The sequence below is a fragment of the Mesoplodon mirus genome (assembly GCF_964341445.2).
Source record: "Mesoplodon mirus genome assembly, chromosome: 5".
NCBI classification, from domain to species: Eukaryota; Metazoa; Chordata; class Mammalia; order Artiodactyla; family Ziphiidae; genus Mesoplodon; species Mesoplodon mirus.
In genome coordinates, this window is record NC_138980.1 from 1,585,532 (window position 1) to 1,872,223 (window position 286,692).

At 48.6% G+C, this 286,692-nt stretch overlaps 3 protein-coding genes and 1 pseudogene across 4 annotated transcripts; 1 reads left to right on the forward strand and 3 right to left on the reverse strand.

Moving 5' to 3' along the window:
• The first annotated feature begins 4,025 nt into the window (after positions 1–4,025).
• ADAMTS2 (ADAM metallopeptidase with thrombospondin type 1 motif 2) lies at positions 4,026–235,226 on the forward strand. Its single transcript, XM_082621776.1, has 22 exons — positions 4,026–4,313; positions 5,319–5,713; positions 79,695–79,854; positions 142,668–142,870; positions 163,901–163,984; positions 185,069–185,225; positions 189,911–190,016; positions 190,646–190,789; positions 191,143–191,275; positions 191,889–192,002; positions 206,644–206,789; positions 209,676–209,851; positions 210,991–211,124; positions 215,533–215,656; positions 216,681–216,761; positions 218,456–218,622; positions 220,730–220,889; positions 222,776–222,908; positions 223,721–223,925; positions 225,384–225,513; positions 226,432–226,521; positions 232,482–235,226. Exons 1-22 carry the CDS (start codon positions 4,187–4,189, stop codon positions 232,937–232,939), a joined length of 3,627 nt encoding a protein of 1,208 aa, XP_082477902.1. The 5' UTR covers positions 4,026–4,186; the 3' UTR covers positions 232,940–235,226.
• Positions 164,309–165,959, reverse strand: LOC309805067 (eukaryotic translation initiation factor 2 subunit 3-like). The gene is given in 2 exon segments (XM_082622888.1): positions 164,309–164,906; positions 164,909–165,959. Coding segments are annotated over 2 exon segments (1,317 nt in total). The 5' UTR covers positions 165,887–165,959; the 3' UTR covers positions 164,309–164,567.
• Positions 235,227–242,739: 7,513 nt separating the features above from the next.
• LOC309804391 (succinate dehydrogenase [ubiquinone] cytochrome b small subunit, mitochondrial-like) lies at positions 242,740–243,462 on the reverse strand (annotated as a pseudogene). Its single transcript has one exon. The product of its transcript is annotated as a succinate dehydrogenase [ubiquinone] cytochrome b small subunit, mitochondrial-like (transcript).
• Positions 243,463–261,493: 18,031 nt separating this feature from the next.
• On the reverse strand, positions 261,494–285,230 carry ZNF879 (zinc finger protein 879). Its single transcript, XM_082621741.1, has 6 exons — positions 284,349–285,230; positions 272,910–273,203; positions 272,022–272,088; positions 268,619–268,745; positions 268,069–268,164; positions 261,494–263,534 (listed from the first exon to the last, which is right to left on the reverse strand). Exons 1-6 carry the CDS (start codon positions 284,888–284,890, stop codon positions 262,087–262,089), a joined length of 2,574 nt encoding a protein of 857 aa, XP_082477867.1. The 5' UTR covers positions 284,891–285,230; the 3' UTR covers positions 261,494–262,086.
• Positions 285,231–286,692: the final 1,462 nt, after the last annotated feature.

Sequence of the window (286,692 nt, forward strand, 5' to 3'; positions counted from 1 at the left end):
TCACTACCTGCCACATCCAGACATCTCCTTGAAAAATCTTGGGCCTTACTCCCTCTCTGCCACGTTGAGCACATGTTGACAGTCACAGATGGGCACTGAGCTTTATCTTTCCCCAGGTCGTTACTGCTTAGGTTGAACCTGAGCCTCCAGCTTGTGTCTCCACGTAGAAGCGTTGAATGGGCCGGGATCCCCAAGCCTCCAAACCTCAAGCACCTTGCTTTTTACTTCCAGGCAGAACTGACTGCAATGGGGGTGGGACACCTCTGTGTGAAACATGGCAATGAAAACAATTGTTGCCTGGACACCACCTACATTTCCTCTTTTGCCTGACACAGATCCCTGTCCGCGGATGCTCAAGAAACTGCGAGAACCACACCCCCAAAGGCCACCTGGCCGCCATATTCTGTTTAATTAGCATTATTGCTTACCAAGGCCGTTCCTGGCCAGAACTCTGCCTGTGCATCTGACGGGGCCACTGCACCCGCTGTTTGCCAACAGCAGAGGGGGGCAGAACTGCTGTCTTCAGAGGCCCTTTGACAAGGTCACCAAGTCCCCATGGCTTGTTATGCTCAGCATACGGGTCCCCAGAGGACTAGAAAAGTCTCGATCCCTTCCCACAACCCCCGGGAGCTTGCTTGTCGGGAGAGAGGACAACGAACCCTCACTACTTCCATCTGCTTGTAGCCTGCAGTGCGGGCAGGTCCTGCCAAGGATGGTGACCTCGTCAAAGGGCAGAAGCACTTCTAGTTTCCGTGTGGCCGCCAGGGGACAGGAATGGCTCTGATGAAGTCTGTGCTGGCACATGTGGCCCGGAAGTCAGAGATGGGCTGAGAGCCCTGCTTCTCCTTTTCAGAATAACGCAGGGCACTGCTCCCACCAGAGAGCTTGGGCAGGCACAGGGCAAGAAATCTCCTTTCTTAACGTTCCTGCTCGGAGGCATGTGTGGTGATTTGTGACACCCAAGATGACCAGGAAAGGTGCCCATCTCTTTCTGCTCCTCACGTTGTTGGGAAGATTTTAAAGGGACTGGAGGGCTCAAGCTCACCCTGAGTTGTTCTCATCCCTTCCCCACAGCATGGGGCTGTTCTAGATCAGCGTTGCAACTCATCCTTCAGGGATCAGACTGGTAACAACCATGAACAAAAGGCAGGTATAGGACAATAGGGAGTGGTAGGGACTGTTAAGTAGGAGAGTGCAAGCCAGACCTTAGGACACTCAAGTTCAATTAAAATCAAACACACATGACATGCACTTAATAAGTGTTCCAGCTGAGTTTGTTCTGTGGTCCTTGGGTTGTCTTTGGGATCTAGACTGAATAAGTAGACTTGAACAAAGAACCACTGGGAATTTCTGTGTTCCACTTTCACCTGGAGTAGAAGAAGGGGGAACAGAGAGCACCAGTGGGTGGGGTAGCATTTTCCAGAAGAGGAAGAAGAGAGATCTGAACCATGGAGGTTTGAAGAAGTAGGGGTGACTCTTTCTTTTTTTGAGCTGAGGACAAGTGATCAGGAAGCTGGGATGAGTCCACAAGGTCCCCCTACATGGAGGATTCAACCATAAACTTTGATGCATGTGTGCTTGGTTCTTCCACTCAGCCTAGAGGGGTGTCATTGTAGGGACTAAAGATGGGATGGTTAAGGGCCGTGGTCTGCCTTCCACTCATGAGGGGTCTCTGTCTGGGTGGGGCCCCAAGAAGCTGGGGGTAATTTGGGAAGGAACAGTTGCCAGGAGTGACTCAGGAGTGTCAGAGAGACAAACCTTCTTTCCAAAAAGATATTCTAGAGCTGGTTTTCCAAAGTGTGCAAGATAATTTTGTTACATGGACCCATCAGAAAATATCATGGACTCGCGAAGTGAGAGAGTCAGTCATTTTCAATTCTCCTTTTGTCCTTCCGATTGCATCAAAGGAAAGGGCTTTGCTTCTAGTCTGTCTCACCACTTTTCCAACACTTGTTAATCAGCCTCAGCCTCCATGCCTTTTGCAGGCGATAGTATTTACAATTTGATAACAGCTTTTTGCTTCATATATTTATTTTTGGCAGTTGTCTTTGATTTACGGCAAGATGTTGGCTTTCCCATTTACAGTAGTGATTTAAAGTATCCTTTAAAAACGTAAGTACAGTATAAAGAAATAATGGTGGTGGTAGGAGGATTATGGTAGTCACCATAAACCTGGCAGGGAAGCAAGTGAGAACATCACCCTCATCAAACAGGTGGGGCTGCTGCTTGGGTCTCATTCATCTTTTGAGGTGGATGAAAGCATGACAGCCACAGGGGGAATGAGTGGAAGTGTCATAGATTCCAAGACAGCACCTAGCTGGACCCAGCTCTGGGCTGCCTGGCTTCCTTAGCCTTCACGGTTCGACCCATGCCACTTCTTATGGGAAGTCCTCCAGGATACCTGGCTCTGGAGTCATGTCTCTTCCCATACACTGATCACCATCCACTTTCTCTGGAACCATCAGAGGTCACAAAAGTGGATGCCTGCTGCGGGTAAGGGAAGGGAACCTACAGCAACCTGCAGGGCATTTGCCCCACTTAATGGCTGATAAGCAGAAATGCGGGCCCCGTGTGGTCACACTTTCCAATTTCTCAAAAGAAGTCAGAAGTCTAAATTCCTATGTGAAACGTTACCATTTTTAACACCGACAACAGATGTTCACCATGCCTGGGGGCTGGATCCTATCTCGGGCACCCTCAGGTGTCACAGAGGAAAGCTTCCAGGTGAAGATGGCCGTCAAGCTTCAGTGCCCTCTGAAACTGACGGGTCACAGCTAGAGCAAGTTGTGTAAGTCATGTGCTTTACCCATAAGACTGGGCCCTTCTGGTGGGCAGGGGGGGACCTGCGTCATCAGGCCCTGCCTGACCAAGGCCAGCCCCAAAGCCCTGGCCACACAGGCCTGGGGCAGGGTGAATGAGAAAATCCAAAAGGACAGGTGTCCACCCTCCAGGGAAGCGAGGCAGAAGTCTGGGGTCACATAGCAGAGGTGTTCCCACAGACACACGCTTGGGAGTGGGTTCCCAAGGGGAGGGAAGGTCACTGTGCTGGGGGACAGCGGACTTAGTAGGACAGGCAATGAGGATTGTGCTGGAGAGGAAGGCGTCCAGCTGGGAATGGGCTTTGACAGCAAACTGGCTCCAGGGTGGAGAGGGATGCCTTGGATGCTGAGTTGGGAAAGGTGGGCAGAATGTAGAGAGGCTATTTCAGGCAGAGCCTGGGGGTGTGCAAAGACCAGGCGTCTAGAATCCCATGTAGGATTCAGGACAGGTGAGGGAGGCAACCTGACTGAGCTCTAGCAGGCGGAGCCCAGGTCTAGGTGGAGGAGACTGTGCTCAGAGGCTGCAGTGGAGGGTTGGGGAGGCAGATGGAGGGGGAGAGGGACTTCAGGCAAAGAGGAGCTGGAGCCTGAGGGAAACTTGCCTCTCTCCGTAAGGGTAAAAGTTGATCTTTGGGGTGGCTCTTGTGGTGCATGCACCCTCCTTGTCAAACCCTTTCTCAGCCTCTGGGGTCTCCAACCGGTCAAAAGGCCTGGCTCAGCCCCATGGACCGGTAACCAGGCCCCTCACCCCTTCCCAGCTCTGCTGCCTATTCTGCCCCAGGGCGCACAGAAAGGGAGAGGCGGCCCCTCGCGCCCCAGGGCTGACGGTTGGGACCCGGGTGCTCCGAGGACTCTTTGGGTGGGGATGCTCGGGCGGGCTTTAGCTCCTCCGAGGTTTCGCGCCACGAGTGCGCGGGGCGCCGCAGAGGGTGGCCAGCAGCGGGGCTCTCCCGACCCGGCCCGCGGCGTTTTTACGCCGCCGCCTCGGGGTGTCTCTGCCTTGCTACGAGCCGGGAACCGCGGCGGCGACGGCGCGAGGAGGGGAGCGGGCGGTGGCGGCGGTGGCGGCGGCGGCAGCCGCGCCAAGAAGCGCCGGGTCACCGCAGGCTGAGGCGCCCGCCGTCCCCGCCCTCCCCCTAGCTCGCCTTCTCCCTCCCTCCCGCCTCCCTCGCTCTCTCGCTCCTTCCCTCTCCCCGCCTCCCTCCGCTCTCCCCCGCCCTCCTCTCCGCGCCTCGCCTCCTCCGCCCCGCGCCCTGCGGTGCTGCAGCTGCGGGCGGCTCCAGCTGCCCCCAGATGTGGGCTGGGCGGCGCGCGGGGAACTTTCGCGCCGGCTGCGAGTGCGGGGCCCCGGCTGCGGTCCGGCTGCCATGGATCCGCCGGCGGGAGCCGCTCGCCGCCTGCTCTGCCCCGCGCTGCTGCTGCTGCTACTGCTGCCGGTCCTGCTACCGCCGCTCTCCGCGGACGCCCGGCTCGCCGCCGCCGCCGACCCCCCAGGTAGGTGCGGCGCGGCCCTCACGCCTCGCGACCCCAGTCGGCCGGGCTCCTCCCCGCCCCGCGTGCCCCACCGCCCCCTCCCCAGGCGTCGTCCAGCCTGACTTGGGCAAACTCCGCGCGCCCCGCCCGGGGCCAAGTTGGCCAACTTCGGGGCCGGGTTGGTCGCGCAGGGGGCGCCCTGCGGCGCACCTGGGCGTCTCGGGCTGCGGGGAGCCTCGGAGCGCTCGCGGCTCCGGGGACGCGGAGCGTGGAGACGGAGGGCCGGGAAAGCCCCGCGGCGGAGAGCGCAGCGCCAGCCCCAGCGTGTCCGGGGGAGCCAGGGCGAGGCGGCGCCCCGGCTCGCGTCCGGGGACGCTCGGGAGGAGTCGGGTGCGGAGCGCGCCGCCTTGGGCCCCGAGGATTGGTTGGGGCGACCCGGAGGGGATCCTCGAAGACCTGAGGGACCCTCCTTCACCCTCCCTGCCCTCGGGCACGCGGGGAGGGAGGCCGGCAGCGGGCTAACCCGGAGGACAGGCCGCCAGTGCCCGGGGGAGCCGAGTCCCCGCCGCTCCGGAGGCGAGCGGTGAGGGCAGTCGGGCGGCGGGGACTGCTGAGGGGTAGAGGCACACGGGCAGGGGGCCAGCCGGTAATGGCTTCGGAGCAGCCCCACGTACTGCCGAGGACGGTAGGTTCAAGGGGCGGAGGATGCTCTGACCGGGCCGTCCCCTGGGGAGCTGCGAGGAGCCGCGGAGCCCCAACCCGGAACGGGGCAGGGTGCAGAGCTCTTGGCTGGGAGGATTCCAGAGGGGGTCGGCCCGGGGTCGCCGGAGGTCGGGAGTGGCGGCCCTGTTAACGCCCCTTCCCGGTTGGAAGAAGGCCGGGGAGGTGCAGGCTAGTTTCTGGGGGTTGCCTAGCGGAATGCCCTTCCCTTCGCAGTAGGGGAGGGGTTTGTGAGGATGCTGGACTCGGTCGCGGGGCCCTGGGGTTCCCAGGTCTCGACTGGTCTAACGTCCCTTCCCATTGCAGGCTGGCCCCAGGGGCACGGAGCGGAGCGCATCCTGGCGGTGCCGGTGCGCACTGACGCTCAGGGCCTCTTGGTGTCCCACGTGGTGTCGGCGGCGACGGCGCAGGCTGGGGTACGGGCCCGCAGGGCCGCCCCTGTCCAGATCCCGGGTTTCTCTGGAGACAGCGAGGAGGATCCTGGCGGCCGCCTCTTCTACAATGTCACGGTCTTCGGCCGAGACCTGCACCTGCGGCTGCGGCCCAATGCCCGCCTCGTGGCGCCCGGGGCCACGGTGGAGTGGCAGGGCGAGTCGGGTGCCACTCGCGTGGAGCCCCTGCTTGGGACCTGCCTCTACGTCGGAGACGTGGCCGGCCTGGCTGAAGCCTCCTCTGTGGCGCTCAGCAACTGCGACGGGCTGGTGAGTACGCACTTCTCTCCTTTCCGTCCATTGCCCTCTCCTGGGCTTTGGAAGCTGTTTATCTGGGAGCCCCCTGGGAGGGCAAGGCCTGTACTGAGGACCTTCTCTGCACCCCTGTGCTTAGGGACCACTGGGTACAGACTGAAGAGGTTGGCTGTAAGGCAAGTTGTTTCGATTGGACAGAGAGGGTGATTTATGCAGGGGGAAGGCCACATTTCCAAAGCACTTATCAAGTAGCAGAGTGTGGTCTCCCTTATGCCTGCAGGCACAGGTCTTCATCTTGCATCCAGGGGTGTGTGTATCTCTGTGGGTGCGTGCATCTGCACATGTGCTTTGGAATGGGTACTAGTATCTGAGTACCTGTGTACTTGTGTGAACATGTGAATGTGCCATTGTGTCTTGTCCATGTGTGTATCTGCAGGTTGCTGTTCACTTGTGTGTCCGTGTGTGTGGAGTGTGTTGCTGTGCATTGCGGCATGTGTGATATCTGTGTGGGGGCATGTGTGCTGGCAGTTGGTCTTCTCGTTTCTGTGTGTGCAAGTGGCGCCAGCCTAGGGAGCAGGCAGTGCTGCTGAAATACCCAGTTACCCCTCTGCCCCCTGTCTGACCGGGAACCACTGATTTTTATCCTGTGCTTTCCCGTTGGACTTCAGCTGGTTATTTGAAAAGTTGGTTTTCTCTCTCTATTTTGAGCCAAGGGGAGCATTTGGAAATGCAGGCTCTGGTGCCCATGGGCAACCCCTGAAGGACAGGAGAGGCTGGGGAGTGGGTCCCTTTTGGGACTGCCTGGGCCACTCAGTGTGACCAGAGCCTTGGGAAGTTCTCCTGCTTCTGAGGGCCTAGGGGGACCAATGGCCTGGCATAAGGGGTCCTCGGAGGAAGCCTGGATCCATGCTCAGGGAGGAGGCTGACGTTGGCGGTGCTCCGTCCAGCCACCCTGAGGCCTGGCACGTGGCAAAAGCCACTGCAGTTTTCTATTTTGGATTGGGTGTGTGGTGGTCAGGCTGGCTGTGCTGGCCAGACATCTGAAGCCACCCACCATGGGTTCCGCTCTAATTGCTGCTCAGGGGACTCCTACTCTGAGCAAGTGGCCTCTCTTCCAGTCCTGCTGGCCCCCAAGCCCCCTGTCCTCCGTCTCGCCCTGCAGGCTGCAGAGCCAGCAATTACACAGAGCCCCACAACCGCTGGCGTTCTTTTTATGGAGACACAGGAAATGTCACTTGTTGCTTCGGAAAATCACTGCCTTTGGCTGGATTTAGTTAGAACCTGGGTGTACTGCAAACAACTATAAATGTCCTTGGAGGAGCTGGGTTAACACGATGCAGCCCTTTATATCCTAGCTGCCTCTGAGGCTGCCCTGGACCTCATATGTGTGTCTCATTTTACACTGGCGGTGAATTTCCTAAATAAAAGGAAATTGGTGCTGGGGGCTCGGGGGGTGGCCTGGGCTGGGGTGGGGAAGTTGACATGGAGGTAGTCTGTTGCTGGGCCAACCCCTGTGTGCTAAGTAATACCTGATGGAGAGCATTTCAGGGAGGCTTTGTACATGCATCATTCATTCTGTGATTTGTTTGTTCAGCCAGCACCTCCAAGCGCCATTGTCCACTGTGCTGGTCAGAGATGTAGCTGGCCTGGTGCCCACCTGGGGCACACATGCTCAACTGATGGGCTGGGGCCCACTCTGGTCAGGGCTTGGAAAGCGTGCTCCTGGCGGCTATTTGAAGAATGAGTTGCCGGGGACAAAGGCACATAGAGAAGAGCATATGCAGAGAAGTACCAGGTGTGTATCGGCTGGGTCAGAACAGGAGCAGTGAGATGTCACATGTACTGGACACACACCGGCAGAAGTGCAAGACACAGCTGGAGAGGAGACAGGAGTTGGAAGAGGGACTGGCGTCTGCCTGAGTGGCCTTGAATGTTGTCAGTGAAAACTGGCCTTGAGATAGTAGGGCAGCATCATTAGTTCTTCTCTTTTTCCTTCTTTCTTTTTCGTGTGTGCGTGTGTCTGTTCTGATCTTATACCACTTAATTCCTTAGCCCGTTAAGTCCCTCTGTTGCATCAGTGATAGGCCCACTTGCTAAGGGCCCGGGGTTTAAACGTCATGTTTCTGGTCCACAGAGACCCTGTGGGGGAGGATTCTTCATCGCTGGTTTACAGATGGGCAGCTGAGGTTCTGGGAGGTTGAGTGACTTGCCCAAGGCCACGCAGCCTGTGGTGGCGGGAGTCTGGCCTGGTTCTCTCCAGCCCCTTCTGCCATGGTGCTCCCAAGTCTGGGTGGGTAGAAGCCCCTGAGGTGTAGTAATAGAAGCTGCACTCCCTAGGCACTCCCTCTCAAGAGTCCTTACAAGGCTACATGCATCTCATCCTCCCAGCAGCCATGCCACACAGTACCCCTTCCTCTGCAGCCCTGCTATTCCTTCATAGATAGTGAAACACACTGAAGCAGGTGTGTCAGGCTGCAGTGTGTGCAGATCCCCAAGGATCTTGTTAAAATGCAGATTCTGAGTCAGTATGTCTGGGGTGGCGTTCAAGGTTCTGCATTTTTTTTTTTTTTTTTGCTGTACGCGGGCCTCTCACTGCTGTGGCCTCTCCCGTTGCGGAGCACAGGCTCCGGACACACAGGCTCCGCGGCCATGGCTCGCGGGCCCAGCCGCTCCGCGGCATGTGGGATCTTCCGGGATCGGGGCACGAACCCGTGTCCCCTGCATCGGCAGGCGGACTCTCAACCACTGCGCCACCAGGGAAGCCCTGCATTTTTTAATAAGCTGCCAGGCTCGTGCTCCTGGGCTTCGGGACTGCCCTTTGAGAAGCAAAGCGCTACACCCCCACTGCTGCAAGGGAGTACTACAGGATTACACCGCAAGTTTCCCTGAGCAAATGCGGTTCAGTGGACAACTGGTGTGGGAAATGCTGCACCTTTGCTTTCAGCCTGGGAGATTTAAGGAGGCTCACTGGGTTCTCTGAGAAGTTCTGTAATAAAGAAACTTCTTGAACTCCGTGTAATGCAGTACTTCCCATGCAGATGGGACCATCAACAGCTTCTTTGCAGAACATGTGGAACTAGCCTCCCTGGAAGACGTGTGGAGAGACCATGGAGCAGGGTCACAGCAGGCAGCTGTGGTCTTACAGCTTAAGTTTAGATGCTTAGGTGGGACAAGCCTCCCCCAAGAGCCATAGGCCCTTTCAGGCCTATCGTCCTGCTCCTGGCCTGGGACACACATTTGCTCATATACTTGCTTGGTCCCCAATTTTTTTCTCTGCCTTAAAGGAAGGCAGTAGTAGCTTTGTTTTCTGTGGACCGGAGTCTCCTAGTCTATTCAGCACGAGGGGATTCTTACGGTCAGCATCCTTTCAGTCACAAGCGAAGGAAAACTCAAGTCAAATTAGTTTAAACAGAAATGGGCAGTTAGCAGCTCACATGATGGTCAGTCTTTAGGCATGGGTGGATCCAGGTGCTCCTGTCATTAGGACTCTTGCTGTCTCTTGCCTCTGCCTTCTTATGTGTTGGCTTTGTTCTCAGGTGGAGTCCTTCTGTGGTAAGTCAAGGGGCCCCACCGGTGCTGGCTGACATCTTTTTCTGATAATTCCAGCTGAGTCCTGGGTAGCACTCTCTTCAGGCTGGGGCCAGATGCTCCCATGAGAATCAGGACATGAGGTTTGCAGAACCCCGTGGATGGAGGGCGCAAGGGGTGCTGCTCCCTGTAATGATATGAGGTTGGAACCTGGGTGTGCCAAGGTGAAAATTCTACTAGAGTCAGGTAGAGGTACAGACTCAGGAAATGCCACATGCTCCATAAGACATACCATATACTTTATTTCCAGAGAGGTTGGTAGGTGTAGTTTCCAGGTCCTTTTACGGTCACTAGACAGGTATTGTTCATCATATTTACAGGGAAAGGTTAACATTTGCCTTTTCACAATGCGTGAGAAGGTAATGCTTAACAAAGGATTCTTGTATATCTCATTGCTATGGAAGAGTTTTCTAGTACCTCTCAGGCCACATGATAGGTGTACTAATTTCACATCATTCTTACATGCTCATTAAAAACCCAGTGAGAAGCCTGTTGACATAAAAAGTAATAACGGAATGTCACAGTTCACTGTGCCCTTATTATGTGCCAGGCTTTCTTCTGAGCACCTTATGCTGTATCACCTTGGTTAATCCTCACAACACCCTATGGTGTATGCTGATATTATCCCCATTTTACAGATGAATAAACCGAGATAGCTTACTTCAAGCTTTGCAGTCTGTACTTAAACACATGTGTCTTTGGTTCCAAGCCCAGCTCACTACATGTTATTGCGTTCTTTTGCACACCAACAAAAAGAATAAAAATGAAGAAATGCATTTCTTTAAAACATTCCTAGTCAACTCCTGGAGACCTTCTCAGTCAGCGGCATTGACTGTTGCCAGTGTCAGTGAGTGGGCGCTGAGAGCAGGTCTGGTGGCCAAGTGGCTTGGTGACTTGGCGCTGACTTGCTCTGGGCTGCAGCTCCTTTCAGGTGGCCTGAGTCCTCATGGCTAGGTGATGGCAGTGGGGACTCCAGTAGGATGGAAGCACCCTGCCATACCTCTGTCTCCCTCACGCAGTGCAGCTCAGGGGACCTCTCTGGCCTGGTGTTTCTGGTTGGCAAGGCCATTGGTGGAAGCGTCCATGGGCTGGGCAGTGACTCTGTGAGGCAGGCTCAAGGGCTGCTGCCTTGTGGGCTGGCGCTCCTCTGCTGGGCTGCCATCCTGGCCAGGCATCTGCTCTGTATAGTCTTGATGGGCATTAAAAGTCACTAAGGGCCACAGAGAGAAGTCATTTCCTGGCCTAAGGGACTGAATTAATTGAGTTTCATTTTTCCTAAAAAGGCTGCTGTCTTTTAGGCCACACACTGGGCTCCAGCTGGTTCAGGTGCTGGAATGCAGAGGGCAGGTGCAGGAGGCTTGGGCTGCAGGGTTGGGGGTGAAAGGTGTGTGGGACTTGCAACTGCCCTTTGTAGGGTCTTCCTACCTTTCACCTTGCCTTGGCACTGCCTGGAGGGCAATGAGAAGGTCTCAGGAACACCAAAGAGGGGCTGCGGGAACGTCCGGGTTCCCTGGGTGTTGGGGCTGCTCAGGTCAGAGGAGCAGAGGTATCTGCTTGGCCCCTCTTCTTGGCCATCTACACAGCTGCCCAGGGTGGTCGCAGCCTCCTCCATGGCTTATTATTCTCCTTGTTGTTTAAGACTCAGTTCAGTTTAATTGGCAGAAAACCAACTTGGATGAAACGAACAAGGGATGTCATGGGCCCAGTTATCCTTGGGGTCCTGAGGAGTTCCAGCTTCAGGCATGGCTGGATCTAGTGGATTCAGGGCTGCTTTTAGAACACGCTTTCTGCCTTTCAGCTCTGTCAGTGTCTGTGTTCATCTCAGGATGGCTCTCCCCATGTGGGGTCCACCAGCAGCTCCTGGCTTAACTTGTCTTCCATGGTAGCAATCTCTTGGAAATGGAGAGCATTCCTTTTTGGATGGTTCTTGCTAGAGTCCTGGGGAGGGTTCTGTTGGGTCCTACTTAGGGTATAGGCCCACCTTTAAATCAATCACTGTGATGTGGGCCTGGCCAGAGTCTCTTGCCCCTCTTTGGGGTTCAGAGTGAGGGTCAGATCCCCAAACTCTGGAATGGATTGGGGTTTTATCATAAAAGCAAGAGGAAGGACCAATGTGCTGGGCTGCCACTCTCCACCCAGACTTCAGGCCCTGCATCTGGCCCGAATCTCTTTCTGTGCTCCAGACTTGCCTGCCCAGCTGCCTTGGGGGCTCTTTCCCTGAGTGACCCCATGCTTCTGAAATGGAACACAGGTCTCTCTACTCTCTTCCAGACCTCACCCTTCACTTGGGCAGGAATCCCAGGATCGCCCTTCCCCTCCCACTCCATGACCGCCACATCCAGCCAGTCATCATCTTAGACATCTCCGAACTTCATCCCAGTTCCCATCTTTCCACCACACTTAACTCCGAGCCCCGACTTTTGCCCGTGTGATCCTTAGCCACCCCATACTGGAGCAACTCTTTCCCACCACAGCTGCCAGACTGATTTTTGTAAACCACACATTCAATCATGTCACTCCTTTGCTTAAGACCTTTCTTAAGTGGTGGTCTTAGTGGTTCTTACTGCCCTTAAAAAAAATCCAAACTCAGAAAAATAATTCAAACCCACTGGCCTGGCGTACAAGGCCTCCCATGGCCTGACCCAGTAGCCTTCAGCCGTGTCTGTCACTGTGTCCCGCCTCATGCCTGTGCTCCAGTCACATCAAGCTCTCAGTTTCTCCACCACTGGACACTCCCATCCTAGGGTCTTTGCACAGGCTGTGCCCTCGCCTGGACCACTCTTATCCCTCCCTCTTTACCTGGCTCACTCTGTAGGTCTCATCTAAATGACACTTCATCCAGGAAGCTGTCCTGGACATTCACATGCCACGTTGGACCTCATGCTTCTTTGGTAACTTGTACTATGGGCAACTTGTACCTGGGCCCACAGGGCCCAGCTGCACCTGGGTGGAGCTCAGCTAGGGGCCATGAAATGAGTGTGCCTGGGGAGAGGGGGCTGGGAGCCTGTGAAGTTCCTTGCCCCCTAAGACCCTGTGCCCCATGCCCAGGGATGGCCCACCTCTCCTTGTATGCTTTGCTGCAGACCCCAGGATGTCCACACGCAGTGAGGTAGGCCCCCTTGGGGAGTGGCCAAAAGCTCTGCTTCCTTTCCCGCAGGAAAGCAGTTGTGCACACGTGTGGTTTTGCACAGTTTTCTTGCCCCCACCTTGGGGTTCATGAAACGTGAGTTCAAAACCCATGGTCCAAATGAAACTAAGTAAGGAGGGAAGCCCCTCTGGGGCTGTTTGGAGGAGGGTTGGAGGCGGTGAAGAGACCTTGGACTGGGCTCTGGCAGGTCATCATGCAATTCTGGGCAAATGCTCCCACCATGAGCCTCGGTTTGTCCAGTGACAAGTGGGGCTGGATCAATGATTTCTGAGACCCTTCTAGGGCAACTCTGGGTTTCTTAGGGGCCAGATGGGGACCAGTTGAGGGGATCGGGCTGATGGAGAGGTGGGGACCCTGGCTAGTCTATGCCCTGCCTCCCTTGATAGATTGTTGGCCCTCAGGAGCATGGGCTCCTTGCTGCCGGACCTACGGATGTTTCTTCAGAGAAGCTGCATTTCTGAGTCTGTTGATATCACGTGGGCAAATGAATCCAGTGTGAATCCAGTGAGCTCTGAGGTCCCCTGACCGGGCCTCCAGAGGCATATGTGGAAATGTTGAGAGCTATGCTGGCAGCAGGATCATTAGATGGGCCTAGGCTCCCTGCAGGCAAGGGCTGTCTTCGAGAACTTGCTGAGAACCCAGCCTTACTTCATCACAGCTACCCCATGCCCTCTTCTGGGGCATCCACAACCTCCTGTCTGGCCTCCTCACCACTTCTCACTGAGTGCCATTTGGTGGGAGGGAAGCGGCTTCCCAGGGGCTCTTCCCTGCTGGGACTGGGGAGGGATGTGCACTGACCTGTGGCTGCCGTGGTGGAGGCTGGCTTGTCAGGGGTTTGTGCTAGGGATGGCAGAGCAGCAGCCCACGGCCCTTGCCCACCTCATGGTGGCCCCTCAGAATGGTGTAGGCATGTCTGTGGTCTGAAACCCAGACTCAGAAGGCTTCAGCAAATATGGCATCTGAAGGCACTTACAGTTGTCCAAACCTTAGAGACAGCGGGTAGAGTGGAGGTTGTCAGGGGCTGAAGGAAGGAGATGGGGCGTTGTTGTTTCGTGGGTACAGAACTTCAGTTTTACAAGAAGGAAAGAGTTCTGGTGATGGATGGTGGTGATCGTTCCACAACATCATGAATATATTTAATACCACTGAATTGTACACTTAAAAGTGGTTAAGATGGTAAATTTTATGTTATACGTTTTTTATTTTATTTTTAATATTTATTTATTTGGTTGTGCCGGGTCTTAGTTGCGGCTCGTGGGCTCCTTAGTTGTGGCTCACTGGCTCCTCAGTTGTAGTACGTGACTCCTTAGTTGTGGCATGCAAACTCTTAGTTGCGAAATGCCTGTGGGATCTAGTTCCCTGACCAGGGATTGAACCCAGGCCCCCTGCATTGGAAGCGCAGAGTCTTATCCACTGCACCACCAGGGAAGTCCCTGTTATATGTATTTTACCACACACACACAAAAGGCATCTGAGGACTGGTGGGATTGGGCAGGTAATTCAGGGGTGGAGCGGTGCCCCTGCTCGCCCAGCTCCCTCTCCCCAGTGTGACTCTGTTCCTTGGTGGACCATTGGCTGTAGTTGTACCCACACCCCTCACATCCCCCAGGTATATCCAGGTGCAAAAGGGAAACAGACTACTTTTTGGAGGTTCCTGCCACAGTTCTGACTTCACTCTGAATGGACAGGCTTAGGTCATGGGACCTTTCCATAGCCAATCACTGTGGCCCAGCAATGCATAGTGCAGGAGCATAGTGAAGCCTGACTAGACCCCTCATGAGGGCCAGCATAGTTGGTCCCCGATCTCTGAGCCTCAGCCCAAGGACGTCAGCTCTTTCTGGACCATCTTCTGTCACATTGCCAACCCTGCCCTGACTCCACTGCCTGGTTGTGTGTTTATGGCATTGGTTCCCGAGTGTAAGGATGCTGCTCCTTCGGGTGTTGGCAGGTTTCAGGTTTCCCCTGCCTGATGGCCAGCCTTGACTGCCCATCCCCCCATATCCCCAGCACTTCGTGAGTGAGGAGTGACCCAGCCTCAGCTGGGAGGCGGGGGAAGGCTGGGTCTTCACCCAGGCCTGCTGTGAGGACCACAAACGCCACAGCCTGTGTGAGTAGAGAAGTCATCGAAGGGCTCATCTGCTCTGAGCCACAGGGGTGCCCCCCGCCCATGGCCTGGTGTGTCCACTCAGCATAGAGGATGGCTTTGCTGTGTGGTGGCCTGAGCTGTGGCCTGGGCCTCCTCATTCTGGTCTCTGAGATCTGTAGGGTCAAGTATGCATGGGGCCTCTCTTGGGACCATGGGTCTGTACTGGCAGGCATATGAGTCCTTGCTTACCCCTACTGCCCTCCTGCACTCGGGCAGGCTGGGGGGTTTTGTGTTGCTGCCAGAACACAGCAGGCTGCTGGTGTATGTGAATGTGTGGGCCTGTTCCTATACATGGGATGTGTGTGTATAGGTATGTGGAAACGTGTGCATGTGTATGCATATCTGTATGAGTATGATGTGTGTGCATGTGAGTGTGCGTGGGTATCTGTGCGTGTGCCTGTGTGCATTTAAGTAAGCCTGTGTGCGAGTGTGTGTATTCAAGTGTGAGTGTGCATGTGTGGTCATGTATGTTCTTGGCAGGGGTTTCCTGCAGGGGAGGGGACTGAGGTGGGATGGAGGTACTTAGCGGACGACTCCAGCCCCCTGAATCTTGGTGCCGCCTTGAGCCCCGCCTCCCCACAGTGGCAGGCATTCTGGAATGGGAGGGCCCAGGTAGGAGCCTCTCGCTCTGCTGCGTATGTTTCATATTAAATGTCAGCTGTCCTCTGGGTCTGCTGTGCTGCCATTAATGTGGAGCAGTTACTACTGAGCCTGGAGCCGACTCCTCAGGCTGGTCCGTGAACTTCAGTTCCACTGCATGTCTACTCCAGGGCCTGTGGAGCGGGGCACGCAGCTTCTGCTCCGAGGCAGAGGAAACCCTAGCATCTAGGACCAAGGCTCAGGCAGGCTCTGCACTGCCCTACCCTGCCCTTTACATTTCACTGTTCACCCTGGTGAGCAGTGGACTTCGTGTGGGCTGGAGGCTGCCATGTCACGTGGTCAGCTTTGCCCTGCGCAGATGGGCAGCCTGGACGAGGGCCACAAACACTGCCAAACATCGGTTCCTTGGATTGCCCAGCTCACTGGGCTTTGGAAGGGTGGGTGCACTTAGCCCAGGCCCCGGGTTTGGGAAGTGTTGGCCGTTTCTGTGTTTCATTGCATCTAAGGTGCCATCAATTATAGGGCGCCACAAGAAAGAGGGGACACTCCCAACTAAAGCACACCACTGCACTTTAACCGTAGTCCCATGAGGTGTAGGCACCAGCCACCCCGCCTCTAGTTGCTCTGAGTGGTGGGCTGTTTTTCCTGGCTGCTCACTTTGCTTACTTAGTGTGTGACTGGCTTCGTCCACTTCTGGGTGTGTCTCTTCCTCTCTTTGGTAAAGGAATGAGGTTACAGTCCTTCCTCCAGGGACATTTCTCACGGATGCTAAAGCTACACACTCTGTCGTCTCCGTGCCTTTCTGCACACGCTGTAATTTTTTACATCACAGTGTGATTTCTTGAAGACATTTTGGGTGGGAAGGGTCTCAACACAAGAAATGTTGACCCTACAAGTAACTCAAGCGAAGTAATGGCGGTACGAAACACCGTGGCAGAGGTGGTGTGTGCCAGGCAATGCCAGCCACCCCATGGTTGCTGCCAGCTGCTGGCAGTGATAAGACCCATTGATTTCATCCTGAGTTTAGATGTGGTAAGTGTGAAAAATGGGTGTCTTAGAGTCCCAGACACATAGTTTTATTATTATGATGATGTTACAAGTGATTTTAGGGTAGAGCCGGCATGTAATTCCCATGCTGGGGAAGCAGGGCAGCGGCAGAGACTGGGCTGTTCAGACTGGAGGGACGAGCCCTTGCCAGCTCTGTGAGCAGAACATTCACAGATTTATCTTTGAGGGACTTCCCTGGTGGGACGTGGGTTCGATCCCTGGTCGGGGAACTAAGATCCCACATGCCGCGGGGCAAGTAAACCCGCGCGCCACAAGGAGGATCCCGCGTGCCGCAACAAGGATCCCACGTGCCGCAACTAACACACGGCACAGCCAAACAATAACAACGACAACAAAAAAAGATTCATCTTCGAACCTGGATATGTCTCCTTTGAAAACAGGGATTGGAACCACATGGCAAATAAGGTGTATTTATGTTCCATGCAAGGTATGTCTAAGGCTCAGCGGTGGCCAGTCTGATTGACGCAGAGCTTCTGGAGGTATGATAGAAACTGGCTCAAGAGCTGTGAGTATGTATAATTTTTTAAATGAATTATGCCACATACTGTCTCCAGTCAGTTGCAAATGAAACCTCAGGTCTGATATCACAGATAAATCCTCTTCTTGTACCAGTACTGAATTCTGTTCATTATAAGAGCTTTAAAGCTCTAATATCTAAAGTACTGGCTACTTGACAGCTGTGCTGTTCACTTCTATGGTAGCTACAAGCCACTTGAGGCTGTTGGCTATTTGAGATGTGGCTGGTCTGAACCGAGAGGTGCTCTTGAGTGTAAAATATACTCCAGAATTCAAAGACTTAGTACCCAAAAAAAGAATAAATACAATATCTAACTGATAAATTTTAAGTATTGATTACAGGTTAAAATGATAATAGGTTGGATGTATTGGGTTAAGTAAAATATATTGCTGAAATTAATTTCACCTTTTTTTTTTAAACATGGCTACATGCGACATTCGTATTACATTTCTGTTGGATAGTGCTGCTTTGAAACATCTGGCTGGATACTCCCCATTTCGCTGTTATTCTTTTGCAAAATTTTCTTGGCTGGTCACATCTGTTTATTGTTTCAATTGAATTTTAGAACCGTTTTGTCAGGTTAGAAAAATCCCTTGTGAATTTGATTGACATTAAATTAAACTTAGAAACCAATTAAAGGAGGAATGGACAAAATTTGTAGTATTTACCAGGAACATGGTGTGTTTTTCGATCGATTTAATTCTGCTTTGAGGTTGCTTAATAAAGTATTACACATTTTTTATATGGGTCACCTATTGTTTTAAATCACGGCCATTTCAAGGATTTTTTTCTTTTTGCCATTGTGAATTGAATCATTTCCATCTATCGCTGGTATACAGGATGGCTATTGATTTTTATATAATTATCTTTTATCAGGATGCTTGATTGAACTCAGTAATTTTTTTGTTTTGAACTCATTAATTCTAATACATCTTTGTGAATTCCCTTGGGTTTTCTGTGTATACAGTTGTACTATCTGTAGACTATGGTAATTCTGGAGGCTCATTTTCAATCTGTGCCATCTAGAACCTTTGGAGTAACGTTAAGTAACAGCAGTGGCTTTGCGTATCCCTTTCTGCTCCTGACTCTGATGGGGACGCCCCTGGCGTTTCTCTGCTTGCTCGTGGACTAAGATGGATTTCATGCGAAGGCAGTATCCTTTGAATTTTAGTTTTCATCAGCAAAGGAGCTGAAATCTAGATAAAATATGTCTAACCCTCACACTGCCACCACCCTCCTTAAAGGCTAAAGGCATTGCAGTTCCCAGGGGCTGTGTCTCCTGCTGTCCTGGACCTCAGAGCTGCTGCCAGGTCTCCTCAGTTGCAAGCTTGCTGGCCCAGAATACAAGCCAGCCCCTGTGTACAGCTGTCAGCCACTCACAGGAAGCGTCTGTGGGGTGCGAGGAGCTTTGTCGAGGAAGGTGGAGGAGGCTGCACCGCCCAGCCGTTCAGGTGGTTCCCTGTAGAACAGGGACTGGTTCTTAGAAAGCCCATCTGTGGGGGAATTGTCATTTTGACGGCAGCTTCCCTTCCTCTCAGCGATGTCTCTCCCATCCTCCAATTTCTCTGGGGCAAGCCTCCTGGCTCCTCCTCTCCTGAGTCTCACAGAAGACTTTGTCCCCCTTTCTGAGTCACTGGTACCTGCTGACCCAGGCCCCCTACGTCCCACTGTTACCTTTATTCCCACATGCTTCTAGAAGGTCTTTTTCCAAAGACTGTTGCCCCCTAGAGGAAATCTGTGGCCTGTAAAAATAAATTTGTTTTCCATCATGTTATCTGTCTGCCCACAGACAGGCATGGGTTTTGGGCAGCTTTGAACAATGCCTGTGCCTAGGTCTCACCCTGAGAGATTCTGACTCATCAGACCTGGGCAGGACCTGGGGGTCAGGAGGTGTGAGGTTGGGCAGAACCAGGTTCGGGACCCTGCACTTCTTTTGCTGGCCTGTGACGCTCAGTTTCCCTATTTGCGATGCCACCTGCCTCGGAGGGCGTCTCTCTGTGAGGGAGTGACAGGGAATGAGGCTGGCTGGCCTCAGTCCAAAGGAATGTCCTGGGGAGATTGGGGCGAAAGGAGATGATGGCCAAGAGGGACGGCCAGGCCTCCAGGCAGCCTGGGACCAGGGGAGCTACCTTTGGGGTGGTGGCTCTTGACCCTCTCTGCCCTGGGTCCCTCACCTAGGAATTCAGAGTCTGGCAGAGGGAGGACACCCTCCCTTGCATGGCCATTCCAAAGGCTGGCTCTGCACGCTGCAGGCACGTGGAACTCAGTGGGCACTGATGCCACAGGCCCTGTCAGCAGGATAGGCACAGGGGCGTCCTCCTCCTTGAAGCCCCCCCAACCAGACCGCAGGCCCTAGGAGGCTCCCAACCTTATCCCCTCCCTTCTGCTCTCTGCACCCGCCGGCTGGCCATTAGCCACTGGCCTGAGCTCACTAGCTCCAAGCTGGAGTCTGGGCATCCGGGTGCGTGGGTCCGTCACAGCCTGGAGTGGCTTATCTGAGACCCGCATGCACAGAGCAAGGAGAGGTCCTGGCCCCGGGGCTCAGCTCAGCTGACAGAGGGCGGACCTGTGTCTCCTGAGCAGCTCCCAAACAGGGAGAGGTGGAGGGTCTGGGGGTAGAGCTGGATCCTGGCACAGAGGCCCCTGGCATCCGTTCTCTCCCTCTCTCGTCCCCGCCTCACCCCTCCCTCCCCTCCCCTCCCCTCTTGTCCCTTGCTTCCCCTCTGTCTCTTTCTCTCTCCCCCCATCCTCCCCTTCCCTCCTCACTCCCCCCTCCCCCTCCCCCCTCCTTTTCCTCCTCTCTTCTCTTCCCTCCCTTTCCACTCCCTCCCTCCCCCCCTTTGCTTTCCCTCCTCTCTCTTCTCTCTCCCCCATCCTCCCCTTCCCTCCTCACTCCCCCCTCCCCCCTCCCCCCTCCTTTTCCTCCTCTCTTCTCTTCCCTCCCTTTCCACTCCCTCCCTCCCCCCTTCCTTTCCCTCCTCTCTCTTCTCTCTCCCCCCCTTCTTTCCCAGAGTAAGGGGAGCCCCCTTCGTCACCCTGGATGACCCTTCCTGGGTGACCTTCCTGGGCAGTGGGCTCTTCATCGCTGGCCCCAGGCTGCGCCTGCATTGTCCTATTTACAGTCACCTCCTGTGATGCTCACAAGCTCCCACCGGCAACAGGCACACTCAGGGAAGGCGACATTATCCCGCCGTACTTGGAGGAAAGCAAGGCTCAGAGAGAGGGGCAGTGACCTAGCTCAGGTCACACAAAATCCAGAGCCTAGGCTCCTTCTGCTGTAGTTGGAGCTCTGGATCCAGCCCCTGTGATCCTCAGAGGTACACATCACCCCCCCACCACCATCCACACAAGCAGGGTTAATTGCTACCGGGGGAGGGCTGAGTTCTTGGTGCGCTTCCCAGCAAATGAGGTCAAGGCCTCCCTCTGCCTTGCTGGAGCAGCCCCCACTTCAGATAGTGTGGCCTGGCCTTTGGGTGCCATCTTTCCTGCCAGGGTGCCCAGGCCCTTGCTGACTGTGTCCTTACTAGGGAGGCTGGTCGGACCAAGCTGTGTTCTGCCCCAGGGCTGCCATAGAAGGTTGTGCAGGTGGTGTCCTGCACAAGGGCATCCGGGCAAGGGGACGAATGAGGCTGGCTTCTGCTCAGTGTCTGGAGTACAAGGCAGAGGGTGGCCAAAGCTGAGTGGTGGACACCAGAGGGACAGGAAGGGTGTGCCAGACATCTGCCCCCACCATCAAGGTCACTGGAGTTGCTGCATTCTTCTCTCTGAGAAGCTCCTGGGTCTGCAGGATTTGGAGTACAAGAACCAAAGCCAGGGCCAGTCGCAGGGGACTGCTCTCTGTGGATGATGGCTCTGGTGACCTAGGTGGATATTCTGGGGCTGGGCATGATGGGGGAGGGCAGATGGTAGGCTCTGTCCAGACGTCAGCTTGCCCTGCTCGGGGGCAGGGTCCTCGAAGTCCTCCCCACCCTGAAGGTGCTCCTTGGTTCCAGTGGAATGAGCTGGGCTCCTGAGTGCCGGGGTTGGGCTGCGCCCCTCACCCTGGGCATTTGCTTTGGGTTAATTATATGGGTGTGGGTATATCCTTCCTATTGTTGCCGAAACTTGTATTTCTGTGATGACTGGTGGTTGCTCTCACCAACCCCCTCCCCTCTCCCCACTCCCTCACATGCCTTTTCCTCTTCTGAAGCTGGCTGGTCCTCCTTGGGGCTAAACATTAACCCTTTGTTATCTTGGACAGATATATATTCATGAAGTTTCCTTTCTTATTTTACCTTGCTGACTTTCATTTCTTCTGGTCAACTCTGCCAGGCCCTTCCTGTTGATTTCTTCTGTTTATTTAAGCTGTAGAATATAATCAGCCTTTCAAAGAAGTGCTTCATAGGTTTTGATTTTTTTCTGATTTGAATTTTAAATATTTAACTTCTTTAATTCCAGTGAAGTGTGTTTCCTGTACTGTATAAGGTATTGGTTTTAAGTATTTATTTTTTCTAAATTGCCTCTCTGGGGTCTCAGCACCATTCATTTACTAATTCACCCTTCCTCCTGACTTTGGGGTGCATATTCCCTATCTATGAAGTTCATGGAAGTGATCTGGCTTATTTCTGGCCTTTCTGCTCTTCTTCTTGCAACGGGACTAGGGTCTTTTAATTACTTTTGCTTAACAATATGTTGTGATACCTAATAGGGCAAGTATCACCATCGTGGTGCTTTGTGACCACCTAGAGGGGTGGGATAGGGAGGGTGGGGGGGGAGGGAGACGCAAGAGGGAAGATATATGGGAACATATGTATATGTATAACTGATTCACTTTGTTATAAAGCAGAAACTAACACACCATTATAAAGCAATTATACTCCAATAAAGATGTTTAAAAAAATGGCTATTTTTGTCCATCTTTCAAATGGATTTTGGGTTTGTTTTCTTATGGGTTTAAACAATATCATAAGAGGATCTTTATCTTGGATGATATTGTATGCTTAAATTAGTGTCCAGCATACAGCAGGGCCTCAGCAAATCTTTACTGAACAAGTGAATGACATCTTCATGACGGTTAGTTTTCTCAGGGAAATAAGAACATTCATTCAAATCTTTTAAAAAATATCCCTTATTGACTACCAAGAGTTAGAATTTTATTGCCATTGTGAATAGGATCTTTTCTATTATATTTTATAGTAGGTTATTAGAGATGTCTAGGAACATTTTTAATCTAGGATACAGCAGGTGATCCTTTACTCAGAATACCTGGGACCTACTTGTTCCAGATTAATAATATTCTCAGAGTTTAGACACTTTCGTTCCCAAAGAGCCAACGGAAATAAAAACAGCATGTGAATACAAATTATATATGCATCTGCACAATTGCAGCTAAACACACGACAGCCACTGTTGACCTACCAAACTCAAGCCCCATCAGGCCTCACCGGTTCCTTCTCATTTGCTCCCAATGACTTGCATCTTCCTCTTGCGCTTCAGCAAAGTCAATCTTCCAATATCATAGTGGCACAGATGCAAAACATGGATAATCACAAAAAATCCTTTTAAAATAAATCTCTCGATTGGATGTTTCCCATGTTTGCACTTTAGATATGCAAGTTTCCATATTTATTTCGCATCTAGGCATTTTCATGAACTTCCATATTATTATGTTTGTCCTTTTTGGTGGATTAATTTTGCAGGAGAGGATTTTCTAAGTATGCAGTTATGTCTGCAATTCATAATATTTTCGCATCTTTTTCAATATTTATTCATTTTATGTCTTATTATGTTGGTTAGAGTATAAAATTGAATTTTAGTAATTTTGTGTGGGAGCCACAACCATGTCTTCAGAGCATCTGGCCTGCCGCCATCTACGGGAGAGCAGGACCAGGTCCTGCTTCTCTTTCTGCGAATGCTGCAGATGGTGGACCTAAAGTGGACAAGTCTGGGTGGAAGTGATCTCCCGTCTTCACTTACCCTTGGTGGAGCAACTTTTCTTTTCCTGGTCTGCTGCACCAAGTAGAGCTTGAGCATAGAACATGGATGTGTGGTGGTTTTGGGGGGGATGAGTAGCAGTGACTGGTGGGCCCCCATTAGGCCCGCCGTTAGGTCAGGGAGTCTCTCTCAGCCCAGTGTGGCCTGTTAGGTGTCCCCTACAGCCAAGGAGCTGTGCACCCGGGCAGGATTGTTTGCAGGGCTGGCAGGAAAATGACTGCCTTTGAAAGACTGTCCTGAGTTTCAGCTGGGGAAGTGGTTCAGTGAGACACTTTCAGGAGAGGGCTGGCAGGTAGATCCAGATGGATAACCTGAAACTCTGAAGGGAATGAATGAATCTGAACTTTGAAACCCCGTTTTGAGTCCCTGCCTTGCCCCTTAGCAGTGTAATAATTTCTGAACTTCAGTGTTCTCATCGTGCAGGGCGGAGTTTGCAAACTGGCGGGCTGTGTGCCATGTCCACCCACAGATGAGTTTTGTTTGGCCTTCCCACTGTTTGACAAATTTCTCACAGAGCTCCAGATTTCCAGTTTCTCTGGAGGACCTGGGAGAGCTGTTAGGCCTGTATTCCAGAGGGGCTGGAACTGAGCAGGGCCAGAGCCCTCCAGAGGGATCTCACAGCCTCAGCACCACGCTCTCTGCTGCCCACTCTGGTCACCCCCCTCCCCCCACCCCCGCCTCAGTCACCTTCATTTCCTGCGTGGGCCCTGGTGGGTGACGGAGGGGTTCTGCGGCTGGTCGTCTCTTCCTCCCACCTCTGTCTCAGGATTTCGGTTTACGGACCATTGTCTCTGTGTGAGGCCCGGTGCGCTAGTCAGATGCGGTCCCACCCCATGTTTGATTCTGGCTCCCTCACTCGCAGAGCCTCCTATTTCTCATCTGTGAAAGGTAAATTTGATGTCAGCAAACAGTCTGGTGGGTTACTATGAGGATTCAGTGAAGTGAGGCCCACGGCTGGCACTTAGTAGCGAATGGCCCTTGTTACTACGAGGTAGTATTTTCCTTATGGTGCTGTTAGGAGGAACCAAAGTGTGAAAGTACTTGGAGATGTACTTGGAAGTGCAGTGCAGATATTCATCACTTCTGAGTGCTCCGTGGGCTGGGCTTGGGCTGGGTGGGTGGAGTGCGGAGGCAGGGTTGGGGGCCGGCAGGCCCCTGGGTAGGATGCTCTCCCCGCCCCAGGCCATAACCAGCCTGGGACATGTTGCCAGATGAGGCCGTGACTATTCTGAAATGGAATTCCTGGGTTAGAATAAGGAGAACAGATGTTTACTGGACGAGGCCAAGAGCCGCTGACATCACTGAGAGCCCGTCAGGACACAGACTGCAGCCCAGTGTCCTCCATGTCTTCCTGCCGACACAGCATTCCTGGGGCAGCTGCCAGGGCTGGGGGTGGAGACACACACACACACACACACACACACACACACACACACGCACCATTTCTTCCACCAAATCCTCCCCACCTGAATACAATTAGCCAGGATGTGGGAAAGATTTCCAGCCTGGAAGGAGAGAAGAGTGTCTTGTTGGCAGGCAGGCTGGGGAGGGGAAATGCAGGGCAGGTTGGTGAGTGGACTCTGTAAGATGGAGGAGCAGGTTTTGGGGGTGAAAAGCTGTCTGGAGCCACTGGCCAGGGAAGGGGGGCACATGTCCTTTCCTCCCACCATCCCCTGAGGGGGAGAGCTGAGCCGTTGCTCCTGTGCTTTCACCAACACCTATGTAGCTGGTGCTGCCGCCCTGTCCCTTCCAGAAGGCCATCCCCAGGTCCAGACTTTTCTGCAAGTACAGAAAACCCAGTGTGAACCAACTCAGGCCAGACGGGGATGCTCAGGCCTTCTGCCCTGTTTCAGCTCCACTTCCCTCCTCCTTGGCTTGGCCTCAGCAGGCTCTCCCCAGAAAGGGGCCGCAGGCTCACCTGGTACCAACTGCCAGCCCAGCAGAAAGACCTTCTTTTCCCCTGGGGTTTCAGCAAGCATCCTGGGTCTGGTTCTTATTGGCTTAGGCTAGGTCATGAGTCAAGCTTTGAGCAATCACTGTGGCCAGGGCAGGGAGCAGGGCTTCCACTGGCCAGGCCCGGTCACTTGTCCGCTGGCTCCAGGGGGTGGAGTCTATGTTCTGAAGCGCTGGGACACGGACAGGGAGCGCTGCTCCGCCCTCCCATTTCTCCTGCTCTTGTGTGCCTTGCCGTGCCTTCCCCCGAGTGCCTCCACTGGGTAAAGCACAGGCCCGGAGACCAGCATTTAAGACCCCTCGTGACCAGTCAGCAGTTCTGACTTAGTTTACCCACCTCCCTCTCTTCCATCCTGTGGGCCTGGGACAAGAGCTTTCAAAGATCATACACTCCCATCAAGGTATGGGAATGTAGGCTCTGCCCATGTTGAAAATAGCCCTGTCGCAGCTGATTGTCTGGGTTGAGTTAAAACTAAAAACAATCTGAGGGTGAGAAGTTTTCACTGGGGCCTAAGACAAGTCAAGAGTGCGACTGGGCAAGGAAGCTGGGATTCTGTGGGCCCATCTGGGGTGCACTGGCAGAGCAGATGTAGTGGGGGGTCTCCAAGGACCTCTGTGCCTTTGTCTTAAGTGCTGGGAATCCCACATGCCTGGCCGACTCCTCGCCATCCCTCTACCAGGAGGCCTTGCCTGTTCTCTGTGTCATGGCCGGTGACACAGCTGCGTCACAGCACCCATTTTCTGGCCTACAGACTCCTTCTGTGTCATGAACCTTAGCAGTCTGTTGAGGCCCATGGACCCTTTATCAGAATAATGTTTTGGGGACTTCCCTGGTGGTCCGGTGGTTAAGAATCCGCCTTCCAATGCAGGGGACGAGAGTTCGATCCCTGGTTGGGGAACTAAGATCCCATGTGCCTCAGGGCAACTAAGCCCGTGCCATGACTACTGAGCCTGCGCGCTCTAGAGCCCACTTGTCACAACGAAAGATCCCGTGTGCTGCAACTAAGACCCAACGCAGCCAAATACATAATTTTAAAAAAAGAATAATGTTTTTAAGGCATAATTTAAAATACAAAGAACACCAATACTATTGAAATAAAGCTGTTAACATTGAGAACAATTTATAATACAGCAGTACAGCAGTACGTGCGCTTTACAATTTTTTATGGTCATCATGCTTTTTGTGTGGTAATGGTTTATTGAGATATAATTCACATACCATACATTTCACCCATTTAAAATAAAATTCAACGGCTTTAGTATGTTTACAGAGTTGTGCAACCATCACCCACCAGTTTTAGAACACGTTCATCACCCCCAAAAGAAACCCCATACCCTTTGGCTATCGCCCCCAATGGCCCTGCCCCCCCTGTCCCTGAGAACCACTAATCTACCTTCTGACTCTATAGACTTGCTTATACTGAACTCTCCGTATAAGTGGAATCACACAATATTTATCCTTTTGTTTTCAAGGTTCTTTCATGTTGTAGCATGTGTCAGAACTTCCTTAATTTTTATGGACAAATAATATTCCATGGTATGGATAGACCACAATTTTTAAAATCCATTCATCAGTCAGTGGACATTTGGGTTGTTTCCACATTTTGGCTCTTATAAACAGTGCCACCATGAACACTTGTGTACCAGTGTTTCATGGGCTTTTCAATTAATGCCTGAAATAACAAGACCCAGCTGCATGTGTCACAACCTCTGTCATTTGAATCGTGCTGTTGTGTAAACGCCACTTGGTCTCATCCACACCAGCGGGAGTGAGAGACGCATAGCCCGGTCATGGCTGTCGTGATGGGCACAGGTTCTGCTTACTTCTGCTGGGCTTGCTGCCTCCACCCAGGGTGGAAGGAAATGTCGGCTGCTATAAGAGCCATCCAGGAAGCTCCCCGAGGGCAGTGGTAGACTTCTTGCTGTGGGTGCCCAGTGCCTGGCACCTGGTACAGTGGCGCAGAAAGACCTTGGTGAGTGCTGTGGCCTGTGGCGGGATGGAGTGTCCAGATCAAGGTGGTTGCTGTCCTGCTCTGCTCTCGGCCTGCTGTGAGGGGTGATGTCCTGCTACTGTTTCCTCCTCCCAGGCATTCTCTGTGACTCTGGCTTGGGAGTCCTGCAGCTGGAAGGTGGGGGGGCCCAGGCCTTCCTCGACTGCTGGGGATTCGTTTCCTTCACCGTCTTCCCGCTTGCCAGGTCATTTCCCTTCACAGCTGCTTAGGAGGGAACACCACCACAGGCTTGTCAGCAGGGGACTGCCAATGGATTTTACGTCAGACACACAGACCCAGCTCCCTGCCACCAGCTGATGGCACTGGGCCTCTGTTACTTCTTGTGCAGCCCCTGCCAGCCACGGGGCTGCTGAGGGTTCCCCACTGTGTGGGGGCCATAGCTCCTGCCTCTGGGGTGGGCTCAGCCTGGGAGGCTTGGGTTCTGCCTCCTGCTTGTCCATATCTATGGGCAGGATCCAGTCCTCCTGGCCCCATGCGGGCACCGAGGAGGGAGAGCGCCCATGACTGGGAGAAGCCTTGCCAGGCACCTTTCCTTGGGGACACCTGCAGTTGAGGATCAGGCTTCAGCTTATATATGAGAGACCAACTCTCTCCGTGGTGCTCCTTCTCAGGCCCTCGCTGGAAGGAGCTCTAACCACTCCAGCTCCTCAAATGCTGTGCTTGGGTTAATACCCCGCCTGGCCTGGGCCCCACCTACCCGTGGAGCTGCCAAGGTCCTTGTCTCCCAGAGGGGCCTCCTGTCCTGATTTTTGTATTTCAGAGGCAGCCAGAGGCTTCTCTGACTCTGTGGTTGGTGGCGGCCTTGCTGAGCCATCTAGAATTGGCTCCCGGCCTCCCCGTGTCCCCTGGGTGTCTTATGTGGCAATGCAGCTCTATTTCAGGGCCTGCGGGAGCCCTGGGATTGCTTCAGGGGTTGCTCCAAATTGAGGAGATAGCTCACAGCCTGTAGTGGGGACCTGGTGGTGGAGGGAGGACTGGGCTCCGTGCTCACTCCTTTGTGACCTCAGGCAGGTCACTTCACTTCTTGGAGCCTCCAGGGCTTCAACCATGAGGCTGCAAGTGAGGACCAATCCAAGGAGGGGATGGGCTGGGGGCACAGCCTCTGGTCCTCTCCCCACGTGTACATCTCCCATCAGATCTTGGGAGACCCGGCACCAGCGGTACTGGAATGGTTTTAAATGGTTTACAATGTTTTTTTTTTTTTTTCTGTCTGTCTTAAATCAAAGAGTGCCTGTGCATTGAAAACAGAATGCATAAATAAACCAAAGGAAGAAAATTGAAATACCTTGTAATCCCATCAACATTTTACTGTGTGTTTTGCATATATATGCACATGTGTACAAACATACTTATAAAAAAAAGCCGTATTGTACATCCTGTAACCTGCTTTTGTTCTATATATATATATGTATATATGTATATACGTATATATAAAACGAACATATTTCTGGATCATTTTATGTTCTGCCTTAATGTTTGGGCCAGAGGCAGCAGAATCTATTTAGGAAATGTGGAGAGGCCTGGGTGCTGGCAGATGTGGACCCGGGAGGTGAGGGAGAGGATGAGGAGGAACACTCCCAGGCCTCTGACTTGGGTGGGTGGGAGGAAGGGTGAGAGGCGTGCTGGCTGGCAAGGAGGAGCAGCTTGCAGGAGAGCGTGTAGCTGGGGCAGTTTCCCAGGAGGCGTCCTGAGGCAGTTAGAAGTGCAGGTTCTATGTGTCGGAGCAGAGTCTGGGCAGAACTCATGAGGGAGCTGTCTGTGCAGAGGGCTGAGGGTGCCATTGCCTAGGGAGGGTGAGCACCAAAGGAGAGAAAGGCAGGAGGAGGACACTGCCTGGCCCTTCACCACCTAGGGGACAAGTGGGGGAGGCAGTGGACACCTGAGACACACAGGGTGCGCTCCTGTGCTAATGGATGAGAGAGATTTAAGGGCGTGGGGCTCGGTGAGGCAGGAGGCTCCCAGATGCCGTGCGCGTGAGGTCCATCATCAGAGAGGGGGCTTTGCAGACGTCAGGACCAGGGTGTGGGGAGTGGGTGGAAGTGAGACTGACCAGGGGAGGGGCCAGGGAGAGGTAAGGAAATGGAGGAAAGAGGGTGCATCATGGGGACAGATGCTGTAGCCAGGGGAGATGTCCTGGTGAAGAGGCCTTTTCCTTTTTGAAAGATTTGAATGTACATATGTGCATGTAGTAGTCACATGTGCACATATGTATATGTGTGTTTGACCTCTGCCTCTTTGTACAGAGGAATTTTTTTTTTGGACACTTAAAAAATTTTCTTTTAATTTTTTTATTGAGGTATAATTTTTACATATTATATTAGTTACACGTGTACAATATAATGATTCAACTTTTTATATATTGCAAAATGATTATCAAAATAAGTCTCGTTAATACCTGTCACCATGGTTACATGCTCAGAGGATTTTAGTTGGCTTAAGTTTTGTCATAGATGGAGGACAAGGATTTAGGAGAGAGGGAAAGTTTGAAGATATGGAAGAGAACGGGTGTATTAGTCAGGAGTTATTCTGCAAGTGTCAGGAATCCAAATGAAATTGGCTTAAAGAAAGAAGAATTTATTGGTTAATAAGTCTGAAAAAAAAGTACAGGGCTGACTCGCTTCAGGTATGGCTGGATCCAGGTGACCAGATAAAGTTTTAGTCTTTTCCTTCTCTCCAGCTTTTGGCTCTCCTCCCCTCAGTGTTCATTTCATTCATGCTCTTTTATTCATGCATGAAAACAAGGCTGCAGGCAGGGGCTACCTCACATTCGTACAGTTTAACAACTGCAGGGGGAACAGCTCTTCTTTCCTAATAGTTACAGCAATAGTTTCTGGATTTAATCTGATGGACTAGTGTCAAGTCCTCATCCCTGAGCTGTGTTTACTGCAGTTGGGTTGGCCTGGCCTGGGTCATGTGCCCCTTTTCCCCCCGTGTGACCTGGGGGGAGGCAGTGGGGAGTGGCTCCCGACAAACACAGGGCCGTGTTATCAGAAGGAAGGCCCTGGACTCTAGGCAGGCCTGAGGTCCCCAAGGAAGAGGTGGGGCTGGGATCGGGAGCCCTAGGTGGCTGGACGAGGCAGTTGCTGCCCCACAGGGTGGAAGGAAAGAGAAGGATGAGGATAGAGGGCAGGAAGGAGTTTCCTCTGTGGCCTCTCCTCATTCACTGGGCAGGGCAGGTACACCGAGGTTGCCAACGAGGCTGTGCAGCTCTCCTGGGAGTTGGCCGGCCCTGGAAGGAGAGTATTAGGCTGGGGGAGGTTGACCGACCACTGGCCGCCTTGGGAACCTTCAGGCTGGGCAGCTAGAGTGGGCTGAATGCAGAACAACACGCACTAGGGCCAGGCAGGGCGGTCTGCCTACCTCAGGAACCAGAGATCAGGAATTATCAGGGCCAGTCCGAGGTGGGGTACATTGGATAGGAAGGTGCTGGCCAGCAGAGAGACAGGCAAGAGTGCTGGGGAGCCAGGCATGACCACGCTGCCCAGGAGAGGCTCACGGGGGCTGAGCCCGTCCTGCAGACATGCTTTGTGTGACTGTCGCTGAAAAGACGGGCACAGCCCTGCTTGGCAGAGGGTGGGGGGTTTTATTCTGCTGGATGAATGTGGGCAGGGTAGAGGTGGGGAGACAGGAATGAACATTTCAGAAAGTGGTAAGAACCGTGAAAATAGGTAAGCAGATAAAGAGGCCAAGAGCAGCTAACAGGGTGAGCGTATGTGCATGTGAGTGCATGTAGGTGCATGTGTGACACCCGTGCAGGAACAACACATGCGTGCACATGTGTATGTGTAAACACGTGTACGTGTGATGGATGTGTGCACACGTGTAATGTGTTGTGTGGGCACACATGTGTGCATGTGATACATGTGTACAAGTGCCTTGTGGTGCATGTGGATGCATGTGTGAGGCATGTGTGAGTGCACACGGGTGTTCATGCATGTATGTGGTGCACGTGTACATGTCAAAGGGCATAACTGCTGGGCACCTGCAGTCATAACTGAGAATAACCTATAATCTTTCACAAGACCTCACTCATGGTTGGAGGAAAACAGAAGAGAAATAACATGCAGGGGGAAAGCAAAGTCAACATGGCAAACATCAACCCTTTCCCCAAGTGCACAGTTGAAGAAGTCTTTCCTGCCCAGTGGCTGGTTCTGTCCGTGACCTGCTCCTTCGGGTTGGGGTCTGACCTTCCTGGACGGCCCTTCAGGCCTCTCCCCAAGAAGAGGCCAGGGCTCAACGTCTCAGGGCCCAAGAGAGTAACATCAGTGCTCCTCCCAGGAAGTTGCCCTGGAGGACAGCTCCAGCCTGAGCCAAGGGGCCTCAGGCTTGCCCCCAAACCCGGGTCCAGGGTGGGAGCTGTCCTCTGCCGCATGGGAACGAATGCCAGCTGCCGGGCTGTGCCCCTAGTCTCTCACTGTTCAGTTTCAAAAAGAGGAGGCCCGGTGTTGCTGGAGCACCTCCAGCGTGTGCACTTGGTTTATTCCCCCCTCACAATCCTGCTGAGAAAGGACTGGAAGCAGCTGTAGCAGGCACATTCTCCAAAAGGGGTTTGTGGTGGGGCCCCTCCCCGCGACAGGGCCCATGGCCTTCCTGGCCCTGTCTGCCCCGTGCGCCTCCCTCACCACTGTCTGTTCCTCTCCCCATCTCATGTCTGGCTCCCCCTCTGCCTCTGCTGCCTCTCCTGGCTTCAGTCTCATGCCATTTTAATGAGGGCTTGGCCTCCTGTGTGGGGAGGCTCAGCAGCAGTGCATTTAATTAATAATCTTACATTGCAATTCTTCAGAGTAAACGCTGCCATTTTATTCTTCACTAATTGGAAGAGGCTAGTTAAGCTCAGAGATGAATGGCCCTTTCTGCTGGGGATGTGTTAGTCCAGGATCTCCATCTGGGTGGCCATGCCAGGCTGGGCCCTGTGGGCCCTGGGGTGGGGCTCTGAGCTAGGAGGGCAGAAGGGCTGGCCTGTCCCACCTACCTGGTCCAGGGAGGGCCCTTTTCTAGTGGCCAGGGCAGCCATCTGGCCCAGGATCAGCCTGCTCGAGACCTGGGGAGGGCTCGCAAGTGGGGATCCTGCTGGGGGGGGGCAGGGATTGGACTCCCTGTTGCCCATTCTTCGTGTCCCAGCTCTGTGCCAGCCCTGGGCAAGGCCCCCAAGGACCCCAGAAAACCTCGGTCTACACCCGCCTCCTGCTCACTGTGGCCCAGCCCTATCTCCACCCTGCGTGCCTGCACCACTCTCCTCACCTGGCCAGGGCGTCCTGCCTGGTGCTGGCCACATGGCAGGTCCTCAGTGAGACGTATGCTGAGATGGATGTTCCCCTAACAAGCATAAGCTCTGAGTTGCATTGACTGTTAGAGAAACATCAGTTACCCCAGTGCTGCGGTGCTGCCGGCCACCTGTGGGTAGGCAGCAGCGAGGAGGCTGGTCTGCTGTGTATGGGGGCAAGGAGCATCCACTGGGTGGCCGCCCACCCTGTGCTCCGGGCCTTGAGATCTCCCCGAGACGCAGACGCGCAGGGCACCATCCTGCGAAATAAGACGTCTTAAAGTACCACCATGTCCGTCTGGAGGAGAAAGATCAAATGAACTGCATACCCCGAGTTGAGCAGAGCAGCCTCGAGGAGTGAGGTGGAGGCGTGGGCACAGGGGTGGACAAGGGTGCATAGGTAGGAGTGGAAGGGAGGAGTGGACGGCAGGCTGACACACCAGTGATGCCCAGGAGAGTATGTTTACATAATACTTGTGTAATTAATACAAGAAAGTAAGTGAGGTTTCCCTGTAATTATTGGGGCATGTGGTGTTGAATGCCATCAGCACTCCTGGAAAGTCCCAGTGTTTGTGTCCAGCCAGTGAGGCCAGTGGTCCTCGATGGCCACAGAGCTCTTGGCTCTGGTCCAAGGCGTGAGATCCTGTTTCCTTCCCGCAGTTGGCCTCCCCTCTGGACAGTTGGGTGGCAGCAGGGTGATGTGAGAAAAGTGGGGAGGGACGCCCACTCGGCTCCTTCGTGTCCCTGGGGTCTCCGTCCCTGTGGACGAGGTTCACTGCAGACCAGTGTCATCGCCTCCTTGGACACCCACCTGTTTGTGTGTGTCTCTCTCTCTCTGTGAAGCTGTGCTCTGGGCTTTTGGGGTCTTCATGCTCCCTCCCTGTTGAGTTGGGGACAGAAATTGGGGTCAGAAGTGCACCACCTGAGCAGGCTGGCCCCTCGGTGTGAGATTGTAGTGTGATGTCAGCTGCTCTGCCAGGGACTTCAGGGACAAGGACGGGCTCAAGCCAGAGCCCAAGCACAGGTTTATGAGGAATTATCAGGTAGCCATCAGGAAGAAAGAAACCAAGGTGCTGGGGGGAAGGGCTGACGGCTGCTGGCTGCAGGCTGGCTCCGGTGGCCCACAGGCGGCCCCTGGGCAGAGCTGGCAGGAGGGTGGGGGTCTGCTTGTCCTTGCATTACTGCACTTGCATGTTGCTGAGAGTTCGCTGGAATTTCTTTCTTTCCTTCCTTTCGTGGTTTCCGCCTTCCCTCTTCCCTCCCGTCTTCTTTCTCTTTCCTTCCTTCCTCCCCCATCCTTTATTCAACCACATTTCTCCATCCTTCCTTTGCCCAGACCTTGTGGAAACTGTGAAGAGGCAGTGTTCTCTGGGAGCACACAGTGTCCTGGGGACAGCATCCGGGGGCTCTGAAACCCCAGGGAGTGAGGGGGTGTTCTGTGGGTGGGAACCCCTAAGGGACTTAGGCAGGAACCTCACGTGCTCATGGTGGTGTGAGTCCTCTGACACAGTGGCTGGGACCCTCTCAGAGGCCCCGCATTCCACCTCCTAAAGTGTCCCCCAAGGTGCTGACACCCTGGGTCACTGGGTCTCTTTTGCTCTGGTGTGGCCTCTGCCACTGCCCACCCTCCTCAGGGGACTTGGCTGTTCTCTGCTGCTTCTGCTGTTACCCTGGCCTCAGGGAATGGGCTGTGTCCTTCCTCCCTGCCGCCCGCCTGCCATGAGACCCTTTTCTTGAATTCTTTGCAAATATTACTTCCTGGTACTTGTCTCTTGTGTTTCATCACTGGTGCTTGGTTCTGAACCTAGAGTTTCATGTCTGAAGATGCTTTCCTCTGTATCGATCTGCTCTTTCTCTCTGGGAGCTGTCAGAACTTTCTCTTTGTCTTCAATATTCTTGGGTATCATGGTAATGTGTCTAGGTGGGTTTTTTCCTTAGATATGTCTTGATCAGCTCTCTGGGAATCCACTGAAGTTGAAATCTTTCATCTAATTTTGCAAAATTCTTGGCCATTATTTCTTCAAATGTTTCTTCTTTCTCTCCCCTTTTCTACTTCATGTGGACGATGTGGGTTCATCTACATCGTTTAAGTTTTCTCATATGCCTTCTCTGTCTTGACGCCTGAGCATCCGGAGTGAGTTTTCCCACCACACCCTCAGCTTCTGAGTTGGTTGGTTGGCTCATTCTTTGTGCTATTCTGTACAGTGACTAGGTCTTTTTCCAATGATAAACATTTGTCCTAACCAGGTTTTTTTTGTAGCTGCTCATTCCTGCTCTGTGTTCCCAATGTTGTTTGTTATCTCTTTGAGGATACATATTATCTTTATTTCAATTTTCCCTCATCAGTAGGCTGTTCTGGGCATGGCTTTTCTTTTAAAGCAGTACTGCTCAGATCAGACGGACCTCTTATTCCCCAGGGAGTATGCCCATGGCTGGTTATGTGGGTGGAGGGCTCACGTCCTTTCTTGTGAATGGGACAAGGGAGGTGGGGAGAAATGTCCCCGGAGCTGGCTTTCTTCCCACCCCTGTGTGCACCTCCTGACCCCAGCTCCCGTTTCCTGACCCTTGATCCCGGCTCCCTGGATTAACAGTGGCAGGAATGAATGCACTTGGGGACACCTCCACTTTACTGACAGGAGTGCAATCAGCTGGCCTCAGGACCTTGACATGACCCTTGCACAGTGTTCTGGTCTCAGTGCATTCCAGAACGTGGGGTATTTAGTCTTATGCATGGTCACCTTGTGATGTGCATCTTGGGAAGAGCTCTCTGGGGTAGGGTAGAGGCTGTGCCAGACGGACAGGGCCTGAGTTGAGGCCCTTGGAGGAATAGGAGAGAGAGATGTGAGGCTTGTGCCGAAGCAGGGACAGGGAGAGGAGGGGTGGTTGTGGTGATGGCAGATAATTGGGAAGTGGTAGGGTTGCGTCTTGGGGACATGAGTGGGAGGGAGGAGGAATCCAAGACAACTTCCAGGCTCCTGGCTTGCCCGCTGGCTGTGATTAGGCTCCCAGGGAGGGGAGGAGCAGGGTTGACAGGAAGAGGAGAGTCTCTGTCTGGATAGGCTGGGCTTGAGGCTCCTAGGGCCATGCTGAGGGGGCGTCCTGTGTTCCTGTGGCTCTTGGTTGGCCCTGGCACAGGGAGGTGTGGGGACCCCGGACAACTGGGTGGAGAGTCGGCTGTCATGGAGGCTGGGGCAGGACATGACCTGGGTGTACAGAGTCCATGAGGGCCAGGTGGAAGGGAGCAGCCCCCAGAGCCGGGGGTTGGATTCTGGCCGGGGTCACCCCCGATGGGCTCTGTGACCTGGCAGGCACATTGGCCTCTAAAGGCTTTGTTTCCCTTATCTATAAAATGGGGCCATAATCCATGGGGATGTGGCAGAGTACACGCCATGAGAGGAGGGACATGGCCTGGGGCCTGCGGAGGGACGAGCAGACAGGAGGGCTTGTGAGCCCAGGGGCTCTGAGTAAAGCCTGGTGGACTTATTACTCTTATTTCAAAAGGGATGGGAAAACAGTGTCTGTGCTGGCCACAATGAGGGAGGAGGAGCATCCCTGTCCCTGCCCACTTCCCTGCACCCCCTTCCCACTGCCTGCACTCACTTAGCTCAGAGTTGGCGCCTGCCCAGCTCTGAGTGAGACGTGGCAGCCAGGAGGCTGAGGCCCAGCCAAGCCCCAGATGGCTGGTGAGAGGTGCTTCCCAAGAGCTGAGTGAGACAAGGACAGGGGCTAACCTGGAGGGGACAGGAAGGGGCCCGGAGCCCAGGAAGTACCATCCCTGGGCCTGGCTGTGGCATAGCCCTGCCTGCTCTGAGTGGGTGCAGAAGCACGGCACTCAGGGGTGGACCATGGGTGGCAGTGTGTGTGTTGGGTGCAGGGAGCCCTCATCAGGTTCTGGTCGGGAACCCTTAGTCCCAGAGCTGACACCCTGGCTCTGGTCAGGGACCCCTCTGGCTCCCCCTCTGGCTCTGTGTGGTGTATGAGTGTGTGTGTCCACGTGTGGGTGCGAATGGATGTGAGGATACATGCAAGCGTGAGAATGCATTTTGAGTGTCTGTGTGTGTGTCTGTGTGTATGGGTGTGTGAGTGCATGTGTGGGTGTGAGTGTGTGTGAATGTGAGGATGCCCATTAATATGAGTACACGAGGGAGGTCTAAAGACCTCCCTTAGTGTGATCGGGGTCCCAGTGCCCCTTCTGTCATCTCTACTTCTTCTTCTGCACGGCAAGGTGTCCACTGTTCACATTCTTCTCTGTGGCTGGGCCTTTGCCGACAGGTCTATGTCTGATTCTTTGTGTGTTGCTTGCAGCCGGGTGACCCTGGCCACTCACTACGTCTCTGTGCAGGGCCCGTGCCTGCCCTTAGGTTACTGAGAGCAGTGAGAGCACTCGGAGAGGGGCTGGGCTTATAGCCCAGCTCAGCACAGTGCAGAACCAGAGGCGTATTCAGCCAGAGGCCAGCTCCTCCTGGGCCCTGAGCGGAAGTGGGCAAGGCTTTCCTGATCAGAGGTGTTGGAGAGGATCGGCATCTGGGCAAACATCTGTTGAGCATATGCATGTTTCCCTTATATAATCTGGTTTGGAAGAATTGTTTCCTGTTGTTGTTGAGCCGGTGGACAGCAAGCACTGGTCCTGCCCTCAGGGGGGTCCTTGGCCCTACCCCAAAGTGGAAGAGAGGGGCCAAAGGCCAGGAGGAATGAGCTAGCTGGTGGGCAGCAGCGGGCTGGGGCAGGTGGGTGGCTCGGTCCTGGGTGCTGTGTGGCGAGGGTGGGCAGCCTGTCCAGGATAAGGCCTCCCTGACCCCACAGTGTGGCCTTGGTGTGGTGTGTTGGCAAAGCCCTGGGGCTCCCGCTTCTCCAGCTTCCTCTCCTTGGCCCTCCTCTCCCTTGGGCCTTTGCCAGCCTGAGAGATTCCTCTCATTTCACTGCTGGGGTAAGTGAGACTCGGTGAACAGGAAGAGCTTCACTACCCAGGCCGCACAGCTGGTAAGGTGGGGCGTGGTTCAGCAGCCCAGGCTCCTCCAGGGGCCCTCTGCTGGTCTTCAAGGGGCCCTGGAGAGTGTAGAGTGGCATGTCCCAGACTTATTTTAAATTAAATTTTATTTTTTTTAAATAAAAATTGTATATATTTAAGGTATACATGATGATTTAATATACATATACACAGTGAAGTGATTATTCCAGTAATCATACAGACAAATGGATGGATAAAGAGTTGTGACATATATATATATGTATATATATATATATAGGAATATTATTTGTTCTTAAAAAAAGAAGGAGATCCTGCCATTTGTGACAACGTGGATGAACCTGGAAGACATTAGGCTAAGTGAAATAAGCCAGACAGAGAAAGAAAAACACTGCATGAGCTCGCAGATATGTGGAATCTAAAAAAGTCAAATACGTAGAAGCAGAGAGTAGAACAGTGGTTACCAGGGGCTGAGGTGGTGGAGGAAATGGGAAGATGTTGGTCAGAGGTGTAAAGCTGCAGTTGTGCAGGATGAATAAGTGCAGAGATCTAATGTACAGCATGCACATTATAGTTAATAATACTGTACTGGGCTTCCCTGGTGGCACAGTGGTTGAGAGTCTGCCTGCCGATGCAGGGGACATGGGTTCGTGCCCCGGTCCGGGAAGATCCCACATGCTGTGGAGCGGCTGGGCCTGTGAGCTGTGGCCGCTGAGCCTGCGTGTCCGGAGCCTGTGCTCCGCAGCGGGAGAGGCCACAACAGTGAGAGGCCTGCATACCGCAAAAAAAAAAAAAAAAAAAATACTGTAGTGAATGCTGGAAAATTGCTAACAGGGTAGATTTCAGGTGCTCTCACAAAACACACACACACACACACACACACACACACACCCTTAAAGGTAACTATGTCCCAGACTTTAATAAGCATCAGATCACCTAGGAACTTGCAATAATGTAGGTTCTGGTTCTCGGGTCTGTGGTGGAGCTTGAATTCCTCATTTCTAACAAGCTCCCAGGTGACACACTGTGGTCTGGGGCTGCTGACACACTCACTGGGCCCGCCACCCCCAGGAAGAGGCACTTCTCTGGGAGGGCTCGAGGCTTCACCCCCTCCCTCCCCATCGATGCACATTTTGAGAGAATTTATTCTGTGAATACAGTTAAAAAATTCCTTCCAAGTATTTGTCTAGAAAAAGAAAATGAGGTGATCTATTGCGTGGGGTCTGCAGTGGGTGGTTATCGCATCGCAGGGATTTCCAAGGCCCCTTGCCCTCCTGCACCCTTGTTCTGGGAGCGGTGGTGGCTGCCTGAGGCCCACCTTCTGCCTGCTCGTCGGGCTACGCAGCTCCCCTGCCAGCTGGTGTGCGTGGCCTTTCCAGCTGGCATTTCAAGTGCTCTCTCCCGGTGCTGCTGAGTTCTGCGGATCCCTGAGGCGGTCATTTGTCAGATGGTCCTGGTGCCTCCCGACATCCCTTCAGATTCTCCTGCTGCTAAGATAATCCATGTCAGACAACTCCCAGTGCCTGTCTTCCCACCTCCAAGCAAGCAACCCGAAGGTTTTATACACCAGAGAGAAACCAGAGCACCAGAATTCTCAATATAAACATTTCTTTTACACTTCCTCTTGTGTATGCCCTGCTCATGCCATAATGCAGTGAACTTGGCCCATTGTGTGAGACAGTGACCTTGAGAAGGAAGCCCCATGCAAGTAGGGGAAATGGAGGCTCCAAAGGTGAAGCGACTTTCCCATATTTATTGACCACCTCGGAGGTGCTAGGCACTGGTCTGGGGGCTGTGGGTCCAGCAAGGAAGACTCCACTCTCCTGGGGTCTTCTGGTTGGAGGGCAGACAGTGACCCAGTAAAGAACCCGCATGTCGATTATTGGGAAATGGTGTTATGAAAAAAATAGAACAGGATGGCAGAATAGAGTGTGACAGGGAAGGAGCACTTATAGCCAAGGTCCTTCTGGGGAGGAGACATTTGAGTTGAGACCTGGACTTCCAGGTCAAAGGAACAGCAGGTGTAAAGGCCCTGGGGCAGGAACTAAGTTGAAGCGTGCTAAGGACAGAAAGAAGATATCTGTGGCAGGAACTTTGAGTGAAGGAGAAGTCAGGTGACAGAGCAGTCAGGTTGTGGGAAGCCTCTGGAGGATGTGGGGACAGGTCTGACTCATGTTTCAGAGATTCCATTGGGCAACTATGCGGAGAATGAGGTCACATGGGCTCAGTGTGCCCTGGCTCCCAGCCTGGAGTGCTCCATGGCACTGTCAGCAAACAGTGCAGCCTGGCCTGGGAAGCCACTGCAGAGTGGGGGGCTGCAGGCCTGGGCTCCTTAAGCTGTTGAGCAAAGCTTCTGCTGTGTCACAGAGCTTTCCTCGCATGATGAGCAATGCCTCCCCTGGGCCAGTCTGGTGCTGGAACCCTGGGATGGCTGATGGGCTTCGTGGAGGGTAGTGATACCCTCACAGCACCTGCTGGGGTGGACGACAGTGCACAGCAGGGACAGGTGACCTGGAGGCAAGGGTGCTGTGTGGGTGCCAGTGTTTGCCCCATGCTGGCAGTGGGAGTTTGGGCTGGGCTCAGGCTGGCTGGCCGCTGGCTCATCTTAGGGTTCACCTCCCTTTGTTGTCCCTGGTGAATGCTCATCCTCTGCTATGTACTGGGCTCTCTCACCAGCCCCAAGGACTCAGGCCCAGGGTTGAAGCTTCTGGGGATATAACAAGGGTGGGACTGGCTTCCTGGGATGGACCTCTCAGCTCATCCCACACCTGGCAGCTGGCTGACCCCTATATGCCTTCGGGCCTCTTGCCCAGCTATGCTCCCTGAGGCCCTAGGGCCCTAGGTCCAGTTGGACCTTGTCCTAGGACAAGCGCTGTGTCCTCAGAGGGGCCCTTCCTGCGAGTCTCCGGTGCAGAATACTGTCCCAGCACCTGCAGGAGTACTTGGTGCTACAGGAGACCATTTCACAGCTTTGTTCCTCCTGGAGTGTCAGTTCCAAGGTCAGGTTCATCTGCATGGCTTTCTGCTAGCATGGGGCCTGGCTCTAGAGATTAGCAGTCCAGTGAGGCTGGAGGATGGAGCAGGGGTTCCCTGCTTTCCCTGCAGCCTGTTCCCTGGGCATCTTCCTTCCCGCAGTAACGTAGGCTTGGAGGAGCACTCTGGGGCCTCTTCCTGCCCATAGGGTGCCCTGGCCCCAAGGGTCTGTGAGTGTTGGGTGTGTGTGAATGTGTGTGTGAACAAGCATAAGTGTGGGCCCTGAGAGAGTGTGCAAGCATCCGTTTGAGTGGTGTGCTTATGTGCCTGTGAGTGTGTGTTTGCACACGTGAGTGGTGTGTGAGCATAAATTTGTGGTGTATGTCTAGGTGCCTGTGTTTAAGTGGTATGTGTGTGAGACTGTGCACTGTGAATGTGTGTGTGGGGGTGTACGTTTATATATGTACATCCATGTGAGTGCGTGTATTTGAGTATGTGTGTATGTGAGTGTGATTATGATGATATGTATGTGTGTGGTGTGTGTTTGTATGTATGTGTGCGTGAGTGTGATGATGTGTGTATGCACATGTAAGCATGTGTGCATGTGTGTGTTCTAAGCTGCCAGGCCAGCTTGCTCCCAGACAAATCTAACTGTGCCCTGTGGTCTGGGTGGGGCCCCTGCATTGAGCCTTCCTGTCTCCTGTGCCAGTGCCATGTCATCTCATGAGGGCGAGGACTGGGAATCCTGTGTGTGCACCCCAGCCTCACCCTACGGGGCCCTGACCACCAGGGTCAGCCTTGGAGATTTCACGGCAGGGTTTTCTCTTTTGAAAAAAATTCTAATTGCAGTGAATTCATCTGCTTTCATTATATTTTAGTCACTCAAGTCATTTGAATATGTTCTTTTTGTAAAGCCTACAGCTGTGCAGATTAGGCCAAAGCTCGGGCTGGCCCACCCAGACTCTTGGCCCCCACCCCTTTGAGAGAATGGAGGCCCCAGAAAACTATCTTTCTAGATCTTTTTCTATGTGTTTACATGCTCCTAAATGCACTTTGAGAAAAATACATAGAATTGTTTGTATATTTCTCTCCTTCCTTTAAAAATATTACATATATATTTAAAACGCATTCTATAATTGTCATCCTGTAATTTGCATTTTTAACTCAAAAGTATATCCCGGGGGCTTCCCTGGTGGCGCAGTGGTTGAGAGTCCGCCTGCCGATGCGGGGGACACGGGTTCGTGCCCCGGTCCGGGAAGATCCCACATGCCACGGAGTGGCTGGGCCCGTGAGCCATGGCCGCTGAGCCTGCGCGTCCGGAGCCTGTGCTCCGCAACGGGAGAGGCCACCCCAGTGAGAGGCCCGCGTACAGAAAAAAAAAAAAAAAAAAAAGTATATCCCGGGGACCTTGCCATGTTGATGTGCAGAGATTGAACTCATTTTATAACCCCTCACCCAGAATTGTATCATGTGGATACTTCACAGAATATTTAATGGGCCCCTGTGGTTGGGTACTTGGGTCATTTCCAGCTTTTTGCCGTTAAAAGCGAAGCCTGGGCTTCCCTGGTGGCGCAGTGGTTGAGAGTCCGTTTGCTGGTGCAGGGGACGTGGGTTCGTGCCCCGGTCCGGGAAGATCCCACATGCTGCGCCCGGAGCGGCTAGGCCCCTGAGCCATGGCCACTGAGCCTGCGTGTCCGGAGCCTGTGCTCCACAGCGGGAGAGGCCACAACAGTGAGAGGCCCGTGTACCGCAAAAAAAAAAAAAAAAAAAAAAAAAAAAGCGAAGCTCAGTGAGCCCGTCTCCTGGTGCTTTGAGGTGGTAGTTGTGTCTGTAGGGTGGATATCATGAGTGGAACTGCTGGAACAGAGCATGTGGGTGTTTTAATGATCAGAGACTCGGTGTGGTGGGCTGGTTCTTGCAGGTCTGGCTTTCCTGTGCATGGGGAGTGGGGGTATTAAGGGGGCTGTTTCTAGCCACTCGCACAGCACATTATTTGCTCACTGAATTTTCTCCTTACTGCCCTCCTTGCCCTGCTCTTCCTCCTACTTTCTGTCTATGCCCAAGGTTGTGTCTGTAGAAGGAGGAGGGGGACATTGGAGTTGGGCCCTGAAGGTTGAGTAGGAGTTTTCCAAGTGGGGATGAGCGTCAGGGTATTCCAGAAGCTGTGCAGAGGCAGCCAGATTTTTAGCTTTCGGAGCCCCAAGTGTGGAGGGGTGTAGAATGTGATAGGGTTCTAGAGGCAGAGGCCAAGCACACAGGCCCTGGGTGTGAGCTATGGGAGACTTGGCCCTGCCATCCACTGGTTATCAACCTCCTGTCCCTCCTTAGGACACTAGTGAAGCTCACAGACAAGGTTCACTCATGGGCATTTGTAAGCACAAGTTGTATTTTCCCTGGCCTCACTCAGGACAGTTCCTGAGAAAGCCAACGAGTGAGTGTGGTAGGATTCCAGAGCCATCTCGGACCTATCTGCTCTGGCTTGTTCCAAATCAGCGTCAGCACCACCCTCCTTGTGCCATGTCTCTCACTTCTAGCTGCACCGCCTTGGAAGTTGTGGCCCTTGGCTGAGGTGCATGATTACAGTTTTCTGGGGACACACACCCGGGTCCTGGCCATATTTGCTGTCTGCAGTACCCCCATCAACCTCAACTTCATTGATCTATGTGTCTATCCTTTTGCCAGCACCACACTGTCTTGATTACTATAGCTAAATTGCCTATAGCCTAATGGCTTTGATATTGGGCAGAGTGATTGGCCCCACTTTATTCTTCTTTTTCAAAATTATCATAGCTAATTCTAGTTCCTTTGCTTTTCCATACAAATTTTAGAATAATTTTGTCTATATCTGTAAAAAGTCCTGCTCATATTTTTGTTGGAATTTCCTTAAATCTATAGACCAATTTACAGAGTACTGACATCTTCACTATTTTGAGTTTTTCAATCCATGAACATAGTATATCTCTTCATTTATTTAGTTCCATTAAAATTTCTTTTTATAAACACTTTTTAGTTTTCAGGATACAAATCCTGCATATATATTTTAGATTTATATCTAAGTATTTTGTTTTTAAGTGTTGTAAATGGCTTACTTTTTTTTTGTCTTCAAGAGTTTATTGCTAGAATATAGACATATGATTGATTTATTGTGTTTTGACCTTGTATCCTGTTACCTTACTAAACTCATTTGTTACTTCTAGAATTTCCTATTATAGATTATTTGAGGTTTTTTACATATACAATCATGTTATCTGGGAATAGAGACAGTTGTATTTCTTCCCTTCCAATCTGTATGCCTTGTATTTATTTTTCCTGCCTTACTGCACTGTCTAGGACTTCCAGTACAATGTTGAATAAGAGTAGGGAGAATGTTGCCTATCTTAGGGGGTAAAATATTCAGTTTTTCATGATTATCATGTTAACTTTAGGGTTCATTGGTAGATGCTCTTTATCAGGTTGATAAAGTTCTTTTCTAAATTAGTTAGCTGAGAGTTTAAAATTTTTACTCAAAAATGAATGTTAAATTTTATCAAATTCTTTTTCTGCATCAGTTGATATGACAATGTGTTTTTTCTGTTTTACTCTGTTAATATGGTAGATTACATTGACTTTAAAATATTGTACCAGCCTACATTCCAGGAAAAATTCTTCTTGTTTGTGATATATTATACTTTTTATTCATTGCTAGATTAGATGCACCAATTTTTGTTTCGGATTTTTGCATCTATGTTCTTGAGGGAAATTGGTCTGTAATTGTTTTCCCCTGAGCTATCTTTGTCTGATTTTAGTATCAGGGTAATATTGGCTTCATAAAAGGAGTTGAGAAGTGTTCCCTCCTCTTCTATTTTCTAAAAGAGATTGTGTAGCATTGGTGACATTTCTTCCTTAAATATTTGGTAGAATTTGCCAGTAAAATAGTCTGGGCCTGAAGATTTCTTTTTTGTAAGCTTTTAGACTGTGAGTTCAATTTCTTTGATAGTTATAGGACTTTCAGGCTTTCTACTTTATCTTGGGGTGAGTTTTGGTAGTTTGAGTCTTGGGGTGAGTTTGGTAGTTTATGAATTTCGTCAAAGTTGAATTATGTGCACAGATTTGTTTGTAGTGTTCCTTTATCTTTTTAATGCCTATGAAGTCTTTAGTGATATCCTTTAAAAAATTCCTGATTATTGTTAATTTATATGCTCTTTCCTTTTTAAAAAAATGTTAGTCTTGATAGAGATTTATCAATTTTATTGATCTTTACAAAGAACCAGTTTTTGGCTTCATTGATTTTCTCTATTATTTTTGTGTATTCAGGTTCATTGATTTTTTTACTCTAATTTTTGTTTCCTTCCTTCTGCTTGCTTTGGGTTTATTTTGCTCTTATATTTCTAACTATTGAACATTTTTTAGTATTTAAACTTATCTTTGTGTTTGACTGTAACTCTTTGTGTAGTTGTTTTAGTGGTTGCTCTAGGGATTACAATAAACATACTTAACTTTTCACTGTCTACTTAGAACCAATATTTTTACAACTTCAATTTGAATGTTGAAACTTTAGCATCGTATAGGTCCCTTTACTCTACCTCCTTCCTGTTCTAGTTGTGTTTTATACAAATACATACAGCGACCTTGCCATCAGACAATATTATAATTCTTACTTATAATAGTCTATTATATTTTCCCACATATTTACTATTTCCATTGTTCTTCCCTTATTCCTGATGTTCAAATTTTTCTTCTAGTATCATTTCCCTTCTGTCTGAAGAACTTCCTTAGGCAACTATTTTAGGGTAGGTCTACTGGCAATAAGTTCTCTTAGTTTTTCTTCCTCTGAGAATGTCTTTATGTCTCCATAATTCTTGAAGGATATTTTTGCTGGAAATAGAATTCTGTGTGGTAGTTCTTTTCTTTCAGCATGTTAAAAATGTTTTCCTACTTCCTTTAGACTCCATGGTTTTGATGAGAAATCTGTGCTAATTTGAATCATTTTTCCCCGTATAAGTAATGTACTGTTTTTCTTTGGCTGCTTTCAAGACTTTCCTTTTGTCTATAGTTTTCAAAATTTGATTATAACAGGTAAGAGTAGAATTCTTTGGATTTATCCTGTTTGAGGTTCACTGTGCTGTTGAATCTGTAAGTTTGTGTCTTTTGCCAAATTTGGGAAGTTTTCAGCCATTATTTGTTCAATTAATTTTTATCACTGTACTCTTTCTCTTCTCGTGAAACACTGATGACATCAATGTTAGATGCTTCTGGTATTTTATCACAGGTCTCTAAGGCTCTTTTCATTATAAAAATATTTTTTCTCTCTGCTGTTCAAATAGGATAATTTCTGTGAATCTGTGTTCAAGTTCACTGTTGACTCATTCCTATGTTATCTCCATTCTGCTGTTGAGCCTGTTCAGTGAGGTGTGTTTTTTTTGTTTTTTTGTTTTTGGTTATTGTATTTTTCAGTTATAAAGTTTCCATTTTGTTCTTTATTTTATATCTTATATTTCTTGCTGAGACTATCTTTCCATTCACAGCAAGAGTTTTTGCCCTTACGTTATAGAGACTTTTTATGACAGCTGCCTAAAAATCTTTGTCAGATAATTCCAACATATGTGTTATCTCAGTGTTGATATCTGTCAATTGTCTTTTCCTATGCAAGTTGAGATTTTCCTGATTCTTCAGATGCCAAGTTATTTTGGACTGGATCCTGGACATTTTGGTACTATGCTATGAAACTTTTGGTTTTATTTAAATGCCATGGTCTTATTTAAGTTCTATGGAGAAGGTCAATATTTTTATTTTATTAGATAATTGACCCAGCTAGGTTCAGACTGCAAGTTGCAACCTGCCTTCTATGGATTGTGGTTTCAATGTCAGGTCCATTTTTGAAGCCTCTGCAGTGCTATTTGTATCAGTCCCATGTGTGCACCACCCACTGGCCACTCTGGGACCTGGGCATTGTTTTGTCTCATAATTCAGTTCCCCAAACTCTGTAGTGTGTTGTTTAGGGTCGGATCCATGGATGCACAGCTCAGGGGTGAGCCCAGGAGATTATAAACAACTTATGACATCAGTTTCCCAAGCTCCACTTTGTCCACCATCTCCCTAGTGTTTTCCAGTTTCCTGGTGCTCCCTAAGCCTTTCTGGCCAGAAGGTTGGGGCTCTCTTTACCCTGCTCTGTTGCACACTTCCTGCAACTGTATGAGAGGACACAGAAAGAAAAGAGCAACAGGTGTTTGCTTCACCTTCCTAGGACCACAGTTACTCTAATCAGAGAGTAAGGCTCCCCTCTCTCATATTTTTTGAGTGCGCTGCCAAGGACTGGAGTATGAGAGAATGGAGAAGAGAAAAGGGAAATAAAAAAGAAAAATGGGGGATTTCCCCCACTCTGAGTGTTAGGAAGTCCTTTCTCTCTCCTTGAGCCACAACTAGAGGGCTTCTCTCAGCTCTCTCTGTCTGCACCCCAGTGCCCACTTCTGGGGTTTCACCTGCCTCGTATCCAGACTGAGAGATACTGGAAGATTAAAAACATAGTAAACTCACTGTCAGTTTGGTGGTGCTTCAGATTCTGGTCTTCTTCCTCCAGTTGCATGTTATTGTTTACTTTTCAGAGTCCTCAAATAGCTGCTCCATGCCTTCAGTCCATATTATGTAGCTGCATTCAGCGGGAGGGACAAGGCAAAGTGTGCTTACTCCATCTTACCTGGAACCAGAACTGGAACCTCACTCTTAGGAGACCTTTTGTGTGTTGCGTAGTTTATAATCTGGGGTGGGACTTTATCCACAGAAACACAGGCATGACTAATTATCTGGGTAAGGGCATTTCATAGAGAGAGGGGAGGGAGGCTTTGTACCTCTTCCTCACGGACCCCCTGCTTTCATACTTGCTGCCCTGCAATTCTTACAGCACGCCCAGAGCAAATGAGATGGGAATCAGATCTCCTCAGGCCCTGCCGAAGACCTCCTGGGGGCTTCCCACTACAGAGAGGAGAAACGGGAACTAACCCCAGCTGATGAGGCTCTACTGCATCTGTCTGGACCACCACTCATGACCTCGTGACTTGCCCACCGTCCAATCACATTGGCCTTCTTTCCCTGCCTCAAACATGTCAGGTTCATTCTGGCCTCAGGGCATTTGCATTTGCTGTTCCCTCTGCCTGGAACCTGCTTCCCTAGATCTCTGAATAGCTGGCTCCTTGTCATTTGGGCCTCAGCTCCAATGTCACCTCTTCTAGGAACCTCTCCCTGCCCCCATTCCCACGACATTGCCCTGCACTGTTATCTTCATGGTTCTGTCACGCTCTTATAGTTCCCTATTTCCTGCTTGCTTGTTTGCTGCCCATGTTCGCCACTAGGAGGTGGTGCCCATGGTCTGCATCCAGCCCCAGGTCACAGATGTTGGCCATGTGTGTGCATGTGTGTGGACACATCTATATGGTGTTGCTGTCAAGGTTGGTTTGGGGAGCTAGATGCCCTGGACCCCAGGCCCTCAGGGATCCTTCTCAGGGATCCTTCCTGGTCCAGAGGACCCCAGTAGGAGGCAGCTCTCCTCTGCTGAGAATCTTGGTGACCTCAGCTTGGGGTACCCTGGCCTGACCACCCCATCTATTTTCATAAATGTGGTTGGGTAAGAGACAGACATCCTGGCAGCCCAGCCTCTGCTGAGGGCTCTGCCCCAAGCGATGCCTGCATGGGCTTTCAATTCACCCTACGCTTTCCTTCCTAAAACTGGCCAGAGGCTAGCTGAAGGGCCATGCTGTGTGGGCCTGACTTTCCAGGCTCCTTGCAGGGAGTCCCTGAACCCAGACCCTGGGTTGCTTCAGAGGGTGCCGACAGGCTGGGTGTGTGGGCCCAGCTTGTCTGGAGCTGTAGGAGGCTTTTTCTTTCTCCTCTCCCCAGCATCCCCCACTGTTGTCTAGGTCTCTGGCTGTTCCCTCCCTCTTAAAGCCTCCACTGGGTGAGAGGACACTTCCAGGGGGTTCTGTCTTAATTTGTATTCTTTTCCCAGGAAGTGGGTTGGATTCAAGTTCTGCATCAAATCCAGAATTCAGCATACCCAAACCCAAAGCATTCATGAAAGAGACACTTTAAATCCACTTCAGTCCCTCAGTTACTCAGGTGCTACCGTGAGGAGGGAGGTCTCTGTACAGCTTTGCATCTGGGTGGCATCCATGAGTCACAGGGCAAGCCTCTGGGAACCCCCGTCACAGTGTTTGGTGGGGGAAGAGTCAGCTTTGGGGTCAGCAGACCTGGGTCAGCCAGTCATTAGCTGTCTGACCCTGAAAGAATCATGTAACCTTACTTCAGCTTCCCAGTCTATAAAATGGGAATAATGATGCTGAGCTCACTAACTTTGCCTTCATCATCTTGTTTTTATTCCTTAACAGCTCTGTAAAGTAAGTAATATTGTTCCATTTTACATGTAAAAACACTGAGGCTAAAAAAGGTCAAATAACTCAGAAGTGACAGGGCAAGGATTTGATCTAGAAGCCTCATACAGGTCTCAGCTGGGCCCAGTTTGCTCTTTCTTCCAGCCTGGGGGATTCGGGGATGGCACAGCCAGGTTGAGCCCCTGAGCAATGCCCTCTGCTTTCTAGGGTTTTTCCTTGTGGGGGCAGGGATAGGCTAGGCCCCAGAGCCTATCCCAGGTCACAGTGGGGTGTTCTTGCAGTGGGATCAATGTGTCCTTTTTGGCCAGGGTGAGGAGTTAAGTGATTTCCAGAAGGCTTGTGCTCTGTGGGGCCTTCTGGCTTTTAGCATCTCTATTCTGGCTCTGTACAGAGGAAGGGTTTTTTTCAGAGCCCAAGCAATAACACTTTCTCTGTCTGCTGGATTGCCCTACCCAGATTGCTTCTGAATTAAGTTTTATGTACGAGGCCTTTTCAATAATATCACTGTGTTTATTTGGATCTCGGCTTTGAAGTGCGTTTCTGAGTGTGCGCATCATTCCCCCAGAACCAGAGTCTTTTTGATAAAGGGATTTACCCTAAGTTCAAGAAACGTTTGCTTAAGCCTGCTGTGCTAAAAAAAAAAAATGTCTTTGCTTGGTGCTAGGGACACAGAAAGGAAAGGGTCTGCCCTGTCCTTAGGCAGGTCACAGCCAGGGGAGGAGGACAAGAAAACCAGCCAAAAATGGTGTTGCAAAAGCAACATCACTGGGGCCTGTAAGAGGTTGTTATTATTTCTTTTTCCTTTTCTTTTCTTTTTTTTTTGGTTTTCTGTTATGTTCACCATTAAAAGTTATTTTTTGAGCATATAAATATATGCTTATTGTAAACCAAAAACATCAAACAGTGTAGAGAAGTATAAGGAAGAAGATTAAAACCATGAAATCCTACCATTTTGACACAGCCACTATGGGAAGCAGAATAATAGCCTCCAAAGAGCCCATGTCCAAGTCTCTGGGACCTGTGGACATGTTCTGTTATGTGGCAAGGGGGAATCAACGGTGCAGGTAGAAGTGAGGTTTTAATCAGCTGAGTTCACAGTAAGGAGGCTCTCCTGGATTGTCCAGTACCCCAATGTAATCACAAGTCTTCTTAAACATGGAAGAGGGAGGCAGAAGAGGAGATCAGAGTGAGAGAGAGATTTGAATATGCTGGCTTTAAGGATGGAGGAAGAGACCACAAGCCAAGGAATGTGGTAGCCTCTAGAAGCTGGAAAAAGCAAGGAAACAGATTCTCTCCTAGAGCTTCGGGAGGGAACTTAGCCCTGCCAACACCTTGATTTTAGCCCAGTGAGACCCATGTTGGACTTCTGACCTCTAGAACTGTAGAATAATAAGGTGTGTTTGCAGTAATTTGTTACACCAGCCACAGAAATGAATGTAGCCACCACTGATATTTTGGGGACCATTTTCCTTTCTTTTTACATATATGTGTTTTTTCACAAATGGGATTCATATCACACATGTTATTTTAATTATTTACTTTAGGTTTGTTTTTCTTCTTTCTGCCTTCTTGAGTGTCCACTTCATTTATTTTCATTCTGTTCCTGTAATTATGGAGCATTTGAGGCTGTGAATTTGCTTCTTTGGCAGCTTTGTTCTTACCTACTAACTTTGTTATGCTGAATTCTCATTGTCATTTAAAAAAGTATTTGTGCTTTTGATTTGAATAACCTGAGTTATTTAGGGGAAAGTTTAAAAACCTTCCAAGTGGTTGGGTGTTAGGTTGTTCCTTTGATGTTACTTCCTAGTACAAGCCAAGTGTTTTTAGATCTCAGTTCCTGCAGGTTTAAATCAGGTTTCTTCACCCATTCAGTGACACCCACCTCTAGCCATCCCAGACTCAGTTTCCTGCAAGGGCCTGCTTCTACTTCCACCCCAACATGATCAAACACTTCTGGGCATCTCTGGATTCTATCTCAGTTCCAGAGAGCCTGTCTGCACCCTCCTGCCAGGTGTCTGGACATCCATAGTTCCCAGCCAGCACCCCAGGCTCCATGGAGCTTTGGGCACCTTCCTCAGCTGCCAAACTCCGGAGGAAGGAGAAGAGCCAGTCTCCGTGGAGACTTGGCAGAGATGCCCTGGTCCAGGCCGACACATTCTGAGTTATGAGCATGGCAGACAACCTGGGTGCTATGAGCCTTTGGGAATTTCTGAAATTGCCCTTGTCTCTGGTGTTTGCTCAGCTTTGTAAATGTTAGGGGGCTTTCAAGGAAATGCACATTCTATGTTACAAGATGAATGCAATAAGAGGGAACCTGTAGCCTCTGGTGCCATGGAAACCAAAGAGGGCCAGAGAGAAGCTCAAAGAGAGTAGTGAGAAGTCCCTGAAGGTTGGGCAGAGGACATGGGTGTTGGGCGTGCAGGGTAGGAGATGTAGATCTAGGGCCAACACAGGCCAGCATGCTGGGAAGGGGTGAGGGGGAGCAGAGGTTTTGGTGGTAACTGGAGGGAGAGGCAGGGTTTTCTTGCTTAGAATTGGAGAGACAGACCCTGGAGTGCTGCTGGCCAGAGAGAAAGGAGTCCTGGAGTGGAGGTGGCTGAAGATGCAGCTGGGCGAGGGACAAGGAATGACATGCAATTCTTGGGCAAGTCAGGGTGGTGGAGCATTGTGGGTTGTCTTGACTCAGAGGAATTCCTCCTCCTATGAGACTGCATAAAAGGGGGTGAGGGGGCCATGCCACTAGCGGTTTCATCAGTTGGTGGGTGGAGAGTTGGGCATTATGCCCCATGATGCCAGAGCCGGGGCTCTTGAGAGAGGGCCCTAGGACACAGTCCAGGCTCTGAATGTTGGGGCAGTGGGTGTGAGGAGGGCAGGTCAAGAGACAGGCCTGGCTGGCCCTGCTGGGGGGTGGGGAACCTCTGGCCAGGGAGCATAGTCAGGAGAGGGGCCAGGTGGGGACAGCCCCCTCGCCTCTTGAGAAGCAGCATCTGGTGGGGGTCTAGGCTGTGGCTTTGTGTGGCAGGGGGTTGGGAGGCCGAGGATGAGGGGCTTGGGGGGCCTGGGTGACAGATCAGGGCTTTTAGCCTGGGCTGGCTGGAGCAGCTGGATCAAGTTTTGTAAATGCTTCCATGTGCTTTCAGTCATAAGTTGTCATGTCCACTCGTAAATCAGCCCTACTTGTTTTGTTATTAAAATAACCTGTGCCTCTCTGCTCCTGTCAGAAGATCAGTCATCAGCTGAGACATGCCATGAAAGTCCCACCAACACCATCTTTTGGTCATTCTCTCCTCATATTTCTAACAGTGGCAGATGCTACATTACTTGCTTTGCAAACTTTGTGGCTATTTTCACCATGAATTGTCCATAAAACAGGGGTCTCAGAGATATTTCATGCTTCTTGATCTGAATTCTCTGTTTATGATATTAAAGATCCCTTGCTTTCTCTGAGTACATTTTCTTTGTCTATCTTTTGGCATTTTTACTTATTTTTTTAAACAGCATTGTCATTTATTTTTTAAAACTTAAACTGAACCTAATCACAAGGAAAAAAATTTTTTGTAACTATTGGGGCTGGCCAAAAATTTCATTTGGGTTTTGCCGTGAGATGTTACGGCAAAACCCGAACAAACTTTTTGGCCAGCCCAATATATGAGGTGATGGATGTTAACCAGACTTATTGTGGTGATCATTTCGAAATACATGTATGTCAAGTCATTATGCTGTACACCTTGAACTTGTACAGGACTGCATGCCAATTATATCTCAATAAAACAGAGAAAAGCCCCAAACGGATCCATCTTTAACCGGAAGGTAAACCCATTGCTAGTTACTAGTGATCCATGTGGTCTTGATGTTTTCATTGTTTTGTGGCCTGTATCTGTAAGTGTGACTTGTCCCGCAACCCCCAGGAGCACACAGGGGAGCTGGTCTCACCAGACACTGCACCCTGACCCTCACTTTGAAGCCGCCCCACCCCTTACCTCCGTCCTGCCCTCTCAGGGCCCTGTCCGCCCAGCCCAGCCCAGCTCCACCTGCCCTGCCTTCTTGTCCTTCCTCATCCAACCTGCACGCCCGCCACTGCTCCTCTTTAGGCTTAGGCCTCCCCAGTCCTTGTCTTCTTTAATGAATCACTGGGCCAAACCCTATCCCACCCCCTCACTTTCCTGCCTGTAAGCAGGAGAAACTCTCCAATCTAGCTGAGGGATCTACCTTTAAATTCCTGACTGCAGGCCTCAGGCTGGTAGTGTCCCCTCCTGGTGGGATGGCCCCTCCCCCTGCTCCAGGGCCCTGTCAGCCCACCTGCTCAGAAGCTGCTCTCTGTCTCTCCCTTAGTTTCCCCTTGAAGGCCATTTCCCACTTCAGGGCACATTAGGCCTGGTACTGCTGCTAAGCAATAGCCCGCCAGTCCCTGGGGTTACTGGCTAGTTCCCCACTTTCCCGGAAGCGTTGCCTCCATACTCCACTTCCTCCACTGCCCCCTTGCATCATCGGAAGTGTCCAGACACAGTCCCCCCACCCCCGACCACGGGGTGCGGTCATCCGTCTGTCCCATGTCTCAGGCCTCCATATGCCCCCTCCCTGCCGTCACGGTGTTGACCTCGGCACCCCTGGCTCCTGGCTTTCTTCCCACTCCACTGGCCCTCTTCTACCCACCTGGCCATGGTGGGAGTCCTGCGGGCGTGACCCCTTCTCCTTTCCCTGCACCTCCTCCCAGAGCCATCGTGACCATCCTCCAGCATTTGATGGCTTGGCTGGCCTTTCCCTGAGGTCGGTCTTGACTCTATGTGCCTGCTTGCCCACTCATGAGGGCAGTAATTCCAGAATGGAAGTCTTGACCCCTCCCACCCAGCTCCTTCATCCTCACCCCCCAAATCAAACCAAAAACAAGGCTCCAGTCCTGCCTCCAATCCTGAGCTTTCACCATCTCGGTAATGGCACCCCCATGCAGGGGCTTCCACTGGGGGACTTGGCCTTGGTCTTGATCTCCACCGTCCCTGCCCTACCACTGGTCCTTAGCAAGTCTCCTCATGCTGCCTACAAAGGGTGCCTCGAAGCTGGCCCTTCCACAGCAGCGTCAGATCACCCTCTCCTCCTGAACACCCTCTGTTGGACGCCACTGCTCTCAGAGGAAATCCCACAGCTCTGGCCAGGGCCCAGCAGCCCTCCCGCTGTCTCGCCTCCCCCTCCCCTGCCTGCGAATGTCACAATTCAGCTCTGCCCGGCTCCTTTCTGCCCTGGGCCTCAGCCTGCCTCTTCCCTTCCTTAGGTCTCAGCAAAGATTTGTTAATTCATGGTTTTTAAATTCTTTTCTTATCTTTTGTTATCTAGACTATGTTTTCTACTTTGTTCCCTTCTGCAGTGACTTCTTATAAGTTACACATCCTGTTATTATCCTGCTAGCTATTATCTTTCAGTTTTTAAAACCTTCTTAAACTTAAGTTGCCTTAAGAATTAAACAAAGCCATGGACTGTTTCTGTTCAAAAGGACTGGAGCATCTCACTTCCAACCATATACAAACCCAACCAATTTCACTGTGGATAGAATATGGATTTCTTATACTTGTTATCACTACTTTTAAAAAAATTAATATGCATCTTCTATTTCAATAGTTGTCTTTGATTTATGTGTTAAGTTTCACAACTGTTCTAGGATGACGTAGATCTGCGTAGTCCTGAGCAGTTGTTTGCGTTGCTGCTTCTGACTTAAGCCTTCCCTGTCTACCAGTTCATTCTCCTTCCTCCCCGGCTGTCTGGGGGCCCTCCTGGTGGCAAGGCATCCCTCTTGTAGCCAGAACGGTGACCCTCTCCATGGGGAGTGATATCCTCGACAGGTCTGTGAGCCACGTGTATGGTCCCCAGACCACTGCCCAGCAGGGTGTTTCCTCCTGGGATGGGGTGTCCTGGGTTGGAGGGTCCTTCCCTCTTCATGGGGCAGCCTCCTCCCTAGGCCTGTGGTCTACACGCCCCCTCGTTCCCAGCACAGATCTATCAAGTTGTTTCAGTTGCAAACAACTGAATGTTTAGGGCCTGTGTGTGGAGGGTGGCCTCAATGGGCCGTCCCTAAATTCCTTTCAGGGCACCCAGTCATCCCACTCTGACCCTTGCCTCCTGTCTGGGACCGCCCACAGCAGCAGTGGTGGCGGGGGCGGGGGGTGGTGAGGTGGGGGGGTTGCGTGCCCTGCTCAGAGTATTCTGGGCGGGCCTTGGATTCTGTCTGCCTGAGCCTGTCATGGTTGCAGGAAGCAGGCTAACCCTGTGTGCTTCAGGGCGGGAACTGGGCTGGCGTGGTGGAGTCCCATCCTGAAACGGAGAGACGGGACCAACACCGTGAGACAGTATGGCTCTGTGGGAATGCCCATCAGCCAGTGTCCCGGAGGACCTGGGAGTCCACTGGCATACCTCATTGAGCCTCGGGCAGGATTAGGGAACCCACAGGGTGGGTGGAGCTCAGGGACCACCGACAGTGGGAGCCGGGACTGCTGCTGGACCTGCAGGGCCAAGCAGAGAGAAAAGCCTCTCTCCAGCCCCCGACTTCCTGTTGACACCTCCCTTTGCCAAGATAGCCGGGGAGAGGCCACCCACCCTGTCAGCCTCCAGCGCAGGACAGGACAGAGGTGAAGCGGGTTGGGTGGCAGAAGGAGAACAACCAGCCCCGAGTTTCAACCTGAAAGGAGAGAAGCCGGGGCCACATCCTCTCTGTCTTTTCAAAGTTAGCTTTCCTTCCCAATCCGGAGCCTATTTCTTCAGCACCTTTTGCTGGATGCCGGCATATTGTGAGGATGACAAACCAACCAGCAGCCTCCAGGAGGCTGCTAGAGGCCTGGTTTTGGAGCAGAAACCAATGCACCATGCAGCCAGCAGGAGCCCTCCCAGCTCCCACCCCTGCCCTGATCTCCTGGGAGGCAGTAATGACAGGCAGACAGAAAGGGGAGCAGCGCTGGACGTCTGCACGTGGAGTTTCTTTTCTTCCCTCTTTAGACTGCCTCGGTGGGTCTCCACATTTGTGTGAAAAACAGTTATATTGAGTGTCTACAAAACCCACATCTACTCAACCTGATGGGGGAATTGAGGGCTATTCAGGGATAATCTTAACATTTCCTGCTGACTCTATATCCCTCCCCACTCGGCCAGCAAGCCTGCCTTAGAAGCTGGGGCGCTGTGCTGAGGCCACCCTGTGGGTTTGGCTGCAGCGATGTTGCTGGTGGGGACAGGGCCAGGGCCTGGGGCAGCCCTGCCACTTCCCAGAGCCTGTGGTACCATGGGTGTACCGGGGTCACCACTCCTGAGCTCCACAAACTGCTCGCCTGAGGCTATGCCAAGCAGATCAGACCGGCTGGGGCAGGTTGGCATCCCTGGGCCAGGCTGGACCCAGCATCCCCAGGCGTGGTCCTGCTGGGACCACGCTCAGAACGTAGGTGGAGCTCCCAGTCAGGCTCCCCTCATCCCTGTTCATGGGATCGAGTTGCTAAGGAAAAGAGCATTAACTGAAAATAATTGGCTGGATGGATGTGTTTCTGGGTTGTCACCTCTGGCTACAGGCTACACACCGTCATCAGCACCACACACCCATGTCCCAGGGATTAGGCTGAGTGCTCAGGATGCACCAACACCTAAAGAAACAAACAACTAAACAAAACAAGGCAACTCTGGAAAGCAACTTCCAGTTCCCATCCTGGCCTGGGTCCTATCAGGCCACTGGCACATTCTGGTCCACAGCCATGGAAAACTAATGTCCCTCCATGTCATGGCCTGTTAGCCATTGCCACACTCTGGTCCACGGTGAAGGGAAGGCGATGTCCCACATACGTCTGAGCCCAGGGCCCCGAGTCACCGTATTATGAGGGAAAACACTGTTCACATTGAGATGTCAATTTTCGCTTCAAGTCTAATTTCTGACCTGTAAACAAAGCCTGCAAGAATAAGAGGCTCCTCATGTGTGAATTGGCTAATTAATCTGACTTACTTAGAGGGACGCATAACTCCCCGGACTCTTTTGTGAAGATTAGCACTTTTCGAAGAAGTGCAAGTCTGTAGGGACAAAGGAACACCATGAATGTCGTGCCCCCTTTTTTGGGAGAGCAGAGGGATGAGGGACCAGACCATTTTCCTGCATCTACCTGTCTGTAAACAAGGAGGGAGGCTGTGGTTAGCACTTACTCCGTGTGTGTGAAAGAGGAGCCACGGGCCCTCACTAGTGAGGTCACAGTGCCAAGGGCTGCAGGGGGCGTGGCTGGGGACCTCTGGTGCTCAGAGCTCCTGACAGCCTCTAGGAAGACGGGAACAGAGCTTGGCAGTGTCAGGCAGATCCCACCTTACTTAAGCAGAAGGGAATTAAAGGCAAGGCTTGGGGACTGGTGATGGAGACTTTGAAATGGGGTGCCTTGGAGATTCCCAGCCAGAGCCTCAGGAGCTGCATGGGCAGTGGTCAGGGCTCCAGGGTGGGGCTCGGGGCTCAGGTTGGCCACACTGTGGTTCTTCTGTCTCAGATGTACATTCCAGGAAAAGAGCGTCACAGTGGGTTAGCTGGGTCCCACCTCTCCCCACCCAGGCTCCTTATTAATGATTCTTCTAGACTGTTTCCAGAGGTATGGCTGTCTCTAGGGTGTCCAGGGGTCCTGGGCAGGTATTTTTTCAGGGCCCTTGTCTATATAAACAATTGGATTAAGATCAAATTTGATTCCAAGATCCACGAGCCCATGTGGGGGTATCGTGATATATTGATGCAGACGTAGAGAAATGGGGAAGAAGCGGTGCCAGTCTGTTTGTTTACTGTCCAATCCATGCAGCAAAGATCCTTCTTAGTGTGTACTCACTGTCTCTTCCTGTTTGGGTCCGGGAAGCATCTCTTTGTGTTCTTTATTGTTGATTGTTCTGTTCCTATATAATTTCATGTATCTCCCACAGTGAGGGGAAAAATAGCAATGTGGTTATTACTCACAGTGCATGGCTCTATGGAACCTGCTTATGTAGAGATGCTAGAGATCTCTTGATTCCACATTCCCGAAAATCTATGTATTTAGTGCTGGTTACGTGCGGTGTTTCTGCTGACTCAGCTTCATCCATCTGGGAATGCTGGCTTCTATGGCGCTCTCGTGCTTTGCTGGTGATGACCGCCAGTTCAGTTCTGACCCAGGGTATGCAGGAAAATGTGAACCACTGTGCTTTTCTGGTCATATTAAATTTACTGTTTGGAACTTTATAGTGTAAGCAAGGAACCACACATCCAGCCACATCTTCCTTAGAGTCCTTGGGCTGTTGTCCTGCACCCTAGACTGGGATCTCCTCCCTGCCTTCTGCACGCTGCCACCAGCAGATAGAGAGAAGAGCTGCCCCATCTGTGCAAGGCTTGCCATCCCTCGGCAGACCAACCTGTGAGAGTGTGGCATTCAGCGTGGCTCAGATGCAAGAGAGGACTCAGGGCAAGAACTTCCAAAGCCCTCAAAGCCGATGAGTGTGGCCGGCCCCCGAGGCCTGCCCGTACGTGGCCTGGAGTCTGTGAGCCACCACCCTGGGCACACAGGGCAAAGGATGCCTGCCGCTGGGTGCTGGGGACTGGAGGTGCCACTGAAGCTGAAGCATGGGTGGATGAGAGCCAATGCCCGAGCCTACACACGCATCTCAAATGGAAGGCCAGGCCATTGGCACCAGAGCCTAGAGCTCTAGGCTCACTCTGTGTCTAATGTGAAGGAGAGTCACCAAAAGGAGACTGTCAGCACTGCTGTGGTGGCTCAGCCCCATGCACGTCCATGAAGGAAATACCCCTTCAGCTAGTGGGAGCGACTTGCTTGCCCGGGACCCTTGGGACAACCTCTCAGACACTAGTCCTGGAGCTCCTGGGGCACCTGGTGGGCTGCGTGTGCATGACGGAGGGTTGGAGCGTGTCCAGAGGTCAGCAACAGGGCGCATGTGGGTACCGGTCAGGTGTAGGCCTCTGCCTGAGAGCACGGCTTTGGCCACAGAGTTTCCCTGGTGTTTGTGGAACATGCCAGGCTTACTTCCTCCTCAGGGCCTTTGCACTCGCTGCCCTGTCCCCTGGAACGCACCACTCTGGCGGGGCCCACTGCTAGACTCTGGATGCCGCAGAGAAGCCCAGTATGTCTGTTCCAGGGGAGAGGCAGCCAACACACGCCCAGCAAGTGTCTAGTGATCAGTGAAGAATGAACTAGCCAGAGGGTGCCAAGAACGGCCTGGGGTGCATGCCATTTTATGTGTTTAAGCGTTTTATTTTAAAATAGCTTTAGACATAGAGCAAAGTTGCAGAAACAGCATAGAGATTTCCTGTGTGCCCTTCCCCCAAGCTTCGCTATGTTAATGTGTCTGTGACCTGGAACGATGATTGAAACCAGGAGGTTCACCTTGAACAATGTTGTGTCATCACTTAGAATTCAGACTGCAGCTGAATTTCACCTATTTTCCGACTCCTGTCCCTTTTGTGGTTCGGGATCCCATGCAGGATCCCATGTGGCATTTAGTTGTTGTGTCTCTGAGGTGTTCTCCTGCCTGAGATAGTTCCTCAGTCTCTCATTCCTGGCCCCAGCTCTTCTGAAGAGGACTGGTCAGCTATTTTGTAGAATGGGCCTGCACCTGGGCTTGTCTGGTGTTTCCTCAGGTTAGACTGAGTTATGCGTTTGGGGCAGAAGAGATGGTGGCTCCACATTGTACCACATGATGTCGAATTGTCTTGCTGCTGGAGACAATAATCCTCATCACTTTGAGAACTCCCCCTGCCGCCCTCATCTGTGGGGTTCTCCTCTGTAAACTTACTGGTTTTTCCTTTCGAATTCATAAATATGTGTGAGGAGGTACTTGCAAGATTATGCAAGATTATTCTGTTTCTCGTCATATTTTCACGCACTGATTTTAGCACCCGTGGGTGATTCTTATCTGCGATGATCCTTACTGTGGTGTTTACCTTGGTGATTTTCTGTCTCCATCATTTCTTCTACATTTGTTAATTGCATTCCACTGTGAGGAAGAACTGCCCTTCCTCCCCATTTATTTATTATTCAGTTATTTATTTATACCAGTATGGACTTGTGGATATGTATTTTATTCTATGGGTTATAACCTGTTACTATTATTATTTGTTATTTTGTTAAAGTTATCCCAGATTTGGCAAATGAGAGCACCTTCAGGTTGGATCCTCTATCCTTTTGACTTGCTTGGGTATGATTTAAAAAGTTGTTTTTTCATTATGGTAAAGTACACTTAACCTAAGCTTTACCATCTTAAACCATTTTCAAGAGCACAGCTCAGTGGTGTTAAATACATTCATATTTTTGTGCACCTGTTACCACCATCCATCCCTGTAACTCTTTTCATCTTGTGAAACCAAAACTCTATACCCATTAAACAATAATTCCCCACTTCCCCATTCCTCCCAGCCCCTAGCAACCACTGTTTTGCTTTCTGTCTCTAGGATATAAGTAAATTCATACAGTATCTGTATTTTTGTGATTGTCTGGTCTCACTTAGCCTAATGTCCTCAAGGTCCATCCAGGTTGTCGCCTGTGTCAGAATCTCCTTTCTTTTTAAAGCTGAATAATATTCCACTGTATGTATATGCCACATTTTGCTATCCATTCGTCCGTTGAGGGACACTTGGGTTGCTGACCCATTTTAGCTATTGTGAATAATGTTGCTGTGAACATGGGTGTACAAATATCTCTTTGAGACCCTGCTTTCAATTCTTTTGGGTACGTACTCAGAGGTGGAATTTCTGGATCATACGGTAGTTCTGTTTTTAATTTTGAGGAACCGCCATACTTTTCCCCACAGTGGCTGCATCATTTCCCGTGGGGTGGTGAGGCAAGCTGTCTCTGAAGAGGGAGCATTGTTGTGAGTGGAGCCGTGAAGGAGGGGAGGCACTCCCAGGGCTGTGAGAGATGGCTGGAGCAGCAGTCTCCTCTTAGGGTTGGCCTGGGGTACGTGTGGTCTGTACCTGCTTGGAGCTGCCGTCAGCTCTCCTGCCGGCTTCCAGTGGAGACCCCAAGAGCCAGGCTGGGCGCTGCCGGTGGGCAGGCTGTGTTGCCGTGTGTGTGTGCCATGCCATGCCATGCCCGGGTTTCCATGGGTGAATTTGGAGTAGGGAGGGGACCAGACATCTGTCTGATGTCACCTTTTATACTCTGGGACTCTACCACTGTCTCCCAGTGCAACACTTGGTGGTCCCCTGTTGGGAGCAGGAGCCTACGGGGCACTTGATTCCATGTGGGAACATCCCCTGAATTCCCCGCGGCGTCCAGTGACAGGGGGCCCACTGAGCCTGCCTTTATTTTGGATGTAGTGCCTTTGGTCATTGCTGGCCCTGCTGCTCAGGCCCCATGTCTAGGCAGTGATGACTCACAGAAGGGCCCAGGGGCATATCGGCTGCCATCCTGGCTCTGGAATTAATAAACATCTCAAGGTCACTGGTGCTAGGGCCCAGCCCCTAACCCAAGACCTCAATGCTTGACAAGGGAGGATGCAGCGCAGGCAGCATCCGAGGGCCTGTGGAGTAGCCTGGCCACAGCCCAGAGAGCCTGGCCCTTAGAGCCCTGTCTTTCCCCATAAATAAACCAGACAAGATCCTTTATCAGATGGCATGGCCTGATTTTTATTTTGGGAAATCTGGACAAGAAGGGACAGTGGAAAGCCTTGGGCCCTGGCAGTGCTGCCCACCCAGGAGAAGCAGCTGGACAGGCTGGCAGAGGACGATTGGCGGTCAGCCTGCCCCGGATACCACCGCAAGCCCTAGAGATCCGAGCAGGAAAAGAAGCCGGATTCGAAAGAAACCAAAGTCGGGCAGGGCGCCAGGTTCTCTGTGCACATGAGGCCTGAGGTGCCCGGAGAGGGGCTGGTTGCCCAGAGACCCAGGGATGCGACGGCCTGTGGTGAACACAGAAAGCCAGGCTCATCTGCCTGGAAAACTTCAAGACCTGGGTGCCCAGCAGGTGTGGGCACATAGGACACCCCCCAACCTCACCCTTGTGACATTGCCTTCTACCTTTGGGGAAACTGAGGCTCAGGAAGAGGAAGCCTGAGCCAGCGCTACACAGTGAAGCACAGGGACTTGCTTTGGGGTCCGAGTGGTAGCCTACGCTTTCCCTGCCAGGGTTTTTGTGTCTCTGAGGGACACATCCACTGGGCAGTGCATCTTCCCCTTGCTGCTCTGAGCAAGACCTAGTGTCCCTGCTTCCTGCTGTGGCCCTGGCTGCTCCCACCCTGCCCCCACCCCAACCAGAACTGTGTTAAGGGGATTCTGGGTTGAGGCTGTAGGCTTCCCATGGAGTCTAGCTGCCCCACAGCAACCTGGGTAGCAGCCCGGCCCACCAAACCAACTTTCGTCCGTCAGCCAGGCCACTGGACCATTGCTGAGCCTGTGTCTCCCCTCTGGCCGAGTGGATTCTCTTGGAGCAGCATCCCACGTGGGAAGGAACAGGACACTGCCTCCTGGGCCCCTGGAACTGAGGGCTTCCTTTCTAGAAGGGGAGTTGCATCTTCAGATGTTCTGCCCATCTAGAGTTACACCCCCATGTCTTCCACAACTGGGTGGGCTCAGCCTTGGGAGCCCATAAAATTCTGGGGTGCTTTGGGCATGTGGGGAGCCCCTTGGAAGGAGCCTTAGCTCCTCTCTGCAAGAGTGGAGGATCGATGCCAGCCTGGAGCTGCCCCAAGTGGAGCTCTGGAGCAAGGCTCCCTCTGGTTCCCAGAAAGGGAGCTGGGTTGGAAGGCAGGGTCCTCACACGTGCGTATCTGGCTGTGCAGCATTCCCAGCCCCTTGGGCCTGCGCGCACTGCTGTGTCTCATGGGAGTGAGAATGTCCACTCTAGAAGGAGGGAGTGTCAGGAGTCCCACGAGGACAGCCTTGGGTGTGCTCCAACTTGCCTGAAGGCTGGCCCACTTGGGTGTGTCTCAGGGGGTGACCCTCCTTTCTGCTGCCCAGAGTCACTCCCTGAGCAGCAGACCTGCCCAGCTCTGTCATTCTGGGGCCAGGGACCACCCGGCAGCCCTGCCAGCAGCCAGCTCTGAATCTGGGCAGCATTGGTGCACGGAGGCTGTTCTGGGCTAGATTGTGTCCCCTCAACCCCCATTCAGATGTTGAGGTCCTAACCCCCGGTACCTCAGAATGTGACTCCCAAACAGAAGATAAGGTCTTTCCAGGTGTTAGCTAAGTTACATTGAGGTCATGTGGGTGGGGCCCTAATCCAAAGTGACTTCCTTTTTAAGAGGAAATTTGGACACAGACACACATAGAGGGGTGACCATGTGAGGACACAAGGAGAAGATGGCCACCTAAAAGCCAAGGAGAGAGACCTCAGAAGAAACCAGCCCCGCTGATAACCCTCCTGATATCTTGATCTCTGACTTCCAGCCTCCACGACTGTGAGAAGATAAATTTCTGCTGTTGAAGCCACCCAGACTGCAGTATTTTGTTGAGGCAGCCTGAGCAGACTAAGGCAGAGGTAATGGAGGAGGTGCTGGCCCTGGCATCTTGTGGGAGGATGTGTGTCAAAAGCTTTTTCCTGGAGCATCAGAGCTGGCAGGTGTGGAGTGAGCCAGTTTGAATGCCAAGGGGTAGTCCTGGGGTTGCCAGGCACGTGAGCCTTGTGGGCTTTGCTTGCCAGCGTGAGTCTCCTGGAGGTCCAGGATGACTGAGTGAAAGTGTGTGCAGAGTCTGGGGCTTCATGGGTACAGGTGGTTGGTGACACCTTGGCCCAGGGCCCCTGCCACCAGTAACATTGCTTTTGGGGATATTAGCCCCTTCATAGCAGTCCTCAGCACCTCAAATAACACACATTTAGGGAAAAAGCAGACATCGGTGCTGCTAGGCAAGTGCCCCAGCTCTCCAGCCCCCGACCAGGCCCTGTCTGGACCAGGCTGGGGGTGGTGGTGGGGCTCAGACATGCTGGTCCCAGCCAAGTCGGAGGATGGGAGGAAGGGCAGGGTGTGCATGGCCTCCAAGGAGGCAAGGAGGCCTGCTGGGACAGCAGTGCAAATGTGTTGGGTTCTAGCTGGTGGTGTGTGTGTTATGCAGGCTGGGATGCCCTAGGGTTGGGTGCCAGCTCAGGGGAGTGTCTGTTGACAGACCTTGACATTGATCAAGGAACTTGGACCTTATCCTGTTAGCTCACTTCCACCTTGAGTCTCAAGGCCACAGTCTGCTGGGGCCCAGCTGGTGAGATATGGGAGCTCAGAAAGAAAAATTCCACTTTTTGATATTTTGGCAAACGTTCCTACAGCAAGAGTCATTTTTCTTCTTCAGTGGCGGGCTCCCTGTTATTTATGTGAATGTTAAGTTGTGACTCGGGACATTCCCCGACACAGTCTTCATGCTGAGCAAGACCTGGGAAATGTCAGCCAGAGCATCTGGCAGGGATGGATGTCAGGTCTTGTGATGGATGGGCAGGCCTGCTGTGGTCCTGGGGTCTGGGCCTGACCTGCTGACCCCTCTTTCTTGGCCAGGCTGGGAGACCAGCCCCTGGAGGCCCTCCCCAGCACTGGTGTGGACTCTCACAGACTGGACAGGCCAGCTCCCGTGGGAGCCATCCTGGTGCTGCCTGATTTAGTGAGAAGACCAACTGGCCAGACACTACTTTGGTCTCTGTGAAAGGTTCTTGTCAGCATCTTGTTTATCCTATTTTTTTCTCCCTTATCTTTCTCTCCCTGCCCCTTTCCGCCTTCCCTGCTCCTTTCTTTAAACAAATTGTCTGTTTTGATGTGTGCCTTTTGTTAAGAAATAAACAACAACAAAAAACCTCGAAAACTACAGAAAATACTAATAAAAAAGCAAAACTCACTCCAAACCTTGACACTGTTAACTCTTTGTTACATGTGTGTCCAGACAACTCTCATTTCATCTTACTAATAATGATGATGTCGGGCTAGTTTATTATACAGTGTGCCAGGTGCTTTATCTGGTTTAACCCTCAAACCAACTGTGCAAATACTTCTATTATCCTTGTTGTACCCTGGCAACACTGAAGCTCAGAGTCCACAGTTAGCCAGTGCTGAAGGCAGCATTTGAATCAAAGCCGAGTAACTTGGTGGGCTTGCCCTGCATTGTTAGGCTGTGCTGGCATTAGGCACGGAGACACAGATGGCTTTACGTAAGTGCATCATCATACTGGAGTTGGGCCTGCCTTCCTTAGTCAACAATATGACCTGTAAAACTCTTTTGGCCTGGCCTTTTTTGTCGTTTTTTTTTTTTTTTGGCAAGTCATAGAGATTTTTGGAAGTAATCTGACCATTTACATTTATTGTTATAACAGATATATTTGTTGTTACTTCTGTCAACTTACTTTTTTTTTGTTTTTATGCTTTTTTTGCTGTTTCTCTATTTGCTGTATGATCTGTTCTCCATCTTCAGTTATTCAGAAGGAATATATTAATTTTTCTAATTGTGGCTTTTTTAGTATTCTTAAACTTATGGCTATCAACTTTAGCAGCTTGTCAGTAACTATTGATCCTTCTATGGAAATTTGAGAAATTAATGCAGTTAAACTACTTCTTCTACTTCCTCTACCCTTTTCTTTCATTTTTGCTGACTTGTTTGACAGTTTTTGCCCCACGTTATTAAAGTCAAATTATGAATTATTTTTATATTGCATAGATTTCCTTTCCAGAATATATGGTAAATGACTTCTGGTTTGTAACCATAATTATCATAGCAGAATGGATGAAGAGGTCAATTCTGGTATTTTAACCTGTGATTTCCCTACTTGTGGGGACTAGATTTTAGATTTTTAATTCAAGTCTGGGCTGCATTAAGTGGTAGGTGAGGAATGATGGGCAGAGATGTAAAATGGAGCTGAGGTGGATGCTATTGAGAGGATTCTCTCTAGCAGTAGGGGCAAGTACAGTGCCTCTATACACTGCAGCTTCCTAAGGCTCTGATTTGCTCAAGGTCACATATCTGGTTAGTCTGCAGAATTAAGGTTCCCATCCCAATCTCTTGGTTTCTAATGCAGTGTTCTCTCTAGGTAAGCATTCCTCGAGGGTTAGCATAAGAGGTGAATTAATGTGACACCAAACATGAGATTAAAAAACATTGTATTCTGTCACAATCCCAGTTGGCTTCTTGTCAGGAACTGACAAGCTAAAATTCATATGAAGATACAAGAAACCCAAAATAGTCAAAATAATGTTGAAAAAGAAGAATGAGGTTAGAGAACTCACTTTCTGATTTCAAAACTTACTACAAAGTTACAGTAGTCAAGACTGTGTGGTACTGGCAGAATGATAAACATATAGATCAATGAAATAGAACTGAGAATCCAGAAGTAACTTCACATTGATTTTTGACAAGAGTGCCAAGACATCAGTGGAGGAAAGAATAGTCTTTTCAACAAATGGTGCTGGGACAACTGGATATCCACAAGCAAAAGAATGAAGTTGGATCCCTACCTCATACCATAGAAAGATTAACTCAAAATGGATCATAGATCTAAATATAAGATCTAAAACTATAAAACTCTTAAATAATATAGGAGTAAATCTTTATTACTTTGGGTTAGGCAAAGCCTTAGATATGACACCAAGAGCACACAATTGATAAAAGGAAAAATCGATAAGGTGGACTTTATGAATGTCCTTTATAACTTCAAAGAACACCATCAAGAAAGTCAAAAGATAACCTACAGAATGATAGAAAATATTTGCACATCGTATATCTAATAGGGAATTGTATCTAGAATATATAAAGAACTCTCACAATTCAAAAAGGAAATTAATCCAATTAAAAGATGAGCAGTGAGTCTAAATAGTCATTTTTCCAAAGAAGAGAAACGCATGGCCAATAAGCACATGAAAAGATGCCCAGCATTCTTAGTTATCAGGAAAATTTTAATCAAAACCACAATGGGATAACACTCCATACACATGGGGATAGCTAGGAGAAAAAAGGTAGATAAATAACAACTGTTGGTGAGGACGTGGAGAAATTGGAACCCTCATACACTGCTGGTGGGAATGTAAAATGGTGCAGCTCATCTGGGAAACAGTCTGGCACAGAGTTACCATATAACCCAACAATTCCATTCCTAGATCTGTGCTCAAGAAGAATGAAAACATATGTCCACACAAAAACTTGTGCTTACATGTTCAAAGCAGCATTATTCATAAAAGCCAAAAAGTGGAAACAACCCAAATGTCCGTCAACCAGTGAATGGGTAAATAAAATGTGGTATATTTGTAAAATGGAGTATTATTGGACAATAAAAGTGAATTTAAGTACTGACATTATTAGGAATCTTGAAAACATTTTACTAGGTGAATGAAAGCAGTCACAAAAGATCACATACTATATGATTCGATTTATATGAAGTGTCCAGAATAAGCAAATCCATAGAGAAAGAAAGTAGATTAGCAGTTGCAGGGGCTGGTGCATGGCAGCAGGATCGGTGGGGTGTATTGGGAGAAAATGGGGAGTGACCGTAGATGTGTACGGGGTTTCTTTTTGGGGTGTTTTGAAAATGTTCTAAAATCGATTGTGGTGATAGTTGAATTGTACAGTGTAAGAGAATGAATTGTATGATATGTGAATTATAGCCCAGTAAAGCTGTTATATATTTTAAAAAGCATGAGTTTCATAGTGAGAAAATTATTCCCTTTTCAACTCTATTTTAAGCTTTCTGATTGAGTCAAGGATAGTCTCAGTTTGATACTAACAGATCTTTAACGCCTCTGTAATTGTTTATAAGGAGAGAGATCAGAATTCAGGCTCAGAGTCTTAGCAGTTAGGAATATCGAGCTAGAATTTAACAAAGTTGAGTAAGGCAAAAACTGCGATGGTGGTGAAGAGAATGCTGGGCTTTGGTGCCCTCCCTGCTGGATCTGCTGGGGGCCAGTGTTGGGAGAGCAAGGCTATGTTCCCGAGACTGTTCCTGCCCTGCTGGGAAATCTGAGCAGTAGTTTAACTTCTTTGAACCTTAGAGTCCTCTGGAAATGAAATGTTTTGCCTTAAAGAATTTTAGGGGGGTTTGAATTCACACTGTATTTGAAGACTCCTGTAGAACACCTGGCTTACAGTGGGGACTGAAGCCCAGGGGTCATGCAGGTGCCACCACGCCCCTAATTTGCAGGTCATCTGGCTCCGCTCCTCACTTTGCAGTTAAGGGGGCTGCAGAGGGAACAGGGCTGGCCCAAGACCAGGATTTGGAGCCAGGTCTCCTGGCTCTGCATACAGTGATTGCTCCCTGTGGCCGTCTCTCCCTCCACCCTGCCCTTCAAAGTGGGGTCTGGCTTTCCTTAGCACCCGGCTGAGCACAGGGCTTCATGGTTTTGAGCCTCAGAAACTGACTCTGGCCATCTTAGGGCAAAAGAGGGACTTTCTGGAGCAAAGGATCCAGAGGTCCTGAAACCAGTTCCAAGAAGGGGCATGACCTGTCAAGTGAACTTGTCGGGGCTCTGTGGTGCTCAGGGACGACTCCGTTTGTGGCCACTCAGCTCAGTAGAACCCTGCAAGGCCCAGTTCCAGCCATAGCTTCCCCTCTGAACTGGGAGGACAAGCCGTGGCCTACACACCAGGAGGAGGAGTGGCTTCCCAAGAGGAAGGAGGTGTGTGGATGGCACATGGCAAGGCCCCGTGGGTCCACCAAATGAGGCAGAGAGCAGGGGAGGCCAGGGCATCCATAGACAGACCGCTCCAGAAGGTGATGTTCTGGAAGGCTTAGAACAGTAGCTGACAGAGACGCAGGGGAGAAGACAAATGACTCCATGGAATTGCTGTCACTTGCTAGTGGCCAGTTCCCCCCAAGAGATGGCTGGTGCTACTTTTGGAAAAGTGGAAAAATCAATATGCAAAACATCTGCTGTGATGCTGAACTGTGAAGGGGCCCTTAGTAGCTAGGATGGAGGGGTGTAAATCCAATGGGATTTGGTTCTAATGCCTATGAGGGGTCAGCGGTTGGGGCCCAGTCCGCTCCCCATCAAGCTTCCAGGGTTGCCCTTGTCTTCCCCAGGGAGCTGGGAGGGGAAAGAGTGCCCAAGCAGGCTGGGTGAGATGCCCTGGAGGTGGCAGACCCCGTTTTGGCAGTGTCGCCACTACGCCATCATCAGACCAGGCCTCGCCATGTGGCCTCTCTCCCTGCAGGGGAGGCTGATGCCCAACTGAATCTCATGGGTTCATTACCAAAAGGAAGAATGGAAGAAAGGATACAGTTCTCTCAGAGCTAAAGTATCTCCAGGAGCAGGAATCTTACCAGATGCCAGTATTTTGGGGGAATTCCTGTGGCAAGAGTGTGTGTGTGTGTGTGTGTGTGTGTGCGCGCGCGCACGCGCACATGCATGTGTATCAGAGCAAGGTTGAGTTTGGGGCGAATGTGAGCTGATGTGGATACATGCTGTCTTGTCCTCTATCAAAATCTAGATCCTTCTGTTTTTGGACCAACTTCTTTTTTTCTCTCTATTCTTGATTGTCACTTCTGCAACCTTGACAGACACCTGACAGTCTTCGTGCCGGAGGTTGCAAGAATGACAAGGCTGAGTGACAGACCTGGTCCCCATCACACACACGCAGGTGCCTGCCACATGCTGCAGCCTGTGGCTTCCACTGAGGAGCCAGTGGGGACGGCAAACTGGGCACCTCACACATAGGAACAGGATGCACACTTGCTTGCCTGTGAGACCCCAACACTGAGGGTGTCAGTATCTCTAGTGCTTTAAAATTCAAAGTAACAGAGGATATCTGTCAAGCCTCTTGATTCTGATAAATGTTTAACTTTTAGTTTCCATTTCTAGTGACTACTTCATCAAAAACCAAACAGCAGGGAATTCCCTGGTGGTCCAGTGGTGAGGACTTGGTGCTTTCACTGCCGGGGCCCAGGTTCAATCCCTGGTCGGGGAACTAAGATGCCACAAGCCGTGCAGTGCAGCTTAAAAAAAAAAAAAAAGTAAAAAACCAAACAGCAAAGGAACAGGGCATAGAGGAAGGAGGACGTAGGGCAGGAAGCTTATAAAATTCACCAAGATCTGAGAACTAGTGATTTGATTTGATGACCAAAGAACTGCCGGGTTCCAGGCCTCTGTGGAGGCACCTGAGGTTTGAGAATAGAGTCCTCCCATGAGCCTCCCTCCTGGCCAGGTTAGGCTGACAGTCACAGAGTTCAAGAGCAGAGTGGATTTCAGGTGAGAGCCAGGGTCTGGGTGTCAGCCCCTCCGTGGAACACCAGGCTGGACAGACACGGGCAGGCTCCTGATTGAATGCCCTTCATCTCAGTGTGCTTCAGAGACTTCTTTAATATTTACCAAGCGGGGAGAAGAAACTGATTCTTATTAATAAAAATTACATGTAAAACCAGATATACTTACCACTGGCAGCAGGAAAATCAAAGTCCTGGAAAAAACTCAGCAAATCATAGCCCACGTTCTGTACCTTGTCCTCTTGTCAATTTTCTTTTGCAATTTTTCAGACAGATTATTCCTGGCATGCATACTAAAATGCTTGAAAATCAGGCAATAAAAGGAACCCTGCTTTCTTTGTGGAGAGCCCCTCACCAGGCAGTACTCTGGCCAATGGCCTTGAGGGGTGATCAGCCGCTGGGCTCAGGTGGTCATCCATTGCTCCTGGGACGGTCAGTGCTCGTCTTGAGGTGGGAAGCCTCTGGCCTCAGGGTGACCAAATGCTGGTCTGGGGTGGTCATCCACTGGTCTCAAGTGGTCAGCTTCTGCTCTTGGGGCAGGTGCCATCCATGTTCATCAGTGTGACCCCCAGGTATGTTCCATAGTATCCGTCAGAGACGGGCTGATGCTGGTGAGGGATATAACTTCTCCATGAGAGAACTGTCAGTTTGAAGTCTCTGGTTGCATGAGGAAACCTGAGTAAACTGGTGCCATACTTCCGATTTATCTCAAGGCACTTCATTGCCCTTCAGATGGACCCTTGGGAGGGTCCCTGCCAGGCAGCTTGGTCAACTTGGGCCCTGGCTTCCTGACAACAGTAAGGTAGAGGTCAGCATCGAAGAGATCCAGTGCCCTTTTGTCAGCCCAGCGACCTTTCATCATAAGGCCGGTCAAGGAGAAGAACCCGATTCCTGTGTACAGGGAGACTCCAAATTGTCCTGGGGTCTCTCAGGCCAGAGATGACTGCTCCTCACCAGATTGCCTCTGGGTCATTGTCATGCTGGGTCCCTCCAGAACAACCCCAGGATGCTGGGCCTGTGGCATAGATGGCTCTAAGCCTGGGGTACAAGTGTCCCTCCAGAAGAGGGGGCTGCCCTGCTGGACCCTGATGCCCCAGTGCCCTGCCTTAATTGTCAGGGTAGGCCTGGTCTCCACCCAGGTGATACTCGTTCCATCTGGGGTCTGGGGTTGGATTCCTAGACCCCGTGTGTCCCTGGCAGGCCTTCCCGCCCCTCAGTCTCAGTTTTCTCCTTTGGAAAGCAAGCAGGTGGATGACATCACTTGGGTTGCAGAGTGCTTCCTACGTGTGCCTTGGTTCTGAGTGCCTCCCAGGCTGCATATGCTCCTGAAGCAACCACATGAGGGGAGGGAGAACCGCCCCCCTTTACAGGCGAGTAATTGGAGGCCCAGGAGCTTTGGCACCTGGGCTGAGGCAACCTGGCTGGACAGAAATGGTGCCGGGAACTCAGAACACCAGACTCCCCGACCATTCACCTGATGCCAGCCTGCCACATGTCCTTGAATGGGTTCCATTAATTAGAGGGGTTTGAGACACCCGTCTTCCCCCAAACCACAAACACGGGAAACGTCAATGGCTGCGTAGAGAAATGTTTGCTGTTGTAAACACTCTTAACCATGTGCCAGTAGAAGGGGATGGCCCACAGTGTACTCACCCTGCCATCTGTCTCTCAGAGAACACATCCTGCAGTTTTGGAGTCATTTATTTACTCATCTTGCAAACATTTGCTCACCCTCTCCAGGCCTGGAAGGGCCCTGGGACCCAGGGATGAGTCAGAGTGTGGGGGCTTGCAGGGTTCCCATGGGTCTTTCCTCTCCGGTACCTTCCTACAGTCTGGTGACCTTGGTGTCCCAATCTTGGCCCTCATCGCTCTGTCTCCTGCCCTTCCTCTTTGTCCTGGACCCCTTCCCCAGAAGTCCAAGATGCCTTAAACCTGTGTCCCCAGGGGTCTGCAGCTCTTGCGCCTCATCCTGTGCTGTTCAGAGAATGGCCACCCACTTCATCCCACTACCCACTGGGACCATGTATTAGTTTCCTGCAGCTGTTGGAAATTACTGAAAACAACAGAAACTTTCTCTCTCACAGGTCTGGAGGCAAAAGTAGGTGTGTATTCCCAGGGCTGTATTCCCTCTGGAGGCTCAAGGGGAGAACCCTAAAGGGGACCTCTGGCCACTGCCAGCTAAGCAGATGGACAACAGGAAATGCCAGCCTTTCTGATGTTTTGAGAGAATCTGGAAATCTGCTCATTTATGTGGAACCCTCTGATTCTTAAGTTGGAGCAACTAATTCAAGCTTTTAAAAACCCCTGAGTGAAGTCACTAAGTTGATGTGTTAGGGGACCCCAGCCTCCATCCCCCAACAAAGATGAATAATTAAACAGCTATCCATGAACAAAAACAACTCTAGGAGAGCTCAGGAGTCCACTTAAGAAACTTCAGTAACACAGTGGAACAAAAAACTTGAGAATAACTGCACAAGAAGAGAGGGAAGACAGCTTCATTCTGCCTGCATCATCCTGTCATCCCCAGCAAGAAAGAGTTTCCCTCACCGGGAAAGGGAGAGTGGGGTGAGCGACCAGTTTCCCTAGCCTCTTTGGGCACTGCACAAAGAACCCACTTTGGTTTCACCCCACCCAGAGACCAGCAAAGGCGAGGTGAATAGAAACAGCTAGGAACAAGGAAGGACGGGGCTCCCACCAGCCATGTACTGGGAGCGACCATGGTTCTTTGTGGCCTGCTCTGCAGAGGACCCCAGCAGCTTTCACTACTGAAGAAATCAATGGCCAGCACAGCTGCTGCAAACCTCCTGCAGATTTTAGAGCTGAGGTTTTGCTCTACAGGTTTTTGCATTCACAGACACCAGGCACCTGAGCCCTCTTGCTTCCTCCATCCCCACCCCCACCCTCAACAAGGATCTGCACGGGCAACTGGCCCAGGCCTCTGCAGCTGCATAAGTGCAAAACGCCAGCCTAGACCACTGTGGTTGACCCCTACCACTGTGCATACACTCAGGACTAGCCTCCAGCTGTGCACATGTATGCCATCAACCTGATTCCCATCACCAGCTTCCACTGCCATGTGTGCCCCCATGGTGAGACCCTGCAGCCCTAAGAGTGCACATCAACAGCCAGGGCTCAGTTAGCTGCTAGTGTGCCCACAGTTGACACTTGTCCTTCCTGCTGTCCCTGACCCTTGTCATGAGTGTGTCTGCAACTGGACACTGCTACTACCCAGGCACCTGCAGCTGGCCCCTGAAGCTGTGTATGTGCATACCACTGGCTCTGGCCACCACCACTGCATAACCTGGTCCCTAGCTGCTGGACCTGGAGGCCCCACTGAAGACCTCAAGAGCCCTTGCAGCCATTGTGGACTCCCTGCAGCAGTTGTCACCAAGGACCACACAACTGTTGAGGTCATGGATCTAGCAGCCTGAGCCAATGAGACATCACCTCTCCTCTGGACCCAAAGCCACCATACTCCCCACACTTGGTACTCTGCATCACTAGATCCAGTGTGCCCCCCACCCCACTGCAGGTGAAGGTCTTTCTTACTGAAGTCAGTCCATAAAATCTGGAAATGTGCAGAAAGCTATGCAAGGTACAAGGATTTTGAAGAATTGGGGAAACATCACATCATCAAAGGAACACAGTAAATTTCCAGTAACTGACCCACAAGAAATGAGATACATGAATTGCCTGACAAAAAAATCAAAAGTATTGTTCTAAAGATGCTCCGAAAGCTACAGGATAACACAGATAAACAATTTAATGAATTCAGGAAAACAATACAAGAACAAAATGAAAACTTCAACAAAGAAATAGAAAACATAAAAAGAACCAAACAAAATTTTGGAGCTGAAGAATACAATGGCTGAAGAATTCAATAGAGAGCATCAACACCAGCTAGACCAAGCAGAAGAGAAAATCAGTGAACTAGAAGACAGATCATTTGAAATTATCTAATCAGTGGAGCAAGAAGAAAAAAGAATAAAAAGGAATGAGGAAAACTATGGGACTCATTAAGAGAAACAATCTATGCATTATTGAAGCCCAAGAAGGAAAATAGGGGGAGAAAGTGGCAGAGGGTTTATTTAAAGAAACAATAGCTGAGAACTTCCCAAACCTTGGAGAGAGATTTAGACATCTAAGTTCATGAAGCTACTAGGTCACCCCAAAATGATCTTCTCCAAGACACATTATAATAAACTATCTAAAAGCAAAGACAAAGAGATCATTTTAAAAGTAGCAAGAGAAAAAATTTCTCTCATCCAAGAGAATCCCAATAAGGCCATGAGTGGATTTCTCAGCAGAAACCTTGCAGGCCAGGAGAGAGTAGAATGATATATTCAAAGTGCTAAAAGGAAAAAACTACCAACAAAGAATGTTTTCCTTGGTAAAGTGTCTTTCAGAAATGAAGGCAAGATAAAGACTTTCCCAAACAAACAAAAAGAGAGCTCATTACCTTATGAGAAATGCTGAAAGGAGTTCTTTAAGCTGAAGCAAAATGACACTAATTAGTAATATGAAAACACATGAATATATATAACACACTGGTAAAGGTAGGTATATGGTCAACTTCAGAATACTCTAATTCTGTAATATGGTGGTGTGTTAACTACTTAACTCTAGTATACAGGTTAAAGAACCAAAGTATTACAAATAGCTATAGCTACAATGATTTGTTAATGGATACACAATATAAAAATATGTAAATTGTAATGTCAAAAACGTAAAATGTGGAGGTGAGGAATAAAAGTACAGGGTTTTTGCATTCAATTGAAATTAAATTGTTATTAACTTAAAATAAACTGTTATATCTCTAAGATGTTTCAAGTAAGCCTCAGAGTAACCAAAAACCAAAACCCTTTATACACACAAGATAAAAATACAAGATACAGAGAAGGGAATCGAAGTACACCACTACAGAAAGTCATCAATTCACAAAGGAAGACAGCAAGAGAGGAAGAAAGGAATTACAAAAAAGTCCAAAAATAATTAACAAGATGGCTTTGGTAAGTCCTTACTTATCAATAATTACTTTAAATGTAAGTGGGTTAAATTCTCCAATCAAAAGATATAGAGTGGCTGAATAGATTAAAACAAAAAAGCAAACAGACAAACAAAACAAAACAAAAAACCAAGACCCAACTATATGTTGCCAACAAGAGATTCACTTCAGCTTTAAGGACACACATAAGCTCAAAGTGAAGGGATGGAAAAAGATATTCCATGCAAAGGGAAACCAAAAGAGAGCAAGGGTAAGCTATACTTACATAAGACAAAGCAGACTAAGTCAAAAAACTGTAATGAGAAACAAAGAAGGTCATTATATAATGATAAAGTGGTAATTCATCATGAGAATATAACAATTGTAAATATATATGCACCCAACATCAAAGCACCTAAATATATTAATCAAATAGTAATAGATCTAAAAGGAGAAATAAACAACAATACAATAACAGTAGGAGACTTCAGTGCCCCACTTTCAGCAATGGATAGATCATCCAGACAGAAAATCAATAAGAAAACATTGGACTTGAGCTATGCTGTAGGCCAAATGGACCTAACAGATATTTAACAGAACATTCCACCCAACAGTAGCAGGATATGCATTTTTCAAGTCTGCATGCAACTATTTCCAGGATAGGTCATATATTATTAGGTCAAAAAACAAGTCTTAGCAAATTCAAAAGACTGAAATCATACCAAGTAACTTTTCTGACTACAATGGTATGAAACTAGAAATCAGTAACAGGAGGAACACTGGAAAATTCACAATACATAGAAATTAATACACTCCCGAACAACCACTGAGTCAAAGAAGAAATCAAAAGGGAATAAAGAAAATATCTTGAGACTAACAAAAATGGAAACACAACATACCAAAACTTATGTGACACAGCAAAAGCAGTTCTGAGAGGAAAGTTTATAGCAATAAATGCCTAGAATAAAAAAGAAAGATCTCAAATAACCTAACTTTATATCTCAAGGAACTAGGAAAAGATGAACAAACTAAGCCCAAAGTTAGCAGAAGGAAGGAGGTAACAAAGATCAAAGTAACAATAAGTGGAATAGAAAATAGAAAAACAGTGAAAAATATAAACAAAACTAAGATTTGGTTTTTGGAAAAAATAAAATTGACAAACGTTTACCTAGACTTACCAAGAAAAAGAGAAGACTCATAATAAATGAAAGAGGAGACATTACAGCTGATATTACAGAAATATAAAGCATCACTAGAGACTACTATGAATACGTATACACCAACAAATTGACCAACCTAGAAGAAATGGATAAATTACTAGAATCATACAACCTACCAAGACTGAATCATGAAGAAATAATCTGAACAGACCAATAATGAGTAAGGAGATTGAATCAGTAATCAAAAATCTCTAAACAAAGAAAAGCCCAAGACTACATGATGTCATGGGTAAATTCTACCAAACATTTACTGAAGAATTAATGTCAACCCTTCTCAAACTCTTCCAAAAATTTAAAGAGGAGGGAACACTCCTAAACTCATCTTTATGAGGCCAGCATTATCCTAATACCAAAGCCAGATAAGGACACTATAAGAAAAGAAAACTACAGGCGCATATCCCTGATGAATATAGATGAAAAAATTCTTGACAAGCCGAATTCAACAGCACATTGAAAAGATTATACACCATGATCAAGTGGGATTCATCCCTGGGATGCAAGGTTGGTTCAACATATGCAAATCAATAGATGTGATATACCACCTTAATAGAATGAAAAATAAAATTTATATGAACATTTCAATAGGTGCAGAAAAAGCCCTTGATGAAATTCAACATCTTTCATGATAAAAACTCTAAACAAATTAAGTATAGAAGGAACATACCTCAACATAATAAAGACCATATGTGACAGCCCATAGCTAATATCATACTCAGTGATGAATAGTTGAAAGCTTTCTCTCTAAGATCATGAATAAGACAAGGGTGCCCATTCTCACCACTCCTATTCAAAATAGTACTGGAACTTGCTTTCTTGCCAGAGCAAGGAAAAGTAATAAAAGACATCCAAATAGAAAAAGAAGTAGGAAAATTATCCCTGCTTCCTTATGACATGATCTTGTATGTAGAAAATTCTAAAGACTCCACCAAAAAAACTGTTAGAACTAATTAACAAATTCAGTAAAGTTTTAGGATACAGAATCAACATACAAAAATCAGTTGCATTTCTATACACTAACAGTGAAGTATCTGAAAAAGAAATAAAGGAAACATTTCCATTTACAATAGCATCTAATATAGTAAAATACTTAGGGATAAATTTACCCAAAGAAGTGAAAGATCTGTGCACCGAAAACTATAAGATACTGATTAAAGATATTGAAGAAGACACAAATAAATGGAAAGATATACTGTGTTCATGGATCAGAAGAGTTAATATTGTTAAAATATCCATAGTGCCCCAAACCATTTATAGATTCAATGCAGTACCTATCAAAATTACAAATTCCAATAGAAAAAAAATCCTAAAAATTTTATGGAACTACAAAAGACCTCAAATAGCCAAAGCAATGTTGAGACAGAACAAAGTTGGAGGCATCACACTTCCTGATTTCAAACTACATTACAAAGCTATAGTAATCAAAACAGTATGGTCCTGACATAAAAACAGACACATAGACCAAGGGAACAGAATCAAGACCCCAGAAATAATCCTATGCATATACAGTCAACTTATATTTGACAAGGGAGCCAAGAATAATTAATGTGAAAATATGGTCTTTTCAATAAATGGTGCTGGGAAAACTGGATATTCACATGCAAAAGAATGAAATTGGACCCCTGTCCTACATTATTCACAAAAATTAACTGGATTAATTTGGAAATGGATTAAAGACTTAAACCTAAGACCTGAGACCATAAAACTCTTAGAAGAATACACAGGGGAAAAACTCCTTGGCATTGGTCTTGCCAGTGATTTTTTGGCTATTACACCAAGGTATAAGCAATAAAAGCAAAAATCAACAAGTGGGACTACATCACACCATAAAACTTCTGCATAGCAAAGGAACTATCAACAAGATGAAAAGGCAACGTAGAGAATGAAAGAAAATATTTGCAAACCTCTTATTGGATAAGGGATTAATATCCAAAATGTAGAAGGAACTCATACAACTCAAAAGCCATATATATATATATCAATTTAAAGTGGGCAAAGGACCCAAACAAACATTTTTCCAAAGAAGACATACAAGTGGGCAATAAGTATGTAAAAAGGTGCTCAACATTACTAATCATCAGGGAAACACAAGTTAAAACCACAGTGAGAGATCATGCCACATCTGTTAGAATAGTCATCAAAAAGACAAGAGATAACAAGTGTTGGTGAGGATGTGGAGAAAGGAAACCTTTGTGCACTGTTGATGGGAATGAAAATTGGTTTAGTCACTATGGAAACCAATATGGAAGTTCCTCAAAAAATTAAAAACAGAACTACCATGTGACCAACAATCCCACTTCTGGCAATGTGCCCAAAGAAAATGAAAACAGGATACTGAAGAGATATCTGTACTCCCATGTTTATTACAGCATTATTCACAATGGACATGGAAGCAATCCAAATGTCTATCTGTGGATGACAAATTGATAAAGAAATGTGGTACATATGTACAATGGAATATTATTCAGCCTTTATAAAGAAGGAGATCCTGCCATTTGTGACAAAATGGCTGAAACTGGAGGATAGTATGCTAAGTGAGATAAACTAGACACAGAAAGACAAATACTGCAAGATCTCACTTAACGTGTAGAATCTAGAATGGTCAAACTCATAGAAGGAGAGTGTCAGATGGTGATTGCCAGGGGCTGGAGGGAGGAGGAAATGTCAAAGAGCACAGAATTTCAGTTATGCAAGGTAAGAAAGTTCTGGAGATCTTTTATATAGCACAGTGCCTATAACTAACAATATTCTATCAAAAACATATCATATACTTAAAATTTGCTAAGATGGTTGATATTACATGTAGTGTTCTTACCACAAAAAAATGATAACAATAAAAAGGGTGGGAGGATACTGTGAGAGGTGATGGATATGTTTATGGCCTTCATGGTGGTGATGGTTTCATGAATGTATACTCATTCCCAAACTCACTGAGTTGTATATATTAACTATGTACATCTTTTTACATGTCAGTCATGCCTCAAAAAAGGGGTTTTAAAAAACCCCTAAACCCCGAGTGGGTCATAAGTGTGTGATCTAAAGGAAATACATCTGCAGGTTGACACAGTGGGGACTCCTAGTGTAAGACTATTGGTTTATGGATAATGGACCAAAAAATCAAAAGTGTGGGAGCTGGATGGGGCAGTGATGGCAGGATGGCCTCAAGGGGAGGGCAGGGCCATGTACCTGCAGTAGGGGCTTGGCATTTGGGAGTCTGAGCCAAGCACTGAAGGGAGAATTAGAGTTTACCGGATGGCCAAGGCTGGGGGCAGGAGCAGGGCCTTCCAAGCTGAGGGCTTCGTGGGTTCAGGAGCCTGAAGACCAGGCAGTGTGCACTGTATTGGAAGGACAGGACTGTTTCAGCGACTGGTGTGAGGTGTGTGAGCTGGGGGCAAAGAGGACAGTGGCAGGCTGAGAGCCTTGGATGCCAGAGTACAGAGTAGCCTGAATCCTGATTGGGACAAGGGTTCATCGAGGGCTTTGCAGCATGGAAGAGCCACAGCCAGTTTTGGGGGAGGCTTCAGTTGCTGTAGAGTCTGGGCTGGTGACTGTTGCAGATACAAGGATAGACAGTGGGGATTGTGGCCAGCTGCAGTGGTACATGCTCCATCCGTGGTGTCCACTGCTGGGTACCAGGCACTGTGGTCAGAGCCTGCACTTTCCAAGGAAAGATGGAATCCCATTTTTGAAACATGAAATCTCATCATTTTGAGTGTTGGGTTCAGAACTTTGAAAACACTCTTTGGGTCCAACTGAACATATCTGTGGCAGATTCAGTCATGACAGTTTTGGCCTTTGTCTTGGACTTTGGGCTCCTGGGGGTGAAGGTGGGGGATAACCCAGGCAAGAACCCCTTCCTCAGACAGGGTTCATCACCCCCAAATGGCTCTGGCCTTGGTGGCTGGAAGTGGAGCCTTTGGAATGATGGGGCCTCTAGGCCCACCTGTTTGTGCCCTTCCCAGCCTGGGGTTCAAGGCTTGCACCTAGCTGGGGTGCTGGGCCCTGCTCAGCCAGGTTGGAGGTTCTGCTCTCTGTGGCCCTCCTCACTGCTTCTCTTCCTTGGTCTGCTGTGCGCTGGGAATTTGAACAGTCTCATCTTTGCCCTGCAGGCTGGCCTGATCCGTATGGAGGAGGAGGAGTTCTTTATCGAGCCCCTGGAGAAAGGTCTGGTGGCAAAGGAGGCTGAGCAGGGCCGTGTGCATGTGGTGTATCGCCGGCCGCCCACATCCAGACCCCCTCTTCTCGGGGGGCCACAGGCCCTGGACACAGGTAAGGCTGCTGCAGGTGGGAGGGTTGCATGGTGGACCCTGAATGTCCCTCCTGGGGAGCCCAGGTGCCCTTTCTGTATCTCTGGTCCCAGGCCAAGGCTGAGACCCGCCCTTGCTGGCCACATAGCACAGTGGGTATGCTGGGGTGCTGGGTCAGGGACCTCTGCTTTGGGTGTATGTGGGCCATAAGCTGGTAGGTCTGAAGCCTCCACAGCAGGCAGTAAAGGCTGCCTGAGGGTCTTACCTTTGGCTGCCTGAGGGCTGGCAAGTGTCAGGGAGGAGGCAAGACCCAGACGAGGCCTGTAGCCCGGCCTGAGTCTTGCGCCTATGTCTCTGAGCCTATGCCTCTGAAGAAGATGTCTGCTGACCCCTCGCCGCCACCCCCAGCCTCTTTCCCCTGCCTCTGTGCTGTGCTTTCCCTGCAGTGGTGACCACATATCCCTGGCTGCTCACAGAGAAAGGCCCTGAGTGCTTCTTTGTCCCCAGTTGGACCCTGCTCCCTCTGGGAGACAGCTCAGATGCCAGGAGGGGACGGAAGTGCTCCACAAAGACCCCAGAGGTGCTCCCAGCAGCCTCAGCAACCTATGCACAGACTCACGTGGTTTTATCTTTTTCAGCTTAGAATCAAAGTGCGCTCTGGGCCCAGGAGCATGGAAGGAGCTACTGGGCAGGCGGTGCAGCCTCTCAGAGCCCTCCAGGAGGACACACCTACCCTCAGCCCAAACCTCCCCAGCATTCTCAGGATCTCAGGTCCCGGGCTTCAGTGAGGCCAGGTTGGGGTCTGGCTGTGGTCCTGGCAGTGCCCAGGCTCTGTGCTTGGCTCTTGCAGGGTGGGCTTAGCCCTCAGTTTTGGGTTCTAGATTCCTGGCTGTGCTCGCTCATGGCCAGGGCAGGTGGCATCAGGCATGGCACTGAGGCCTCGGTCTTGAGTCAGGCTCATCTGCATGTTTACAGTGAGCCCTGGAGGCCCTACTGGGCCAGCCCAGCTGTGCTGTGATTAGCCGAGACACCCCCATTGCCCCAAGTAGCCTTGGCTCATTTAATTTAGGTCTCTCTGAGTTCCCAGCTGGCAGATCAATTGGGTGCTGCCTGGCAAGGCACCATTCTAATTTCAAGGAATGGTATCAGATACTTTTCAAAGGAATTGTCCCATAAGGAATCCCAGTGCACTCTAGAGCCGATCAATACTCCCAGCGGCCCCTTCTTCCCAGATGATGAATCGTAGGTCTCCTGCCAACAGTGGAGGGGTCACCCCAGGCACTGCCCGTCTGGCCTTCCCCAGCTTCAGCCCCTGCTACCTCTTTCCCACCCGTGGGCTTCTTTCTCTGCATGGGGGGAAATGGAGAGTAATCCCATTGGGTGAGGGCAGGAGTGGAAATGGGGCAGGGGAAGTGCCCCAGACCAGGGATCAGGGCCCTGGTGTTGCTCCTCACCGGCTGTCTGCCCTTGGGCAAGTTTGGGCCTCTGGCCTCTGCCTTCTCATCTGTCCTGTGGGATTAGAAATGCCTGTGTCTCACAGAGCTGAGGACCTGGCCACTTTGGGCTTGGTGCTTCTGGGCTGGCCTCTACTGGAAGATTCAGGGGGTTCCCTGGGGGCCCACTTAGGCTGGGTGAGGTGGAGCCTGCACAGTGAGGCTGCCAGGTGCCCTGGGCCAGGGTGCCAATCCCAAATTCAATGTGGTACCTATCTCCTGAACATGGCAGCCCTCCTTCATGGCCTGACAGGCCTTGCCTTATTTCCTGGGCTTCTGTTGGCCTTTTGGCATCTTCTCTTGAATCCTTCCCCCAACCTTCTCATCCGGCTGTCTCTCGTGAGAGCTTGGGACTCAGAACACAGGAAAGGAATTTCAAACTCAGAATAAGCCCAGAAACCATTGACCTTAGAAGAGGGAAGGCCAATTGCATGGGTCTGGGGCTGAGGCTGCACTGAAATGGGGTGGGGTGAGCTCTAGACCTCAGCCCGGGGCTGTGGGTGTGTAGGCTGAAGGCTGCGGGCCAAGGACAGTAGGTCTCGGCCACAGGCCCAGAGTCTGGCACCAGACCCACTTTCCTTGACGTCCCTGCCCAGTGTCAGCGTGACCCTGTGTGGGTGACTTGTCCACAGAGAGCACATTTCTCCCTGCATGTGCCTGATTGTTTCCACTGGGCCCACGGCTGAGGCCCACTCACTGACTGGAGGCAGTCCAGACATATTTTATGCTGGAGCTAGTCTGAGGGCCCACGGTGACCCCCGACAGTCTTGCTGTCTGTCAGCCCAGGCCTTGTCAGGGCCCACGGTGGCAGCTGGGAGATATGTAAAAGGAGTGTCCTTGGCTGAGCGTGTTTGCTCCGTGCTCTTTCCTGCAAGAGGACATGGCCTACTGGGCACAGAACACCAGGACCTCCATGCAAAGGCTCTCAGGATGTGTGTGTGAGTGTGTGTGTATAAGGCTAGGAGACCCTTTCTTCTGGTGAATTCTGATGCGAACCCTGATATGTCAGGGTGGCTCTGGCCAAAGAAGGCAGGAGGTACTGACTGGAAGCTTCCTCCTGCCCCTGCAGGGCAACTTCTGGAAGCAGGTTTGAAATACCCTGGCCATTTATCAATGGACAATGGATATAACGGGTCCTCGGAGGAAGGGGAAGGGGAAACACCTGTCCTGGGCCTCCTGGTCTGGGAGATTAGCATCTGGCTGGGTGTGGGTGTGCGAGTTGGGGTGGGGGTGCCTGCGGAGGGTGGTGAGGGTATGGGTGAGGGGCCCTGTGGGATGGGGTGTTTGTGGGAGTGTGTGTTGTACACAGCTCTTCCAGAGCATTGAGACACACTGCCATTGCCCTGTTTTCCCTGAGCAGGCAACAGGCTTCCTGGGGTGGTCTCAGGAGCTCCTGGACACTCAGAGCATCATTGTCACTAACGGTCTCCATCATCTTAGTTCGGCTACTGGTTTGCAGACCGCCCAGGGAAAGGATGGAAAATGATGCTTTTAGTGTGTCTTCCAGGACTCAGGCCACGGTTAGAGGTTGCACTGGGCAGCTTAGCCCACAGCAATGTCACCCTCAGGCCCTGGAGGAGGGTACTGGGGTGGACAAGGGAGTGAAGGAGACCAGGATGACTTTTTTTCCCTCACTGGACTCACAGGTGTTGCAGAAGTGTCTCTGCTTGGCTCTGCTGGGCCTGGGAGCCTGGCTGGGCCAGAAGGTCAGGGCTCCAAGGCCAGGGTGCGTGTGGCCTTTTGGGGAGAGGAGATTCAGGCATGTCCAGGCCTCTGCTGGACTGGACCTTTCCCCAGCACCCTGAGTCCCTTTCTCAGCCTTCCCCAGAGCCAGCCCTGTGCCCAGAGCCATATGTTGGGAGGTGTGCTGTGTAACATTGCCCTCTCTGGTGTTTGCACGTGTGTGCATGCATGTGTGTTTGCATTTGTATACAAGCATGGAGAGAGCCTCACTCCCAGTTCTAGGCCACTGCCTGAGCACCGCCCTGGCTGCCATCTGTTAACACTGTCTGGGGTTGTTGAGGGGGAACCAGGGCCAGTGGGTATGGGATAAGGAGCCCAGCCCAGCCTGGTAGCCCTGCTCGCAGCTTGCACTGGGTGATCCTGGCATGTCACGCCCCTCTGAGTCTCAGGCTGCTATGACCACCAACTGGGCGGCTTAGAACAACAGCACTTCATTCTCTCATAGTTTGGGAGGGCAGAAGTCTGAAGTCAGTCAGTGTCACTGGGCTGAAATCAAGGCGTCAGCTGGGCTGGTTCCCTCTGGAGGCTCTAAGGCGAATCTGTTCGTTGCCTCTCCCAGCTTCTGGTGGCTGCTGGCATTCCTTGGCTTGTGGCTGCATCACTCCAATCTCTGCCTTCGTGGTCACATCACCTCCTCCTCTTCTGTGTGATGTCTATCTCCCTCTGCCTCCCTCTTATAAAGGATGCAGGTAATGGCATTGGGATTCACCCTGATAATCAGAATGATCTCCCCCTCTCAAGATCCATAATCTAATCACATCTACAAAGTCCTTTTTTGCCCTATAAGCTAACATTCACAGGTCCTAGTGATTAGAATCTGGTGTCTTTGGGGGCCACCATTCAGCTTATACAGGAAGCAAATCGGCCTCCCTTTCAAGGCTGGCCGTGCAATGAATGGGGTGCATGTCCGTGGAGGAGCAACACTGCAGGTACCCTTCACTCCTTCTCAGGGGACAGTGCTCAGGCACAGCCCAGGCAGACCCCTTGCCCCTCTTCTGCCTCTGCTGGACCCTAGTGCCATCTCAGCCAGACTGTGGGGCCTGGTGGGCTATGGCTGGTCTGACCCTAAGACCAAGTAAGCGGAGATGCGGCCTTGCTGGTCACACCAAGGGAGGCTGAACTGGAGACTCTGGGAAAGTCCCCACTGTGTGGGAAAGACCCCCGGGTCACATACCGGGCATGTGGTCTCTCTGTCAGGCACATGTGCAAGAAGTCCTGCCATCCCAAGACAAGGGCCGCAAACTTAAGAGACCTGCAGCACCCGGCAGGCAATGCCAATGAGGACAATGGCAGAGGATAAGAAAAAGAATTACACCCACCCTTGGCCTGGCCTTAATTTTCCTGCCTTTTTTTTTTTTTTTTTGTGGTACGTGGGCCTCTCACTGTTGTGGCCTCTCCCGTTGCGGAGCACAGGCTCCGGACGCGCAGGCTCAGCGGCCATGGCTCATGGGCCCAGCCGCTCCGCGGCATGTGGGATCTTCCCGGACCGGGGCACGAACCCGTGTCCCCTGCATCGGCAGGCTGACTCTCAACCACTGCGCCACCAGGGAAGCCCAATTTTCCTGCTTTTGATATAAACACGGACACAGAGAGAATGTCTCTGCTAAAATGGAAATGGCAATGTGAGTGCAGTGGCACATGGCATTTGGCCCTGGCCTCACCGTGGGCACAGCACAGATGACAGACTTCGTCCACAGGGGCAGCCCCTCCTCAGCTCCCCTGACCAAGACCTGGTGGGACTGTGGGCCTGGGACAGCCAATCCTCTTACTGTCAAAAGAATCCAGACATCAGCACTTTTATTTGAACCCTCCTGATTTTAAATTGTTGCTTCAAATTTCTGAAAAGCACCACATGGGCCAAATAAAACATGACCCCCATTGGCCACATGTGCTTTATGAGCGACAGAGGTGGACATGTCCTTTACCCTCCTCCACAGGCCTCCTGCAGTCTCTGGGCATGGCCTTGGGACCAAAGAAGGGCTGTGAGCTCCTGCTAGGCAGGTGGTACCCCGTCCCGCGAGCTGCTGTTGGGCTGCAGTGTCTCCCACCCTGCCTTGCACTTGGCCCTGGGCTGAAGGAAGAGAAGCCAGACAGCTCAGTGTCTGTGACCTTGGCTGCCTCCTTCTCAGAAACAGCCAGTGCCAAGCCTTTGCCCGCTGCTGTCAGGCTGCGGCATCCTCCCTGGCGGGCAGAGGAGGCATGCTGCCCTCGGGAGCGCTCCGCCCTGCTGCTGCCAAGGAAAGCCTGAGAGGACGGAAGGGCAGGGTGCCAGTGCTGCGTGGCTTCTCCACGTGGCCAAGCGTGGCCAGCCCGCACAGTCTCCACCCAGCAGCCCACAGCCCTTCCTCCCCTCCTGAGCTGCTGCGTGTCTCTGCCCCGTCCCACTGCCTTGAGCCACATAGTTTTCTGGGCTGCTGAGGAACCAGGAGTGAAGCTCATGTAGGCACTCAGGGCAGGAGCCAGAGGGCTGGAGCTGATGCTGGGAGCTCGCAGAGGCTGTGTGATGTCCTGCAGGCAGCCCCAGCAGGGAAGGGGCCTGACAGTTAGTGCTGTATATCAGCCAGCCTGCTGTGGTCCAGGCTGGGGGCAGGGAGGCCAGAGTGATGGTGCAGGGAGAGTGCAGCCCTCTCAGGACAGGCTGTGGGTGGGAAGCAGGCAAGGCTCCACTTGGTGGTAGAAGGTTGCCAGGCGTACCTTGGTGATGCAGTGGGTATGAGTCATAAGGGAGAGGGCCCAGTCAAGGGTGAGGCCTGGTGGTGGGTGAGGGGTGGATAACGGGGTAGGCGATGTGGAGGGGGCACTAACTTGCTGGAAGCCAGATTGGGGAGGCTTTCTGTGCTATAGCGGTTTATGTCTTAGTGTCCTGTTGCCACTGTAACAAGTTACCATAAACTCAGTGGCTTAAAAAAACACAGATTTATTCTCTTACAGTTCTGGAGGTTAGAAGTCCAAAATGGATCTTAAGGGACTAAAATCAGGGTGTCAGCAGGGCTGGTTCCCTCTGGAGGCTTGAGAGGGGAATCTGTTCCTTGCCTCTCCCAGCTTCTGGTGGCTGCCGGCATTCCTTGGCTTGTGGCTGCATCACTCCAACCTCTGCTCTGTGGTCACAGTGTCTTCTCATCTGTAGTAAGTTTCTCTCCGTTTCCCTTTTATAAAGACACTTGTGATTACATTTGGCTCACCCGGATAATCCAGGAGAATTTTCTCATTTCAAGATCCTTAACCTGCATCACATCTCTTGATGTGATGCAGGGGGAAAAAAAAAAAAAGAGTCTCTCTCTCTTTTTTTTTTTTTTTACTTATAACAGATATAACAAAAGTTTAATATCCTAACTATATAAAGAGCTCCCAGAGATCAATATAAAAAATTACAAATTATCTGAAAAAAACAATTGAGCCACAGATATTAAGAGGCAAATAGGAAATGCATTAACAGAGGGAAATACAGATCGTTAATAAACATCTGCAGAGTCTCTTTAGCCATATAAGGCTATACTCACAGGTTCTGGAGATTAGTATGTGACACCTGGGGGCCATGATTCAGCCTACGTGATATCAAAATGTTGAAGGCTGAGGTCCTGGCAGAAGTGGAAGAGAGACCCTCGGCAGGCTTTGCACCCTGAGTCCCGGATCTGGCCAGAGTCCAAGTGCTGGGACCTCTCTCTGTGTCCCCAACCCAGGTACTTCCTGAGCCATTTGCAGGAGGCTGGGGCCTGGCCTGGCACTTTCAGGTGGTGACCCAGGGGCTTTCCCACTGGACTTGACCCGTGCCCTGCCCAGCCGGCATTGCCAGCTCACCGAATTGCAGCTGAAAGTCTGGGCATCTCAGTGCTAGATGCCCAGGGCCTTCTCAGTTCCTCCTCCTCATTCCACCCCTGAACTGTGCCTACGGCTTGGGGATGAGAGGAAACCCAAAGAGAAGCACCGATTGTGAAACCCGAGGCAGTTGGCCCGACCACTGCCAGGGGGCGTGTTTCAGAGCTGAGTGCATCCTTGGCAGAGGCCTCGGTGCTCCCACTGCTTGCAGCCGGCCCCCTGCACAGCTGTTGGAGATGCCAGTGTGGTGATGTGGCCACATGCCGGGGAGGTGGGCGGGGGGCCAGCGCTGGGACAGCCGAGGCTGCACATTCTCTGAGGCCTGGTGCTGTCTGGGGTCAGACTTAGGAGACCACTCCAGAGCTGTTGGCTGAGCTGGGGGACTTTCTGACTGGGGTCTGCGACCTGGGGGCTCTGCCTAGGGGCTATGAAGGCAGAGGTGATGCCTGCAACCAGGCAAGGGCTTGGGCCCACCTCATCCTGCAGTGGAGACTTGCCTGGTGTGCCCCCCTCCTCCCTGCTGCCCAGATGCAGTCTGTGACGATACTCGAGCTGGCTGGCACAGACAGCCCACGAACTCAGCTCCTCTCCTCAGACACAATTCACTGATACACTTTCTTTCTTACTCTTGGATTGTGTAGTGAATGTCCCCCAAAGAGCTTTCTGTCGGCACGTGGTAACCACACCTGGCTTCCAGATAACACAACGTCTCGGGAGCAAAGCTGTGCTCTGCTCTGGGCGCGTCTGGAGTTTAATTAGCAAGAGTGGTGTGCCTGGTTGTCACATCGGCCGTGGGCTCTGCGGGTCTGCTCTTTGCATGTCCCCAGCACGGCAGACCGGGATGTTTCTGTGAGAGACATGATGTCTCTAGTGGCAGCTTTACATGTCTGTGGCATTTGTGCTTCACATGTGTCGGCCGGCCTGCCAGGGTGGGAGCAGCTGGGCCTGAACATCCATCGGGACCCTGACAAGGCTCCCTCCACACCCCATGGGACAGTTGTGAAAGAGACCTGGGCTTTCTGCATGCTGTATCTACATGATGGGAGACAGAGGGACAGGTGTCCCACAATGGGTCCCTGGACAGGGGCCTCTCGGAGAAGCGGTGGGGCCCTGATGACAGGTGAGAGGCGCTGGGTCCCAGCGTAAGAGGGATCGGGCTGCGGAAACAGCTCTAGGGACATATGGAGGGGAGAGAAGACCCTTCCCCGGAAGCAGTGAGGCTGGGCATAGCTTAGAAGCTGGGTTTGGGCCCAAGGTCCAAACTCTGCCAGTTTGTACCAGTCGGAGACCTCTGACCAAGGCCTGTTTCCTCTAAGAATTCTCTGCGGGTTGGCAAACACTTCAGCCAGCTCCAAGCCTGAAGTGTTTTCTATAAAAATTTCCAACTTTCCTTGACCTATTTCTCTTTCAGATTAATACCAAGCAGTGCTGTGCACTTGGCCCTGAAGGAACTCTGAGCTGGGAAAAGGTCGTGCAATTAGATGGAAGTGTTGGTGTCTGGCTCTCTCTCCCTCCCCCGCTCAGGCTTTATTCTTCTCTCCCTCAGTCTGGCCCTCTCTTTCGCCCACACATACTCGCGCGCAGACGTTTGGAACTTGGGCTGGATTCTTGAGTTGGGATGTTTCTCCCAGAGCTCTTGACCTGGCTCCACTGGCCTGGGCTCAATCTTGGGGTGTGGGCTTCACCTTGACCTGGAGCAAGGCCTCAGGGAGTATGACTGGAGCTCATGGGAGAGCCTGGTGGCAGAGTCCAGCTGGGGTACCTTTCGAGGGGTGTCCAGCCAAGATGAAGGTACACACTTGGTATGAGGTCAGGGCTCAGGTGATGGCTTGTAGGATGGCACAGGATTCAGGGGAGTCCAGGGCCAGGACCTGGTGGAGGAGGTGGCCTGGGAGCTGGGGTTGCATGGGGAGGAGGGTGGGGCTGACGTGGACTGGAAGGGACCAGGCGCCTAGTGATGTTCCCAGTCGTGGGGGCAACAATACGAATGCGGCACTCAGGCTCAGGGCAGGCGCCCTGCCCACTGCTGCAGACAGGGGTAAAGCCATGAACAAAGCAAATGCCAGGAAAGGGTAGACTGAGTCGGGGGAAGGTTTTCTGGGTCAGAGGCAAGATGCACCTGCCGGGTGGGAGGGCCCAGCCTGCGAGACTGATCCAGACAGAGGGGACAGAAACACTTGACACTCTCTGAGGCAGGAGTCGCCCCAGTGTGGCCAAGGGCCAGAAGGAGGGCCACATGCCTGGCGTTGAGGGATTAGTGGGGAGAGAAGGAGGGCTGGGCCTGGAGAGGTGGGGAGGGCTGGATTGCGTCCAGTCATGGAGTAGGTGAGGTCTTATTCTCCTCGCAGTGGGAAGCCTTTGGGGGACTCTCAGTGGGGAGAGGTCCTTGGGGGGCCCTGGGTGGTCCTGGTGGCTGATGACAGATGGCCAGGTAGATGATTTCAGGATGCTTTTGGAGGTAGGGCTCACAGGACATGGGTGTGAGGGAAGGGTCGAGGACGGCTCCTGGCTTTTGAAAGGCTTGAGCTACTGGGAGGATGGTGGATGGTTGTGACACAGCCTGAGGTGGGGATGCTGGGAGAGGAGAGGCAGGTCAGGTGGCCCGGCCAAGTGCAGAAGCCAGAATTGGGGCCCAGTCCTCAGACTTCAGAGCTGTGCCCCTCCTGCTGTTCCTTGCTTCCTTGGCTCAGAGGAAGGGATTTCCCAGGAGAGGTAGTGCTGGCCATGGACCAAGCCCATTTGGCTTCCAGACTCTTGCGGAAGGGGACAGGGATCCCAGACTTGACCCCATACAGGTGGTCAGGCTCTGGGGTGTGCTCCCAGCCGCTCTTGCCCCGGGAGTCAGAGGCCCTGCTCTGTGGGACGGGGTAGCTGGGCATAGTGTGAAGTCTCGGGCCCCTGGGACGTGCATGTGTCCTGGCCTCTGTGGTAGTCCAGGCCCTCCTTTCCAGCCTGCCACTGTGGCGAGGGGGCCCAGACCTGCTGGGGTGGATGGAAGCTTGTGAGAGTGGGCATGATGGGCTCTGTGCCTGCTTCTCAGGCCCTCCAGGCAGAGGTCTACTGTCCACCCAGTGGGCTGGGGGCAGTGCTGACCAGCTGCTCACACAGCCTGGATGGTAGTAATGACCCTGCCCTTTGTGCAACCTCTCTTGGAATTTGAATTTGGGGACCTCCTGGCCAGGGGGCCTCAGTTCTTCTCCTGTGAATAGGTATCTGTTGCTGACCCTGCAGGGTACGGCCTGAGCCAGCCCAGACACCCTCGAGCCCTGGCTGTAAACAGGGAGTACTTGCTGTGCGACCGAAATGATTATGGGATCCAAGCGCGACAGACTCACAGTTCTGGGGCAGAGACAGACTGGTTTCCCACCGCAGCTCCCAGAGACACTAAGTCCTTACCAGCACAGGGGCTTTGCTGGCTGATACTTTGCTGATCCAGCAGTGAAGCAATGTTGCTTTTTGCTTTAATTTGTGCTGCTTTTATGGTCGGCAAGGACGAATGATCTCCCCGCGTTTGATTACTCTGTGTGTCTCCCCTTCCTGTTTAAGTCCTTTGCCTGTTCATCTCCTGGGGTCTTTTATATCGGGCTAAGCCCTTTATCTGCTTTAGATATCGACTTTCTGTCATGTTTGATACAAGCCTTTTCCCCAGGCTGTATTTCCCTTTTCCTTCTCAGTTTTGTTAGTTTTTGTTGCACAAAAGCCAGTGTTTCCATAGCCCAGTCTGTGGGTGAGTCTTTTCCCCCATTAGAGCCGGTCGGTCATTTGGGGACATGTACCTTTATTGAGGGCCTCTGTGGGGACAGGCGCTCTGCATCTGTGTGTCATTTAATCTGTATGGCAGCCCTGGGAGCAGGCAGAGAACCGGGGCCCAGGAGCACTGCCGTGTGAGCAATAATGAGAGTACCAGGCAGAGGAGAACAGAGCATTGGTGGAGCTCACCTGTGCAGTTGTCCCCAGAGCACTGCAGGCACATCATCTCATGGATTCTTGTAACGACTCCATGGGCTTGGTTGGTGCCATCATTGTGCTCACTTTATAGATGAGGAAACTGAGGCACTGACTGTCACAGCTCCTGAGTTGTAGAGCCACAGTTGAAGCCAGGCTGTCCACTCTTGTGTGGGCAGGGAGGAGAAGGCTGGGAGTCAGGACTGCCTGGCCCCCTGTGCAGCACCTCCTGTCCACCCCCAAAGCCTGGGCCCCACCTGAAGGCTGGCCATCTTTGGGACACCTGGGGCTTTCCGAGCCCTGAGGCTCTGCCTACTGGCTGCAGGAACTGAGGCCCAGAGAGGGTGAGTGAGGAAGTGTCTCAGGTCGTTTAGCACATCAGCTGTGGGGAGAATCTTTTGCTTGCTGCAAAATTCCCAGCATTGGGTGGGTTGCCTGGCACATAGTTGGTGCTTAAATATCCATGAAAAGAAAGAAGGAACTCGGCTGCCTGGAAAGCCTGGCCACACATTTGTCATTCCTGAGGGAGCTGTTGTCCCTGGCAGGCACTTGAGGGCTTGCCACTGAAGCCCACTTTTATTGTTCCAATAGCTCTTACACTCCTGGCTTCGGATTCTTGGGTTTGTGCAGGTGGGACGTTGCTGGGGCCTCAGGACCCCTGGGATGTCAGGTGGTTGTGCATCTTCACTGCTGCACTGGGGAGATGAGACGGGCAACAGTGCCTGGGGGCCAGGGAGAGGTCAGCCTCGCTTCGCCCAGCACTCTGGCTACCATTCAAAGACCGTGCTATTGTCTTTCCACATATTCCCGGTGGAAACCATATCCCATGTACTCATTTGTTCAATTCATTCAACTGATATTTACTTATGGCCCACACAGGGCCTGGCACTGGGCCAGGCACTGGAACCCTGGGAACCAGACAGACACAGCATCCCCAAGCCCAGCGTCATTCAGCTCATGGTGAACTGGTGCGTCTGCAGATGCCTGCACAGTTAGAAATGGTGGGAGATGCCTCAAAGTGACCACACAGTAACTGGAGGCTGGAGGTGAGATCTGAAGTGTCGACTGCAGTTCACTAGGAGGCGGGGTGGGGGGGCGGCGCAGGCGAGTGTCCTGAGGGGAGTGGACTTAGCCTGTTTGGGGGTCCAGCAGGAGGGACTGGTGAGGGCAGAGGGGTACGAGGTGGGCTGTCTTGGTGTGGAGGGGTGGTCCTGTGCTCTAAGTAGAGAAGCAGCATGGCCTGGTTACTTTGGAGGAGGGTGAGAGGAGAAAAGGCACGAAGCCAAGAGGAGGCTGCCGCATGAGCCCGGAGAGAGACTGTGGCCTGGGCAGGGTGGCCCTGGGGGTGGAGAGGGATGGCCAGATGCAACATGGAGCGATAGAGCAGCAAGGGTCTTGTGGGTCCTGTTAGGTATTTCCCCGTGGTGGTCAGAGGGGGTTGCTGCCCACTGAGCAGAACCACATTCTGCTCCAGGCTCTCAGGGTCCTCCCAGGATCAGGGAGGAGCCAGAACCACAGCTCCCAGCCAGGCCCCTCTCATCCCTACCTCTGCCCAGCCCTGGCCCTGCAGATCCAGGTTGGTGACGCTTGCCAGAATCATCTTTGCTGAGGTCCAGGCCTGGGAAGGTCTTTGTGTTTCTGGGCTTCTTTTTTGTGTGTGTGTGGTACGCGGGCCTCTCACTGCTGTGGTCTCTCCCGTGGCGGAGCACAGGCTCCGGACGCGCAGGCTCAGCGGCCATGGCTCACGGGCCCAGCCGCTCCGCGGCATGTGGGATCTTCCCAGACCGGGGCACGAACCCGTGTCCTCTGCATCGGCAGGCGGACTCTCAACCACTGCACCACCAGGGAAGCCCTGGGCTTCGTGTTTTTTTTTTTTTTTTTTTTTCTTTAAGGCTTCTATCCAGATCTCTCTGAGCTCATGTTTAGGACGAGTAAAAATGCCATTTGCAGATTCCTGGCTGAGGAGAAATGCTGCCTTGGGCCTGGAGCTTTTCTTTGGCCAACTGCAGGGACTCTGAGGGGGGGCGTGCCACAGGGGCCAGTATCACCCTCTTTATTCTCAGTGCTTTGGTGGTTCATGGGCCAGGGCCAGGGCTGGACAGGCATAGGGGGACAAGTAGGCTTGGCGGGTGATGGAGTCAGGGAAACAAAGAGCTGGGGCACCAGGCCAGTCTGCTGATGTCCAACAGAGTAAGGGACCAAGGGTTGCCCTGGGATCCCCCGAGCCCCCAGGTGCGAGCCCCTAATGGCCTGTGGGAAGTGGGATTCAGGGGGTCAAGTTGACTGAAGTTCAGTACAGATTGTTTGGGTCTGGGAGCTCAAGGGGGCTCAGGGTGGGGACAAGGGGAGTGATGGCTTGCTCGACCCCACCCACCCAACCCAGAGCCACAGTTGTGGGCAGTCACAGGCTGGAGTGCAGGCATAGTGTGCCCAGTGCCCAGGCTCAGGAGGGGTGGACTGGGTGGGCAGTGACACGGACCCCGGATGGGCCAGAACCCCCAAGGACAAGAGCTCATCTCCTTGCCACCTTGCGCAGAGCCTGGGGTCAGGTATCTGCGGAGGGCAGTGAGGGGCATATTTCTGCAGGGGTCTCCGATGCCAGCATCGCTGGAGTGCAGGCCAATGTGGGGTCAGTCGCAGGAGGGATTCTGGTTTCTCAGGAGTAGCTGGAAATTGTGATTTTATGTAAAACCTTTTCATTGTTGGCAGCTAATTCAAAATTTTCAAAAGCTGTGTATGAGCCAAGCAGGCCCCTGGCAGCAGCAGGGGTGAGAGGGTCACAGGATGGCTTCAGTGCCCAGTAACCCAAGCCCATGGTGATCCTGCGTGGCTGGGACCGAGCTCTTGATGTGGCGGGTGATGCCACGGAGTTGAAATGCACTTCAGAGGAATTTTTATTTTCCTTTCGGGAATGTTGCGAGAGACCTTTCCAGCGGTTCTGTTTCTGTGAGGAGAGATCTGCTGTCGTTGTGTTTTTCTTGGAAGCCGCTGGGGAAGCCCATATGCAGAGCATTAGCGGGAAGGGCGTGTGGCTGGGGAGGCTCCATCCCAGGCCTCCAGACAGTGTCTGGGTGGGGGGGGAGGGGTTTGGTTAGGATCAGCCCCCAGACCCATGGAGATGGGCCCCCTGCCCACCAGGTGCTGGGGCCACCCCGCCCCACTGGCCAGGCCACATGGGGCTGAGGGGACAGACCCTGTGCTCATTGCATCTTGGTGCCGAGTCCCAGCGGCCTGAAGTTCTGCTTCCCCAGCATGATCGTCCCTTCTCAGGGCCCCTGCAGCTTGGGGAGCAAAGATCAGTTGTAGGTGCTAGAGGACTCTGGTCAGGGACTTCCCTGGTGGTCCATTGGTTAAGAATCCGCCCTCCAATGCAGGGGACGCGGGTTTGATCTCTTGTCAGAGAACTATGATCCCACATGCCGCGGGGCAACTAAGCCCGCACGTCGCAACTACCGAGCCCGCATGCCACAACTAGAGAGCCCACATGCTGCAACTACTGAGCCCATGCGTTCTGGAGCCCACGCACCACAACTAGAGAGCTCACACACCACAACTACTGAGTCTTTGTACTCTGGACCCCACATGACACAACTAGAGAGAAGCCTGCATATTGCAACGAAAGACCCCACATGCCACAATGGAGATCCCTCATGTCACAACTAAGACCTGATGCAGCCACATAGAAAGAAAGAAAGAAAAGAAAGAAAGGAAGGAAGGAAGGAAAGAAAGAAAGAAAGAAAGAAAAGAAAAGAAAGAAAGAAAGAAAAGAAAAGAAAGAAAGAAAGGACTCTGGTCAAATGACTGAGCTCCTCTGTTCTGGGCTGTGTCCCAGAAGCTACTTACATTCTTGGCAAAGTCACCAGTAGGACAAAACAGGGCTTGTCCTAGTCCTGGGACCTTGGACTGGGAAGGACACGAGGTCTTCACATGCCAAGAAGAGAACCCGCCTTGGGCTACCTCAGAAAACTCAGTTTGGGCCCTTGGTGACAGAGACATCAGGTGCCAGGGCCCGAGTCCCCCTCTCTTGGTGTCTTCAGTTCCTGGAACGTGTGGGTGCTCCTCAAGGGCTATGGTGGCCCAGAGGGAGTGAGGGAGCCGAGGGGCTCAGCACGGCCCTGGCTTGTTGGTCCCTGCTCTGGCCCAACCTCAGTTTCCCCATTTATAAACTCAGGGGCATTGGACCAAAGCCAGGCTCATCTGTTAGCTTACAGGCTGTATCTCCATAACCTACCCCCCTCCCCGCATGTGTGATTTGATTTACACAATGTCTTCAAAAACTGTGAGAGTACACTTAAAAGTCAGGAGGTTTCACATTAAAATCTCAATGTTCAGTTTCTCAAAAAGATCAGAAGGCCCAGCAACCCTGGGCCTGTTCCTGAAGACCGTATTTAGAGGGAGGTGCCAGACCTCTTCTCCCCGGTTCTTCCTGTCTGGCTGCCCGCCTCACATGGGCCCCACCTGCCCTCGTTGGCAAAGGAGAGAGACTCCAGGACAAAGACGACCTCTGGTGGGTAGTTATCCACTCACAAACTGTCTGTCTCTCACACACACATGTACACACAGAGGTGTACATATGCACACACGTGTGCACACACGTGTACACACACACATGCACAGAGCAGACACGTCTACATCTTCATGGAATGAACCTTGGGACCCTGAGGGGTTTCCCAGGTCCCTTTCCCTTTGGGCACCCAAGACCCAAGTGAGGGGTCACAGGACTAGACAACCTGGGGCATAGGGACTCACTGTGCCCTGGGCCGAGCTGGCTGCTGGGCCCTCAGCCTGAGCGAGAGGCACCTGTGCTCCCACCTGAAGGGGACGTGGGGCTACAGTACTCTGAGGGCAGAACAAGACCCTCCAGGTCTCTGCAGGAAGAAGGACAGCCTCTGAGGGCACTCACCATGGTGGGCACAGGCCAAGCTGTGGGAGGCACTGGGGGACAGTGATGGGGAACTGATGGGGTGATTTGCCGAAGCTTATGTGTGGGGACGTAGGCAGCTCCTGGGCCTGCCAGATGGGCCTGGGAGTTTCTGTGCAAAGGGGCTTTCTAGGGCTGGTGGCCTGGTGGGTAGAGGGCGATTGTGCCCGCGGGTTCCAGGCCCTGGCAGCCTGGCCCCGCATCTGCTTCTTCAGAGGCATCTGCTGCACTTGGATGCTGGCAGCAGGAGAGAGGGAGATTCTGGCCTCTTGTGTAATTCGTGTTTGTGTCACGTGTGGCTCCCGCAGTGGCTGAGGGCCAGTTCCCTGGGAACGCAGTGGTTTTCCCACCTGCTGTGCCTTGAGAGGAGGCAGAATGGGTCCCAGTTGCACTGTCTTTGGGAGCCAGCCCTGCCTCGGGGATTTGCCAACCTGCTCTGAGCTAGGACCTGGCTGGCTCTCAGGAGAGGAAGTAGTAGTGGGGGGACATGGATGGAGGGAAGGTGGGGGAGAAGGTTGATCTAGATCCAGCCCACTCTCAGACCCAGAGGCCACCTCAGCTGCTCCAGCCCTGTCCCGTCTCCCCAGCCTCAGACCCACACGCCAGGAGGCTGTGATGCCCCAGTCTTGAGTCGGACACCCCCAGGCCCAAATCCAAGCCCCAGCTCTGAGCCATTGAGCAGTCCTCTGATCCCTCCTCAGGCTCTGGTTGCTTTGAGTTACTGTGGATTCCAAATTCAGGGACGGAGAGCCCTGCGGTTCGGGCCTAAACTGAGTGCACAGCAGCTGAATTCAAGTTTGAATCCTCCCTCCCTGATGGGCAGGCTCCTTCTCCTGTCCAGCTTCGGGGACTGCCTTGGCATTGCTGATCCCCAAAGAAGGTGTCCTGGGCTATTATCTTCAGCCCCTCCCTCACCCTCTGGAGTTGATCTGTGAACAAGCCTAACCAGTTCTACCCCTAAAATGCCTAGAAATCGCACGACCGCCATTTCTGCCCCTGACTTTGTTCCCTGATTCAGTCGTCATGGACGCAAAGAATTCACTTTCTAGTGTCAGAGTCCATTCATTCACTTGTTCATTCACTCATTCACTCATCCATTCACTCATTAATTCATTCACTCACTCATTAGTTTATTCACTCACTCATCCATCCATCCAACAAGTGTTTGCAAGAACCCCTGTGCCAGCCCTGTGCTGAGCATTGCACATGCACAATCTCGTCTCTGCTTCTGAGGAGTCCTGGTTTAGGGGAGAGGCAGAGAAGGGGATGAACCATGACAAGTGCTGCTAACATGCTGTAGAGGCCCAGGGCATGAGCAGCTGATGTTACCCTGGTGGGGTGAGCTCCAGGAAGCTCATCAGAGCGTGGCTGCCAGGCCCCAAGGCCAAGTGGCTGGGCTAGGGCTCCAGAGACAAGAGCAGGGTGTGCTAACTCAAAGCACAGTCTCTGAGGTCTTGCTACCCGGTTTAAATCCTGGCTTCTCCCTCCACCTCTGTGCCTCTGTTTCCTCATCAGAAAAATGGAGGTAGGGGATTTCTACCTGGTAGGGCTGTTGGGAGGATTAGTCCCCATCAAACTTGTGAAGAGCCCAGTGTGGGCCTGGTGTGTGCTGAGCACTGAAGTGTTGCCTTGAGCAGAAGGGAAGCCCCACACCTGTCCGTGGCCACCAGACTGTCAGGCTCCTTCTCACAGGTTGCCACCCACACTACATTTTTTCAGCAGATGGTTGCTGGGCTGCTGTCCTGTGCCCATTTCAGGCTCTGGGTGGGGCAGTCTCGGGCCAGACCATTTTGCCCTCCTGCCTTGTCAGGTCAGGTGAGGGGAGCAGGTGCAGTGCAGGGCCATGGGTCCTGATGTAGAGGGGGCACTGAGGCCCTGGGGGAGTGTTGGGGGACATCATTGACTCTGCCTACTGCACCAAGACAGGCTTCCTGGAGAATGTGGCACTGGGTAGTCCTGAAACATGGTAGAACCTCTCATCAGTGCCTTCCCCGTGCACCCAGGACCTTATACACTGAGCGGAAGATGTGAACTGCCAGCCATAGAGCTTGGCGTACCCCGTGGTATGTTTGTCACAGTGACATACAATAAACTGAACAAACTGAACTAATATTTAAGAGGATTTATATACACATATGGATTTCCAGCTTTCCATGAGAGATCAGGACCCCTGGCAGCACTGGGCCTGTACTACCCTCCCTTATGTCTCCAGTGGGTGGGCGCTGAAGGCCCCTGGGTGGGGGGAAGTGTGCTCCTTTCCCAGTCTCCACCATTTCCACTGACTCCCTGGCCTGGAGTCTGGGGCTTGGGATCCTTCATCATCGTGCCCTGTTGTCTTTTTTTTTTTTTTTAGTCAAAATATATTTCTCTGGGCCTTCGATGCTATCACAAGTTGATATAGGACAGCCAAGCAGAGAAGGCCTGTGAGACGCGGTGTGTGCGAGACCTGGTGGCAGAGAGAGTATTCTTACGGCTTGATTTGCAGCCTTCCAGCTGGTGTCACTCATTTCTATCTCCCCTGGACTCCCGTTAACATTTGAGTTGCTCCCCCTGGTCTTTATTTTTTTGTGACATAAACTTCATGTAACATAAGATGCATAACATTTTAACCATTTGAAAATGTATATAATCCAGTGGCTTTTAGAATATTCACAACTTTGTGCAGCTATCAGTTCCATTTAGTTCCAGGACGTTTTCATCCCCCCAGATGGAAGCCCTGTACCCACCCCCACTAGCAGTCACTCCCCAACCCCCCTCCCCCCAGCCCCTGGCAACTATTCACTGACTTCCTGTCTCTAAGGATCTGCCTAGTCCGGACACTTCATTTAAATGAACTCACACAATCTGTGGCCTTCTGGGTCTGGCTTTACTCCTGGTCTTTTAAAAGAATCTGTTTTGCTGGTGTGCAAGCTCATGGTTTACCCCATGCCGTGCCAGCTTGATCTTGTCCCTTGTGGGTCTCTGACGCCCTTGCCCGTGCCCTGGCTCTTCTGGGCAGGCGGTTGTGCCCTGTCTTCTAGATCCTCGTGCCTGTGACAGTGACCAGTCTTCCGGCTCCTGGCAGGGGCAGTGGACCAGCCTCCTGGCTCTTTCTTCTGACTTGCCTATGACTATAACCGCTTCTCTATTGATTCCAGTACTCTCCAGAAACAGGCATGAAGGAGCTTTACTTATTTCTTCAGAAAACATTTAGTTTAAGGCTCTGTCACATACATTTTCTAAGCCAGTCCCCAGGGAGGGTGTGTAGTCCCAGGGCCCCTCTTCGTGGGAGTATAAGGTGCCCAGTGACATGAATGTAAAACGCTATTACTGCTGCTGCTCTTTGAATCCACAAAGTAGCACTCAGCAGCAGAAGGAAGGCCCTGCTGGGGCAGGGTTCAGGGCCTGCCTGCATCTCACATGCCTAAAATAGGCAGCAACGTGCTTTTATGAAGCCCAGGGGCATGACACAGTAGGGAGCAGTGGGGACTGTGGTAAAAAAAAAAAAAAATCCAGCACATTTCCATCAAAGGAGTGGCCTCCTCCACACGCCTGAAATGAGTTCTGTGTTGACTCTGAAGTGGCCCTGGAGGTTCCTCCCAAGATGACATGCTCTCACTGGCACGGATCAGCTCTGGACAAGCTCTAAACCAGGAAACGTGGAATCTGAGAAATAACACCACCAACCTCCACTACACCCCCATTCCCAAAGAGAAAATACCAAAACTATGAGAGCCCCCCACGGAGGCCAACCTGGTGCTGGTATTCAGATCTGGAGCTGGTGTGGATGTTGTGTGTCTGCGTGTGCACATGTATGCACATGTCCATGGGCTGCAGCCAGGGCCCGGCCAGCCAGCGTAGCCATGACAGAGTGTGTTAGAGAAAAGGGGGTGTCATTTTTTAAAGAAGAGTTAGAAAGGAGAACAGGGAAGCCAAAACAATGAGACAGAATAATAGAGGAACATGGGAGAAACAAATCTAAACTGATCAATTATCAGAGTAAATGTAAATGGATTAAACTCACCTGTTCAAAGACAGATGTTGTCATATTAGAGAAACCAAACCAAACCAAAACCCAAAATCTAAACTCCAGCTCTGTGCTATCACCAGATCCACGAGTGCCAAGGCAGGAAAAGGTTGAAAGGAAAAGAATGGAAACAAATACCAGGCAACCAAAGGCAGGCTGTCACATTAACCTCAGACTCCATGGACTCGAGGCATTCTCAGGGAAGGATGGGTCACGATCTAATGAGGACAGGTTCATTTCCCCAAGACGACAGAATAGTTTTAAAGGTTCACTCATTCAGTAAAGCAGCCTCAATGTATTTGATGTAAACTTTGTTAGAAGTAGAGGAATTGACAAAACTGTCATCATTTTAGGAGATTTTCAGCCATTTTTTTCCAATTAGTGTTGGATTAAGTCAACAGAAAATCAGCAAAGACAAGAAAGTTCTGAATAACACAAATAACGAGCTTGATTTAATGGAAGTAGATAGATTTTGCATCTGATGAGTAGAGGTCCCTCATTCTTCTCAAGCACATGTATAACTCCCACAAAAAAATTAATTAAGTGCAAGTCTCATGAAAATTAAAAGAATTATGATGATAATTATGATGTCCTGTTCCCTCCCCATCATGCCTGTAAGCTAGAAATTAATAACCCCCCAAATAAAAATCCTCATTATTTGGAAATAAAAAAACTCAAGTAATTCATGGATCAAAGAAGGAATAATAATGAAACTTCAAGGATACTTAAAACTGAATGATAATAAAAGCTCCAAGTATCAAAACTTGGATGGAAATTTACATTAGAAAAGAAAAAACCTGCAAATTAAAGAAATAAATTTCCAATATAAGAAGTTAGAAAAAAGCAAAAGTTACCCAAAGGAAGTAGAAGGGGAAAGATAATACAAGATAAGATCAGAAATCAATGAACCAGAAAACCTCTCTGTTCTGATGATTGTTGCTATTACAAGGATGCAGGGTCAGTGTTGCCAGATCTTTTGGTTTTTCAAGAGAAGTCAGAAATTTGTAATTCTGCAAGAAATTTCTGCATTAAAAAAATATGATGTGGGCCATTCAAAACATGTCGGTAGGGCCTCCCTGGTGGCGCAGTGGTTGAGAGTCCGTCTGCCGATGCAGGGGATACGGGTTCGTGCCCCGGTCTGGGAGGATCCCATATGCCGCGGAGCGGCTGGGCCCGTGAGCCATGGCCACTGAGCCTGCGCATCCGGAGCCTGTGCTCCGCAACGGGAGAGGCCACAACAGTGAGAGGCCCGCATACCACAAAAAAAAAAAAAAAAAAAAAAAAAAAAAACATGTCGGTAGCCTAAATTGGGCCTGTGCACCTCTTTTAAGAGCCCTGCCTTCTTTTAAGCAGCCCTTGGAGGGGCTGTTCACCTCATTTAAGGGGGATGACAAAGGTGACTTGGGGAGAATGGCCAACCTGATTCTGGGCAGGAACTGAACCTCAGCCCCAGGCCCTGCTCCCAGGGACCCGGGAGCCACCTCTGCACACAATACCTCCCCCGGGGCTGTCTTCTCCTCTATGAGTTTTTGTGTTGACATATATTTTCATTACTATTGGGTACAAACCTAGAATTGCTGGGTCATATGGTAACTCTACTTTTATCCTTTTGAGAAAAGTGCCAGACTGTTTTCCAGCGTGTCCTGAGCATGATGTTCCCTTTCCTGGGGATTGGTGGGGGGTGGTGTCAGGGCCGGTTACCATCCCCCAAACATTTCTAGGTCTATGGATGTGTGCTCAGCGCACTGTGAGTTCTCAGACTTCATCTCAGGGCTCCTGTATGGATGCCTGAGAAGGTCTGCTGCTTGTTCCTCAGTAGCAGGAGCCAGCCTCTCCTTGTGCAGGTTTCTGTCTCTCGTCTGAGGACGTGATGTTCTCGGGCCCCGGCCTGTTGGTTTTATCCAGAAACTGGGGAGGCGGTGGAGAGGATTTGAGTTCTGCTTCTTTTGGCTGGAGAATAATTTCCACATTGGGTCTGTGTTGAAGTGAATCCCTAATTGGCAGAAATACAATTCCTGAGGCTTTTCTGGGATAGCAAGCTCAAACCTTCCCTGGCTGCCGAGCCTTTACACAGCTTTACTTCCAGTATCATGTGGATGTTCTTTTCACATAACACAGTTCGTGATGTTTCACAAGGGCCTGGAGAGATAGGAAGAACCCCATAAATGGGTTGGAAATGGGAGGCTCAGAGATGGCACTTGAAGGAGCTGGGACTTGAACCTAGGCCTGTCTGATGCAGAAAGTGGGCTCTTTCTGCTACACTAGCTTTAGGTACTTCCTGAGCCCCCAGGAGTTGATGAGAGAGAGGACAAGCTGATGAGGTCTTTGGCTCTCCCCCTGGCGAACCCTGGATGTCTCTGGGTCTTTCTTGTTCAGTCAGCCAGGGCCCCTCTGGCAGAAGCCACCTGTGAAGGCAGAATGGAAGGTGCCCATGGGCTGACTGCAGCTGTTGGAACACAAGCAGAAGCTGTTTGTATGAGGGAGTTAGTATGGTGAGGAAGAGTGTACTTGTCTCTAACCAGAAGGACTCACCCCACTTTGTGGTGAGAACTCAACTAACCCAGTGGCCTCCCACGACTTTGCACTGTGCGGCACTGAACAGCCACAAAGTAGGACCCAGAGGCCTCATTAGCTGGTGCTTGAAGTGTGGGTGGTCATGTGGGTCACCACCAAGTATCACCTGGGGTCTGGTCCTGTCTGGGAATGTCTCAGAGAAATTGGAGGTCAAGGGGCAGGTTATTCTTTTACTTTTTCTTTATAATAGGCTTATTGAGATATGATTCATATGCTATAATTCACCCATTCTAAGTATACAATTCTGTGAGTTTTGGGGTAGTCACAGAGTTGTGCAACCATCATCACAATCAACTTCTGAACATTTTCATTGCCCCTCAAAGAAACCTCTTACTCATTAGCACTTATTTCCCATTTTCCCTCAAGAAGTTTTACTTTCTTCCTTTCCAGTTAGATACCTTTTATTTCTTTTTCGTGCCTAATTGCTCTGGCTAGAACTTCTAGCATTATGTTGAATAGCAGTAGCAAAAGTGGGCTTTCTTGTCTGCTTCCTGATCTTAGAGGAAAAGCTTTCAGTCTTTTACCATTGAGTATGATGTTAGTTGTGGGTTTTATCATGCCTTTTGTCATGTTGAGGGAGTTCCCTACTATTCCTAGTCTATTAAGTGTTTTTATCATGAAGGGTGTTGGATTTTGCCAAATGCTTTTTCTGCATTAATTGAGATGATCATGTGTTTTATTTTCCTCCATTGTGAATCACTATATTGTACATTTGTAACTTACATAATATTGTACATCAACTATAGTCCAATTTTAAAGAAAAGAAAGTGGAGTATTGAAGTCTCCTCCAACTTTTAATGTAGAACTGTCTATTTCTCCCTTCAATTCTGTCATGGTTTTCTTTGTATATTTTGGAACTTTGTTGTTAGATGCAGATGTGTTTATCATTTTTATATCTTCTTGATGGATTGGTCCTTTCGTCAATATATAATGTTCTTCTTTGTTATAAACATTTTTTACTAAAACTCTATTTTGTCTGATATTAGTATAGCATCCTAGATCTCTTTTTGCTTACTGTTTGCATGGAATTTGTTCTTCCATCCTTTCACTTTGACCTATTTGTGTATTTGGATCAAAATTGGGTCTCTCATAGGCAGCATGTAGCTGGATCGTGGTTTTTAAAAAAATCCATTTTGCCAGTCTCTGCCTTTAATTAGTTTAATTCATTTACCTTTAAAGTAATTTCTGATAAGGAAGGGCTTACTTCTGCTATTTGTTTTCTATATGTCATATCTTTTTTGTTCCTCAGTTCTACCAGTACTGCTTTTTTGTGTTTAATTTATTTTTTCTAGTGTACTGTTTTGTGTCTCTTCTTTTTCCTTATCTGTATATTTTTAAGTCATTTTCTTAGTGGTAACCCTGGGGATTATAATTATTATCTTAAATGTATAACAATTTAGTTTGAATGAATACCAACTTAGTTTCAACAATATACAAAAACTATGCTCCTATACACCTTGGTCTCCCCCACCTTTTATGATATTATTGTCACAAATTACATCTTTATACATTGCATGCCCTTTAACATAGATAACTGTTGTTTTATGCATTTGTCTATTAAATAACATAGGAAAAAAAGAGGAGTTGCAAACCAAGAATGTGTTGTTCTTTATTTTTCAATATAGATTGGAGTTATTGTCTAGTGCCCATTTATTTTAACTGGAAGGACTTCCTTTAACATTTCTTGGATGGCAGGCTGATTAGTAATAGACTCCCTCAGTTTTTGTTTATCTGGTAATGTCTTAATTTTTCCTTCATTTTTGAAGAATATTTTTGCTGGATATAGAATTCTTGCTTGACAATATTTTTCTTTCAGCACTTTAAATATCAATATGTCATCCTGCTGTTTCTATCATCCCTCCATAGTTTCTGATGAGAAATCAGCTGTTAACCTCATTGAAGATCCCTTGTAAGTGTGGAGTTGCTTCTCTCTTGTTGCTTTTAAGATTCTCTTTTTGACTTTGATTTTTGACAGTTTGATTATAATGTGTCTCAGAATGTATCTCTTTGAGTTTATCCAACTTGGAGATCCTTAGCTGTGTAGATTCATGTTTTATCAAATTTGGGAAATTTTTGACCATTATATCTTTAAATATTCTTTCTGCCCTTTCTCTCTTGCCTCTCTTTCTGGGACTCCCATTAAGTGTATGTTGGTGCACATGGGGGTTTCCCACAGGTCCCCTACATTCTGTTCACTTTTCTTCATTCTTTTTTCCTTCTGCTCCTCATACTGGGTAAGTGGCCTATCTTTAAGTTTACTGATTTGCTCACATCTGTTGTTGAACCTATCTAGTGAATTTTTCATTTCATTATTACACTTTTCAACTTCAGAATTTCTTTTGGTACTTTTTCTAATTTCTACCTGTATATTGACATTCTCTATTTGGTGAGACATCTTTCTCCTTGTTTGCTTTAGGTCTTTGTCCATGGTTTCCTTTAGCTATTTGAGCATATTTAAGACAGTTGATTTAAAGTTAAGTCTAGTGTCTGGACTTCCTCAGGGAAAATTTCTCTTAATTTCTTTTTTTCCTGAGAATGGGCCATACTTTCTTGTTTCTTTGCATGCCTCATAAGTTTTTGCTGGAAACTGAACATTTTGAGTATTATAATGTGGCAACTCTGGAAATCAGATTTGCCTCCCTCCCCAGGGTTTGTTGTGGGTTTCTGTTGTTTGCCTAGTGACTTTTCTAAACTTTTTTTTTTCTGGTACGTGGCCCTCTCACTGTTGTGGCCTCTCCCGTTGTGGAGCACAGGCTCCAAACGTGCAGGCTCAGTGGCCATGGCTCACGGGCCCAGCCGCTCTGCAGCATGTGGGATCTTCCTGGACCGGGGCATGAACCCGTGTCCCCTGCATCGGCAGGAGGACTCTCAACCACTGCGCCACCAGGGAAGCCCCTAAACTATTTTTTTTTTTTAAAGTCTGTACCCTTTGTTGTGTGTGGCCATTGAAATCTCTGTCCTGTTAGCTAGTGGTTTGAGAGATTTCGGTAAATACCCTGGGCCAAAGGAGAAATAATACTCTTTCAGTCTTTCCAGATGGGCTGTGTATGGCAGCACTCCTTCAATGCTTAGCCTATTTAACTATTTAAACTCTGTCTTAACCTTCACTTCCTACTGCATGGAGCATAAGGGTCAACCAGAGGTGAAAGCTTTGGGTCTTCTCAGGTCTTTTTGGGCATGTGTCTAGCCCTGGGTATGTGTGTGGCCTTCCAGACTCCTTGGTATATGTGGGAGTTTTCCAAAGACCTATTTCTCCAAGTGTCTCCTTCCCCAACCTCTTCTTTCCCAGGCTTTTTGATTTGTGTATTGCTTGCATTGCCCTGACTGTTGTCCCTTGTCCCAAGTGGCTGTGGCTAATACATTTGCCTTTAAATGCTTTCAACAAACACTACCCAGGAAGCCACTTCAGCCCTGGGGAAGCTCCAAAGCAGGAGAAACAAAAGCAAACCCTTGAGCTGATCTTTCAAGGAGCCACCAGATAGGTCAAAACACAAAATCACAGTTCTTTGGGAATAAGGTTCATATTGCTCTCACTGGTACCAACAACCTGCCCCAGGAATGTGGGCTGCCTTCTTCATGGCCAGCTTTGAGGTGGGGAGTAGGGGATGGTAAGTGGGTAAATTAAAATGCCACAGCACTCTCTTACTGAAATTCAGCAGCGCCTTTCTTCATTAAGCATTTCCCTTGTAAATTTTTTTATCAAATTCTGGAGTTCCAAAAAAGTTGATTCTGACAGATTTTACCAGGTTATTAGTTGCTTTTGTGGAGGGACAGATTTTTGGAGTACCCTACTCTGTTGTTTTAGTGATGTCCTCTCCCTTACCATATACATCTTATCAGAATGGACTTCAGATTTATGTTAACTTAATTCCAGTGAGCTATGAAATGTTACTCCTATGTAGCTCTATTTCTCCTTGCCCTCTTTAAACTATTGCTCCTATACATCTTACATTAATTTTCTTTCTTTCCCTTTTTAAAATTAATTTATTTTTTTGGCTGCGTTGGGTCTTCATTGCTGTGCGTGGGTTTCTCTAGTTGTGGCGACCGGGATCTACTCTTCGTTGTGGTGCGTGAGCTTCTCACCGTGGTGGCTTTTCTGTTGTGGAGCACGGGCTCTAGGCATGTGGGCTTCAGTAGTTGTGGTGCATGGTCTCAGTAGTTGTGGCTTGTGGGCTCTAGAGCACAAGCTCAGTAGTTGTGGTGCACGGGCTTAGTTGCTCTGCGGCATGTGGGATCTTCCTGGACCAGGGCTCGAACCTGTGTCCCCTGCATTGGCAGGTGGATTCTTAAACACTGTGCCACTGGGGAAGTCCCTATATTAGTTTTCTATTGCTGCTGTAACGAATTACCACAAATTTAGTGGCTTAAATAATACAGTCTTATTGACTTACAGTTCTGGAGGTCAGAAGTCTGAAATGAGTCTCACTGGGCTAAAATCAAGATATTGGCAGGGCTTTGTTCCTTCTAGAGACTTTAGGGGAGAATCTGTTTACTTGCCCTTTCCAGCTTCTGGAGGCCACCTGCATGCCTTGGCTTATGTCCCTTTGCCTCCAACTTCAAGCCAGTAACATCAGGCCAAGTACTTCTCATGCTGTCATTTCTCTGGTTCTCTCTCTTCTGCCTCCCTCTTCCACCTTTAAGGACCCTTGTTATTACATTGGGCTCACCTGGCTAATCCAGGAAAATTTCACTATCTTAAAGTCATCTGATTTGCAACCTTAATTTCCCTTTACAGTATAACCTTACATATACATAGGTTCTGGGAATTACACATGGGCATCTTTCAAGGGATGTAATTCTTTCCTACCACACATTTGTATATTTTATGCATAAAATATACACAGCTGTATATTTTACAAACCCAACAACACATTGTTATAATTATTATATTATGTAATTTTATGCTTGAAGAAGCTGAGAAAAGAAAGGAGAACAAGTATATATATTTATAGTTTGTTATATTAATCATTTTATTTACCATTTCTTACTCTTTTCACTTTGCTGCTGTGGATTCAAGTTGCCATATGGTATCATTTCCTTACTTCAATATGGCTTTATTCCCATCTACCTCTTTTGTGCTCTTATTGTCAAATTACATTTCTATATGACACAGACCCAACAATACAATTATATGCATATTGTTTTATAAAATTGCTTTTTAAGTCAGTTAAGGGAAGAAAGAAGAAATATACATTTATACTGTCTTTATAATTGTATAATTACCTTTAACAGTGCTCTTTGGTTTTTTGTGAGAATTTGAATTAATATCTGGAGTCACTTACTTTCAGCCTGAAGAACTTCATTTAAGATGTCTTGTAAGTACTTACAAGTTCGCCCAGTTTTTGTTTACCTGGGACTGCCTATATTTCATGACTTCATTTTATGAAAGATAGCTTTGCTGAGTATGTTTCTTGATTGATGGATATTTTTCTTTCAGCACTTTGAATATGCCACTCCGCTTCTGTTCTGGTTTCCATTACTTCTGATGAGAAGTCAACTGTGAATCCTACTGGGGCTCCCTTATGCATGGCAAGTTGTTTCTCTTGCTGCTTTCACATTTTTCTCTTTGTCATTGTATTTCAGCATTTTTACTATGATGTCTCTGGGTGTGGATCTCTTTGCATTTGTCCTACTTGGAATTTTGGGGGGTTTTTGGATAGATAGATAATATTTTCCATCAAATTTAGGAATTTTTCAGCCACTATTTCTTCTATTTTCTTCCATGCCTTTCTCTCTGTCTTCTCCTTTTGATACTTCCATTACGCATATGGTTGTGTCCTTAATGATGTTCCCCCTTTCTCTTAGGTTCTGTTCAATTTTCTTCATTCTTTTTCTCTCTGTCCTTCAATTCACATAAATGTCTTCTGCCAGTTCAAATATACTCTTGTGCCCTTTGCTATTGTACTTTTCAACTCCAGAATTCCCATTTGGTTCTTTTTTTATCATTTCTATCTCTCTCTTTTCTAAAAAAATATTTATTTATTTATTTGGCTGTACCGGGTCTTAGTTGTGGCACGTGAGATCTTGTTGCAGCATGTGGGATCTTTAGTTGCGGCATGCAGAATCTTTAGTTATGTGATGTGGGATCTTTAGTTGCGGCATGTGGAATCTTTAGTTGCGGCACGCGGTATCTTTTAGTTGCGATATGCAGGCTCTTAGTTGCGACATGTGGGATCTAGTTCCCTGACCAGGGATTGAACCCTGGCCCTCTGCATTGGGAGCATGGAGTCTTAACTGCTGGACCACCAGGGAAGTCCCTATAATTTCTATCTCTTTATTGACATTCTTTAGTTGATGAGACATTGTCATAATACATAGCTCCTTTACTTCTGTATGCTTGATTTCCTTTAGTTTTTTTAATGTATTTAAAATGGCTCCCTTGAAATCTTTGTTAAATCTAACATCTGGACCCTCTCACAGGCAGTTTCTGTTGCCCACTTTTTGTTCCTGTATTTGGATCACACTTTCTCTTTTCTTTGCATTTCTCTCTCTCTCTCTCTCTCTCTCTCTCTCTCTCTCTCTCTCTTTCTCTGGTTTTTTTAAAACTGGACATTTTAGGTAATGTATTATAACAACTCTGGATGCTGATTCTCCTCCCCTACTCTGGGGCTTATTTTGGTTGATGTTTGCTTGTTTATTCGTTTCTTGACCTGGCTAGACTATTGTAGTGAAGTCTAGTTCCCTGGCAGTATGAAGCCTCTGATGTTGCTCCTCAGAGGGCACAGCCTTGAGCATGTGCACAGTCACCCTGGGACAATAGTGGCTTTAGTGGGGCTCTTTGACACACACACTCTGTCTCTCTCTCTCATCTCTCTGTTGGCTCTCTGCCTCACTTGGTATCACCCCCAGCTGTTAGGCTCCACTAATTGATGCCTGATTATTATTTTCAACAATGCCTGGGAACAATAAATTGCTTTATAGTCTGGTCCAACTGAATTTTAGTAGGGCTAGTTTTTGAGGCAAGTCTTTGAAATCTCTTCTACCTGTAGGAGGAGGCTTCATAACTGTCTATTTTCCTGATTCTCTTTAGAAAACTATCAGGCTTATGTTTCGCTTGTTGCTCTCATAGAGCTACCAGCCTCATCTTATATGCTTACCACCAAAATCTGTATTGTTGTTGAGAGCATGCTCAGGCTTGAACTTGTCCACACCCTGATTCAAATAAAGTCAGCCTTTTGGGGAGAGTTTCAGAGTGTTCTGTTCTTAGGAACTGTCTTTCTCCAGTGAAAATCTGTGAGCCGCTGCCCCCGTGCTAGGCAGGGGAATTAGCCTGCGAGCTTCTTAGCTTGCCTTTCCCAACATGGAATCTTTTTCCTACAAACAAGCTGGGGTGAGGATTGGCACCCCAGTATTCTCATTTTGCTGTACCTGTAGTAGAGCCTCTTCCCTTTGAGTGAGAGTTGACTGGAGGAAGGGAGCCACTGACCTTTCAGCCAGACTCACCAGGAATTTTGCCTCTGCCACTTGGAGTGGTGGCCAGCCTATTCCAGTGAGATACTGTATCTGTTGACTGGAATCTGATGGGAGAGGAAGCTCCATCTTCTTGGCCACATCCACCCATCATGGTGGAGCTTCCCTTTGATTTGGTGAGGATGGGATGGGGTGGGGAGAGTAGGGAGTGGGTTATGGTTCAAGTGCCACAGACTCTTGCTGTTCTTACTGAGTTTTTTTTTTTTAAACCAAGATTCAGTAGATTTCTTGAATAAATGATGTTTCTTCATTTGCTCCATGCCCTTAGGACAATTTCCAGAGACTTTAGATTATTGTTGTTGGTTTTCTTTTTAACTATTTTTGCCAGTTATTGTTGTTTTGCTGAGAAATGGGTCCATGACATTTCTCACACCACCATTCTACAAGTGGAATTTGGGACAGGTCATTCTTAATCTTTCTTAGGGCCACAGCATTGAGGAAGATAGAGGACCCTGTATCTGTTGGGGTCCTTCAAAGTGTAAGTGATAGAGACACAAATCTAATTAAGCCAGAAAAGGAAATGTACTGGCGCACAAGAGTGAGACGGTGTACACAGCTGGCCCAAAGGACGCTGCCAAGGTTCTGTCTCTCCCTCTCTTTCCTGACTTGGCTGTCTTCTGCACAGACATTCCCTCAAGTTGGCTCTCCACATAAGCAGCCCCAGGCTTGCGCTGTGAACTTCCTGACCCAGGAAGGGGCTCTTCCCCCAACAGAAAGAGGGGTGCTGGCTTGAAAAATTAACAAATAGCCTCTAGTTGCCCCTTTTAAAAAATGCACAGACAGGTACACACACAATTTGGTGTACAATTAATTTTCACCTGCTGTAAATCTCTTTCACATACTCAGAACTTAAAAACAACCTTTTTGAGAGTTACAGCTCCTTTAACTGCACTTTTCATGCAGAATGATTGGTCACTTCCTGAAACACTGAAACAAATGCAAGTTGTACAAGTAAAAGAAAGAGCAAACTTGAATCTCTCCCCAAAGCAAACTTCTCTAAGAGGCTGCTATCATTCGACTTTAATAAATTGAAATTACAGAATGGCCTTTGACACGGCAATTTTCACGTTATTTTGGACATGAAATTGATTTTGATCTGTTTTGATGGCAAGGAGACTGAAAACTCTGACTCACGAAAGTGCAGTATAACAGACCAATCCCCCCGGCTCTGCTGGACGAGGGGATGCCTCGCTGGGCTGATTTGCTGTGGCCTCACTTTCCACTAGTGTGAGGTCATCTCTGGCAGGCGTGCCTCACGGGGGCTGCCTGGGGTGCAAGCACTGGCCGCTGGTCGGGGTCACCTAGGAGGGCTGCCTGGGACGAGGAAGTGTCCGCACTGTCCTAAGGAGTTTCTGAGTGTCTGCACACTGTCTTGGTTGACATGGTGATGAGGCTTGCTGCTCAGCCCAGCCTGCAGCGGCCTAGCCTCCGCCTCTGGAGGGTTCACCCCTCTTTTGCGCTCACACTTCAGTTTCTTCTTGGCCAAAGGACATCATTGTTCTCCAGCAGCTCCCGCAAAGGGCCTGGGTTTACCTCATCCATACAGCCAAGCCCATCTGTCAGCAACACCAAGACTCAAGCTCAGTCATCCCACCCAATTCTCCTGAGAACTGGGTTTGCTCCTCCTTCACCGAACCTGAGACCCCCCCCCCCCTTCCGACTTGGGCTGAGTGCATCAGAGTTGTGCTCTGGGAAGTCTATCAAGTACTGCCAGGAGTTCCACTTCCCTTTCTGGACAGAAAGCCCCAGAAGAGATGGGATGTGAGCTCTAAATTTGAGACTGTTTATAGTTTCCACAGCAGTGACCAAGGCTTGTGTCAGTGCCTCTCACAGCAGTGGCTGCCAGCTGGAGAGCAGCAAGGCACAGGGAGCTGGAGCTTCTGCCTCACAGTGTGACAATCCCGCGCCATCATGGGAGCTCATCTGACAGAGGGTCGGGTTCCGCAAAACTTCCCACCGGTTCTCTGATGCCTTCAGACATGGTCTTTACCATCACCCACCCTGGGTGATCTGGCCCCCTTGCCTCTCTGATCCTATTTTCCTCCTGGTCTCCCTACCCGGCACAGGCTCTTCCTCCTTCCTGGATGCTCTTTCATCAGATGCTCCCATGACTCCCTCCCTCCCCTCATTCAGGTCTTTGCCCACGTGCCCTCTTTCGGTGACGGCTACCTGGACCACTAGAATATTTTGTAACCTACCTACCCCCACCCCCACCTTCTTGGCCCTGGCACTCCCAATCCCTCTGCTCTCCATTTTCTTTCTCTCCTGGGGCAGCTGCTCCCCCTACCAGAGTCAAGCCAACCCTGGGCAGAGGGCTGGGCAGGATGCAAGGCCCAGTGATACCTGGAAGCTAGGGTGTGGCAGGGGGGCTTCACAGCTGAGCGCCATTTCAGGGCTGGGGGCAGAGGCTTTTCCTGTCTGATCTGTGCAGCTGGAACAGGACTAGGGCTGGTGGGCACAGAGGTGACAGGAGGCAGGGCTGAGGCTGGAAGATGTCTGAGAAGGGCTGAACCAGATGAGGGGCGACCTGTGCCATGGTGGCTGGGGAGCACTGCTGGAGGAATCCTGGTGCGGAGGGATCTGCTCTAGGACTGACCAGAGACTGCTAGTACTGCGAGGTCTGCCTGGACTCACGTGGTTCGTGGGGTTGGCGGGGGGCGTCCAGAGATAGACAGGACCACTGGTGGGTGTCAGTACTGGATTCTTCTTCTTCTTTTTTTTTTTTTTTTTAGTTTACTTTTGGCTGCGTTGGGTCTTCGTTGCTGCACGCGGGCTTCCTCTAGTTGCGGCGAGCGGGGGCTACTCTTCACTGCGGTGTGTGGGCTTCTCATTGAAGTTGCTTCTCTTGTTGCAGAGCAAGGGCTCTAGGTGTGCGGGCTCAGGAGTTGTGGTGAGTGGGCCCAATAGTCATGGTGAGTGGGGTCAGTAGTTGTGGCGCACGGGTTTAGTTGCTCCGCGGCATGTGGGATCTCTCCAGACCAGGGCTCGCACCCGTGTCCCCTGCATTGGCAGGAGGATTCTTAACCACTGCGCCACCAGGGAAGTCCCAGGACTGGATTCTATCTGAGGTTTGGGAAGAGGTGGTCCACCCTGTTCCTGCCTCCCTTCCCCCTCCCCTTTCCCTGCCAAGGCAAGGCCTGGCACCCGAGCCCTTCCAGTGGCTCTGGGTGGACACCTGGGCTCAGGATGCGAAGAAGGCCCTGCCCTCCATTACCTAGAACTTTGGGCAGCACCAACCGCAACAGGCTGAGACAAAGAGCAGGTGAATTTCTTTAAGGCCTCCCAGCTGATTCTCTTTGGTGTCCGTCTGATTTGCACTTGGCCTGAGCCTGTCACAGTTGGCAGAACTCGGACACACACAGAGAGATGGGCACTTGGTTCCATAGACACGAAGGACCTCTCTCTGTTTCACACACCCTGAGCATTTCACGGTGTCCCGTAACATGAGGGCAGGCTCTTTTTCTTGCTCTTTGTTGATTCCTTCATCCTGTCATGCATAAGTCTTCACTGAGATCTTCCTCTTGGCTAGCGCTGGTGGTCCAGAGATGAATCCAACACACACTTTTCCTTCAGGAGCTCTTGAATTTAACAATTCCTTGTGATCAGTGTTTTAACGGAGGAAAGTGCAGGGAGCTATGACAGTCTAGAAACAGGAGTGACTTTCTCTGTTTGCAGGGACGATGAACTGAGCATGGGCCTGGATTTTAAAGACTGAATAGGAGTCTGCCAGAAAAGGCAGGGGTGGACATTCCGGGCAGAGCAAGCAGTGTTTTCTAGGACCCACGGCTGTAAATGCATTGCAGGGCCCTAAGCTGGAGACCAGCATAATCGGTGACAGGGTGGCAGGGGCTGGCACAGCGTCAGGCCCGTCAGCAGCCCCTGGCCAGTGAGGCTTCCACTCCTGGGAGGTCTGGGTTGCCCAGGAACCGCTGCAGGGCCTACAGACATGGCCAGGTCTGTGCAGAGGCTGCTGCCAACCAGGTGGAGGTCATGAGGCGTGACCTCACCCCCCACCCCGAGGGGGAGAAGGCAGATTTCGAGGAACAGAGGGGAAAGGTGCCAGGGCTGTGATGACTTCTTGGTTGTGGAGGGGAGATGGGCGATGAGCGGCATCTGCCAGGATTGGGGTAGGAGAGGCGCCAGTTCTCCTGGGGCTTGTTGACATGGAGGTGCTCAGGGGCAGTTGCGGGCAGCTAGGTAGCGAGCGGGTCTGGAGCCCGAGGGCAGTGCAGGCTGCAGATGGGCGGGCACCTTCAGCCTTCACATAGTCCTGTGGGTGGGGGCAGCAGGCAGGAAGGAGGGGAGCGGAGAGTGAGTGTAAAGCCCAGAGGATGCGCAGCCCTCTGTGGTGAACAGATCCAGGCATGGCGGGGCAGAGTCACCCGAACTTTCTCCTGTGGGGATTCAGCTTCACTCCCTCTCTGAGCTTAGCCATGCAGAGCTGGCAGATCTCACCCAGGACTTCCCACCTGGGAGATGAGATTCAGCACGTGCAGAATTCCCTATAGAGTGGGGGTTAAGTCCCAAGGTGCCTGGGCTGTAGGGAAGCGATGTCTCTGAGCGCCTGCTGTGGACACCTGTGCAGTAGGGAGGTTTAATGGTGACAGACAGCATGAATGGAGTCTGACTGCCCTGGGAGGATGAGACACCCCCAGAATCAGTGGGGAGCCAGGGGGCCAGGCTGGAGAAGGAACTGGGAGCCAGGCAGCTCGGGTCCTCACTGCAGGAGGGGCTCGACAGCTGTGAGCCCTTTTTGGTGACTCCACAGCTTTTTTGTCTCCTGACCCGCCTGGCTCAAGAGGGTGTCCAGTGAGAGAGGGACACCCTGCTAGAGGAAGGCTGTGTGCACATGAGGGACCAGGGATTCCTGGGAACAAAATTGGGGTGCTGCTCCAGGAAAGGGGAGATGCTGATCAGTCCCCCAAACCTTGGCACCTGCTCAGCAGCCAGGGGTCTCTGCGTGAGGAAAGACATGTGTGTGCAGGAGTGTGGGTCCAAGCACAGGGTACGTGGCCGTGGACTGGGATGTGCCTGACTCCCTTTCATTGTTTGAAAGCCCCACTGTATTAAAAGGTGAAGGAATGCCACAGAGGTACATTTTAAGTGTGTGCATGAAATAAAGGAAGTCTTGTACCAGATGCAAACACACTGCCAGGCACCAGTGCCAACCAAGTCCATGGTCTCCAACAGGCGGCGGTTCCAGAGAAGGGACCCCAGGTCTTCCCCTCCAAACCCCACCCTCTCTGTGCACCTGTATGCACAGCCTCCTGGCATAACGTCACAGGTGTATATTTGATGTGTATCTGATTCCAGGTCTCCCTCTGGCCTCTGCAGGAGCAGGCTCTGGATAGATCCTTGTGTACATGCCTCAAGACCTGCACATGCTTGTCACAGCAGGGCCCAGGGGAGCATTTTAGGGTCCATGCCTTGTGAGTATCTGGTTGAGTACTCATGATGCCCACTGGCCCAGAGAGGGCCAGGCCGTACTTTCTAGCCCCTCCACCTGCCCACCTTGCCTGCTAGCCGGCCCCGCCTGCCCACCTGGACCTCCTCTGCTGAACCACTTAATCCTGCAACGTATTTCCTCCGACAGGCCAGCCCATCGATCGGGACTCTCAGGGACTTGATTACAGTGCTTTCTAACAAAGTCAAAAGCAAATTTCCACGAGAGGTTTATAGTTAAGTAATTATGGTGCTTGGTGTATGTGTGTCAAGGCACAGGAATGTGTAGGACAAGCATGTCAAGAGAAATGGTCAGAAAATTAAACGAGAAAGAAGGAAGGTGAGCATTAGTGAGAGAGCCTCGCAGGCGGGCAGCGGCTCCCAGCAGCCTGGAAAAGGGTGAGAAAGGGGAGTTGTAAAAACGAGCCATTTCACGCTTAATTACAATTTCCCATAAAGTACCTAAAGAGTGATGATACGCATTGAACTTGGACAATTAATGTAATTAAACATTCGTGGTGCCTGCGGCCCACTTCCTGCCTGGGGATGTCTTTGGAAGCAGAAGTGATTCTTCTTGGAGGTGATTTCATGAGCAGCCTGGGAAGGAGGGTTTCCTAGGGGGCTGGACCTTGGGGGATGCTGCCCCTGAGCCCCACTTGGGGGCAGGACCCCTCAAAAGAGCTTTTGCTGGCAGCAGTTGGAGGCCCAGGCCAGGCTAGATACCACTGACCGGTGGAGAAAGAAACAGGGGTCTGATGTTTGTGACCAATTCCCATATTTTGCTCAGTTCCAAGCCATTTGAACCTGACTCTCTGGCTGTCACCTTCTTTCCCTCAATCCTCTGACAGAGGGCCTTTAAGGCCCCCTCACTTTCCCTGAGCCTCAGCTGTTTTATGTGCATAGAACCTGTACTCCGTGGGCTGTTGCCAAGATCATTATGCCTATTTTTCAGATGGGGAAACCTAGGCCCAGAGAGGGTGTGGCTTAGCCAAATCTCACAGCTGGGAGGTGGCCTTGCTGGAATCAGAACCCAGGATACCTCTCAGCTGTGGGCAGGGAGCACAGGGTCTCACTGGACTGGCAGAATTTGTCTGGCCAGGGTCAGTGCTCACTGCTAAGACATCCATCCAGACTATGAGACCCAGTGCTCACCTTGGAAGGGGTACAAGGTTGAGTGGCTGTAGACCTTGAACCAGGTACCAGGTGTGAAGGCACCACCTCTGGGGTCTCCTGTAGATGCTCTGGATCAGCCTGGCAGTGCAGTGAACACCACCTGGGTTTGGTTGCTTGGGATCCTGCTGGTGCCAAGGGCGGGGCCGGCAGACCCAGACATGTCTGGTGGGTGCTTCAGCCATGGGCACACTTGCTGCTCTGAGAGGCATCAGATAGCCAGATGCAAGGAAGCAGCCACGCTGGGCTGAGAGCCGGGACCTGTGGCAGGGACTCCTTCCATCTCACACCCAGGCTGGCCTTGGACTGCGGTGGGTGGAGGGAGCCCCTGCCCGGCCCGTGCTGCTGAAGGTGTGCACTGTGGTGGGGCGGCCCCCATCTGGGCCCCCAGGCTGGAGAGGACAGGACAGCAGGCTGGTGCCCAGACAGGATCCTGGGGAGTGGGAAGGAGTCAATAATGATGTTCCTCACTCTCTGTCTGCCTCTGCAGTCACTTTGATGTCCTTCCGCTTATGCATCCCGGAAGGCAAACCCGGTGGCTTACGTACACCCAGAACCCCAGACCACCGTCCAGTCCAGCCCTCTCTCTGTGCCCCAGACCCCTCAGACTCAAGTGCTTAGTGGACATCTGTCTTTGGGGCCCTTCAGGAGCTTCAGGCCCAACATGCCCCAACTGGCCTCCCCTCTTCCACGTGACTCTGCCCAAGGTTGCCCCTGCTGCAAAGGGCTTCCCAGAGTAGCGGGTGCCCAGTTCAGTCCCCCACTCCCTGCATCACGTCGCAGCAGCGATGCTACCTCTCAGCCCTCTGTGTGCTTGTCCACGTGCCGTATCCACCCGCTGCCCCATTCCACCTCCTTACAGAAGCTGCCACTTCTCTCGCCATGTCCTCCAGATGACGCCCGGCTCCTTCACATAGTGGCCTCTCCAATGGCTTCTGCCCTTCCGCCCTCCTCCCTGGCTTCACCTCTCCTTGGCTTTCCACACCACACCCTGCTTATGGCTTCCCTCACTCACCACACCGGGATATATTTCTACCAACACGTGCCCCTGATTCACACATTTTAATTTTGGCAATCTGAGCAGGTATTTCTTTTATTAAGGGTGAGGTTGGACATCTTTTCATATAGTTAAAAGCGGCTTGATTTTCTTTTCTGAGAACTGTCCATACATACCACTTGCCCATTTCCCTTTTGGATTGCTGGGCTGCTTCTTGTTGACTTGAAAGAGCACTTTACTTTTTAAGGACATCAAGCCTTTGTAGTGCACGTGATGTTGGGTGATTCCCTGGCTGTGTGTGGGACTGAGCCAAGACCCCTGAGAGAGGAACAGCCTGGGGCACACTGAGTGTTTGTTTCTGTGTGGATAACCAGCGGTGTATATTGAGTCCTTGTGTGAGGATCCCACAACAAATCACAGCCACCAGAACCTGGCTTCAAGGAGAAAGGGACTCTGGTAAACAGTGGGTGAAGCTTTGGGCTGGGACGTTTCAGCCACCGTGAGGCTGCGGACTGTAGACTCAGTCTGGCTTGTTAGACCCTGACCATCCCACAGGCTTCCCAGGCAGGTAGGAGGGGCCCCTAGGAAATGGGCGTGCCTGGTGCGGAGCTGAGGTCGCAGACTGACCTGGGAGCCCAGCTTTGGCTGGTTTCATCAGGCGGTGCAGGGCTCACATTGTTTTTAATTGCCTTCTGATATCTAAAGAACAGAGACTTCACATGCAAATCCAGATTTCAGACTTCTTTATAAACATAAGGGCCAGTAACACAGACATACACTCTTCTAGCCACTGCCTTCTGGCCATTCCACACCCCCCCAACCTCCCCCACCCCTCCCTGCCCCCACTGTGCCCCGTCATACCTGGCCCAAGACGGCACTCCCACCTGGCTTCTCTTAGGGGAGCAATATTTCATAGTTAAGAGTGAAAAAAAAAAAGATAAGCCTGTTTTTCCAGGAACAATGAGAGAACATATTTCTTTCTGGAAATACAGACCATTTCTCTCTGTTCAATATGTAAACAAGGTGTGTCTTGGTCAAAGAGAGAAAGGGGACATTGTGACACGCCCAGCCTAGCCACCTGCCGGCCCTGCAGGCACCGAATCCATGCTGCTGGCACAGCAGGGACCCTGAGGCCTGGGGAGCCCCAGTGAGGGTCACTTTGGAGTGATGTGTGGCCCGTGGCTGGGGCCGGCGGTATGGTCTCAGATGGCTCCTGCAGGCTGTCGGGATGTGCCAGCAGCCATGGCAGTGGCTCTCCCAGGAGAAGAGGGAAGGTCAGTAACAGCAGCACCCACTGCATGGCCAAGCTGGCGTGAACACGTAGCACCTACCAGCCCCTAACCTCCCAGCCGCCCCCGTTCTCTACTCCCGCAAACCATGGCCAGGAAAGAAGTAGACGCACCGCCCTTCAGGGTGCTGCCTGCAACTGCTCCTACCAAGGAACTGCTGGCTGTGGCTTCCTCCATGCCTGCAGCCCCTCGGGCTCTCCCAGCCTCAGTTGCTCAGACGTAGGTAAGAGAGACAGTCGTTTTCCATGTATCCAACAGGTGGTTTTGGCCCCCGGCTTATTGATTTGTTTTTGCCGAGCCCCTATGGGTGTCGTGTCTGGAGACCCGGAGAGAGGCCAAAGGGGGCCTCGGTCTTCCAGGAATTCCCCACAGAGGGGGTGTGTGTGTTGTGAATGAGCATGTGTGCGTGTGTGTGTGAGTGCGTGTGTGCACGCGTGTGCACGCGTGTGAATGTGTGCGTGTCAGGGAACAAGTGAGAGCAAGTCAGCAAGTCTGTGAAGGTGACGTAGCCCTAGAGGGCTCTAGTGGAGGTGATTCTTCAGGTTAAAGGGGCCTGGCAGATCACTGGGACTGAAATACTGGAGGAGTGAATGAACCAATGAATGAATGAATGAAAACATAGGTTTGGGGGGCCAGGGAAGGAACCACTAACTCAGCCTGGTGGAGGGCATGGGGAGGGGCAGCCAGTCAGGAACTTCCCAAACAGGACGAAGGCTGGCGCTGGCCCTTCAGGGAGGAGCAGGATTTGCCAGGCAGACGGTGGTAGCTGGGTCTGGCACTCTGGCTGTTTCTGCCCCAGGGAGCAGCGTGTGCAAGCTTTAGGGGTGGGAGAAGCCAGCAAGTGGAGACGGGTGGGTGGGCCGGGGTGGGGTCATCTAGGGCCTTCCTGTCCTACTTGGAGCTGCAGGAGACGGGAGCCGCGGGCCCCAGCAGCCCTCTTGGTGTCTGCGTGCTGCACTGGCTGGGTGCCCTGTGCAGTCCACAGCACACGGAGCTGTGACGGTGGCCCCAGTGTCCTGCAGGGCCAGGCAGGAGCACTGTGGTCCAGGAGTTGACTTGCATAGACCCTGGCTGGGCCACATCTGCTTTTAAACCAGGAAAGGAAACCCCAGACATTTTAAAGTAGAATGTGATGTTTCTTGTAGTCTCTGTGCGCCCAGCCACCGGCCTGTCCTCTGGAGCCCTTTGGGTGTCCAGGGCAGCCAGGGGCCTGGTGAACTGGTCCTGTGCCATCCTGTCTGCAGAAAGGGCAGCCCTTGGTGGACATGGGACTCGGGCTTGGAGTGCATCCCCCCCCGCCCCCCCCCCCAGTCTGTTAGGAAAGGCCCATGTGAGGCTGTGTCACGGATTAAATTTACAGCGTTCAGCACTTGCTCTGATTTCTCATTTCCTCCCTTCTTTAGATGGGACTGATCAAATTAAGCCCTGTCAACACCGTGGCCTGACAGGAGGCTTGGCACTGTGTAGGGAGCACGGGGAGTGTCCCTCCATGACCACCGTGGAAGCATGGCAGTCCCGGGTCTCCAGGGAGTTCCTCCTCGGTGACCGCAGGCTGTGGGCTTTCAAGGCAGGGAGCATCACGGGAGAGGGACATGTGGGGTCCATCAGGGCTAATCAGTGTCCCCTCCCCAGCCCCACAGGCTTCTGAACCCACCGAGCTCACACAGGAAGACAACAGGAGGAAAACCCAGTGTCTGCAGGCCTGGGTGATACGGCTGGGGCCCGCGGCCGGCTGAACTGGGGGCCTCTCAGTGCCATCTCCTCAGTCTCTGCACCTTGGGTTTTACCCTTGCTGGTGGAGGATGGAGAAAGGCCAGAAAGCCAGAGAGGAAGGCCGAGCTTGCCTGGGGAGGGAGGGCTGGCATCTCCCTGGCACTCGCTGGGAGGCTGGGGGCTGCAGGCTCCCAGTTCCTGGGCCAGCAGCGTGCAAGAAAGGATGAGCACCAGCCCTCTGCGGAGCGCTTTTCTGGGCAGACCCAAGGTGACCACTCCTCCAGGTGTCCCTTGCCCACCCAGAGGCCGTGGGCGTGGAGAGTCCCATGGATCTCCCCGAATGTCAATCAAAAGGCCTCAGCCTCCAGGGCTGCCCCACTGCCCTTCTGGCCCCAGGCATGCGGGTGGCAGGGGCAGTCCCTGGTCACTGGCTCTGCTCTCTGAGCAGGCCCTGGACAGGAGTGGACACGAGGAGCACCAGACAGCAGACCATCTCTCCTGTCAGAAACCCCTGCTCCCTCAGCCTCGCCCAACCTGGGATCTCTGGAATCATTCTGTCCGTTTTCCTGCTCTGTCCATGGAAAGATTGTTTTTGGTTGTGCGGCATGTAGGATCTTAGTTCCCTGACCAGGGATCGAACCTGTGCCCCCTGCAGTGGAAGCATGGAGTCATAACCACTGGACCGCCAGGGGAGTCCACTGAAAGGTTTTAAAGCAGTAGGGCCCCATGCTTGTGCACCCGCCGAGCATGCACTTATGAGCGGAGTCCATGCGAAGGGCACCCTCGCCCCCAGAACTGTGCAGGGTACCACTGAGTGTGGTGGCCCTGAATATGGGCCCTCGGCATCTTCCTCCTACCGTCCAGGACACACTCTCCTTTACAACATCTAAAAGTTCCAGTTCAGAGCGAAGCACCAACCATACAAAGAGTGAGGCGGGCAGGGATGCTGAGCAGCTAAGGCTGCTTTATGCTGCCAAAGAAACGCCGTCCTGCCTCTCGGTCCTTGTTAGAGCCCCACACCTCAGGGCTGTGAGTGGACACGGTGAGGCGGAGTGTGGGTCTTTGTGCTCCAGGGTCATGGTGGGTGTGGCTGTGGGACGAGGTCTCCAGCTTGGCGCGGTACCCCTGGAGCTTTCAGCTGCCTCTTGTCTACCAGCCCCAGTGCAGCTTGCTCCGAGTGGTACTGTCCGGGGTTCAGGTGCAGTGGGCTGGATTCTGGGGCCAGACACCTTACCTGCCGCCCTTGATGCCATGAGGCGGTGGCTGGAGCGTGACCTTCCTGGGCTTGTCCCTCCAGCTGCATAGGAGGAAGTCCAGCCCGGCTCCACGGGGCTGGTGTGAAGAATAAATAAGGGATGTCCGTAAAGCCCCGATGTTGCCGATGTCATCTTCATCGTCAACAGTGGGAAGCCTTTTCCCATCACGCTGCTGATGGGGGTGTCTGGAGGATTCTCCCTCCTGGAAGGTGGCTTGGTGCTACAGTATGGCTCATCCTGCATTGCCACCCTGAGTCCCAGCGTCAGCTGGGGGGGAGCCATTTGTCCCGGCCCCAGCCCCTCTGTGTGACAGGCTCCAGGTAGGACCAGGAGGGGTACAGCAGGTGGCAGGGAACAGGGGACAATGCCCCGGGCTGGGGGTGGGGGTATGGACAGGCTGCTGAGAGTTCCTGCATCCACAATCATGGTCTGGCAGGAGAGGGCCTTGAGCAGGGCTCTGCAGCACCCTGTACCTGCTGCATCTGTTGGCACCAGGCCCCTCTCAAAGCACCAGGAGCACCACCCTGCATGACATGGGGCTCAATATCTGAAAAGATGAAGGGCCCAATAGGAGAAACAGGTTGGCAGCTGGAGAGAAATGCCTTGGAACTTGGATTTGGAGAATCCAAAGACTGAGTAGCTGGTTCCTGGTGGAGGCATGCACTAGGGCAATGACAGAGGGATGGGGGTGGGGGCAGGTTCAGAGACGCTTAAGATGAGGATGGAGCCGACTGTGCGGGTTTGGGAGAAGCAGCCCCTGATCCTGGTGTGGGCCTGGTGCCCTGCAGGTGCCATGGCCCCAGGTGGGCACTGCAACTGAAGGGGTGGGGTGGGGCGTGGAGGAGGCATTCAGTCCTGGAATTCTGAGTGTGGGGTGCCTGAGGGCCTTCCAGGGAGAGATGCCTAGGAGGTCGCTGAATGTCCAAATCTAGGACTCTGGAATGCGTGTGAGGCTGGCGACAGGGATTTCCCTGTCAGTGACGCACTTGTACAAGCTGTGCCTGGACACAGAAACCATGAGGACCGTGGCCCCTCGACATTGGCCATCAGCGCCCCACTTGCCAGCCTCTCACTTCCCCTACATTCAAAGCGAAATCCCAGGGAATCCTCCCTTCTGTTGGGACCTGTGGGTGTCTGTGTTTTGTTCTGAAGTTCACAGTAAATATTTTCATTAAACGATCTGCCAGCCTCTCCATTGTATCCCGCCATCTGGCTGCTGAGTGCTGGTGAGAGGCAGTATAGAGGTAACTCCGGGGCAGTTTCCCTTCCCTCTGCTGACTGCCGCAGAAAGGACTTTGGTGCCCTGGAGGCTGAGGCCGGTTTTAGGGACCTGCCTGCCTTGGCCGTGTGCAAGAGCTCACCAGGGAAGGACTCTTAGTCCCCGGACCCCAGGGGCCTGGTTGCTGAAGGAGACCTCATGTGTCCCTGGGGCTGGGTGGGCTTCAGAAGGCGGCTGGAGCATGGTTCTGGGGGGAGAGCAGGTGCAGAGGTGCGGTGCGGGAGTGTAGGGCAGGCCAAGGCTGTGTGAGGGCTGAGGATGGCAGGCCCCGGGCCCCGCTGCAAGGAGCTCCTGGCCATTCAGGCAGCTCCGCAGGTTTGGGCCTAATCTCAGTGGCCTCAACACTTCTGCAGGCACCCTCACTTCCCAAGGACACGTATCTGTGGAGGGCTGAACCAGATCCTGGCCCCTTTCTCTCGGCCACATACCTTAAATTCACAGTGGACTTTCTCTTTCTCTGCCCCATCTACACTGGGGTCGCTCTAAAAGTAGGAGGTGCAACAGGGCAGCACCACGTGATACTAACAGTCTGAGGGCCCTCTGGCTACAAAACCAAAAGCTGGTGTCTAGCTTAGGCCAGTGCATGTGATGTGTGTGTGTATGTCAGGACTCTTGTGGTTGCAAGACAGAAATCCAAATGAATTGACTCAAAGGGCTGGAGAGTCCAGGGGTATATCAGCTTCAGGTACAGCTGAAATAGGGGCCTAAAGGGTATCGCCTGTCCCCTTCATCTCTCAGCTCCGATTCTCCTGGGAGGAAGCGGCGTCCAGCAGCCCCTGGCCCACTTTGTCTACCTCAGCAATCCCAGCAGAGAGAAAGGAGAGGATGTCTTCCCAGATACTCCAACAAATGATTGGCATTGGGGTTCATTGGCCAGTCTGGGCCATGTGGGCGCCCCTGGACCTAGGAGTAAAGTGGGGTTGGCTCCCCCTGAGCCATGTGAACTGGGGGCGGGGTTGTTCACCAAAGGAAAATCAGGGAGCAGCACCCAGAGAAGGGGGGGTCACCATGCAGCACAGCTCTAGGTGGCTCTGTTCACCTCCAGCAGAGCAGGGGGGTGCTGGGCAGGCCAGGTGTTTTATGTCCACCACCGAGGAGCATCGTTGCCCCATCCCTGGGAGGGCCTGCCCTGGGGGCAGTTTCTTTCCCCTTCTTAGGAGCTCCCATTTCCCCCTGGAGGTGCTAGAAGGGTAAAAGCAAGCCTGGACTCCAGACAATTTATGCATCTTCCAGCTCTTGTCTCAGATTCGGTGCAGCTGTTACCGGTGTGGCCCTGATGGATGCGAGCCGAGGGGCTGGCCTGGCCGCAGCAGGCCTCCCCCTCCTCCTCTCCACCTCGAGTCATAAAAATGATACTGGCTGCCAGAGTTGCAAAAATTAATTCCGATTTGGTAATAAAGTTAGAAAGGGCTGGGATGAAATAATCCTAATGAGCTTCTTTTAATAATGCTCACCAGTGGGGCTCTGTGCTGATGGCCCCCGTGGGGCTGAGTCTCTTTCTGCTCCCAGAGCCTCCAAAGAGCAGGCCTGCTTCCAAACAGGGCTTTTGCTGTGTCCTAATTATGCTTCTATGTAAACATATTTTATCTTAATGATCATCTTTAGGGGAATTTGCAGTCACAGAGGGCTTGTCTCTCTGTCGTTAATAGAGAGGATGACTTTCCTCCAGATGACCTCCCCTAGGTGGAGGTGCCAGGGTACTCCTATGGGCTGCTGGTGCCCAGGACTGGTGCCAGGGCCCGGTCCACTGCCCCTGCAGGGGCCTGCACTGGTTGCAGAAGGAGAGCTGGGCTTGCCTCTGACCCTGGTCTAGTTCCATAAGTGTCACTCTCCCCTTCCTCACAACACGGCAGTTTCTGCTCTGCAGGGCAGTTGTAAGGATTCGAGGTTCAGGGGTGCCTGAGCACTGGGGAAGGGAGAGTGATTTGTTCTTATCCACATAGCAGGGCCCTCAGCAAGCCCACCCATCCACCCATGTGCTTGTCCAGCAGAGGCCAGGGGTGTGAAAACTGCTCATGGGCAATGGGCAGTCGTAGGGGGACCTGAAAAGTGCACTGGCCTTGGAGTTCACAGCCTGCCTAACATGGAGATCGTAAAAAAGCATTTAGCTGAACTTTCTTCTAGCAATTTTATGACTGCATTTTCATCATCCCAGGTCACCAGTCGGCCAGGAACTGGTTTTTGCTTAAGGTGTGAAGCCAGGGTTTGACCTTTTCCTCCTTTATCTAACCAGTTGTCCCAACATCATGAAAAAAAAAAGAAACAATTTATCTCCACAACCAGCTTTCTCTCCTTTTCCCTTGCAATGAGCAACCATTCAAAGGTGATCAAAAGGTATCCTTTTGTTAGTGTATATTTTTGCAAAATCAGTGTTGGTCTTTGACGGTGTTTTTAATTGACAAATGGTGCTGCATTGTATCTCATTCTGACTGTTTCTAAGATCCATCTGTCTATGTGGATGTCACACTTCAAACCTCTGCATAGCACTGTGTGGAGTGCACATGCCGCATTTGCTTCTCTCTCCCACTGATGACACCCAGGTTGCCTCCAACTCCCCCCAACATACCCAAACAACATTGCCATGAACAGCTCTCAGTTGCCTCCTGAGAGACCTGTGTGAGCTTGACCATCTGTGTGCCTAGTCCAGGGGAGAGAAAAATTGGCCATGGGCAAGGATAAGTACGGGGGGGGGGTACTGGAATATCCTAAGGACACCCTATGTCTTTAGGATGTAGAGTGAAATTATTGGGCTATCAGGTTCTTACACATTGTTGAGTAAGTATTGCCAGATTGCCAGGATGTCCACACCTGCTCCACTTCCACCATTTACCAAGTCATCCAGTTTACTCATATTTTATTATTTGATCAGCCATTTAAAATTTACATATAAATGAATATCAAAGGTGATTAATATTATTTTCTTTCACATCTTTATTGGAGTATAATTGCTTTCCAGTGCTGTGTTAGTTTCTGCTATACAGCAAAGTGAATCAGCTGTATGTATACATGTATCCCCATAGCCCCTCCCTCTTGTGTCTCCCTCCCACCCTCCCTATCCCACCCCTCTAGGTGCTCACAAAGCACTGAGCTGATCTCCCTGTGCTATGTAGCAGCTTCCCACTAGTCGTCCATTTTACGTTTGGTAGTGTATATATGTCCATGCCACTCTCTCACTTCGTCCCAGCTTACTCTTCCCCCTCCCCATGTCCTCAAGTCCGTTCTCTATGTCTGCATCTTTATTCCTGTCCTGCCCCTAGGTTCATCAGTACTGCTTTTTTAAATTCCATATATATGAGTTAGCATACAGTATTTGTTTTTCTCTTTCTGACTTACTTCACTGTGTAGGACAGATTCTATGTCCATCCACCTCACTACAAATAACTCAGTTTCATGCCTTTTTATGGCTGAGTAATATTCCATTGTATATATGTGCCACATCTTCTTTATCCATTCATCTGTCGATGGACACTTAGGTTGCTTCCATGTCCTGGCTATTGTAAATAGTGCTGAAATGAACATTGTGGTACATGACTCTTTTTGAATTATGGTTTTCTCAGGATATATGCCCAGTAGTGGAATTGCTGGGTCATATGGTAGTTCTATTTTTAGTTTTTTAGGGAACCTCCATACTGTTCTCCATAGTGGCTGCATCAATTTACATTCCCACCAACAGTGCAGGAGGGTTCCCTTTTCTCCACACCCTCTCCAGCATTTATTGTTTGTAGATTTTTTAGTGATGGCCATTCTTACCAGTGTGAGGTGATACCTCATTGTGGTTTTGATTTGCATTTCTCTAGTGATTAGTGATGTTGAGCATCGTTTCATATGTTTGTTGGCAGTCTGTATGTCTTCTTTGGAGAAAAGTCTATTTAGGTCTTCTGCCCATTTTTGGATTGGGTTGTTTGTTTTTGTGTTATTGAGCTGCATGAGCTGCTTGTATATTTTGGAGATTAATCCTTTGTTAGTTGCTTCATTTGCAAATATTTTCTCCCATTCTAAGGGTTGTCTTTTCATCTTGTTTATGGTTTACCTTGCTGTGCAAAAGCTTTTAAGTTTCATTAGGTCCCATTTGTTTATTTTTGTTTTTATTTCCCGTACTCTAGGAAGTAGGTAAAAAAGGGTCTTGCTGTGATTTATGTCATACAATGTTCTGCCTATGTTTTCCTCTAAGAGTTTCATAGTGTCTGGCCTTACATTTAGGTCTTTAATCCATTTTGAGTTTATTTTTCTGTATGGTGTTAGGGAGTGTTCTAATTTCATTCTTTTACATGTAGCTGTCCAGTTTTCCCAGTACCACTTATTGAAGAGGCTGTCTTTTCTCCATTGTATATTCTTGCCTCCTTTATCAAAGATAAAGTGACCATATGTGTGTGGGTTTATCTCTGGGCTTTTTATCTTGTTCCACTGATCTATATTTCTCTTTCTGTGCCAGTACCATAGTGTCTTGATTACTGTAGCTCTGTAGTATAGTCTGAAGTCAGGGAACCTAATTCCTCCAGCTCCGTTTTTCTTTCTCAAGATTGCTTTGGCTATTTGGGATCTTTTGTGTTTCCATACAAATTGTGAAATTTTTTGTTCTAGTTCTATGAAAAATGCCATTGGTAATTTGATAGGGATTGCATTGAACCTGTAGATTGCTTTGGGTAGTATAGTCATTTTCACAATATTGACTCTTCCAATCCAGGAGCCTGGTATGTCTCTCCATCTGTTTATGTTATCGTTGATGTCTTTCATCAGTGTTTTATAGTTTTCTGAGTACAGGTCTTTTGCCTCCTTAGGTAGGTTTGTTCCTAGGTATTTTATTCTTCTTGTTGTGATGGTAAATGGGATTGTTTCCTTAATTTCTCTTTCTGATCTTTTTTTGTTAGTGTATAGGAATGCAAGAGATTTCTGTGCATTAATTTTGTATCCTGCAACCTTATCATATCCATTGATTAGTTCTAGTAGTTTCCTGGTGGCATCTTTAGGATTTTCTATGTATAGTATCATGTCATTGGCAAACAGTGACAGTTTCACTTCTTTTCCAATTTGTATTCCTTTTATTTCTTTTTCTTCTCTGATTTCTGTGGCTAGGACTTCCAATACTGTGTTGAATAATAGTGGCGAGAGTGGACATCCTTGTCTTGTTCCTGATCTTAGAAGAAATGCTTTCAGTTTTTCACCATTGAGAATGATGTTTGCTGTGGGTTTGTCATATATGACTTTTATTATGTTGAGGTAGGTTCCCTCTATGACCACTTTCTGGAGAGTTTTTATCATAAATCATCATTGAATTTTGTCAAAAGCTTTTTCTGCATCTATTGAGATGACTATATGGTTTTTATTCTTTTTTTTTTTTTTTTTTTTTTTTTTGCGGTACGCGGGCCTCTCACTGCTGTAGCCTCTCCCGTCGCGGAGCACAGGCTCCGGACGCGCAGGCTCAGCGGCCACGGCTCACGGGCCCAGCCGCTCCACGGCATGTGGGATCCTCCGGGACCGGGGCACGAACCCGTGTCCCCCGCATCGGCAGGCGGACTCCCAACCACTGGTTTTTATTCTTTAATTTGTTAATATGGTGTGTCATGTTGATTGTTTTGCGTATATTAAAGAATCCTTGCATCCTTGGTATAAATCCCACTTGATCATGGTGTACGATCTTTTTAATGTGCTGCTGGATTCTGTTTGCTAGTATTTTGTTAAGGATTTTTGCATCTATGTTCATCACTGATGTTGGTCTATAATTTTCTTTTTTTGTGATATCTTTGTCTGGTTTTGGTATCAGGGTGGTGGTGGCCTCGTAGAATGAGTTTGGGAGTGTTCCTCTCTCTGCAATTTTTTGGAAGAATTTGAGAAGGATAGGTGTTAACTCTTCTCTAAATGTTTGATGAATTAGCCTTTGAATCCATCTGGTCCTGGACTTTTGTTTGTTGGAAGATTTTTAATTACAGTTTTGATTTCATTACCTGTGATTGGTCTATTTATATTTTCTAATTCTTCTGGGTTCAGTCTTGGAAGGTTGTACTTTTCCAGGAAGTTGTCCATTTCTTTCATGTTATCCATTTTTTTTGGCATATAGTTGCTTGTAGCAGTCTCTTATCATCTTTTGTATTTCTGTGGTGTCAGTTGTAATCTCTCCTTTTTCATTTCTAATTTTATTGATTTGTGTCCTCTCCCTTTTTTTCTTGTTGAGTCTGGCTAAAGGTTTATCAATTTTGTTTATCTTTTCGAAGAACCAGCTTTTAGTTTCATTGATCTTTGCTATTGTTTTCTTCATCTCTATTTCATTTATTTCTTCTCTGATCTTTATGATTTCTTTCCTTCTACTAATTTTGGGTTTTCTTTATTCTTCTTTTTCTAGTTGCTTTAGGTGTAAGGTTAGATTGTTTATTTGAGATTTTTCTTGTTTCTTTAAGTGAGCTTGATTTGCTATGAACTTCCCTCTTTGAACTGCTTTTGCTGCGTCCCATAGGTTTTGGATCGTCGTGTTTTCATTGTCTTTTGTTTCTAGGTATTTTTTGATTTCCTCTCTGATTTCTTCAGTGATCTCTTGGTTATTTAGGTGTGCACTGTTTAGCCTCCATGTATTTGTTTTTTACTGTTTTTTTCCTGTAATTGATTTCTAATCACATAGCATTGTGGTCAAAAAAGATGCTTGATACAATTTCAATTTCTTAAATTTCCCAAGGTTTGATTTGTGACCCAAAATGTGGTCTATTCTAGAGAATGTTCTGTGTACACTTGAGAAGAAAGTGTATTCTTCCACTTTCGGGTAGAATGTCCTAAAAATATCAATTAAGTCTATCTGGTCTATTGTGTCATTTAAAGCTTGTCTTTCCTTATTTATTTTCTGTCTGGATGATCTGTCTATTGGTGTAAGTGGGATGTTAAAGTCTCCCACTATTATTGTGTTATTGTCAATTTCTCCGTTTATGGTTGTTAACATTTGCCTTATGTATTGAGGTGCTCCTATGTTGGGTACATATATATTTTTAATTGTTATATCTTCTTGGATTGATCCCTTGATCATTATGTAGTGTTCTTCCTTGTCTCTTGGAACATACTTTATTTTAAAGTCTATTTTATCTGATATGAGTATTGCTACTGCAGCTTTCTTTTGATTTCCATTTGCATGGAATATCTTTTTCCATCCCCTCACTTTCAGTCTGTATGTGTCCCTAGGTCTGAAGTGGGTCTCTTGTAGACAGCATATATAAAGGTCTTATTTTTGTATCCATTCAGCCAGTCTGTGTCTTTTGGTTGGAGCATTTAATCCATTTACATTCAAGGTGGTTATCACTATGTACGTTCCTATTACCATTTTCTTAATTGATTTGGGTTTGTTTTTGTGGGTCTTTTTATTCTCTTGTGTTTCTTGCTTAGAGAAGTTCCTTTAGCATTTGTTGTAAAGCTGGTTTGGTGGTGCTGAATTCTCTTAGCTTTTGCTTTTCTGTAAAGCTTTTGATTTCTCCATCAAATCTGAATGAGATCCTTGCTGGGTAGAGTAATCTTGGTTCTAGGTTTTCCCCTTTCATCCCTTTAAATATGTCCTGCCACTTCCTTCTGTATTGCAGAGGTTTTGCTGAAAGATCAGCTGTTAACATTATGGGGATTCCCTTGTATGTTATTTGTTGCTTTTCCCTTGCTGCTTTTTAATTTTTTTCTTTGTATTTAATTTTTGATAGTTTGATTAATACGTGTCTCGGCATGTTTCTCTTTGGGTTTATCCTGTATGGGTCTCTCTGTGCTTTCTGGACTTGATTGACTATTTCCTTTCCCATGTTAGGGTAGTTTTCGACTATAATCTCTCCAAATATTTTCTCAGTCCCTTTCTTTTTCTCTTCTTCTTCTGGGACCCCTATAATTTTAATGTTGGTGCATTTAATGTTGTCCCAGAGGTCTCTGAGACTGTCCTCAATTCCTTTTTAAAAAATTTATTTATTAATTTATAAAAAATTTTTTTTTGCTGTGTTGTCTTCATTGCTGCACGAGGGCTTTCTCTAGTTGTGGCGAGTGGGGGCTACTCTTCCTCTCCATACGTAGCCTTCTCATTGTGGTGGCTTCTCTTGTTGTGGAGCACAGGCTCTAGAGCGCAGCCTCAGTAGTCATGATGCATGGGCTTAGTTGCTCTGTGGCATGTGGGAACTTCCTGGACCAGGGCTCGAACCCATGTCCCCTGCATTGGCAGATTCTTAACCACTGTGCCACCAGGCAAGTCCCTGTCCTCAATTCTTTTCATTCTTTTTTCTTTATTCTGCTCCCTGGCAGTTATTTCCACCATTTTATCTTCCAGCTCACTTATCCATTCTTCTACCTCAGTTATTCTGCTATTAATTACTTCTAGAGTGTTTTTAATTTCAGTTATTGTGTTGTTCATCGCTGTTTGTTTGCTCTTTTATTCTTCTAGATCCTTGTTGAATGTTTCTTGTATTTCCTCCATTTTGTTTCCAAGATTTTGGATCATCTTTACTATCATTACTCTGAATTCTTTTTCAGGTAGGTTGCTTATCTCGTCTTCATTTATTTGGTCTTGTAGGTTTTTACCTTGCTCCTTCATCTGTAACATATTTTTTTGTCGTTTCATTTTTTTTTTGATGGGTGGGGCTGTATTCCTGTCTTACTGGTTGTTTGGCTTGAGGCATCCAGCACTGAAGTTTGCAGGCAGTTGGATAGAACTGGGTCTTTGTTGCTGAGATGAGGACCTCTGGGAGGCCTCACTCCAATTAATATTTCCTGGGGTCTGAGGCTCTCAGTCCAGCAGTTTGGACTTGGAGCTCCCACCACAGGAGCTTGGACCCAACCTCCGGCTTGGGAACCAAGATCCCACAAGCTGTGTGGCGTTGCAAAAAAAAAAAAAAAAGAAAAGAAAAAAAAGGAGCAATACAATAACAAAGAATAAGAAACAAAATAAAATTAGAAAGATAAAAAATAAATTAGGAAAAATAAAAATATAATTGAAACAACTGCAAAAAGGTAAAATAAAACCGCAACAGAAAAAAGAAAAAATAAGGTGGTGGTGGGGAAACAGGCCAAAAGGAGCAGAACAATAACAAAGTATAAAGAATAAAATAAAATTAGAAAAATAAAAGATTTATTAGAAATACAAAAATATAAATGAATCAACATGCTAAAACAGAACCCCAATCTAAAAGAGGAAAAAAGAAAGAAAAATAAAAACCTCGGCGATCGGGGGCGGAGTTTAGGTGGGGGTGGAACTTAGGCAGAGGGGTGACATTTGAGTGTGGGGTGGCACCTAGGCTCAGGACCCAACCAGCAGGAAAAGGCCTTGGGGACGGGGCCTAGGCAGGTGATGTTCAAGCATGGGGCGGGGCCTCTGCTTAGCACCTGCATGGAAGGGGAGAGGCAGCACCTCCAAAGGAGGGCCTCCTGAGTGTGGAGCTCTGGGGTTTGGAGGTGGGGCCCTGGGTGAGGGTGTGTGGGTGGGGTTTAGGCCCAGTGTGTTGGAGAGGGTCTCTGAGTGTAGAGATGGGGCCCCGGGTGGGGGTGTAGGGGTGGGGCTTGGGCTCTGCATGGCAGGAGGGAGGCTCTGAGGGCAGAGGTTTAGGCCCCGGAGCCCAGGAGGCTCCCTGGTGCCTAAGTGGGCAGGGAAATCACTAGCTGCATTCCCTTCTGTTCCTCGGCCCCCCACCATGGTCTCCCCCAGGGTCTCCCTCATACCTGCTGGACCCCTAACCATGGCTGGGTCCCGCTGGGTGTAGGAACTCCTTCCCTCCCCCAGCCGCCCCTCAGGGGTGCCAGTCCTGTAGGTCCGGCCTTTACTTTTCCTCCCCTTTCCCTCCCTCCCACTCCTTCAGGACCCGCGCGGCTGGAGGGGGCCTAGGTGGGCGGAGGATCAGGCCCTGGATCTCAGCAGGCTCCCGGGGGCCCAAGTGGGCCGGGGAAATCTGGCCGTGCTCCCTTTTGATCCTCCGCCCTCCTAGTGTTCCCCCAATTTCCCCCTTCAGGCGTGGGATCCCTTCCCCTCCCCCCAGCCACCCCTCAGGGGTGCCAGTCCCATCCCGACTCCACTTCTTCTCCCTCACTACCCACCACGGCCCACGTCCTACCTGGTCACTGGGGGTTCCTCCCATCCCCTTAGGTGTCCAGGGCCCCCCACTGGTGCCTGGTAGGTGCCCTAGTTGTGCGGAGACATGAATTCCGCTATCTTGACTCCGCCCCCCAAAGGTGATTAATATTAAAACTAAGGGCAAGCACACACCAGCCATGCAAGGAGTGGGCAGCACTGTCCCCGCTGGGCAGAGGCTCCAGGAGGAGGTGAGTGGAGCAGTCTTGGGTCTTGGTCTGACTTCCACCTTGGCAGGTGACAAGGCCCTTTCTGGGGAACTCATGAGCAAGGTCATGAGTGAGTCTTGGGAAACACTGGGCTCTCCACGGTCGGGTGCCTGGCAAGACTGAGGTGTAGACCAGGCGCTGGACATGCAGCAGAAGTCCGGTCAGTGAGAGTGGGCTGCTCTGTCCTTTCTATATCCGAGCCCACCGTGGTCTACCTCCCGCTCTCAGGGAAAAGCTGGAAACTTCTGTGAGTGATATGCGTGTCTTCAGCAGAGCCTGAGGGGAGAGACCCTCATCAGCACATGGTCAAGACAAGCCAAGTACTGATGAGAAGCTGGCCCAAGTTCTCCTGGGCGTTCTGTCCTCGGGTTAAGAAGATGGCCTGATGGAAGGGGGGGTCTTGGTGATGACAGTCCCTATGCCAGGTCACACTGCTGCAGTGAGGCTCAGTTGCCCTCCACACCTGCTGCAGAGCTGCCACCTTGGGATCACCTTTCACCATCCTCCAGGGGATTCCCTCCTCATATCTCGTGTTGGGTTTCCTTTATCTCTAGTCTTCCACTTTCTTGGTTACCTCTTTTGTTTTGAAGGAGCACATCCTTCAGTACCTTAAAAGGGGTGCTGGACAGATAAAACTTTAGACAACTTACTTGTCTGGAAATATCTTTCATACTTGTTGAGAACTTGTCTGGGTATAGAAGTTTTGAAGGCTTTGCTCTATTGTTTTCCTGCTTCTAATGCTGGTTTGGGGAAGTCTACAGCCATTCTGCTTCCAATCCTTTGTGACCTCTTCTGTAACTGCTTCCCCCGGCCCCCTCTTATTCTATGTGAAAGTTTGTAGAAACTTCCTTGTGTTCTGAAATTTCATGATTATGTGCCATGGTGCTGGTCTGTTTTCATCTGCTGAGTTGGGTGCTAACTGGGCCCTTTCAGTCTGGGAGCACCTTTTAGCTGTAGGAAATTTTCTTGAATAATTTCATTAATTCTTTCTTTTCTGTTTTCTCCTTTTCTTAAAAAAATTATTTATTTATTTTTGGCTGCATTGGGTCTTCATTGCTGTGCGCAGGCTTTTTCTAGTTGCGGCGAGCAGGGGCTACTCTTAGTTGCGGTGTGTAGACTTCTCATTGCGGTGGCTTCTCTTGTTGCGGAGCACGGGCTCTAGGCATGGGGGCTTCAGTAGTTGTGGCACATGGGCTCTAGACCACAGGCTCAGTAGTTGTGGAGCATGGGCTTAGTTGCTCCACGGCACGTAGGATCTTCCCGGACCAGGGCTCGAACCCGTGTCCCCTGCATTGGCAGGTGGATTCTTAACAACTGCATCACCAGGGAAGTCCCTCTCCTTTCTTTTTGGAGCTTCTATTATATGGATGATACACCTCTGGTCTGGTCCTCCAATTTTCTTATCTTTTTTCCTGATGGTTCAAGTCTCTTGGTCTTACTGTTTTACTTTCTGGGAGATTTTTCAACTTTGTCTTCCTAATTCTTTCATTAAGTTTTTTTATTTCTGCTGAAATGTTTTTAATTTCAAAGAACCCTTTTGATTGTTCTCATTTCGTTCTTGTTTAGTGAATGCAATATTTCCTTCTACCTCTCAGGGGTCACTAATGATAGGTTTCCCCAGCTTCCTAGGTAGTCTCTTTTTCCTCCATTTTCCTCATTTTGATTCTTGTGCTGTATCTTGGTCTCCATCTATCGAGTCTGGGGCTAATCCCAGAGAGCTGGAGATCCTTGGCTGGCTGCTCCTGTGTAAAGTTGGGCAACGAAAGAGGTGACTGGGAGCTTGATGCAGGTAGTTGGGGGGACCATGACAGTAATATTGCCTTTTGGTCTTTGGTCAGATTCCTTAGAGAAGCCTCCTCCCAACTTCCTGCCTGAGGGGTAGGTGACTGCCAACATTCTGGGAGTGGATTGTGGAAGTGGGTTAGTGTCTCAGCATTCATTTCATTTTCCTGTTCGTAGCATGGTACCTGTGCTCTCAGCTACACCTGGTGCCTGCAGCCCAGAAACCTTCTTTTCCACCTTTTTGAGAGAGAATGAGCTTCCAGACCAATGCAGTGTTAGTTATTGGGCTGTTACTGGGACACAGGGTGTGGGGAGGGGATTTGGCATTAGCCACCAACTAGTCCTTATTTCAATCCACCCATCATCCCACTTCCAGAGGTACTTGGTGCCTTTGGAGGATTCTGCAGTACAGACTGGAAGAGTTTTGGCCAGCTTCTCAGATACACTGTGTCCATCGCCACGTGGCCACCTGCTTTCCAGCTCACAACAGCACTGTTATTTTCTTCCTCTCCTTCTTCCCCTGTCCGTGTAGGCTTGTGATTAAAAAAAAAAAAAATCATCCCTTTTCTAAAGTTGTAATGGGGTTCCAGGGAGGAGCAAAATTAGATGTATGTGTTCAATGCACCATTTTTACTCAAGGTCCCTCCTATGCTTGGATTTGTGTTTAGACATTGTATTCAGTTCCAAAATCTGTCTTTTCATGACACTCGTACCACTGTGATCTAATTAACGTTATTTTGTAGTGTCTTCTGAAAATTTGAAAGGTAAATACCTCCTTGTTATTATTCCTTTTTAATATTTTTTTCTGGCTATTCTCTCATATGTAATCTTCCAGTTGAACTTCGGAATTATTCTGTTGGATTTTAACAGTTTTTTGATGGAGATTATGTTAAATTTATAGATTAATTTGGAGGACAATCAACCTGCAATCCAGGATAGTGTCATTGTGTCTCCAATTACTGAGGTCTTCTTTTGTTTTGGGGGAGAGCTTTGACTATATTGTATTACTCTCTGTGTAGTCTTCATACATTCCTTATTTTTGTCTATACCTAGATATTTTGTGGGGTTTGTTCCTATAGTCCATAAGCCTCTTTTCCCATTCTCTTTCCTAGCCGGTCACTGTTATGTACAAGGAAGTATTGATCTTTGCATACTGATTCTATGTAAGATGAGAATTAACTATTTCTTGTAGTTTTGGTAAAACTCTTCTATAAAACCTTCTGGGCTTTTCTTTGACTGCTTTTTTCCATTTCTTCTAAGGTTGATTCAGGTTTTCTACTTGAGCCAACAGTTAGAGTGTATATTCTCTATTTAGGCTTATTAGAACTGTGTTTTTAATTTCTGGTGTTTAGGGTTTGAGGGTCTTCCTTCTTGTTTTCTCTGATTTTGCTCTACGGTAGTGGCTGTGGACATGATTTTTGAGTTTCCTTTTTGTCCTAACGTACAGTCAAATTTGGAACTTGTTCTGCACGTGCTTGAACAGGACACATTTTCTGGTCGTTGGGCTTAAACATTAGGTTGCTTTAGTAATTCAAATCTTCTACAGTAATGCAAATCCTGCCTAATGTTTTATCTAATTCATCTGTCTTTTTCTGGAATAAATGTATTAAAATGCACATAGCACTGTGACTTTGCCTATTTCTCTTTGTATCAGGTTGAAGCTCTGTTAGGTGAAAAAAGTTCATATCTTTTATATCTTCTCAATGAATTGTTTATCAGTTTGTCCCCTTAATGTCTTGGATTATATTTTATCTCATGAATGTAGTTACTCCTGGTTTCTTTTTGTTGGCCATTACATGGTAACTCTCTCTTCACCACGTTTGTCTGAACCCCTCCTGGGTCATTTTGTTGTCGTTACACCTTGTATAAGTAACTTACAGCAGGATTTTGTGCCAGCTCCTGCTCCTTTGCCAGCCACCCGACTTTTGCTCCTGCTGCCCACCCCCCTCCGCCGCCCCCAGCCTGGGCTTCCTGGCCTTGCTGTACCTGCCTCTCCTTCCAGCCCAGCTCCCAGCTCCCAAGGGCACCCCCCGCCTCCCCACTGCTGGCCCTGTGCTCCCTCCCATCGTATCTCTGCACTGGCTCCTACCCCTCGCAGCCCTGCGATTATCTGTGAGGCACCGAGGCATACAAGACCCTGGGCCCCTGTCTTCTGAGGGGCCCTCCACTCAAGTGGAGAAGACAGATAATGCCCAAGTAAGTTCACAAATGACATTCAAACTGAAAATGGTGGTGTGTTCCATGAAGGAAGACACTGGGGGAAGGGAGAGCCTGTTTTAATTTAGAATGAAATAAGGCAAGTTGCCCTAAGGAGGGGATATTTCAGCTGACACCTGGAGGATGAGAGGGAGGAAGCCCAGTGAGGAACGAGGGGAAGATCATTCCATGGAGAGGGGACAGCAGCCTTTCCCATCACTGAGCAGTGGCGTCTCAAGCCTCCGTGCCCCTCCTCCCCTTGTCGGTGTGCAGCTGGCCCTGAGCGGGGAGTCAGAGGGGGACCAACACATCTGAGTCCACTGCAGGAGGCAAAGGGTCCCTGGCACCAAGGGCTGCGGGTGTCCTTCCCTCTAGACCTTTTGGGGGTGCTTCTGCTGGACCGGATAGTGTTGCAGGAAGGGGGACCCCTTCCAGGGCCCGAGAGTGGGCTCTTGTCTAACACTCGGAAATGAATTGTCCAAGGAGACACACGTGCTGACAAAGCAAGAGACTTTATTGGGAAGGAGCAGCCTGGTGGAGAGCAGCAGGGTAAGGGAGCCCAGGAGAACTGCTCTGCCATGTGGCTCGCAGTCTCAGGTTTTACGGTGATGGAATTAGTTTCTGGGTTGTCTCTGGCCAATCATTCCGACTTAGGGTCCTTCCTGGTGGCCCACGCATCGCTCAGCCAAGATGGATTCCAGCGAGGAGGAATCTGAGAGGTTGGGAGGACATATGGACTGGCATCTCCTTTTGACCTTTCCCTAATTCTTCCAGTTGGTGGCTTGTTAGTTCTGTGTTCCTTACCAGGACCTCCTGTCGTAAAACATCTCATGCAGGACTTCCCTGGTGGCACAGTGGTTGAGAGTCCGCCTGCCGATGCAGGGGACACAGGTTCGTGCCCCGGTCCGGGAAGATCCCACATGCCGCGGAGCGGCTGGGCCCGTGAGCCACGGCCACTGAGCCTGTGCGTCCGGAGCCTGTGCTCCGCAACGGGAGAGGTCACAACGGTGAGAGGCCCGCATACCGCAAAACAAACAAACAAAAAAACATCTCATGCAAATGGTTACCTGGCCAGTGTGGGCAGTTTTGGTCAGTGGTTCCCCTAACAATAGGAAGGCTAAATTTGGGCAGGAGCAGCAGCAGCAGCAGAAAGGACATCCTAGGAGAGGCCAGTGCAGCAAAGGCCTGGGCGTGGGATTTGCACAGGGACAGCAAACACCCAGGCACCCTTGAACCTACAGAGCCAGCACTTGCTGCATGATGCTCCCATGGCATTTACGGACTCAGGTCCCTGGGGTTTCTCTTCTCCGGAATAAACATGTTTGTTTCTATCAGTTTCAGTTTTCCCACACCATCCCTTGGTGCTGGTGAAGTACACAGGTCCCTCTGGGGCACATTAACAACTCTGGATGACATGACTTGGGCTGGGTTCCAGCCCCTTCTCTGTGGTGTGACTTGTCTGAGTCACTTAATCTTCCTGGCGTTCCTTGATGCTAAAACGGGGACAGTAATGAGGATAGTGTGGAGCCTCCCGTTTGCTGTGAGGATCAGATGGCTGCTGGACATAGTGGAGGTTTGTTACTGTGAGGGACTGTGCACATGCCCCACCCTGCCACCAGATGCAGGGGCAGCACGGTCCGGCAGGGGCGTGTGATCCAGAGGCTGTGGCTGCTGCGACCCACGTGCTACCCTGGCGGGCAGGCACTTCAGGATGCCCCGGATGCAATTCTGCTTCCCCTGTTCCGTCCTCTTTACAGACTGTTATTGACTCTTTGAGGAATTCTGTCCGACCCGCTGTAGAGACTCTAAAACGAGGGACAGCTTTTGGAAGCTTCCTGTTGTGTCATCCTTTGCCTGAGACATGAACTGTCCAGAAAGGTCTCCCCAGCACAGGGAGTGCCAGGAACTAAAATCCCTGCGGTTACCCATTGAGAAGATAGGGTCCTGCCATAGACACCTCTGCTCAGGGAAGCCTCGGCCTGCCGGGGTCCAGTCTTCTACCATCTACCAAGGATCAGCCACCCAGGGGGGACCAGCGGCTTCTCCTTGTGGGGAGGCTGTGCGCAGAGGGCGATTGAGTCAGGAGCCAGGGCAGCATCGTCCTCCCACCTCAGCAGGAGATGGGCAGTGCCAACTGCTCGTTAGTGGGCCAGTTACAAGCATGCAAGAGCTCCAGCGGGAGGAGGGGCGGGTGACAGAGAGGTCTGAGGGACCAAGAGGAACTGAGGCCTTTAGACCAAGGAGGCAGCCCAGTGCAGGTGGACAGGCCCTGAAGGCCGGGATTGGTTTCAGGGAATCACTAGGCAGCCAGCTGAGAACCCGAGCGGGACTCAGCCTGAGGGATAGGCCCGCTAGAACCAGAGTGTGGTTGGGATCTCTGCGTGGCCTAGCCTTTAGGATCGGGCCCATTGTAGGGAAACTCAGGAGACATCCAAGAATGACAAGGTGGAATGACAGCCTGGCTGCTGGGTCCCATCAACACTCATGTGGCCCCAGGTCTGGGCGCCTGGCAGACCCTGCTGACCTTGGAGCTGTTCCCTACATCCTGCCAGGCCTGAGCAGGGCTGGGGCTTCCAGGGACCCGACTGTAGGGTGGGGCTGTCACCTTCGAGGTACCCCGAGCGGCCCTGTCTTCCTCCCTTCATCTGCACTTTACTTTGGATTTGGGCACATCTCTACAGGGGCTGGGCCTTGGGGGGTGTTCTAGAACATAATGTCCAAGTCACCCTCTAAAATTATCATGATCGAGATAATAATGATAACAATAATTATGCTTGTGGTGAAATTAACATTTCTAATGCATTCTTAGAAAACATTGCTGTTTTTAATGGGCTTGTAACATACAATTTATTTAAAAACTGAGCTTGCGGGCTTCCCTGGTGGTGCAGTGGTTGAGAGTCCGCCTGCCGATGCAGGGGACACGGGTTCGTGCCCCGGTCCGGGAGGATCCCACATGCCGCGGAGCGGCTGGGCCCGTGAGCCACAGCCGCTGAGCCTGCGCGTCCGGAGCCTGTGCTCCGCATCGGGAGAGGCCACAACAGTGAGAGGCCCGCGTACCGCAAAAAAAAAACAAAACACAAAAAAACAAAACAAAACAAAAAACTGAGCTTGCTCAGCAGAAGCAGCTACAAGATGTACCCGAGCCAGCCCTGGCCTGATGGCAGCCCCATTTCCTCCCTCAGAAAATGTCAAGAGGAGTCACTGCACGGTGACTTCTTGGGTTAGGGTTGGGGGCACACTCTGATGCCTTCAGAGGTTAAGTGGGCAGCAAGGGCGGCAGGCCAGGCGGCAGGCCCCTGTGTCCTGTTTCCAGGCATGGCCGTCACTCCACAGCACAGTGTAAACTCCCCTCCCCCTCTACAGTGACTCCATTTCTTAATTTCTCAGACAAGCTGGCTATTCTAGGTTTTAACATGAATCTCCAAATTTTGAAATACTGTCAACCAAATAAGGTATTTAAAAAACACCACATGGCCCTAACAGGCACCCCCATGGTCTGGTTTTGCTCAGGGGCCACCTGTCAGTGACCCCTGGCTTGACAGGGGCAGAGGGTAGCATGTAGCCTCTTCCCTGGGAAGAGTTTTTTTTATGGAAATTACCATCTTTCTGCTTCCCAAGGTGGTTCTGAAGGTGAGCTGTCCCTGCTTGTTGAAAATGCAAAGAAATAAATGTGTAAAAATAGAGTAGCAATTCCTCAAACCCACTGTCAGGTTTAAGTAGCTGATGTCTCCCCTGGGAGCAGCAAGGATGGCCCTGAATCATCTCCAGACAGCCCAGCAGAAGGATGAGCTCTGCACTGGCGCTCTCCCTGGAGCAGCCCTGGGCAGCGCCTGCCGTGTGCATGTGTGTGGAGTGTGTGTGTGCCTGTGCGTACTGGGGGAACATGGGGGACTACAGGGCTGGGGCGGGGGCACAAGGACCCCAGGAGGTAAGGAATGCCAGCAGACGCTCAGCCCTGGCACTAGCCCATTCCTCTTTTCTGTGCAGCCCTTCCCCCTCTGCTGCTCCTTCACCTCCACTTTTCCTTCCATAACCAGGTTGCAGGTTTGTGCCTGAAACCTAACAGACAGCAGGTGTAAAGAAGAGAGCTTCTGGCTGGGTGGGGGACTCTCTCAGTCTTCTGGTCTGTAAAATGGAGGCAATAAGGCACATCAAAGAGGCCTGTTGTCAGCACTGGATGAGGAGACATACTCGGAGGGCCTGGCTGCCTCTCTGTGCCTCCAGAGGAGGCCGTGGAAAAGAGCTTAGGGGACAAGTGAGAAGAATTGTTCTGGAAGACTCTTTGGTGATGTCATGATAACCTGAGGTCCTAGGTCCTTCCCAGGGCAAGAGTCTCTGAGACACACCTGTTCCTCCCCCCACGAGGAGTGCCAAGGAGGGGCAGGACCCTGGGGTCAAGGACCTGGCGTGGACACAGAGACCAGTGCAGGGTAGTGAGGGGCTTCCAGAGGCTTTGGCACTGAGACTAATTGGACAGTGTGGTCTGTGGCTGCCAGCAATGCTGAAGGTCAGCCTGGCCAGCTCAGCTGCAATCCTGAGAGGTAGGGGCCAGGTCTCTGGTCCATGGTGGGCTCCACACCCAGTGGGAAAGTAGAAGGGGATTGAGACAGATGCTGCAGCTCTGCAGATGGTACAATGACATCCTGGGGTCCTGGGCCTGATGCGATCCAGCCCTTGGCCTGCTCAGCTGCGGCCCCTAAGGCCCCATGTCCCAAATGGTCTGCCCCGCTCTGAGCCAGGTGTTTAGCCTGTGGGGGATGGAGTGAGCCCCTGCCCGGCAGACTGTGGGGGAGTTGTCATAAGAGGGGCTCATCCTGATTCCTGCATGATTCAGTCAGGCAACCTTTCATCTCTTTGGCAGTTGGCATCAGGGACAGGCACAGTTCTGGGGTCGGGGGTCACCCACGGCCTGGCCCCAACCCAGGAGTTGCGTGGGCAGGCCTGGCATAGAGATGAGGGACCTAGCTCCAGCCAGGGACTGAGCAGAAAGTTCCAGAAGGGGAGCTGTCTGAAAAGACACTGTGAAACACATACCACCTGGGCTGGGCCTCAGTTTCCCCAGTTATAAATGGGGAGACCAGCCTGGGAGACCAGCTCTTTGGCACTGGGTGGCCCTTTGGGAGTGTGTGAGTGTGTGAATGGGTGAAGAATCCACCCTGCCCATCCAGCTTCCCACCCTCTCTGTTCATTGCTGGGTGCCGAACCTGGCCTCTGTGATGGCCGAGCTGTGGGTTTGCATGCCGCCGGGTCTGAGCTGACTTGGTCCATCACTGCTGCCCTCTCTGAACCTCAGTTTGCTCTTCTGTGAAATGGGGACAGAAATGCCCTCAGTTAGGGTGCTGTGATGATGACAAGCTGATGGCCAAGCTGGCACCTGGCAGGTGCCGAGTTGCATCTGAGTGGAGTTTTGTCCCGCTGCGGTGTCCCTGGTGAGCCTGGGCTGCTGCTACAGGCTGTGTCCTCTCTCCTTCCAGGGATCTCCCCGGGCAGCCTGGACAGCCTCAGCCGTGCCCTGGGCATCCTGGAGGAGCGAGTCAACAGCTCCAGGCAGAGGGTGCGCAGGCATGCTGCCGACGACGACTACAACATCGAGGTCCTGCTGGGGGTGGACGACTCTGTGGTCCAGTTCCACGGAAAGGAGCATGTGCAGAAGTACCTGCTCACCCTCATGAACATCGTGAGTGGGGGTGGGGTGGCAGGGGCAGGGCACTGGGCGTGGGGCTGGGAGGCGAGGGCAGCAGGTGGGCCAGGGCAGCTGTGCTGGCCACGGTTTCCCGGTGGAGCTGGGGGTGAGTGACATGATCACAGGGAGGCCGTCTGGGTCTCCAGGTGAGACAAGGTGACCCTCCCATCGATTCTGTTGAACCTCAGTTTTCTCCTCTGCAAAGGGTGGGTGGAAGGGGGTGGTTCTGACTTGGCAAGGCGGTTGACATGCTAAGGCAGCTTTCTAGAAACTCGTCATTTGTGTACCAGTTTTCTTAATTTTTCATCATACCCACATGGTATAGGCTGTGTATTTTCCTGTAAATCAATTGACTTTTTTTAAAACTTAAAATTATTTACAAAGGCAACCTCGCTCTATTGTAAAGGTAACCTAGTAGTAAAATGTAAAGCGATGTTATTCAAATCCAGCTAGACAGTCCTACTTTCTACCGGGTCTGCACCACAGCCCACGATGTTCAAATGGGAGATTAGTGTGTCTTAGAGAGGAGGACAGACAGACCGACACCCATCCGAGGTTTCTCCTTGAGGTAGTTAGACGAAGTGAAGGTGGAAGAGAGCATCCGTTTCTCCCTGTGAGACTGGGCTCCTTAACTGGGTGACTGGGTGCCACCTAAGCCTCCTGTGGCACCACGGGACACCTGCCCTGTCTACCCAATCCTGAGAGATTAAGCTGTTACCCCTCCCCTCATTCCAGCCCCTTCCACCCCAGGAGGTATAGGATGCTGACCTTGTAGAAAACGCAGTTCCTGCCTCTGCCTAGGGTGGTGTGGAGGTCCTGCCCCTCACTGCCTGGTGCCTCAGTTGAGCCCTGCTGGGATAATATTAGGGGTTGGAGGGAGATGCAGTGGGCCTGCAACCAGGACACGCTGTGGGCCGAGCATTGTGGGAGGAGTGGATTTGTGGAAGGAAGCCTGGGCTTGTAGGGGCTGGAGGTGGGCAGGGAAGCCCAGGGGTAGGGGGCTCTACAGCAGCAGGGCTGCTCCCCAGCCTGTCAGTGAACTGGGTCCTCCAGGGGTCCAGCTGGTGGTGAGCAGTGAGGGGTAGGACATTTACTCCTGGCCTGGTTCTCAGCTCTACTTCCTGGGTCATGGTGAGCCCCTGGGAATTCAGCTGGTCCTTGGGCAAGACCTCCCAGAGCCCTAGTGAAGAGATAGGTCAGGGCAAGAAGGAGGATATGAATGAGCTGGTCACTGGACCAGGAGTAAACCCCTGCCTGCCGGCCTGTCTTCCTCTCCACCTGCCTTAGGTAAGTCCTTGACCCTCTGGAATGCAGCCATCTCATCTGCAAAGCAGGGCCGAAGTCTGTTTGCAGATGTTATTTTTTTTTGGAGAGTGTTGTCACACTTAATCTCACTTATTTTTGAAAAGTACCTTTAATATAATAGTAGTAATAATAATACCATGATGGCTACAAATATTGAGCTCTTAATATGTGACTCTGTGTGCCAGGCTTGTGCTAGTCACGTATCATGCATTACCTTTGGAACTCTTCACACTAACTCTATAAAATTGGTAGACATAAAATCTTGTCTGCCTTCAAAATATATGTCTTTCCCCAAGTATTATACTGCCCTCCAACCCAGTGGACAAAAGGACTGGTTTTGGAATTCGAGAGTCCTGAATCCTGGTAAAGGAAAACTATTTGTTTCTTCACACCGGAATTAGCCTACACCCCACAGAGTAAGAGCTCCGTCTCATAAGATGGGCCCCACTTCAAATGCCGAGCTCAACCCCCAGGTTGTCAGCTGTGCTTCTTACCAACCAGCTCCTCAGGTTCAATCATTTGCTAGAACAGTTCACAGAACTCAGGAAACCACTTTACTTACTATCGTCGGTTTATTAGAAAGCACACAACTGAGGAACAGCCAAATGGAAGACTGCACAGGGCAAGGCATGGGGAAGGTGCGTGGAGCTTCCGTGGCCTCTCTGGATGCACCACCATCCCAGAACTCGATGTGTTCACCAAGCTGGAAGCTCTCTGGACTTCACTGTTCAGGGTTTTTATGGAGGTTTTATCTTGCAGGCATGATTGGGGAAATCCCTGGCCGTGGGTGATTGAACTCAATCTCCAGCTTTTCTCTCCTCCCTGAAAGTTGGGGGTGGGGCTGAAAGTTCCAACTCTCTCATCACGCAGTTGGTTCCTCTGGCTACCAGCCCCCATCCTGAACTATCTAGGGGCCCGCCAAGAATCGCTTCATTAACATAAACTCAGGTAAGGTTGAAAGGGGCACATTATGAATAACAAAAGATGCTCCTCTCACCCCCATCATTAAGGAAATGACAAGTGTTTTAGGAGGTCTGTGCCAGGAATGAGGGCCCGAGACCAGATATATATTTCTTATTATTTTGCACCTGGGTTACCCCTGCCCCCACCACTACCAGGTATGTCACTGAGAACGGGCTTCAGTCTTCTAAGCCTCGGTTTTCTCATCTTTAAAATGGGCAATAATTTTCACCTTGAGTTGTCGGTGAGGATTAAATGAGATGATGAAGGTGAACGTGTTTTACAGTCTCTAAATAAATGTGGTTTTGCTATCGTGACGATGACAATATTTAGTTTAGCGACAGCAGGTTTAGAATTATTCTTGACAAGTATGGCAAGGACTCTGAGTGTTTTCCTGAGGCTGATGGATCAAATCCGCCTTTTCCCTGGTGTGGAGGGTCCCTCTGTCGCGCACACCTTATGCCCATGAGCTGGTAGGAGGAAGTCTAGAGCCTTGTCTTGGTTTTGCCAGTTAACGTCACTTTATTCATTTACATCCCCGTGATCCAACTGTGCCTCAATTTTGGATAAGGGTGTGGTTTGGTTAGTTTCTTGAAAAGCATGAGAAATATAAAAATTCTTAAATGGAAACAAATTTGATCATAACAGAAAGGGATTTTAGGAGATGAATCGGAGGAGCTGAGAAAGAGTACTTGGGCCGTGTCTTTTTTCCCCTGCTGCCTCCTGCAAATGGTGCTTGTTCCAGGCACAGCGGCTGGTCCTGCAGAGGCAGAGGACCTGGTGGACACTCCTGGGCTCAGGGAGACACGACAGTGTGGGGGGGTATCTGTACCTCCAACCTGAGCTCCCACCGTAAGAGTGCAGTGTGGTTGAGGGAGATGAGGCCCCCTGCTTGGATCCTGTGTTGCCTTGACAATACCCTCTAAGGCTCAGTGTCTTCATCCAGGGTACGTGCATGCCCTGGGAAGAGCCCCTGGGGATGATCTAAGGCACGTGAGCCCTTTGGTGGTCTTGGGGAGGACGGGGATTGAGAAGGCAGGAATATTTGAGAAAAGATGAGCTTCTTTAGCAGTGCTGTCCAATAGAACTTTCTGCATTGCTAGAAATGCTCTAATTCTGCGTGTCCAATACAATAGCCACTAGCCACCTTGACCCTTGAGTGCTTGAAATGTGGCGTGTAATTGAAGAACTGAAATTTTAATTTAATCACGTTCCAGTAGAATTTTTGTTTTAATTTTAAAAAAATTTTAATTATGAAAAAAAATATAAAATTTACCATCTTCACTGTTTACAAGGGAGCAGTTCAGTGACATTAAGTATACTCACATTATTATGCAACCATCACCACCACCCATCTCCAGAACTCTCTTCATCTTACAAAACTGACACTCTGTACCCGTTAAAAAATAACTCCCATTGCCCCCTCTCCCCAGCCCTTGGGAAGCACCATTCTGCTTTCTGCCTGCTGTGCCCTTCCTCTGAACTTGACCAGCACATGGCGCTAAATGGCAGTGTGGGTGGCCCTGGCTGTGGGGGCCTTTAGACCCGGTAGGTGCTGGCGCACCTGAAGCTGCAGCCAGAGCCCCATGTGGCCCTACAAGGCCTGGCCAGGGTAGGGCTCCCTCTTCTTGTAAGCGTACAGCTGGTCTTGGGGCTTCCCAGCATTTGAAGCCAAAGCAGCAACGTGCAGGACAGATGTGGCGGCAGCCGGCCCAGACTGTGCTCCAAGTGAGGCATTTGGTCAGCAGTGAGGACAGCCAGGACCAGGATTGAAGTATTTCCAGCTCCTAAGGCTGGGGGCCAGCCCTGGGCGGACAGTCTGTCCCCTGAGGGAGATCACAGAGGCCCTGGGAGGAGGGTCTGGTGGGGGTCCCGATGGCAAAAGACCTGGGGAATGTGGGCTCCAAGGAGAAGCAGAGGCCAAGGTGTCGGGCCAGGTGTCGGCGTGGCTCAGCCCTGGCAGCTCTAAGCCAGCTTGGTCTCCCTCATCATTCAGTTATTGTGCTTGCAGGACTCCCTTTGGGATCTCTTTGTGGCAGACCCTGGGCTGGGACGTGGGTCCTGGTGTGACACTGACATTTCAGGTTCATCAAATATCCACATGCTCCCCTACCTTCCATTTCTCAGCCTCCCTTGCACCTCGTTTTTGGGGCTGTGTGGCTAGTTCTAGCTAACGGCCTGTGTGGAAGGAAATGACGTAGGTCGCCTCTTGGCCAAGGCAGTTGAGAGCCAGTGTATCCACTCCCTCTCTCTCTGTCCTGCCACAGTGACCTTGGAAGTCACATGTCCCAGTAGCTGCAGCCACAAAATGGGGCAGGGCCGCCCACCCTGCATACGCCTGTGATGTGTGCAAGGAAACACACACCAGCCTTTACTGTATTAAGCCACTGAAATGTGGTAGATTCGCTGTTAACTGCAACACAGCCCATCCTGCTCTAATACACACAGCTCCTGTCCATACAGTACGGTCAGCAAATGTTTACTGGGCATCAACTCTATGTCAGCCATGAAGTAGGGCCAATGTGGGGAACAAGGGGCCCAAGTAAGAGGGGAAGTTGGAGGCAAGGAAGGCCAGTCAATGGAGGGACTTGGATGTGACTCTAAGGGCAGTAGGAAATTGCTAGAGGCGCTACTTCCTTCCAACATTAATGGGCAAGACATTTAATGCACTTTTTTCATAGGAAAATGGGAATTAATCCATCCCTCTTTCCACCTCAGACTCTCGAGGGTCAGAAGGGTTGGAAATATTTGCTGAGCATTTCGAGAGAGCCACCTGGATGTAGAAAGGGTCTCATGGCGTTCAGAACCCTCCCACAAATCCATTCAAGCACCTCTTTTGAGGTCCAGTTTCCTTCTTTTCTTCCTCAAATCTAGAAAAGTAACATTCTTTGTTTATTAAAATATGCTATATTTAACATGTACCATATACTATTTATGATGGAAAACTAGAATATATTCATATAGGTTTGTGGATGTTTTCTCCTATCAATTATTGCCTAGTACTTCATTTTAATGATGGCATAACATTGCACCACGTGACTGTAGCATACTTTTTAGGTAATTGATTATTTATATGTCTCATGTAACAAAATTTATTTCCCTTTTAGATGTTAGTTTGGCCACTAATAGTAATGAATATCATTATAGCTGAAACTATTACTCATCCTTTACTATTTCCTTAAACTAAGTTCCTAAAGGTACAATTCTTGGTCCACATTTATGTGCAGTTTAAAGCTTTCTTTGTCAGAAAGCTTTCTGTTCATTTTCACCTATTCATGTTCCATTGAGTAAATGCCCATCTCCTCACCTCTTCACACCGCCAAATCCTTTTTAGCTTTGGCAGTTGGATAGCTACAACAGGGATATACTTTTATTGTAAGTTGTAGGTATTTGATGGTAAGGAGGTCCCATTTAAAAAAATATGTATATTTTAAAACAGTGATCATCTTATATTTTTATGGTTGACCTATTCATGTTCTTTATTCCACTGGGACTTTAGCTTCTTTTGTGTTAATCTGAAGAACTGTTATATTAAAATAGGTTAATTTTTTTGTCTGATGTTTGTGTGGGAAATGTTTTCCCCAGTTTTGTGGTTTGCCTTTTGTTTTATTCTGTTTGGGGTTGGTTTGTTGATGGCTTACATTTTTGTGTGTAGTCATGTCCTGAAATCTTTTTCTCCCTGGTTTTTCCCTTGGGGGCTGTCTTTGGCATTTCATGCCCTCTCCAGAAGTTAGTCTTCTGGAGTTTCTTTCTGGTTGCCCCCAACAGTGACTCCCATGGCCTGTTGTCAGCAGCATCATTTTCTAAACCCCAGCCCTCACTGACCACCTGACCATTCTTGCTGTGCATTCAGCTGCGGCAACCCCACACCCAGAATGTCTCCTGGGTACAAAACTCCCGGGGCCAAGTGCAAATTGAAAATGTGGTTCTCTTATTCAAAGAGCAGGAAAAAGTGTCATAAAAGGTACCTATACAAAGCCTTTTCCTTTCGTATACAGTCTTTCAACTTGTCAAGATTTTAAAATTTTCTATTTATTATCGCTCTAAGCGAAGAAAAATTAGGATTTTTAATTATAATCATGCATTTTACCATTCATCTTTATATTGTACAAGGCCTGTTTTAAATGCAGATATTAGAACATTTAACCAGCATGGGGAAATCACCAAAATTAAACAGATTTGTACTTTATGGCTTGTGCCCGAAGGGTGCCACAGGCTGACCAGAAGTTCAGACAAAGCACCAACCAGACTTAAGAAGGTTGGGAGGAGGAAGACAGGCCTCCCCAGGATTGGAGCCATGAGGGAGCACTCCCTGAGGGCCCCCGGTCCTGGCCAGGGATGCAGGTTGTGCCCCCGGGGCCTGACAGCTGCCTGTCCTGTCTCCCGACAGCTGCCACTGAAAGAACACAGGGCATCTCCCCTTCCCACAGGCCGACCGCCCCAACCCAGGTCGTGCCCTGCCCCAAGATGCCCCAGGGCACATGTGTCCACCTGACCCTCCCTGCACCTGCATGCAGGCCCCTGCAGTGGTCACTGAGTGGGGAGTAGGAAGCCAGGAGCCTGTCCTGTGGAAGAGGGACCACGTGTGAGCCAAGGCTTCCCTGTCCCAGCGGATTTCACTCACAAAACACAAATTCAAAGGTAAAATGATGAATTTCAAGATGGTAACCCCAGAGCGTTAAGCCCAAGTGCAGAGCCCTCCTGGGCGTGGGCCCTGGTCACTCGCCCCTGAACCCAGGACCCTGAGCCTGTACTTCCTGCCTCAGGCCCCATTCTTATGGCCCATCCCCATCCTCTACTCGTCTGGAGGCTCAGCTCAAATCTACCACCGCTCTCGGCTCCCTGCCCAGATGAAGAAAGCTGGTGCCTTCTGAGCACTGAGGCCAGGCTGTGGGCTGAGGCCTCATCCCCTGGGGCCGTCTGCACTGATTTTTACCTCTCGTACACCATAGCCTTGAGCTTGCTGGCCAACCCAGGATGAAGCCCTGTGTCCTGGGCCCAGGGTCCTTTAACCGGGCCAGAGAGGCTGGGACCCCTTGGGGAAGGCTGCCAGAGAGCCTCATCCACATGTTTGAGGGAGGAGGGGTCTCGATCCCACCACCAGTAGGCTGTGAGGATGGAGTGGGGAGCACTGGCAGATGTGCGGCCCCTCCAACCATGCTGGCTCCTCCAGGGCCCCTGTCCCACACTGCTGCTGGGTCCCGCCTTGGTCCCCTACTTAGGTGTGCCTTTTCGGCGCCAGCCTCCCCCTGCCGCCATCCCGTTCCTCCTCCTCCTGAGTCTTCAACTCTGGCTCATCTTCTGACCTTCACCAGGCTCAGCCCTGAGGACAAGGAACTCCCCTGTGCCCGGGCCCCCTCTGCACTGGGAACTGCAGTCCTGTTGACCCCTCTTCCTTGGAAACAGGCTTCCTGCCTTGCCTGGAGCTCCCAGGCTGGGAGGCAGTCAACACTCCTGAAGGTGCCTGCTGCTGACTCTGGTGCCAGCCCTTGAGCTAGTCTGTGCTTTCAAACTCAGTGCTGTGGCAGTGCGAGCCTGGCACACCAAGGAGCCATGCGGTGACGCAGCCCTCATGTTCGCGGTAACCTCCAGTTACCTTGTCAGGCATGGACAGTGGGTCTTCTCTGGGTTCAGGTGAGTGGGAGGCCAGGGAGGAATGCCTTCGGGGAAGACTCGAGAGCCATTATTAAAGTTATATGTTTACAAATGCACTTTTAGAAGTAAAACCTATTCATGCCAAGACTTCAAGAAATATAAAACTTAGGCACAAGACTAGTGCTTCCTATATGGCTTACAGCATTTAACTAAAGCCTTAATTTCAGGCCTACTCTTCCCTGAGCAATCAAAGGCCTTGGTGGTTGCTCGGGCTCTCAGGATCCATAGAGGACTAGCAGTACTGCCTGACTGAGCTGCTCGTCTGCCTGCACTCCTTCTAGATGTGAGGCAAGCCAGTGTGTTGGGTGATGACCTGCCCCAGAAGACGGCTCTTTGCTCCTGGGAGCACGTCCTCTCAGGAGGCCTGCCAGAGGCTGCTGAGGCCACGGTACAGATGTGAGGTGTCTCCCCCTAAAGTGCCACTTTTTCCGAATGGCAAGCATTTTAAAACATCCATTTTATATGAAAGTAAACTGGGACATATTACTGAGTTAAAGCAAAATTCGCCTGAATTTTTCAAGATAAACTGGAGCATCTAAAGCAGGGTTGCCAAAACTATAGCCCAAATCCGGCCCATCATCTGTTTTTGAAAATAAAGTTTTATTGGGACGTGGCTGTGCCATTCATTTATGAATTGTCTATGGCTGCTTTTGTACTACAATGGTGGAGCTGAGTAGTTGGGACAGAGACCATACGGCCCACAAAGCCACTCTCTGGCTCTCAAGAAGTATTCGCTCTCAGAGTATAAAGAAATCTTCTACTTGCTTAGGGCCCACCTTGAGCTGTGGCCCCAGCACTTTATAGTTGCATTTGCCTCCCACTGTTGTCCGTGCACACGGGCATACGTGTTAGGGAAGCATTGGGCGTAGAATGAGGACCAGCTTTGGAGTCAGAAGCAGTTGCATCCTAATCCTGGCTTTTACCTACCTGGCAAAGTTCCTGCCTTGCCCTGAACTTGGTTTCTTCATCTTTACACCTCCCACACACTCCGATCCGTAAAGACTGGCACACTCACGGACAAGAGGTACCCCCCGGACACAAGCTCCCTCTCTCCCTCTTCAGGCTTCTGAGCCCCTGCAGCTAGAGCAACCCTTTCTTGCTGGCCATTGCAGGAACCTCACACTTGAGCTGAGCTCCACCCTCTGCCTGCTCAGACCCCAGCCCACCCCCACCCCAGCTTTGCCAGCTGAATGGGTCTGTGAGGTCACTTTGGGGATTCTTTTTAAAGCAACTGAGTGAGCATTTTAAAACTACATGGTAGGAGGAGCAAGATTTCTGGGCCAGCAGAGCTGCTCCTCCCACCTGGGCTAATTGCTCATATTCTGGAAGAATTCCTGCCTGCCCACCCCCACCCCAAGCATCTCTTCTGTCAGGGACAGTCACACTCCTTAGGCTCATGGAGAACATGGGATCCAAAGGGGTTTCTGAGCTTTCAGAGCCGAGGCCATACCCTTTGACCCTTCCTAGTGTGGGATCAGTCCTCTGTACAGTATGTTCTTAAACATTTTTTGTTGAATGATTTCTGTCTGTGCCAGGATTCAGATATTTTCCCTCTTTTCTTTTCTAATTTAATCCAGAAATTGGCCTGGGCTCACCAAAGCCTTGCCAGGATTTGCAAACAATCAGAGGCACATGGGCTCCAGTTCTCATCAACTTCCAGGAATGCTGGGGACACGTGGTGATGGTGGGGAAGGCAGCGACAGGACAGGAATGTTTTCTGCTGTCTTGGGGGTGATCTCGTGAACTGGCCACAGAGCTGCAAACCCGCCAGGGGGAAAGCATAGACCCAAGTCCCATTCACGTGTCTCTGGCTCTGGTTCTTGGGGAAGAGAAAAACATCTCTGAAACTGGACACTAAAACTTGGTTCCCTTAAGCTGAAGGGAAGCAAGCAGCGCTCCCGGGGCAAGAGGGACACGTGTGGGTTTGGGCCTGGCCGTAGCAAAGGATGTGAGGATGGGGAGAAGAAGTTCCCACTGTCACACGGCAGCTCCCCAGGCCCCAAGGTCTGCTGGTGCTGTGGCCACAGCCGGACGTTCCTGGCACTGTTCCTGTTCCTCATGCTTGTCCCGCTGGCCTGAGAGCATGGCCCTGTGTGCCACCAGGAAGTATGACTATCAGGCCCAGCAGTGTGTGAGGCTGATACAGTACTTAGAAGAAGGCAGCGCTCTCAGATGCTGACAGGAGCCAGGCAGGAGGCCTAATCAGGGTGTCCAGGCTGTGGACAATAGGGAGTGGTGGGGACTGGGGCGACAGGAGAGGCGACACCTCTGGAGATCCCCTCCTGGGTTCCGTTCACTTGTGGTCATTTAGGAATAAACAGACACACTCTTGTGAGCGCCCCAGCCCACCCCACCGAGAAGCTGGAAATCCAACTTTTACAGGAAAGCTAATTACTTTTCAACATTGGCAACAAATTGAAATTAAGACCTTACACTGCACTAGTGAATCAGAACGTGACTGGCCGGTCAGCGGGTGGATTGTTCCTTCAGGCCTAGAAGAAAGGAAGCGACTGCCTGCCCTGCCCTGCTGTATGCCGTGATGGGGGATAATTAGTGCCACCTCCTAGGGCTGTTTTGAGCATGGCTTGAGTTAAACACCAGAAAAGCGCTCAGTGGCTCTCTGGGCACATGGAGAGCATGCCTCAAGTGTGAGCTGTCCCCGGTCATGTATTTGCTCCTTGGGCGCTCTCAGAACCCTGGTCTAAATGGGCCCCACTCTGGGCACTGGGGTGCAGAAGCAGGCACTCATGTCCCTATGCTCAGAGAGATGGGAACACGGGAGGGGTGGGGAGCAGGGCAAGGAATCCGTAATTTCCTCCTGGTTAATATGCCTGCTGATCATGCAAGTACCACAGGGTCACAGGGAAGTGTGCCTCAGATGAGGGCCCCTTGCGCTGCCCCTAATGCAGAGGCAGAGTTGACCGGGAGGGGAGCATGGTGTAAAGGTTCAGCGGCATCTCCACATCACAGTGCAAGGTTGGGCCCGACTGGAGTGTCGGGTGCTTGGGGAGAGCAGGAATGAGGTTGGCCAAGCCTTCTGTGCCAGGCTAAGGGGCTCTCGATCCACCAACAGACTTGTCAGGGGAGTCATGAGTTTGCTTTGGGGTCTAAAGAGACAGAAACATCTCTCTCAGGGAGTTTGGGGTTCATGCCTTTTACTATTGGAAATGCCTCTCCCTATGGCCTAAGAGGCTGAGTTTTCACACATGCTGGCCCCAGGCAAGGAGGCACTTATATGATGGCTCTACGTTGCCCCAGTGGCCCTGTGAGGTTCCCTTTTCTAGGGAAGGTCACTGAGGCTCAGAGAGGCTGGGTGGCACAGGTAGGGTGTGGAAGATGAGATTCCCATACCTGTGTGGCCTGGGTGCCAGTCCTCTCCCCGCTGCCCACAGCCCCGACTGTCTTTTCCATCTATGACTCTTCTAGCTTTTCCCCTTGGCTTCTTCATCCGTTGTGTCTTCCTGTTCTCTCTAGGGTTTGCTCACCTACCCACCCACTCATTCACTTAGTGCACGTCTCTAGAACACCTGCTATGTGCCAGACAACAGTTCTAGGTGCTGAGAATGTCGCGTTAGCAGGCCTGAGGCCCTGCCTGCAGGAAGTCACATTCCAGTGGGGACGGGGGTGGGGGGACAGTAGATGCCCCCTCCTCCCAGGGATGGTGATGCGGGCAGAGAACGTTCTGATGGGGGGAGCCGAGGCCTGTCCTCACCTCTGCCTCTCCTTCCCTGAAGTGTGCAGCACTCTCCTGCCCCCCTGGACTCCCCTACACCCCACTCCCCACTCTGGGAGGCCCCCTGATAGCTGATGAGGGAAGCCTCAGCGAAGCCTGTCCTTGGCCTCCCTGGGGGAGCTGGCAGTTGTCAAAGCAGGAGTGAGAGTCCCCCCGAACGAGGAGGGCCGGGTAGTGTCACTCCTTGGTGACAGCTCTGGGCAGCTGCAGAGTTTGTCTTCTGCAAGCTCCAGCAAGGAGGTGACAGCCGAGCCAGAAGAGCAGAGAGCACCACTTCCCGTCTGGCTGTCCCTCCCATCCAGGTTCCTCCTTGGCTGCCCCCTGTGCTGCAGGAATTGTAGCTGAGTGACACTTGAGTTCTCCTCCACTGCCCAGGGGGCCCTTTGTTGGCATGTCTCAGGGGGGTTAGGGGTTCACACAAAGACGCCAGAAATTTAATGTCAGATTCAGAGGGTCTGCTTACCTGGTTTTGCGAAGAGCCAGGCACAGAGTAGGTGTTGAGGAAATGTCTTGTGAATGAACGAATCAATGAGTACATGAATTCTCATAGAGTGACTGTGGTCCCACCGACTCCCATAAAAAATAGGCTCTATCTGGGACTTCCTGGTGGTCCAGTGTGTAAGACTCCGTGCTCCCAATGCAGGGGGCCCGGGTTCAGTCTCCGGTCAGGGAACTAGATCCCACGTGCATGCTGCAACTAAGAGCCCACATGCTGCAACTAAAAGATCCCGCGTGCTACAACTCAGACCCAATGCAGCCAAAATAATAAATAAATAAATAAATATTTTTTTAAAAAAATAGGCTTTATCTGTCCATGGAAAAGAAGTACCAGGAGCATAAGTGTTCTTGTCCTTTCTTCCTTGATGCTCAAGGCTGTTTGTCTCCAGCATCTATGGTGGAAGTTTGAATCACCAGGTCGTAGGAATGTACAGTTTTAATTTCAGCAGATTTGCTAAATTGCTCCCCAGAGCCTTTGCCCTGGTTCCCACGCATGCTCACGTGGGTGAATCTCCCAGTTTCTCTGAGCCTCTGTTCCCCAGTAGGTAAACGGGGGTAGTAATGCTCCCTGGCAGGGTGCAGGAGGTGAAAGGTCGTGCCGTGAGGAGGCACCTGGCACAGGTCTGGGAGGGTCAGAGCTGACCAACGAGGTGCAGCTGTTGTTCCTTCATCCACGACGTCTGCCAAACCAGCCCAGCTCTTGTCCTCGAGAAGCTTGGCTCTCTTGGGGACACACTGGCTTGCCTTAGTGCAGCCGGAAGGACAAGGGCCTGGCTGGGGAGGTCAGAGCCGAGGTGAGCCTTGAGCTGATGGACCACAAGTTGGCACTTCCGAAGTGGACAAGGTGGGGAGGGTGCAATTCTGTGCAGACCTTCAGCGTGTCCTGGGAATGGGAGGCCTGGAGGGGGACAGGCATGGGGGTGCAGGGCAGGGTGGCCTCGGAGGGTAGAGCTGGCCAGAACGGGGGAGCTTGGATTGATCCTGAAGCTTTGGGAGCCAGTTGGGTTCTAGGCATTGAGGAAGCAACAGCTAAGGATGCAGAAGAGCCCCCAGCTCTCAGCGGGCACAGACAGGTCCAGCGGAGGGAGGTGGCAGTTAGCAGACTAACAAACAAATGAAGGGATTTGAGGCCGTGATGGTCCAGCAGGGGGAACGGCCTGGAGGAGAGCAGCATCCAGGTGAGCCTAGCAAGCTCTGGGGGAATGTACACGGCGGAGTGAGTGGGGGCCAGCCAGGTGCGGGGGTGGGGCAGTCCTCATGCCCCTCCCCACCTGAGCCTAACAATGAGACGGGCCTTGTGGGCTCCTGTGGCCCTTCTGACCCTGAAGTGACCTGGGGCAGGTACTTGCATGTCCGAGAACTCAGCCCCTCTGCCTTTGATTCTGGGCTCCCTGTGTGTAGCAGGGTATGTTCATCCATCTTCTCAGCTGCCTATTTGTTCTCTTCTTCCACATTTCTGGGCGCCTGTTCCCAGCCTGGGCCCAGGTGGTTAACACACTGCCTTGCCCGGGGACAGAGGCTGGCAAGACAGTGCAGCTACTCAAACAGAATCTCGTGGTGCGAGGGGCCATGTGCTGCACGCAGGACAGGAGTGTTTCCCACTGTGTTCCAAGGTGGCTCCTTACATTCTGGGGGTTAGGAATCGTGCTGAGTGATTTCACTCTGGAGGAGGGATATATTCGCAGCAGACAGCTCTGGCAGTGAGCTGTGATGTTGCAAGGAGGGTTGCTCTGAAGCTTACGAAGTTTGCTGGGAGGCTCACCTTTCCCGGTGAGCCCCTTGCCTTTGCCAAAGGCACAGGTGACAGTGTGGAACGGTCAGGGTTTCCTTAGTCACTTCTGTGTCAGTGCCTGGTAGGCAGGATCCCTCCCTTCTTCCTCATCACGTGGGGGACCCTGGGGCCCTAGTGGCAGTGGGGAGAGGCTGGCCTGAGTCCTCGCCATTTTTGCTGTCAGGTCTGGCCCCAGACTCTTTACCTGGACTGCTCAGGTATGCTGAGCCCCACCTGGTCCAGGTCTGGTGCCGTGATGACCCATCCAGTCTGAAGCCTCTGTCACCCCGACCAGCATAGGCAGGAGCTTCTGGAGCCCACACACACCTCTCAGGGGCTGGGGGTGTTTCAGGCCACTACTGAGGCCAGTTTACTCCCAGGAGCCCCTCCTGTTTCTCACCTCCTGCTAGAGCCACCGTGGGAGGGGACTCTGCTCTTGCAATATGGTCTCATCTTAGGGTCCAAGTGGGGAGCAGGACCCGTAGCTCTCAGGATCTGTGTTTGACCCTAAAGGTGTGTGAGGGGCCGCAGCAGGGGTGGGGGGCCATAACCCTGGATCTGACTTCCTGCCTCTCCTCAGCCTGCTCCCCTAACCTACATCAACCAGGGCAGGTGCTTCTCCCCTGTTCCCCTCCCCAGGGACCTCCCAGGTGCCATGGCCCCCCTCCCCATGGTGGCATTTTCCCTCTTTCTTTCCTTGGGTCACATGGTGATAGGGAAGCGGAAGAATATGAATTATAGGAGGGACGAAAAATCATTGTTTTTTCAAATGACATGCTGGTGCCCAGTTGCTCACATCACAGGGGTGGGGTCGTGCTCACAGGCTCTGAGACAGGGATGGCGTGGGGGGCCGGGGAGGATGCCGTGAGGTGTCACCACCAGGGGCCTCCCTGAAGTGCTTCCCCTGGAGGAGGCTCCAAGCCAGGCCCTCAGGGCTCTGGTCAGGGAGGGCTGAGGAGCTCATGGGTGACATCCCAGGACTCTCCAGGGCCAGGGCCGCTGCCAGCGAGAATCAAGATCCCTGCCTTCTCTCTTCTCCTTCCTGTCAGTGCCCTCCAAACTGGCTTGGGGGGGACGGTGGGCTCTAGCCTTTGGCCTCAGATGAGTCATTCTGTGTCCTGTGGCCTCAGCAGGGTCTGTCCTTCCCTGTTCTGCGGCATTATCCCTTTCTGATGAGTTCTCGGGTGGTGAGTGGGAAGTTTAGGCCCCAAGTGGTGGTGTGGCTGTTGGTTACCCTGTGGTGGAGCTGGCAGGGAGAACCCCAGGTCTGGGACTCTCCAGAGCCTAACCCCCCCAGCATGGGCTCTGGAAAACAGCCTGGCTGTGCACTGCAGTCCAGGCAGGCCTTTCCTGGTGGCCCTGAGGAGAGCCCAGGTGGGCCCAGAGAAAGGACTCAGGGTATTTGACCTTCTGTCATTTGATGACAGCTCTACTGAGTCTGTGCTGTGTGCCTGGGATTTTGCTGGATGCTTTAAATATAGTGTTGAGGTCGGTCCTCGATACAGCCTGAGGGGCTAGAACTAGCATTGCCTCCATTTCACAGATGAGGAAACTGAGGCTCAAACAGGCAAAGTACCAAACCCAAGTCACAGGGTAAGATGGTGGCCGAGCCCACCCTGGAACACGTGGCCGAGCCCACCCTGGAACCCATGCAACCTGATGAAGTGACGAGGTATGGGCAGCTTCTTGGAAGTAATCAGCACCAACATGGGCAGTTGTTTAAGGCAGCTTTGTTCCTTCATTTGCACAGTAAACATTTGTTGAGCCTCCACCTAGATTCTGGGCATCAACCTACTTGCCTGGGGGTGGAGGAGCCCATCCCCACCCTGGGGACCTGCAGAGATGTCCCCAGGCCCAGGAGAGTGTGACCTCATGCAGGATTGGGGACTGAACAGTTTCACCTTCGTGAGAGGAGTCACAGTGGGGGTCCTGGGGGCTGAAAAAGGGGGTCCACCTGCCTCCCATTTTTGTGCACAGTATGACCTTAGTAACTCCTGTCCTGCCCATTTGCATTTCATGGCAGTTTGATATTTTGAGCAGAGGCCAGAGTCGTGTTTGTTCTTGCTTTGCCTACGAAGCATTTGCTGAGAAACGAGTGGTAAAGAAGATCTGCAAAGGGAATGTTTATTCTCACAATGAGACTGGGCTTTTGCAGTCCTGTTTATGTGTCATGAGATGCACACGAATGAAAATACTCGCTGGAAGCCCGCAGACTTTCTGCCCTAGGTTCTACAGCACTTTCTTCACTTCCACCTCCACAGTGGCGGTCCAAGCCTTCTCCTGGGGGGCTCAGAGAGACCAGCCTTCTTCCCAGTTATGTCAAGGGTTCCTGGAGAAGCCACAAAGCAAAACGGGCCATGTGCCTACCTCCTGAGGCCTCACGACAGACTCCTCCAGGCCTGGCTTCTCCCCCCAGGGTGCTCGGGCTCCTTCTTAGTTGCCAAAGCTTGGCTCAAGGGAAGAGGTGGTAACTTTCCTGAAAGTTGGACGTAAGGGTTGGGAACCCAAACAGCCTTTCTGCCCCTGCCTGCCTCAGTAGGAGCCCCAAGACCTGGACCAGCCCCCTCTGTCCTGACCGGTCCCTCCACCCTGGCAGGGGAGAAAGTCACCTCTGCCCAGCAGCCTCAGGGCACCGGCCAGGGCTCACTGGACGCCCAGGGCAGAGCCCTGCCTCAAAGAAAGCCAACGTTCACATCATCCTGCAGAGCCTGTGTCCCTCCTTATTGTCTATTCCAGAACAGAAACCTGGCTGCATCTTTGCATAAGCAAAAGGCGCATGACGATGTATTTCCCCAAACAAGAGAGCTCTTGGCCTCTCTCTGCACAGAGAAGGGCTGCGGCTTTGAACCTTTTCCCCAAGGTTTAAAGATTCCAGGATCAATTTCTCAGACAGGGCTCAAGGACATTGTCCCTGCTTCCCCTCCTCCTGCGGTCTGGGCAGAGGTGAGCACACAGGCCTCAGGAGGGCAGGTGGGGGTGGGGAGGCACTTGGGCACTTAGCTGGGTCTTTGATCATTACAGGGCATCGTGCACCCTGCTGCTGACACATTTTGCCCATTTCCTCTTGTTGCACGTTTACCAATGTTATTCACTCATTCACCCATTCAGAACTCTTTACTGAGCACCTACTGTGTGCTTGACACTGCTAGGGACACAGCGGTGACTGAGGAGGAGGGGTGCCTCCACATCAAGTGCATAGTCCAGTCTGGGAACAACTACTTTAAGGGCTCACTTTGAACAGGGGACAGTCATGCTGGGGGAGGAGGATGAGAAACCAGAGGGCGCTTCAGGTGCAAAGGCCCTGAGGTAGGGATGGGCTCCCTGCGTAAGGAGCTCACAGGTTAGTGACTGGACCATGGTGCGCAAGGTGAGGGCAACCTGAGAAGAGGGAGCGGGGCTTTGATTTTATCCCAGTTGCAGTGGGAAGGCCCTGTGGTGGCGGTAGGAGGAGGGTACCAAGGTGGTAACTGCCCTCCTCCTTTGAAATACATCGATTGCTCTTTGTTTTTTCAAATGCTCTTGTAGTTAAAGAATTCAGAGGCTGGAGAGGGAACTCCAGGTAGGAGCCATCGCACAAGCAGCAGGAGAGGGCAGCTGGCTTCCAAGAAGGCAGAGCTGTCAGGAGTGAGGGCTCCTGGAGGAAAGTAGCTGAAGTGGAGCTCAGAGAAGCCAGCCAGGGCCAGCTTAGAGAGGGCCCCAAGCGCCAGGCTGAGGGCTGAGGCCTGTTCCTGAAGGCACCGGGGAGCCATTGAAGGTTTCAGGCAGAGGAAGCAGGAGGTCAGACCTTTTCTGAGTGGCGACCATCGTGAAGAATGATGCGTGGGGCGGGGGGGACACGAGGTGGGAAGGTGCTGCTTCCTTGTCTGCCTGTGGAGGAGATGGAATGGGAGTCAGGGGAGGGGCGGGGAGTTGGGAGGGAGATGTTTGGAAGCTGCCTTCTGTCTTTGTGGCTCTTTGTGCCATGTCTGTTAGCTCTCTGCTTGGCGGAAATGTTGTAGCTGTGTCCCTATTATGGAGGCAAGTGTTTTACTGGGCATCTTACTTATTGCCGGGGGTCTCTACACCACAGCGGGCCCTGCTGGCTTCTGGCCTCACCGGCAGCATCCTGTGGAGAGTGGGATGCAGCTGGCCTCAGGGGGCTATGGCAATTTCACAGCCCCCTGAAAAGCTGGCGTGGCCCTGACGGGGCGGGGCAGGGCAAGGCCCAGTCCTCAGCAGAGCCAGCCTCCTCCATGGCCCACAAACCCTGCATTCTGCCCTTTCTGTTTCTGATGAGTCGCAACGTGTGGTTTGGGAGGCAGACACCAGAGGGGAACCCGTTTGCAGGTGGGGGGATTCTGCCACACCACCGTAATGAGCAAGAAGATGTCCCAGGCCACCTGGTCACCGTGGGGGTCCCACCTGCTTGGGAGGGGGCTGCGGAGGGCCGGGCCTCAGGTGAGGCCACCGGGAGGGCTTGTGAGTGGGAATCCAGGTTGGGGATCACCCAGAAGGTCCAGCAGCTGCCAAGAGGTGCCTGTGCTGTAGGGCGAGGCTGGGGCACACCCAGCTCAAAGCCTTTCCTCCCTAAGAGGAGCAAACTGTGTGCAGCTGTGTCCCTGTGTGGACGGGCAGAGGCTTCCTAGGAGAAAACAGTGAAAGGTGCACCACAGTGGAAGGCTACCTGGGAGGACAGGGCTGGCCTCCTTGCTGGCTATCTGCTGGGCGTGCTCCAGACGTGCCTTTTCTAGCTCCTCAGTAGTCCCGGAGGCCCAGTTGGTCTCTGAGGCCAGAGTCAGGGTGCCCAGCCCAATTGACAGGAGCTGGTGGCTGATGGGCAGCTCAGAAGACAGAGCTTCCCCAGCTGGGCCCTCGCTCAGCAGCCTGACACCCCCTCACTGTGGACCAAAAAGTCTAGTTTGACCCTCAAAAGTGGGCAAGGACCTCCGTGTTTAGGGGGTGTGCACCCGGTCACCGTGACCTCATGGGAGGCTGTGGGGCGATATGACTTAGCAGCAGTGACTAATACAGTTTTCCTGTTTTCACCAACATCATTCCATCATGCATGTGTGGAAGTCTAGTCCTCACAAAGCTTTGTGACATGGGGACTGTCATTCTTGTTGTACAGAAGCGAAGGCCCGGCAGGGGTGAGTTGGCAGAGCCTCCCAGGGCTCCACCTTGCCAGCTGCAGGTGTCACCTTGTCTGGCAGGTGGCTCTCAGTGCCAGCGTCCACCCTCTCCAGACTCATGCACCGAGTCACAGTGACCATCCCGTAGGGCTATCAGTCGTCCCTTCCCTGCAGGAAAGCCAGGTCGGGACAGAGAAACAAATTCTAATTGGAAGGTAGATTTGTGGGCAGGAGGCTTCCGGCAGGGGCCGCACTTAGGGCTGGCTGGTGGCCTCCCTGGACCCCGCCGTGCACATTAGCTGTGCCTTCAACACACAGCCGTCTCAACACACAGCAACGGTGACAGTAACCACCAGGCTCCTTGTCTAGCATGCCCCATGTGCCTGCCTGTCCCATCCATCGCGAACTGAGTTTCCTTGCTAACTCTCAGATTTCCCAAAGGGTTTTCCTACTGTTTATAGGTAGCAATTACCGTTGCTCAGATAGAGATTCTAAAAGCTGGGATTCAGGGGGAGTATGGCACTGGCCTGAGATGACAGAGTGGGCTCTGGAAGGCATGCTTGGCGGGGTCTGCCCTCACAAAGGGTAGGTCAGCAGCCTCTGGGCTCGGTCTGCGTACAGGGAGGGGTTGCATGACCAGTTCGTGCCTCTCCACTGAGTGATGGTATGAGTGGATCAGTTCTTTTGACGAGTGTGTCCTGAGTATCTGCTGTGTGCTGGGTGCTGGAGACATGCAGGGAAAATACAGCTGGCCATGCAACTCACAGTCCCGCTGGGGACACAGAGAGCTCAGGAAGCAATGGACCCTGGTGCTCGCTGGGAAGCAGATCAGACCTGGGGGCCCTTCCAGGAGGAAGCAGCCACGAGGCTGGGCCTCCAGAAGAGTAGGGTTTTGTCAGGAAGCGAACGAATGAAGTGGATGGCAATGAGGCGGCCGTTCCAGGTAAGATCCTGAGAGCGTGTGAGTGTGGGAAGGAAGGCTTTGTCGGCCCTGAGCCCAGGGTTAACCTAACCAGTGTTTCCAGGGGCCTCCCTGGTGGCGCAGTGGTTGAGAGTCTGCCTGCCGATGCAGGGGATACGGGTTCGTGCCCCGGTCTGGGAGGATCCCATATGCTGCGGAGCGGCTGGGCCCGTGAGCCATGGCCGCTGGGCCTGCGCGTCCGGAGCCTGTGCTCCGCAACGGGAGAGGCCACAACAGTGAGAGGCCCGCATACCGCAAAAAAAAAGAAAAAAAAAAAAATAAATAAAAATAACCAGTGTTTCCAGAAAGTCATGCTGGCTGTGCCGTAGGGAAGGGAGGGTTCCTCACCTTTCTTGTGCAGTGGACCCCTTTGACATCTGGTGAGGCCCCTGGGCACCTGCACCAATAATGTTTGTAAATGTAAAAAATTAAATACATGATAATAAAAGAGTGAAGAAATACAAATGAAGCCAATAGTATGAGCCGCAGTTATCAAAACAGAGCACAGAAAGCACCTTTGTGATATAGCAATATCTGTTCTTAATGAACACATTAAAAATTAGATCTGGTGGTGTGTCTAAAATGACCCCCCTTTCCAAGTTGTGACGAGTGTAGACAACATTTTACAACCACCAGCAGCAACTGAGGAGTAATTTCTGCCAGTGACAGCCCCGGCATTGCCCCTGCCACTGGGGTTTGTGGCCTGTGTTCACCCTTGAAGGAAAGGCCATGTTGCATTTACAGTGGTCGGTGTCCCCATCCCAGTGTAGGCTCCAGGTGGAGAATCCCTGAGTTGGTGGGAGGGGCTGCTGAGGAGGGAGTGGCAATATCCTGGCAGGGGTTAGAGGGAAAGGAAGGGATGGATTCAGACTTGATGGTGATGCCTGGGTATAAAGTGTGGCAAAGAGGAAGGAGTGGGGCTGGGTCCCAGGGTTCTGGCCTGAGGCCTAGCTGGGTGGTAATGCCATTTGCAAAGCCAGAGCTGGTCCTTGGGCCTGTGGTTTCTGCTGACACATCCCTGATTGTCTTTCAGGTCAATGAAATTTATCATGATGAGTCCTTGGGGGCCCACATCAATGTCGTCCTGGTGCGGATAATCCTGCTGAGCTACGGGAAGGTGAGTGGGCACTGCAGGCTGGTGCCTTGCAGACACAACAGAGCCCCCGCCTCTGTGGGATGAATGGGGCCCTCCAGTGAGGTGCAGGCCTCCTATAAAAGACTTTGTGTTGGCCAAAACCACCCTGCCTCTCCCTGGCTGCCCTGTGGTTCCTACAAGAAACAAGGAGCTTGTGAGCCACGCCTACTCTCCTTTCAGCCTCACCCCTTTTAAAATTTAGGTGTTTTTTTTTAAGAAGAAAAATTTTATTTCAAACAGGTTCAGTGGTGTGTGCGCTACAGCAAAGGCTGGTTGTAGCAGTTTCCTTTCAAACCTGTGCTGATGTATAAATTAGACATTTTTTGGGAATGATTAATTTCTGGCAAAAAGTAGATTCAATCCAACATTATGCCAATTTTTACATTTATTGTAGACCCTATTTTAGTACTAGGGGTTAAATTTTCATCACCAAAAAATGAGAATAACCTTACAGCTACTCCTAAGGTAATGAGCTATGCAATTAATTTCTCACTATTGCTTTGAAAATATACCCCTAGGTGGTTAAGAGAAATTCCAGCTCCATCCAAATCTATTATGTAATTCTTCAGTCATCATCTACTGTTGGCTTGATTGTCACTCCTCTTCTTATTTGACCCCAACCAATTAAACGCCAGTGTTTCTCAACTCTTTGGCTAAGGGCAATTTTTTCTCCTACTTCTGTGCTCACAGGATTAGTCAAAATGATTTTGCCCAAATCAGCCTTGACCGCACTAACTCTTCCTCCTGTCGACAGGGATCCTGTGTTCACCATAAGCACTTCATTCTTAGACAGCTTTTGCATTTTTGCTGCTTTCTTGTCTCCTTCAGTGCGTACACCTAGAAGCCGTCTAAGCAGGAAATAGGAAATTTCCAATTCTGTGAGGATTTCAGGTAAAGCTCCAACTGTGCCATTCTGTCAGCCTGGCACAAAGTGGGGTCAATTTTTCTTCCAACTCCAATAAGACCCCCTGGAGCAGCATATTGAAGACCATCATGCTCTGCGAAAAGCGATACAGTTTTGGAAAAGATGGGTTTACACATGAGTTTCCCTTCACTATCTTTGGAAACAATACCAGGTCTGACTTCTATCTCCTGGCCCACCTTTAAGGCTCCTTTTAGAATACTTCCACCAGCTACACCCCCCTTAAGGTCATCAACCTCACAGCCAGGTTTGCTGACATCAAAGGATATAATAACAATAAGTCGAGGTTCTGAAGTAAAGTCTCTTGGGGGTACTGGAATTGTCTTTACTAGGTACTCGCAGACAACTTCAATATTGTATTTTAGCTGAGTAGAAATTGGAATAACAGGGGCTCCTTCTGCTACTGTACCTTGTACAAATGCAAGGATCTGTTCATACTGTTCTTTAGCCTGGCTTTCTTTTACCAAATCAATTTTATTCTGTAGAATCAAAATACGCTTCGGTTTCATGATTTCAATAGCAGCCAGGTGTTCAGTAGTCTGAGGCTGAGGACAAGACTCGTTACCAGCTATCAACAGAAGAGCTGCATCCATCACTGCGGCACCGTTCAGCCTAGTAGCCATCAAAATATCGTGGCCAGGGCAGTCAACAAAGGAAACACATCTGACTAATTTGAAGTTCCCTTTGGTCCCTGGAATGTCTGTAGGAAACTCATCAGGTGTACTACTTCCACAGGATCTATAACATTCTGGCCGAGGACAACTTGGGTCTTCAGGTTTATATATCTTAGCATTAGCATAGCCAAGTTTGATTGTAATATTTCTTTCTAGTTCATTTTTGAACCTGATAGTGTGAACTCCGGAAATAGCTCTTAAAACCCTAGATTTCCCATGAGCTACATGACCAACTGTACCTATATTTGTTGTGCACTGTCTGCTGATAACTTCATGTGAAAGTGGCATCAACTTGGTAACATCCAAAGTGTTGAGATCTTGCCGAAAAAGGTGCGGCTGCCCTAAAGTCACACCAGCCTCGTGACCCCCACCCCCCCACCCCACCCCACCCCACCCCGCTATCTTGCCTGGAGGACGCGGGCCTCTCACTGTTGTGGCCTCTCCCGTTGCGGAGCACAGGCTCCGGACGCGCAGGCTCAGCGGCCATGGCTCACGGGCCCAGCCACTCTGCGGCATGTGGGATCTTCCCTGACCGGGGCACGAACCCGTGTCCCCTGCATCGGCAGGTGGACTCTCAACCACTGCGCCACCAGGGAAGCCCACCTGCCATGGTTTTTTTACCCACAGTTTCTGGCCATGCAGGGCCGCACGGGGAAGGAGAGGGAAACTGTGGGGGAGCACCTTTATTGTGGTTTCCTCAGGAAGGACCAGGTGAGACGGAGTAAGCAGGCTTAGGATTGGCCAGTGTGAATAATTTTCAGCGGGCTCTGGAGCATTGGGGCTGCCCCTAGTTGTCTGGTACCTGGCCCTAGTGATTTGCACAGGGGATAGTGGGCTGGAGTGTGAGAGCCCAATGAAGGAGGTGGCTGGGGGTGTGGACTCTGAATTGGTTGGTTTGCATTTGAAGAGCATATGATTCAGAATGAGTTGTTTACTGTCTCTAGGAATTGGCTGACCCTGGGAGGAGCAGTTCCTCCCAGGTCAGCAAGGCCCTGGATGTCAAAGCGTCAGAAACAACCCGTGTCCTCCTCTTCTCTTGCCACGTAGCTGCTGTTCTAACTGAGCAGTCTTGCCCTTCTTATTTCCCTTTGCTGTCAAACGTGGAACCGTCTTTCCTAGCAGCATGCACGGGTCTATGCACCAGGATTAGAAAGCCCCCAGGCACAAAGACCTGAGATGGAAAAATAAGGGGGTGCCTGAAAGGAGAGCTGGTGAGGAAGGAAGGAGCCCCATGGTGCCGGCCAGTGTAGACTGAGCAAGTGCCTGTGCCAGGCAGCTTGGGAACGCTTTACACGAAATTATCTCACTTCGTCCAAGGACAGATGGGGAGGTGGAGCTATGAGGATCCCACTTCACAGATAAGGACACTGAGGTTTAAGGCAGTTCAGTGGCATGAGTAGCCAGTGGTATTTGGCTCCTTAGGAGTCCAGCTTCTCACCCTGGCAGCCAAATTCTGGAGTCCTTGGTCTGACCCCACGCGGTATGAAGAAAGTCAGGTCATAATAAGATGAGGCACATCAGGCATCGTAAATTATGCAAAGGGTTAACTCCTTTACTCAAAGGGAGAGAATCTCAGTCTCACAAAATAAAATCGAACTGCACACAATGTACAAGGCCTGCAGTACAGAAATGACAATGAAGGACCTTATGGCTGGTCAAATTCCAGGAACAGTGGACCTTGAGCCCACTCTTCCTACCCTGGGAAGTGTGACACTCTCAAGTGATGGAAGTGACCACAGTGAGAATAGCAGTCGTGGTCCTTCATGCCCCATGGAGAACATAAAATATACCAAAGCGGACTGTCAGATCAAGGGAGAAATTTGCAAAAACCTTACTGCAGGAGTCTTTCATACCCTTTTCAAGACCTTTAACAGATCACATTTTAAAAGGCATAGGAGTTTCCCCTACCTCCAGTATCCTTGTTACTTAAAAAAAAAAAAAAAAAAGCCTTCTCAGTTCAAGCCTTCTTTAATAAGTTATGCAGTCATTTATAGCCAATAACAAATTTTCATGATTTTTAAGAGACAATATCCCTGCATTGATATCTTCTATCTAGAGCTGCACTGTCCAGTCCAGCAGGCACTAGACACATGTGGCTACTGAGCACTTGAAATGTACTTAGTCCAAACTGAGATGTTCTATAAGTATAAAGCATATGCCTGGTTTCAAAGACTTAGTACAAAAAAAAAAACACAAAAAAAGGAGAGATGTAAAATACTTTCTTAATAATTTGATATTAATGAAATAATGTTTTGGATATATTGGAGTAAATAAAATATTTTATTAAGTTAAAAAAAGGCATAGGAGTTTCAAATAATATAATGGATAAAGTTAAATTAGTAGTTATATCATTTTTTCCCCTTGCCCTATGGAAAAATGCCTTCTTTTAGAGGAATCATAGAACACTTAAAAATTACAGAAGTACTTTAGGTCATAAAGAAATTTTTATTTTTATTTTAAATTTTTATTTATTTATTTTGTGGTACACGGGCCTCTCACTGTCGTGGCCTCTCCCGTTGCAGAGCACAGGCTCCGGACGCGCAGGCTCAGTGGCCATGGCTCACGGCCCCAGCCGCTCCGCGGCATGTGGTATCTTCCTGGACCGGGTCATGAACCCGTGTCCCCTGCATCAGCAGGCGGACTCTCAACCACTGCGCCACCAGGGAAGCCCTTAGTGAATTTTATACAGCAAAAATAGTGTGAGCTATTCTCTGACTCGGTGCTCTAAAACTAGGTGGAGGGAAGGGATATATAAAAAGAATAAATCCAGTCTCTTTGAAAAAAAAATCTCCTAGGAAGAATAATATTAGACCCTCCGTTGCAAACTATTGGGAAAACTAATGAAAACAAGAATACTACAGATACAGTACACACCTGTGGGTTGTGGCCAAAGCTATATTCATAGGCAGGTGCTTTCCAAGATCACACAGAGCGAATGAAAACAAGTTAACCCTGTATTCAGCTCGGTAAGTTAGAACAGATGTTAACAACCACCCAAAACCAAAAACCTAAAGAAAGTAAAAATAAGGAAATAGTTCAGAAAAAAAGCAGAAATTAATACATTAGAAAATAGAAAGAAACAATAGGATCAATCGAGAGGAGAGCCTTGGAAAAAGCAAATCTCTGGCATATTCAGTCTAGAAGAAAAGAGAGGAAGCATAAACTAAAAGGAAGAGTGTGTATAATGCAACCCACAGCGGGATGCTTATCCCAGCTGAAGGGAAAGCTTTGGAGGAGGTTGCTGCCCTAGGCAGCTGTTGGGAGATCTCCACCTGGGCCTTCTCCCCATCCCTCGACTCTGACACCCAGTGGTGGTCAATGGAGGATGAATGTGCACACCTTCTTCTGCAGGTAAGCAGGCAGGTTTGTGGCACAGCGGTGCACTCTGGGCACGCAGACACAGTACACAGCCAGGGAAGGCTGGGGTGGCCCAGGCCCAGTGATACAATTCCAGCCTCCGTCCTTGGAATGTCCCATGGGACTTTGCCCATCCCCACTGGAGCAGCCATCAACATGTTCGCCATCCCTTCCCCTCCTGAGGCCGGGTCCTACCAGTCCCTCCATTCCTGGCCTGAGACCCCCTTAACATCCTCCAGGGTCTGAGGAATTTTCAGGTGTGTAGTGTGAGGGATGGGCATGATTATATCCAGCCCCCTCCCCCCTTTCTACCTCTGGAGAGGGGCCATGGGAAACTTCACGTTGTGGGGTAGGAAGGAGAGGAGAGCCACCAAGTGGTCTGGGCCCTAAAAAGAAAAATTGGAGAATTGTGCACGGTTAATTGCTTACCAACACTGGCAAAGCTTTGGCTCTTATTTCGCCTAAAAACTGTCTGGTTCCTTCTCCCAGTGTTGATTACTCAATGGAACAAAGCCTTGTTTATTTTAACTACTTTCTGGCAGGCTCTGTGCTAAATTGCCCCCCCCCCCACCAAAGCTGTTTCTTCTTGTTCTTCTTTCCTTAAGTGTCACAGGCAAGTAGAAACCTGGTAGAAACCAGGTAGAAAACCTGAAGGTGAGATTTTGAGAATCTTCGTCAGGGACCTGGAAATCCTGGGGAACAAGGATTTCCTGGGGAAATGGGAATATTTCAAAGCTGACTCCAAAAAATGTAGAAAATACCACAATAAGCCTCATAACCATGGTGGGAACTCAAATTCTTCTCTGTTTTCAAAGTTATCTTAAAATTACCTCTAAATAGAGAGTCAGATAATCTATTTTTTCCAGTCTGTTCTTATTCATTTGCAAGGAATTATTAAGCAAAGATAATGCAATACCACATAAACTGTTTCAGAATATATGTATATATGTTCTGAAATCCACCCAATTTATCTTTATAGCCAACATGATTCCTACACACAAAGCTGCCAAAGGTAGCATATCTAAGACAAAGTACAGACCTGTTTCACTTCTAAAAATAGGTTTAAAAATTCCTGAGGCTTTAAGCATTTAATTCAATAATGCATAAAGAGAAACTCTCACCATGATAAAATAGGGTTTATTCTAGGAATGTGATGATTGTTTAATATTAGAAAGTCTGTTCATATAATTCATCACGTCCATTTGCCTAATGACAAAGCTTGTCATCTAACAAATACTTTTTAAAAAAATATTTATTTATTTATTTGGTTGTGCTGGGTCTTAGCGCAGGGTCATGCGTGGCATGTGGGATCTTCAGTTGGGCATGCGGGATCTTTAGTTGTGGCATGCAGGATCTTTAGTTGTGGCATGCGGCATCTTTAGTTGAGGCATGTGGGATCTAGTTCCCCAACCAGGGATCAAACCCGGGCCTCCTGCATTGGGAGTGCAGAGTCTTAGCCACTGGACCATTAGGGAAGTCCCTAACAAATACTTTTTGAGGGTTTTTTTTGTGCCAAGCGCTGTGCCGTGTCACTGATGTGGTCCCTGACCTCAGGGGCTGCTCTAGAGCAGAGGTGCAGGCAAGGAAACAGTTACAACTGAGGGCTCAGGGGCTTGGTCGGGGCAAGGGGGGCAGGCAATCTTATTTAGAGGTTAGGGCAAGCGACGGGAGGCAGTGACTTTTCAGCCATGGGGAGGGAGTGAAAGGAGGAAGAACCAGCACAGGGAGCGGTGGCTTAGGAGAGGGTGGGTGGCATCAAAGGGGGGACCTTAGTGAGCTGTCCTGGGACCGTGGCCACAGGGTGAAGAAAGGAGAGAAGATGAAAGAGAACTTTAGGAGGCCAAACCAGGAGCAGATGGGTGCTACGCGGGTGAATGTGGAGGGACACTGAGTCCGTGCCTCGGGCAACCTGGTAGATGATAATGCCGACCCTGAGATGGAGAGCATGGAGCCGGGGGGCAGTGGCATGTGGGGGAGAAAGGCGGTGAGCTCAGGGGAGACGTGCTGAGTTTGAGGTGCTTTGTGCCACCCCAGTGGAGATAGCCAGGGAGATGCTGGCATGGGGAACTGGAGCCTGGAGAGAAGAGATGAGCGTCCTTTGCAAAGGCATGGATGGGGGTGCACGGAGAAGCACACCGAGTCGGGGGCACCTGAGAAAGAGCCCCAGGGGGCTCTGCTGAAGGCACCAGCAGGGTAAGGAGTGTGATCAGCTCCATAGGAACTGAGAGGGTATCTCATGGTTTTTAAAAGATCTGTGAAACTAGTAACAGATGGTAACATGACAACCCAAATTTTATTTAAAGGTAGAAAAAGAAGCACATTGTCCCTAAAAGTGTTCTGCATAGCTAATTCTCAGGATGCTCATAGATGTTTCCACAGGAGAACAGAGGGGTTCCATAGTCAAATGAGTCTGGGAAATGCTTATAAAACAAAGTAAAACAGGTATTCCTGACAGCAAAATTTCTCAGAGACTTTACTATGAAAATGTGCAGGGTGAATCTCTAGGAGATGGATCAGTATGCATGGTTTCTCCAAACTATTTCTCAACAGAATACTTTTCCTCATGGAATCAACATTCTACAGAATTTGCTTTGGGACATGCTGCTCTTATGAAACAGTTACAGTAAAATTGGCAACAAGAAAGAGACACATAACTTTGTTACTGAGGTTTTGGAATTCTGGACAATGTCGTATGACATGAAACCAGTATCAGAGGAGAACAGATAAAATTATAATTGTTTGCTAATAATTATGTGCCTGGAAAACCTAAAAGAATCCATCAGAAAACCAAGGAGTTTAGTGACATGGCCAAATATAAGATAATTACACAAATAATTTCTGTGTGAACCCACAATGCCCTGGTAGTAAAGATAATAGGGAAAGAAAAGTTCCCTTAACGATAGTAACCAAAAATATAAAATACCTGGAATAGTCCCAACAAGACAGCTATAAGACCTACGTATAGGAAGAAAATTGCACATTGTTAATGATGGGAAAAAAATAAAAATAAGTGAAGAGACATATGCTGTTCCTTATGGGAACACTGGGTATAGTAGTGATGTTGACTTTTCCCAGATTAATAATTGGAAACTTGATGAAATGATTCTAAGATTCATCTAGAAGCATAAACAGTGAAGAATGGCTGGGAAAACCTTGAAAGCCAAGCAAGTAAAAAGGATTTACTTCAAACATCTTGTAAAGCAAAAATAATTAAAATATACTATATTTGCATAAGCATTAACAGATCAACTGACTAAAATATATAGCTCTGAAAATACCTCTCATATAAATAACATACGATAAATATAAATGGAATGGTTATAAAGTGTTTTAAATAAATCTATGATACATATAAATTTCATATATAGCAAAATAAGCATTAACAGATCAACTGAATAAAATATATAGCTCTGAAAATACCTCTCATATAAATAACATGCAATAAATATAAATGGAATGGTTATAAAGTGTTATAAATAAATCTATGATAAATATAAATTTCATATATAGCAAATTAAATATATCAGATGATAAACATAGGCCAATAAAATTCAACTAGTTAAACCATACAAATCAAGAAGAAAATATTCATTGTCAAGGGCTTCCTAAGCATAAATACAGTAGAAGGGATTGTAAAGAGGAGGATAGATATATTTGAATACTTAAAATGTAAAATCATCAAAAAAACACAAACAAAGGGCAAACCACAATCAGGAAAAGCATTTACAATATGGAAAAGATATCCTAATATATGAAGAGCCCGAGGAAAAATAGAATTGGCAATGGACATAAGCAATTAACTGAAGAAAAAATACAAATGGAAAAAAAAGAGAAAACACTGAACTTTACTGTTAATCAAAGAAATAAAACAGTTTACCATTTTAAAAGCATCAGCTAGCTGTGTTAAAATTAAGACGAGAGATTTACTGCTGGCTTGGGTGAATGCAGCAGTACACTCCTCTGGTACGAGTATAAATGTGTACACATTTCTGGAAGGAAATGTGACAGTTTGTCATTTCCCTTAAAAATGTTCTTCATGTTTGCCCCCAGTCATTCGTTTCTATGATTCTATTCCAAAGCAGTTAACAGAGCTGTGGATGAAATTTTAGGAACAAGACAAAAGCCATGGCCTTATTTCTAAGTGTAAACAACTGGAAGCAATCTAAATTGTCTGCCAATAGGGGTCTAGTTAAATAAATTACAATATGTCTATGTGGTAGATTATTAGACTGCCAATAAATCCCGTTTTCAAAGCATGTTTAAGGGCTTGGGGAAATGGTTACAGCATTAAGTCAAGTCTGTTTGCTTTTTGGAAAAAAGGATATAAGCTTACAGTAGTAGGATCTCAATTTTGTTTACAAATATATACACAGAAGGGACTGAAGGGATACATCAAACGTGAATAGTACTTATCTCTGGGTAGTAGGTGATGAATTTTTATTTTCTTCTTTGTACTTTACTGAATTTTCTTAATTTATCATGATAAGGATGTTTCTTTTATAATCGAAATAGTGCATTTTTAATTATGGAAAATTTGTTTATATTTTTAAAAAATAATTTAAAAATGGTAGAGTCCAAGTAATTCTGTTTAACTGAATGCTAGCCCCTGGGGAAGGGTCTCCAGTGGCATGCCACAGGTCTCTGTCACGTCCAGCATTTTATTTCTGATTTCAAGGCGGACGTAGAAAGGACTTCATGCTTTTGCTTTTGGCACCTCTTCTCTGTGGGGCCTTGGAGGCACTTGGAGAGGGATCTGTGTTCTTCTGCCTGGGAACTCTGTCACCTGAGTGTCTGTGGAAGCTTTGGGTGAGCCGTCTTAGCCAGAGGGAGGATGCAGGCTGCCACAAGTACGTGGCCTTACCTACAGGTGAGGCTGTATTACCCGGGGGTTGCAGGCACCTCCCTCATGGCCATGACCAGTCTGGTCCTTTATGTTCCACCTCGTAGGGAGGGGTTCTACTTTGCATGAGCCATGTTGGTACCCTCTGAGTCCCCCATAGGCAGAGTGAGGGTAAGGGGAGCAGGCATGGACCCCATTGTGAGGCTACAGCCTACTCTTCCTGGGGACAGTATGGGGAGGAGGGCAGGCCATGGGGCTGCCTGGAGCCCGTGGCTAACAAGACGGGTGGCCACAGCCCACTTGGGCAAGTGGAGCAGCTTCAACGAGACCAGGACCAATACAGTGAGAAGTGAGAGGGCACAGGGGGACCAACGCTCCCCTCGCCTCCATGACTTCCCGCTGGGAAGGAGTTTGGGAATCCATGATGGGAGGCGACAGGAAGGGAGAATGTGGAGCTGGATGTGTGCTTTCAGAACCGAGTCCAGGCTGCACCCACCGCACCCCAGCAGAGCTCGGCAGACCAGCCTTAGACTTCTGCTGATGACCTCAGAAGTGTCAAGATACAAGAGGTACCAGGATGTGGAGTTAGAACCCCACATCCATCCCCAGCCCCCGAAGCCTGGCCGGGAAGGACAACATGCTGCCACCCCTCTGCTGGCCCCCAGCCCCTGACGGCAGCGGGGCTGACGAGTCTCCTGTAGCAAAGCCCACCCCACACTCTGCCCACCTTCTCCCACCTCCCCACCCCACCTCTTCTCGGGAAGCCATGGGGGAGGCTGGCGCCCATCAGGGCCTCTGTGTCCTGGGGGATTCCAGAAAGTTAGAGGGCCAGACTTGGTCCTCCTCCAGCAAGTGGCGATCGTGAGTGGGGAGTGGAGTCCAGGGTGTGAATCTCACTTTCTCTGGGGAGGACACACTGCAGAAGCACAGGTCGGGGGAGAGTAGAGTTAGGAGGACATGGCTGGCCAACCACATCCAGGAGGGCGGGCACTAGACAGATATCCGGACGCAGAGGGACTGGGGCCCCACCCGCTGTCCCATCGTCTCTGGAACGGAGCATTCTGTGCCTTGCACAGAGCATAGGAGCCCAGGGACAGTGTGGCGTGTTTGGCTGTGGGCTCAGGAGCAACCCCCGTGGGAAAGGAGGGGTCGTTCCACCGACCTGGAGCAATCAGACGGTAAGTCTGAACGTGACAGTCCGTGGAGAGTAGCTGTCAGGGCCAAGGGCGCCAAGCCAGACACACAGAATGCCTCAGAGCCAAAGGTCGCATCACGGACCAGTATTTCTGTAAGTACATCTAAAAGGAATTTTCTAGAAAAGGGAAAGGTGACAAAAACCAAGATTATACAAAACTACCGGCCCCGACTTTTTATTATTAAATTCCACAGACATAAAGTCACTCCGTCAAACTGCTGTAAAAGTTTCCCATTTCTGTGCTTGTGCTTATCTCGTTGTGGGCGACAAGTTTGTGTGCACTGGTCACAGACTCCACTTGGCACAGTGCTGGGGATGAGGCCCTGTTTTTAGGTGTCTGAGGGACCTCAGGGAAGTGGGAAGCACGCCTCCTGAGTAGGTGGATCCTGGGGCCTGCCTGCCTGCTCCCAGCACTGGAGCACCAGCTCCCCGTGAACTCACCAGTAAACAAGATTGTTTCGGAGTGGTGAGCACCATGGGGTGCCCTGGATGGAGTGACCCAGCAGGAGACTGCCTGGCTGGGATTCACGTAAATGGAATGAGCTCTGCTTGTTCAAGGAAAAGCCAGGAGGGGCTTCTAGATGGGGGCTGGGGAGTAGGGTCTGGCTCACGGAGAGGATGGATTCTGATGAGCTGCTCCTCAAGGAGCCACGCATTTCCTGTCAGTGAGTGAGGCCCTGTCCCTGGAAGACTTTAAGCATAGCAAGGCCGAGGTGACTGGAGCCAGGAGCCCTGCCAAGAGAGGGGCCTGAGCTGTGTCCCCCAAGGCCCGGCCGGGAGCGCTCTAGGGGCTGTGAGGCCGAGACCCAGACTTGGGGCAGAAAGTGGCCCGGTATTCAGATGCTGTTATTTATTCCAAGCTGTGATGGAAATAGAGCAGCTTCCGTACCCTCCGTTCCCCCTGTGCCTGTCCCCAGGCCTCGCCAAGGCTCCAGTGGGGATAAAATCAGTAGCATTTGTGCAAGTGACATGTTGTTTGTCTTCCAGCTTATGAGAAGCCTCTGAGTTATCTCAAGTTTTGCCTAAAACAACGTTTTTCTCCATTTCTTAAAAAAAAAAAAAAACACAGCAGAAGAAAAGAGATTATCTTATTTTATACAATATGCCATCAGCCAGGGAGCAGAACAGCGGCAACACTTGAGGGTTGCATAGCAACTGGCTTTTCAATTGATTTTTTTTTTTTTTTTTGAGAAGGCACCAAAGCTACTGAACTGTTCTCATTTTAAATATTTCCTAAGATGATGAAAATCAAAGCAAATGGAAATCAGAGACTTGGGGACAATCAAAGAACATAAGGTATTTTGTTGTGAAAGACCAGGTCAAGACAAAATATGGAATGCTCTTAGAAATTTTTCAGCGTTGGAGGGGAAGGGTCTGAGAAATTCTGACTGTGAGTCTCTTAGTGGAAGGCAAGAGAAGAGAATGCTGGGGCAGGGCTCAGTGTTCAAGGGCCCAGTGGCACCATCTGCTTACTGCATGTCCTGGGCCATTGCCTACCTGCTCTGGACCTCCGCTTCCCTGACTGTGTGAGGGGCAGTGTAGGGGATTCAGAACACCCCAGGGACAGCCCCTGGTTTCCCCAGAGTCTGGGTCCCAACCCCCAATCAGATGGGGGCCAGGCATGGTGTCCAGCCTCCCCCACACCCCCAGTCATTGTGGCCCACCTCCTGAGCCAGACTCTTCATGGTCCAGAGAAGAACAGGAAGCATTAGGGCCAGATGTGCCCCATAGGCTTGAGCTGGGAAGGTTCATGTGAAGAATCCTGAGCTGGCTTTCTCTGGGAATAGCTTCCCAGCCTCTGGGAGGACATCTGGAATGTTCCTTGATGATATGGGAGTCCTGAGCAGAGAAATAAGGATCATGCCTTCCAGCCCTCTCTGGTGTTGGGGTTGCAGATGCCTGTCATGAGGTTTGCACTCCAGGCACCGCCTTGCACGCTGGAGCTGCTCGGAGAAGACCCCCAGCCTCAGGGGAGCCTGTGCTGCACCCAGCCGGGGGATTGGTGTTAATTCTGGCCCTGTTGATCCTTGTGGGACCTTCAGTGAGCTATTTACTCTCACTGAGCCTTAGTGTCCCCTGTAAGGGGAGTGCACACTAGCAATGACAACAGGAACAAGGTTATTCATGCAAGTCACAGCCTGCAGTACCCTCTTTGGCTCAGACCTTGTCTGCAGCCCCTTATGTGACCTCACACACTTCACGCTCACAGCGGCTCTCTGGGGCAGTCACCTCGTCACCCCCACCTGCCAGGACAGGTGAGTGGCCTACGGAGGTCACACAGCGGTGAGCAGCTTTGCTCAGGGGAGGCTGGGCTGGGCTGTTATTCCACAGGCTGGGGAACATGAGCTCCGGGCTCTTTGGCTATGCTCCCCTTAGGGGTCTCCCATGCCAGTGGTTCCCCACAGAGGGCATTTTGCTGCCCCCCCCACCCTGGGGATGCTCATGGCATGTAGCAGGTAGAGGCTGGGATGCTGCTCAGCATCCTTCAGTGCACAGGACAGTCCCCACTGCAGAGGACTACCTGGCCCCAAGGGCCAGCAGTGCCAAGCTTGAGAATTGAGCTCTGCTTTCTTGAACCCAGCAGATCTGGACTCCACTCTGTGCATGCTGTCCTGTTTTGTGCATCTTTGGGAGGGCGGATTGGGCAGGAGACCCTCTGGGGTCACGGCAGTTGAGAAGGCTTTGGTGGGCTTCAGCTGGATCCATGGGACATGAGCCAAGGGGCAGAGACAAAGAACATTGGGGGTGCTGATCGCCATGGATAGAAGCGCCTGAGCTCCCAGCTCGGCGCTGCAGTTGTTCCCACTTTGCAGATGGGAAGCCCAGGACAATGAGGTAACTTGTCCAAGAACATAGGGCAGGTGACAGATGAGCAAGCCTCCAACCCCAGGGCCCTGAGCTGCCCAGGTGAACCCCACCTGTCACTTGCAGGTGCCCTGGTGGGCATGGTTTGTGGTCTGAGGGGCTCCCTGATATGCCCCCAAGCCTGCAGAGCCTCCAGGCTACTGGTCCCACTTTTCTCCTGTCTCCTTGACTGAGGCGGGTAAGAGCATAAATATTGTAATTCAGCTCACTCTGGAGCAAACAATGGAAATGTCAGAGAGCATTGATTAGAGCAGAACTTTCTGCTCAGGTCTTAACTGATTTGTTTAATGTGGGACCACAAAGGCTGTCAAGGGCTTCCGTGGTCCTCCTTGAACCGGTGCCCTGGCGTCTCAGAGCAGAGCCCTGGGATCCAGGCATCCCAACGGCTGAGGCCCCGCGCTGCTGTTCCTGCGGCAGCAGCGCCACCTGGTGGCCACCTAGGCTCTCGCCCTTCCTTTCTTGTCCCGCCTGCCTAAGGGAGATGGCCCTGCAGACAGAACACCTTCAGAGGTGGCGTGGCTTCCAGGCCCACCTCCACCTCTTTCTAGCGGTAGGACTTGGGGTGAGTTACTTCAGTTGTCTGAGACACGGTTTCTCATCCGGAGAATAGGCCAATAACAGCATCTATATCTTAAGGCAATTATACATTTTAAATTAGATGATACGTGTGAACGCAGAGCCCACCGCTACCACCCAGCCCCAGGGTGCGTAAATGCCTCGTGTACTGTAAAAACAGCTCCATGCACTATGGACAGCTGGCACCCTTGGCTCCCTCGGGCGGAAGGAGGCTGGTCTGTGAGATCCCGGCTGGTTCTGGGGCCACCCCCTTGCTGGGCCTGGGGTGCTGCCCCCTGGAACACCATGGCCCTCTGTGCCGTCCTCAGCCCAGCACAGGTGGGAACAAGCAGAGAAGCCAATGCAGAAAGGAGCAGATAGACGACTCTGGGGCCAGGAGGATGCGGATGACTCCAGTGAGCTGGGTGTGAGAATCTTAACTGCAATGGCAACTCTCTCAGCCTCTCTCCATCACTTCTGAAGGAGAAATAGACACGTCTCCTGTCCTCGCGCAGATGAGGACTACAGCTCACGTGCTGTGTGATACATAGCAAAGGCACGGGATGGAGGGGTCTGAGGGCTGTGGATGTGGGCCGGGTGCCAGAGGAGCATGGGGAGATCCCACTAGAGCCCAAGTGACCCTTGTGGGTGCCCAGACCTCCCTCCTGGGCCCTCTGCCTGGACATCTCTGTCTGTGAGGAGCCCTTCAAGGCAGGCAGAACCTATGGGAAGGCTGGCAGCTCTCAGGAAGTAGGAGAAGTAGGCAGAAGAAAGGCTGAGGGCTTCCCTGGTGGTGCAGTGGTTGGGAGTCCGCCTGCCGATGCAGGGGACACGGGTTCGTGCCCCGGTCCAGGAAGATCCCACGTGCCGTGGAGTGGCTGGGCCCGTGAGCCATGGCTGCTGAGCCTGCGCGTCCGGAGCCTGTGCTCCACAGTGGGAGGGGCGGGGACAGTGAGAGGCCCGCGTACCAAAAAACTTAAAATTAAAAAAAAAAATTAAAAAAAAGAAAAAAAGAAAGGCTGAGCCTGGGGTGCTGGCTTCTGCCTAGAAGCTTGTGGGTGGTGGTTTGGAGGCGGCCACTAGGCAAGCCTGCTTCCGCCGCTTTTTTGTTCCTTTGAACCTCAGTTCTACTGACCTAACTTGAGTCCCAGGCTGGCTCTGGACTGTTCCCCCAGGAGCTGCACCCCGAGAAGCAGGAGAGCTCCCCAAAGGAAAACTGCTGAACTTTTACCGAGGAAACAAGCTGGGCCCAAAAGGATGATCCCTGGCCTGTGTCCCGGTGTGCGGCAGACCCCACCTTTCCCTGCGAGTGCGTGGTCCTCTCCCCATGCCTCCTCTGCAAGCCCCACTGCCAGAAACCATCCTCCCTCTCCTACCAGGCGACACCTCTCTTGCTCACCTCCTGCCACCCCGTGGTCCTGACTGCTGACATTACACCAGACAACACCCCCATCCATCTCAGCAACTGCCCCCCTCCCCTCCCCGCTCCCTCCTCACTGACTCAGAGAGCTCTTTCTAAAATGCACATGCGTCTGGCACCTGCCACAGAGCACAAGGCACACTGCACCCTCCTGAACTCTCCAGACCCTATGAGGATCCCAGCCCTTAGCTCCTTGGTGGCCATCTGAGATGAGTTAGATCCCTGAGAAAGTTGGGACATGAGCAGAGAAATAGGAAGTACAGCAGCTCTGCACCTTGGATGCCAGCACACTGACATCACCCTCCTCCTCCATGTCTCAGGGTCCTGTCTAGGCTACAGGTTCCCAGGGCCCAGCGCGTGGCCATTGTTTTCTGTGACCTGCCTCCCCAGGGCCACCTTGTCCTGGTGTAGCTCCTCCAAGCCCTTCTCTCTGCCCCTCCTCTTGGGGAGTCTCCTCAGAACCCAAAAGCCAGGAGGGGGCCCCAGACAACTTCTGCTCTGGACCCTGCAACGCAAACCCCCATGGGGCTGGGGAACGGAAGTGGCAGGCTGTTTCTTGGAGTGGAGGAAGGAAGAGAAGGCAAGAACAAAGCACAAATCAATATTTCAATAAATTATCCTGCCGCAGCAGTGAGATCACGGTGGCTGCTGAGAGAGGCTGGGAACCTGGGCTGAACCCAGGAGCCTGGTGTCTGGGAGGCAAGAGGCGCTCGCCAGTGTGCCAGTGTCGGGTCCAACCTGCTCAGGCCTTTTTTTCCAGGGTTCTCAACGTGGTGACCTGAGAGATGTGTTTTCTTGTGTCCACAGAACTTATTGTGACTTGAGTCAGTGTTTTCCAGGAGGTTCGCTTCTTTGTAAAATGTGAACATTGGCCTGAGTAGTCAGATCTGGCAGCCCTAGGCTCTGTCCTTGCATGCCATGCTGATGGGGCTGGCACTGAGTGTTTTTGCCCCTTCAGCTGGGCGTGGGCTCCTTAGTTGGCCACAGTCCTTGCCACTCCTTATCCCCCCAACTTCTTTACCATAACAGGGAAATACTCTTCTGTAACCTTACCCCTTCTGAACTGGCAAATAAAAGACAGACTCATTTTTCTTAGAACCAACCTGCCTCACTGACTTACATCACCGGCCTTGGCCTGTGGGCATTTGGGTTTGCAACACCCACCCAGCACTTCCCACGAGCCCACCCCCTGAGCAGTCAGGCCTCTCTAGGAGCCCCCAGCTTGTTTGTTCTCACCCTGTTTCAGCCTTTGGCTCTGGGCCCAACTCCATGGCCTTATTGCTGCTCTCTGGCCCTGACACAGTGTATCTTTCTACCTGGGCTCTTGACTCCTTGTCAAAGATGTGACCAGGGCCTCCCTGGTGGCGCAGTGGTTGAGAGTCCGCCTGCCGATGCAGGGGATACGGGTTCGTGCCCCGGTCTGGGAGGATCCCATATGCCGCGGAGCGGCTGGGCCCGTGAGCCATGGCCGCTGGGCCTGCGCATCCGGAGCCTGTGCTCCACAACGGAGGAGGCCACAGCAGTGAGAGGCCCGCATACCGCAAAAAGAAAAAAAAAAAAAAAAAAAAAAAAAAGATGTGACCAGAGCTTCTCTCCCACTGGTGTTGGACATACCAGCTGGACCCTGGAGAACAGACACTGGCTTTTCTTTGCCAGCTAGTGCCCTTGACTGAGCTTCCCACGATTCTCCAAGGAGGAAGTCCCCTGCTCATGCTCTTTCAGCTGCAAGTGATAATAACACAACTCAAATTGACTTTCATGGGAGGAATTTCCTGACACACAATATATGAGACACATATCTGCTGCAGACAGCTTCTAGAATGGCCCCTGATGAGCCCACATCTTGGTGTGGTCCCCTCCCTGTGGGTATGGGTATGGGCAGGACTGAGATTTGCATCTAAATGGACTGAGACTCCTGTCTTGGATGTGCACTGTCATGCTATCTCTTGGGTCACTCGTGCTGGGGGAAGCAAGCTGCCCTGTGTGACTGCTCAGTGATGAGGTCCATGTGCCCGTGAGGAACTGGATCCTGCCAGTAACCACGTGAGTGAATGTGGGAGTGGGTCTTCCCCAGGGGAGCCTTCGGATGAGATTGCAGCCCCAGTCTCAGCTGCCAGCACTCTCATGGGAGACCTTGAGTCAGAAGACCCCACTAGATTGCCTTTGGATTCCTAACCCAGAAACCATGAGATAAGTGTTTGAGGTTTTTCAGACCATAAAGTTTGGAAGTAACTCATTTTGTGGCAATAGATAACAAACAGGCCTGGGGTAGGCTGTCTCAGGCCTGGGGGAGCCAGGTGGTTGTGTGAAGATACCAGGAATTGACCTCTCTCCACCCCAGGCCCCACTCTATCTATGCTGGCTTCTTCCTCCCCTGGGGTCTCCTCCCCTGGTGGCAGCTCTAGGCTCGCAGCCTTACACCTTTCCAACCCCTTGGCCCCAACCATCCTTTGCTGGGAAGGTGCAGGGTGGGGTTGGCTGGGCCTGAGCCCTCCCACCCCTGAGCCTGGGGTCAGACCCAGATTAACAGAGAGGATATTTTACCAAAGGGGGACTGGGCTGCTGTTGTCAGAAGAGCCCAGGCAAAAGTAGCTGCAATCTACCAGGTGAACAATCCCCTGATGTTTGGGCTGAGAGACATGGCCCTGAGGGAAACAAGGCCCTTTTGTTGGAGATGGACTAACAAGGCTCTGACCTGTGTTTTGGGCTTTGTGGAGCCGGGGGAGTCCCACTCCAGTGGGGGCTCTGTGGCCATCCTTGATCAAGTGGTCATCAGTGGCCTTTGTGATCACCCTCTGATCAGGACTTGGGCTGGCAATCTGAGGCCCGGTGGGGTCCATACTCAAACACCAAATCAGATCCACCCATGAGGGTCCCTTCCTTCTCATTCCACCCAAAGGTCCTTCCCTAGAAAGGAGAGTCTTTCACTCACTTCCTCCTCCAGAGCTGTGGCCTCTCAAGGTTTTCTGGAGGCAGTGATCACCTGGCAGGGTCTTGAGCTGACCTGCTTGGATGAGATATAGATGCCATGTCCCCTTCCTTTGCCCTTTCTGTGTCAAGCGGGGTGGGCCATGTTGTGCTGCAGGAACAAACAAGCTCCATGTCCCCGCAGTTTACAACAACAAAGATTGATTTCCCGCTCACACTTGTATGTTCCTTGTGAATTGGCAGAGGACTCTGGTCTCATTGTCACTCAAGGCTTAGGTGACAGGGCAGCTACCACCTCAACATGCTGGTTCACATGCCAGCAAGGAGAGATCTCTGGAGGCGCTCATGCGGGCAATTATGTGCTTGGACCGGGAAGAGACACACGTCGCTTTTACTCACAGCTAATTGGCCAGAGCTCGTCACATGCTTCTCCGAATCACAAGGGGGGCAGGAATGTACCTCCCTTCCCCTTTTCCAACATCCTCTGGGCTGTCCACCTCTGTGCCAATGTCCAACAGGTCCTGGCCACCAGACCTCTCGCTCCAGTCTAGGACTGACTTCATTAGGACTCAACTACATCCTTTTTTTTCTTTTCTTTTTTAAAAAAATTTATTTATTTTATTTTATTTATTTTTGGCTGCGTTGGGTCTTTGTTGCTGTGCACGGGCTTTCTCTAGTTGCAGTGAGTGGGGGCTACTCTTCGTTGAGGCACACAGTCTTCTCATTGCGGTGGCTTCTCTTGTTGCGGAGCATGGGCTGTAGGTGCGTGGGCTTCAATAGTTGTGGCTCTCGGGCTCTAGAGCACAGGCTCAGTAGTTGTGGCGCACAGGCTCAGTAGTTGTGGTGCACAGTTGCTCTGCGGCATGTGGAATCTTCCAGACCAGGGCTCCAACCTGTGTCCCCTGCATTGGCAGGCGGATTCTTAACCACTGCGCCACCAGGGAAGCCCCTCAACTATATCTTATTAAAACAAATAATCTCATCTCTCAGGAGCAACTGGCTCTGTGCTTAGGACTTGGGAACTGGTCTGCCATCTTGTAAGCCATTGACTTGTGTAACTCATGAGATGCCTGGCAATGACTAGTCCTCCCTGGCCTTGAATCCTTCTTCCTTCTTCTGCAACCTTCTGGCTTACTAACAATACCCTATATCTTACTCTCTGCTACTTATACACAAAAAGAGAAACATGTGGCTATGCTTGATGGATATATTTATGCAAAAGAAGATACAAAACACCGCTTACGTGTCTGCCAAAGAATGCATAGTTCTACTTTATGGACAGATGTATCCTTAAAGTGGAAAAGAACATGCCCAGTACTCTCTGCCTAGAGGGAACCACTTTGATGGTGGGAGTATGTGGTGAGAGCAGAACCTGGAGTGTCTGCTGTGAGGATTGTGGAGAGAAAAGGGATGAGTGCAGCTTATAGGAGACTTGATTTTGAGATGATATGGTGTATGTTTTATTTGTGGAGGAAGTTTAGGGCAGTGGATTGTATATAAACTTTGGTTTCAGGCTTCCTAGCTGTGTGACCTGGGGCAAGTTACTTGACCTCTCTGAGCCTCAGTTTCTTGCCTCTTCGGGTGGTTGTGAAGACTGAATGAGAGAGTGAATGCCAATGCCATGGTGCAGATCAGGCTGCAGTTCTGCCAGTCCAGCAGCCAGCCTTGGCTAGTAGGTATGTGTCATGACACAAAATGGAATGTGGTTGCTCCCAGTGGCTTCCTGTCCGTGGCTCCTGAGGGAATTATCTCTGTGCTCCTGTTCCTTATGTGGCTCCTTTGCTGTATCTGCTGCAGGGTTTTTCCCTCCCTTGTGTTGTTTTCTGCCAATAGCTTCTAGCAGGGGGAAAGCACAGGGTCCCTTTCCCCTCCTCTGGGCTTGTAGCCACACTGGGAGTCCTGTCTCCCCTGTCCTGGAGCCTGCCAGGATGTAAACTCTTCAGGGTGACCGAGGTTCACTGCAGTTGCCTCCTGACCAGGGCGTGCACAGAGCAGGGGCTGAATAGGATGCAGGGGCCCTGGAGGTGGGGTGGGCTGAATGGACTCTTTGAGGCTTTAGGCGGCCTCAGAGCTTGGCTCCCACGTCTCACCTGAAATTGTGCAGTGACTTTGAGTGGAAACTCATGCAAGTATGTGGAAAGGCTGGGGAGCCTTTCCATCCACTCAGGAGAATGGAGCCAAGTGGGAGGGGGTCTTGAGAAGGGACTGGGCTTAGCGCCACCTGGCCTAGGTCCCCGGTAGATGGGGTCTGCGCAGCTCCCATGGACCACCAGACGCCAACCCCTCTGTTTGTCTCTCCTGCCCCTGCAGTCCCTGAGCCTCATTGAGATTGGGAACCCCTCTCAGAGTCTGGAGAACGTTTGCCGCTGGGCCTACCTCCAGCAGAAGCCAGACTCCGGCCACGATGAGTACCACGATCACGCCATATTCCTCACACGGCAGGACTTCGGGCCTTCAGGCATGCAAGGTGAGACCCTGGCCCTGCGAGGGCCCCCTGGCAAACTTGGCCCGGGCTGGGAAGGGTGTCTGGGCAAGGGGGCCTGTGTCCAGGGGGAAGGGTAAGTGCTAGTGACCTCCTAGCTCTTGCAAACCACCAGGAGCTCTGACCTTTCCCCCAGGAACCTGCATCTCCAGGAGAGACATGGAGGATCAAAGGTAGTGAAATGGGCAGAGTCTGGGGCTGGCAGCCTCAGACCAGACAGGATCTGAGGCTGGGTTGCAGAGTTTTTTGCTTCCTCCAGCTTTCACAAAACAAATTTGAATAAGTTTTCAATCTTTAAAAGTTAAGAAACTTTACTTAAAAATTCAAACTATATAAAACTGACAGATCTAAAAGAAAAAATCGAAGGTCTACAATCATCATTGAAGATTTTCACATATAGCGAGGCTGCACACCACACCGTGATGGATCTCTTGCAGTGAATGTTGAGTGAAATAAGCCAGTCAGAGAATGTATACTTATGATTCCACTTATTTCAAGTTTGGAAGCGAGCAAAACTAATCTGTGGTGTTAACAGTCAGGGGAGTGGTCAGGAGGGAGGGAGTCGCTGTTGGAAGAAAGAAGAGGCTTCTGCAGTGTGGGGACAGTTTTATTTCTTGATCAGGGAGGTGGCTACACAGGTGTGATCACTTTGTGGTATTCATTAGTTGTGTCCTTATGATTTGTGCATTCTTATGGCGTATATTATACTTCAAAAGAAAGAGCTTTAACGACCTATATAAAAATGTATATTCAGGGGAGTGGACCCTGTTTCACTTCACCCCCATCCTCTACAGATAGTCATTTTTATTAGTTTCTAGTTGATCATTCCAGTGATCCTTTTTATAAAAATAAGTATATTTATCTGATATAGGTGCTGATTCCTTCCAGCACTTTCTTCCATGACTTATTTCATATGCACCTCTCTGCTCTCTTAACCTGCAGCTTCTCTCTGCCAACCACTTGTCATATTCACGTAAATAGAAAGACTTCTTAAGTGACCCCTGATCAGAGCTAGGATTAGTTCATGTTAACAGAACACCTCTGAGGCACTACTCTTGCCCCCTTTGCCGCGCAGATCAGCACCACAGTGGGAAGCAGGTGGGAACAGAGAGTGTGACCCCAGGTCCCACCAAGCACAGAGTACGGCTCCTAGTTGGTGTGGGTGCCTCCCCACTGGGAGGGGGCTGCTAGCGCCCCTTCAAGCCCTACACCAGTGTGGCCAGCTGACAGACAGAGCACCCTGTCTGCCCTTGGTCCAAGTGAGAGCTCTAATGGGGAGCAGAATTGTTCCATAGGAGAGAAACCAATACAACCTTTGTATTAAGTGACCTCATTCTTCATTTAAAAATGTGAAAGGACAGCCAAGGATTACCAGACATGAAAAAAACGATAGGATGAAAAGGATGGATGAAGATGCAAAATAAAATTATAAAACTGACGCCGGAGGAAACAGATAATTTAAAGAAGGGAAAAGCACAGTTTATCAAGTAATATCCCCAGAATGAGGAACTACATCTGTAAACCCAGAACGGGTTTCAAGGAAGAATTAGAGAACAAAGGGTTTTCATTAAATTAAACATTTGACGGTGTCGACTAAAAAATTAAATGCCCAACCTAAAAGTTGAGTCACAGAAATTTTTAGGACTTCAAGCCCGGGAGGCAGTATCTCAAGTAACCCTGAGAGCTGCTTCGAGGGGGCGAGAAGGATATACAGGAGTTTTGCAACAAAGGGCAGGTAATAGGAACAAAAGATTACTGTTAATTAAAGAATACTAGAAACCTCAAGTTAAGGAATTTACTGCTTTTCTATGTATGGGAAAATGCAAGAGTCTGGGCTCACTGAAGTCCTTCCTTTGATATGCACCTCAGCTCTCTGGAGCCAGTATCCTGTGTTTTCATATCCAGAGTTTCCTCAGGGCTCACCGTGGGGATTGGCTGAAGTCTGATGGCTGCTAGATGACAGGTATTCTTTGCCTCAGTGTTCACCAGCTCACTGGTGGTGGCTGCAGTCGCTGATGACTGTGACAACCTTTGTGGCAGGCAATATTCCATTTCTCAGTGGGTAAAATAGAAAATTCAAAAGCTGAAATAAAAAGTCAACGGATCCAAAAAGATTAAAATATGAGAGAAAAGTTGATGTAGAGGCGCAATCCAGGAAATACAATATCTATCTAAAAAGATTTCCAGAAAGAAAATAACAGCAGAATAAAATAAGAGGGAAGGATATAAAGCAAAAAATACAGATACATTTTCAAGTCTTTAGATCCTAAATGTTCATGTAATGCTAATGTAGGTGAATGAGAAATACACTGAGGCACATATTCATATGCAAGCTTTGCATGCAAAGGACAAAGAGAAGACCACAAAGGTTTGCTCTGGCGCTGATTGGAGAACAATCATCTCAAAATCTACAGAGCAAAAAATGCTTTACGACATAGATTTTCCTGTTTATTAGAAGGGAAAAAGACAATACGATGCTTTTACAGACAAGTCTAAAACCAGCAGTCCCCCGTCACGCTTCCTTCCCTTCTGTGCTTTTCTCTGGGAGCACGTTGCCTGGGACCTCTCTGTGGGGTCTCAGAAGAGTGAGACTGAGTCGGGGGTGTTGACTTAAAAAAGAATACATGCAAAACGTGAGAGTTGCGAGTTAAGTTTTTGTTTTTGTTTGTTTGTTTTTTTTTTTTTGCGGTACGCGGGCCTCTCACTGTTGTGGCCTCTCCCGTTGCGGAGCACAGGCTCCAGACGCGCAGGCTCAGTGGCCGTGGCTCACGGGCCCAGCCACTCCGCGGCATGTGGGATCTTCCTGGACCGGGGCACGAACCCGTGTCCCCTGCATCGGCAGGTGGACTCTCAACCACTGCGCAACCAGGGGCGAGTTAAGTTTTATTGGGGGCAAAATGAGGACTGCAGCCCGGGAGACAGCGTTTCAGAAAACTCTGAGAAACTGCTCCAAGGAGGCGAGGGGAGGAGCTAGGATATAGAGGAGTTTTGCAACAAGGAGCAGGCAGTTGGGAACATCAAAAGATTGTTGTTACAAAAAGAGAACCAGATACCTCAAGGTAAGGAATTGAGTGCTTTTCTATGTATGGGAAGATGCAAGAGTCTGGGCTCACTGGAGTCATTCCTTCGATACGCACCTTAGCCATCTGGGGCCAGTATTTTCACATCCTGAATTTCCTCAGCCCTCACAGCAGGGAGTGGCTGCAGTCTGATGGCTGCTAGGTGGCAGGTATTCTTTTCAGCCCTGAGTTTCCTCACGGCTCACCAGCTCATGTTGGAGGGCTGCAATGACTGGTGACTGTGACATCCTTTGTTTATTGATATGGCAGGAAATATTCCATTTATAAATATTCCATTTATCAGAGGACAGGCTGGCTTCTCACTTGGTGGGCCTCTAGGACGCCCAGGCTTCTAAACAGAGGCCCCCTCTGGCACACAAAGCTCTGTACGTACTTCCTGTATCTTGTCCGGGGGCAAGTGGCTAGGCCCTGTTCTCTGGATTTCCTCCATTTTGGGTGGGGTCATCATGTCCTCCCCTCCCCCTCCCCCTCCCCGTGGGTGGGAATGTTGTCCTGTAAGGCTTCCCTGGGGACATCTTAAGACACCCCATGATCAGGCTCAGCCTAGTCAAGGGGGGTCATTCTTCCACGGACCGGCCATGCCACAGGGAGGCCTTCCTGGCCTTCATGCCCGGGTGGTTCAGGCTCATTCTTCAGCCCTGCCCTCATTCCCTGTCAGGCTCCATTCCCGACTGCTTCCTTGGACCACACACTCTAACTCTAACTGGGCTGCCAAAACCCACTGTGTCTCCTCACTGTTACCTGTGGATTCAGTGGCTCTTCAGAAGCCTTGAAGGGGTGGGGTGGGCCCACAGGGCTGCTGGAGGGCCCGTGGCATCTCTTGTCGGGGGTTGGACTGCTGCAGCTGCCCCTCCCCATCCTCCACCTTGCCGGGGACAGACCCCTGGACCCCTCAGCAGGAATGTGGCTCATAATCTCCTCAGTCAGAGTGCAGAGTTGCAGGGCCAAGGGCTCCGAGGGCTCCGAGGGCCCCGTCGTCTGTGACTGGTCTGCCCCCCAATCCACGCAGCCAGTCCCCTCTGCATGACTCAGCAGGGCAGCGTAGCACCTTGGCTGTCCTTGCCTGACCTGCCCCTGAACAGCTCAGGGCCACCCTCACTGTAGCCTTCTGTGCACTGTGGAAATCCATCCAGTTGAGGACCCAGAGAAGGACCTGTGGACCACGAAGGAGCCAGGGAAGGTCCCGAGGGAGTGGGCTCAGGGTATGGTGCCGGGCACTGGGGCCAGGTTTCCTGCAGCACCAGGGGCAGGTGTGGAGACAATATGCTACCCAGGGGCCAGAAGGCCACCCAGCCAAGTTGGGGGAGGAACGCGGGAGGTGGCCTGAAAGGGAATAGCGGGAAGTGGGTGGCAGAAAGTCTTAGCAAGTGAGACCTGGGCTCGGGAAACTGAGCTTGCTGTGGTGTGGCCACAGACGGGCAGGGCCGAGGCCCGCTGCCCCGGGGGAGGGGACAGGCGGTCTCCTGAGCCATGCCAGCCACGGGGGCAGTTGGCTCTGCTCATGTGCTCTGGGGGTGTTGGGGCTAGGGCCCCCAGATTTGGGCAGGGCTCTGAGCCTGCGACCCGGAGCCACCCTTTGTCCCCTTCCAGGCTATGCTCCTGTCACTGGGATGTGCCACCCTGTCCGCAGCTGCACCCTGAACCACGAGGACGGCTTCTCCTCAGCGTTCGTGGTGGCCCATGAGACTGGCCACGTGTAAGTGGACTCACCATCCTTGTTGTCTGAGGAAGGTCGGGGTTCAAAGGGCCCCACTTCTCCTCTGTGCCCTGAGAGGGACAGGCCCTGTATGAAAAGCCCTTGGGATGTGATGTCCTGCCCCCGTGCTGCACAGGACAAGCTGGAGGCCCACTTTCTGCTGAAGCCCCCAGGCAGGAGCTGGGGGCTTTCCACCCATTATGCCATTCAAGCACCTGGGCGGGGTGGGGGGGTCTTCTTACCCCATTTTACAGATGTGTAACTGAGGCTCTGAGGGAGCCTTCCCCAGAAGCAGAGAGCTGGAGTTGGGGAAGCTACTCCGCCTGGGTGTGTAGAGAGGGCTGTGGATGCGTCTGCCTCCACTGCATTCTCATGTAACAGTGCTCGGCCTTGGGGACAGGATACCTGAGGGGGCTGCTGCTGGATGCTCTCACCTCAGAGTGCCCCTGACTATAAAGTCAGCTGGTAGAAAATGGGGACCTTGCTCAGGGCAGACCAAGCCAACTAGGGTGGTGGGGGGGAAGCTCGGGGAGGTGAGGGGTGCCCTCCGAGCATCAGGGTGGGGTGGAGCTGACAGGTGAGTGCGGCCAGGTGAGGGTCCAGTGAGGCTGCCTTGTCTTCCTGCACAGGCTGGGCATGGAGCACGATGGACAGGGCAACCGCTGCGGTGACGAGGTGCGGTTGGGCAGCATCATGGCGCCCCTGGTGCAGGCAGCCTTCCACCGCTTCCACTGGTCCCGCTGCAGCCAGCAGGAGCTGAGCCGCTACCTGCAGTGAGTACCACCTGTGTCTCCCAAGGACGAACCCGAAGTGCCGGACTCAGCGCCTCCAGCCTGAGGTGCAGGGAAGGGGAGAGGGGGACAGGACAGGGGGGATCCCATTGTTGGGGGCTATAGGTTTTGGATGGAAAGTGGTTATGACAGCTGCACCTTTAATGGACGCCTGGTTCTGGGTAGCTTATGCCACAGAAAACAGATGCAGCAGGGAAACTGAGGCAGCATAGCCTAGGCCTGGGGTGTGCAGGCGGGCACACCCCCGAGACTCCATGAGGGGCCTCAGCTGCCTCCTGGGCTGGATGGCCAGCCCTGTTGAAGGCAGCTTGTGACACCCATGTGTCCCCTCACAGCTCCTATGACTGCCTGCGGGATGACCCCTTCACCCACGACTGGCCAACGCTGCCCCAGCTCCCAGGGCTGCACTACTCCATGAACGAACAGTGCCGCTTTGACTTCGGCCTTGGCTACATGATGTGTACCGCGGTGAGTGTCGGAGCCCGCGACACCTCCAAGGGCTGGGCGGGGGAGTCTGCCCCAGATCGGCCTGGCTTCCTGGGAGGCGGCTGGTGTTGGGTGGCTCCCTGGCACAGGGCGGAGCAGCCCTCCAAAACAGCAGCCTCTCCCTCCACACCCACTGCTCTTTCCCCAGTCGGCACCCAGTGCCCTCCTGGCTGGTCCAGACATGGCTTTAGGAGGGATTGAGGCAGTGGAGTGTTCAGCAGGTGAACAGCGGGTGCTCATGGGACTCTGCAATGACCGCCCCTCCTGCCTGGGCCAGAGGAAGGCCACCGAGCCTTCATGCCAAGCACACTGGTGCCCAGCGTTCTGTCCAGGCTCCATGAGAGGTGCAGCCACCAAGGTCTGGAGGCTGGGGAGGCCAAGCGGCCTGCAAAGACGTGAAGCACCATGCTTTCTGCTCGAGGTCCTCACAGCCCCACAATCACACAGAGCTCAGGGCACCACACAGGCCTGTCACGGTGCACAGGTCATTTCTGGCTCCACAGCTGTGCAAGAGGGCCCTGGGGGACAGGGCGGCACCCCTGGAGGGTCCCTGAAGTGGGAGGGGGCCTGGCTAGCTGCTGGCGCTCTCTTCCAGTTCCGGACCTTTGACCCTTGCAAGCAGTTGTGGTGCAGCCACCCTGACAACCCCTACTTTTGCAAGACGAAGAAGGGGCCTCCCCTGGACGGGACCATGTGTGCACCTGGCAAGGTGAGTTGGGGCAGAGGGCAGGCACTGTGACATGCACAGATCTCCAGGGACAGGCCCCACGGGGCCCTTGGAGTAGGGCCGGGGGTCTTCTCAGGGGACCCCTTCCTCATTTCTAACAGCCCCACACTCCACAGCTTCTGCCCCCTGCACGCTTTCTTCTACGGGAGGGAACCTGGGGTCTCAGAGCTCCTCAATGTGCTTCAAGCCCCACTGCAGGAATCCCCTCCTCTGAGGACCAGTTTCAGGGTTCCAGCAGCCTTCCATCTCCCCCTGCACACTGTGGGTGACTGGGTCACCTCATCTTGAGGCCAATATTGGCCAACATTCTGGTGACCACGGGATCCGCAGGCTCAACATCAGGCTTGGCCTTTCTATCCTCTGGCGCCTTGGTGTTTGGTCCCTGGTGGGCAGACGTGTCCCTGGAGGTAGCTGGACGGCCACCCACCAGCGCCTGCCTGCTACCCCAGGCCCTCTTCCCACCTTCCCACCTCCTACTTCCAAAGCAGCAGAACAAAGGGCTTCTCCTTCCAGCCCAAACTCCGGGCCTGATTCTCATTTGTTCAGATGAAATCGCACTCCCACTCCTCGGCCAAGCACTTGCTAGGGGGCTGACTTATGCAGGTGAGCCTAAGCCTAGTCCAGGAGGATTCAGCCCAGAGAAGACACGCAGACCCAGCAGCATCCAGTGAGGCCCAGGAGAGGACTCCAGCACATGTCCCCCAGAGTCAGGCCTAGAAAGGCACCCAAACCACCTGAGCCTGAGGTTCCTACACTGCAGGTCTTAAATTCTGCTTTATTTTAGAAGCCCTGGCAGAGCTTCTTAAAGTTATGGATTTCCAGGTCCACCCTGAAGATTTTGATTTGGGATGAGGACTGAGAATTGTTTTGTTCGGTTCTTTATTTGTAAAATCATGGTAAAGTTCACATAACTTAAAATTTATCACTTTAACCACTTTCAGTGGCTTTTAGTACATTCATAATGTTGTGCAGCCATCACCACTATCTAGTTTCCAAAACTTTTCATCACGCCAAAGAGAGACTTCATTAAGCAGTGGCTCCCCATTTCTCTCCTCTCTCCAGCTCCTGGCAACCACTAATCTGCTTTCTCTGTCTATGGGTTTTCTTATTTTGGAATTTCATATAAGTGGAATGATATAATATGTGCCTTTTGTGTCTGGCCTTTTTCACTTAGCATAATAACTTCAAGGTTCATCTGTGTGGTAGCAGATATCAGTGCTTCATTCCTTTTTTTGGCCAAATAACATTCCACTGTATGGATATACCACATTTGTTTATCGTTTGATGGACATTTGGGTTTTTTCCACCTCTTGGTATTTGTGAATAATGCTGCTAATGAACTTTCACGCGTATGTTTCTGTTAGAAGGCGTGGGAAACGGTATTTTTAAGAGGTGCCCCCTGGGGCTTCCCTGGTGGCGCAGTGGTTGAGAATCTGCCTGCCAATGCAGAGGACACGGGTTCGAGCCCTGGTCTGGGAAGAGCCCACATGCCGCGGAGCAATTAGCCCCGTGAGCCACAATTACTGAGCCTGCGCGTCTGGAGCCTGTGCTCCGCAACAAGAGAGGCCACGATAGTGAGAGGCCTGCGCACCGCGATGAAGAGTGGCCCCCACTTGCCACAACTAGAGAAAGCCCTCGCGCAGAAACGAAGACCCAACACAGCCATAAATAAATAAATAAATAATTAAAAAAAAAAAAAAAAAGAGGTGCCCCGGGTGATTTAGCTGTGCCCCTAGACTTAATGTACTGTCAGAAGTTGGAAATGAAATGTTGTTAGTAATGCTCCAGGGACTTAGTAATGCCAGAACTGACCTCGTAACCCTGTTCCCCACAGGAGCTCGAGGGAGGGAAGGGGGCCCCATATAACCCCAGTGGGGAGCCCAGTAAGTGCTAAACTGGAGAATGAGACTAGCTCAGCATGGCCTCCTTCCCTGGTCTGCCCCTCCAAGTCCAGCCCTCGGTGGAGAGAAAGAGTGGGAGCAGACCCTGCACAGTGTGGTCGCCCAGGGGTGTGTGTGGCTGGCCTTCACCCACAGGACCACTGACCACTACAAAATGTGGGCCAAAGAGTGCCTGACCGCCAGCTGATTGGCCCACTTCTCCTGGGCGGGGGGTGGGAGTGGGCGTGGGGACTGGTGAGGAAGGTGGGCAGATGTGGCCAAAGTACCCTTTCTCACAGAAAGCACTGACTCGGTGATGACCTTTCACTCTTTTTGGTGGTAGGACCTTTAGTTCATTTAGCCCAGTAAAAACCCCATCATTTTATGTATTAAAAAACAGCCTTGGGCTTCCCTGGTGGCACAGTGGTTGAGAGTCCGCCTGCTGATGCAGGGGACACGGGTTCGTGCCCCGGTCCGGGAAGATCCCACATGCCCCGGAGTGGCTGGGCCCATGAGCCATGGCTGCTGAGCCTGCGCGTCCGGAGCCTGTGCTCCGCAACGGGAGAGGCCACAACAGTGAGAGGCCCTCGTACCGTAAAAAAAAAAAGTCTTGTGCTGATTGAGGGGGTGGAGCTGGGGCTTAGCTCAGCCTTCCCTCGTTCACAAGGAGCATAGGTAGAAAGCGGACCCAGGTGAGGGATTCCTGGTGTGTGTGTGGAGTGGGGCTGGAGGGGCAAAGGGAGAGAGGAGGAGGGGAAGGGCACCTCCTGGGGGGCCTATCAGAATCCTCTGCCTCTATGATTTACTTATTGCAATGTAATCTTATATTTGGAAAACAATCATCCTTTGTCTCTCCCTTTCCTGCAAGAACAACCACAGGGCCCAGGAGAGAGGAGAGGCAGAAAGTAGCAGGGGGAAAGTCTAGGCAGGTTGGAGAAATAGCAGGTCATCTCAGGGACCAGGGCTTTGCCAAGCTCAGCTGTCCCTTTCCGTCCCTCTCTGCCCCCGTGGCAAGACCCCTGGCAGGGGGTCACACAGCACTCATGCTCTGCCTGGGGTCCTCATGTCCACAGTGGGTCATCCCAAGCGCATTCTCCCCTCTTGGCCTCCATCACTGGATTATACCCCTGCTTACTCACAGTTTCCTACACCCACCATTTCCCAGAGATGGAACAATGTATCTATATTCCATCCGCAGAGGTGACCTGGAGAGAAGGAACAAGACTACAGATGAGCCAACTCCACTGCCTGCCCCTCAGTTTGATGGCTTTTTCATTGTCTGCCTGGGTTCCCACAATAGGGTGGGAAGGGTGCAGAGTGCATGTGTTGGTGAGATCAAGTGGAGAGGATGGGTGGTGAGGAATGAGGGCCAGTGGGCACACAGCTTTCTCATGGAATCAGGAGTTTTGGGCAGGCGTGTTTGGCTGAGAAGGGAGAGGTGAGCTCGTTGCTCTTGGACATAGACGTGGGCAGTGGACCTGAGGATTAGGCTGTTTAGTCACCTCAGCTTCATATTCATCCATCCATCCATGTGTCAAGCTCCCTCTGCCTCCATCAGACCTCGCTGTCTGTGGGGGTTGGCCACGAACGTGACGAGGCAACCATGACATGGTGGTGAGGAACGGGATGGGGAGGGACCTGTCGGGAGCTCAGAGAGGCTTCCTGGTCAGTGGCCCCAGCCAAATCCCGAAGGGTGGAGAGAAGTGGGACCAGTGCTCCAGGCAGGGGACCCTCATTGGGTGGGAGCGTGATGAGGATGGCTGGGGAGGGTGGATGAGAGGAGCATGATGTTTTAAAATATAATGTATTAGTAGAAAAGTTGAGGTACAGTAGGCCCAACAGATCAAGACAATTGCCATTGAAAAGATAGTTTGTTCCTCACAAATCCCAAAGGGAGGGGCCACACCACACCGTGGCAGGGGGGCGAGGGGGGGTTGTCGGGCACACAGAGAAGCATCAGGATCAGTTGGAGAGCAGTGGGTGGCAGGAACTGCAGTTTCTACAGAAAGGAATGGCAAGGCAAGGTAAGCAGGCTGAGGTTTGGCTGGTGTGAACAATTTCACTGGGCTCTGGGGCCCAGGGGCTGCCCCTAGTTGTCTGGTACCTGACTGGCCCTGGAGAGTGATTAGGATGGAAGATGGTGGCCTGGAATTTAGGAGCCCTGGTGACGGAGGCGGCTCTGTGTGCTCTGGGTTGATTGGTTTGCACTTGAAAATTGCACTTGTGGATGAGTTATTTACGATTTCTAGGAACTGGCTAACCCTGGGAGGGACAGTCCCCACATGGTCAGCAAGGCCCAGAAGTCAAAGCATCAGAATCCAGAAAACAAAAGACCTGATTAACACACATGGCTCCCCAGGAGACTGGGTGATGGTGGGAGAGAGGGAAGGACTGATTGAACTGACGATGGCTGTTCCTGAGGCTGCTTCATGACCTGCCCTGTCCAAGGTGCTGGGGACATGGCTCAGATCTGCTCTCAGACAGGTGCACCCTGTGGCCACACAGTGTATGCCCTGGATACCCTGGGGGCAGGGTCAGGCTAAGCACAGAGGGTCCCCCCAGGTGCCTCTACCCTGCAGGCCGGGCCTGTGGGTTCACCTTGCCCTCCTTGCCGGAGCCAGGCTCAGGGTCATGGGCGGGGTGCAGATCCAGCTGGGTCAGGATGGCTCCTGCATCAGTGTGTCTTGTCAGGGAAGAGTCCTTCATGTGTCTCACATTCACCAGCAGTATCTTGGGGAAGCAACGCCCACCCTAAGTTTTCATGAATTCAGGACTGTTTCAGAAACATGTGCCACGGTGCATATCCAGAGTGCACAGGCCCTGTGATGCCCCATGTTTTTCTGCATAGTCAAGAACGGACAGGCAGGCCTAGCAACAGGGACAGCCCACGGTCTGGGCATGGGAGTTTAAGCCCTGGGTCCTCCCTCCTCATTGTGTGACCTTGAGCCATCCTTTACCCCTTGGGTGAGTCACCTAAGTGTCCAACTCAGTTATCCTCACATCCCAGGCTCCTGGCACATGGTACCAGCTTGGGACATGCTGGCAGGTGGAGAACGGAAACCCAGGATCACAGTGGTTCAGAAATGCTAAATGTGCACTTCCTGAAAAGAACAGTCTGCCTTTCAGGCTTTCAGACCAACCTGGCAGTGTTCCCAGCCCTGCTTAGGTGCACCAGCGCTCTCCGTGGTACTTATCCTGAGAGGCAGCCCTGGTCAGCGTTGTCCATGGGTACGTGTGGGCTCTGAATTCACTCATGACATGTGACTTTGTGCTTTTAAATGTTTAAATCTCTCTACTGGATGAAATATTTGTAGACATTTAAACATACGTTTATAAAGCATTTTAATAATATTAAACATGTTTCTTTTATAATAACATTGAGGCATCAGAGTATAAAATTGTTCATTTGGGATAATTGCACTCTTTTAAATGCTTATCATCATCCAGGAGGAAATAAACCAAATATTAGAGGGACAGCTTCTGAGTGGTGGAATTAAGGGTGATTTTCCTGTCTTTCTGCTTTGCCTTGTTTTCATATTTTCTACAGTGCGTGTGTGTTGCCTCTGTGCATTTGGTTGGACCCAAGTGTGTGGAGGAGGTGATCCATCACACCATGGGCCTGTGGAGTGTCCTGAGTTGTCCCATGCCCAGCTCCCCATTTACAAACTGGGGACCAATTTGTTCAGTGGGGACAGGGGGACCACTATGTGGCCTCCGCCATCCCCCTGGCCCTTGGTTCCCATGCCCACCAGTGATTTAGAGGCTGGGCCCCATCACAACCTTCAGAGGTGCCAGGACCCTTCCCATCCTCTTTATCTTAGTCAACGGGGGCTGCTATAACAAAAAGCCAGAGACTAGGGTGGCTCAAACAACAGGTACTTATTCCTTACAGTTCTGGAGGCTGGAAATCTGAGATCAGGGTGTCGGCATGGTCGGATTCTGGTGAGGGTTGCAGACTGCCATCTTCTCTCCCTTTCCTCACATTTTGGAGAGGGAAATCATCTCTCTCTTGTCTTCTTTTAAAGGCACTAATCTCATTCATGAGGGCTCCACCCTAATCACCTCCCAAAGTCACCACATTCTAATACCATCACATTGGGGTTAGGCTTCAACATGTGAATTTTGGGGCACACAAATATTCAGTCCACAGCATTCCCCTGCCTGGGCCCTCCTCCTTTTCTGCCAGCCCTCCCCTTGCTCCACCAGCTGAGGGGGACACTAGCAAGCATTTCTGTGGGTCTTTCCCTTCCCTGGTTGAGTGAGGGGAGCTCTGAGGTGAGAGATGAGGTAACTGTGGCCTGGAAAAGATATGAACAGCATCACTGGTGACCTGGATCCAGGCCTGCCGGACCCCAGGTAGCTCATGACTGTGCTTGTTGGCCATGTGCCCAGGTGCCCAATCTGGTGGTGGTAGAGCCCTTGATCACTTGCCCAGAGCCAGGGAAGGAGAATCCAGGGAATGGCAGCCTCTGCAGAGCCTCCTGTGGGCTCAGACTGGTGCAAAGGCAGGCCTGGGAGTGCTTCAGCTGGTTGGGAGGAGTGAGAGGACTGTGTAAGGAAGAAGAGGCAAGGTGGGCTCCCAAGCAGAGATGTGCACAAATCTAGGGAGACAAGAACCAAGAAAAAGAAGGGATACATGGGAGCAACGTGGGCATGGAGATGGGAGCTTGGCTGCCCTGGAAATGGGCTCTGAGACAGAGACCTGATGGCAAGGTGTTTCCTGAGGAGCATGCTCAGTATCAACACCTGAAGAGAGAGTCATTGAACAGTGGTGTGGTCACAACGTAGGTTCAGCCTACCCTGCCTGGAGCTCCGGGCTGGCCTTTCAGAGTTGTCCCCCACCTTGACCTCTGGCCATGGCTGTCCCCAGGAAAAGGACATGACTCCGGGCTAGGCAGCTGTCTTTGGCTGAGGGCATTTCCTATAAAGGGACTCAACTGTCAGCCACGAGCAACAGGCAGCTCTCCACAGCTGGGGGAGTGAGCGTCTCTGTTCTGCAGCGAGATCCCTGCATTACTCCAGGGGTGAGGAAGGAAATGGAGCTAGGGCTTCTTTCGCAGAGGAGCTCCCAAAGACAGTGTGGTCTGTTCAGAGAGCGGTCAGCGCTCCGGTGCCTGGTGTGGCAGTGGGAGATAGAGCAGGGTTGGTGTGTAGGAGCCAGGCCACAGGGCTAGTCTAAATCCTGCAGCAGTGGGGAACCCCAGAAGGTTTTGAGAAGGGAGCAGAGATGGGTTTACCATGAAGCTGACGATGTATAAGCTTCGGGGCCCCATACTTGCATAAGCCCCTTCCAGGGCCCTGGGACAGGCCTCAGAATGTGTTCACATGGTCATATATTTTCACTGACCATAATCAATTAGGATCACTCCTTCCCCTCTGATACACTTCTCCTGTTGACATTAGAGGGGCCGTGGGTGCTTTGTGGCTTTGGCTAAGGATAAATTGGATTTGGGGTACATTTATTGGTTTATTTACATGGTTTTTAGTACCTTATGTGTACGGTTAGGTTGTTGTTTCTATCCAGGTGTAAGAATAGCTTCTAGAAATACTCTTACTGCCTCTGTGCCAACTCACCCAGGGTTGTTGCAGAATATGTGCTGTGTTCAGCACAGTCTCCTCAACTGATTGAAGAAAAGGGGCCTCACATATACTAGAGGTTGTGATTACTTCTATCTTTGCAATAGTTTGTTTTCTTTTGGGGTTTGTCTTGTAGATGGGGCACTAACACAGATCCAACTTGGATACTTCTTTGGAAATGCTAAGTTTAATAAGATGGTTCACTTATTTAAAAACTGTCCAGACCTCCAAACGTACACATTACAAAACACAAGGGGCACTAAAAATAATTTTCAAAGTCCAGGAGAGAAACCTGAATGCAGATGGGATGCAAAAAGTTTATTCAAAATGTTGATAAAGCTGTTAATAGTTTAACTGCAGTTTTGAAAGTTGTTTCAGAATGCTTCAATAAAGTAAGGGAGAAACGACAGACTTCTGATTTAGATATATGTATAAAGATACCTTCTTTTACCATTTTCAAATATATTTATTAAAGAAAATTCAGATAAAAATCAGTGGAAAATAAATAAAAGTTTAAAATGAGTAAAGAAATCAGTAGCAATAAATCTGACTTCAAAAATTTAATTATAACGAAAAAAGTTTTCAGATCAAACTAAAGCAGTCATTCATTAGGAGGAAGAGATCAATATCAAAGAGAAATAAGTAGCACGCTCTTGAAACGTTTGACAATGCGGTTAATGAAGAGGAGAGAATCAGATGAACACATTGGAAAAGCATTTAAACTTCTTTCTGATTCTGACATGAAATGTTGACAACATCAAAGGCAGTGTAAAGCTCAGAATATTGCCCCTACAATAAGAATGTTGACAGTAACAGATACTGAGGTGCTAATCCAGACAGCATTTTAAATCAGGCTCTGACCAAGAAAACCTGAAATCCATATCCAGAAGCACACTGGATAGCAAATTTGATCATCTCCGTGTTCACATAACATCACCAATAACTTCTCTAAATCACTGACAATTAAAAAATATTTTGCTCAACCTTCTAGAGCAGGCTAGAGCACACATGCCAACTCCACCTGCCACCTGTTTTATTTTCCCCGAACAGTTTCATTAAGATGTGACTCACATTTAAATTCACCCATTTAAAATGTACAATTCAGTGGTTTTCGGTATATTCACAGAGTTGTACAACCATCACAACAATCAAATTTTAGAACACTTTTGTCACTCCAAAGACAAGCCCCGTAACCATTAGTAGTCACTCCGATTCATCCCCCCTCCCCCTTAATCCTCGGCAATCACTAATCTACTTTCTGTCTCCTTAGATTTGCCTCTTCTGAACATTTCGTTCAAATGGAATTGTACAATGTGCCTCCTTCTGTGACTGGCTTCATTCAGTTAGCATAATGTTTTCATGGTTCATCCAGGTTGTATTATGTGTCAGTACTTTATTCCTTTTCGTTGCTCTATAGTAATTCATTGTATACATATACTGTATTTTATGTATCCATTTATTAGTTGATGGACATTTGAGCTGCTACCTTTTTTCAGCTATTATGAGAAATGCTGCCATGAACATTCGTGTTCAAGTTATTGCGTGGATGTGTCATTTTTCTTGAATATGTGTCTAGGAGTGGAATTGTTGGCTCTTATAGTAACTCTATTTTTAACATTTTGAGAAACTGCCAAACTCGTTCCCAAAGCAGCTGTACCTTTTTACATTCCTACTAACAATTTCTCCACATCTTCACCAAAACATATTACCTGTGTTTTTATTATAACCATCCCAGTGGATGTGAAGTGTTATCTCATTGTGGTTTTGAGCACCTTTTCATGGGCTTAATGGCAACTTGTATATATCTTTTTTGGATAAATGTCTATTCATTATCCTTTGCTTATTTTTTAATTGAGGTATCTTTTTATTATCAAGTTATAATCATTCTTTATACATTCTGGGTACAAATCCCTTATCAGACTGCTCAGATATATGGTTTTCAAATATTTTCTCCCATTATGTGGGTTGTCTTTTCACTTTCATGATCATATCATTTGATGTACAAAAGCTTTTAACTTTGGTGAAGTCCAATTTAGATATTCTTTCTTTTGTCACTCGTGTTTTGGTGTTTGTAACTAAGAAACCATTGCCATTAGGTCAAGAAGATGTATTCCTGCTCTTACATTTGGATCTATGATCCATTTTCAGTTAACATTTGTGTAAGGTGTGAGGAAGGAGTCCAGCGTTATTCTTTTGCATGTGAATATCCAGTTGCCTCAGCACCATTTGTTGAAGAGGCTATTCTTTTTCCATTGAATCACTTGGTACCTTTGTTAAAAATCAGTTGATCATATGTAAAGGTTCTTTTAGGGACTCTGCATTCTGTTCCATGAATAATTTTGTCTGCTCTTATGGCAGGGCCACACTGTCTTGATTATTGTAGTTTTGTGGTAAGCTTTGAAATAGGGAAGTCTGAGTCCTTCCACTTTGTTGTTTTTAAAGATTGTTTTGGCTATTTCTGATCCTTTGACATTTGACATGAATTTTAGAAGCTGTTTCTCAATTTCTGCAAAATTCCACAATAAGTGTTGCATTGAATCTACAGATCAATATGGGGAGTACAGGCATCCCTCGTTTTATTGGACTTTGTTTTATTGTGCTTTGCAGACATTACCTTTTTTTTTTTTATGAATTGAAAGTTTGTGGCAGCCCTGCATTGTCAGTTGATGGTTAGCATTTTTTAGCGATAAAATATTTTAAATTAAGATATGTACATTCTTTTCTTAAGACATAATGTCACACTTAATAGACTACAGTATAGTGTAAACATAACTTTAACATGCACTGGGAAACCAAAAAAATTCATGTGACCCTCCTTATTTTGATATTTGCTTAATTGTGGTGGTCTGGAACCGAACCAGCAGTATCTCCGAGGTATGACTGTGCTGCCATATTAAACTCTGATCCATGAACATGGGATGTCTTTCCATTTACTTAGATCTTCAGTTTCTTTCAACAATGTTTTGTAGTTTTCAGTGTACTAGTTTTGCATTTTTTTCTTCAATTTATTCCTAAGGTTTTTTTTCTTTTTTTTTTTTTGATGCTATTGTAAATAGAATTGTTTTCTTTTTTTAACTCAACATACTTCTAATTTCTTAGTTGAATTACAATGTTATGTTACTTACTGCTGTACAGCAAAGTGACTCAGTTATACAAATATATATATATATTCTTTTTCATATTCTTTTCCATTATGGTTTATCACAGGATATTGAATATAGCTCCCTGTGCTATACAGTAGGACCTTGTTGTTTATCCATTCTATATATACCAGTTTGCATCTGCTAATCCCAAACTCCCAATCCAACCCTCTCCCAACCCCTCCCCCTTGACAACCACCAGTCTGTTCTCTATGTCCCTGATAGAATTGTTTTCTTAATTTCATTTTCGGTTCATTCATTGCTAGTGTATAGAAATACAGTAGATTTTTGTATATTGACCTTGAATCCTGCAATCTCACTAAACTTTTTAAATTAACTCTAATAGTTTTTTAGTGGTTTCTGTAGGACTTGCTATATAGAAGTTCATTTCATCTGCAAATAGAGATAGTTTTACTTCTTCCTTTCCAATCTGGATGCCCTTTACTTCTTTTTCGTCCCTAATTGTCCTGGCTAGAACGTTCAGTACAGTGTTGACTAGAAGTGGTGTGATCAGACACACTTGTCTTGCTTCTGGTTAGGGGGAAAGCATTCATTCTTTTACCATTAAGCATGCTGTTAGCTGGGGTATTTCACTGATGTCCTTTATCAGCTTGAGGAACTTCTAGTCCTGTCTTTTGAGTGCTTTTTTCAGGAAAGGATGTTGGATTTTGCCAGTTTTATCTTTTGAGTCTCTAGGTAATCATACAGTTTTTCCTTTATTCTGTTGATATGGTTTATTACATTGATTGATTTTCAGATATTAAACCTTGAATTCCTAGGATAAATTTCACTTGGTAATGGTGTATAATCTTTTACTATGGATTTGATTTGCTAGAATTTTGTTGAAGAATTTTTAAGTCTATTTTCATGAGATATTGTTCTGTAGTTTTTGTCTTTTGATATCTTTGATTTTTGTATTGGGGTAATATTACCCTCACAGAATGAATTGGGAAAATCTCTTCCATTTTTTGAAAGAGTTTTTGAAGGATTGGTATTAATTTTTTTCAGCATTTGGTAGAATTTATCAGTGAAGTCATCTGGTTTTGGCTATTTTTTTTTTTTTTTTTTTTTTTTTTTTTGCGGTACATGGGCCTCTCACTGTCATGGCCTCTCCCGTTGCGGAGCACAGGGTCCCAACGCGCAGGCTCAGCGGCCATGGCTCACGGGTCCAGCTGCTCCGCGGCATGTGGGATCTTCCCGGACCGGGGCACGAACCCGTGTCCCCTGCATCGGCGGGCAGACTCTCAACCACTGCGCCACCAGGGAAGCCCTTGGCTATTTTTTGTGAGAAGTTTTAAATCACTAATTCAATCTCTTGTTATAGGTCTATTCCAATTTTTAGATCTTATTAAATCAGTTTGGTAGTCTGTGTCTTTCTAGAAATTTGTCCATTTCCAGAACTCTGTTTTTTCATGTGGATTTGAATTATTCTCTGGTGTCACTTGCTTTCAGCCTATATAGCTCCCTTTAGTATTTCTTTTTATACAATTTTATTGGAGTATAGTTGATTTACAGTGTTGTGTTAGTTTCAGGTGTATAGCATAGTGATTCAGTTATACATATACATACATTCATTCTTTCTCAGTTTCTTTTCCCATATAGTTTATCATAGAATATTGAGTAGAGTTCCCTGTGCTATACAGTAGGTCCTTGTTGGTTATCTATTTTATATATAGTAGTGTGTGTATGTTAATCCCAAACTCCTAATTTAGTATTTCTTATATGGCAAGTCTGCTAGCAATGAATTCTCCCAGTTTTTGTTTATCTGGGAATATTTTTATTTCACTTTCATTGTTGAGAGATAGTTTTGTTGGATATGATCCTTGGTTGACACCACTACCCCTGGCCTCCATTATTTCTGATTAAAGTCAGCTGTTAATCTTATTGGGCTTCCAGTGAGTCATTTTTCTTTTGCTTCTTTTGACATTTTACCTTTGTCTTTCTATATTTGACTATATTGTGTCTGGGTGTGGATTTCTTTGCATTTACCTTACTTGATTAAATTTCTTGGATGTGTATGTTAATGTTTTTAATCAAATTTTGGAAGTTTTCAACCATTATTTCTTTGAATATTTTCTACTCCTTTCTCTGTGTCCTCTCCTTCTGGCACTTTTACTGTGCACATTTCAGTGAACTTATGGTCTTCCATGTTTCTCAGAGGCTCTGTTCATTTTTCTTTATTTTTTCCCCCTCTTCTCTTCAGATTGCATAATTTCTATTGATCTATATTCAAGTTCATGGAGTCTTCTGTCAGCTCAAATATACTACTGAGCCTTCTAGTGAATTTTTCATTTGTTTTTGAACTTTTAAACTACAGAATTTCTTTTTCTTTTTTTTCTTTTTGTTTGTGTTTTTTTAGTTTCTATCTCTTTCCTGATGCCATTTGGTGAGGCATTGTTCTTTAGACATGGTTTCCTTCTGTTCTTTGAACATATTTATAATAGCTATTTTGAAACTTTTGTCTGCTAATTCTAACATTTGGGACTCCTCAAAGGCAGCTTCTGTTGCCTGCTTACTTTCCTGTGTATAGATTTCACTTTCCTGTTTCTTTTCACGTCTCAGAAATTTTTGTTGAGACTGGACATTTTAGATGATACATTGAAGAAACTCTGGATAGTGATTCCCCTAGACCTTGTTGTGCTGTTGTTTGCTTGTTTACCTGTTTATTTCTTTAGTGACTTGGATGTACTGTTTCAGTAAATTTTATTTGCCCTGCAGCATGCAGCTGCTGATATTGCCCCTCAGAGATCACAGCCTTGGGCATATGCATAGTCACCGGGCCACACAGCTTCCCACCTCCACCCCCAGAACAGTGGGATTAGCCAGGTTCTCTTTGTCTCTTTCTTTGATCTTCCAGCTAAACTTCTGGCTGTTCTACCTCTATTGGTATCACACCCAATTAGCTTTCAATAGCTGCTAGCTGATGCTGTATTGTTTTTGATACAATTGCCCTGGGGTACATCTTGTCTACAGCCTGACCCAATTAGATTCTGGACCCTTCACCAAGTTTCTTACAGCTCCATTCTAGAAGTTTCCATTTGCTGCCTGCTTTTGTAAACAAAGTTTTATTGGAATGCAGCCATATCCATTCATTTATATGTTGTCTGTAGCCACTTTCGTGCTCTAATGGCAGAGTTGAATAGTTGAAATAGTGAGCATGTAGCCTGCAAAGACTAAAACAGTTACTATCTGGCCCTTACAGAAAAAGCTTGCTGAGGAATGATTGCATTATCTTTCTATTCTCCCTATGGAATACAATCCTACAGAATTGTCATATGAAGAGGGCATGAAAGAGTATACAGTTAGAACTGCAGGAAATGTTGTGTCCATCAATCAATTTGAAAAAATTCATTGTTCTCTGTTTTTGGTGGTTTGTGGTATTTGTCCGTTTTTAAATTTTAAATGTTTTGTTTTATATTTTCTAATTCTAAATCAATATTCCATTTTATACCTAATTTAGTATTTTTAATTTTGTAATCTTCTTCAAATGGGCCCTAAATTGTATAAGCTTCCTCTCTGGACTAGGAAGGGCAACAGAGTGATAGATTCAAGTTGTAAACCTGCGCTTCCTCTACCCCAGTGTTCTACTTACTATATTCATGAATTTTTACCATGTCAACATATATATCACCTATCCTTCGTTGCCATATTTCTTTTAAACTGCTTTTCTTTACTTAAACAGTAGGCCTTACATGTCTCTAAAGTCACTGGCTTGATGTGCCACTTACGTCTTTATGAATGGCGCTGTGTGGGCACACCAGGCCGGGGGTTTCATCCTGCAGACACGGTGTGCGGTGGGCTTTGGCTGCGGGGACAGAGTAGGCTGAACAAGGCACTGAGGATGGTGGGAGACCAGGGTGGTGGTCGGGGGAAGCTGGGTGAGCCAACACCTTACCATACCTCCCAGCGACGTTCTGAGCTTCTAGGGGTGAGTAGGGCCTGTTCTCCCTGTGCCTCGAGGGCCAGGCAGTCATCACGGGCACTGCAGGCTGAAGGGTGGGGGACATGTGACCTTCTGTCTTTCAGCACTGCTTTAAAGGGCACTGCATCTGGCTGACACCTGACATCCTCAAGCGAGATGGCAACTGGGGCGCCTGGAGTCCCTTCGGCTCCTGCTCACGTACCTGCGGCACAGGTGTGAAGTTCAGGACCCGTCAGTGCGACAACCCACAGTGAGTTGGCCCTGATGTTTCCCAGCCTTCCTCGGTGGCAGCTGCAGTCCCCAAGGGCCCTTGCTAGCCAACCCTATCCTGCAAGGCCCCTGCGGATGTCTGTTCTGGAGAGGGTGTGAGGGCAGGCAGCTCTGGCCCCTTCTCATCTTCCTGGGAGGGACTGAGACTTAGAGAATGGAGGGCTCATGCCACATAGCCTGCTGGGGCCAGAACCAGCTCTGGAGACTTGGAAACCTGGTCTTCTGACCTGGTGGCCTAGGTCCATTCCGCCCACTTGGCCTGCATCCTACTCTAGACACCATCCTCCTCTGCTCTTCTTGGTTGAGGGCATCAAGAATAGGAGGTGGGGGCTTCCCTGGTGGCGCAGTGGTTGAGAGTTCGCCTGCTGATGCAGGGGACACGGGTTTGTGCCCCGGTCTGGGAAGATCCCACATGCCACGGAGCGGCTGGGCCTGTGAGCCACGGCCGCTGAGCCTGCGCGTCCAGAGCCTGTGCTCCGCAACGGGAGAGAGGCCCGCGTACCAAAAAAAAAAAAAAAAAAAAAAAAAAAAGAATAGGAGGTGGAACAGAGATGGGGCAATGGGGATAAAGAGGAGGGCTCTCTCGGGCCCCAGGATGCCGGGAGCCTGAGCAGGAGAGCAGCTGTTTGCAATCAGGCAAGAGGCAGGGTCAGTGACATGCCACCCATTCCCAGCTGCCCAGGGGAGAAACAGCCTGGAAAGGCTGCCCGAAGGCCCGCTGGACTCCCACCTCCACCCATGCTCCCCATCCTGCCTCCCAGGCAGGCCCCATCCCCTGTGCTATCCTCAGAGCTCCCCTAGGGCTATTACCCTTGCCTCAAGATGAGACTGACAAGACAAGAAGTTAGAAACTCAGAGGTTACAGGGTGCTGGGTGAGGACTTCCAGGTTCTGGTCCAGGGTGCACAGTCAGAAGAGCAGATCTGGCCTGACAACCCCTCTCTCCCCCCACCAGGCCCTGACTCCTTGTGGTGTCTGATGCTGGGCTCTTGGGGTCCAGGGGACTCGCCCCCAGGTCTGGCCCCGGGGGAGATCGTGCAGGTTCTGGGTGCTCTATGTTCTGACCCTCCCCACCTGCACACTCTAGGGATTTTCTTACCCCTCTGGCTGGTTCAGCCTTCTTGGTGGCAGCAAGGGACAGGGGCAGCAGTGACGTGAGCAAAACTGCCAGAACTGCCTGCCGTTCCATCTGTTCACAAACACTGTTGGGCCTGGAGAGTAGCTAACCCCTGGTCAGTGCCAGCATTCCGTGCACATCAGTGACCATCAGACAACACAGATGCGCCACACAGAGCTCTGAGCACGGTTCATTTATGCCAGCCTCACTTGCATCTGTGGGGAATACACACAGCTGCAACGCCCAGAGCATTTCAGAGCCCACAGGCCCCACACAGCCTCTTTGTCAGCAATGCCAGTGTGCCCCATGGGCCTCCCCTTTCGTGTGTCCTCCTGGAGATGACAGCTGGGCCTTATGCTGCCCCATCTTTAGTTGCTGCTCCCTGGCTCAGTAGCTTTTCCTGGGACACTGTGGCCAGTGTGAAGACTCCTGGGGTTCCCAGCTGGGCCCCCGCTCACTGGATTGAGCTCCTTCTGTGTTCTTTCCCTCACCACTCTTTTGATTGCAGAACTGCAAACAATCTACAGCATGAGCTCAAGCTCTTCAATTTCTCTTCCTCCCTGGCCTCCCCTGAATTCTCCAACTCACATTCTCTTTTGGAATTATCATGGATTTCCATTTGAATCTGTATGGCTCCTGTCTGGGCTGGTCGGGGCTCCAGTGACAGCCCGACCCCTTCCTGCTTTTTCCTGCTGCACGATGCCCCTGGGCTCCCCACACCTACACCCAGGGCTGCACCCCCTCCTGGTGATGCCCTGGTTGGTGTTGTCATTGGTCTGTGGTCCTATCAGTGGCCCTGGTGTAAATCTCAAAGTCACCCTTTCTTTCATGGTCCCCATCAAACACTGAGGCCTCTTGGTTCTTTCTCCACAAATTTCTCAGACTGTTATTTCCACCGACTTCCCCCGAGAACGTGGCACTGTGCAAGGGGCCTCATGGAAGCCAGCCCCCTCCACCATTCACTCTGCAGTGCTGTATGCTATACATTCATCATCACAGCAGAACAGGACTTTTGCCCAAGTCTCGGGGGGGCCTCGGGTTCTGCTTGGCTGAAGCCCCCCAGCTCCTCCCAGGGTGCTGCCTGCCACGCCCCATCACCCCGCCTGCCATGGGCACCTGTTGGCCACCAGCTGGCGCCTTTCCTGTGGGGTTAGTGCTTTGTGGACTGCTGATGTTCTCAACAAAGCAAGGAAATTATAGAAACACGGCCCAAGTTTTCTTGAGGTGGAGGAAGGCTGGAGATGGAGTGTCCACTGTGTACCTGACACTTGTTAAGAACACTTGTAGCAAGATTCCACTACTTCAGAATTGCTCTGAGTTCCCGGCGTGTGTGAGGCCCAGGCCCAGATGTAGGGGAGGCTCACCCAGCTCCACCACCCTGGAGCTTGTGGCCGGCGGCACAGCAGAACCTAAACACCCTGTTACAGCTCACTGTTGGTTCACCACCACAGCTACAGGAGCTGGGATGGGGGTTCGGGGTGCACAGGGGCTGAGTAGATGCTCCCTTGCCATGGGCCCCCTGAGAGAGGATTACCAGCGCCTTCTACAGTGATGCTCCAAGGCCCTGGAGGCTGGGGGATAGCCCAGGTCCTGCAGCTGGGACAGGGCAAGGCTGCGTCCCTTCACTCAACAGAGCTGCCCCCTGACCCCCCAAGGATCAGGGATTTCCCCCCAGATCCCACAAGTGGCACCCCGTGTACTGGCCTCTTCCTGGCACCGAGCTGCAAGACCTTTCTGCTTTCTCCTCCAGCCCAGCCAATGGGGGCCGCACCTGCTCAGGCCTTGCCTACGATTTCCAGCTCTGCAACTCCCAGGACTGCCCTGACGCCCTGGCTGACTTCCGTGAGGAGCAGTGCCGGCAGTGGGACCTATACTTCGAGCATGGTGACGCTCAGCACCACTGGCTGCCCCATGAGCACCGGGATGGTGAGCCCTAAGGGGAGTGGGCATTCAGTGTACAGGCCAGGGCTCCCTGGGCCACTGAGTCTGCATGGGCATGCCAGCAGAGCCCACCCTGGGCAGGGTGGCTGCCGGCTTGGGGCTCACGGCAGGACTGCAACCCCAGAAGAGCCAGACCCGGCCAAGGATGCAGCGGAGAGGGCGGGGCCCAGCTGGCCCCAGGTCCTGTGCTCGCCACCCAGTGGGCAAGGCTAGTGTTGTGCCTTTACCCTGACTCAGCCGTGAGGCGGAGGGCAGGGGCGGAGCCTGCCAAGGAATCAGGTTACTTCTGACCTCTCGTCTTTCAGTGGGAGCTCTCAGTTCCAAGTGACTTGAACTGGTTTAAGCATCAAAAGGCATTTGTTGGCTCCTAGAACTGAAAGGTCTGGTAGTTTCAAGCTTGAGAGTGTTTGTATTTCATTTGGGTCCCCCTCCCACTAAATGATGGAGAAACACAGTTTCTGTTCCTTCCAGGCACTGGGCAGAGGAGGGGAGTGGGGACTGGGGCCTGCTCTGCCGTCTCCATCACCCCATGTGTGTCACACCGGCTGAGCACCTGTTGCGAGCCCCACGTGTGCATTCAAGGAGGCGGTGCCAGAGCAGACAGATCCCCCTCTCAGAGCGAGGCTTTGGTCTGGCGAAAAATCAAATAATGACGTGGTGTCCTAGTGACCTCGGAGGTAAATGCTGAGAAGGGAAGGTGCCAGGGACCCGAGACTGAATCAGGGGGCATCTTATTTGGGGTTTCAGAGGTTGACTGAAAAGGGTCTCCAAGTAGAGACCTGGCAAACAGCCATTTTCCCTTCCCCTCGATATGGGGGTCTCTGGGCAGGGCCTCGGGAGTCTGAGACCTGGCTGCACCAACAGCCTGGCTCAGTTGGGAAAAGCTCTTCCTAAGTCCCACACAACAGGGTCACGTAGGGGGTTGCAGTTATCTGCCCCCGTTCGCTTTCTCTCCCAGCCCAGGGCAGGCATGTGGGGAGGTGGGTGAATCATAAGAAGACCCTCCTGGGTGAGAGTTTCTCCTTGCAGGGTGCTTCCCTTTAGCAAACTTGGGAAGGAAACTGCAAGCAAAGTGAGCGGTGCAGCTGGCCCTCCTCACCAACACCCCGCTGCTTCCTTTCCAGCCAAAGAGAGATGCCACCTCTACTGTGAGTCCAAGGAGACTGGGGAGGTGGTGTCCATGAAGCGCATGGTGCACGATGGGACGCGCTGTTCTTACAAGGACGCCTTCAGCCTCTGCGTGCGCGGGGACTGCAGGGTGAGTGCCAGAGGCCAGTGCGGTGCCCCAGGAGCAGGAGCAGGGGCAGCCGCAGCTCAGGGCCTCCGCTTTCTGGGGCTTTGGGAGGATTCACTGAGGTGGAGCTTGCAAAGTGTTGCAGACAGCATCTAGATCGGGGCAGGCTCTCAGCAAATGTTGGTTCCCACCCCCTGCTCCCTGCGGCCCCTCTCCATGACAAGGGTTCTCAGACTCGAGTCTGAGGAACCACCTGAGGAGCTTGGGGCTCCGCCTCAGAGATTCTGCTTACGTAGGTCGAGGCTGTGGCCCAGAGCATGAGCTTTACCAGTTTTACCAGGTGATCTTGATGCACATGGTCCCTGGGGGGCCCCTTGTGAAGCACTGCCATGTCCTTGCACTCCTCTGGGCACTGGACAGCTTACTCTCGATCAGGGTGGTCCACCGTGGCTCTCGTTGGTTTGGCTCTTTGTAGAAATGCCCTGCTGTGTTTTCTGTTACTTTATTGTCTTTGGCTTCAATCTTAGGCTGTTAAAAGAGACAACTGTGGGGCACACTCGGCATAAAATAGTAACATGAGTGCAGAACTGGCCCGTCCCCTAGAAATACCTGGAAGCCTCTGTGTAGATGAGACTGATTGTAGGTGTCAAAGAGGCTGATTCTCATCTTACCTTCCTGAGAAACGAGCATCCTCAGGATGTCCCTGACAGAGAGCTTGGTAGAATGCCGCAGGCCCCCTGGCGGAGACGGATGAGACTGGAAGAGCAGGGAGGTGGGCTGTGGAGTAGCTGGAGGCAAGCTCAGGGATCCTCTCCAGGCACGTGATTTCAGCAGGACTGCAGCCAGCTGGGAGGGCGGGCCGTACAGTCTGCTCACACTCCAAACACTCAACCAGATACTTAAAGACAGCAGTGTCTCCCCTGTACCCGAAGGGTTTTAATTGATGGAGGTGACCAAATGATGACACAGAGAAGTCAGTGCCATTGAAAGAAGAACTTATTACTTACATTTCCTCAGGGAAGGGTATGGCATGCTGTGCAGGGCCACATGGAGAAGCACCAGATTCAGCTGGGAGGCAGAGGGAGCAGGAGAAAGTCTGGGCCAAAGCTTTTATTGGGGTTTCCATGGGAAAGCCAAGGCAGGCAGAGTAAACAGCTTGGGATTGGCCAGTTTGAATAATTCTGGCAGGAGTGGTCTCTAGGTTCCTGGTATCTGACCCTGGGATGATTTAGGGCAGAGACATATTGGCTTAGTGTGTGAGAGTTTGATAAAGGGAGGAATCAGTTGGTTTGTGTATGAAAGGTGTGCTTCCACTGCTGTCCCTAAGAGTTGGCTAGCTAGCCCTGGGAGGGGCGGTCTCTTCTTGACTAGCAAGATTTTTAAGATGTCAAAACATCATAACACACAGAAAATATTAAAAACTGTGATTAAGACAGGCCGTAGCATGGGAAACATTTAGTAGTGGAAGTAGCTTTAGATGGCAGCTGTGCGTATGGTACAAACATAACAGGGAAGTAGGAACACTAATTCACCCTCCTGGTTGGTGGGCGTGTCTAGAGCTTCACTCCTCACATTGACAACTGGAGAAGAATAAGGTATTTCATTAATTAATGGTTATTTTGAACAGATAACAGTAGAATGATAGAGTTTTTCATAATTAGAAAATGTTTACATTTATATATGGTCACATTGCAAAAGTTAGAAAACAAAGGAGACAGAAAGGTTGAAAACACACAAAGGAAATAGGAGTTATAAGATGAAATGTAGGAGTCCTCACAATACATGTGAATGTGAAACTCTTCTTTTAAAAGAATCTAATATCCAAGTGGATGCTGTCAGTGAGAGAATATCAAAACACAATGACTCAGGAAGTTTCAAAGAGAAATGACAGCAAAAGACATGTCAGGAGAATAAAGACACAGACACACAGACACACACACACACACACACAGAGCAGGGAATCAGGAATTAAATGAGGCCATAAAGATTCTGATTCCAATCCCAGTTTGGAGTATTTTCCCCCACATGTCCAACAAGCAATTCTCTGACACCAGCTGGATGTTGTGGGCTGAAAAAACTTGCATAATGTGAGAGATGTTAGTTAAGTTTTATTTGGAGCAAAATGAGGACTATAGCTCTGAGGAAATGCTCCAAAGAGGTAAGCGGAGGTCAGTACTATACATGATTTTAGTGAAAGGGGGTACGTGCAGTCAAGCACACATCGTGGCAGAGGCTTGCTGCTGGTCACCCGGAGCAGATGTCGCCATCAATGATTTTGGTGCTTTCTTAGGTAGAGGATGCAAGAATTTATGGGTTCATAAAATCTTCTCCTGAAAGTATCTAACTCTGTGAGGGCCTGTTCTGCCAGTTTTTCCAGAGCACAGAGTGCCTCATTCCTGATCTCCACCCTGAACTCCTTTCAGGTGTGTTGGAGGTCAGCGACCGCAGTGGCTAGTGACCTAATCCTTGTAGAAGCAGAAGGCGAGTGCCAATGTTTAGTTGGCAGTGTCCTACAACTTAACTCAGTTCTGACACTACCTACCCTGAGATAGCAGCAGATCCCACAAGTTAAGGCCTCAGTCCTGTAAGATGGCCCCCTGCCTTCAGATGCCAATCACAAGTCCAGGTTGTCACCTGTGCTTCTGATTAACAGGCTGTAGATTGGAGGTTCCAACAACCCCTTCCTTGGGTTCAATTAATTTGCTAGAGTGACTCTTAGAACTCAAAAAACAGTTACTAGATTACCAGTTTATTATAGAGGGATATAGCTCAGGAACAGGCAGATGGAAGATGCTTAGGGCAAGGTATGTAGGAAGGAATGGAGCTTCCAGGCCCTTTCAGAGCGTAATGCTGTCCCCAAATCTCTATGTGTTCACCAACCCAGAAGCTCTCCAAACCCCACCCTTTTGGGTTGTTATGGAGACTTCATTACAGGCATGCCTGACTAAATAATGGGTCACTGACCACCTACTCAACACCCCCCCCTATAAAGACAGCTTTATGGCTCTCACCACAGAAAATTCCAAGGGTTTTAGGAGGTCTAGCCAGAAACTGGATGAAGACTATATATATATATAATATATATATATATATCTCATAAATCACAATATCACAACCGCCCTGGCTGGACAGGAGGTTCTCCCCTCCCTCCCTTCCTCTCCCTCCCCCCCTCTTTCTCTTCCCTCCTCCTCAGCATCAGCTTCATCCTTCAGGCAACATGTGACTGTTTACAAGGACCATATCCTCTCATCTGGGCAACAGCCCTGGCAGGCCTTGCTGCTCTGACTCCATGTCACAAATGTGGAAACCAACTAGAAGTTTCTCTGAGACTGCATTGCCAGGAAGTGGCTCTGTAGCCCCTGCATAGTCTAGAGACCCTGCCCTCAAAGGTCTTTGTAAGACAAAAGTTAGAAATCAAAGAGCAAAACTAACACAATATTGTAAAGCAAATATACTCCAATAAAAAAAATTTTAAGTGTGTATTTTAAAAAAGCAAAAATAAAATATGAAAAGAGATATCAAAAAAATAAATAAATCAAAGAGCAAAGGGAAAGGAAGCAGTCTCACAAGAGGCAGTGATAGGAGGTTCCTGAGGGGTGAATTGACTCTGGGCTTTCTGGCAGCCAGGGCAAAGAGGGAAACCTGTGACGCTATGGTGCACTCCGGACAGACGGCGAGCACACCAGCGAGGAGGAGAGATTGTCTTCCCTGCTGAGTGTGGTCGTGGGTATGAAAGCGGCCTCAGGCAGTGCGTTCAGACCCAGGGTCTGCTCCCCGCAGAGCTCTGGGGCCCCGGGAATGGTGTTCTATCGGCAGGGCTATAGAGAGTAACAGAACCGGAATTTGTTACTGCCTCTACCAGGTGGCCCTGGGCAAGGAACGTCCCTGCTCTGTGTGGAACAATTTTCGATACTAGAGTGGACAGTGTTGAGAGGATTGGTTGAGAGGATGAAGGCAAAAGTGTTCCTACCAACTCTCGTCACCTCCTGCCCAGACACCCCGAGACAGACTGAAGAGGACACTGTTCCTGGGGGCAGTGTGCGGGGGGGACATCTTGGCCTAAGCTTTGGGTGCGAGCCCTGGAGGGGCCGCCTCTGGGGCTGCGCTGCATAGACGGCCGGGAGGAGGGGCAGAGACCATGTCTGATATGTCCATTAGGACGCCAGCGTGCTGTGGCAGGACAGCCTCAGGACCAGGCCCTATTTAGGCTGTACAGAGCCCTCCACAGGTCACACTGTCCAGACAAGTGGATGAGTGAGGGGGCCAGGCTGGTCCTTGGGTGGGCACACAGGGTCTGTCTTGCTCCAAAGCCCCCTCTCCTTCCCCTGAATCAGGAACTGCTAAAGAAGGGATGCCCAGACCTGGGCTGTGGAGGGAACAGCTGGGGAGAGGGGGTCTTGAGTATACACTGCACCTCCCCACCCCTCTGCAGAAGGTGGGCTGTGACGGGGTGATCGGCTCCAGCAAGCAGGAGGACAAGTGTGGTGTGTGTGGAGGGGACAATTCCCACTGCAAGGTGGTCAAGGGCACATTCACACGCTCGCCCAAGAAGCTCGGTGAGTGCGCCCCTCCCTCCCCCTGCCCAGGGCACCCAGGCCTGAACGTCTATTGCACCTGGCCAGGTGGCTCTGACTGGGTTCTCAGCTGTTTGTGGGAGAGGGGGTGTAAGTCTGGGAGGAGAGAGAATCAGGTCAGGGGCAGCTGCGCCAGGCCCCAGGGTGGGCAGGGATAGGGATAACGCCAGGGTTTATGTGCACAGGGTGGGTCTTAGAAGTCTTTATTTGAGGGCACCCTCCCCAGCCCTCCAAGGCTTTCCGGTCACCGGCTGGCCTCCCTTGCTCGCTGCCCCCAGCCACCTGTCAGTAGGACTTTGATGGGCTGGTCAGTGCAGCCTGTGGCCTAGGGACATGTAAGCCTGTCCCCACAGGGCCACAGGATGGGGCTGGGGAACTTGGGGTCCCTGGCCAAGGTGGGCTCTGGGAAAACAGACCGCTTGGTGAGCCTCCTTCCACAGTGGTACCTCCGTCTGGCTTTGGTGCTCTGGGTGGGCTTGCAGCAGCTGACCGCTCTACCTCTGTCTGAAATGGCGAGAAGCCACTTTGTTTGGTTCACCTCTTTTGGAAGAAGGCCATGGGACAAACCTGCCAGACTCCACTCAGAGCTGGTGCCAGGGTGCCAGGAGCTGACCTTCTGCATCGCCCCACGTGAACAGGCTGTCTTCAGTTTGCGGATTAAGCCGCCGAGGTCCAGGGAGGGCAAGCAGTTTGCTGAAGGCCTCCCTCCTGGATGTGGCATCTTAGCTCCGTGCCCAGGTGTGACTCCAGGGACACTCACGAGGACGCCCACTAAGTTTTCAATGGAGGAGGCTGAAGGAGCACCTGGATTTGAAGATGCGCAAAGGGCTGTGGCTGGCTGGGATGTGCTAGCTTTCCCGTGGACCCCTGTCTGGGTGGGCAGTCAGAGCCCATAAAACATTGGGGGCTCTGGAACCACCTTCGAGGGCAAGGCCCTCCTGGCATTGTCTGCATTCGACGGCCTCTCCATTCTCATTTGGCTTTGTCTCCCCACATCCCAACAAAGGTTACATCAAGATGTTTGAGATCCCAGCAGGAGCCAGACACCTGCTTATCCAGGAGGCAGACACCACCAGCCACCACCTGGGTGAGTGTCGGAGCCCAGGCAGTGCGGTGGATCTGCAGCCTGACTCTTCCGGGGATCAGGGGCCCAGCTGAGAGGGGTGACTGCAGCCCCATCTCCCCTGTCCCTGGTCTGGCCCACCTGGTGGACGTCTCCTGGAGTCATTTCCTAATGGAGAGGCCAGGGGTTGGGATCAGAGGGCTTCCCTGGCAGCAGCTGTGGAGGGACATGTGTTTAAAACATGACACACCTCCCCACCCTAACTCCATCTCGAGGCCAAGGGGGAAGCCCCCTGTCCACTGGAAGGCAGGCAAGGTCCTTAAGCAGCGGCTGCTAAGGTCAGCTGGTAGATGGGCTCCCATGACATATTTGCATTTTTTCATTTAGTTTCATTTTAAATTCAAGTGATTCTTTTGGAATAGGGATTCCTGGCATCTGTTGAAAGTTTGGATGTTTTAACAACTCTGAGTGCCCCCTTCTCACATGGCAGCCCCTGTGGGGCTGTGCTCCTCCAGGCTGCCTGGGGCTCCTCAAAGGGGCTTCACCCATCCATGCCCCCCACCAAGTTGTAAGGCCGAAGTAGGAAGTGATGCCGGGGTCACTGAGGGGACCCCATACAAGTCCCTTCCTCCAATTTGGGTCCCGACCTTCCTCCCTGTGCCCTGGAGGCCAGACTGGGTCAGGGGCTCCATGACTGCCTCCATCTGGCCCCCGCCACTGACGCGAGACAGACACCACTCTTCTTAATATGAATTTTTCTTTCTTCCTTATTTGAAGAGGAGACTTTATGTTGCTATCCCAAAATGCAAAGCCAGTGGCACTTGCCTTAAGTAGAAGGCAAATATGAAAGTTGATCCCTGAAAAAAAAGACACTTATATCTAAACACTGTTTCCTGCTCTCCCTGCACAAGAGGAGGGAGAGTTAGTGACAAGCTGAGGACCTCCTGGCGCCCGCTGAGGCTCTCAGAGGATTCTAGGAGACTTGTGAAGGGAATGATTTCCTAACTCTGTGATCCCATGATTTTTGTGCCCAGTCTGTGACACCACCTAAAATCTTCCAGCAGAACCCCAGCAGACACCTTCCACTGTGGGAAGCGTGGGGCTTCCTGACCAGTGGATTCTCGGCTCCTAGACATTCTTTGTGGATGCCTAGTGGCCTGAGTGGTCCCCGGGCCAGGTCATGCCTCTTTGGGTTGTAGGGAACTGGTGGGGACCCAGGCGGAGCCACAGTTACCAATGGGGTGGGGAGACATATGGGACGTATGCTCACCCCAGGGAAGGAAGCCCTCACCCAGCCCTGTGCCCTGATGTCCAGCAGATGCCCCTTGCCCGGGGGGCTGGGGCAGGGAAGGCAGTGGCTCTGAGAGCCCACTGAGTGCTCCAAGTAGACAGCAAGGAGGTGGCCTTGATGCCTGCCGAGTCCCTTGCCATGCAGCATCTCCTTCAGGGCCTGAGGGGCAGATCCAGGAAAGGGCCCTGGGCCTGGCAGAAGGGCAGAGTTAGAGGGAGACTTAGTTTCGGCTGAGAGACAGAGGGCAAGTCAGGTGCCCAAGGTGGTGTGGGCTGTCAGTGGGACTGACGGGCCCCCGGCAGAAGGCAGCCGGGAGACGAGCAGCTCTGGTCCCTGTAACTCCCCAACCTGTTCAAACCAGCATACCCTGCCAGCCTTCCCGTAGTTCTGCCCCGGGGTGACACTGGCTGTCTTCTGCCATTCGCAGCCGTCAAGAACCTGGAGACAGGCAAGTTCATTTTAAATGAAGAGAATGACGTGGATCCCAACTCCAAGTCCTTCATCGCCATGGGTGTGGAGTGGGAGTACCGGGACGAGGATGGCCGGGAGACGCTGCAGACCATGGGCCCCCTGCACGGGACCATCACTGTGCTGGTAAGTTGAGGCAGGGGCCAGGCCCACCGCCTCCTGGCTGCCCAGGCAGGGGGCAAGTAGCTGCTAGGGAAGGGATGAGGGGGGCCTGGAACCCTGAGCCTCCTGCATGCTTCGGACCGTGCTTTGAACGGCCTCTCTGGCGTGACTTTGGTACCAAGGGTCTCTCTCTGTGTCAGAGCAAGGAACAGACATGGAACCACCAGTTGGGCTCTGGGCCCTGGATCGACCCCTGGGTGACTAAAGACAAAATCCCCTGCAAGCGATTAGGTTTCCCCCTCTGGGTGACATTCACGACCACTTTTCATCATGCTTATTCATGTCTGCCACTGTATCCAAACCCAGCCACTCTCTGGGGGTGACCAGTGGGGCTCAGGAAATTGGACTGCTAGACCCAGGTCACACTAGACTTTGTCCCTGGGCAGGACTGGACCCCAGGTCTCCTGAGTCCAGGACCACAGGCTGCTCCTGGTGATGGGAGTACAAAGCGGGCTTGATTTCCTAATTCACTTTTAAAAAATTAATTTTAATTGCATACATAATATATTTTATCAGTAAAAAAAAGTTAAAACACTACAGGTAAGGCTCAGGTGACTTTTGCCCCTCCGTTAAGGTGAGCACACCATGGTTGGGTTCAGGCACCCGGACCCAGCGCCCCACACCAGAGTGCGCAGCTGTGGCGGTGGGGTGTTTCATGTGCGCTGTGCTCTGCCCTGCTCACCTCGGCTGCATGTACTTTTCATCCCCAGAAACGCCTCTGGTGCCCTGCCTTTGTCAGTGCATATACAGTCAGGCTTCAGTATCTGCCATTTCTGTATTGGTAACTTCACCTACCGAAAGCATTTCTAATCCCAAAATCAATACAGGCGTACCTCAGTAGATACTGTAGGATCGGTTCCAGACCACCACAGTAAAGCGAAGATGGCAATAACGCAAGTCACATGAATGTTTTGGTTTCCCAGTGTGTGTGATAGCCTTAGATCTAAAAAAAACAATGTACATACCTTGATTAAAAATACAAAACAAGGGCTTCCCTCGTGGCGCAGTGGTTGAGAGTCCGCCTGCCGATGCAGGGGACGCGGGTTCGTGCCCCGGTCCAGGAAGATCCCACATGCGCGCGGAGTGGCTGGGCCCGTGAGCCATGACCGCTGAGCCTGCGCGTCTGGAGCCTGTGCTCCGCAACGGGAGAGGCCACAGCACTGAGGCCCGCGTACCACAAAAAAAATAAAATAAAATAAAATAAATAAAATAAAATACAAAACAAAAAATCAGTTACAATAATAACATCGAAGATCACTGATCAGAGAGCACCATAATAAAAGTAATAATAAAGAAAAAGTTTGAAATATTGTGGGAATTACCAAAATGTGACCCAAAGACACAAAGTGAGCAAATCCTGTTGACAAATGGCGCCAATAGACTTGCTGGATGTGGGGCTGCCACAAAAGTTTAATTTGTAAAAAAATGTAATATCTGCAAAGCGCAGTAAAACAAAGCGCCGTAAAGCGAGGTCTGCCGGTACTCGCAGTGGAGCAGGGGAAAATGTGAGGAGGCGAAACAGGCGAGGCTCTGCTTCTTGTTTCAGCTGCTACTGCAAACAAGCGTCTTTTTCACACTCTATTTACTGCCATGTTGTTCGCATTTTTGTGCTTTCGGGGGATGATTTCATTGTTTAAAATGGCCCCAAGCATGGGTCTGGTGTTCCTCCGAGCAGGAAGCTGCAGGTTTGCCCTAAGGAGAGAACGCATGTGTTAGATGAGCTGCATCCAGGCACAAGTAACCGGGTACTGGCCATGAGTTCAGTGTTAATGAATCAATGGCATGTGCTAATTAAGGTGTCTTTAAACAGAAACGCACATAGAATAAGCTTATGCACTGACTGTTAATGAAACTGTCACGACCAGAGGTTCGCAGGCCCTGACGCCGTGTTCCCTGAACTGTGAGCAGCGGTTCAGTACTGGCAGATTCGGTGTTTGCCGGGACTTTCTAGAACCTGAGTATCGTGAATAATGAGACTTGGCCGCACGTGTTCCTCGGGCTGACCTTCCTAACCCGGTCGCCGAGGGAGGGTGGTGGTGGGCAGACACATTCACGCCCGTCTCCGGGGCAGGTCATCCCGCGGGGGGACGCCCGCATCTCGCTGACCTACAAGTACATGATCCACGAGGACTCGCTCAATGTGGACGACAACAACGTCCTGGAGGACAATTCCGTGGGCTACGAGTGGGCCCTGAAGAAGTGGTCCCCCTGCTCCAAGCCCTGCGGTGGAGGTGAGGGGCCGTCTCGGAGCTGGGGCCCCAGAGGAGGTTGGGGCCAAGTGGGAGGGGTCTCCTGGATGAGGAGCTTCCTAAGTCCATGGTCCCTGCTGACTGCCTGGCATGAGGGATGTGCCAGGTATGAGAACACTAGACCCAAGCCAGTGACCTTTGCCTGGGTGACAAGGGCCTAGCCCCACTAGTGAGGTGGCATAGGGTGGGCAGGAAGAGCAGGCGCCCAGGGCAGCCAGGGGGCATGTGTGGGGCTTGGATGACACCAGCACCCACCTGCATCGTGTGAGAGGGAGGTCCGGCCTGGCGGGAGGTGGCCGTGAAGGTGGCTTGGATGGATTACTGTGACACCACGAGGCAGGTCACAGGAAAGGCTCAGGCCATGCTGGAGACCAATGAAGAGGCCCCCCTGCACATTCCCTCCTAAGATCCCTCCTTTCCGAATGCAGAAAGGCCTTTCCTCCCTGGGGCAGGGCTGGGTGCAGAGAGGTCCCACCTGCCTTGGACCTCAAAGAGGCCACAGTTGGGCGGGACATAACAGACAGACAAGAAGTTCTGATCTGCCCAGTGTAGTCACTGCTCCTAGGGGGCTGGAGGAGATAAAAGGCAGAAGAGAGCTCAGCCTGCAGGAGCAGGTGGCCAGGACAGACCTCCTTCAGGTGCCATGAAGGGTCCCACGCCTAGACAACAGAGGGAGTTTGCCCAGTGGGCGGGGCACCCACTGCCGGGCCCAGGCAGACGGAGGGCTCATCTTCCAGTGCTCCTGCCTGGGCGGATGGCACCCCAGCCTTCCACTGAGCCTCCCGGGCCCCTGGATTTTATCAGCACATCCCGTTGAGTCTCCCTCCTGCGTATCTCTTGCACTCGTCTGCTGTTACCCAGTCCTGGCACCATCCTCGCCACCCAACTGGCCCCGTGTGTTCACCCTTGCCCTCCGAGTGATCTATTAAAGGGGCAGATCAGACCATACCCCTTTCTGTGATCACAGTTTTCAGCAGCTCCTTCTGCTCTTGGGATAAAGAACAAAATTCTCCTCATGGCCTCCAAGGTCCAAGCAACTTGCTCACCTCTCCCACTGCCGTTGGCACCCCCAACCCTTGCTCACTCAGCCCTGTCCACACTGGCCCTAAGTGCTTTTCCTGGACACGCTGTGCTCCTGCTTCAGGGCCTCTGCATAGGCCATCTCTTCCCCGGGGAGCCCCTTCCACCGCTTTCCCACTAAATCAGCACACCTCCATCCTCTGTTTCCTGGGATACCCCCAGATGCCCAGTCTAGATCAGGCTGCCCAATCATATTCTCTCATGTCTAACCCACTAGGCTGAGGTTTTGAGACTTGGCACTGTTGACATTTTGGGGTCTATAATTTTCCATTGTGGGGGGTAGTCCCGTGCATTGTAGGATGCTGAGCAACATCCCCAGCCTCTACCTGTTAGATGTCGGTGGCATCTCCTCCCCCAGTTGTGACAACTAAGTGTCCCAGAGATCGCCAGATGTCCCCAGGGGCAAAATCTCCACCACTTGAGAACTGCTACACTAGACTGGCTGGAGGAGCCTTGCAGGCTGTATTCCATGTTTAGCCAGGTCCTCAGAGCACATTAATTCAAGGTGGAGTAAATGACTAAACAACGGGAGAGGAAATAGAACCTTCCCTCCTGCCCCAGGAAGCCAGCCAAGGGGCAGGAGAGAAGGGGGCTACTCTCCCTGGCCTGTCACCCTCACTTGGCCTGGGGTGCTGGGTAGACACCGGGCTAGATGTGTCCCTGCCCGACCCCCCCACCCCATTAGCAGGTCGGGGAGAACGGGGCTAAGTGGCCTGAGGAGCCGACCCTCCACGCCTGCTGGAGGGCCCATACTGTCCCACTGAGCCCCCTCGAGCTCTCGTCTTCAGGGTCCCAGTTCACCAAGTATGGCTGCCGCCGGAGGCTGGACCACAAGATGGTGCACCGAGGATTCTGCGACTCCCTCTCGAAGCCCAAAGCCATCCGCCGGGCTTGCAACCCGCAGGAGTGCTCCCAGCCCGTGTGAGTGCCAGGGCTCCCCGGCCCCCAGCCCCACTAGAGGAGGGGAGGGAGAGCCCTGGGGCTCCTGTGGAGGGTGGTGCATGATCTGGTTCCCTGGATGCTCTGAGCCTCACGTGCCCTGAGACGTTTGACAGATTCTTTCTCACTCACCACGTTCTATGGAGTCTAAGATGTTGCAGGCTGTGCAGTGCCCCCGCCCCTGCTTCAGACCTGCTAGACGGAAACAATAATGTGCACCTTAGAAATGACAACAAGTGGTAATGCTCAGATGGGGCAACTGAGGCTCCGAGGGTGCAGGGCTTGCTTCTGGTCCTGTGGTAGATGTTTCCCAAGCAGCTCATTCCAGAGGCTGCGGCCTTGGAATGGCCACAGCCATGATCCTCCGGCTCCGGGGTTTGACAGGGCTGCATTTCTGGGCCCAGGTTCCTTTTTCAGGACCCTGAGTGGGGAAGATAGTGGGTAAAAGGCAGGTGGGGGCCATTCGGGGACGGGTGCTGAGGGTGTCCATGCTGCTGCCCGGAAGGGTTGGTGATGTCAGCGGAAGCTGAGGTCAGAGGGCATTGCCAGGAGCCTAAGAAGGGACACAGGCCGGCTCTCCATGGCCACACCCCAGCCAGGATCTCCCAGCCCTGGGCACGCTTGGGGCTCATCGTCTGCAGGACCTCAGGCAGGGGCCCAGCTAGCCTCCAGGGCGCCTTCCTGACAGTAGGTAAAGATGCGCCTGGAGGAGCAGGCTGCCTTGCCTCTGTCCACCAGGGCCTCAGCCACGCTGATTCTCCAGGGGCTGACCATGTGCTGCTCTGCCCTGACAGGTGGGTCACGGGCGAGTGGGAGGCATGCAGTCAGAGCTGTGGGCGGACGGGCATGCAGGTTCGCTCCGTGCGCTGCGTTCAGCCACTGCACAACACCACCCGCTCTGTGCACACCAAGCACTGCAATGACGCCCGACCCGAGGGCCGCCGGGCCTGCAACCGTGAGCTCTGTCCCGGTCGGTGGCGGGCCGGACCCTGGTCCCAGGTAAGCAGTGCCCCGGCCCTGTGTCCTCAGCCCCCAAACCAAGCTTGGGTGAGACTGAAGTGGCCAGGGCGTTCCACCTGGGCCTGGATGCAGTTCTTGCCCTGGGCCACGTCCCGTAGGTCTCAGGGCACCCGTGGTTCCACGTGGCTATGGGAAACTCAGTGGAATGTGTATCTTTACTCTGCAGGGTAGAGGCTCCCATGCTCCTGGGGACAGTACCCTCAGGAGACTGGGGACAGCCTGGGCTCCAGAAAACAAAGGGAAGCCTGGGCTTTTGTCTCTGGGGGCCAGAGGTGTGGCTAGAAGGCCAGTCAGACTTGCAGGAGGAAACACGGGCAAGAGAGGGCTTAAACTTGGGCTGGAAAGGATAGTCTTGGGCTGGAGGAGCCGTTCTGGGGGCAGGGCTGAGCTGATGTGAGCACTGACATCCAGCCCCCGGACCTGGTGGGTCAGGAGTCGCCAGGACCAGGCTTGGTCTCAAAGATTTGCTCAGAAGTTGCTGTAGTCATGGTTTTGCTTTATTACAAATGAAAGCACACAGCATAGAATCAGCAAAGGGAAAAAGTGTTTCGGTGAAGTCTGGAGGAAACCAGGCACAAACATCTAGGTGCCCAGGATTTTCACTGGGGATCAGTCACGTAGGCATCAGGTGCCTGCGTGACTGACATCAGTTACTGAAGCCCCAGACCCCAGAGGGAAAGCGGATGCTCGCCATGAATTATCTTGTTGGTGTAAACCAACCGAACAAATTGGTGCAGCCTGATCCAAGGCCTCAGGCGTGCAAAAATGCTCTTACCAGACAGACCATTCCATGAACTTGGTTCCCAGGAGTTGCCCAAGGGCCAGCCCTGAAAATAGGCCTCTCTTGGGACTGGGCAGGTTTGAGCAATCCGGACTGCTGAGTCAACCCTTTGTCACACACAAGGCAAAGACTTGAGAATCATCCTTTGGCAAGGCTGGGCTGAGCTGTGAGCAGAGCCACGAGTCTGGGCATGACTGCGCATTCTGGTCCCTCCCATTGCGGTGAGGCCAAGGCGGCCCAAGACTGGAGGGGACAGTGAGGGTGCTGGTCGTGTAGAACCTTGTGTCCAGAAGGAGGCAGGGTCCTCTGCTGAAGCCTCCTGGACCCAGGCAGAGCCTTCCCAGTGGCCCCCAGTGCATAGCAGTTCTTCTGGGCCTTGGGCCTCCTCTAGCCAGAGGAGGGAGGTGCTCGTTGAGAAGCCAGAAGTGCCAGGCCCTATCTGGCCCTGCATATTTGTTCTCTCTAACTCACTCTAGAGCCCAGGAGATTGAGGCAGCTGCCTGGGGCTAGGGCTAGGCAGGGCAGGCCTCTAGCTCACCCTCTACCCTTTGTGCCTCCCCACCTCCCACGTATTGTGGGGTCACCCGCTTGGGGAGCCCTTTCAGACCCAGCCGAGCGTGGGAGGCGGGCCCTGACTGGTAACCCTCTGCCTGCAGTGTTCGGTAACCTGTGGCAACGGCACCCAGGAACGGCCTGTGCTCTGCCGAACCGGAGACGACAGCTTCGGGGTCTGCCGGGAGGAGCGGCCCGAGACGGCCAGGATCTGCAGGCTTGGCCCCTGTCCCCGTAAGCCTTCTGCATGCAGCAAGCCCAGGGGAGGGGGGCTGGTCCAGGCAAATGCGGCTCTTCCCACAACTGGTCGAACTCAGCATCTGTGAACTTGAAGGAGAAGCTAAGCCCACCCAGGCCTAGGCTGGGACCTCTCTCTGGCAGGAAATGGAAGGAAGTGGCATTTGCCATGCTCACCTCCAGGCCAGGCCCTAGTGAAGGATGGCGTGGACTCAGTCCATCCCTGCCTTCCTGGCTGGCACTCCCTTTTGGTCTGGGAGACAGAAACTGTATTCACAGTGACTGCACATCGGGGCTCAGCCCATGCCCATGTGAGTAGGGCTGCCTGTATGAGTAGGGGGTGCCTGCCGCCCTGCAAGGAGAGCAACCAGAATGCTGGCTGTGTGTAGATGCCTGGCCAAGTGCTGGACACACGTCAGCTCTTTTGGTCCCCACAACAGCTGAAGACATAGATCCAGTCATGAGTCCCTTCTGCGGAGCAGGGAGCTCAGGGCGTCAGCTGTGCCTCCCCCAGCTGAGGAGGGGGTACAGCCGGGATTCACTTGTTCCCAGCACTTCCAGAGCCAGCAGTCAGGGCACTGCTCAGCCCAGAGCAGGGCACGGCGGGGACTTGGAGGTCAGAACAGAGATAAGGAGGCGCTGGTAGGGCCTGCGTGTGGGGATAGTAGCTGAAGCTACTCTGCGTAGCTGAGACCCGGATGCTTGGTGTGGGAGAGTCAGGACTGGGCCTAGACAGGGTGCTTGGGGCCCATCTGCGCCGAAGGAGGGCTTGCAGGCCACACTGGGGAGTTGGGGCCCTCCCGTCACCCCCTCCCTGGGATGCCAGAATCCAGGGAGCCCTTCTGCCTGGGGTGGGTGGGTTGGGTGCCCAGACCTGGTGCCCCAGCAGCCAAGACTCCTTTCTTTTCCCTCTAGGAAACATCTCCGATCCGTCCAAGAAGAGCTACGTAGTTCAATGGCTGTCCCGGCCGGACCCCAACTCACCAGTCCAGAAGACCTCGTCAAGTAACCGGCCCGTTTATAACTCTGTCTCTGCCCTCCAGTGCATGCCCTGCGCCTTGTGGAGCTTGCCGTGGGCTCCCCTCCTCTCTTTCTATGGAAAACTGCCCTGACTCTTCCTGAGCGCTCTCTTGGTTGAATCTGTTTTCTCCGGGCCTCTGTGCTCGGCTGTCCCCTTTGGAGCCGCCTGGCCGGGAGGGCCAGTCTCGCAGCGGCACGGCCCGGGGCACCGGCCTCTTGTGGGGGTGCCAGGACCTCGCGGTGATGGTTTTTAAAGGGGCAAAGATCTGTCGCGGTGCTGGAGGGGCCAGAGGCCAAAGTTTGAATGTGACCACTTGGTGACCGCCTTGCGGGGCCACATCCCTCCAGGCTGGAGCTGCGGGTCGGAAATCGAGGCGGAGCCCACCCGTCCCCTTTCAAATGCCGCCTACCAGCGAGGCGAGGCCAGAGGGGTCTCGCAGGTGTGCAGTTTTGCGTCGCCGTCCTGGGCGCCCGGCCCATGTCCGGCAGTGTGTCGGCGGCTCCCTTACCACCTCTGCTGCTGCTGCTGACCCTGTGCTGTGTGTCCTCCTGACTCGTGTGACTGTGGCCTGCTTCCTGTGGCCTTTGTGTCCAGCTCACACAACCCTTGGCCCCCGTAGCCTGTCCCCTTGGGGGTTCAGGTCAAGCAGAGGAGGCAGGGGACGTGTCCCCGCAGTGGGACGTCAGGACGCACCACCACTTCCATTCTCTGTCCATTCGCTCCAATGGCCTTTCTCAACGTGCACACACGACCCCGTGCACGGGCGCGAGAGAGTGAGAGTGAAAGGCTGTCTCACGTGGATGCGGCCACCTACCCATGTGAACAACTACAGAATTACCTCAATTTTTATCGCTTTTTTGCTTAGATAAAACTATGTAGAAGATGCCTTAAAGTTGAAAGGTAACAGAATTGGCTGCTAGCAACCCAGGCAGGAGGCAGGCAGTGCAATCTAGAGGGAGGCGGCCCGCTCATCCACCCTTGGTCAAGGGTAAGGCTTCCCAGTCCAGTCTGTACATGACCCCAGGTACGGGCTCACCTCTGTGGAAAGGAGACCCGCTCTGTGGCCCGAGCGGCCCTTCGGCGCTGACTGTTGTTGGAGCCCCGGGCACTCTGCTGCCGGCGCTGCCTTACGCCAGAGGGCGACTGGCCTGGCCCTGGGCGTGACCAGTGTAGCACTCCCGCCGGTCACCCCCCACTCGCCCCAGCCCCGTCCCCTGTTCATAGCATCCCTGCTGGACAGCGCCCAGCCCTCCCCTGGCACTAGTTACTGTTATGTAAATACTCGGTGTAACCCATACTAATTCTCATGACTGTTAACTTCCAACTTTGACTTAGGCAATGCGAGTGACATGAGTGACTCTGGGAAGGTGCAATACGGTCCTGAGCATCGTGCTCTCTGTCTATATGCACTTTGGTTTATCAGGGATATTTTATTAGTGTTTTGTATGTATTCAATGACGTATTATATAGGTTCCATTGTCGTTGCTTTTCTGGTTTTTTTATGAGACAACGTTAGTGTGTGCCAAAGTGACTGTGAAAGTGACTTTTACTCTTACTAACAGTGGAAAGACTTCCTGTCATGCATCCCACAAATAAACTCAATAAAAGTTCAGTGAAACTGGGTGCTTGGGTGTGGCACGCTGCTGCCTTCCTCTCTTCACCTCTGTGACCGACGGCGCTGCAGGGCTGCAGGTGCCGTTCTGGTCCATTACTTCCTTGGTTTCTGATTCCAGTGACTTTCCTGTCCCCCTTACCCTGCCCAACGTAGATACTGAGGGCCCCCCCCACTGAGGCATGTGCCCCCTCCTCAGGCATTTTTCAGCAGCCCGTGCAGACACCCCGCCGGCATTCTGAGTTTTGAATCCTTAGTGCTAAACAAGTACCTTGCAGGAACACCTTGGCTGTCTCCTTGTGGATAAGTTCTCACAGTTGGGAAAAGGGCCCCATGTGAGCTTCTCCCCATCTTTGGGATCCCAGCCTGTGGAGTGGGAATATGGGGTTAGTAGCTGAGACAGTGTCCAGGTCACCGTGCCCTGAGCCACCATCAGGCCACTGCCCTGGCTCCTGACACCGCTCTCAGCCTTGGGCTACCTGTTCAGGGAGGGAACAGGTCTGTCTTAGGAGAGTCTGGGTTGGGAGAAGGGCAAGGCAGCCGAAAGTCTGAGCGCCTGGCCTGCGACATTCACACACGGGTGTGCTCAGCTATGCCTGCCTTGTCTCCCAAGGCCTACCCTCAGGAGCCACAGGGCCTGTGTGTCCACTCCCCTTGCTGACAAGGACCACACAGCAGGTCAGGGTCCAACCAGGGACCTCCTAATCTGGGGTCTGGGTCATGTCCTGCCAGGGGGCATCTCTCCCTCCCTTTCCCATGAAGGGATCCCGTTCCGGGGAGGACGGAGGTCATGAGAAAGGACGACCAGACCACCCAGCGCCATGGAGATGGGCATCAGGGCACAGGGCCGGGTTCCAGGTGCCAGCCTTCGGGTGGGGGTCACAGTAGCTGTGGCTGGGGTCAGTCTGCCCAGAGCTCTGATCATTGAAAGACTCTCAGCTCAAGAGACAGGAGACCAAGACAACTGTGTCTGACGAACTGCGTCCACTAAGTCTCCTTGCCCAGACAGATCAGGAGAAATCCCTGCGGAGGGCACCTTGCCTACAGCTGCTGGCAGGCCACCAACAGGGCTGCTCCAATAAAACGTTGATTACAAAACCAGGTGGAGGGACCGACTTGGCCCACAAGAGTGGTTGGCAGACCCTTACCCTAGACTGATGTGACACCCGCTTCTCGGATCCCAGCCTGGTGAAAGACAAGTGAGGGAGATGCTTGTTATTTGTGTGAAGGAAGAGGCACAGGTGACAGGAGAGGGTGTCTGTGTGGCAGGGGTGACCCCAGTCCCAGCAGCACCTCTAGGCCTGGCTGCATCTTTGTTGAGGCCTATGCCTCTGGCCTCCCGCCCCAGCTGATGGCCAAAGCCTGGGGGAGACGCTGCACCAAGTATTACCAAAGCCCCTTGTGTCTCCTTGAGGGCTGTCACGGTGGTTTCCACACGCTTACCTCAGTGACTGCCAGGGAGTGGGGAGGGACCGGGAGGGGAGAAGGGAGCAGGGGCTCTGAGCATGCCCCGCCCAGCTTCCAACAGGACTGTTCTGGTTTCATCTGTCTCAGATATTGGATATCTGTGTAAAATTTTATCCAAGGTTTTAAAACCCTGAAAGCCACATCTCAGCATCTTTTAGTCTGATTTCTGGAATCGACCCGCAGCACAAGGCCATTAGCCCTCCCCCTCCACATGTGGGCCTATTTCTCCATCTCAGGGTTAGGAAGACCAGGGCTTTTCCTAAACAGCCTATCTGTCCTAATCTCTTCACACTCTGGGTCCTGCGCCTAGTCATGTTTCCTCCTTATTTTGGCCACTTAGAAGCTCAGAGTCCAGGTTGGGTCCCTCTCTAATGATACATGCCTCTGTGTATTCTTCTCCCCTATAGCACTGACATTCTAAAATCCACGATTTCCTTGTTTTGGACTTGCTCAGTTATTCACACTGGTCTTTTTCACATTTATGCATTCTTCGATTCACTGTTCTAGGCTCTGGTATAAAGGGGCATCCAGATACAGCTCGGGGCTCTGCCTTTTGGAGCTTCAGGATAATGAAAAAGTCAGGCATTAGTTACCTTATCCGACAACTAAATGTGGACTTGGTAGCTGGGGTGGAATGCTGGGAAGGGGAGACCCATGGCACCATAAGACCACATACTGGGGGATTTAACCTCCAAGGGAGGTCAAGGGATGCTTGCCTGAGGAAGATGTGTTTCAGCTGAGCCTCGGGGATAAGAGGAAGAGGGGAGGCACAGTATGTGCAGAGGCCCTCTGGCCACAGAGAGCACACTGAAGAGCAAGGCAATCAAGGCCTGAATGAGACTGGAGAGGTGAAAGGGACGGGTCCTTGCCCTGAAAACAATGGAGGAGCAATACAAGGGCTTCAGTCTGGACGGTGACATGGTCACATCTCCGGCTGAAGAACATCATTCTGCTTGCAGCAGGATAGCTAAATAAGAAGGAGGAAGAATGGAGACAGGCAGGCAGAAAGGAAGCTCTTACCATGTTGCAGCCAAGAGGCAAGGTAGCTTGGCCCTGTGGAGGCAGGAGAGAGGGGAGCGTGGACACATCTGAGAGCATCGGGGGAAATACTGACAGACCTGGAGATGACCGGACAGGGGATGCCCGGGGTCTGGCTTGTGCACATGAAGGGCCATTCTCTGAGATGGGTGGCACCAGTGAAGGCCATGGGCTTGGGCCGGACATGTGGAATCCACTTTTGGGACCACAGGAGTTGAGGGGTATCTAGTAGGCTGTTGTATCCAAGTGTTTGAAGCTCCGGGAGTTTGAGGTTGGTGTCCAACTAAGTGGGTTGCCAGCCTGTAAGGGAAAATTATAAGCTGGAGCAATGGCCATGCAGAGGGCAGATGTCAGAACCGCGGGCCCTGAATGGAAGGGGGCCTGCTTGTCTGTTATTGTGAGAAGTTTCAGTGAGTTAGCATAGCTTCACATGCAGATGTAGAGCGTGCTCTGTGTTAGTGCACAGAGTAACCATGTCAGATGTGGGCCCCGTCAGTGGCCGCCCCTTCCCTCCCTCCTTCCTGCCCACCTCCCCTCTTTCCTTCCTTTAAATAGGAGATGAGGTCACCTGGGAGACTGAGGGGAAAGGAGGGCACAGCAGAGGTTTATGTGGGAAACGTTTGAAACGCCCATTATGAAGAATAGAGAGTGACTGAGCAGGGGACATAGGTGGAGGGTTGGGCCCACTGAAGTCAGTGATCAAGAATTTATAATGGACCAAATATCCCCTGTTATACGGTTAAATGACTTATTCTTTTATGTTGAATGAATTTTTGTAAATCATCTCAATTTTTGTGTTGTGTGTGAAATTAGGTATTAAGGGAAAGGGAACGGGATAAAAATTCAGGAAGAAGACAGAGAGTGAGAACGAGAGGAGTTGGACGGGTCATATTAATACAGCTGCAGCCAGGGTTGGAGCCAGGTCAGGGAGAAGACAGCCATGAGGAAAGAGGGAAAGAGAGAGACAACAGTGACCTCTGCAGAGAGTCAGGGCTCTCCATACAAGACAGACCATGGATGACCAGATCTTGGGTGGGAAAGAAAGGGGAGGATGTGCTGGGCAGAAGGATTAGTCTATGTGAAGGCATCAAGTTCTGGAGCACTTTGGAAAATGGCCAGAAGCTCAATGTGGCAGGGCCATGTGGTAGATGGCGCAGTGGCAGGACATAAGGCTCTCAAGTAAGTTGAGGCAAGTGGAAGAAATCCCAGATAAGTCTGCGTGATTTTTAATTTCTCTTTAGTCCCTTTTCAGAAACAAAGATCATCTGGAGAGTTTGGGTGAGGATGGGAACAAAATGTGGAGGAGTATGGTGAGGCCACAGCCAAGGCTCTGGGATTCGCTCTTTTGGGTGTTAGGAACTGGTTCTTTTAGGTTTAATTTTGTTATAGTTACTGCTTAAAGATGACTGTAGAGTCAAACTGTGCCAAAGAATGTCATTGGGGTTACCACTGGGATATCAAATGTGAAGATCTGACAAAGTCCCATTCTTTAAGATGAGCTTGGAATCACTCCCTGAGAATAGACAGGCCTCATTTCTGTCTCAGACTTTGAGAGATACTGAAAAATTTGCACTCAGTCAGGGCCTGCTTGGAGGAGGGGAGCATTGCTCACAGCTTGTGTGGCAGCCCTCAAGGGTGGGGTCCCCGGATCCACCCTGCCCAAGGGCTGCCCGATATCAAAACCACACAGGCTTTCTGTGTGAGCTCGCTTGCCTCTGTGCTGTCTCTGGGCTCTTTCAAATGCCTCCTCCAGAAAACTGCTTCCTGTGGGGGAACAAGGTCCCCCTTATCTGTCCTTTGGTTATTTGTCCCACTTTTCTCTTTCAGAGGGCCGCTGCCAAGGTGACAAGTCCATGTTCTGTAGGATGGAAGTCTTGTCTCGCTATTGCTCCATCCCAGGCTACAGTAAGCTGTGCTGCAAATCCTGTAACCTGCAAGACAACCTCACCAATGTGGACGACGGGGCAGAACCACCCTCTGGGAAGCACAATGACATTGAAGAGCTCATGCCTACCCTCCCAGTGCCCACTCTAGTCATGGAGGTGCAGCCTCCGCCAGGCACACCCCTGGAGGTGCCTCTCAATACTTCCAGCACCGGTGCCACCGAGGACCATCCGGAAACCAACGCTGTGGATGTGCCCTACAAAATCCATGGCTTGGAGGATGAAGTCCAGCCACCCAACCTAATCCCTCGACGACCGAGCCCATACGAAAAGACCAGGAACCAAAGAATCCAAGAGCTCATGGATGAGATGAGGAAGAAAGAGATGCTCGGAAAGTTCTAATAAAATGGAAAGATAGCGTCAATAGCATTTTTTTTCTTGCTTATAGAGATATTCCATGGGACGACAGCTCCTGTGTTGTGGAGAGGAAGTCAGATTCCTGATTCCAAAAGGGTTTGGGAAAACAAAGAGGGAGAATGATGTAAAAAAAAAAAAGTCTATATATATATATATATATATATATGTCCTGTACTGGGGTGGAGTGTGGGGTGGAGAGGAATATAGAGGTTCTACAACCCCCATTGATGAGGGAAGACAGGAGGGGTAACTTGGAGAGAGAAAACGTTTGCCCCAAGTTTCTGAGCAAGTGATTGGGAATCTTCTTTTCCTTGTGGTGACAACCCTGCTGGAGACGCAGGACATTTCCTGCCAATCTTCAGACCGAGACACAAGCCCCATGGGACTCTTGGGAGAAATGATGATTTATTTACTCAGTGACCAGTCACTAAGATGAGTGCGGTGAAGTGGAGGCCGTGAACTCCAGTCTTCGAGGTGGTGAGGCGGGTGATGAGGATGAGTGTGGTGGCCAGCTGGCACTCCCAGCCTCTCCCAGGCCTCTCTTTTCTTCACCTCTCTTCTCTTTTCTTGCTTGTCACCTCTGGCCAGCCTGGCCTCAGACCTGGGGCTCCCCAGAGAGGCTCTCCCCTTCCCTAAGTGCACTAGAAGGATGAGGGAGGCATGCACTCTGCTGGAAAGTCCAGTGAGTGGTCAAGGCTCACTTTTTTGTGTGTGTGAACATGCAGCTTAAACTTCCCAAAATTACAAGACCCAAGCACATTAGCTCCTTAGCTGGGCCTAGCCTGACATGTAATTCTTAAGCTTTTCATGTCCAGGAAAGTTCTAAAGCCTTTGTATTCTCACCAGTCATAGATCTTAGAGAACTCTTTCTTATTTCATTCCCCATTCTGTGGATGAGAATACTGAGGCTCAGGATAGGTGCTAAAAACCTTTATTGGAACCTGTGCATGTGTATGTGTGTGAACCTCTGCATGTGGTCTAAGGGACAGAGTAAGGGGGTAAGAAACAGTGAAGGGACATCTGGGATGATGCTTAACCTTCCAAATGGTTGAAAACTAGCCTCCCCATCTCCGCAGCGCAGCCTACCTCTTTCCCCTCTGCCACCATGTTCCACACTTGCTCATACACGTCCCGGTGTCTCCAAGGAGCTTGCTGGCTCCTCGGAACCAAACTGGAGGAAACCTTTCTGAATTCTCTCATAGTATCACTTCTTTAACAAGATGTAGTGTGAAGCACTTCTGCACCCTCGTCTCTTTATCATTAGGAAATGTATCCACGGCTTTCCCTCGTTGGTTGAACCCATGGCAGCTGGTGCTACTCACGGGCTGAAGGACTGGGCAGTGCTTGCTTGGGTCCATCCTAGAATGTCGAGGAAGCTCCAGACTAACCCTAGCCAGAGTATTACTCAGTTTACCCAGCTTGGGGGCCACAGAACGGGAACACTCCCTTCTCAGATCACAGCAGAGCAGGGCTGTGTGTCTTGGGGGCTGGAAGACTTCGGGGAGGGTCCCCAGGTGGGACACACCCAGGGGGATCTCTCTTCTGCTGCAGGAAGAAAGATGCCCTCTGGGAACTGTAGGCCAGGTGGCCACGGCCCCGTATGCCATACTCAGTGCCTTGGGCCATATATCCACAGAGTTCTCTAGACTAGATGGTCCTCAGAAGTCTCTCTGTCTATGAAGGCAGTGTTCACCCGCTCTGAGACACTGCAAATTTCCACTGAGCTTGAGACAGGTGGAGAGCTGGCTTAGCAACAGTCCGGAGCTTCCAGAGCTGACTGAGAGGCTCCTGCAGCCTGGGGAAGGCAGAGGATACCTTTGAGCCAAGGTTTCCCAACACCAGGTTGAGACTCAGAGGTCCTCTTTGTCCACTGCTCTGCAAAGTCAGCTGAGGGCCCTGAGAGTCACTTCATGTTCGTGGGAAGACTAGTGCTGGCGTTTGGGGACCTGGCTCTCTGACCTACTCCTTCTGGAAAACCCATGGAATTTCACGTATAAGCCTTTCATGTGTACTTTAAAGTTGTTTGTTTGTTTGTCTGGAGTATATTATAAATGGTGCTCAATAGCAAAGTCTTTATCAGATGAGGCATTATGACTATGTACTCCTGTCTGACAGGCAGCTGCCACATGGGTCATCTTGGTGCTGAACTCACATCACAACATTTTATCTTACTGATGACAGCAATCAGTACATTTGTTTTTCTGTATAGTAAAATTTGGCTCCTTGGTTTTATAACTTATTAAAGTCAAAACGTCTGTGTTTTTGCACATCATGCCTGTGTTTGTTTGTTACCTTGACTACACTTGTCCCCCATTCCCAGCCTAAACTTGGGCAGACAGAAGGATATGCTTCCCTCACAAAGCCAAGAGATGTAGAGGGACACCAGTAGGCAGTGAGCCAAGGCTGCACAAGTCAGGATCCCATGAGGGGCGAGAGGTGCCCAGAAGGACCGACCTCTCTCCCAGCTCCCCGTGGAGTCAGTTCTCTAGGCAACACGGCTTAGCCAAAGGCTCCCAAGTCAACCTTAGTTCAAGGAGGAGACACCTCCTCCTCCCTGATTGCAATCCCTTCTCTCCTATAATTAGGGTTTCCAGAAAAAAATACTAGATGTTGAGGTAAATTTTAAGTTCAGAAAAACAGCGAATAACTTCTGAGCATGAAAATGGGACACACTTATACTAAAAGTTATTTTTTGTTTCTCTGAAACTCACATTTAACCGAGAATCTTGTAATTTTATTTGCTACATTTGGTAACCCTACTTATAATCAGTATTCTACTTTTAAAGACAGGTGCATGCTTTCTGGCCCTCTTTGATATTAGCAGGTATTGGGGAGGAGGGAGGTTGAAGGGTGGAAGAGGTGATTTCTTCTGCTACCCTGACCAAGTAGGAATCAGGCAATGTGTACACAGTGCCGGGGAGAGGGAACAATCAGAAATCTTACTAGTTTGTACAGGGGTTATACGTGGCTTAGGAATACACAGTATTTCTCCTTGTTCTTTGCTATAATTTGTTTTGACTCCTTTTTAAAAAAAATATTTATTTATTTATTTATTTATTTATCTTTGGCAGCCTTCCATCTTCATTGTTGCGCGAGGGCTTTCTCTAGTTGCGGTGAGAGGGGGCTACTCTTTGTTGCGGTGTGCAGGCTTCTCATTGCAGTGGCTTCTCTTGTGGTGGACCACAGGCTCTAGATGCACGGGCTCAGTAGTTGTGGCACGTGGGCTCAGTAGTTGCGGCTCTCAGGCCCTAGAGCACAGGCTCAGCAGTTGTGGCGCACGGGCTTAGCTGCCCCGCAGCATGTGGGATCTTCCCGGACCAGGGCTCGAACCCGTGTCCCCTGCATTGTCAGGTGGACTCTTAACCACTGCGCCACTAGGGAAGCCCCTTGACTCTGTTTTTATAGTATAGTTAGTTATTTATAACGGGGAAGAGGAATTCGGAATGGGTATGTGTGAATGTGTGTGTTAGCAGTGGAGAGTAAGAGCCTTGGGTGAGCAGAAACTGGCTGAGACTAAATATTGGCAAAGGTAACTCATAACTGGATAACGCAGCAAGGTTATCTTAGAAAACAGGCCCTGGGTTGTAGAGGAAGTGGTAAGGAAGGCCCAATCTATGCTTCCTGAAGAATGCTGATAAATGGTTAGGAGGAGCCAAATGACGTCATTACTGAGGATTTGGCCACCCCTCCCTCCTCTGGGCACCGTGTGAGTCCCTGATTTGCATGCACAGAGCAGCCATGCCATGGTCATACCCAGGGGTTTATACTCCACTGTGAATTCTTAGCCCAGGGGAACACAGTACACTCCCATTTAGAGGCCGTGTAGCCAGTTCCCCCCGAACCTCATGACCCCACACTGTTGTTGCTTCATCTTTGGGGGCTCCCTCAGGGACTAACCTCAAATACACATAAAAGTTACATAAAGACAGTGTGTGAGTGCCCCACGGGGCACCGAAGCAACAAATGCCTTGGTTCAAATAAGATTCTTCTAGTTTCTTTAGGTGAACACTTAGATCACTGATTTTCCACCTTTCTTTTTTAAAACTCTATGTATTTATGGCTATAAATTTCCATCTATACAGCTGTAGCTGCACCCCACAAATTTTGATATTTCATACATTTTTTGTCATTTCATTCCAACTAGTTTCTAGCTTCCATTGTGACTTCCTCTTTTACCTAAGGGTTATTAAGCATGTTACTTAATTTCCAAACATTAGGGGGTATTCTGCTTATGGTTTGTTATAGATTTCTAGCTTATTTTACTGTGGTCAGAAAACATTTTGGGGAATATTTCAACTCTTTGAAATTGGTTGAGGCTGGCTTCATGGCCCATGATGTGGTCAGTTTTTTTTTTTTTTTTTTTTTTTGCTTTTATTGCACATGTGCTTGAAAGAATATGCAACTGGCAATTGTTATTTATTTATTTATTTATTTAGGTTGTGGCACATGGGATCTTCGTTGCGGCATGCAGGCTCTTAGTTGCGGTATGCAGGCTTCTTAGTTGTGGCACTCGGACTTCTTAGTTGCGGCATGCGTGTGGGATCTAGTTCCCTGACCAGGGATCGAACCCGGTCCCCCTGCATTGGGAATGCAGAGTCTTACCCACTGGACCACCAGGGAAGTCCCACAACTGGCAATTGTTGAATACAGTATTCTATATATGTCTGTGATGTCAAATTGGTTAATTTATTATTGAGATCTTTTGTATCTTGACTTAGTTTTCTTCTTGTTCTATTAATTTGATAGAGAGTTGTTTTAATACCTCCCACTGATTGTGGATTTTTCTATTTCTCCTTGCAGTTTTATCCATTTTTACCCTTCTTTTTAAAAAATAAGCTATTTTACTATTTTGAAGTCTCATAATGGGAGCATACAAATTTCTAATTGTATCTCTTGTTGGTAACATTATCCTTTCATCTTTATGAATTGATCAATTTTATTAAAAAAAATTTTGAAAATTTCCCCCCTAATATTAGTATAGCTATATCAGCTTTTTTTTTTTTTTTTGGTTAGTGGTTGCACAATATAACTTCTTCCATTCTTTTACTTGCAAATTTTCTAGATCTTAAGTGTGCTATTTGTACTTTGTAAACATATAATTTTCAATATCATCTAACACTTTAATCTTTTGATTAGACCATTTAGTCTATTACATTTAATGTCATCACTGACACCAGTGCCCTTATATCTACCTTCTTTTGTGCTGTTTGTGATCTGTAATTTTTTTTCTCTTCTTTCTTGCCTTCCTTTGGATTGGGTGCTTTTTTTTCCATTCCATCTTAGCCCTATGTTAGTTTTGAAGCTACATACTACTTTTCTGTTATTTTAATTAGTATTCAAGACATTTCAACACACACTCCTAATTTACCAAAATCTATTATTCTTCTTAAAGTGACCTTCTTTCCAACAATGCAAACCCTTAGAATAGTGGTCTCAAGTTCTATGTGTGAAAGATAAATTTTTAAAATTCTCATTTCATCATGGACTAATAAAATATAAAGGAATTAATAGAAAAATAAGCAAAAAAGCAAAAAGATGTACAAAATACAAGCTTAATTTTAAAATAATTTTGAGGTATAATTATGTACAATAAACCACATATACTTAGGTGTACAATTTGACAAGTTTTGAAATATATACAAATGGGAAATTATCACCACAATCAAGATAGTGAATATACCCATCACCCCCAGTAGTTTCTTCCCACCCCTTTGTAATCTCCCTCCCCTTCATTCCTATCTCCAAGCAACCACTGATCTTCTTTGTATCACTACAGATTAGTTTTCATTTTCTAGAATTTCATAAAAATAGAATTAAACAGTATTTACTCTCTCTTGCTGCTTCCAGTCAGTATAATTATTTTTTACATTCATACATGTTATTGCATACATCAATAGTTCATTCCCTTTTATTACTGAGTAGTATTCCATCGTATGAATACATTACTGTTTGTTTATCCATTCAGGAGTTGATGGATATTTGGGTTGTTTCTAACAAAGATCTATGATCATTTGTGTATAGGTCTTTGTATGGTGTGTGTATTCCTTTAAGCAAAACACCTAGGAGTAGAATGGCTGGATCATATGAGAGGTGTATGTTTAACTTTTTAACCAGCAGCATATGAGACTTCCTGTTCATCTACACTGTCACCAACATTTGATATGGTCAATCTTTTAAATTTTAGCCATTCTAAAAGATATCTAGTAGAGATCTCATTGTAGTTTTAATTTGCATTTCCTTACTGAATAATGATGTTGAGCATCTGTTCATATCCTTACTTGCCATAGGTAGATAAATCACTCGATCAACAAATAGATGTAGATTGATCAATAGATAGATAGATGATAGATAGAGAGATATAGATTGATCAATTTTCTTTAGTGAGGTGTATGTCAAATCTTGCCAAATTTTCATTGGGTTATTTGTTTTCTTATTTAGTTTGGAGAGTTCTTTATATATTATAAATACAAGTAATTTATCAGATGCATGCTTTGCAAATTTTCTACCAGTTTGTGGCTTATCTCTTCATTCTCTTAACAATGTATTTTGAGGAGCATAAGTTTTTAATAAAGTTCACCTTATCAATTTGTTCTTTCATGGACTGTACTTTTCATGCTGTATCTAAGAAATCTTTGGCTAACCTAAGGCCACAGAGATTTTCTTATATGTTTTTCTCTATAAGTTTTATATTCTTCGATTTTGTATCTATATCTATGATATATTTTGAGTTAATTTTTGTATATTAAGTGAAGGATCCAAGTTCACCTTTTTGCATATGGATATCCAAATGTTGCAGCACTGTTTTTTGAAAAGATTATCCTTTCTCCACCAAATTACCAAAGGTCATGAAAATTTCCTCTTACTTTTTTCCCTAAAAATTGAATAGTTTTTGCTCTCACATTTAGGGCTATTCTCCATTTGATTTAGTATTTGAATGTGGTGTGACATTAGGATCTAAACTCATCTTTTTTGCATGTGGATATCCACCTGGCTGTATCATTTGTTAAAAGACTGCCTTTTCCCTGTAGTCCCTGTTAAAAGACTATCTTTTCCTTGGCGCATTTTCCAAAATCAGGTTTTTCTCTAACTTCTGTTCCATTGATCTATATGTCTTTCCTTACACTAGTACTACACTGTCTTGAGTATTATGGATTTTAGTAAGTTTTGAAATCAGAAAGTGTAACTCCTTTAACTTTGTTCTTCTTTTTCAGAATTGTTTTGGCTCTTCTGGGTCCTTTGTATGTATTTCCACATAAATTTTTTTTTTTTTTTTTTTTGCAGTACGCAGGCCTCTCCTGTTGCGGAGCACAGGCTCCAGCCGCGCAGGCTCAGCGGCCATGGCTCATGGGCCTAGCCGCTCCGCGGCATGTGGGATCTTCCCGGACCGGGGCATGAACCCGTGTCCCCTGCATCGGCAGGCGGACTCTCAACCACTGCACCACCAGGGAAGCCCTCCACATAAATTTTTAAATCACCTTATCAATTTTTTCAGAAAGGCCTCCTGGAATTTGAGAGGATTACACTGAATCTATTGATCAATTTGGGAAAATTTGACATCTTGACAGTATTGTGCCCTCCAATCCATGAACACAGAATATCTATTTAGATTTTCTATAATTTCTCTCAGCAACATTTTTTAGTTTTTGATACACAAGTCTTGCACCTTTTTTGTTAAATTTATTTCTAAGCATTTTATTCTCTCGATGCTATTGTAAGTAGAAATATGTTTTCTTAATTTTATTTTCAGATTGTTCATTACTAGTATATATAAGTACAATAGTTTTTTGTTATTCTAATTTTGGGTTCTCCAACTTGCTGAACATGTTAATTAGTTTTGTTTTTGTTTTGGTTTTGGTGTGGATTCTTTAGTATTTTCTACATACAGGATCATGCTGTCTATGAATATAGTTTTACGTCTTCTTGTTCCATCTAGACTTCTTTTTTTCATCGTTGGACTGGCTAGAACTTCCAAACAATGTTGAATAGAAGTGGCAAGAATGAGTATCCTTGTCTTGTTCTTGATCTCATGGGAAAAGTATACAGTTTTTCACCATGAAGTATGATGCTAGCTGTGGGCTTTTTGTAGATACACTTCTTTAGATGAAGGAAGATACCTTCTAGTCCTAGTTCACTGAGAGTGTTTATCATGAGTGGTATCGGATTTTGTCAAATACTTTTTCTGCATCTATTTAGATGATCATGTGGCTTTTGTCTTTTATCCTTTTGTCATTGTATTAACTGATTTTCAAATGTTAAATCAACCTTGCATTCCAGATCTACATCCAATTTGGTCGTGGTCTGTAATTCTTTTTCTCTATTCCTGAATTTGGTTTCTTAGTATTTTTTGTTGAGGGTGATTGTATCTATATCCCATAGTTTTCTCATCATGTCTGGCTTTGGTATCAGAGAATGCTGGCCACATAGAATGTGTTGGGAAGTGTTCCCTCCTATTCTATTTTCTAGAAGAGTTTGTGAAGAATTGATATTATTTCTTTTATTTTTATATTTGATAGGATTAATGAGTAAAGACATCTGGCTTGAGCTTTTTCTTATACCAAGATTTTAAATTACAAATAAGTTTCTTTACATATTATAGGTCGATTTCTTCTTGGATCAGTTTTGGTAGTTTGTGTCTTTCTAGGAATTTGTCCATTTCATCTAAATTATATAATTTGTTGGCATACATAGTATTCCATATAATCCATCCATAGTATTCCATTCATAGTATTCCCTTGTAATCTTTTTGTTTGTTTTAGAGTCAGTAATGACATCCTCTTTTTTACTCCTTATTTTGGCAATTTGTATTCTTTCTTTTTTTCTTGGTTAGTCTAGTTCAAGCTTTTTCAATTTTGTTGGTCTTATCAAAGAACCAATCTTTGGTTTCACTGATTTTTCTCTCTTGCTTTTCTATTTTCAGTTTTCATCTAATCTATTTCCTTTTTTCTCCTTGCTTGAGATTAGTTTGCTCTTCTGGTTTCTTTTTTTTTTTTAGTCCAGCATTTTCATTTTTTAAACTTTATTTTCATAGAACATATTTTCACATTAGAAAGTCCCACAGTGGAAAAATAATAATTTATTACCAATAGTTTTATATTTGTGGACAGGTTATTTTAGGACAAATAAACACACTTGAGGATCAGGTCTTAGTTTAGAATCTACAATATTTTGACACATCAGCAAGGGGGACCTCTTCCCTAAATGGGACTTATCTATATTTAGAACCTCTCCACACTCTTCTTCCTATGATTTAGAAATTAGTAATGTGAGATATCAGCACTTCCCAATTTTAAAGTTTCCCCAGGACATGTAACTATCAGTAGCTGGTACCAACTGAACAGAGGAGGAAGTTTTCAAAAATTAAACACTGTTTAATTTTCTGCGAAGTCTTTACTTATGAATTAACAGTCTTTCCCTTATTCATCATTCTCAAGACAAATATAGAAGCTTGATCATGTATTGATGGTAAGAAAGCTGAATTTACTCTAAGAGGTTGATAAATTAAAAGGCCAAAGCTCATATATAATGTTAAATTATACTGTGAGTCTTGTGAGAAGCTGGGAGACAACCCCATTAACGCATTGGAACGCGGAACTCAGTCTCACAATTCCTCAGATACAAGTCCTCGCAAACCTTGCCCTCAAAGATTAACCTCTGAAAATAACCATGTGATTAGGATAAAGGTTTGTCTCACCAATGGCTTATATGTTATTTCTTCTTTATTGTCAGTGGAATGGAATGGCAGAGCAGAGGCAAAGAGGTGTACAACCAGTTCTTAAGATATTAAGTCATAAAGTCCAGGGCTTCCACAGCATGACAACAGCTTTCAGATGCCCACATCATGATAGCTGAAATAACAAGGCACAGCAAAGTTTAGAGCTGAGCATCTGAAAGGCCTGCCTTGGTAGCCTTCTGCGATGTACCACACAGACAAAGTCAGTAACAACTTGTCCAAGGCCCCAGTGACTATGTAGAATATGGGCTGAAGCCAGGAGTCCATCGCAGAGCCAGGATTCAAATACACAGCTGGAAGCAGGCCCAGGAGCAAACACTGACAACCTTCTCACCAGTCCAGGGTAGAGATGCAGCTTTGGAACCAGGATGGTGGCTGGGTAACAAGTGAATGTGCTGTGCTCCACAACATTCTGGGGTGGGTTGGTCCTGGAGAAATGCTGAGACATGAGCAGGTATGACCACTGGGTTTGAAGGAAGAGACTTCAGTCTCCTTGGGCATCATAGAGGACACTCAGCCTCCAGAGAACCATCGTTTTGCTCCCAAGGCCTCAAGGTCATCCAGTAACCTAGAAGCAGTTATCTTCTGCTGGTTTCTTAACATGAAAGCTTACATTTGTTTATATTATTGATTTGAGACCCTTCTTGTTTTCTAATATAGCCATTTACAGTTATAAAATTTCTCTCATGAACTATGTTAGCTGCATTCCATAAATTTTGATATGTCATGTTTTCATTGCATTCAGTTCAAATATTTTAAAAGTTCACTTGTGATTTCTTTGGTCCGCGGATTATTTAAAAGTGCGTTTAAAATTTTCCAAATATTTGGGTATCTCCCAATTTTTTAATTCTGTTGATTCTAATTTAATTTCACTGTGGTTAAAAAAAGAACATACTTTGTATTATTTCAATCCTTTTAAATGTATTGAGACTTTTTTATGGCCTTGTATATGGTTTACCCATAGTTCATGTGTGTCTGAAAATAATGTGTTTTCTGCTATTATTGGGTAGAGTGTTCTGTTGATGTCAGGTCAAGTTGGTTGATAATGTTGTTTAAGTTTTCCAGTGGCCATGGTTCATCTCTCTGAATTCTAATCCTCTCCCTGATGTTGGCTAAGAATTTCTAAATATGCTTTTAGCTATTTGATGCTTTCAAGAGTTTTGTTTTCCTTGTTCAGTCTTTTTAGTTGCTTTTAACAGGATCTTTGGCCTGAATTATCTAATCTGACAATTCTGGAATCCCATTATCAATTTTTAAGACAGGGTTGTCTATTTTTATCTGTTGGAATTAGGCTAGGTACCATTTCTAATAACATTAGGCAAACTTTTGTTTGTTTGTTTGTTTGCGGTAAGCGGGCCTCTCACTGTTGTGGCCTCTCCCCTTGCGGAGCACAGGCTCCGGACGCGCAGGCTCAGCGGCCATGGCTCATGGGCCCAGCCTCTCCACGGCATGTGGGATCTTCCCGGACCGGGGCACGAACCCCTGTCCCCTGAATCGGCAAGCGGACTCTCAACCACTGCGCCACCAGGGAAGGCCTAGGCAGATTTTAACACAAAGTTTTACTGGTAAAAGAGAAGAGAACTCAAAGCCTTTAAATTCTTACCAAAGTGCCCAAATATAAAATTCTTTCTCTATTCCTAAATCAATTTAAACTAAAATTTTTATATATAAAGAATTATAATTCTATGGAGATAGTTGGCTTCCTACTATTGTTTCAAAAAACATTACTGGATAAAGAAAGGTCATCATATAAATATCATAAAAATGTAAAATTTCAATTAACCAGGTTAATACAGCAAAAGTTGTCATAACTTCAAGGAGAAATTGACAAAGCCTCCATCCGAAGGAGAACATTGAACATATCTCAGTATTTAATAGATCAGTAGTGAAAAGAAAACAATAATATATAGAATATTTGAATAATACAATATACTAGCTTGATCTTAGTAACACACATATATCTCTGTTCCCCCAACAATTGAACAACTCACATTCTTTTCAAATACTATGACATATTTATGAAAATTGATGATATATAGGGCCATTAAGGAAGAATAAGAAATTGAATAGATTTAGTAATTAATCTAACCTAACTACAGGTAATTAAATTAGAAATCAACATCTAAAAATTAATTTAAAACATACATTTGAAATGCAAAAACTCACACTTCTAAATAACTCACAGTTCGAAAATCATATTGAAAATTAGGAAATACTTATAATTGAATACCTCTTACCGAAACTTGTGAAATGCAGTCAAGGAAGTGCTTGGAGGTTCTTATGGTCTTAAATACAAAAATTAGAAAAGAAAAAATTTGAAAATAAACTAATGAACTATGTAACAGAGTAAACCCAAAGAAAGTAGAAGGAAATAAATAACCAATATTATTTATAAGGATAGAATTTAATTAATAGAAAAAATTTTAAAAGATCAACAAAGCCAAAAGTTCATTTAATATTTACCAACTCTGGTAATAATGATCAAGGATCAAAGCCAGGATGTACAAATCGACAACTTTAGGAATAAAAGGTAGAACTTAATATTGAAAAGGTAGAGATTAAAAGGTTTATAAATAAATAATATGAACAAATTAGTGCCAAAAAATTGGAAATAATTAAAATGAATTCTTAGAAAAATAAAATTTATCAACATTTACATAAGGAGAAATAGAAAACCTGGTTAGAATTATAATCATGAAAGGAATTGAATTTGCAATTCAAAATAGTCCACAAATAAAATACCAGGCTCAGACAAGCAGACAATTCTAACATCATACAAATTCTTCTAGGTAATAGGAACAGAAGGAAGCATTTTTCAGTTTATTACATGAAGTTAAGGTAACTATCTTACCAAAAATAGATAAGGATCAGAAAAAAATAAAAATAAAAAGCACAAGAAAATTGCATGGATGCAAAAATCCTAACCCCAGTATCACTAGACCATATCCAGTCATGGACCAAAAAGTTGCTCTATAAGACTAAGTTAGGTTTATTCCCAGAAATTAAGGATGATTTAACTTTAAACCTATTGATTTCCAAGCAAGATGGTGAACTAGCATGCGTTTCCAGCTTCCTCCCCACTGTAACTCTGGAGTAGGTATAACACTGACATGGGATTATTGATCTGATGAATCAACACAGATACTATGAGAATGCCTGAGAAGGCTGTTTTGAAGAGGTACAAGTGTGCCTGTGGCAGAGGGTTAGTTTGTTTTCTGTTTTGTTGGGGTTTTTTAGTTTTTTCAAAACTTTGGGGTGTGGAGCAGCCAGTGCCCTCAGTGAGAAGACACTGTTAGGCGAGAGTTTTTAACTTTTACCTCTTTCTTCCCATACCTTGCTTTGAACTGATCATTTTCTGCCACATTCACCCAGAAATTATTAGCAATAGCTCAGGCTAGATGATGTCAGTTGTGACAGGTCAGGATAGCATTTAAACCCAATGAAAATGAGAAACTGGTGGAAAAAGGTGCAGATTGGTCAGCTCCCCTCCCTTCTAACCTTGAGGCAGTTGGACTGAAAGCTAAGAAGAGAGACTTCTGGTCTCAGTTCTGACATGTGAAGAGTTTGGAAGCCATCACTCCCATTCTCACAACCTCATAAAAGCTAAACAGACTGAAAATCAATGACTGTTCTTAGATCCATCAGAGAATTGAGGTCAGAGGGCACATTTTGTCACCCCGAAACTGAACTGACAAGTGAATACAGAGAATTGCAGCCAAGATCAGCTTACTGGGAGCAGAAGCTTCTGGAGCCAGTAACTGATAGAAATATTTAAATGGTAGTTGACAAACTTCTAGAGGCAGTGTGTGGACTGGTTTAAGGGTGGGGTCCACAGTCTTAGGGAGTCCCCCACTCTCCTGCGTTTTACCTCCAGAAACCTCACCGGATCTCACAGTGAAGATGTGAGAAAAATCCCCTTGTGTTTCTGGCAGCAAGAAGGGAAAAGTAGGGCTTCCCTGGTGGCGCAGTGGTTGAGAGTCCGCCTGCCGATGCAGGGGACACGGGTTCGTGGCCCGGTCTGGGAGGATCCCACATGCCGCGGAGCGGCTGGGCCCGTGGGCCATGGCCGCTGGGCCTGCGCGTCCGGAGCCTGTGCTCTGCAGCGGGAGAGGCCACAACAGTGAGAGGCCCGCGTACCACAAAAAAAAAAAAAAAAAAAAAAAAAAAGAAGAAGGGAAAAGTAGTCCTTTTGAAATATGCCTAGGAGAAAAGTTACCATTTTGAAATACACCGAGTGTCCTCTAAAATAGCGGTCTGCCTTCAAGAGCAATACTTGATCAGAAACTTATCTGACCTGGAGAAAGGCAATTAGACAAAGTCAGCCACTTACAGCCTCCTCTCTATGGGGAGGAAGAAAAGACTAACAATGCCTCTGAAAGTCACAGCCCAGGGACTCAGACACACTAAAAAACAGATTTAATCAGGAGATTTTATTTATTTATATTTGTTTGTTTGTTTGTTTGTTTGTTTGTTTAGGGTGTGTGCCGGGTCTTCATTGCAGCATGCAGGATCTTCACTGCAACATGCAGGATCTTTTTTTAGTTGCAGCACGCAGGATCTTTTAGGTGCGGCATGTGAACTCTTAGTTGCAGCATGCATGCGGGATCTAGTTCGCCGACCAGGGACAGAACCTGGGCCCCCTGCATCGGGAGCTCGGAGTCTTACCCACTGGACCACCAGGGAAATCCCTAATCATGAGATTACAGAATTGCTTCCCCTCCCCCACACCTTCCCACCACATCATTAGGGCCCCAGTATAAAAATAGTGGATTACAACTGAGAGAGCTGCAAGAAAGACTCTCCCTAAGAAGAAATTCTGAAGAAACCCAAAGACAATAGGGAAGCAAAAAACAAACAAAACAAAACACACACACACACACACACACACACACGTGGAAACTAGAGGAAAATAAAGCCTCTGGCACCTATAGCTACAGCAGATTAGAGGTCTAAGAGCCCAGCTCCTAGAGATTAACACAAAAGCCTGTGTACCTCACTTCCTATTACCATAGACATCAAGTGCAGCTTGAAACAAAAAATTACAAGGCATGCTAAAAGGCAAGAGAAAACAGTCTGAAGAGAGAAAGCAAGTGTCAGAATCAGACTCAGAAAGGACAGATATTTTGGAGTTATCACATAGGGAATTTAAAATAACTATGATTTATATGCTAAGGACTCAAATTGAAAGTAGCCAACATGTAAAAACTGATGGGTGATATAAGCAGAGAGATTGAAACTCTAAAAAAAAAAATCAAAAGAAAATGCTGAAATCAAAAACACTGCAGCAGAAGTGAAGAATGCCTTTGATGGGTTCAACAGTAGACTGGACAGAGCTAAAGAAAAGATAAATGAGCTTGAAGATAAGTGAATAGAAACTTCCCAAACTGAAATGCAAAGAGGAAAAGGAATGAACAAAATGGAATATGACCTTCTTATACAGTCTTCTTGCTGCATAGAACATGTCCTGCTTCTTAATTGCCTCAAGATCTCTGCCTAAGAGTATTTACTCAAGGAAGCCCACTCTGACCTCATACCATGCTCTGGAGTATTTACAATTTTCTGATCAATGCTTTTGTGATAGTCGGCGGTTTTCTTTAATAACATTTATCAAAATTGTAATTTAAGGATTACTTCTGTACATGTAGTACATGTACACTACCATCCACAATTACGAACGTATTACTACACTAGGCTTTCCAAGAAAAAGAAACTATACCTCTAGAAAAACATTTTTTTTTCCATATTTTGGACAACAGGCAACACAGAACTCTAATCCCTAAGTGAAAGGAAACAGAAGTAAGCCCTTAATAGCCCAGCTTTTTACCTGGAGGCACTTTCTAGACCATGGTTAAGAGAAAAAGAGCCCAATCAGAAAACAACAGTGTTACCGAGCTGAAAAGACATAAATCAAAGATCAGACCTAGCTGCTGAGGTGTCAGGAATTTGTGGTGCAACTACAAGAATAGAAGGTAGCTGCACAGAGACGTAGCTCCAGAAGTCTGCAGGGGTCTCGAGTTTTGGGCTGATATGCTGCAGATATGTGGTGAAAAAGTGCCTGAAGAAAGGAAAAAAAAAACAAATCAAGTAGCTGGGAGCTGTGAAGTAAATGAAGATTCTGGAGTTGATGCAAGGCTGGGAGACACTGAAGTTTCAGACAGCTGGAGATAAGAGACCTTGATGAAAGCCCAGGCATTCAGTTGATGGCTTAGAAGGACAGCCTCAGGAGCTTCTAGCCCTAAGTAAAGGGCACTCTAGACCCAACTCCTAGAGACTGAATGTTTGTGTCCCTCCCCAGATTCATAGTCCCCAGTGTGATGGTATTTAGAGGTGAGGCCTCTGGGAGGTGATTAGGTCATTAGGTTGGAGCCCTCATGAATGGAACCTTATAAAAGAGGTCTCACCACCTAGAGGGGTGGGATAGGGAGGGTGGGAGGGAGGGAGACTCAAGAGGGAAGAGATATGGGGACATATGTATATGTATAACTGATTCACTTTGTTATAAAGCAGAAACTAACACACCATTGTAAAGCAATTATACTCCAATAAAGATGTTTAAAAAAAAAAAGAAAAAGAGGTCCCAGGGATCTTCTTCAAACCTCCCACCATGTGAAGACACAAGGAAAAGACGGCCATCTGTGAACCTGGAAGCAGCCAGGAACCTTGATATTGGACTCCCAGCCTCAAGAACTGTGAGAAATAAATGTCTGCTGTTTATAAGCCCAGCCTGTGGTTGTTTTGTTATAGCAGCCCCAACTAAGACATACATCTAAAGGCATGTCAATGGACTAGAATAGGGCCCAGAGATAGAACCACACATACATAATCAACTGAGTTTTTAAAAGGTACAAAAGCGGGCTTCCCTGGTGGCGCAGTGGTTAAGAATCTGCCTGCCAATACAGGGCACACGGGTTTGAGCCCTGGTCCGGGAAGATCCCACATGCCATGGAGCAACTAAGCCCATGCACCACAACTACTGAGCCTGCGCTGTAGAGCCCACGAGCCACAACTACTGAGCCTGCGTGCCACAACCACTGAAGCCCGCACACCGAGAGCCCGTGCTCCGCAACAAGAGAAGCCACCGCAATGAGAAGCCCGTGCACCGCAACAAAGAGTAGACACCCCGCCGCCGCAACTAGAGAAAGCCCGTGTGCAGCAACAAAGACCCAACACAGCCAAAAATAAATAAATAAATATTTAAAAAAATAAAAAGGTACAAAAGCAATTAAATGTAGAAAGGATAGTCCTTTTCAAGAAATGGTGCTGAAACAGCTGGATATCCATGTGCAAACAAAACTAAACTAAACTGAGAAACAATAAAGCATTATACGTCAATTATACCTTAAGTTAAAAAATCAATGAAGCAATAAACAAACAAAAATAGCCTTATACCTCACACCCTATATAGAAATTAACTCAAGGTGGATCATAGACTTAAATATAAAACACATAGTTATAAAACTGCTAGAAGAAAGCATAGGAGAAAATCTTTGTAGCATTGGGTTAGGTAAAAATTCCTTAGATATGATTTATAAAAAATTTTAAAGGATTTATGGACTTCTAATATCGGCTCCATATTTGCTACATGGCACACTATATTTTAGATGTAGTAATCTGGAGCACTGGAAAAGATGGTTATTATTACTTATTATGAAATGTTCTTGGATCTTCTAATATAATCAGTGGATTACTTTTGCTTTGCTACAGACACTTTAAAAATAAAAAGTGAAGCTGCCTAACTGGGATAAGATATTTGCAAATCAATTATTTGACAAGAGATTTGTTTGCAGACTACATACAAACTCTCCAGCCTCAGCATTAAAAAAAGAAACCCACAAACTGGGCAAAGATTTGAACAGACTCTTCACTAAAGAAGATGAATGGATGGCAAATAAGTACATGAAAAATAATCAAGGTCATTAGTCATTACAGAAATGCATTTTAAAACTACAATGAGATAATATTACCAACCTACTAGTATGATTAAAATGAAAAACAAACAAATAAGCAAAACAAATACACCTGGACAATACCAAGTGCTGGTAAGGATATGGAGTGATAATGCAAAATGGAATGACTAGTTGACAAGCAGTTTGGCAGCCTCCTGTTAGGTTAAACATTCATTTCCAACATGATCTAGAAATCCTATTTCTAGACAGTTACCCAGTAAAAATAAAAATAACCTCCCTCTCTCTCTCTTTCTCTCCCTCTCTCTCTCTCTCTCTCTCTCTCTCACACACACACACACACAAAATAGAACAGGAGATCTAAGACTAAGAAAATCTAAGGCGAAAAGTATAATATATGCATAATGGAAATACCAGAAGAAGAAAGGGAGAATGGAGCAGAAGAAATATTTGAAGTAATGGTGGCTGAGAATTTACCAAAATCAAATGACAGACACTAAATCATAGACCAAGGACGCTCAGAGAACAGGCAGGATCAATACCCCCAAATCTAACACCTACCTAGGCATTCAAACTGCAGAATACCAACAAAAAAAAGGGGGAAATGCCAGAGAGGCAAAAACACATTATTTATAGAAGAACAAGAAAAATGATATCAGCTTCTCACAACAAACCATGAAAGCATGGCGAGTGTAGTGAAATATCCAAAGTGCTGAAAGAAAAAAGCCCACCAATCTAGAATTCTGTATTCAGTAAAATTCATATTTAAAAGTGAAGGAGAAATACAGTTGCTCAGACAAACAAAAATTGAGATAATTTGTCACCAGAAGAACTTCCTTGAACAAAATGTTAAAAGAAGTTCTTTGAAGAGAAAGAAAATGATACAGGTCAGAACCTCAGATCTACATAACAAAAGGCAGAGCATCAGAGAAGGAATAGATGAATGTAAAATAAAATCTTCTATTTTTCTCATTCTTAATTGATCCAACAGATAACTGTTTGTCCGAAGTAATAAGAGCAACAATGTACTGAGTGATTATAGCATACGGATAAGTGAAATAAATGGCAGCAATGTAATTAGGGATGCAAGAATGTTGTTTTAATACTACATTGTGAAGTAGTAGTATAGTATCATTTGAAAGTGAACACAACATTAGTTGTAAACCTATATTGCAAACTCTAGGGCAACCTCTAAAATTTTTTTAAAAGTAGTACAATTGATATGCTAAAAAGGAAAGAAAATGGAATCATATAAAATGCTCAATTAAAATCAGAAAAGGCAGAAAAGGGGGAAAATAAGAAATAAAGAACAAGGGCAATAAATAGCAGACAGTTACAAACATGGTAGATATTAATCCAATGATATCAATAATCACTTTCAATGAGAATAGTGTAAATCTACTAACTAAAAGAGACTGCAAATGGATAAAAAACAAGACGCAAATATACATTGTCTACAAGAAACCCACTTTAATTATAAACACACAGAATAAAAATAAAAGGATGAAGCATGATATACATGCTAACACTAATCAAAAGAAAGCTGGAGTAGCCATATTAATTTCAGACAAAGCAAACTTCAGAACAAAGAAAATTATCAGGAACACAGAGGGGTATTACATAACGATAAAGGGATCAATTCTCAAAGAAAACATAACAATCCTTAATGTGTATGCAACTAACAACAGAGCATCAAAACAGGTGAGGCAAAAACTGATAGAACTGCAAAGAGAAATAGACAAATATACTATTATGGTTACAGACCTCAACAACAGCAAATGATAGATCCAACAGACAGAAATTCAGTATGCACATAATTCAACTCAACAGCACATTCAATCAACTGGATCTAATGGACACTATAAAATACTTCATTCAAAAACACAGAATACATACTCTTCTCTAGCTCACACGAAATAGTCACCATGATGGACCACATTCTGAGCCATAAAACGCACCTTGACAAATTTAAAAAAAAAGGAAATCATACAAAGTATGCCCTCATGCAAAACTTAATTAAACTAGAAATTGATAATAGAAAGACAGCTGGAAATTCCCCCAAACATTTGGAGATTAAACAGTGCACTTCTATAAAGAGCACATGGGTCAAAGGAAAAGTCTCAAAAGAAAATAAAAGTACTTTGGACTAAATGAAAGTGAAAATACAAGTTACCCAATTTGTGGGATGCAGTGAAAGAAGTGTTTAGAGGGAAAATTATACCTTTCAATGCATATATTACAAGAGAAGAAAGTTTAATAATTCAATAATTCAAGGTTTCACCTGAGGAAACTAGAAAACAAAGAGCAATATAAACCTTTATTGCAGAAGGAAAGAAATAAGAGGAAAAATAAATAATAAAAACTGGAGCAGAATTCAATAAGATTGAAAACAGGAAATCAGTAAAGAAAATCAACAAAACCAAAAGCTGGTTCTTTGAAAAGATCAATAAAATTAATAAACCTCTAGCCAGGCTGAGCAAGAAAAAAAAAGAGAGAAGACACAGTATTCTTTCTCACTGGGAAATAACGAAGAGAAGAATTTCTGACATGGAATATCTCATCACAGCATAATTTCTTCATGATAATTAAAAATTGAAAATGACGCTGCAACATAAGTAAGTTTCTGAATGGATCATTTGTCAGCTAATCAAGGAAATCTGTTTACTGATGATAAGTTAATTAAATCACATTTAATTGCAGCAGCTAAAGAAATATTTCCAGAGAAAATAAACTTGTTTAAGCCTTTCAGTGAGAACAATTGTTCAAAAAGTTGAGGGCATTGTGAGCAATGTCAATAGTCAGTTAAAGATATGGGTTTTTAAAAATAAATTTATTGATTGATTTATGGCTGCATTGGGTCTTTGTTGTTGCATGCGGGCTTTCTCTAGTTGTGGCGAGAGGGGGCTACTCTTCGTTGTGGTGCGTGGGCTTCTCATTGCGGTGGCTTCTCTTCTTGTGGAACACTAGGTGCACAGGCTCAGTAGTTGTGGCACACAGGCTCAGTAGTTGTGGCTTGCGGGCTCTAGGGCACTGGCTCAGTAGTTGTGGCACACGGGCTTAGTTGCTCTGCAGCATGTGGGAATCTTCCTGCACCAGGGATTGAACCCGTGTCCCCTGCATTGGCAGGCAGATTCTTAACCACTGAGCAACCAGGGAAGTCCCAAGGTATATGGTTTTAAGTGGTTTTCCTTGGCTCTTGATGAGTCAACAGATGTCAATGACACTGCTTCATTGTTATTTATTTGATGAGTCACTATTGCGTTTAAAACAGCTGAAGAATCAGCCTCTATAAATAGTCTGTGTGGAACAACTATAAACAAACCAGAATATTTTTAAAGTTGAAAAAATGCTCAGGATAACCTGAAGTGGAATCTGCTGTGTTCCAGCTGATGATAGTAAAAATATGTATAGAGCAGAAGGAGGCTTAGTTGAACGAATTTACAAAGCTTGTGAAAATGTAAGGTGTTTTTAAACCTGTGGATATTCATCAGCAGGTAACATGCAGAAGATATTTGAGCTTATCATGTCTTATTGAACAAGTAGTGGCAGCACTGAACTTTACTTGCTCTTGTGGACTTAACTATTGTCAGTTCCATGATGCTTTTTCTCAGAAATAGAAGCTGAACACCCTGTCTTGCTCTGCTACATAGCAGTTAAATGTCAGCAGTAGTGAAGTTTTATTGCAATTTTTTTCACCTCAAGCTGGGGATGAAATTTTTCTGAAAGTGAATTGTATTCGATCACTATTTTAAACACGGCGTGGCTTTGGAAATTAGCTTTTGCTGCAAACTTAATAAATGTTCCTCAATGAATTCAATTGCCTAAAATTACAAGGCAAGTGAGAGCTTATATGTAAAAATATGTAAAACTTATTCTGGGGCTTCCCTGGTGGCGCAGTGGTTGAGAGTCCGCCTGCCGATGCAGGGGACACGGTTCATGCCCCGGGCCAGGAGGATCCCACATGCCACAGAGCGGCTGGGTCCGTGAGCCATGGCCGCTGAGCCTGCGTGTCCGGAGCCTGTGCTGCGCAACGGGAGAGGCCACAGCAGTGAGAGGCCCGTGTACCGCAAAACAAAAAACAAAAAACAGATGCTCAATATCCCTAGTCATTAGAGGAACACAAATCATAACCACAGTGAGATACCACTTCACACCTGTTAGAATGGCTATTATATATAAAAAAATAGCAAGTGTTAACAAGCGTTGGTGAAGATGTAGAAGAATCCACATTCAAACTAGAACCCTTGTACATTGCTGATGAGAATGTAAAATGCTGCAGCCGCTGTGGAAAACAGGTTGACAGTGTCTTATAAAGGTTAATATCCACTTCTCAAATGACTGTGCAATCCCACACTCTTAGGTATTTATTTACACGAGGAGAAATGAAAACTTAACGTTCACACAAAAACCTGTATGCGATTGTTTGTAGCAGGTTTATTCATAACTTCCCCAAATCGGAAATAACCCAAATGTTCCTCAAGTGGAGAATGGATAAACAAACTGTGGTATATTCATATAATGGAATACCACTCAGCAATTAAAAGGTGTAAAATACCGATACAACAACATGGGGGAAATCTCACATGTACTAGCCTAAGAGAAAGCAGCCAGATATACGATACTATATAAAGGCAAAACTATAGGGAAAGTAATTGAAAGCACGGAGTCAAACAGATACTTGTATGCCAGTGTTCATGGCAGCATTATTTACAATAGACAAAAGGTGGAAGCAACTCAAATGTCCATTGACAGATGAATGGATAAACAAAATGTGGTCTATACATACAATGGAATTTTATTCAGCTTTAAAAAAAGGAAGGAAATTCTGATAACATGCTACAACATGGATGAATCTTTAAGACATTACCCTAAGTGAAATAAGCCAAACACAAAAAGAAATATATTGTATGATTCCACTTATATGAACTAGCTAGAAAAGGCAAATTATTGGAGACAGAAAGTAGAATAGAGGTTACCAAGGGCTGGGGGGAGGGGAAAATGGAGAGTTACTCCTTAATGAGTACAGGGTTTCTGTTTGAGATGATGAAAAAGTTCTAGAAATAGATTTTGGTGATGGTTACACCCACATTGTGAATGCACTCAATGGTACTGTACACTTTTAAATGGTTAAATGATACATTTTAAGCTATAAATATTTTACAAAATTTTTTTAAGTACATGCAGGATGCAAGGAGGCATTAGTGGGAAGGTAATGCTTCGGGGGAAGATTGTTAACAGAAAATAGAGGTGTGGAAACCATGTTTCAAGGGGGAAAGTAGCAAGAGGAGGAAATATAAGATACTGCAGAAGAAAAAGAGAAAATCTCCTCACTTATTTTTGACCCCACAATTCCTCTCCCCAACCCTCAAGTCATCTAGTTAATAAATCATACTTTGCTACACAGAAAGAATTAGGTGTACTTGAATTACAAATCTTGGACACAATTCCAAGCTTGTTGTGACAGAAAGGACACAGATACCAGCTTGCAGGGAATCTCAGAGGCCAAGTCTGGGACAATTTCAGCATCAAAATAAATAATGATAGTAGCAGATTACAGTCCATTGAATAAAATAAGAAACTGTGCTTCCAGAGTCATAGAAACAAATAGAAGATAAAACTCTTCCCTAAAGTAGAAAGCCAATTAATAAGTGTAGAAGGAATGATGGAATTAGATCATTTCCATTTGGAAACCATTATAATAACAATTGATTACAGCAAGTGCCATCAATAGATGCTAAAACTAGTGGAGGGAAGTTTGACCAGTAAAAATATATATGCATACGCTCTAGGATTTCCTCTCAAGATATTAAGGTTAAGATGAGAAAAACGGTAACTTTACAGTGGGAAATTAGGCAGATACCACCTTAAACAACAGAGCAAAGTTAAATTTCCCAGGAATAGGTTAACTCAACATCACAAGCCTCCTTATGTGATAATATAATGTACTGAGACGAATACAATATTACTTTGGTGACTTTCTTACCAAAAAGCAAAATCTAATCATGAGGAAACATTTGATAAATTCAATGGAGCGACAGCTGAGAAATAAAATGATCTATTCATTTCACAGATCTCTTCATGAGAAAACATGTTTGATAATGCAACCCAAAGCGCTTGAAAAGAAGAATGAATATTTTAAATAATTTAATCACTTTGAACACTGTAAATATATCAGGCATGTCAATTATCACAAAGTTAAAGCATATTTTGCTTTTTCAGGCTGCTTTGAAAATGGCCTATTAAGAAGCTATGAAAATGGACATTTTTCTCTTTTGCCTAGATTCTGAACAAGTCTCTGAGAATAAGAGAAATTAGGCAAAGAAAAACCTATCGACAGTTTAATGATGATCGTTATTTCTTTGCCTTGTTCTCTTATGATGCACATGTTTTGGTTTACTACGTTTCCTTACTTGTGATAGGAACCAATATTCTCTTCCTCTGGTGATCTAGGGAGATGAATGAGAAGAGGAAGGTGCAGACAGGAGGGAGATGTTGATGGTTCTGTTAATGAGACACATTTAAATTTAACAGTGGCCTGAAGAATGTTAATCACTTTGGGATATCCCTTGGTACAGCATCTGAGGTCATTATATCTTAAACTTAAGCCTTCAACTATTTGTTCCTTCAACTTTATCTTAAACTACATGTTCACTTTATCCAGGGTGATCAGGCATGAAGATGTCTGCTTTATTCTCTCTCAAATCACCCAGTACAGTGTTGGACCAAAAATGTATTCTTAATTCTTTTTACTGACATACCCACTGGCCATCATTCTAGCTGGCCTGGGCAGCCTCTTTTTGACAAGGGAGCCTCTTTCAGGCATCAAGCAAGCTGAGGAACTCTGCTGCTTCCCAAGTCAATTCCTTGCCTCACACCCTGAGGTAATTACCATCCAGAATTTTGTGTTTATGTGGTAGCTAGTCACCAAATATTGTCACCCAATGAACCATGCCCCCTGGTATTAATGCCCTTGTATAATCTTCTCCCCTTGAATCTGGGCCAAATCTGTGATTTTTTTTTTTTTTTTTTTTTTTTGTGGTACGCGGCCTCTCACTGTTGCGGCCTCTCCCGTTGCGGAGCACAGGCTCCGGATGTGCAGGCTCAGCGGCCATGGCTCACGGGCCTAGCCGCTCCGCGGCATGTGGGATCTTGCCGGACTGGGGCACGAACTCGTGTCCCCTGCATCAGCAGGCGGACTCTCAACCACTGCGCCACCAGGGAAGCCCTGTGAATCATTTTTGATCAATAATATTCAGCAGAATTAATGTTGTGACTTCCAAAACTGAGTTATAAAATTTGCCACTTCTACCTAGGTCTCTCAGAATGCTTGCTGTAGGGCCACTCCCTCTCAGAAACCAGCCACCTTTCTGTGAGAAGCCCCAGCCACACAGAAGCCCAACCATGCTCCCACCTGGCAGTCATCAACAATGGCCCGCCATCTTGGGTATCAAGCCCAGTCGTGCCTTTAGCCCCAGCTGCCACTTAAACGCAAACACATAGACACTCTAAGTAAGAATTGTCCAGCTGAGCCCAAACATGGAACCAAGACAGATATTAATAACTTGTTTTCTAAGCCAGGGAGAGTTGTTACACAGTAGTGGATAATGTGGACCATGAAAAACAAAATGGAGTTACTTATGTCAAAGGGATCTAAAATGGAGCCAGGAGGCCACTAAGGAAGTAGAACTTACACACATCCACCCCCGGATGCAATATAAACTTTTGACACAGCCATCCTGAGACCATCTGGAACTATTTTTTTTTTTTTTTTTTATGGAACTTGTTTTCTTTTCTCCCTCAAGACCACAGCTTAGCAACCAATCTGCTGTCCCCAAGTAACTGAATGCCACCAATCACAGTTCTCTAAAAATAACGTGTATATAATGCTACTGGGATGTTTTTGTCTGTTGCTTTTATAAACCCTAGGCATTTTTTATTTCCCTTGGAACATATTTGAGTGGCTGCTATTATCTGTGCCTCTCGAGTTGCAATTCTTAGGACCTCAGACAAACTCTTTTTTCTTATTTGCAGTCTTCTGCATTTCGGGGGTTAACAATAACTAAAACACCATCTCATCCAATCACTTGCTGTTTTTATGATCTTCACCACACGTACATATCACTTAGTATAAACTTAATTTTGCAAAAAATGATATACCACATGTAGTTTCCTATGACTTTAGAATTCAGCATGTTTTACAATTCATCAAAGTTTTGTATATATAGCTTTGGTTCATCAATTTTCATTGCTGTTTACTGTGTTAATACTCTAAAGTGTATCCATTCTCCTACTAATGGACATTCAGACTACTTCCAAATATTTGCTATTACGATCAGTATAAATGTCTTTACACATAATTCTTGGTGCTCATCTGCAAACATTTAGCTATCATGTATAGGTGTCTGTGTATTACAACAAGCAGGTGTTCAACTTTGCAAGATGTCATGACCTGTATCAATTCATACTCCCACTAGTAGAGTATGAATGTCAGTTATTCCACATACATTCCAAAACTCAGTATTGTCATACATCTTATATTTGCTCATGTGTACTTTAAAATCATGCCTGTGGTCCTAATTTACATTTTTAAACTAACGAAGCTAAGCATCTTTTCATGTTTTTGGAAATTTGTATTTCCTCTTCTGTGAAATAAGTAGTCATGTATTCAGATCATTTTTTTCTATTTTCAATTATCCATACAAATTATTCAAAATTTCCAGAAAACATATTGGGCATGCTGTGGAAAGATTTCCTTCTGTTTTGTGTCTTGATTTTTCATTTCCTTTTTGGTATATTTTGATAAGCATAAGTTCCTTATTTCAATGTGAGCAAATAATATAAACATTTTATATAGCTTATTTGTATCCTGTTTAAAAAATCCTTCCCTATCTTGAGGTCATAAAGTTATTCCTTACATATTCTTCCAAAATCATATAACTCTTGATATGGTGAGGGTAGGCATCCATTTTTTTTTGTATGTGCATGAACCATTTCTGCTTCTTAGAACCATTATTGGGTAGTTCATTCTTTCCCCATACTCATCATGTCATGAATACTTCTAAACTTTTATCATTTTTTCCAGCAGTTTTGTTAAATACCTTTTTATCTGGTTAGAAATTTCCTTTCTACTGCTGCTTGGCTAAAAGTTTTTATCATGAGTAGGTACTGAGTATTTGGGGTTTTTTTCCTACATGTATTGAGATGAACATATGGACTTCTGTTAGTATTAAGGTAGTGCACAGCATCTGTAAGTTTCCTAATGTTAAAATAATCCATGCATTCCCATGAAAAGTCTGTATTTATCATGTGTTATCTATGTTTAGGTACTTTGGTTTACATTTGCTAATGCTTTGTTTAGGATTTTTACATTTCTGTTGATAGATGATATTGGCCTGCAATTTTTCTGTCTTGTATTTTCCTTGTCTGATTTTGGTACTGGGTTATATTAGAATCATCATGCTTATAGATTATCTCCTCTGAAAGATCCTGCAAAAGACTTAATCTGTTACATTCAAGTTTGATAGACCTCGCCTTAAAAATAACTAGGCTTAATATTTTGTGATTTTATTTAGATTTAATTTTTTGATGATTTTAGGACTATTGATACTTAGGGAATGCTATTGTCTGAAAGTTTGTGTCCCCTCAAAATTCATGTTGAAATTCAACCCCAAAGGTGATGGTATTAGGGAGTGGGGCATTGGGTGATGATGATCATAAGGGTAACTCCCTCATGAACAGATCAATGACCTTATAAAAGAGGCCACTGACAGCTCCCTCACCATGTGAGGACATAGTGAGAAGTCACCAGAAATGAACCAGGAAGAAGGTTGACCACAATGCAGCCATGCTGGTGCCCTGATCTTGGACTTCCCAGCCATAATCGTGAGAAATAAATTTCTGTTGTTTATAAGCTACCCAGTCTCTGGTATTTTGGTATAGCACTCCAAACTAAGATAGGGAAGTTATGTGTTTCCTAGGAATTTTCCTTAGGTAATTAGAGAATTTAAAAGAATGGTTGTTGGGAAAGAGACATTGCAGGTAGAGTACTACATGACCCAGAAGAGTTTGTTCCTCACAAGTCTGAAACAATGAGACTGATTTGTCCCAGGAGGCAAAGCTGAATTCACTGATTTTTCCTTTGCTTAGTCTCCACCCCAAATAATAACATTTTGGAGTTTTTGTTTTGTTTTAGCACCTTGGCAAATAGAAAAAAACTAACAGTTTTTAAAATGAAATGAGTATTTCTGTCCTTAACTGCTTGTCTACTCCTGATAAAATTGGCAAAACTGGATGTTAACCTCTGAACTTCTGAGAAGCTCAACAATTTTAGTATGACTTTTTAGCTTGCTCAAATTATTGGTCACATTTTAGAAATGCTTTACTGGGATAAATAACTTGTTAAAAGCCATAGCCCATCTTTTGGAGGAAAAAGCACCTGAACTTAGAGCCTGAATTTCTGTCTAGTGGTCCTCAGAGTGTGCGAGGGAGAGAGCATCATCTGATAGAGGTGAAGGTAGAATGTAAGAGTGAAAGTTAGCTTGTTCAATTGACCTCCTAGGACGACAACCCAAGTTCCATGTTGTTCCTGGGCCTTACTGGTGGCTGGTAACCAGAGAACTCAAGGAAGCAGGCACAACCTGGGGGCCAAGAGTCATACTCCCTAGACTACATTGCAAGATGATTTTTAACAACATTTATCAGTAAATTAACTTGCAGAAGCAGTAGTTATCTAAACAACCTCTAATTCTCAGCTTAATACAGCAAAGGTAATCACCTTATAAGAACAACAAGTGAAATACCATGCCTTCTGTGATTTGAAATCATGTGACTTTAGATTTGATTCAGAGTTTGGAACATTTGGGGAGAAAACTCACAGGACTTACACCTGCAGTTTACAGAGTGATTTTATTTTCAGGTGAATGGCTTAGGAAGCAGGGGAGAAATAACTCAAAAGTTTTAACCACCACCAAGTACAGAAGTTGCTTTTAAACTCTTACAAAAACAAATTTTAGTGACAGTGAGGTAGCTCCAGGTCACCTGCTTACACTTCCTCTCCAATACATTCTTCTTAGTACAACTGGCTTGTATAACACTCAAATGCAGTTTCAAAAAAATAGAATCCTAGATTAATCTGAAGTCTGGATTTTATGGCTGCACTTTTCCATAAATCAACATGCTTCCCAGTGATGCCTGTGAAAGCTGGTGGCTGTTATCATACATCACTAGAAAGAAAATAAAATACTAACCCTTTGATATGACAAATTTTCTATTTTATAGTCAGTAATAACTTAAGAATATAAGAAAAAACATCTTATAGAAGCTTTCCTAATATTCCTAAGGTTATCTTGCATCATAAAGTCTCTGATGTTTGATGAGGTCTAAATTCTGAAGTTTAATGCACAATTAACTAATCTTCATTATTTTCTCCCTAAGATGAATTCTTTGATATTTCATGTGGAATTAACTTCAGTTGGAAGGTTTTCCCCCATGCATTTAACTTATAGTTTTTCTCCAGTATGAGTCCTCTGATGATTTGTAAGGGATGAGCTCTGACTGAAAGCTTTCCCACATTCTTTACATTTATAAGGCTTTTCTCCTGTATGAATTCTCATATGTGTCATAAGGGATGAACTCTGTCTAAAGGCTTTCCCACATACTTTACAGTTATATGGTTTCTCTCCAGTATGAATTCTCTGGTGCTGAATGAGAGCTGAGCTTTGGTTGAAGGCTTTTTCACAGTCATTACATTTATAAGGTTTCTCTCCAGTATGAATTTTTCGGTGAGTATTAACTGCTGAGTGGGAACTGAAGGCTTTTCCACATTCCTTACAGTTATATGGTTTCTCTCCAGTATGGATTCTGTTGTGTATATTAAGCCGTGAAATCCAGGAGAAAGCTTTCCCACATTCATTACATTTGTAAGGTTTTTCTCCAGTATGAATTCTTTGATGTTGTATAAGAGCTGAGCTTTGGCTGAAGGCTTTCCCACATTCTTTACAGGCATAAGGTTTCTCACCAGTGTGAATTCTCTGATGTATAATAAGAGCTGAATGGTAACTAAATACTTTTCCACACTCATTACAATTAAAGGGTTTCTCTCCAGTATGAATTCTGTGGTGTCTACTTAGCCGCGATATTGAAGTAAAGGCTTTCCCACACTGACTACATTCATACGGTTTCTCTCCGGTATGAATTCTATGATGCTGAATAAGAGATGAGCACTGGCTAAAGGCTCTCCCACATTCATTACACTTATAGGGCTTTTCTCCAGTATGAATTCGTTGGTGATTATTAAGGGATGAACTACCTTTAAATGTTTTTCCACATTCATTACATTTATAGGGTCTCTCTCCAGTATGCATTCTCTGATGTCCAATGAGAGATGTAGTGAAACTGAAGGCTTTTCCACATTCACTACATATGTACGGCTTCTCTCCAGTATGAACTCTCAGGTGCTGAGTTAGAGACGAGCTTTGGCTAAAAGCTTTCCTACATTCCTTACATTTATAGAGCTTCTCTCCAGTATGGATTCTCTGATGTTTACTCAGAGAAGAACTGTGGAGGAAGATTTTCCTGCAGATACTACACTTGTGACACTTAGGCACTGTGTTGATCCCCAGCTGTTTACATAGAACTGAATACTGCTGTGAACAGGGTTTCCTTCCTCTGGAAACAATTCTGGGTTTTCTAATAAGTGATAATTTTAGATCAAGATTTTTCCCAAGGTCAATACCTGTAAAGCTCTTCTCCTTCATACAGGTTTTCTTGATGGTAACTAAGACTTCCCTCAAAGGTCTGTTCTTTTTGCCTTGTTGATTCTCTAGCTTTTCCTCATTTATGTAGATTTCTCCCAACTTGAAGTCAAAAGGACCATCACCTATGAGTTGATTCATTACTTCCTGATTTTCTTCTTCAGAAACTGTGGTTTCAAATAAGCTCTCCCATCCTAAAATAAATGAAACATGTAAGTCTCTCTTGCACTGAGAATAAAGAAAAATGACATCAACATATACAAGGATGGCTAACAGATGTATCCTGGGAGTCCTTAGAAAAGGATGAAAAAGGAAGAGCAAGAGAAAGAAGCAGGATGGAAGATGTGCTTGGGTGGGAAAGGGTCTGAAGAAACCTATGTATGGGCGGGCTGACGAACTGAGAGGGCAGCTCTTCCAGTAGAGCCAGGCCTGATCTAGTAACAAAGCAGAGGTCAGCAGGGTACACAGCATTTCTGTGTACAGCAGGTTGTACTGTTATTCAGCTTCATCTCGCAGGTCAGCCACCAGTGTACTCAAGCCAAATCCAAGAGAAAACTGCAGAGGGGCTATAAACAAAAAGTGGAAGAAGCACTGCCCTTAAAAGGCTCTTTGAAACACCAGGCCTCAGCTACTGAAGTTCTGGGACTCATTTGAGTGCTATGCATAATGTTGTAATGAACTTCACTGACTCACTCAGACAATATCTACTGAGTATCCACTATGTATTACCATGCAAAGGTCAAGACTCAGGGTTACGGGGAACATGCCAGATAAGAGTCCAATTTTCACAAGGTTTACATTCTAGTAGCCAACACTGACAATAACCAAGTAACCAAATAAAGTATTGGGAGTAATGAGAACTGTAAGAACATAAACAAAAACAAGGCAATGAGTAGTATGAGTGAACAACCTGATATTTTAAACTGGGTGATGAGGAAATAAAATTAAACATGAGATCTAAATAGCACAAAAGAGCTGGCCATGAAAAAACGTAGGTATAAAGATGATTCCACCTAGAAAAGTGGCCATTACAAAGGCACTAAGGCAGGAGTAAGCTTCGTGTGTTTGCAGATAAAGAACCAGTGTGGCCTAGGCAAGAGGGAACTGGGGGAGAGTGCTACAATGGGAGGAAATGAGGTGGGCAGGGGCCACATCATGTGGCATCTTGTAAGATATAGGAATGTGTTTGGAATTTCTTCTAAGGATCACTGGGGGATGGTTGTGTGACAAATGGGCTGTAATTGGGGACAGAGGAAAACAGAACAAAGACAGGTATAGAGCAGCCAATTAGGAGGCTGTCGCAGTCTTCCTGGAGGAAGGTGATGGCAGTCTGCACTGGCATGGTAGCAGAATCAGGCACACTGAGATATTTTAAAGGCAGAGATGACAGGTATGTTCACCTGTGAATAGGGGGTACAGAATAAGTGAGAAGACTCAAGAATGATGACACCTAGCTTTTGGCTTGGGGAACCCAATGGAGATGGGTGCTATATAGGAAATACTGGGAGAAGACTTTTTTTTTTTTTTTTTTTTTGCGGTACGCGTGCCTTTCACTGTTGTGGCCTCTCCCGTTGCGGAGCACAGGCTCCGGACGCACAGGCTCAGCGGCCATGGCTCACGGGCCCAGCCGCTCCGCGGCATGTGGGATCTTCCCGAACTGGGGCACGAACCCGTGTCCCCTGCATCGGCAGGTGGACTCTCAATGACTGCGCCACCAGGGAAGCCTGAGACTACATTTTTGAAAATGATTTTATGTCTACCTTTTTGATCACTTAGGATACAGTGCAAGAAATGGGATCACTGATTCAAAAGGAATGAATGTACCTTATGAAAGAGCTTTCATTTTCTTAACTAAAAAGGAAATATATAATCATTGTAAGAAAAATTAAGAAAATACAGAAAACTATAAAAATGAAAATACAGTTCACCCATAAACACATCATGCAAATATAATCACTGCTATATGTGGAATTCAGCTCCCCCAAATTTTCTGTATATAAAGAAAACACTTTTTTTTTTGCGGTACGTGGACCTCTCACTGTTGTGGCCTCTCCTGTTGTGGAGCACAGGCTCTGGACGTGCAGGTTCAGTGGCCATGGCTCACGGGCCCAGCCACTCTGCAGCATGTGGGATCTTCCCGGACTGGGGCATGAACCTGTGTCCCCTGCATCGGCAGGTAGACTCTCAACCACTGCATCACCAGGGAAACCCAAAGAAAACATTTTTACTTAAAAAATTAAAGTGGTTAAAACTTCCTCCTCCCCCACTTCACTTAAAAAAAAAATCATGAACTCTCTCCATGTCCATAAATGTAGGCTGACATCATCATTTTGATGGCTGCTTAATATTCCAGTACATGAATATATCATATTTACTAAATCTCCTTTGGAGTCATTTAGCTTTAGTTACTCCTAGTAATGCCTCATGTTATAACAAACATTCTTTTACACTACCTTTGCAACTTTGTACAATTATGGAATTATTTTCTGAAGATAAATTTCTAAGCCTGGGATTGATTTTAATAAAGCCAGAAAGACTTCCAATCAAAATCTCACTAAAGATATTGCTTATTGCTCAGAACAGTAGCAAAACACTGGATGTGTATTTCTTAACCTTTGGTAATATTCCCTATTAAAGAGAAAAATGGTATCTCATTGCTTTAGTTTGAATTTCATTGACTTATAATGAAGTTGAGTAGTTTTTCAGAAATCTTTTTAATCATAATGCTCATGTCTTTGTGCTATAATTATTCAGACCTTCTTCCCTTTATATTTACTTTTGTATTCCATAGCCATGACAGCAATAGGGAAAAATGGGAAACTAAAATTTCCAAAAGGAAGATTGTTTAATAAAATATGGCTTAACAATACACTAGAGTTCTTTCAATGAAGTAGACCTCTATTCAGTGATGGCTAAATAATTGAATGACATTCATAATTAAAAACAAACTCAAGAACGATACGTATAATCAATCTGTTTCTCTGAGTGCGTGTGTCTTTCTCTCTCATGTACAAACACACTCATACAAATATTCACAGTCTGAAAAGATAAATAGTAAAATATTAACAATGGCTCAGCACAGTTGGTAAAATGTCAAGTGAATCTCCTTTTTTTGCTCCTCTCTTTTTATAATACCTTGCACACCTCAAACAAATTTAAAATAATTAATTTTTTAATGCTTGCAAAAGAAGAACACAGTCAATTTGAAACTAATGATTTATTTGCCAATTAGAAAGCTCACAGCCAAATTTGAAACTCATCCTTGGCTACCATCCTGGTTCTTACAACAGATACATTTATTTTCTACAGTTCTGATTGAATTTCTATTTTATTATATTGTTATTCTTACGGTCAGGCTTCTCCAATTGTCCCTGGAATATGGCAGAATATATTTTAGTATGTGGTAGAAAAAAAGATCCCTGAACTGAAAAAAGACTTGGGTCTTCAAAGCAAAGGGCCCCATGAATGCCGAATAATATTAAAGACAAAAACAAAAAAGTCAAACCTCCTTGATATAACTTAATGAAACTTCTGAATTCCAAAGACAAAGAGGATATCTTATAATATTCTAGACAGAAGACAAAAAAGGGGGAAAAGTTTTTCTATACAGGAAATAGAGGGTAAAAAAAACTCCAGAGGACTTTTAATCAACAATACTCAGTGCCCCAACACAGTGGAGCAAAGTCTGAGCAATTCTTGGGAATAAAAACTGATGCCAGAATTCTAGATCCCAAACATAATTCCCACAGGAGAAGTAAAAGAATTGATATTAGACATGCACAAATACAGTACACATGAACCTTTCTGAAAACATTACTCAGTAAATATTCTAGTCAAACCAAAGGAAAAAATCTGAAGACAGAGTTCATGAATAGAAACACAAGACTGAACTGACATAGAAAGGCTATCTCTTGCTATCAAGAGAAATACATTCTGGACAAGCAGCAAAACTCAAAAAACAAGCCATCCTCTGGTGTCAGAAACAAAGACAAAATTCAAAGTAGACAGAAAGCAAGAGCTTATGATTCAGCAACCCACAGGGATTTTAGAGATTGAGAGACATGTCCTAGAAGCCAGGGTCTGGAACATATTAGTTTAAAATTTTTCACACAAAAGAATTAGGAAAAAGCCATGTTGAACATCTGTAAACCTTCTTCCTGAATTCAGTAATTGTTACCCCTTTGCTAACCTTGCTTTCTCTCTCTTGCATAGTACAAAATATACACGCATCTTTTTTTTTTGTTTTGTTTTTTCTTTTTTTGTATTTTTTTTTAAGCTGAAACGTGTAAAAAGTTGCAGATAAGTCAAAGCAAAAACCCAAGATGGGACAATGAGAAATGCATTGTAGTGATAAAAGGTTTGTTCAGACCATAAAAAGAAAATAATTTAAGAAAATAATCAATCCAGTAAAAGCAAGAAAAAAGGAGGAAGATATAACCACAAACCTTTATACATTACATACTGCATTACATATTCTGCATTCAAATTACAAAGGACATATGACAAAAATGCAACCCATATTGGAAGAATTCAACTCTCCCTCTGAACCTGCTGTACCAAGTACTCAAAAAGGTCAGGTGAGGATATGCCCTTCCCAGCATTTCTCACCTGGACTGGCACATCAAGGAGGGCCTTCGTCAATATCTCCTGAGTGCAGACTCCTCACTGATCAGCAAAGCCCAAGCAGTCAGAAAATGCTATACCCATTTCCCAATTACTGTCACTCACCTAGACATGTGCTTTGAGAAACTCCATTTTCCACCATCCAGGGGTCTTCCCCTTGCTCTAACTGGAGGATAACTTTTGGTTTGGAAAACAGAATCCCTGTTCATGAGCAAGAAAGAGAATGAATCCATGGTGCAGACATGAGTGGACAGTCTGACACTCAGATCCAGCCCCAGAGTCTGGGGCAGAGGGACAGTTGAGAGGAAAGAGATTTGTTCTGAGAAGGGCTTAAAATTGGGCTCCCAGAGGATGGCCAGGAGGTGGTCTCAGGAAGAAAGTTAGGGCTCTGGCTGTGCACTCCTCCAAGCTGGAACCTCCTGTGAGACCCAGAGGGACAGAGTTCAGGGGGCAGAAGACAGGAAAAGCACAGAGAAGATGCCCAGCACCAATTCTACCAAGCCGAGACTTGTCCCGGCGGCCAAGGGCAATAGCAACCGCTACTTTCTGAGTCCACCTGTGGGCTGAACCTGGCCATGCCCTCCAAGTGTCCTCCTTGGAGAGGGCACCAAGGTGCTCCCCCAGCAGATTCTACATCATAAGGAAAGGTCCTTACCCAGCGAGAATAGAGTGCTGTAGTTCTCCAGCATCACCTCCTGGTACAAGGTTCTCTGCGCAGAGTCCAGATGCAACCACTCATCCTGGCTGAAGAACACAGCCACATCCCTGAATGTCACAGACTCCTGTAACAGAAACCCATTCTTGCTCACCCAGGGCCACACCCTCTGTGGGATGACTGGGCAGCAACACTGTCACCACTCTAGATTCTGAGCATTTCAGGCTGAATACTTTCTGACCACCCCTCAATTACTGATCACGTATATATTTGTCACCTACCTACTGTCAGTGAAGCACTGTATCCCCAGAAAAATGAAACACAGCAGCCAAACAAGGTAAAGCACTTGAAATAATTAAATAAAATCAGAATGATGGAAACACTGAACTCTAGACATGGACATGTACAATCACCTGGACCAAACTCATTTTACAGGTGAGACATGAGAATTGGGTTTTAGAAGGTTTTAGAGCCTCCAGTACACTCACTCAGGGAGGAATAGGTGTGCTTGGATTCTGTCATCACCGTGGGCCACCTATGTCCGGGCGAGAGGACACTGACAGTCACAGTAAGGGAGGCTCGGAGAATGTCCCAGGCATGGCTTTCCCAGGAGCGGGCCCAGCGTGGTGAGCTGCACAATCTTTGAAGAGCCAGGTGAGAAGGGTGCAGTTGGGACTCTCTCTCCCCACCCCAGAAGTCTTTGTTCTACCTCTCTCTGATACCAAGCAGGATCCTGTGGGGCCCTCCTGTACACAAAAAGCCTTTCCATGTCCCCCATTTCTTGTTTGTAGGAGAAGGGCTTCAGCTTCCTAGACCTTCCTGAACACAAAAGAGCAGATTCAAACAGTTGCTAATCGGGGAAGTAAGGGAATGCAGAAACAAAGGAACAGACAAAGGAAACTGTTTCTGTTGTCAAGAAACAACAGTGCAGCCAAAAAGCAGGGTCCTGGTTCCTGCTCAAGGGACATACATAACAATATATCTCTGAGTTCTTCTGCAGGAACTAAGGCCCCCATCCAGGTAGAGAATGTTACTTAAGGCTGAGCGCAAGAGTCCTGGAACACTGCCCTGTTACCCCACCACCAACCAATCAGAAGAAAGTCACACACTCTGCAGCCCTCACCCCAACTTTTCCCTTAAAAAACTTATCCCCGAAAACAGTCAGGGAGTTCAGGTTTTTTTTAACACAAGCCATCTGTTCTCTGTGCTTGGCCCTGCAATAAACCTTTTCCACTCCAAACTCTGACGTTTTGGTTAGTTTTGCCTCACTGTGCATCAGGGACACGAACTTGCTTTCAGTAACATCTCCCGCTTCACTGCATCACAAGTCACCTCTTTTAAAGTTGTGGCCCCTTTCTTTTATTATTAAGAATCTTTTTTTAAAAAGCAAATTAGGTATAAGCAAAAGAAAAAGGAATGTTGGGCTTCCCTGGTGGCGCAGTTGTTGAGAGTCCGCCTGCCGATGCAGGGGACACGGGTTCATGCCCCGGTCTGGGAGGATCCCACATGCCGCGCGGAACAGCTGGGCCCGTGAGCCATGGCCGCTGAGCCTGCGCATCCGGAGCCTGTGCTCCGCAACGGGGGAGGCCACAACAGTGAGAGGCCCGCGTACCACAAAAAAAAAAAAAAAAAAAAAAAAGAAAAAAGAAAAAAGCAAAAGGAATGTTAATCTAACTTTCTACCACCAGAAACAAGGTTTATTAACTTCTTGCTGTATGTCCTTTCAGACTTTTACATGATAATATGGCTCTAAGTTTAAACAAAAATAAAATGTTACACAGGTAACTTTATCCAACAACATTTTTTATTTGCTGCCCAGCATCTCACTGTATAGATTATAGATTAATAGATGATTTACTTAAGTAATCTACTGGTGGGCATTTAGGTAACTAATCTACTGGTGGGCATTTAGGTTGTTTCCATCTTTGTAACCCTAAAAATTCTGGATTGAGCATCCCTGCACATCACAAAAAAGCATGCAAAGCCTATTTCCTTAGGACACATTTCTAGAGGCAGAAATACTTCCACACTTTCTCTTTATCCCCAAAACCCAGAAAGGAGATCACAAGGCCAGGGATGTTCTCTGACTGATAAGGGCAAAAACAAATTAAAACTAAGGCTGTTGGAAATAAGTGAGAAGACTCCCACCCCAATCTCCATTTTCTTTCTGAATTTCTATCTTCGTCCTTACCAAATGTATGTAAATCTTTTTTTTTCAGTACGCAGGCCTCTCACTGTTGTGGCCTCTCCCGTTGCGGAGCACAGGCTCTGGACACGCAGGCTCAGCGGCCATGGCTCACGGACCCAGCCGCTGTGTGGCATGTGGGATCCTTCCGGACCAGGGCACGAACCCATGTCCCCTGCATCGGCAGGCGTACTCTCAACCACTGCGCCACCAGGGAAGCCCTGTAAATCTTTTTAATAGCTAAATAAACCATCTGCCAGTCTCACAGCTCAGGACTGTTTCCTCAAGGACCTGGTAACCATTTCTTTGAGCGCCAACATTCCCAATTCCTGGGAGGAGATGGGCCTAACTTGTCACCTGACAAATTTCCAAATTGCGAAATTGGGTTATAGCACTTAGCTATATAAGAGTGAGTTTTCTGTCTTTGCATTCTCTTTAGTGGATTGCCTGTGATGCACATTACATTTTGGCTTAATGTTTATTCAATAATAAAAGAGTTTTCTTTCTCTTTTACCTTTGTGGAAAGGTTTCCTGGGTTGAGAAGAGATTATGTTTTTAATTATAGTTCCCCAAGTGAAAGGGCAAAGAACGGAAGAAATCACTGTGAACCAGATGCTTCCCACCTAAGGAAAGGCTCACTTCCCAAATCTGTCCCCGCAAACCACTGCCCAAATTGTGACTTCTTTTCCTTTCACCATCTGTACGAGCCTAATCCTGCTTGCATGTGCAAAATCGCACAATAGGAGGGAGTATCCCTGACCACACCTGCTGACTCAGAGGTCTTCTTTCTAGGATCTTCTTAGAAAATCACCTGGACCCTTACCAGGTATTACTGGAGTAGACTGGTTCTCAATACCTTGAGGATAGAGACCTTCCCCTTCGATTTCCTAGCATTATGGAAAGATCTGACTCCCCCATGCCTCTGCCCTCCCCAAGGCAAAACAGACCTGGATCCCACACAAAGCTCTGGGTGTGGCACTGGCATGGGGCCTTGTGGGCCCATTCATTTCCTAGTCAACAAGCACTAACTGTTACGTAGAAAATTCAAAATGAGACTGGCCCTGCAGCAAGGGAAACACCTTCTTTCTGAAGTTCCTCAACTATCAGGCCTTCTGGTCCCTCAATGGGCTTCATTACCTAGAAAAGCTCAACAATGGATGAAGCGTGTTACCCACCACGGAACTCAGAAGGCAGTTCAAGAAAGAAGCCTTCACATACCAGAGCCTGGGCTGGCAGCAATCTTGTGGCCATGTCTCCCTCCTGCTGCTCCTTTTGGAGAAGGCACCTGAAACGGAGAAAGAAACTGTGAGGTCTCTCCATCCTGTCTGTACTCCCGTCCTCATCAGGGTTAGACTAGGTTAAGAAGTCTCCACACACTGAGCACCCTGCAGAAGGAAACCAGAAGGAACCTGGAAGCCCAGGCATTCCTGAGTGGGAGGGGCCCTGTGCTTGACCACCAAAACCAGGAGTGGGCAGTAAGAAGACTGCCAGTCACTGGGCCTGCTACCTTTCAGCCAGTGGTTTATGAATAAAGAGGAATCAAACTAAGGGCTTAGAACCATCTGATATGCATTAACAGTGTAAAGGGCAGTCACACAGGGCTCACAGAAATGTTTCATCATTGAGAAATGACATAAATATTCCACACACCTGCATTTAGGTACTTTGAGCTATAGTAATTATGATATAATAATTCTTCAAAAGTCATTTTAAGAATTGGTGTCCTTTTCATAAATAGTCAACCAAAAATTAGTTGTGTTTTTGGAAATTGTATTTCCTTTCGAAGAGTTATCAAAGCTCCTTAAATGTAAAAGGAAACATTACCTATCCACCTTCCCTAAAATACCCCCCAAAATACAAGACTTAGAAGAAATAGCTTCGTTGGCTAGAAATGAATTTAAAATTTAGAGAAAAGGGAAGTAACTTTGCAAGCGGACAAAATTACTCTAAACAAAAAAGTAAACAGTTAAATCACTTAGGATTCACTCTAGGAGAACAATGTCAAAAAACAAGGTTGGCAAAAACGGATAAACGTAAAGTTTAAACTCTAGGGGGGAAAAAACCAACCAACGGAAAAAGCCGAAAACCGCCCCAGGGTTCACGAACCCTGAAAACAAGGCACAGCTTGCTGCAATCTCTTTTCGAGGGCCGTTTCTCCAGGAGCCTTGCCCCAGGCCAAGGCCCCGCTGTCGGGCGGGGAGACCTCCCCGGGCAACGCCCCCTCCTCGGGCCGCGTTCACCTGCCAAGGCCGCCTGGGCTGGCACGCCCAGAGGTGGGACTCGCGCCGCGGCTGGCCTTCTGTCCTGGCCCCGCCGTAGGAGGCGCACACCCCGGGCCCACTCTCACCGGCAGTCTGTACCTGGGCTCGCCGGGACGGGGCCTCGAAGCGGCAGCCCTTACTGCAGGCAAGGGGAACACCTAGTACAGAGATATTTGTTGTCGCCGCCGCCGCCAGGCCGCCGGACAAAAGTGCGCGTGCGCAAAGGAGAACCGCAGCGCTTTTCCTTTCGAACTCTACTTCCCAGACGTCTGCACTCTACGGCACTCTACGGGGTACGAGAAGGGCCAACGGCGGGAAGGCTAGAGTCTTGCTAGAAAAAGCAGTCTTGCTAGAAGGCAGAGGAAGTTGAAGCCTCTGCTGTAACCAACGTGTCCTCTCGCGCACCCTTTTTATTCATAATTATGATGACAATGATAGTAAGAGGGAAAAGTGAATATGTAATAGAAAATGTGGAAGACTAGACGTTTGCTGCTCCTTATTGGTTATTGAGAAAACAGAATCTATTTAACAAATTTTTGAATTAAAAAAATTGTCTAAATTTTGTAGCCTATGATAAAAGATATATTTTTTAACTGACACACTGGGTAAAAACAAAAACATAGACCTAGTATTTCCCTTTTCATGACACTCATTACTTCTTTTAAAAGGGTTCCTTTAAATTGTAAAGCTTGTCTTCCAGTATTGACTGTACTTCCCTTCTTTACAACTGCATCCTCATTGTCTGGCACTGTACATACCAAATAATACGTATTCAATAAGTGTTGAATGAATGCTTTTTTAAATATCCAGCATTACGGTTTACAAAAACAGTCCTAAAATCAAAGGGTACCTTAAGGTAGAAAATAAAGAGATGAATTAAGATATACCTGGAGGGCTTCCCTGGTGGCGCAGTGGTTGAGAGTCTGCCTGCCGATGCAGGGGACACGGGTTCGTGCCCCGGTCTGGGAGGATCCCACGTGCCGCAGAGTGGCTGGGCCCGTGAGCCATGGCCGCTGAGCCTGCGTGTCCGGAGCCTGTGCTCCACAACGGGAGAGGCCACAACAGTGAGAGGCCCACGTATCGCAAAAAAAACAAAACAAAACAAGATATACCTGGAAAAATAATATGAAAAAGAAATCTGGGATCACAATGTTACAAAGAAAAAGATATTTCAGAGTAAAAATAGTTAAGTTGGACAAAATACGTTGTTATGTATCGATTAAAAAATAACAATACACATTACTAACCACTAGGGAAATGCAAATCAAAACCACAATGAGCTATCACTTTACACCCATTAAGATAGCTGCTATCAAAACAAACAAACAAAGACAAAAGCAAAATAATACAGAAAACAACAAGTGTTGGTGAGGACTTGTTGAAATTGAATCCTTGTGAATTGCTGGTGACAATGTAAAATGGTGCAGCTGCTGTGGAAAATAGTACGGCGTGTCAACTTAAAAAAAATGCACAACGTGCAAGTTGTGAGTCAAGTTTTATTTGGGGCGAAATGAGGACTAAAGCCTGGGAGACAGCATTTCAGATAGCTCTGAGAAACTGCTCCAAAGAGGTAGTGGGGAAGGTCAGTATATTTGTGATTTTGGTGAAGGGGGAGTACATGCAATCAAGCACATATTTTTTTTGCAGAAGGTTTCTGCTAGTCACGAGGAGCAATCATCACCATGAAGGTGCTTAGTGCTTTTCTAGATATGAGGAGAGGCAAGAATTGGACTCGTAAAATTGTCTCCTGAAAATATCTGACTATCTGAAGACCTGTTCTGCCAGTTTTTCCCAGAGCACAGAGCGCCTCATTTCTGCTCTCCACCCTGAATTCCTTTCAGGGGGCGTTGAAAATCAGCAGCTGCAGCAGCACGTCTACCTTGTAGAGGTCGATGGCAAGTACCGATGGCAAGTGCCAATGTGTAGTTGACTGGCGGTTCCTCAAAAAATTAAAAATAGAATTACCATGCAATCCAGCAATTCCACTTCTAGGTATATTCCCCAAAGAATTGAAAGCAAGGACTCAAGCAGGTATTTGTACACTAATGTTCACGGCAACATTATTCACAATAGTCAAAAGATAGAAACAACTGAAGGGTCAATGAATGGATGAGTGGATAAACAAAATGTGGTCTATCCGTACAATGAAGCGTTATTCAGCCATAAAATGAAGGAAAATCCAATACATGCTACAACATGGATGAATCTTGAAGACATGCAAAGTAAAATAAGGCAGACACAAAAGGACAAAATTGTATGATTCCACCTATATGAGGTATCTAGAAGAGTCAGATTCATAGAAGGAAAGTAGAATAGTGGTTACCAATGGTTGAAGGAAGAGGGAAATGAGGATTTATTGTTTAATGGGTACAGAGTTTCAGTTTGGGATAATGAAAAATTTCTGGAGGTGACTAGTGGTGATGATTGCACAACAATGTAAATATGCTTAAAGCTATTAAGCTGTACACTTAAAAATTATTAAAATGGTAAATTTTGTTATATGTATTTTACCACAATAAAATAATAATATAAAATAAAATAACAATTATTATTATTATTATTTTTTTTTGCTGTACGCGGGCCTCTCACCGCTGCGGCCCCTCCCGTTGCGGAGCACAGGCTCCGGACGCACAGGCTCAGCGGCCACGGCTCACGGGCCCAGCCGCTCCGCGGCACATGGGATCCTCCCAGACCGGGGCACAAACCCGTATCCCCTGCATCGGCAGGCGGACTCTCAACCACTGCGCCACCATTACTGGCAAGACAGCATTGAGATTTACAAAGTAAAAACAAGGTGGCAGACTGAATACACATAACTACCTCCTTTTTTCTCTTCATATTCTTTTAAATAACAAAAACACATAATTTGAAAAGTAATAAAAACCATACACCTCTAGAAAAATACCACCAGAACACCAGAAATTGATAATCTTGGAAGGTGTGCAGCAGATATGTGTCCTGAGAGCCAAAGGCCATCTACTAGATCCATATGTCTCCTTGCATGGCCCTGCAATAAACCGTTTTCTGCTCCAAACTCCGACTTTTCCGTTTGTTTGGCACATTAACTTGTGTTGGGTAACAAAAGTATTTACACAGATTATAGTTCCTAGAATAGTTCTGATGGAAGTAATTATGAATATAATTCATTACAAAATCAAAGAAAGTAAAATTTGTATGGATTACAAGGAAATGAAGTAAGTAAATTAATCAGTAAAACATTTGAGTCAAAATTAGTGTTGAAGCATACTGTGAGGGTAATTAATCATGCAATAAAAACAAAAATGATTACAAAAGAGAGTGGCAAAGAGAATATAGTAGCAGGTTAGTGTTCTTGATTATTCAGGAGAATGACATAATTTCAGAAATAAGTTTTAAAAAGCTTAAATGTGTATGTTAAATATTCAATAGAACCCACTAGGCAAATCAATATATGAATATCTAACCAGCCACTGCATAATCTTTTTTTTTGTAGGTTCAAATCTTACTTATTTATTTATTTTTATAATTTTTATTGGAGTATAGTTGATTTACAATGTTATGTTGTTTCAGGTGTACAACAAAGTGAATCAGCTATACACATACATATATCCACTCTTTTTTAGATTCTTTTCCCATATAGGTCATTACAGAGTATTGAGTAGGGTTACCTGTGCTATACAGTAGGTCTCTATTAGTTATCTATTTTATAAATAGTAGTGTATATATGTCAGTCCCAATCTCCCAGTTTAACCATCCTCCCCTTTCCCCTGGTAACCATACGTTTTTGTTTTGCTTTGCTTTGTTTTTTTTTGTTTTTGTTTTTAAAAAGAATTGTTTATTTACTGGACCTGGGGAAGATTAGATACACAACCAATTTTAAATGTACATCTTTTAACTCAATTTTGAAGTGTTTTCACACACACACACTCACACACACACACACAAATTGGCATGCAACAGTTGTCCTAAGGTAAAACACAGTCATCGTAAACTGTTGCAAGTATTTTCACCCAAGGTTGAAAAATTGTTTATCCTGAACATGAAAACCTGTAACAGATTTAAATTAATTATATAAAACTCGTCACTTGTAGTTTTCCCCTTGCAAAGATCCAAAAAAAAATATACAAGTAACTAATATACATCAGTCACAACATAATCCTGGATCACTCTCACACCAAAACTAGATGCTCCTTTAATTTTAACCCATCATTAGAGGCCAAGAGAAAGTCATTTTGTTTTATACGAAACAAAATTCACATGTGCCAAAAAAGAAAGGCCCAAGAAAAACAAAAACAAACACCCTAGTGCTGACAATAATGTTCAGTACACTAATTAAACAGTGACCAAAATGCCACTGATCAAAAATAAAATAGTGGCTGTATATCACTGCAAAGAAATCCAAGAGGCTTTTAACACTTTGGCATCAGAAATCCAGATTTTTCCAATTATGTGAACGCGTACCTCCTCCGTGCTAAGAGTAGAGAAAGTGGATAAGCCAGCACAGAACGAAAAAGAACTACCATTCACTGCAACACCCAGAGAATTGGCTTTAATAGCGACTTCTTACAAGATTAGGCAGAAACCAAAAACTGGTTATTAGCTGCTTGTGTCAACAACTTTAAGTGGAGGTGATTGAGTTCTAAGGTTCAAAGTAAAACTGTAAAGGGGAAAAAGGTTGTTGGTTTAAGTCTTATCTTTAAAGCAAAAACAAGATAGACAAAGTATAAAAGTACCAACCTGGTAGCACACTCTAGTCACAGAGCTCTACCATTAGGCTGGATAGAAAATGTCAAGATTCAGAATGTTGTTTCTGATAAGGACTCAACAAAATGAATCTTTAATGACTTGAACTGCAGGATAAGGGATCCCAAGAATGCAGTCATTTTTAGTAAAGTACTATCAGTAAAGTACAATCCTGAACAGACTGCATTTTATTATAAAAACAAAAGAAAGAAGATATAATAAGGACTATGCACCTATATTCCACTTACAGTGCTTGAGTTCTGGAAGGACCTGTATAATGGAGGAAGAACTCAAATATGAAATCATGCCAATCACATGTCAAATTTCACTATGACTTTCCTAAAAAATGTTTCTCCCCAATATATATTAATCACAAAGAAACATAAGCTGTGAATGTACAGTTTAGAAAATAAAAATAGAAACTAATGACTTTATTATGACCACGATGTTTGGTAAACAGTGAATTATGAGTTTGGGATCATCAGAAAAAGCCTTTTTAAACAACCCTCCGGACTTCAAAAAATCTCTTCAGGAGTGGAAGGATGTGCTCTCACTCCCTCTTGTGAGAGCACAGCAATCACAACTGGCTGCTAGACGATCATCGACAGGGGGGACACTGGAGCTCACCAGGGAAGATGCCCCACATCCAAAGACAGAGGAGAGGTCATGGTGGGATGGTGGGAGGGGTGCAATCACAGTAGGGTCGAGTCCCATAGCTGCTGGGTGAGTGACTCACAGACTGCAGAACACTTCTACCACAGAAGTCCACCAAATGGAGTGCAGGTTCTGAGCCCCACGTCAGGATCCCAAGCTGGGGGTACAGCAACGGGACGAGGAATTCCTAGAAAATCAGACTTTGAAGGCTCCTGGGATTTGATTGCAGGACTTTGACAAGACTGGAGGAGGCACGAAATCCATTCCTGGAGGGCGAACACAGAGTAGTGTGTGCATCAGGACCCAGGAGGGGGAGCGGGGACCCCAGGAGAGACAGAGCCAGGCCTGCCTGCTGGTGTTGGGGGGTCTTCTGCAAAGATGGGGGGCAGCAGTGGCTCACCGTGGGGATGGGGACACTGGCAGCAGAAGTTCTGGGAAGTGCAACTTGGCTTGAGCCTTCCCAGAGTCTGTCATTGGCCCCACCAAGGAGTCTGGGTGGGCTCAAGTGTTGAGTTGCCTCAGGTCAAACAATCAACACGGAGGGAACCCAGCCCAACACATCAGCAGTCAAGCGGATTAAAGTTTTACTGAGCTCTGCCTGCCACCAGTCCCTACCATCAGGAAACTTGCACAAGCCTCATCCACCAGAGGGCAGACAGCAGAATCAAGAAAAACTACAATCCTGCAGCATGTGGAACAAAAACCACATTCACAGAAAGATAGACAAGATGAAAAGGCAGCGGGCTATGTACCAGATGAAGGAACAAGATGAAACCCCAGAAAAACAACTGTATGAAGTGGAGATATGCAACCTTCCAGAAAAAGAATTCAGAATAATGACAGTGAAGATGATTCAGGACCTCGGAAAAAGAATGGAGGCAAAGATCGAGAAGCTGCAAGAAATGTTTAACAAAGACCTAGAAGAATTAAAGAACAAACAAACAGAGATGAACAATACAATGACTGACATGAAAACTACACTAGAAGGAATCAATAGAAGAATAACTGAGGCAGAAGAACGGATAAGTGACCTGGAAGACAAAATGGTGGAATTCACTGCTGCAGAACAGAATAAAGAAAAAAGAATGAAAAGAAATGAAGACAGCCTAAGAGACCTCTGGGACAACATTAAACGCAACAACATTCGCATTATAGGGGTCTCAGAAGGAGAAGAGAGAGAGATGGGACCAGAGGAAATATTTGAAGAGAATATAGTCAAAAACTTCCCTAACATAGGAAAGGAAATAGCCACTCAAGTCCAGGAAACACAGTGAGTCCCATACAAGATAAACCCAAGGAGAAACAGGCCGAGACACATAGTAATCAAATGGCAAAAATTAAAGACAAAGAAAAATTATTGAACACAGCAAGAGAAAAATGACAAATAACATACAAGGGAACTCCCATAAGGTTAACAGCTGATTTCTCAGCAGAAATTCTACAAGCCAGAAGGGAGTGGCATGACATACTTAAAGTGATGAAAGGGAAGAACCTACAACCAAGATTAATCTACCCAGCAAGGATCTCATTCAGGTTCGATGAAGAAATCAAAAGCTTTATAGACAAGCAAAGGTTAAGAGAATTCAGCACCACCAAAGAGCTCTACAACAAATGCTAAAGGAACTTCTCTAAGTGGGAAACACGAGAGAAGAAAAGGATCTACAAAAACAAACCCAAACCAATTAAGAAAAGAGTCATAGAAATATACATATCAATAATTACCTTAAATGTGAATGGATTGAATCCTCCAACCAAAAGACACAGGCTTGCTGAATGGATACAAAAACAAGACCCACATATATGCTGTCTACAAGAGACCCACTTCAGACCTAGGGACACATACAGACTGTAAGTGAGGGGATGGAAAAAGATATTCCATGCAAATGGAAATCAAAAGAAAGCTGGAGTAGCAATACATATATCAGATAAAATAGACTTTAAAATAAAGAATGTTACAAGACACAAGGAAGGACATGACATAATGATCAAGGGATCAATCCAAGAAGAAGATATAACAATTATAAATATATATGCACCCAACATAGGAGCACCTCAATACATAAGGAAACTACTAACAGCTATAAAAGAGGAAATCAACAGTAACACAATAATAGTGGGGGACTTTAACACCTCACTTACACCAATGGACAGATCATCCAAAGTGAAAATAAATAAGGAAAGAGAAGCTTTAAATGACACAATAGACCACATAATTTTAATTGATATTTATAGGACATTCCATCCAAAAACAGCAGATTACACTTTCTTCTCAAGTGCGCATGGAACATTCTCCAGGATAGATCACACCTTGGGTGACAAATCAAGCCTCAGTAAATGTAAGAAAATTGAAATCATATCAAGCATCTTTTCTGACCACAAAGCTATGAGATTAGAAGTCAATTACAGGGAAAAAAAACGTAAAAAACACAAACACATGGAGGCTAAACAATACGTTACTAAATAACCAAGAGATCACTGAAGAAATCAAAGAGGAAATTAAAAAATACCTAGAGACAAATGACAATGAAACAAGATGATCCAAAACCTATGGGATGCAGTAAAAGCAGTTCTAAGAGGGAAGTTTATAGCTATACAAACCTACCTCAAGAAACAAGAAAAATCACAAATAAACAATCTAGCCTTACACCTAAAGGAGGTACAGAAAGAGGAACCAAAAAAACCCAAAGTTAGTAGAAGGAAAGAAATCATAAAGATCTGAGCAGAAATAAATGAAATAGAAACAAGGAAAACAATAGCAAAGATCAATAAAATTAAAATCTGGTTCTTTGAGAAGAGAAACAAAATTGATAAACCATTAGCCAGACTCATCACAAAAAAGAGGGAGAGGACTCAAATCAATAAAATTAGAAATGAAAAAGGAGAAGTTACAACAGACACTGCAGAAATACAAAGCATTCTAAGAGACTACTACAAGCAACACTATGCCAATAGAATGGACAACCTGGAAGAAATGGACAAATTCTTAGAAAGGTATAACCTTCCAAGACTGAACCAGGAAGAAATAGAAAATATAAACAGACCAATCACAAGTAATGAAATTGAAACTATGATTAAAAATCTTCCAACAAACAAAAGTCCAGGACCAGATGGCTTCACAGGTGAATTCTATCAAACATTTAGAGAAGAGCTAACACCCATCCTTCTCAAACTCTTCCAAAAAATTGCAGAGGAAGAAACACTCCCAAACTCATTCTATGAGCCCACCATCACCCTGATAACAAAACCAGACAAAGATACTACAAAAAAAGAAAATTACAGACCAATATCGCCGATGAATATAGATGCAAAAATCCTCAATAAAATACTAGCAAACAGAATCCAACAACACATTAAAAGGATCATACACCATGGTCAAGTGGGATTTATCCCAGGGATGCAAGGATTCTTCAATATATGCAAATCAATCAGTGTGATACACCATATTAACAAATTGAAGAAGAAAAACCATATGATCATCTCAATAGCTGCAGGGAAAGCTTTTGACAAAATTCAACATCCATTTATGATAAAAACTCTCCAGAAAGTGGGCAGAGAGGGAGCCTACCTCAACATAATAAAGGCCATATACGACAAACCCACAGCAAACATCATTCTCAATGGTGAAAAACTGAAAGCATTTCCTCTAAGATCAGGAACAAGACAAGGATGACCACTCTCCCCACTATTATTCAACATAGTTTTGGAAGTCCTAGGCACAGCAGTCAGAGAAGAAAAAGAAATAAAAGGAATCCAAATAGGAAAAGAAGAAGTAAAGCTGTCACTGTTTGCAGATGACATGATACTGTACATAGAGAATCCTAAAGACGCCACCAGAAAACTACTGGAGCTAATCAATGAATTTGGTAAAGTAGAAGGATACGAAATTAATGCACATAAATCTCTGGCATTCCTATACACTAATGATGAAAAATCTGAAAGAGAAATTAAGGAAACACTCCCATTTACCATTGCAAAAAAAAAGAAGAAAATACCTAGGAGTAAACCTACCTAGGGAGACAAAAGACCTGTATGCAGAAAACTATAAGACACTGATGAAAGAAATTAAAGATGATACCAACAGATGGAGAGATATACCGTGTTCTTGGGTTGGAAGAATCAATATTGTGAAAATGACTATACTACCCAAAGCAATCTACAGATTCAATGTAATCTCTATCAAATTACCAATGGCATTTTTTACAGAACTAGAACAAAAAAATCTTAAAATTTATATGGAGATACAAAAGACCCTGAATAGCCAACGCAGTCTTAAGGGAAAAAAGCGGAGCTGGAGGAATCAGACTCCTTGACTTCAGACTATACTACAAAGATACAGTATTGAAGACAATATGGTACTGGCACAAAAACAGAAACATAGATCAATGGAACAAGATAGAAAGCCCATAGATAAACTCACGCACCTATAGTCAACTAATCTATGACAAAGCAGGCAAAGATATACAATGGAGAAAAGACAGCCTCTTCAGTAAGTGGTGCTGGGAAAACTGGACAGCTACATGTAAAAGAATGAAATTAGAACACTCCCTAACACCATACACAAAAATAAACTCAAAATGGATTAGACACCTAAATGTAAGACCAGACACTACAAAACTCTTAGAGGAAAACATAGGAAGAACACTGTTTGACATAAATCACAGCAAGGTCTTTTTTGATCCACTTCCTAGAGTAAGTGAAATAAAAACAAAAATAAACAAATGAGACCTAATGAAACTTCAAAGCCTTTGCACAGCAAAGGAAACCATAAACGAGATGAAAAGACAACCCTTAGAATGGGAGAAAATATTTGTAAACGAATCAATGGACAAAGGATTAATCTCCAAAATATATAAACAGCCCATGCAGCTCAATATTAAGAAAACAAACAACCCAATCCAAAAACAGGCCGAAGACTGAAATAGACATTTCTCCAAAGAAGACATACAGATGGCCAAGAAGCACATGAAAAGCTGCTCAACATCACTAATTATTAGAGAAATGCAAATCAAAACTACAATGAGGTATCACCTCACACCAGTTAGAATGTGCATCATCAGAAAATCTACAAACAACAAATGTTGGAGAGGGTGCGGAGAAAAGGGACCCCTCTTGCACTGTTGGTGGGAATGTAACTTGATACAGCCACTATGGAGAACAGTATGGAGGTTCCTTAAAAAACTAAAAATAGAATTACTATATGATCCAGCAATCCCACTACTGGGAATATACCCAGAGAAAACCATAATTCAAAAAGACACATGCACCTCAATGTTCATTGCAGCACTGTTTACAATAGCCAGGTCATGGAAGCAACCTAAATGTCCATCGACAGATGAATGGATAAAGAAGTTGTGGTTCTTATATACAATGGAATATTACTCATCCGTAAAAGGGAACTAAATTGGGTCATTTGTTGAGAAGTGGTTGGATCTAGAGACTGTCATACAGAGTGAAGTAAGTCAGAAAGAGAAATACAAATATCATATATTAACGCATGTATGTGGAACCTAGAAAAATGGTACAGATGAACCGGTTTGCAGGGCAGAAATTGAGACACAGATGTAGAGAACAAACGTATGGACACTAAGTGGGGAAAGCCACGGTGGGGTGGGGGTGGTGTTATGATGAATTGGGCGATTGGGATTGACATGTATACACTGATGTGTATAAAATTGATGACTAATAAGAACCTGCTGTATAAAAAATTTAATTAAATAAAATTCAAAAATTAAAAAAAATATTAGGACACAAACTAGCAATACATAAAAATGGTAATAATATATGATAACCATATTGGGCTTTTCCAGAATACAGATTATTTTAACTCTAAAAATAATGTGATTCACCACATTAACAGATTAAAGAAGAAAACACACATACACACACACACACACACACACACACACACAATCTCTTCAGGTAGTAGATCTGTCCCAATGTCATGGCAACTAGAACAAGAGCTTCAAAGAAGGACCAAAGGACCACTCTGCTGTTTGTTCTGTCACTGATTGCTCTGTGTATTCTCTCCTGAACTTCCATGTATTCCTGTTCATGCTTTACAGATGTCATCGCCACTGTGAGCTCATTAATCATTTCTTCTAGCTTTTTCTGGTGAGCTTCTGTTTCCATGTCTTGTCCTTTGGGCACCTCCTCAATATCAATGGTGAACATCACTATTTTTGGAGTCATGGTGGACATCCTATTGCTGAAACAAAACTTACATGTTCCATCCATGTGAGCAGCAAATGTGTATTTCCCACTGGACTCCCAGTCTCCTTTATAAATTCCTTTATTATCAGGCCCTGTAATCTCCATGTCGATGTCCAGGAAGACACCCTCGGCCACCTCGAAGATGAGGCCCATCTTGATGCCCGAGGTGACCCGCTCGAAGCAGCACTCCTCCGCATGCGCGTCAATACTGACGAAGTAGTCCAAGGCCGTGGCCAGCATGGCAGCCAGGAGCACCAGCAGCTCAGTGAGCGTCACCAGGGTGGGGCTGGGGCCGAAACCAGGACCGGGACTGCGGCCTCCAGAGCCGCCATCACCGCCACCACCAGGGTCGTCTCAGCCACCGCCACCTCAGCCCATAAGTTTGTTTTCTACATCTGTGACTCTATTTCTGTTTGTAAATAAGTTCATTTGTACCTTTTTTTTTTTTTTAGATTCCACATATAGGCAATATCGTATGATATTTGTCTTTCTCTGTCTGACTTACTTCACTCAGTATGACAATCTCTAGGTCCATCCATGTTACTGCAAATGGCATTATTTAATTCTTTTTTTATGGCTTAGCAATATATCGCATTTTCTTTATCCGTTCATCTGTCGATGGACATTTAGGTTGCTTCCATGACTTGGCTATTGTAAATAGTACTGCAATGAACATTGGGGTGCATGTATCTTGTTTTATATTTTTAAAATTAATTTTCATTGGAGTATAGTTGCTTTAGCATGTATCTTTTCAAAGTAGCATGTATACTTTTCAAAGTATATTCTCCAGATATATGCCCAGGAGTGGGATTGCTGGATCATATGGTAGCTCTATTTTTAGTTTTTTAAGGAACCTCCATACTGTTCCCCATAATGGTTGTACCACTTTACATTACAACCAACAGCGTAGGAGGGTTCCCTTTTGTCCACACCCTCTTCAGCATTTACTGTTTGCAGATTTTTTGATGATGGCTATTCTCACCGCTGTGAGGTAATACCTCTTTGTAGTTTTGATTTGAATTTCTCTAATAATTAGTGATGTTGAGCATCTTTTCATGTGCTTTTTGGCCATCTGTATGTCTTCTTTGGAGAAATGTCCATCTAGATCATCTGCCCATTTTTTGATTGGGTCATTTTTTTATATTGAGCTGCATGAGGTGCTTTGTATATTTTGGAGATTAATCCCTTGTCTGTCACTTCATTAGCTAATGTTTTCTCCCATTCTATGGGTTGTCTTTTCTTTTTGTTTATGGGTTCCTTTGCTGTGCAAAAGCTTTTAAGTTTCATTAGGTCCCATTTGTTTATTTTTGTTTTTATTTTCCATACTGTAGGAGGTGGATCAAAAAAGATATTCCTGCAATTTATGTCAGAGAATGTTCTGCCTATGTTTTCCCCTAAGAGTTTTATAGTATCTGGCCTTACATTTAGGTCTTTAATACATTTTGAGTTTATTTTTGTGTATGGTGTTAGGGAGTGTTCTAATTTCATTCTTTTACATGCAGCTGTTCAGTTTTCCCAGCACCACTTACTGAAGAGACTGTCTTTTCTCCATTGTATATTCTTGCCTCCTTTGTCATAGATTAGTTGACCATAGGTGCATGGGTTTATCTCTGGAGTTTCTATAGTGTTCCATTAATCTATATTTCTGTTTTTGTGCCAGTAACAAACTGTTTTGATTACTGTAGATTTATAGTATAGTCTGAAGTCAGGGAGCCTGATTCCTTCAGCTCCATTTTTCTTTCTCAGGTTTGCATGGGTTATTTGGGGTCTTTTGTGTTTCCATACTAATTGTAAAATTTTTGTTCTAATTCTGTGAAAAAAGTCATTGGTAATTTGATAGAGATTGCATTGAATCTGTAGAGTGCTTTGGATAGGATAGTTATTTTGACAATATTGATTCTTCCCATCCAAGAACATGGTGTATCTCTCCATCTATTTGTGTCATCTTTCATTTCCTTTATCAGAATCTCAGAGCTTTCAGAGTACAGGTTTTTTTCCTCCTTAGGTAGGTTTATTCCTAGCTATTTTATTCTTTTTGATGT

Bases quoted from the DNA above. Each gene is read 5' to 3' on its own strand.
- ADAMTS2 (XM_082621776.1), top strand. From the start codon at position 4,187: ATGGATCCGCCGGCGGGAGCCGCTCGCCGCCTGCTCTGCCCCGCGCTG. The intron at 5,714-79,694 runs GTGAGTACGCAC...TTTGCCCTGCAG, and splicing joins TCAGCAACTGCGACGGGCTG to GCTGGCCTGATCCGTATGGA. The intron at 218,623-220,729 runs GTAAGTTGAGGC...TCTCCGGGGCAG, and splicing joins ACGGGACCATCACTGTGCTG to GTCATCCCGCGGGGGGACGC.
- ZNF879 (XM_082621741.1), bottom strand. From the start codon at position 284,890: ATGCTGGCCACGGCCTTGGACTACTTCGTCAGTATTGACGCGCATGCG. The intron at 272,089-272,909 runs GTTCGTGAACCC...TCTCCGTTTCAG, and splicing joins AGCTGTGCCTTGTTTTCAGG to GTGCCTTCTCCAAAAGGAGC. The intron at 268,165-268,618 runs GTAAGGACCTTT...GCTCATGAACAG, and splicing joins CAGCACTCTATTCTCGCTGG to GGATTCTGTTTTCCAAACCA.